Here is a 288358-nt window from a genome sequence, read left to right on the forward strand (position 1 = left end):
TTGGGAGTGTCCAAGCCAGAATGGTATCAATTTTTAGCTGTAGGGGCTGCACGTTGCCGCCCCCTACTCGGTGTCTCAAGTAACCCACAGAACCCTGCCGTATCTGGCTCTTACTGCCTTGATAATAAGGCCTGTACTCTTCAGGGCTCTCAGCTCTTCCTCAAGGTAGTGCAAACGGTCCCACCAACAGGAGCAGAAGGCTGCAATGTCATCAAGGTAGGTGGCACTGAAGATCTCCAAACCAGCCAGAACCTGATTTACCAACCTCTGGAAGGTGGCAAGGGCATTCATCAATCCAAAAGGCGTGACACGGAACTAGTAGTGCCCTTCTGGCGTGGAGAACGCTGACCTCTCTTGTGTACCCTTGGTCAAGGCAATCTGCCAATACCCAGACGTTAAATCAAACTTGTTGACAAACTTGGCAGATCCAAACCGATCAATGACCTTATTAGCTCTGGAGATGGGGGTGTTTCAATATTAGTGTCCGAATTGAGCCCACAGTAGTCCACACAGATCCGAAGTTTGGGTGTGACACTGGGTAGAGCAGCCTTGGGGGCCAAAACCACTGGGCTGGGCCAAGGACTGTTCAAGTGCTCAATAACCCCTAACTCCAGCCTGTTATAGACTTTCTCCTTGATGCTGGCCCTCAGTCTGTCAGACAACCTGTACGTTTTGTTCTTAACAGGAAGGCTATCCACAGTGTCAATGTCATGAGTGCACCAAAGGGTGACTCCTGGGGTGAGTGAGAACAGAGATACAAACTGTCACAGACACTGGCAGGAGTCTCTCTGCTGCTCTAGAATCAAAGTAGGGAAGAAGCTCACACCCTCTACTGACCCCTCATGCTCTTTGGAAGACAGGAGGTCAGGGAGAGGTTCACTCTCCTCTTCCACCCCCATCATCTGTGACCAAGAGAATGGTCAACTCAGACCTCTCGAAGTGTGGCTTGAGGCGGTTTATGTGCAGAACTCTCTAAAGGTTCCTATGAGGCTGCAAGTCCACCAGGTAAGTGACGTCACTCTTGCATGCCTTTACCTCAAATGGGCCAGACCAGCAGTTTTGTAGAGCACAGGGCTCTACAGGCGCCATCACCCACACCTTTTGACCAGGATGAAACTCAACTACAGAGGTATTCTGGTGATACTAGTGATTCATTTCCTCCTGGCTAGCTTCCGGTTTCTCCTGGGCAAGTTTTTGGAAGCAGGCTATCTGGGTGCAGAAGGCCAGCATGTAATTGAATACATCCCAGGGTGGTTTCCTGGGAGCTTGCTCCCAGCCCTCCTTCACCAAACCGAGAGATCCTCTCAGAGGGTGCCTGTAGAGAAGTTCAAAAGGGCTGAAGCCAACCACCCTTCTGCGGTACCTCTCTGTCAGCACATAAAAGACATGGCAGGAGGATGTCCCACTTATGCCTCATGGGTTGGGGTAGACCCATTATCATGCCTTTGAGGGCACTGTTGAATCTCTCAACCAACCTATTGGTTTGGGGGTGATAAGGAGTGGAGAACTTGTAGGTTACCCCACATTCCTTCTACATGGCCTTCATGTACAAGGACATGAAGTTGGTATTGCAGTCAGATACCACCTCCTTGGGAAACCCATGCTGGTAAAGATCCCCATCACCGGGGCCACAACAGGCACAGTTATCCTTCGTAGAGGGATAGCTTCCAGATACTGGGTGGCATGGTCCACCAAGACCAGGATGAACCTGTTGCTTATGGCTGTCTTGGGATTCAGAGGCCCCACAATGTCAATGCCCAACCACTCAAAAGGGGTGCTCATGACAGGAAAAGGTTGCAAAGGGGGTTTGCAATTCCCCCCTGTATTGCCACTTGCCTGCTAGGTAGGACAAGACCTATAGAACGCATGTGAGGCCTTCCTCATCTGAGGCCAATGAAAGTTTGTGACAAGCCTGTCAAAGGGCTTGTCTTGCCCCAGATGACTTGCCAGTGGCACATCATGAGCCAGACCCAGTAGGAAGGTTCTGAAGTGCTGGGGGTACCACTAGCACACTGGCTGTACCAGGCTCAGGAGCCTTAGGCTCACTACACAGGAGACCATTCTCTCAATCAATCAGGTGTTGCGAGAGGCATCACCGGCTGCCAATGGGCCAGCCCAGGCAGGTTCCCCAGTTTGGCCACACCTTCTGAAGTAGGTTCCGTGTGTCCCACTCAGGTTGAGCCTCCTCCAGACCAGGAGAATTTCTGGAGCGGGTTTCCTGCGGCCCTTGCCCCTCCTCTTCTTGGTAGGCACCTGGGCTACTCTTTCAGGCTCTGGGTCCTTCTGGTCATCCTCATGTGCTGCTATGTGGTCAAGCACACCCAATCTGACAACCCCAATATCTCCAAGTGTGTCCTGGGCTCCACCTCCTTCCAGGTGGTATGCTCCAGGTCATTGCCCAGAAGACAATCCACAGGCATGGATGGACTTACAGCTACCCTCAAGGAACCTGAGACTCCCCCATCCAATGGGAACCTGAGCCACCAAACATTGACTTTCACGGTTGTCTACAGCAACAACTTGGTGGACCACATTAGAGACTACCTGCTCTGAAGACACAAGATGACACCGGACAGTGATCATGCTGGCTCCTGTGTCTCTCAGAGCCTCCACCCTTTGCCCATTAAGGGTAACCCACTGCCTATACTTCCTAGTATTATTAGGCGTGAGAGTTCTCTGTACTATTTTACTGTTACAGTCAGTCAGTCAAAAATCTTTATTTCTCGCACTAGGGCCATAAAAGCACATAGGTTAAAAACAGTACATTATATACAAAATGTAACAGCATCGTATAAAATATATATTTTTAGATGGCACTTTATGCGTACATTCATATCTGGGATCGTTGACAAGTCCAACTCTTCTAAATGCCCTCAGGCGGGGGTTTTTGCAATATACATACAGTGCTTGTCCCCTGAATTAATCGCGTGGAAGGCAATAAAGTGCATATGAACAAACAACAATTTCATTCAAATAATTGAGGGAGCACCTAAGTAATACATTGTATAAAGAGACTGACCAAGTAAAAACTAAAAATAGCAATTGTTTTTTTTTTTTCAAATAATGATTCTACCAAGATAAAAGCGATGGAATAAAATTCACCATTTGTTTTTTAAGATACCTAAAACAGTGAAGGGTTTACAAAAATGACAAATCAGTGGGCCAATGGTTACATTCAATCAATTTAAGAAAAAGGGTACCTATCCCCGAGTACCTGATAAATAGTAATAGATTGTAATTAGCCTATGGAGTCTGCTTTAAGATGGCTCTACCGATACACCACATTGAGTACAAATAACGCACTGTTACCCAGGAACAATAGAGCAACCTCAGCTGTATCCCCACCACTAGTTGGGACCAGCTCTTCCCCAAGTGCTAAACTAGCCATCCACAGTGACTACCTACCATTGGGGGGCTGTACCCACTTAGGACACTTGGGATCCCCCTTGAAGTGCCCTTCCTGAGTACATTCAAAACACTTCAAGAATCCTTTCTGTAAAGGCTTTCTTGTAGGGAACCATTTCTTCTTTTCACTAGGGGGTTGGGAACTCTGACCCTTGGAACTAGCTTAGGGCCCTTTAGAGATCACCTTACTTTTATTGCTGCCCCCCCTTCTTCTGTTGTGGACCCTGCCCACCTTTGGCTGGATCTCCCCCATTTACCTTCTTGTGGATCCTGGTTCAGATCCAGAGGTCTGCCTCCTTAGCAAGCTTCCTTGGATCAGAAAGCCTACTGTCAATCAAGTGCTGGAGTAGCTCTGGAAAACAAAGACTAAACATGTGCTCTTATGCAATCAAATTGTACAGCCCCTGATAATCTGTTACCTGACTGCCTTTCACCCAACCATCCAGTACCTTACAGAAGGAATCAACACACTCTGCCCATGTCTGACGGGCAAGGTTCACACGTCCCTAAACATTTGCCTTTGTCTCTCTAGGGTCACACCATATCTCCTGACCAGGGTCTTCTTAATGGTGGGATACCTTCTCTTGTATCCTCCCACTAGGGTCTGTGGGGTGTCCCTCCCCTCACATGAGAAATGCTTCCACAACCCTGCCCCCCCAATTCCCTGCAGGAGTCTTGTGCAGTTGCAAAGGTATCCTGTTGGCCCTTTTCTTTTAATGCTGCGCTGCCGTGCATAAAAGGTTTATAAATGTAAGTTTACATGGGATCACCCTCTCGTAGCATGGCGCAGAGCAGTCAGGCTAAATTAAAGAGGCAATGTGTAAAGTATTTATGCGCACACACATAGAGTAACACAGTGAAAACACCCCAAAAGTACTCCAAGCTAGTTTAGAAAAATAGCCTAGAGTTATCTGAGTAAAACAAGACCAAAACTGCAAACCTCCACCATACCTAAGTGGAGATATGAATTTCGCAAAATTAAATCAAAAGGCAGTACTTAGTAATCAATAGCTCTATCTCAGGCTATCTGGTTGCGCTTGACCGGGGCAAATCCAAAAGTTACGTCCGACTGTGATGAAGAGCGGGCTGGATACAGGAGTCACGCACATCTGCTGACATTACCTTGGATGTGTCGATGCTCAGGGATGATGTGTTGAAATACGCAGGTAATGCATCGCTGTCGCAGGCGATTTATTGGTTTTGAAGTTGGGCAAAGTCTTTGATGCGTCAGTGTCAAGAGCACGATGTGTCGGTTCCGATGGTGTCGATGTCGAACCACTGGGCGGAAGGCAATGGGCCGGTTAGAAGCTGGGCATGGAATGCGTCAGAGTCAGGGCTTTGCAGACTTTGGCAATGCATTGTCCGAGACTCATGCAGCATCGGTGATTCAGAGGCACTGCATCGGCAACGTCGGGGCTGCGTTGTAAGTTGAAGTTGTTGCGTCGTGCACTCGGCGAGCAGTGTCCATGGCTTTGGTGCAGGCAGAGGTAATGAGTCTATTTCACAGAGAATGCGCCAGTTCCGAAAAACTCTTTGGTGTTGATGCATTAATTTCTTGGATTGCAGCACTAAACACTCACTTCTAAGGGCCCAGTACAGGATTTGGCACCATTTGGCAGAGCAGGACTCACAGCAGAGGAGCCAGGTGCTGGTGGCAAGATGCAGGCAAAGTCTTAGATATCCTTGAGAATTCGGAAACAGGAGGAAAGCCCAAAAAGCTCTTGGTGAACCATTAGAGATGCAAGATGTAGAGTGTCAAGTCCAGTCCTCTCAGTGCCATGAAATAAGCAGCAGGCAGCACACCAACACAGCAAAGCAAGCAGCAAAATGGCAGTCCCTCCTGGCAGCACAACAGCTCTTCTTCCTGGTAGAATTCCCCCTCTTGATTTCTAAATCCATTTTTATTGGTGTTTACTACTCTGTATACTTTACCACTGCTAACCAGTGCTAAGGGTCCTGTACTCTCTCCTTTAAACAAGGTAAAATTGGCTTATACCCAATTGGTACATTAATTTACTTGTACATCACTAGTACAGTAGTAATACATGTACCCAGGGCCTGTAAGTCGAAAGCTACTAGTGGGCATGCATTGTGCCACCCACTTATGTAGCCTTTTAAACATGTCTAAGGCCTGCCATTGCACACTGTGTGTACAGTTTTAAACTGACATTTCAACCTGGGAAAATAAACCTTTGCCAGGCCTACACCTTCATTTTTAATACATATAAGTCATCCCTGGGGTAGGCCCTAAAACAGCCCCAGGGCAGTGTTCAATGCATGTAAAAAGCTGGACTTGCACTTTTAAGTCTTGCATGTCCTGGTAGTAAAAAACTCACAAATTCATTTCCCACTACTGTGAGGCCTACCTCTTCCATAGGATAGCATTGTGTTACCTTATTACATTTGATAAGTGATAACTTTTAATTGGGAACAGGTAGGAAAGTCGAGTTGGTCTCTAAACAATTGTAATTTAAAGCCTATTTAATGGTAAAGTTGGGTTTTACGTCTCAATTGTGAAAATGCCACTTTTAGAAAGCTGGCATTTTCTTGTCCCAACCCCAGCCTTTACCCTAGGTCACATGACTAGGTGTAGAGGACAGTTGGTCTTTATGTGTTACTCCCAGACAGCGAGACAAAGGCGAAATAAGTGTTGGCAGGATGGGCCATCTCTGACTCAATAGGGGGAGGAGCAGTCACCCACCACACTTTAACATCACAAAGGCTCTGCCTCATCACACACACCAATGGTTTCCCACTAGTCTTTTCTGTCCCCATACAAGCTGGGGCCAGGTCAGGGAGGAGGGAAATTCCACACTCCTCTGTAGAGAGAGGACTCTAGAAGCTCCTCTTACTTCAAAGTGGGCACCAGGTATAAATAGTGGACCCTCAGACCGAACTCTTCAGTACACATCTGTACCTGTGGAAGATTTAGAAGTAGGACTGCTGTGCTGCTCTGCTGTAAGATGGACTGCTACTCTGCTGCCCTGCTGCCTGAGTGAGAAGGACAGGACCTGCATCTTGAACCCAGGACCATCAGAGTGACTCCAAGGGCTAGTTGGCTGGCCCCCTGATCAGAGCCTCACTGAAAGAAAAGGCTTCAACCACCCTGACCCCAGCACCTGGACTCTGCATGTCTTGAGTCATGCCCTCCAAGTGGTGCCATCCAAGTACTGGACCCTTGGAAGTAGCCCTAAAGATGCTCTGCCAGCCCAGCACTGGTCCTAGCAGTCTTGCTGCTCTGCACCAGAACCGCTGCTGAGTAGCACATCTCCGATGCAGAAATTCTCATTGCTGCCCTGCAGCTCCTTGAAACAGCTTCTGCGTGATGCATCCTCGATGCAGAACCTCGAATTGCAGCCCGCAGCTTCTTGGAGCCGCCGCTTTGCATAGCAACCCCAATAAAGGTCCTCGCATCACAGCCAGGCAGCTCCTTGGAGCTGCCGCTATGGGACACATACTGAATGCAGGACTTGCATTGCACCTAGCAGCTCCTCGAAACCGCCACTAAGCAATGCATCCTTGGTTCGGGATCTCGCAACGCTCTGCAACCAGGATTTAAGGTATTTTTTTCAGCGGGCTTAACTTGGTCCCTGAATCCAGTCCACAATTTATCGTGGTTGGCCAGAACTTGTGACTTTGTCCCAGTCCTGCATGTTCAGATAACCACAGTTGGCTCTTTGTGCTTTTAAGCACTATTTTTACCTGATGTTTTAAAATTGCATAACTGAAGTTCTACTAATTGGATTTATGTTGTTTTGGTCTCAAATAATTTATCACATTTAACTATATGTTTCTAAATTTTGTGTGAGATTTTTCTTGTGTTGTGTTTTAACTTTATTGCTGTTTCTGTGCTGCATAAAAACATTACACATTGCCTTTAAGTTAAGCTTAACTAGCTAGTTACAGAATGCAAGAGGCAACTAGAGTGTCACATTCCCTCAATCAAACATTTTTTTTTGTAGAGCGCACTACATACCCGTGAGGGTCTCAAGGCGCTGGGGGGTGGGCTGCTACTGATCGAACAGCCAGGTCTTGAGTAGCCTCCTGAAGGTCAGCAGGTCTTGGGTCTGTCGTAGGCGCAGTGAGAGGGTGTTCCAGGTCTTGGACACTGTCACAGTGTACCGTACAGCTGACTATATTGTTATCATAGTGAGCTGGGTGTCTGATTACTATAGGGATTGGTTGCACTGGGGAGGTCAATTCGATAGTGTTTTATAGGTTTCGTGAAAATGTGCATGTCACTATAGACATACAGCTACAGACAAACCCTTCTGGGGCCGTATGAAATACATTTCCCTAGGGGTGCAACAGGTATTTGCACCTGCTTGCCACGCCCCCAGGGCACTTTGGTATTGCAGAAGGGGCCGCAATGGTGCTGGAGCATTTTCAAGGGGGTGTTCTCTCATTTTGATGGGGCGTGCTCCATGCAAATGAGGGAATCCCTTTGCTGCTTCACCTGCGCCGTATCACCAGTGTGAGTGCAGAGGCAAAGAAGCCCTCACTGATAGTGCACCACCTAAAAGGTGGAGTACTATCAGTGCGTCCCCTGAGAGCAGCCCTCTAGAGGGGAGAAAGGGGGTCCTATGGACCCCCAGACATCTCTTTGCAGGCAGATAGAGTCATTGACTGCACCCGCCTGCCCCCAGGGGAGCAGGAGTTGGCGGCTGCCCTAGGGGCAGCGCATTCCCCATAATGCAGCCCATTTCCCTTCATTGCACCGGGTGCACCTTTTTAAAGGTGCGCCCGGAGCAATGAAGGAGTACGCGCCGCATGTGCAATGCGGCCCCTGGTCGCTGAAAGTGTGCAAGTCTCGTTCAGGTCCTTCTAGACATGCAGCTCTTGTTAAACAGGACTGCAGATCAATATAGACATAAAGGGCCATATGTAGATAGCTAAATACCGGTCGGTAACGGCCGCAAATCTGTAATTTTCCCGTTACCGACCGGTATTTAGCCCTTTCTAATGTAGGAGGCAGGTTTTAAGGATTCGGTAATTTACCGAATCGGTATTTTAAGAAATCGGTAAAATACCGAATCGGTAAATTACCGAATCCTTAAATCCTATGTAGGGAGCACTCAAGTGAGTGCATTTTTGATTTAAGGATTCGTTATTTACCACCAACTACAAGTTGATGGTAAATACAGAATACCTTTTCAAAAGCAATTTTGTGCTTTTTTAAAAGTGCCATGTTAGGGCATGTATGTGTGCCACATGTGCACACATGCACGATTCAGGGGTGCAACAGGGTGTCAATGTGACACCCTGCCACCCTTGAATATGCTCCCCCTATTACCGATTCGGTATTTACCGAATCGGTAATAGTGAATGGCTTCCCATTCATTCCAATGGGCCTCCAGGCCCATAGGAATGAATGGGAAGGTATGCCTTATTACCGATTCGGTAAATATCGAAACTGTAATAACTAATATTACCGAATCAGTAAAATTTACCGATTTTTTACCTACATTCTATTTACCGATTCTTAAATACCAAATCGGTAAAATTCGGTATTTAGGAATCGGTAAATAGAAATTACCTACATATGGCCCAAAGTCTTTGTCACACCTCCGTGCAGATGACTTTAACCATGTAGCTTGTATCACCTGTCTAAAGGTCAATATGGACATGCAGCTTAGGCATTACTGCAGAAATGTGGGGACAGAGTGAATACGTGCATTATTGCAGTGTTCGTCAATGTATGAAATTTGAACTTTAGAGTGGTATTGTGGAAATTGGGAAAACATGTGCATTACTGGCGCATTGTATATGGATGAACCACCCAATTGCTGATATGATCTTGTATATGGCCATCTGTGATAGTATTTACTTTGGTTTTCTGGGGTGACCACGGTGAGTGAATGAATGAATGAAATGAATGAATGAATGAAAGCATTTATAAAGCGTAACTATTGCCGAGGCGTCTTGGCGCTGAACTGCAATGGGATTAGTGACTGGTATATGGTAGGCAGTGATTAGACAGATATTGTGGGAAACAGCCAGGTTTTGATCATCCTCCTAAATAGAGCTCTGATATGTTGAAGCCTGATAGAGATCAGCATTGTGTTCCAGAGTTTGGCTGCCTGGTAAGAGAGGGTTCTTCCCCCCCATCTGGCTCTACGGTTTGTTAGAGACCAGGACTAGTCCTTTATTAGCCGACCTCAGTTCGCGTGACGGGACATGCCAGCGAAAAAGTTGCTGAAGGCTCAGAGATCCTCCTCCATAAAGTGCCTTGTGCACGAAGCAGATAGCCTTAAATTTGATGCGCTTCTGGACTGGGAGCCAATGGAGTTCACTAAGATTGCTGGAGATGGGGTAGTATTTAGGAATGTTGAGAAGCAGCTGAGCAGCAGCATTTTGCAAGGCTTGACGTTTCAGTATTTGACCTTTGTCAATGTAAGAAATAGTACATTGCAATAATAGATTCTGGAGAGGATCAGTGCTACTACCACATTTTTGCGAAGGCCTAGAGGAATAAAAGTTAAGACCTTACGCAACATCTTTATGAGGAAAAACATGAGGAAGTCAGGGAGTTACACTGACCAGCAAAATTTAGTTGATCATTGAACATTATACCCAGGTTTCTTGTCTTCCAGGTGGCTACCGGGCAGTGCCCGGCATTTGCTGGCCACCATGAAGGATTCCAAATGGGAGGGCCTTTTCCAAATTCCACCACCTCTGTTTTTTCGGTGTTCAACTTGAGGAAGTTGGAGTGCATCCATTCAATGATGTTTTTCATACAATTATGGAACCTAATCGCCAGTTTTCATCTTTGTGGATATGAATATCACTATCTGTGTGTCATCGGCGTACCAGATCAAAGCGAAACCATGCGCTTTGATCAATCTAGCCAGGGGAGACACATAAATATTAAACAGGGTCGGTGATAGGGCTTAGTAAACACTAAAGGGTCTATTTATGAGGTGGTTTGCGTTGCTCTTGCAGCATGTAACATGCTGCAAGAGCGACACAAACTTTGAATCAGATTTATGAAGCCACGCAAGGCCAATTTGCGTGGCCCTGAGTGGCTCCATAAATCTAAAGTAATGCAACGCAGCGCAAATTGTTGCATTGCCTTACTCTGTCCTGGGAAGGCATTCCATCAGTGTTGCGTGGGTGTTCCCAAGCAACTCCCATGGTTTTTGATGCATTCCCATATTTACCAGAATTGGTAAATCAGGGAATGCACCAAAAAGATATGCCTTTGCAGGAGCTGCGTTAACTAGGAGAAATATCTTTGTTTCTCCTTGTTACTTCCTCTTTCTATGGTTGCTGCAGTCTGCAGCACACATCAATAGAGGAATATGCCTGTCAGAATTGTTTTTGTGCAGGAAGGTGCACCTTTCTGCACAAAAACATTCCTGCATACAGCACAGGCACCCTTGCACCATGGTGAAAGGGTGCCTGTGAAGGCGCTAGGCTACCAAAAAGGCACCAGGGCAGGACAAAAGGCAGAAATGCGTCGTATTGCCTTAATTACAGCACCTTACTACCCTGTCACGTAGTGCAGGGTAGCAAGGTGATTTGCTGCGCTGCACTGTGTGACAACTTCAGAAATAGGTCCCTTATAGAATAGAGAAAATTGTGTGCTGGAATTTAAACCCAATATACTGTACAGAGAGCCTGGGGGCAACATTTTGATAATAGGATAATATTTGTGTGAAAAGATTTTACAGCCTTTAGTCTATTAGGGGTTTTCATGGTATGTTCTATGTCACTAAAGGGCACAATTGTATTAAGTTCTATGCATTTTTTTTACCACGCTGCCGTTCCTCAATGTTGATGGAATGTCTTCCCAGGGCAGTGTAAGGCAATACAACGATTTGCGCTCCGTTGCTTTACTTCAGATTTATGGAGCCATTCAGGGCCACGCAAATTGGCCTTGCGCGGCTTCATAAATAGGACTTTTGCAGTGATCTTTAAAACTCACCAAATAGTAAGCATTATTTTTAGCCAATTGCGCTTAGAATGCTTGATTCTCCCTAGAGAAGACCTTGATCGGATCATGTTTTGAGGAATATTACCTCTTCCCATTTCTTCTGGCACCACTGGCAGTGATTCCCTAAATGGTCTAGTGAACTGGGGTAAACTGGCTGTCAATTTTTCAGCCCTGAACATTATTGGAACTGATGCTGCCTCCAGTGGTAGCGCGGTTGGTGGGTGCAGCTAGTTCCAAACAAGATTGAGAAGTACAGGGCTGGACTGGGAACAGAAACCGGTCCTGGCAAACTGCTCGGCCGGCCCCCTGGGAGGAGAGTGGGGGTGCAGCAGAGCTGTTTGTTAGGGCCGGTTCCGGACGATTTTGTTACAGGGGGCCGATATTGCCGACCCCCGGTAACAAAAACGCCCCCCCCAGGGGCCGAAAACTGACCCCCACCCTGGCAGCCCACCGGGGAAACGCCCGGTGCCTGCTAGGGCCAGTCCAGCCCTGGAGAAGTAGCTGGGGTTGCTGTGGTTTGGGACATTGACCAGTTCAGGGACCCATTTTCCATCTTGCATTAGGGCTCTTGGCAAACGTACTACACCACTGACTGAATTCCATGTTCTTGTGCCCACTCCTGTCCTGTTGTACCTGAAACCATTGTTCCTAGACCTGTCTGTAACTTATCTGGAGTTCCATGATGTCTAGGTAGCCTGTTCTTTGCAGAGAGGTCTTTTGATCAGTAGTCTGGCAATGCAATCTCGGGATCAAAGAAGAATGGATGTCGTCCATACTTGCCACATACGTGCTGCGTCCATCCTTTGGCATAGTGACAAAATAGTCCCTCTGCCATACTGTAGCATTTCCACTTTTAATATTCCCACTTTGTTTCTTCTTCATCTTGTTGTAAGTTGGGCTTTATTTGACTTCTTGCTTCTCTTGCTCTATAGGCAGTGGAATTTGTTGTGCTGTGTCCTTGCATGTGATGCTTGCTCCTGTAATGACCAGAGGTGACATGAACCCAATTTGCAGGGTAATTTCTGTGCCCTTTTTTTCAGTTTTATAGCGTGAACTCGACCCAAAGGTATTGGAGCACTTTACATGAGCACCAGTTACGTTACACAAGGACACAATCATTTTTGGTAGGCACAAGGAGATTAAGTGATTTGCCCAGAATTACAGGCTGTTGAACTGATGCCGAGGTTCGAACCTGGCTCAAAAGCCTGCAGCTCTGTTTTCTTAAGGGGCTCTATTCTAACATTTTATTCAGGAATGGTTTTATTGCAACAGGACCAAGTCTGATTCAACAAATGGCTGATCCCTGCCTACAGTGGCATGGCAGAAAAAAAGATAATGGACTGAACGCAATCCTGAGTAATTGTAACAGGGTTTTGCAAGCACTATGCCCATTGCCCATGTTTTACAGTGTGATGCCCTTGGTGCAACAGGCTTATCCAACGGTGTATCCTATTCATTACTGTGCCACAGTATCCAAGCTGCCTTTTACTAATAATCACAACTGAGGGTAAAACTGGCCAGTGTTTCAGTCTAATGGAGACCTGTCCTGGCAATTCTGGCAGGGCTGTTCCCATTGGAGCAGGACCAAGACTGATTTGCATATGTCTGGTCTCTGTCTGGGGTGGAACATTGTGCAAAAGTAATGTATTGGAATGCAGCCCTAAACGCTTGCCAGTTGTTAAGATTTTTGCTTGAATTTCACCCATAACCTTTGTGTTTCAGACCCTCCCTGTCGATGCCACGGCAAACGATGGGCCACCAACATGGCTGTGTTTTGACATATACATTTAAAACAATCCTCGTGAAAGATTTCCCCTCAACCATAACCATCAACAGCACATTCAAGTTCTGTAGGACATACTGGAAAAAGTGTCTCGTGAAAGATTCATGCCTGGCCACCAGCACGTAACCAGTCGCTGCCTGGATACAAAAACTTGCAGGTTCTACCTAACTACGGGGGCACACCCAAACCCTGCGGCAGCAGCTCCTGCGAGCGTGTGCGTGCGCGGAGTGCCGGGACGTGTCGGCCGATGAAGATTAACAGCTGATTCAAAACAGCTAATGTAAGAAAAGAGTTAAGGGTTTCTTGTAACTTTACCGAGGTTGTTATAAGGTAGAAAAAACATTTTAGGGAATGAAACAGGTTTAAAAAAAGGCATAGACTTCTTACCGCAAAAACGGCCGTGTTTCCATTGGGCGGCCCTTCTTCCTACCGCACTGACATTCCAGAAACAGTACTCCCATTCGCCCCAATCCATCTTAAATTGTGTTTTTGTGTAGGACACTGGAATGCAAAAAGCGGCCACTCTCCCGAATACCGTTCCCTTGGTCGACGGCCCATCAACTCAATGGCCCTCTGTCACGCGTGTGATGTGAAGGGACTGTACAGTGCGGACCAAAGGTCTATTTGTTTTTACACGTTGTGAACTTAAGTTTAAGTATGGTGTGCTTTGGGGGAGTTGAGGGGGAGTCAGCAGACAGGGAGAGCTCTGTCAAACTGTAATAAAAAGGACAAGGGATTTGTATCAACGGAGGCATGCTTTTCAGGGGAAGCAACCTCACCATGCACAAGCATGCCCTATTTTGACAGGAAGCACTTAATCTTCTCCCACCTTACCACTCGTGTGCCTAAGGCTAGTCTGGAGGGGAGGGGTCATTTGCTAGAGGAGGAAAAGAGGGAGAGGACAGGCTTTTTATGGAAAGCTACAGAGCCTAGGGTTAATGAATGGTACCAGAAGTAACACTAATGTTTACTTGGAAGGTGGTGGATAAAAACATGCCAGCTTCTGTTTCAAGTGTGTTTACCACTGCTTTGACTAAAGTCATTCTGGTGGGCCTCTTTTGTCTTTTACATTCGATAGAAGCATCTTTGCATTGCTTCCTCTTCTCTTACCACAAGAAACATGAGGTTAAGCTGATGAGTCAGCTTCCGCTCATGAAAGGTTGCACTGAAACGTGCGCATCTTTATAGCTGATTTTTTAATATAGCTTTCCATACGTCTAATTAATTTTTTATTGGTTAGGACAGTGAACTTTGATACTTACAGTTGAACCTGTTTTTGTTTTTATATATTACTTAATTAGTGGATGTTCTCCATCACAGTCATGTTCATTTAGGTGCCAGAATCCTTTACAAGAATTAGCTATAGTGCTTCACAAAGTACATGTGGGGGCTGCATTAAAAATGTTGACGAAATTGAATGTTAAGCAGGTCCTGTTACCCTTCATTGATTAGAAAATTATTTCTCACACTCTGCATTTGCTTACTGTAGGGCTATGTACCTTGGCTATTGACTTTTTATTTTGTTGTTACCTCGTTTGTTTCTGGCTCCGGCAGTCTGGTTTTATGTCAGGCACAATATGCCACAAGCATTTTGAAGGAGCCGACCAGCACAAGAATGTGGGGCTAATTTAGAGTTGGGTGGATAGGTTACTCCCTCACAGATGTGACAGTTATCCTTTCTGCCTTATTACAAGTGCATTATATCCTATGGGACTTTTAATAAGGTAGACATATAGCCGTCATGTTGTGACAGAGTACCTGTCCGACAAATTCTGAATCAGACCCTGTGTGTCTGTTTCGGCAAGCAACAATCTGTGGCATTGCTGCCTTTTCACTGTCAAGACAAGTATTCTTTGACATTTATGCAGAGCAAGCGTAGGTCAATTCTCACAGATTGAGTTAGATTTAATTTTGTGTAGGGACATTCATGTGACATTTCCTAATGGAAACTCCTACTGATTTGTGCAGTATTGTAACATAAAATAATGGTGCCCCCTGCAGAATGTGATGAGGGGCCCCCGAGCCTTCCATATCTCACAGATTTTCATTGACTTTGAGCTGGAAGGTGCCCTCTTCAAAGGTTGGGGCCACCATTGCGCCACAGGGGCCTGCATTATGCCCCTGGATTCATGAGCTGAACTTTCTCCTCAGGCATCATACTGGATCCTAATAAAATATTCATCAGAATCAAGTCACCAGTGCCAGGTAGCTCTTTTTGATGTTGATCCGAGCAACCCCACGGTTGCAGGTCTGATCTAAATTTATTACATTTTGTTTCTATGACTTGTAACTGGAAATAGTCCTTTTTTAGTTAGGACACACATTGAAGGCTGAGCAAGGGAACGGGTGAGTGGGGAGCAACTGCCCACCCTGCCTTATCACCATCCATCTCAGTTACAAATTACTGTGGGAAAAGAACTAGGAGGGGCAAAAGGTTCAAAAAATGAAACACAACTCAGATGAACAAGCTGATATACTTCTGGTGTCATGGTTGGCACTCACTTCTGGGCTTGCCATTGCTGAAGCTGTTCCTCTTGAATTTTGTATATTTCACTATGAACTCTGTTGTGCTTGATGGGGTGGCATTGACGAGTTAGCTGCTAAATTGGATAGTTTTCCACTTGCCTGTCCTCCTGCTTTGGCGACAATATCTAGCAGTTCATTTGACTGTGCAGGAATTCTCTTGCCGTCATAGCATTTTGGTCTGGTAGGCCTCCAATGCCCTTAATCCTAACCGAAATTATTACTTTTTGTGGCAGAGGTAGAACATGGCCCCCTTCGGCATTCCCACGGTTTTTGGTCAAGCCTTAAAGACCTAAGTCACAGTCTAAAACCTAGACTATTTATTCGACCCCTGTATGTCCCTAACTCTTTAAATCAATGGTCAGCAACTGCCTTCTGCAACTGATAAACATGTAATCAATCTCTTCCCTACCCTCGGTCCTCAATACAGCAGTGCTGGTAGGGGCTTCGATAAAGTCACGTCTGGACCACTTCAGTGAGCTATAGGGAGGCCTCCCTGGAAGTCTGACTGAACATCTACAGATACCTCAGAAAGCTGCAGGCAAGGCAGTCTTCTGCCTGAGAAGGCGAGAGCCAGTGTCTGCCTGTGGAAAATCCCGTCAGTGGCTTCCTGCAGCAGAGTGGAATGGTCTCAGAATCGGCTGCAGGGCCTACAAACGTCGCATGGACTCACTTACAGTTTGTATCTCTGCTACAGTCTATCTGTATATAATAGCCAGCGAACTTCACAGTACTTATCAAAACTTGTTGGAAGTCCCAAGATTTAGGCTTTTTCTCACTGGGTGGCTGCTCCATTTCCGTCCAATCTCCTTATTTCGTCCCCCTCCTTTTTCATCCACCAATGCCCAGGGACCTGGCTCACCCGGGGGCAAAATTAAAGAGAAGTACGGTAGACCACATTTTTCTAAATCACAGAAAAATCTGTGAATTCACCCTTGGATTTTTCCAAAATGTGTTTGAATAAAAATGCTTTTTAGCCATAGTGGGGTTTCTGGGGGACCCCTGCACCACGGGTAAGGCCTCATGATTTCCCCACCCTGGCCCCTTTACTTTTTTAAAATCCTTTTTTGTGTGACTCCATTCATGCCAAGTCCCAAGGTGGCTGCGAACACTCCCTGGTTAACATGTTGACAGCCAATCAGATTTCAGCATGGGACTGTCGGATCCGTGAAGGATCTATGTCCCTATATATATATTTGCATACCTTTAATATCTCTAAAACTACTGAATGGATTTACACCCAATTACAAAAAGCATGATCTGTGTAACCAAATCAATATTTCTCCCAAATTTGGTGTAATTCCATCCAGCAGTTCGGATTGTAGGCTTGTTCAAAGGTCCTATGAGAATTAACATAGGAAAAATGCATCTTTTTCTCAGCCCCTGCTTTACACATTACCCCGAAACTTTCAACATAGCAGTTGAACCAACTAAAGTATACGCTTTGTAAATGTTGTGATGATTCGTCAAGTGGCGCTAATGTAATTGGCAAAACAAAAAAGGCTCATCCTATGGAAACTATGTCCTTACTACAACTACCTGGTGACCGAAGGGATCAATAAATATGTATATTGAAGTAATCACTTAAGTGAGCAAGTTGTAGGTTTCATGTAAGTTTATTCAGACAGGAGAAGACAGCTTAAACAACCACTTCCAGACGGTTCACAGAGATGTTCCCAACCGTCCAAAGTAGGACATAGAACCACAGAAGACTCATAACATTCTACCATACTGTGTGATAGTAAATAATGTGGACACTACACACCTTCCCCCTTTGAAAGAAAAAAAAAATGAGAATTAAAATCTAACAAAATCATTCATCTTGACACGTAGTTTCCTAATTCGAGAACTTTTCCTTGGAACAGATATTTCCTCATACTGAATAGGTGAGCATTCCACATTTTGATTTACAATAGGAACAGTACTTGGTGCCACAGCAGTATCCGAAATCAGGGTTGATTTTACAATAGTATCACGAGTACCAAAGCCGTGAGTATTAGAAGATGGAACACAGACATCAGGTCCAGAATCAAAACAATCTAAGGTGTCTAAAAAAATCTGAAAATCTTCCTTGTCCTCATTAATCACCATATCTTTTTGTGGAATAACAAGTTGTTTGCTAACAACATCATTAGATCTGTACATGAATACCCGTCTGAAATTCCAAATTTTCCCACCATGAACTCTGACTGCTTTGCTAAACACCTCAGCTACTTTGACAGGGTCAGACCATTTGGACCATTTTTTGTCAGGACAACCAAATTTAACCCATACCCAATCACCCACTCTAATTTTACGATTCAACGGGTGATTTTTGCAAGAATCTCTTCGCATTTTGTCTTGATATTTTTTCACACGTTCTCTGACTAATTTAAAATCCAAAATTGGATCATGAAGATTACTTGTTTTCAACCACCAAGGCATGAGCTTCGAACTAGGTTTCCTTCCTCTTAACATTTCAAATGTTGAACAGCCCGTAACAGAGTTAGGAGATGTACGGTACGTAAGTAAAGTGGCTCGCAAAGCTTTCCTCCAATCAATATTACTCTTAATAGCCAGTTGTATGGATTCTTTTACCACCCTGTTGAAGCGTTCAACTTGACCATTGGCCATAGGATTATAATTAGAAACTCTTTTATGAACAATACCACATTTATTTAAAAACATCTCTAGCTCTTTACTAATGAATTGTGGACCATTGTCGGAAACAAGTTCAGCGGGAAGACCTTCCCGGCTGAATACATTATCCAAAAATTCTATAACTTGAGTTGATGTGATTTTGTCTACAATTTTGACTTCTGGCCATTTTGAAAAATAATCTACCAAGACTAGAGCAAAAATGTGTTTGGTAGAAGAAAGACACAGGGGACCAATTATGTCAACCCCCAGTTTCCTCCATGGCCCTTGCGAATATTCAATGGGAGAGATATCCACTGATAAAGGTTTGACTCACCTGTCCACCATGCCTTCAATGCAGGGCCACCAATACAATTCCCTCAAGCGTCGCTTAGTGCAAGACATGCCCAAATGTCCTTCATGGGACAAATTGATCAATTTCTCCCTGATGTTTTGAGGAGGGACAATTTTATCACCTCTGGTTACAAATCCCTGTGAAAACATACGTTCTTCCCTGATTTTAAAGAAAGAACTAATTTCACCATACAACTTCCTCTCTTCAGGCCATCCAACTTGTAAGTATTTTACAACACTATTCAAGATTACATCATCAGACATGGCCTTTGCCCACATTTCCTCTGAAATAGTTTCCGAGTTTACACTATAGTTAACATCTTCTATAGTATAAGCTATATCCCATTCTTCTGTTTCCTTATCAAGCTTTGGAGCATCGGGCAAAGGAAGTCGAGACATGCAATCGGCATGCACATTCATACGGCCAGGAATGTATACAACTGAGCATTGGTACTCTTGCAGTTTGGCAGCTAATCTCGCCAAACGCGCCGTAAGTGTTCTGCCACCTCCAGCTGCTAACATGTTAATTAAGGGTTTATGATCCGTCCTTAATTGAAACTTCGTGCCCCACAAAAATTGTCTAAAGTGTTGAGCAGCCCAAGTGCATGCAAGCAATTCCCTCTCAATCGTGGAATAATTATATTCCGCACCACGCAGTGATCTGGAAGCGTAAGACACTACAAACTCTTCTCCGAAATTCTTTTGCATAAGCACCGCACCTAGACCCGTGCTGCTAGCATCCACTGCTACTATACATTCCCCTCCAATACTGAAAGGTCTCAAAAAGGGGGCAGAACTGATCTCCTTTTTCAGTGCTTCAAAAGCTAATTTTTGCTCCTCACCCCAGATAAATGTAGCATTTTTTTTCAATAGTATACGTAGAGAAAATACTTTTGAAGCATAATTCTTCACAAACTTACTATAGAACTCAGTTAGACCTAAAAAGGAAATTAACTGCTCTTTTGTGGTAGGTGCAGGTGCCTTAGAAATACTAATTACATGGTCTAACTTTGGTTTGATACCGTCACTTGATATTTCATGTCCTAGATATTCAACACTATCCTTCCTAAATTGACATTTAGCAAATTTGAGCGTTAAGCCTTTCCTTTGTATACTATCTAGAACCTTTTTTAGATTAGAGTCATGTTCTTCAAGATCTTTTCCAAAAATTAAGATGTCATCTTGGAAGGCAATTGCACCAGAGCATCCTTCCAACACATCCTTCATATGCCTCTGAAAAACCGAGGCCGCACTAGCCAACCCAAAAGGCATCCGTAAGAATTGGAACATACCTTCCGGTGTAATACATGCTGTTAGACATTTAGATTCCTCATGTAACATAATTTGGTGGTATGCACTAGCTAGATCCACAGTGGAAAACACACAGGCACCAGAGAGAATTTGTATATATTGGGTAAAGGGTGTCTGTCAATCCAAATCTCTTTGTTCAAACTGCGCAGATCAACACACAAACGAAGATCCCCATTGCTTTTGAGGGAAAGAACCACCGGAGAAACCCATGGGGAAGATTCTATAGGTTCAATCACATTCCGAGCAACTAGGTCTGCCAACATGTCTTTCAATTTGGTGCGGTAGGCTAAAGGTACATTGCGGACTTTATGCCTCACAGAAACAGCAGAGTCTTTGAGGATAATTTTGTGTTTGAAATCCACATATTTCCCAAGAGTATCATTAAATACACAAGGATACTTGTTTTTTATGTTTAGTACAAATGCCTCATCGTCGGTAGAAACACTATACACAGGCGGCGAGGCATTAGGATCCAATTTTATACCCAACTCTTGTTGGTTTGGCCATCCCAATATAGATACTCCTTTGGTCGCAACATACAATTTACCTTTAATTATTTTCCCTTTGAAAACAAAATCAACCCAAATGAATCCTTCCAAGTCAATCTTGTGCCCCGAATAACTACCAGGTCTGATATCCGGGGGTAATAATTCTTTGTTATCCCACAATTTTTTAAATACATTGTTGACAATGATAGAATACCAAGCACAGGAATCAATCATCATTGACACTTCTTTCCCATCAACCAATATTATACTAGATGGAAAACCTTTACAATTATTCTCACATACACAAGAAATACAATTGAATTCACTAAATTCTGTAGAGATTTCATCCTCTTCACAAGTGACGCAGTTGACTTTTTGTAAAGACCTACACATTTTCCCAAAGTGACCTGCTTTCTTGCATTTAATGCAGATTTTATTCCATGCAGGACATCCTTTGTAATTACCTACGTGATCAAAGCTGCCACATCTGTAGCAGATCACAGGATTACGTCTATTGCTAAATGTACTGTTTTTAAAACCAGAGTCTTTCCTAATGATAGATGGAGGTCTTTTGGGCATGAATTGATTCTTTACTAGAGATATTTCAGCTACAGGGTCTTGCTCCTTCACACTAAATGTTTGAGGTTGACCTCTGATCTCGCTAACAAACTTTTCAGATTGTTCGGTGCCTTTGGCAATGTTAACAACTGCACTTAATGATGATTCCGTGCCTAACCACAACCTTTCTTGTATCTTCTTACTCTTTGTCTTCATCATTATTTGGTCTCTTAGTACCTGCTCTTAGTTAATGGTATCAAATGCACATGAACCCGCGAAGGAACGTAAAGCAGATACATAGTTCTCGATTGATTCATCTTCTCTCTGAGCGCGAGAGTAAAACTTGAATCTTTCCATTACCACATTTATTTTCTTCCCAAATCTGATGCTCATTTTCTTGACAGCGACTTCAAATACATTTACTTCTTCTGTACTCTCAAGAGGGGGTAAATTATCGAATTCCTTAATGCCTTGACCACCTAAACAATGTCTCAAGAGATCTAATTTTCTTTTCGGAGAACAACCATCCTCCTCTAAAACTTCTACGTAAGCCAGAAACATAGGGTACCACAAATCCCATTCCATCTTAGGTTCACCAGCAGAGGGTAAGAAATGTGGAGGTGCTGAAATATTGGACATTGTGAATATTCAAATGAAACAACTTCAACAACAGTACTAGAATTATCTATATACTATGCTGTTCACATGTAATGTTTTAACTTTCTTTGTCTTGTTTGGTATATGTGGTGTTTATGTTACATTACATTTCCAATGTATGTAATCATTGCAACTAGTAAATAGTTCCAAGGAGAAAAGAAAAATAGAATAATTTAAAAAAACTTATTATTAATTTTTCCTTACTTGAGGGGTGTGCGAATCACCGAAAAGATGTTCGCACCCTGCGTATTTTTTTTTCCTTTTTACAAGAGAAACAAGAAAAAAAAAACGAAAGAATTATCAGAACGATGCCACCGATGCAGTTTCACAATCCCAAACACCTAAGAATTCTGAAGCAGGTGAAGTCAATTCTTGTTTCCTTTTGAAAGTACTGTTAATGCAATACACGATCCAACATCAAAGAATGTAGAACTCATTCGGATGAAATGCAAATAGCTGAAAATTACCGTAAGGCGCGGTATTTCGAAAACGGCAAAAATGGCAATCCTTGTCATTATCCAAAAGCGACAAACCGCATCCACACTATTTCTTCTGCCAACCGTTACGCTGCTTTTCCGGGCTCCACCACTAGTGTGCAGCAATAAGCATTTAATTCAGCCGCGGGTGCAATCAAAACACGTTCTTTGGGTAAGCATATAGTTCAGCCGCGGGTGCAATCAAAACACGCTGTTTCGTGCAACTGCCGGTGCGTTCACACACTTAAACACATGAAACAAAGCAGAAATACCTTCCGAATAATTCATCCAAGTGAGCGCTGTCCTCTCCTTGACTCCCACTCGTCGCCAACATGAAGTAATCACTTAAGTGAGCAAGTTGTAGGTTTCATGTAAGTTTATTCAGACAGGAGAAGACAGCTTAAACAACCACTTCCAGACGGTTCACAGAGATGTTCCCAACCGTCCAAAGTAGAACATAGAACCACAGAAGACTCATAACATTCTACAATACTGTGTGATAGTAAATAATGTGGACACTACACATATATACGAATCTTCGCTATGTTTTTGAAAGCCCCCATGTGGGCCAGGTCCCAGGGGCACTCGCCAATTAATTTGTGGGGCCCTCGGGGCCCCCGTAGCCCCGGGGACTGCCACCTCCCCGGGGCTTTATAAAATAATAACAAGCGGAGGCCTCGCTGGACCTCCCAAGCCCCGGGGTCCACCACCTCCCCATGGCTTTATTAAATAATGAGTGGTGGCCTCGCCGCCCCCCCCCCCGAGCTCCAGGGACCACCACCTCCCCGGGGCTATGTAAATGAAATGAGGGGGGCTGCGTGGCCCCCCTCGTGGAGCTGTCGGTGGCTCTGGGGACCACCAACCCCCAGAGCAGGCTCCTGTAATGTCCCGGGGTTCCCAACCCCGGGTCATTAATGTCTGCAATGACAGGGCAGGAGCCGTGTGGCTCCCGCCCTATGATTTCAAACACTGCTTTGCTTCTTGGAACCCTGCTCTCGCTTCCAAGAAGCACAGCAGTATTGGTTTTGGGCAAGGGGAGCTGCATATTAGCAGCTCCCCTTGTCCAAAAGCAATGCCGGCTCCCGCAGGAGGCAGGGAGCCGGCTGGGACCGTGGGGGCTTAGGGGCTTCCCCCACGGTCCCCAAGGGTATGCCTTGGGTGATGGTGTCCCTGAGGCAGAATGAAACAATTTAGAATAGGGGGCATTCTTTTTTTTAATTTTGCGCGCTTGGAGTCGCGACTCCATCGCGTCTAGCGCGGCCCACCAGTGTAAATGCTTTGGGTTCACGACTCCTTTTAAAATTGTAGAAAAAAGAATATGTATGTTTTTAATAGGTAAGATTAACTTTTGAGGTATATGGTGGCTCTAAAAAGAGCCCTTGTGTTATTATGAGTTTCTTGTAGCTACATGTAAGTGCGGATGCAGAGCTTTAGGTTGTTGAGAAAGACTCTGTTTCCGTCATCTGTAAAATATACTCCGTCACACATGTAGATGCCCTCCATATGAAAACGTAGATTGTTGTTAAAAATGGAGCCCATTCTATGGTCTCTCAGATAAGCACAATTACTTGGAGATTTTCAGTGCTATGAAGATTCTTTTAATGGATGTAATGATAGCATTTGATGCACAGTTTTTCAAAATTAACTACAAATGTTGAATGAAGAGATTCAACAAGAAGCTACTATTGCAGCTGAGATTGCCAGAGAGTTCTCAAGACAGTCAAAGTTCTGCTCCACTGAATCAAGATCCACTAGGAGTACCAATTCTTGAAAATGAAGCAGCAATTGCTATGAGTGAAGTAAAAACGGCCATGCATCAAGCTCAACAGGATATTATGGAGTTGGGAAACTTGGAAGAGCAACTAAATATTGAACAAAAAGAAATATATCAGCAAGTTACACAACAGATCGATCATGGTTTACTTCATGAAAATAAAGAATGCACCTGCACATTATTTAGACCTATTCGAATGTATATCAGTGAAAGCACTGAATCACATTTATCTTGTGTTGTAACCACTCCAACTGGGTTAGCAGCACACAACATTAAAGGGATTACATTACATCGTTTACTAATGCTACCTGTTGTATATGAAAACAAGTTGGAATATCACAAGCTTTCTGGAGAAGCTTGTTTTGAGGTTTCAAGAGTACTAAAGAAAATGAAACTTCTGGTCTCAAACTTAATGCTTGCCTTTGTACATTTACGAATGCAGCAAATTTTAAAAACAGAATATGATGTGTTATTTGGAGGAAAACGTGATTGTTTTCGGTGATCTACTGCAACTTACTCCTGTAAAAGGGCAACCAGTTTTTAAAACACTTGTGCATGAAGACACTAGGGAATCTTTGGGAAGTATTGGAAATGTCAAAATTTGGTCATATTTTGAATACAAAGAACTTATTAAAAATATGCGACAGAAAAGTGATGAAGATTATGGAAGCATTCGCCAAGATATAAGAACTGGTGTATTGACAGAACATGGTAAAGAAGCTTTGCAAAGTTGGCTACTTACAAACTTGTTTCCAAATGAAAATGTTGATCCGGAAATAATATACAAAAAAATTGGAGAAAAGAAATCTATAATCTGCCTGATGCCAACACTGCAAAAGTGTTCTACATTAAATGAAGAAATTTTAAAGCTGGAAAAACAACAAATAATAAAAATAGAAGCCATTGATAAAATAGAACACGAAGGAATTACTATTATTTTGTCAGAAAAATTGGATTCTTTGGAAAAATCTATATCTAAGACTGCTGGTTTAGAAAATAATTTATATGTATGTGAAAACTGTTGGGTCATTTTATTACGTAATTTGGATGTGGAAAAAGGTTTAGTAAATGGAGCAATGGGAAAAGTTGTTTATTTTGTTAATTATACAAATAGAGATGGAATTGAATTTTTGAAGATAAAATTTGATCAGATTGAAGAGGTAAAACAGATTGGACGTTGTGCTGTTCGTTTTTTGCTTGTTAAAGACTTGTATATTTGTAGAAAACACTTTCCTCTTTCTTTGGCATATGCGGTGACCATTCATAAATCTGAAGGTTTAAGTGTAGACAGTGCTTTGGTAGACATTGGAAGTACTGTGTTTAAAGAGGGTATGGCATATGTTGCATTGTCCCGAGTCAGAACTTTATCTGGATTGTATTTGATTGATTTTGATGAGAGAAAGATTAGTGCAGATGCAAATTGTGTAAGAGAGTATAATTGGTTAAGAAGACTGTATGCTCCCAAATTAGGTGAATATCCTGTATATGAAAAGTGTGTAGTATGTCGAAAATGAACATATGAGAAACTCTGTAGTGAGGTTGGAAAAAAAAAAAAATCAAGAGAATTTTGAGGTTCCAAACAAAAAGAAAAAGGACACTGTTGAAGATATTGTAGGATATCAGTTAGAAAATAGTTCAGTTATCAACTGCTATGCTAATGTAGTTGTGAACGTCATATTATTTCTAGAAAATCTTCAACAATAAATTATGGAGAATCGAGAAAAAAGGTTTTGTTCTTTGTTACATTCTATTTATGAAAATTTGACAACCAATAAAACTAAAATCCAAAGTGCTTCTGGCATTTGGCATCTTCTGGATATATTTTCTGGTTCATCACAATTTACACTTAGGGGCATATTCTCAAGGCGCTATCGCCGAGTTATCGGCACTTTATCGCAGCCAAAGTCGCAAAAAATATATCGCCCCATTCACAAGCTGGTGCTAACAGCTGATACCACCATTTTTCCTGCGAAAGCATCCGCAAAAAACATCGCCACAGATGACCCCGGCAACTATCGCTAATGAGATGCAGAGTAGGCGTTCCCGAGCAAAAGGCAGCGACAACACCACACCTCAACATTCTCAACCACCAGCCACATCGGCGATAAGACCACAAAACAGGCGATAAGGCTTGTTAGCAGCAGGAAATTAACACCTGCTCTGACAAGATGTAAAGTTGGACGACAACCTGTACCAGACAAGGGAGCCCAGCCCAGAGCCACACATAAAGAACAACAGATGCCATGGCGCCTCTGACCATGCATCCCGGACCCCAAATAGGGCAACAACACCCACCGCCACCACCCCCAGGAACGCCAATCCCCCCGACCACCCCAACCCCCCACCCCCGGACCATCACAGAGGCAACGCAGACAAAGACAGCAGACCTTCTGGAAATGCACCAGAAATGCACCAGCATCACAGACCCAACACCAGACAATGTCAATGCCCACTACAGGCTCAAAGGGACAACCATCCTCCGCATCCTGACCATCATTGCCCACATGCTGGCGGTACCAACATGGCGGACAACAAACATCTCACCTCAGACAAAGATGTTGGCTGTGCTGCACCTGTTGGTCTCTGGTACCGCCCAACCAACAACCGCCAGAGTCGGAGGAGTCTCACAGCCAGCCCCATCCAAGTTCCTCACACCTGTCCTGGATGCCATCATCAGCTAGGTCCCCCAGTACCCATACGTCCCCCACAATGCGCACGAACAGCTGGAGACCAAGCAAGGACTATACTCCATAGCTGGATTCCCACATGTGTTGGGGCAATCAACTGCACACATGTCCTACTTGTGCCCCCTGCCTACACTGCACACAATTACCGCAACAGAAAGCACACGCATTCCATCAATGTGCAGGTAATAGTGGACCACCGGGGACTCTTCACCAATGTCGTCGCCAACTACCCAGGCAGTGTGCATGATTCATACATCTTCCGAAAGTCCATCATCAACCGGCGCTTCCAGGAGGGCACCTATGGGAATGCACTGCTTGTTGGCAAGTACCAAAGGAACACACAACACACATCAGCTCCACGATCATACAACTCACAACTCTGGCAATGCACACATCACACAATCACATACAACATGCCAAACAACATGCCCCCCCACCAGACACGACAGCACAACTTACTGTGGCAACCTCGGTGAGCCATGTACATGAGCCATCAACGGCATGGCACCTCAGCCACACAATAGCGGAATGTGGGGAGAGGTGGGAACCAGGCATGTGCGAAGGAGGCAAGTGACCCATGAATGAGAATGTACACAATGCCAAGTGTGGCGGAGATGTACTGGACAGACTGCAGTATGCAGACCACAGACATATCTATGTCTACATGCACTGCTCGTGTTTGGAGTGTAGTCAACGCAACCATGACACCCCAGCCAGTGGGGAAGATCACGGAAATGGAGCCTGTGATGTCCCCCCTGTAAGCGTGTGCGGAGTGGGTTGGCCCGGCGTATGCCAAGCCAGCATAGGTGTGAGAATATGGGTGTGAATAAAAAGCACGTAGTCCTGGGCGTGGTTCTCTTCTGGAATGCCCAACATGTCTGCCAGGGCGGCGCCTCCCACCCTGCCACGAGGCCGTCGCTGTGAGCGGTGTGGCCTGCGATCCTGTGTGCCTGCTGCACCCCGGGCCGCTGGCCCCTGAACCCGTCGTGCCTGCCCCTACTCACCTGCCAACACCAGCGTGTGTCAAAGAGGGCCCACCACGTGCCAGCGCAAGCTCCAAGCCCCAGGCCCGTGACCTTGGCAGCCTCCTCAGACCATCACGGCCTCCGCGACACAGGCCCACTTTACTCCTTTCTCGTTGACGTACCCTACCGCTGCCTCCAGCCTTCACTACGGTCAAGTAGGTCACAGATTTGGTACTGAGTCTTGATTATGCAATGGCAGAGTACACACTTTATGGCTGACTTGATATTACTGTACTCCCTTCGATGTGGTGCCACCAACTCTGTGCACAGCATTCAAACTACACCTGTCTGTGGTCCCTTGCTGACTACTGCCTTCGGCCTACCCTGCGGTCGAGTAGGTCACACATTCGGAACTGAGTCTTGATTTCTGCATGGCGGAGTTCATATCATAGCACGCAAAGAGACGAGTAAGAGGAAGTCGTGGTTCAGTCCGGAGGAGAAAAGGATAATTGTTACGGAGGTGATCGAACACTGTGGACAACTTCTCTGGTGTCACTAACTCTGTGCATCGCGGGCCAACGACACCTGGCTGTGGGCCCCTGCTGACCGCTGCCTCGGCCCTACACTGCCGTAAAGTAGGTCACACATTTGGAACTGAGTCTTGATTATACAATGGCCGGGTACACATATCAATGCAGAGTTTAAATCTATATACTCCCTTCGATGTGGTGACACAAAGTATGTGCCTGGCATCCCAACCACACATGTTTGTGGGCCCTTGATGACTACGCCTTCGGCCTACACTCCGGTCCAGCAGGCCTCACACCAATCCAATAAAGTCCGTCCAGGCAGTACACGGCATCGTCGCTGGCTAAACACCCTCTCAGCTCTGGTGCTTCTACCTCAGTCACCCACAAGTCATCCCCACATGCCATTTCAACGTCTTGTGTTAGAGTTCCAGGATGAGCTTGCTGAACAGCGGTTGGCCCGCGCTGACAGCTGCCTCCGGACTACACAGCGGTCAAGTAGGTCACACATGTGGAACTGAGTCTTGATTATGCAACGGCTGAGCACACACTTCATGGTAGATTTTATGTCACTGTACTCCCTTCGATCTGGTACCAGCAACTCTATACATAGCATCCCAACGACACGTGTCTGTGGGCCCATGCGGATCACTGCGGTCGAGTAGGTCACACAATGGGAACTCAGTCATGATTTATTTATGGCAGACTTGATGTCATTATACTGGCCTCATCGCAGACTGCATCCCCTTTCAGCTCCGGTGCCACTAAGTCTGTTCCCCGACATCCAAGGACACTTTCTGGTTGAACCTTGGTAGCGACTGAGTCTATGGACTGGGGATTGTCTTCATCATCATGTCGGTGATACTGACTTTGTGGCAAAAACGAGGCTGTAGCATTCCACTCCTCCATATGCCACTTCTGGACCATTTCTGCCCTCTGCCGCATGCCCTGGAGGACACATTCCACTGTCCCCTGCAACCCTCCGCTACATACACCTACGACATCAACGAGGACCCGCTCAGCTCGAGTGTACCTATCTCACTGTACCGCAAGTCACCGTCCCATGGCAGCGTGCCTGTGCCGGCCGCAGTGCATCCGGGGTCACTATTCCTGTGCAGCTCAAGTCATGGGCCCTGTCTGATAGCATATTGGATGGCCTCTGGGTTCATGAACTGGGGGTCATCAAGGCCATGTGTCTGTGGCCCTGCGCTGTCTGCTGCCTCCGGCCTCAAGTGCGGCCCACCTGGACTTACACATCAAATCGAGTCCTGACCTGCCCGGATGTCACATCAGCGAAGGATGCACATACCAGCACTGCCAGGACCAACTCCATACAACAGGTGCCTGAGTCGGAATTGTCTTACTGCCTGACTATCAGAGTTGCTCCCACCTGTCGTGGGTGCCATCATCAGCTTGATACCGTGCTCAGCTCTTCAGGTGCCACTAAGTCAGTACACCACAAATCATGGACCATTCTGCTTGCATGATGGGTGAACACTGTACATTCTCCAACTACCACCATGATGCTTTACAGTTGTTTGTCATGCTGGTGTTTTCTGTTTCCGCTTTAATTGTGATCACTGTTCAAGTTGTTGCCAGCACAAACGACTCCATGTGGGCTGGCTTACACTCACCACACACAGATCCAGCACATGCCTCACTGTACATGTGACCATGCCAATAAAGGTGTTGGGCGCACGTGCCCATAGCCAGTTCAACTAACTATCTGAGTGTGTCCATGTGCTCATGATGTATGCATTAGGGACCCAGGCTCTTCAACATCACATTGTGTTGTGTATAGCATCCGCAGCCATGTCACCACAGGCAGCGGGTGAGACCTTGCACATGTAGCTTTGTTGTCCCCACTCAATACGTAAGAGGAGTGAACAGGTCTGGCGTACACCAGTCCAGCGTGGGGGTGTGGATGAATATCCCGTGGCTCTGGGTGTGGTTCAGTACTGGAAATATGCAAAGGTATGTGTCTCTGTCGCAGTGTGGGTCTCCGTTGGGGAGTGTAGATGGTCCCTGATGGGACTCAGACACCCACGTATGTGATCTGGTTTGGCTTCCATGAGGTAGTAACCTACCCGCACCTGTTCGGCCACCCCCTTCTGGCAGTCTGACACCTGCCCTTGGAATGCAATGTGTGCTTCGGTGTGCTGCTAGGAGCCAGCCGGGGTGGTGGGTGCGTCCAGCTGTGTTGTCTGTGCAGGGGGAGGGGTGTCCTCGAGGCAGCTGGGCTGCCCTGCTTCTGGAGGTCGATTGCCTAGGATGTCCATGAACTGTTGTAGGGCGTCGGTGTCGGAAGTGTGGATGTCCTCTTCAGCATCACTGTAGAGCTGTCTGGTCTGCTCTGCTGGAGGTGTTGTTTGTCCCTCTACAATGTGAAGGGGAGATGCTTGTTGACATTGTGTTGGTATGTACGTTGATGCACTGTTCAAGTTTACATACAGACTGCATGATAATGTACATTGTGACTGTTTGGGAGGAGCGGACTATTTGATGCGGGACAGTTGACATTTGGACTACATGACGTAGATGAGGTTGTACACGTACATTTTCATCTCACAGTTTCCTGCTATATCAGATGTGACTGGCCATTTTCTATGCACAGGCGGACCCAGTTGTGTCCTCTGTTCTGCAGTGTAAGTGTTGCACTGTGTGCCACATTGTCGTCCATGTCGATGTGCTGTCATTGCTATATGTGTGTGCTGCATTGTGGGAGAGTCGCACCTGCAGCTGTGATTTTGCTGCCCCTTATCCCTTGGAGGCGGTGTGCCTTCGGCTTTTGTGCTTTTAAGGTGCTGTGATGTTGGCCACTTGGGTCATTTGTGCTCTTGTACGGTTTTTGTACTCTTGTGCATTGTTTGTCTGCAGATGTATTGTTGACGTCAGTGGTTGCTTGTCTACGTGGATGTGTCAGAGTGTGACCTGCTCATTTCTGGATGTGGTCCACACTCAGTCACCTCAGTCTCGTGGTGTGCACAATGTCATGGTGATTGTACTCCAGCCATGCTGCTCGACATGTGGTGTCACTTGCATTGTCAGTGTAGCTCTCACATACGCTTCTTTGCTGTGTTTTGCACGGGTACATGTGTGTGTTGTAGAATTGGTGATGTGTGGGGTGTGACCCCTTTGGGCACATGGTGGACGGGGCCTACTTGATGTTAGTATGTGTGCTGCAGTGTACCACAGGGATCAGGGACATGACCCAGGGACATTGTGGGTGTGCGGTGTGCTACACGTTGTTGTGCATGTGTGCCAGTGTGCCCATCCCCCCATCCCCCCATCCCACCAGTCCCTGTTTGTTACTTACCCTGTTGATGTTGTGTCAGGTCGTGTCGAGCAGTGTCCGGACTCCTGACTCCTTGCACCGTCTCCACACTGGTGACTGTGGCCGTCATTTGCTCCTACTCCTCGTGTGACGCATGACTCCCAACTCCATGCGCTGTTGCTGCCTTCCTGTTGTCAGCAGGTTTCTGCTTGGTTTGGCTTTTCACATCGTGCCAGCGCATCTCGGCCTCCTCAAAACTCCGACTGCATTGACAATGGAATGCCATTTTTCTGTCTGTGTTGGCAATGACACGGTGGAGGTGACGGAGAGTTGTTGTTAGTGCTCTGTCACCTCCATGACGACGATCCAGTTGTCATGTGGACTGTACCCCGTCTTCCTCTTCCTCTTCTCCTTAGCCTTCCCCGACACCGGGGTTCCTTGCTGGTGGTCTTTGGAGGCTTGTGGGGTTCACGTTGACCTGGGCACTCGTTCCGGGTGCATCAATGTTGCTACGCAGTTAATTTTGTTTATGGTCTGGTTTTCTTGTTCAGTTCTTATGGTGCATTTTCCCGCATGGCGCTGATTTTTGCATCGCGGTTGGCCTCATTGCAACTTTATTCGCGTTCGTTTTTTGCATTGTTGTGGTGTCACGTTGATTTTAACGCGGTCATTTGATGCGTTATCGTGGGTCTATCGCATGGTGCAGCCAGGTTGAGAATACTACGTTAACACGGCGTTGTTTTCCCGCGATAGACAGCGATATGCAAAGTTGCGTTAAGCTAAATTTGCGATGGTTATCACACATTCTTGAGAATATCCCCCCAAATGTACAGCAAGATGATCAAGAATTTCTTATGTTTATGCTTGCAGTATTGGAAGATGAAGGAATACAAATTGAAAATCTGTTTGGACTTTGTTACAGATGGGATCATAAATGTGAAGATTGTTCATTTTCTTCTACCACTGAAATTGACACTGAAAGATTCATATATTTGACAATACCAGATTGCAAAACAGTGTCTTTTAACAAATTAGTAAAATTAGCTAATCAAAATATGGACTGTAGTCACTGCAATTCTAAAATGTTATCAACATTATTTCTAGAAAGATTTGGACAATATATAATTTTAATGATACAACGTTGTAAAGCAGGTGAAAGAACATTGGAAACCAAAATTAAAAATGTTGTGGCAAGTCAACTGTCAATATCAGGACGAACTTTTGAAGCAGTGGAAATTATTTTCCACTATGGACCTTCTACAACATCTGGACACTAAACGGTGTATTTAACCCCTTCGATGCGCATGACGGAGCGGTTCCGTCATGCGCATCGGTTGCGCTGTGCGGATGACGGAACCGCTCCGTCATGGCCCCGCCCGCGCACGAACTCTTCAGCACAGCGCGGTAATCCGCACCGCGCTGAAGGGGTTAAAGTGCAATTAAGGATGGACACATTGTAATGAGGCCCATTTGGAATTCAAATTTTGGTTGCCTAATGATTTACCAAATTCATATCTAATATTTTTGATGCCAAAGTTCTGAAAACATCATTTGGCCTATTGGGAAGATTTGAACATGAATTATTGAGTTTATTTTTGATATTTTCAATACAAACGATTTCAGAAACATAATTCGGCCTATTGGGAAGATGTCAATATGAATTAAGAAATTTATTTTTATATATTTTCAATGTTAATGATTTCGGAAACATAATTCAGCCTATAGGGAAGTTATCAAGAATTGCTCCTTCAATTATCGTGTTTGTTCTTTGATATTGTATTTGGAAAATTGTTTTAGAAAGAAGCAGTTCATATATTTGATCTTTGTATTATATGCAATGTAAATAAGACTGTTTATTTTAGAAAATGTAAACAGACAGTTGAGTTTGTTATAAATATTTTGAACACAGATTTGTTTTTTAACAATCTTATTGATTGTATTTTTTTGCCCACTGTCACATGATGATCAACATTGAAATCACTGTGTATGGTGAAATTCAATAGAATCTGAAAACAGCAAAAAAGGCAAACTGAATATGTTATGTAATTGTAAAATTATGTTGTGTTCTTAAAACTATAATATTATATGTAATAACAGTATTTTTTCTTCTCATTTACATACACTAATCCTGAAGTTTGACAATATTTTAAATTTAGATTATAATGAAAGAACTGAAAAATTGTTTCAATGAGTTTCATATCTACTTCAAAAAAGGTAAGATTAAATCACCCAAGCAATACTCATGCACTGCTACAATCACCTGTGCACTACCATGCAAAACTCTAATTACATAGACACTACTCATTCACTCCTTCAATTTCCCAGGTTCTACCGATGCACTCCAGCCAGCGCCCTCTCACTACCCATGCACTCCTCCAATCACCCAGCCAGTACCATGTACTTATCTAAACACTCCGCCAATACCCACGCACTTATAAATTCACCATGCACTCTCCTTGCAGTACTCTAATCATCCAGTCAGTTCCCATGCACTCATGAAATCAATCAGGCACTCCTCCAATCACTCAGGCACTACTGATTCACTCTTTCGATTACCCACACATTAACTCTCCACTCATAAAATCACTCAAGCACTACCCATGCACACCTGCAATCACCCAGACATTACCATGCACTTATCCAAACACTCTGCCAATACCCAAGCACCTATAAATTCACCATACACTCTCCTTGCAGTACTCTACCCATGTACTCATGCAATGACCCAGACACTAACCATGCACTGCTACAATCCCCTGTGCACTACCCATGTAATCCTCTAATCACTTACACACTACTCATTCACACCTTCAATTACCCAGGTAGTACCCATGCAGTCTAGCAATCACCCTATCACTACCCATGCATTCCCCCAATTACCCAGCCAGTACCATGTATTTATCCAATCACTCCTCCAATACCCAAGCACCTATAAATTTACCATACAGTCTCCTTGCAGTACTCTAATCATCCAGTCAGTTCCCATGCACTCATGGAATCAACCAGTCACTCCTCCAATCACTCAGGCACTACTAATTCACTCTTTCGATTACCCACACATTACCTCTCCACTCATACAATCACTCAAGCACTACCCATGCACACCTGCAATCACCCAGACATTACACCTACATTGATGCAATCACGCAGACACTATCTATACACTCCTGCAATTACCTAGATACAACACATGTACTCTTCCATGCACCCTGGCATTACTCATGCACTCCTTCAAACACTCAGACGCTCCCGCTGCAGCCATGCAATCAATTATGCACCCACTACCCGTGCACTCTTACAATCTCCCAATATTAGTCACATAATTATGTAATTACTCAGATAGTACACTTGTACATCTCCAGTCACCAAGGCACTATACATGCATTCATACAAATACACATGCAGTACCCATTCATTATTCCATATATTACACTTATCACAATTCATACAACAGTTACAAATTTGTCTATTTTTAAACCAATTAGGTGGTTCTGAGAAGAACCATTTTTTTCTTTAGTATTTTTTTTGTATGTTTTTTTCAACTATTTTTTTAATTTTTTGGGTGTTTCTTTAAAAGAACGGGAAAATGAACACAGCCAATGGTGAAAGGCTACAAAACAGTATGCAATTTTAAAGTCATTGCAAAAAAAAACTAATTAACAATGATGGTTTTCAATTGCATCCCACTACAGCATTCAGTGATTGCTCACCATGGCACAAGATTGCTTTGCATTTGATGCAAGTCTGCTGCACTCTAGCAAATTGGGGTACAATATGCGGTGTTGACGCAGACGAGCCAGATGAAGTGCTTGGTTGGCCACTGTTGTCCTGTCTAGATTGTTTTTCCAGGTCACGTCAGTTCTGCTCTATCGCAGGATGGCGCGGATGCATAGTCTGCAAGTGCTTGAGCATTGAGGAGGTGCCACAGGAGTACTTTTTGTCAGAACCTCATGCCAAGACACTGTTGTATAAGATGCACGTAACCTTTCAAGCATTAACTTTCTTCTCACCAGGTGGAAACGGGAAGAAAGCCCACACGATACTTTCGTATCTCACCTTCACTGGTTCTTCCAACTCATCTTCATCCTCAGGTGGAAACTGCCCTGCTGGATTGAAAGCAGCCATTTTTGATAAAGAAATCACCAAAAAAAAAAAACAAAGAAGAAGAGAAAAACAGAAGACCTGTCACTCCTGAGATGCATTTGAAAGAATAAAAATATAGGGTGGGGTCCTTCAAGTTCTAGAATCAAGAGCTTCTAAACCAATCAAATACTTTCTTTTAAAGTCACGTGGGATTCACGCACCGGGCGCGCAACCGTTCGCACCCAAAGCGAATTCTGAATAATTTATTTAACAATAATATATCTTTTTAACCCCTTCGCTGCCAGGCCTTGTCCCCTCCTGTGCCATGCCCTTTTTTGGCTATTTGGGGTAGTGCGCGCTGAGGCCCCTGTAACTTTTTGACCACATAAGGTATCCACGCCAAATTTGCGTCCTTTTCTTCCAACACCATGGGGATTCTGAAGGTACTCAGGGTTTGTGGATTCCCCTGGAGGGGTCACAGAAATGAGCCAAAATACAGCAAAATTTAGTTTTTGGGGGGGAAAATGGGAAAAACAGGCTACAAATGAAAGCTTCTGAGTTTTTCCCTGCAAGTGTTATCCAAAAAAGGTTTGTGGGGCTGAAATCACCATTTTCCCAGCTTTTAGGGGATACCAGACTTTTGTCAGAAACCCAAAATATTTTACACAGTTTTGGCATTTTTCTGGGACATAGCCTATTTTTGCTATTTTGTGTGCTTTCGACCTCCTTCCAGTTAATGGTAGAAATGGGTACAAAAACAATAATGGATCCTGGAAAGCTATACATTTTGGAGAAGTAGACAAAATTCTGAATTCATCAAGGGGTCATTTGTGTAGATCCATCAAGGTTTTTTTTTTAGAAACTAACAGTTAAATATAGGATAAATTGAAAATTTGTTGAATAAAAAAGACTTTTGTGTCAACATTTTCACATGTAACTTCTTCTAATTATGACAGCTCTTTGAAAGCAATATGCCGTTACATCCGCTGGACATTACTGGTTGTGGGGATATATAGGACTTGTAGGTTCACCAAGAACCCGATGAACCCAGGTCCAAAAACTGAGCAGCAACTTGCAATGGTTTTTTATTATGTACCGGGTATATAGTAATTATTCTGTAAAAATGTGTACATGGAAAAATCGGTATGAAAGACACCTATGTATTTCTAAAATGGGAACAAAATATAGAGTTTAGAAACAGTAGATATTTTACATTTCCGAAATTGGGAATACTAATACTAGCATGAGAATTATCAGTCATTTTTTAGACTGACTTCTTTTTTACACAATGTCTTTCATTTGGAAGGTAGAAATGCTTCGAAAGTCAATAGGTAATAACAGTTCCTTTACAAATCTGAATTACCCTAAGTCTCCCGATAAAAATGGTAGCTCACTTGTAGGGGTATGAATAGTGCCCACGACAGAAAATGGCTCAAAACCCAACATGAACACACCACATTTTCACAATGCAAAATTACCCTTTTTTAGCAAAGTGCCTAGCTGTAGTTTTTTAACCCTAGCTCTGCCGGCACCTAGGGAAACCTAGCAAACCTATACATTTTTGAAAACTAGACACCCAGGGGAATCCAGGATGGGGTGACTTGACTGCCTCCCACCAGGTTCTGTTACCCAGAATCTCTTGCCAACCTAAAAAATTGCCCAAAAAACGCATTTTCCCCATATTTCTCGGGTGGAAAGTTCTGGAATCTGCGTGGATCCACAAATTTCCACCCACCCCGCGTTCCCCAAAGTCTTCCGAGAAAAATGGTACCTCACTTGTGTGGGTCAGCCTAGTGGCCGCGACAGGAAACGGCACAAAACATAACGTGAACACACCTCAATTTTGTTGCGAAAAATGACCCTTTTTAGGCAAAGTGCCTAGCTGTAGTTTTTGAACCATAGCTCTGCCGGCACCTAGGGAAACCTAGCAAACCTATACATTTTTGAAAACTAGACACCCAGGGGAATCCAGGATGGGGTGACTTGACTGCCTCCCACCAGGTTCTGTTACCCAGAATCCCTTGTAAACCTAAAAAATTGCCAAAAAAAACACATTTTCTCCACATTTCTCTGGTGGAAAGTTCTGGAATCTGCGTGGATTCACAAATTTCCACCCACCCCACGTTCCCCAAAGTCTTCCAAGAAAAATGGTACCTCACTTGTGTGGGACGGCCTAGTGCCCGCGACAGGAAACGGCGCAAACCGCAACGTGGACACACCTCAATTTCGTTGTCAAAAATGACCCTTTTTTGGCAAAGTGCCTAGCTGTAGTTTTTGAACCATAGCTCTGCCGGCACCTAGGGAAACCTAGCAAACCTATACATTTTTGAAAACTAGACACCCAGGGGAATCCAGGATGGGGTGACTTGACTGCCTCCCACCAGGTTCTGCTACCCAGAATCCCTTGCAAACCTAAAAAATTGCCCAAAAAAACACATTTTCCCCACATTTCTGTGGTGGAAAGTTCTGGAATCTGTGTGGATCCACAAATTTCCACCCACCCCGTGTTCCCCAAAGTATTCCGATAAAAATGGTACCTCACTTGTGTGGGTCGGCCTAGTGCCCGCGACAGGAAACGGCGCAAAACTCATCGTGGACACAACTCAATTTCGCAGTGAAAAATGAACCTTTTTTGGCAAAGTGCCTAGCTGTAGTTTTTGAACCCTAGGTCTGCCGACACCTAGGGAAACCTACCAAACCCACACATTTCTGAAAACTAGACACCCGGGGGATTCCAGGGAGGTATGGCTTGCGTGGATCCCCCAAAGTTTCCTTACCCAGAATGCCCTGCAAACCTCAAACTTAGATGAAAAAATCACCTTTTTCACACATTATTGTGTGGGAAAGTTGTGGCATCACCGGGCTGACACAAATTTCCTACCACCCAGCGTTCCCCCGGGTCTCACGATAAAAACGGTGCCTCACTCGTGTGGGAGGCCCAAGTACCCGCGACAGGCAAGGGCCCAAAACGTATTGAGGCGACATGAAAATTGCCTACCTCAAAACGACCTGGTTTTGCAAGGGGGGTCACCTGGGTTTTTGGCCCGGTGCTCGGCGGCCACCTAGGGTAACCTACCAAACCCACACATTTCTGAAAACTAGATACCCGGGGGATTCCAGGGAGGTATGGCTTGCGTGGATCCCCCAACGTTTCCTTACCCAGAATGCCCTGCAAACCTCAAATTTAGCTGAAAAAATCACCTTTGTCACACATTTTTGTGTGGGAAAGTTGTGGCATCACCGGGCTGACACAAATTTCCTACCACCCAGCGTTCCCCCGGGTCTCCCGATAAAAACGGTGCCTCACTCGTGTGGGAGGCCCAAGTACCCGCGACAGGCAAGGGCCCAAAACGTATTGAGGCGACATGAAAATTGCCTACCTCAAAACGACCTGGTTTTGCAAGGGGGGTCACCTGGGTTTTTGGCCCGGTGCTCGGCGGCCACCTAGGGGAACCTACCAAACCCACACATTTCTGAAAACTAAACACCCGGGGATTCCAGGGAGGTATGGCTTGCGTGGATCCCCCAACGTTTCCTTACCCAGAATGCCCTGCAAACCTCAAATTTAGCTGAAAAAATCACCTTTTTCACACATTTTTGTGTGGGAAAGTTGTGGCATCACCGGGCTAATGCAAATTTCCTACCACCCAGCGTTCCCCCGGGTCTCCTGATAAAAACGGTGCCTCACTCGTGTGGGAGGCCCAAGTACACGCGACAGGCAAGGGCCCAAAACGTATTGAGGCGACATGAAAATTGCCTACCTCAAAACGACCTGGTTTTGCAAGGGGGGTCACCTGGGTTTTTGGCCCGGTGCTCAGCGGCCACCTAGGGGAACCTACCAAACCCACACATTTCTGAAAACTAGACACCCGGGGGATTCCAGGGAGGTATGGCTTGCGTGGATCCCCGAACATTTCCTTACCCAGAATGCCCTGCAAACCTCAAATTAGCTGAAAAAATCACCTTTTTCACACATTTTTGTGTGGGAAAGTTGTGGCATCACCGGGCTGACACAAATTTCCTACCACCCAGCGTTCCCCCGGGTCTCCCGTTAAAAACGGTGCCTCACTCGTGTGGGAGGCCCAAGTACCCGCGACAGGCAAGGGCCCAAAACGTAGTGAGGCAACATGACAATTGCCTACCTCAAAACGACCTGGTTTGGCAAGGGGGGGTCGCCTGAGTTTTTGGCCCGGTGCTCGGCGGCCACCTAGGGGAACCTACCAAACCCACACATTTCTGAAAACTAGACACCTGGGGGATTCCAGGGAGGTATGGCTTGCGTGGATGCCCCAACGTTTCCTTACCCAGAATGCCCTGCAAACCTCAAATTTAGCTGAAAAAATCACCTTTTTCACACATTTTCCGGGCAGCCACCACCCTAAAAAAAAAATGAAAAGAAATCCCTGGTGTATAGTGGGCTTTCTGCCCCCCCGAAGGGGCAGATTAGGGGCCAATGCCCCATCTACCCCCCGGGGGGGGGTAGAAAGACTGTGATAATAGGGGGGTGGGGTGGGGGGAGCAAAGGCCCTTGTCCAAGGGGCCGCTCCCCCTCCCTGGTGTCTAGTGGGTGGATCCCTGCTTGGGGATCTCCTCCTGTGGCGATCCCCAAGCAGGGATCCACTGGGGAGATTCTCCCCTTTCCAACAATACCTCTCCCGTCTTTCTACGTGCCCAGGGGGCTGAGATAGCCCCCTGAGCATGTACAAAGTGAAACTGAAATGAGCCTCTTGGCTCATTTCAGTTTCATTTTCAGTGTAATGACGTCGGCGCGCCGTGCGCGCCGATCGTCATTACCCTGAAAGCAGGGGGGGGGGCCTCGGGAGCTGGGGAAGCTCTTCCCGAGGGATTCCTCGGGGAATGCCTCATGACGAGCTGGACTCGTCATGGGCACAGCGCGACTGTGCTCCATGACGAGTCCAGCTCGTCATGAGCATGGGAGGGGTTAACAACTACAAATAAATGATATTTACAGTTATATTAAGTAATACCTTGGTATAATATATATAATACAGTTATATATATATAGTTTTAGAACTTAAAGATTTGCGATGGATTCGCGCAGCCGGCGTGACCCCTGGAACTACATACGTGACGTTACGCGGGGCCCGACCGCGCACCCGTCACTTACCCAACGCGCATCCTACATGACTCAACCAATATGGCGGCTGGAATTCGCGCACCCACCGAGACAGGTACACGATCGGTATGCGAATACACTTTTTATATAAAAAAAAGAAATAAAAAACGATATTTATTTTTTAGAAAATATGACATTATTTTGATAAGAATTAGAAAACTAAGAACATTTTTGGGGGGCATTGCACTTAGAAATTAACATTTAAAAAACCTTTGAAATTCACTGGAAAAACCATAGGTTTCAGGACGTTATAGTTAGAAATAATAATTTACAAAACCTTAGAAAGTCACTGAAAAAGCACAGGTTTCAGGGATGCTATAGTTAGAAATTAGCACTTAAAAAAACTTTAAAAAACCTTAGAAATTCACTGAAAAAGCACAGGTTTCAGGGACGTTATAGTTAGAAATTAGCACTTAAAAAACCTTAGAAATTCACTGAAAAAACCATAGGTTTCAGGGACATTATAGTTAGAAATTAGCATTTAAAAATCCTTAGAAATTCACTGAAAAAACCATAGGTCATTTGAGATGTCATCAGTGATGTAATCAGTGATGTCACAGACCATGTCATGAATGATGTAATATGTGACATCATCAGCAGTGTATTGCGGGGGCGTGAGTTATAGTTAGCTGAACTAACTATAACGGACGAATTTCTCTGGTTTTGTATGAGTGAGATGTCCAACTAACTATAATGTCCCTGAAACCTGTGTTTTTTTCAGTGACTATATATATATATCTTTTTGACTTGATAAAGCTGTTCTGTGTGTTAAAGAAAATACTGTGAAGCTATTACATTCGAATTCTACGTTTTTCTAGCTTATTTTACAGTTACCCATTCTCGCTGTGTTTTCCATAAACCTAAAAAGTACACAAACTTTCTTAATTCGCCACTTAAGAGAATTATCTCCTACCAACACTATTTTTTATGCAAAAAAATATAGATATAGTGGCAATAGACAAGTGTCTACAAGTTTCTTGTAACCTCTAGGCTGTAATGCAAAAGGCAGGTGCCTGTATTCCAAACACACAATTATATAGCTGAATGTCCATAATTGCTTTTTAAAATCCTGGGCAAGTGCCCTTTTTGTTGCTCAACTACTGCATGGTATTAGCCAGCTCTACACAGAAATCAAATTATGCGATATATTAAAGGACATTTACATCATACACAATGCTTCAGATAGTTGTTACACCGCACTAAGAAGTCCTTATCTTAATTACTCTCTTCGGCTAGTGAGCACTGCAATTCAAATTAGAGGCAAGAGTGAAATTCTTCATCATGATTGAGACCATTTGGTGTCTTGCTGCCAAGTAGAAGAATATAGCGTGTCTCTAGGGCACGTAGCGCTCTCACCCTGTCCCCCGCTCTTTTATTAGGTGAATTGCATCTATCACGAAATACGTGATTTGAGTGGGGTCTCTATTGTGGGTTACTTCGCAGTGTCGGGCTACCGGGTACAATCTATCCGTGTTGGATATCGCCTTCATGTGCTGAAGAATCCTCTTGTGCACCTGTAGCGTAGTACTTCCCACGTACTGGAGTCCACAGGTTCACGTCAGCACATATATTGCGAAGTCAGTTTTACAATTGTAGGAGCTTTTAATCTTGACCTCTCTTTTGCTAAAAGGAGTAGAGTATTTGATTGTGTTTTTTGCAATACTGCAAGCTCGACACTTGCTGCATCTTTTGAATCTAAGAGATGGTATCAACCACCATTGAGTCCTCTCACTTTCAGGGCTTGATTTCACCACAGCATCTTTCAATGAGGGTGCTCTACGGAATGTCAATGGTGGAAACTTGGGAAGATGTTGCCCTATAACTGGGTCTGCTTTCAAAATATGCCAGTTCTTATTTAGCAACTCTCAAAATTCCCTATTCTGACGAGTGTAGGTAGTCAAAAAACGCATCTGGGGTTCCACTCTCTCATTTTTAGTACTTCTTTTAGCAAATAAAAGTTCCTCATGCTTTTTCTTATGTGCTGCTTCTCCTGTGGTTTTAATTATGACCTCATTGTATTCTCTTTCGAGAAATCTTGCTCTTATTTCTATTTGGCATTTGGACAATTCATTTTTTGTACTGCAATTCCTATTGGCCCTAAGCATTTCCCCATAGGGGATGCTGTTCTTAGTGTGTGCAGGGTGAAAGCTAGAGGCGTGCAGCATTGTATTGCCAGCGGTTGTTTTTCTAAATAACCTAGTTTCTAGCTTTCCTGCCTCTACAAATACCTCAACATCTAGGAAAGGCACCTTTTCAGTACTGACTACATGTGTGAACCTGAGATTCAGATCCTTACAGTTAAGACGATTTACAAACAGTTCAGCAGATTCCATTGTGCCCTTCCAAATAACAAATAAATCATCAATTAATCTGGTCCATACAATAATGTTGGTATCACATTCCTTTGTAAAGTCCTTGCGGAGCACCTGCTCCTCCCACCAGCCTACTTGCAAGCACACATAACTGGGGGCGAAGCAGGTGCCCATCGCAGTCCCCCTCATTTGCTGGTATAGTGTCCCATCAAATAGGAAATAGTTATCCTCCAGACATCTCGTTGCCATCTTAAGCAACATCTGAGTATGGCTCCACAAGCTGACTGGTCTGTCATTCAGATAGAACTCCATCGCCCTCAGACCGTCAGTGTGAGCAATGCTGGTGTACAGGCCAGCAATATCAAGTGCCATCAAGACATAATCCTGTTTCATTGATATATCATACACCATGTGGATGAAATCGCCACTGTCTTTAAATTCAGATGGGAGTTTCTCAACATATGGCTTAAGGAAAAAAATCTATATACTTAGAACAATTTTCCAACATACTGCCATTGGCTGAGATGATCGGGTGACCAGCGGGACAGGATGCATTTTTGTGCACTTTTGTTATTAAGTAAAGTACTGGTGTTCGAGGCGTCTTATTCCTTAGGAACTTGTATTCATCATGTGATAGTAAGTTCAGGCAAAACCATTGTTCTAGATCCACCTTGAAATCCATCGGTGCTTTCACCATGGTTTCCTGCTAGCATTTTCTGTAGCATTCTCTTTGGTTAAGTTTCCAGCAATAACATTTCCATTGGCCACAGCACCACGTTTCCACCCATATCTGCATTGTGTACCACTATTTGTTTAATATTTCGAAGTTTGTTCACCAGTCCATGGTACTTCCATTCTTTGGGGGTACGATTCATGTCTCTCATATTGGTTGCTTTATTCATGGTTTTAAGTCCTCTTTGCTACTAACTCATGAAAAATGTAAATGTTTTCCTTGATTGTGTTGGGCGTTGCTCTTGAGCATGGTCTGAATGGCGTGCTTACTGTGTCACCAGATTGTAAGTTTTGTTCATGATGACATTCTGTATAGATATTGAGGCATTCTGAGTTTCATTTTCCAGTTCCAATTCCCTCAATACTTGAAGGACCGGTAGGTCAGCAATGGTAGTACCAATCATAGGTGTAGGTGATTGTTCCACTGGTATTATGGTGCATCTTCCATTGTTGATACCCTTATGAATTTTCTGCAGTTTAAGTTTCCTGATATATTTGAATGTATCAATTCGAGCTTGTGGATAGTTCATGTTATATTCTCAGCAGAAAGAAAGACCAAGTAGTAGTGTCTCTTCATCAGCTTTTGTTAACGCTAAATCAGTGAGGTTTATAATGAATTTTTGTTGTTCAATGTCATTGCCTATTACTTGCGCCTCCATGTCGGGTTTTTTTGTTCTTGTTTTGTTTTCCTGATTCTTTTTCGTTGCCTCCTTTGGTGCTGGATTTGGAGTTCTGGGATTTCGGGGCCTTAGAGTGGCTCTTCGATCCAAACGTAAAAAATCCAGCTCATCTGAGATGTTGATCTTTCTCCCTGGCGCTGTCGTACCTCCATGGCCTGGCTCACAGCTGAGATCCTCATTACTTGTGCCCGCCTCAGAACTTAGTTCAATTTCTGATTCGTTTACTTGACCGCTGCCAGCTATTTTTGTCCCTTGCTGTTGTCTCTGTTGCCTGATACGTTGAAATCGGTTGGCTAAAGTAAATATCTGGCCTGTCTCATAATCGGTTTTATCTCATGAAAACTTTGTTACCTTTCGTTTTTTAGGTCTCGCCTGACCCAGCGCATGCGCTGGTCTGGCGAGACTTTTTGTGAGGGTTCAAAAAAGTGCTACCACTGTAGCCTAGAGCTACAGTGCAGGTGCGCGGGTGCGCGCGCCTCACTTTCGCGGCCGCACGGCTGCTCTGATGTTTGATCGCATCGCGATCACTTTCGTGGCCGCACGCCCGCTTTTGATGTTCTCTTTGCTTTTTTTTCCTGTTTATTACTTCTATGTAGTAATGGTGCCACCCGTGTGCCGCCATTACTACAGAGCAGTAATAAACAGAAACAAGCATTGGCATAGTCAATAGGTCTCGCTTTTGGGACCTTATGAGTATGTAGTTATGCAACTGTTGCATGGCTAAACACTTCTAAGGTCCCAAAAGCGAGACCTATTGGCTATGCCAATGCTTGTTGATGATGTCTTCTTGCTTTTTTAGCCTTGCTTGCATTTCAGTCCGGTCGATTTCTTCGCATTCCAATGTACACATATATTGGGGTATTACATACCTGTTACATTTTCATCATGCATGTGCCTTTACGATACATGCGTTCTACAACAAAATTTCATTGTAAAGGCATATGCGTGGTAAAAACTTGTTTGGTAGTGTCGCGTTCATTGTAATTACACCGTTGTAATGCTAGGCATGGTAATGGCTTGCGTGATTCCGTCATACATCTCTCCCCCTCAGGTCATTTCAGAGTTTGCGAATTTCCTCCGTTGAGCTCCTGCTGGTGGACACAGCATTGGCTTTATCCACTATTCTGTCCCATATTTGCCTTCTTTGTCTCAAGGTTGTTGTTTGGACTAGGGCTCCAAACAATTGTGGCTCACTCTCACTTGTTCATCCACCATAACTGTTAATTCATTTTCTGAAAATCTAGAGACTCTTTTCGCTGACAATAAAAACAATTAAAGCAAAAACACAGGACTTGGAAGTACTGCTACTCAGCAGAGACCCATTCGGGTAAGACCGGTGGGGCCGGGTGAGGTGGGGTTTCGACGGATGATGATGACAGAAAATTAAATAAATAATTAATTTTCCCTCTTCACCCTCACCCGGTCCCACCGCCCCACTGCTCTTACCTGTACGGGCCGCTGCTACTGCTACTGCTACTGCTACTGCTGTGCTGCTCCCTCTGATATTTCTGTAGAGTAAGGAAAGGGTAGTATGGGTGGAAGGTTTGCTTTTATATTGTTAGGAGCAGTTGATTCTGATAAGCAGATGCAATGCAGCTGTGTGCGTGTATACACACGGATGTATTTTGTCATTTTGAGGGATGCATCCGCCATTTAAACACTCCTCCGACCTTTCACTACTGTGAAATATCAGTCCACTCGTCCCACTGCAACTGTGTCAAACTCGAAGGGGCTTATTTGCAAGCACATTGCGCCGCCGGTGCATCGCTTTTTTTGACGCATCAGTGGCGCAGTGTGTGTACCCATATTTACAAGGCCACGTAAACCCACCCTGCGTGGCTTTTAATGGCTTTGTAAATATGGCCCCCTTTCACGCATTACTCTGCAAGGGGCATTTCATGGGGGAAACTCTGGGTGTTCCCACGCAACATCCATGGAACCTGATGCATTCCCAGATTTACAAGGTTTTGTAAACCTGGGAATGTGTCAGATTCCTACGCCTCCCAGGGGAGGCGTAAAGGAGGCGCAACAAGGAGAAATACCTTTATTTCTCCTTATTTTTGTTTTTATGCTTTTTTGTTTTTTATGCAGGAAGGTGTCCCTTCCTGCACAAGAACAATCACCACTACAATACACTATGGGACAAGGGTGTTGGTGCATGGCAGCTCATTGTGCGCCAGTATAGGGGAAAATAACAGGAATGCGCTGTATCTTGCATATACAGCGCATTCCTGTCCTTTTTATTTGACTCACAACAACACAGCAGGAAGGCTTGCTGTACTGCCATGCTTCAAAATATTGTAAAGGAGGCCGTAAATATGGTGGACGGATATCCGCTATACCAACATCTACAGATTTTGTAACTGATGACTGAGTAATCAGATTTAGGAATGATGAAAACTCTGTCAGGATGGTTGGCAGACCTTATGAACAAACTATAAATATGTCGGACTCCAGACTCTAAATCAGCCCCTTGAACACTATGGTTTTCTATAGTGATTCTGCCCTAATTCAATATGTGGATGACATGTTCTTTGTCTCCAATTCTAAGGACCAAATCAAATGGGATTATTGTATTGCTTAGTGAATGCCTAAAAGAGGGCACAAGACTTCAAACTACACACAACAATTTTATTTACCATGTGCACGATATTTAGGCTAAAAATTTCTTCGGACGAGACACATCAGTCAGCTAGCTGATCGCATACTGTATTTGCTGTTTTTGCTTCTAAATATGCTGCTTTTTCACAGATTTGGCTATAACATTCTGGGGCATATTTACAAGCCCCTATCGCCACAGGAATGTCACTTTTCATGGCGTTGTAGTGATGATAGGGGCTTTGCCTTATTTATAAGGCAGTGTTAAGCCACATTACGTGGCTTAACGCTGCCTTGTAAATATGGTCCCCTTTCACACTATACTTATCATGAAAGGGGAGGCCAATGGGTGTTGCAGTGGGTGTTTCACCGCAACACCCATTGATTTTGATGCTGTCCAATATTTACAAGTGTTGTGTAAATATTGGGCAGCACCAAGATTAAGACCAGGGAAAACCTTGTTTTAGCCTGGCGCAGTGAGAAGAAATGTTTAATTTCTCCTTGTTTTTGCTTTTTCTATGTGTGCTGCGCTGTGCGGCACCCATGGAAAAAGCAAAACTCCATTGATTGTTTATGTGCAGGAACGTATCCCTTCCTGCACATAACCAATCATAAAAAAAATTATGTTTTGCAACTTTTATGTGTGCTGCATCAAGCAGCACACATAGAAGTTACAAAATGCCATTTAAAAATTTTTTATGTGTAGGAAGGCACACCTTGCTGCACATAAACAATCTTCCCCTACAATACAGACACCTTTGCACTATGGTTGTAAATATGGTGCAGCCCTGTGTTTCAGAAGTGGCAGAGTGTAGCATTTAGCCAAGGAGGCTAACGCCGAGCTCCGCTTCTTCTATTGTAAATATGCCCTTATGTGTCTATAGCTTCTGATCCCCTCATGCCAACTTCGTATGACCTTCCAGCTGCTCTACAGGAACGATTGTATGGGAAAGGTATGGGTGCCTTGGGTATCCGGATGGCTTGTGGCAGGACGAGAATGGTTACCTGAGAATTCTGTTACCTAATCTAGCTTATTTGTATCATGATGTTATTCATGTTAGCACGGGTGGCATGGTTAGTGCTGCTAATACTCACTGGTTCGCTTCCAATTTTTCATCTATGAACAACAGTATTGTGACTCCTGTGCATCTTTATAAGGATATAATATTGGTAAATATATTAAAACAACGTGAGCAGCTCACCCCGCTTCCTCGAGCCTGTTTGTGCATGGCCCAATTGACTTCATTCAGATACCCCACTGATGCTCCTGCCATTTCGTATTGGAGTTGGTTTGTATGTTTTCAGGCTGTCACTTCAGGTAATCAATAGTACAAGAACTGTGTACTGCTTAGTAGCCTGCAGGCTTAGGAGCTCCCCACCGTTCCATATGGGTCTTGACAACATTTGCAATCTGTCTGGTTCCATGTGAAAATACACCAAGGAAAGTTGGTGCTGCGTCTCACGTGGTGAGGCCCACATCAAAGTATGCTCATCAATTACTGAGTTGTGAGCTAGAGAGGACTGCTCTTCTGGGTTCACACATCACAATGCAAGCAGACTAGAGAACTGGAAGAATTCAGGTAGCCAGCGGATGAGCTCCCGGTTCTGCAATGCACGACAGAAAAGGAACAAGAATGCAACCCCTCACCCTGACACAGCTACAGCCTGAGATTCAGTTAGTGCAAAGTGTCACAGCTATCTCATCCCTTGATTGGTCTGGCTGGCACTTTTTAGGTCGAGCCTGAGCAGTGCATGCACTGCTGCGAGGCATGCAGTGGTGGAGTATGGCTTTGAAGCCTTGCCCACTCTCCGCTCATATTTTTAATTGGCTTGTGTTATTGTCCTTCGTAAACGCTTGTGAATGGTTGTTAGGCTTGTTGGTACCGCCTTGTCTGCATTTGCTACCTCCCATGATGACTGGACCTTTGACTGGTGTTGCTACATGGTCTGCTTTAAAGGTCGGTGAGCACTTTTTTATTTATTGCCCTTCCCATATTTCACCCACTACCTCGCAGCACGCAGCATGCTTTTATTTGAATTTTTACTAATGGTGCTCCACTTTAACTATAGCGGCCGTGTTTATTTAATTTAGCAGCACGGTCCGCTTTTAGCAGCTGTGTTTATTTATTTTCTTAACTAGCAGCCATACGGCGCTTTCCCATTTATGGAGACCGCGCCCCTTTCTTTACGCAAACCGCGTCTAACGAAAGGTACGCGGCTGTCATTAAAGTGAAAGCGCGGCATGGGCAATTTTACCCCCCAAAATATCTATGTGTCAACTTGACAAAACAGATGCTTTTTTTGTCAAAGCCCCATGCCGCAGTTTCACTTTAATGTCCGACACGCCCCTTTCTTTAGACGTGTCTTGTCTAAAGAAATGGGTGCGGCCTCCATAAATGACTTGTTGTAACAAGCATTTGCAATGCAATAGGTCTCGCATTTGCGAGAGTTTAAGGTATTGCATTGCCAATGACTTAAACTTTCCTTAATGCGAGACCTATTGCACAGTCCGGAGCTCTCAGGCCAGGGACCTGCCGGTGTCGAAGAGGGCCCCCAGAGCCCGGGGGCGCAATGCAGGGGCTGCAGGGGCTTTTGTTACGCCACTGATTCATCGTCTTGTTATGACAGCAGGAACGGGTGGATGGTGGCTGGAAGAAGTCAGCAGAATGACACCCGCACCTTTACCAGGTAGAGGTAGACAATTGGTCTAAAAGGAGGATGCCTTTCTGCATGTATTGAACCAATATAAGGAGGATTTAAATCTTTCTGTCTGCATTGCCTTGTGCCCACTCAAAGGGGGCAAACCTACAATTCTGATCCCTTTTGAAAGCAGAGAGGCACTTACACAGGTATTTTATTTCTGAATGTGACAACTTAATCACCTCTTTTAATATGAACGATCTGAATGTGCATCCCTGACCAAAATGTACATCTTCTTGCTATTTACCTGTCTGACACTGCTGGTGAAATGGTTTGTGACAAAGAACATTGCAGGATTTTGTGGGCCATTGCACCATAACTGTGGGTCAGCGAAAGTACCTGTTTTTTGTTAATAAATAAGCTAAACCTATTATATTTCTGGCAACCAAGCACACATATGGCTACCTGAACATGTAGTCCGGTTCCTGTTTTCTCTGCTATTTGATGCTAGGCATCAGACCCTTGGCCATCATTTCTGATCTTGTCTTGTGGAAGAAAAGCACAGTAAAAAGGTTAGAGACTCCAAGGCTCATTGCTTTTCCATTTCCAACCTAATAGATGGCCATATTCATAAAAGAAATTAGAAGAGTGGTTAGGGTGCTAGAGGAAGTTGCCAACTCTTCTGCTAATGCTTTTGAATATACAAACACTCAGTGGCACATTTACTATTTTTTCATGTAATGCGGTGCATCAAGGGAACTTGCAGTGCTGCGTTGTGTGAAAGGGAGAGAGCAGAAATACTTCAGACTTACAAAGATATGGGGCATTTTCATTCCCTTCTTGTGCTGGCACACTGTGGGTTGCCTAGAGTCAACACACGCACCCTTGCACCAGTGCTGGCTTTAGGGCGGTGCATCAAGGGAACTTGCTGTGCTGCGTTGTGTGAAAGGCAGAGAGCAGAAATACTGCAGACTTACAAAGATATGGGGCATTTTCATTCCCTTCTTGTGCTGGCACACTGTGGGTTGCCTGGAGTCAACACACGCACTCTTGCACCAGTGCTGGCTTTAGGGCAGTGCGAGCGGTGCCACTGGGATCGGGATTTTTGCTCTGAAATCGGTGCCAGACGCATTGTCGAAAAGCCTGCACTTTGAGCACTGTTGTGCCTCTTTCATTTCCACAACGTTGATCCTCTGAGAAATAAAAGAGAGACAATGGCGTTAACAGATCACACGGGCGCAGATGAATGAGTGTTAACGCCGGACCGTGCACTTCAGTGAATTGATTATTTGCTTAGGGAACGTGCCTAGTAGGTAAAGAAAAGCTCTTACTTGGGTAGTTTCTTTTTTTTAAAACATATTTTATTAAATGTTTTGTTTTCCACCCATCAATTACGGCATTTTGCAGTTATACACAATAATGTAGTACATTGAAATCACTGTACAGTGTGCGTGCATTATCATCTACAAGAAGTGTATGACATATGAATACAACTATCCCATCCCTCCCTCCCCCAACTTCGTCTGGCACCAACCATTCATAGTGTATATGGCAAGGTGTTCCCCTATCTACTCCCAGCTGCACATAAGCATTCAAAGTGTATGTATGCACCCTCTGGCGCAGGATCCACAAACAATGGTATTCCATAATCATGGAAACTAGAAAACTGGGGCTAGGTGATAAAACAATTGTTAAGTCCGAGCTACCGGCACAGGTGGTGGGGCCAAGGCCCTAAACGCTTCCAGAATACTGTCTCAGTCTAGGGAGATGATTCTTTTGCGCAATCCCCGGGTTTCCTCCTGTCGGATAGCAGCACTCTTCTCTCCACCCCACCTCACTACTTCCCCATGCCAGCCATAAAGCTGTGGGGGTGCAGCTGATTTCCACAGCATCGTAATGGAGCGCTTAGCCAGGAGCAAAGTCAGGTCTACAAAGCGAAGTTGCACTTTCTGCGCCTTAGGGCATCGTATCAGACCCAAAAAACACACTGCTGGTGTGTCTGGGACGGGGATCCCAACCGCAGCTGTAAGCAAGGACAGTACCTCTGACCAATAAGAGGTAATCATGGGGCACTGCCATAGCATATGTAATTAGTCAGCGTCCTCTAATTTGCATCTAGGACAACAGTGTTGTGTGGTCGGAAAAATATATTGCAGTCAGTGCGGGGTTAGATATGCTCTGTGTAAAACCATATATTGGATGAATTTAAAGTTGGCGTTTTGCGGAATTCTCCTAGGGTATGCCAAAGCTCTGTCCCAGTCCCTATCTGTCTGGTCTGTCCCCAGGTCTACGGACCATTTATTGCGTAGGTCCGTTAGCGGTATTCTAGTGTGGGTGGTAATGCCTTAAAGCCACTTGGTGAGATGACGGCCTTCTCCCATCAGGTAGGTCATAAAGACCGTTTTGTGGCGTGGGGGTTCCTCCCTGTGTTGGGCCCAATGTTTCTTCACAAATTGCACGAGTGCAGCATGCAATAAGTACAATGCATCCGTAACTCCCTGACGCCGAACAAAATTACCATGGTCCATGAGCGTGCCGTCGTCAAATAAGTCACCCACTGTGGTCACACCACCCTCCGCCCACAGAAGCAGTCATCGTGAGAAGGCCAGTGGGTGTAGGGTTCCCAAGAAGTGGTGTAGTGTCGGAGTAGGGAAGGCAGCTACGCGTGTAGTGAGTGGTTTTTTTCCAATAGGTAAGCGCCGTGTGCAAGAGCAGCGAGGCATCGGTCGGGATCTTAGCCTGCGGTAGAAGCAGTGTATGGAGCCATCCGCGGTCTACATCAGTAGGGGAAGAATTTATTTCCTGTAAGTTGCGCCCTGCCAGCCAATAAGATAACCATTGCAGTTGGCTCGCGTAGCAGTATGCCCGGAAGCCCGGGTCACCCAGCCCGCCCTTATCAGTGTCTAATTGTAACTTGGTCAGCCCTACCCTGCGGCGGCCATTACCCCAGATCAAAGTGGAGAGTGTAGTGTTCAGGGAGTTGAGCAACGGGGTCGGGATCACAACTGGTAGATTAGTAAAAAGGTATAAAAGCCGGGGCAGGACTACCATTTTCGAGATCGCTACTCAGCCCATCACCGAAAGTGGTAGGGAGGACCAGAAAGTGACCTGGGAGCGGAGAGAACGTATAGCCTTGCCCAAATTACCCTCAATGAGATCTGGCACCGATCGGTAAATCTGTATGCCTAGATATCTAAAAGTGTGTGCGGCGACAGATAAGGAATGGGGGCCAAACTGAACCGTCTCTGGACGATCCCCCTGTTGGAAAAAGAAGGCATAAGACTTACTGTCATTAATTCTAAGGCCCGAGAGCTGTGCAAAAGCATCAGAAATGCTCGGGATGGGTAACAGAGAGGCGAGGTCATCAGCGTATAGAATAATGTCATTTGCATATGCGGAAATTACGTGTGTCATTTGTCCCAGGCGGATGCCTTGTTGCGTCGCCAATAGCCGTACCCTAAGGGCTAAGGGCTCCAGGGCTAGCACAAATAGCAGGGGGGATAGGAGGCATCCCTGGCGGGTGCCTTTACCAACCGGGTACTCCTTTGAGATGTGCCGTCCCGTGCGGGCCTGCGCTGTGGGGTCCGTGTATAAGAGCCTCACCCACTTTAAATAGTCCTGGGGTATACTAAATCGTTAGAGCGCTCGGAACATGTAGTCCCATCGGAGCATGTCAAATGCCTGTCTCAAATCTAGGGTGACACATCTTGCGTTAGCTCTCTCCTGGGGGCTGGCTGCCATGACATGATAGAACCTCCTGATGTTAAGCGAGGTGCACCGCGCTGGTACAAAGCCGCATTGATCTGGGTGAATTAGCTTATGCACATATGGGAGCAGGCGGCCGGCAAGCACCTTACTTAATATTTTATATTCGGTGGTGAGTAGGGACAATGGCCTGTATCCGGACAGGTCCGTCGACGGGTGTCCTGGTTTGGGGAGAGATACTGCCAGTGCCTGCCTAGTGGAGTGGGGCAGGGACTCCGAGGACAGAGCGATATTGTACAGTCTCTCCAGTTGTGGCACCAGAGTGTCCGTAAATGTGGCAAAGAATTCAGCCAGGAGGCCATCTAAACCTGGGGCCTTGTTCCGGGGTAGGGCCTTGATGGCCACCTTAATTTCGGTCCTTGTAATAGGGCCAGAGAGAGCATCCTGCACCGATTTGTCCAATTGTGGGAACTGTACAGCAGCTAAAAAGGCGTCGCGGGGTTCTTCCGCCAATGGGGGGGCACCCGATATAAGGTCTGATAGTAGTCACAGAAGGCCTCATTTATGTCCTGTTGCGTATTTACTGTGTCCTCGCTGCTAGTGATAATCCCATGGATCGGGGAATGTGGGGGGTCATCCCTGAGTATGCGGGCTAATAGCGCGCCTGCCTTGCCCGCGTCAGCGTGTTTCGTGTGCGTGTAGGCGGTATAGTCTATGTGCCTAAGTGTGTCTAATAGCTCCGCATGTTTTATTCGAGCGTCTTGCAAAAGCGTTCCCTTTGTGGGGTCAGTCGCTGCAGCCTGCTCGAGACTATTTCGAGAATTTTCGACCTCTTTCAAGTTATTATGTAGTTCCTGTCGCGCCCCTGCTGTGGTGCTGAAAGCTATCCCCCTGATCACCGTCTTAAATGCATCCCACTCCAACTGAGGTGTGGATGCAGTTCCAGTGTTCTCAGCAAAGTAATTGTCTATGCCAGTTGCCAGTACCTCCCGGAAGACTGAGTCCTCAAGCATCAAGGGCCATAGTTTCCAGGTAGGAACTGGAGTTTGGATTCTGCCCCAGCTGAGGGAGACCTCCAATGGGTTATGGTCAGAAAGAGTCTTGCCCAAATATGTTGCATGTGTCACCTGAGTTGTAATGTGATTGGAGCAGAGAATCCTGTCTATGCGGGTATGGAGTTGCTGCTTGTGGGAAAAGAATGAATATTCTCCACTGGTGGGGTATTTCAAACACCAGACATCTCCCAGGCCCCAGCCCTCTGCCCAGCTGCATAATGCCTCCGCCTGTCAGACAGTGTTTGCTCTTCCTAAGGGGGGGATGAGATCTATCAATAGAGGGGTCCATTACAGCATTATAGTCCCCTCCTAGTATCCACGGACATTCAGCCCAAGGTGCCAGGACCGGATTGAGGCTTAGAGATATGTATCCTGCTCAAAGTTGGGTGAGTATATGCTGCCGAGGACAATTTGTGCGCCATCCAGTGTGTCCCTCACTAAGATATATCTGCCCAATGGGTTCACCCGTTGTTCCAGCGCCTCGAAGGGGACCCCATTCCTGACCCATATGGGCGCGCCCTTCGCAAATGCAGAATATGACGTGGAAAAAATCTGGCTCCTCCATTTTTTGAGGAGTTTAGTCACTTCGGCTGCAGTCAGGTGGGACTCTTGTAGAAATACTATGTGCGCACGTCGCCTATTCAACTGTACTCTGTGCCGTTTGTGGATCGACCCCAGTCCCCTTAAATTCCAGGTAATCACGTTGTAGCTATCCTGCATTGATATCTAAGGTATGTTACCATGTAACGCATGCGCATTAGCGTGGGAGCAGCAGTGCATCGGTGAGTGCAAGTGGTGGGCCAGAGTCTAAAGGTTACAGAACTCCCATCTACAATACTCGGACTAGCTATTTGAACTTTGCTGATCCAAACCCCATGCACAACGGTGCAAAGTTAAAACATTGTGTGTGTTGCTTTCGCTATAGGAGGGTGTGTGCCTACAGCCAGGTCAGCTAAGTTAGAGCGTTACGAGCTTCACGCAGCCCGGACCGCTATTGTTACCTTCACATTTCACAGTTTTGGTACTAGAGGTATGATATCGTACTGCTAATTACAAGACATAAAGGGCAGGGTTAACAAATAACTTGCCCCATTATAGATCATAAACCATCATTACCCTAAATAACCATCAGCAGTCTGGGGTGTAATGTTGCTAAATAAATTAATACTAGATTCGGAGTCCGAGTGGTTTGATGCCTCATCTGAGGAGTCCGATAGAATTGGGTGGGCTTCATCCCTGAACCTGGTGGCTGTTTCCACTGCCTCAGCTTGATCCCGCAAGGCCTGCTCCAGAGCGGGAGCCCTGGATTTTGCAGTGAACCCCCCCCACCGGAGGCGTTTTGATTTGCGAACTCTCCGTAGTTTCGTAGAAGCAGGGACCATTGGTGAAGAGGGCCCAGATCCGCCGGGGGGGAAGGGGGACATTCTGCTACTTCGTCCGGAGATTCAAAGAACTGTGTCTTGTGATCATGGATCACTTTCAGTTGGCAGGGAATAGTAGTGCGTATTTAACATTCAGTGCCCTGAGTTTGATCTTCATGTCTTGGTAGTGGGATCGTTGGCATTGGACCAGTGCGGTGTAGTCCGGGTAGAGGGATATCAGCTGATTCTCATATTGTATGTGGGACAGCTCCCCCGACTTTTGTAACAGGACGTCTCGATCCCTGAAATTCAGTACTTTGACGATTAGGGGACGGGAGCGTGACCCCTGCCACTGGTCTACCCGTCGGCACCCTGTGCGCCCTTTCTACGCAGAAGAGATCCGAGAACCATTGTTCCATGAATCTAGTAGCGTCGGATCCCTCGCATCGCTCCGGCAAGCCTATGACGTGGATGTTGTTGCACCGGGCACGTCCCTCCGCATCGTCCGCCCTCTCCTGAAGACCCGCAACCTGTTTTTGGAGCAGTGCAATCTGTGCACCATGTTCCTTGAGTTGTGGCGCCAACTGCAATAAAGTATGTTTGTTATCCTTGACAACCACAGCTAGTGTGTCGTGATCAGCTTTAAGGAGGGTGAACCCAGTTGTCAAAGTCCCAAGTTGTTTCTCAATGGCCTGTCGCGAATCACGGACCTCCTTTAGGATAAGGTCCAGTTTATCCGGGGGGTCCCTGAGTCAGAGGGCGGATCGCCGGTAGGCGGCTGCGTGGCTGGCGTAGAGTCATCAATCTGCTGACTATCAACAGTGCCAGCGTCCTTCCCCTTGGTCTTGGGGAGGCCCATTGCGGTGCGATGAGCTAGCATGGGCTGCAGGCCCAGGCAGACCGCTGTGCACCTCTACAGAGGTTGTTAAGATCCCCCACAGTCGTTATGAGCACTTTCTCCACCGGTCCGGGGGACCACCACTCAACGCCGCGGGGAGGGGCAGGTATTGCGTGCGGTCAAGTCGTGTGCAATGAGCCACAATAAATGAGGATGGGTGCCTCAGGCAGAGTGTCTCACCTTTTACTTTACCCCGGGTAGCACAGCAGGTCCAGGTTTGTACAAGATGGTCTCCCCCAAGCTGATCCAGGCATATACTATCCCTCCAGTAACCTCAGGGTCCCAAGTCGCATCCAGCGTTCAACAAAATGATGCAGAGAGAGGGGGGGCGGCAGTCCGGCACGCAAGTGCCCACCTGTGTGGCCAGCCCGCAACAGTCAGCCAGTGACTGCGAATAAGCAGAGGGGCTGCAGGCAACACTCCCCTGGATACTCCCCACAATATCGCTGTTACAGACAGTCAAGGAACAACAGGGATAAGTGCCAGGAAACAGGCCCCGTCCGCACACAGAGACCCAAGGCCTCAGGCGTATGCAGAGCCGCCGGTCCAGAGGAAGAGCGGCAGAGCAGGCCCTAGGCGCAGCAGAGAGTCATAACCAGAGTCACTCCTACCCGGCAACGCAGAGTCCCAAGCATCCAGCAGCAGCGGCAGTCGGGCGCCACTCCCTCCGCTTCAGCTCCGATCAGCAGGGCAGATTCAGTGGGGGATCGGCAGGTAACTCACTCGGCATGGGGGGGCTGCAGGCGACACTCCCCCGGGTGCTCTCCCCAGTACATCTGCTGCAGTCAGTTCGGGGGAGTCAGTTGGAAGCACCAGGGACAGGCCCAACCCGCATACGGGATTCCCAGGCCGCAGATATAGTCAGAGCCGCCAGTCCGGGAGGGAAGCGGCAGAGTGGGTCCTAGGCGCGGCGAGATGTCGCAGACAGAGCCACTCCTACTCCACCCCGCAGAGTCTCAGGCAGCCAGAAGCAACGGTAGTCGCAGCATGGGGCCTCAAACTTTCCCAGAGCAGCCAGGGGATCAGCAGGCAGGCACAGCCCACGGGCCAGTTCTGAGCCCGCGGCTCTCACTTCTCTGTCTCCCTCCCCCCTCCTCGGTCTGGGGGGGGGGGACCCTCTCAGCGACAGCGGGGGCACAGAGTTCCACAGCAGCCCCAGTCCCGGCCTCCATCACTGCCACTCGCCCCCGGGGACAGGCCTCCAGCTCCGCGGCCCACATCCATAAGGCAGGCCCACCCCGGTGTTCAGAAGGGCCCGGCAGCATATGTAAGCGATTCCTCCGGTCAGGAGCCCACTCGGTCCTCAGGGGTCACTTCTCGGGAGGTTTCGTGTCAGTTGGGCAGTGAAACTGCCAGGATTATGCAGGATTCAGCAGGTCCGGGCGCGGAGCTCGTTTACTGTGCAGCCGCCATGCTCGGCAGTCAGCCACGCCCCCAACTACTTGGGTAGTTTCTTTTGTTGATTTTATTAATTGATTTTGACATTGGCAGTGGCAGTGGCATGGAGAGCCTAGCTCCGCTCTCGACAGTATAAAAAAGGTCAGACCGGCTCATCGGCAGCAGTTGAGCTTTAAAGTAAACAAACAGAAATGACTCTAAAAATGATTTCAGATGATAATATATAAAGTTATAACTAAGCACTGTGTTCAGCCCTTGCAGAATTTTTAAATGTGAACCAATACCTGGTAGGTACTTGCTAACGTACAAAATATTTTCACCGTGTGAGGAGGGGGCGGGGCATGGTGCCGAGAGCTCATTAAGAGGCACTCTGCCCCTTACCAAGCCCCTCACCCTCTTTAAAAAAACAAAAAACAAAGGGTCATCAAGGCTTTGCCGATGTCCTGGGTGTTTTCACACCTTTTATGGACATTGGCTGCCTTACAACCTCCGAAGTTGAGCTGCAAAATATCTACTGCTTACTGTGGTTTTCAGCTCGTTTTCCCTGCCACAGTGTGACTTAGGCTGCTCCCCGGGTGACTGTGTGAAGGGAGACCGAATTGTGTGACACACTGTGGCACCGTGTGAGTTGACAGGTCTGCTGGTTCTTTCTCTGGATTAGGTGGAAACTAGAAGTGCATCTATTTGCACACTTCACCCTCTGCTTTATCACCTAATTAAATAAATTGAACAAAAGGATTATAGCTTCCATTGGTGCGGCAGATGCAGTTACACCAGGACCCAAAGGCCTGAGAGGCCCACTGAACCCATAATATTGCTGTATTATATTATTTAAACGGCGGCCAGGTGCAGTGCCTGCTTTAGGGCTGTGTGACCTGTGCAGCCGCACCTGGTACTCAGCTGGGGTGCACCGTGTTTAGAAATAACTTATGGTTTGAAAAGCACCTGCTGCAGAATACCTTGTGTGTCCAGCAGTTTTCAGGCATCAATTAAAAAGATCAAAATAACTCTGGTGATTAATGTTCCTGCTGGAGAGAGATTGGAGTTTTGTCTAGTGGCAATTTTTTCTCATAATACAGTAGCACATTTGGTTAATATGCCTGCTGCAAAGAACGTGTACCATGTAGATCACAGAACTGTATTTTATGTGGCTAGGTCATTGGGTTACTGCTTTTGTCACAGAGATTCTTTTTTACTTTCAGTTTATCATGAGTTACAAACCTAACATAGCACAGTGACCTAAGAGCTTGCATCAGCGAGCTGCATCAAACTGCATGGTAGAGGGTTAGAACTTTTATATTTTCCCCCAGTCTTTCATTACTCTAAAGTTGCTAAAATGGTGTGTTTGAATAGAAATACATTCTTATTAATGAAGTCAACCCCAACCACTGTGGTAAGTTTTAAATCCCAAATATGTGTTTCTCCAGGTCAAACACTTTTAAAATAAACTGCATACTAGTATAGATGACATGTGATTGCTACATCTTGTAATCCTTTTGTCTTATGTAACATTTCCTACAGACTGATGTGCACATGTTTGATTCATGATAACTGTATAATGTGTGTGTGATGTAAAATGCTCTGATACACTACACTTGTATGTGCTCCATTATAAAACAAATGAAATGCATGTAAGAGAAGGCTATGGAGAGATGAGGGGCACTGTTGAAGGGTGGTAGTGAGGAAATCTGTGGAGAAGGAGGTCATGGGAGGGGGGGCGCCAAAGAAGATTGTCGCACTGGATGCCTGCATCTCTAAAGCCAGCCCTGCTTTGCACCATTGTGCAAGGGTGCCTGCGTTATGGACAGGGTTGTTTTTGTGCAGAAGGGACATATTCATTGACAAAACCAATCCTTAGAGGCATTCATCTTTCTATGTGTGCAGCAGAATGCAGAAAGCAGCACACATGTAAAGAGGAAGTAATGAGGAAAAATAAAGATATTTCTCCTCGTTGTTCTTCTGTCGGGTAGTAGCACCATTAAGGCATGAACTCAGGTTTACAAGTCTTTGTAAATCTGTGTTTGCATCAAAATACCTGGGTGGATGCATGCAAACACCTATTTTCCACCCATGTAAGGCCTATCTGATGTAAAGTAACGCAAGGCAGTGCTATGCACTGCATTGCATTACTTTGTATTTGCTAAACCATGCAAAGCCACACAAACTGGCTTTGCCTAGCATAGTAAATGCAAAAAATTATATTGTGCTAGGGCTGCCCACAAAAGTGATGCAGCCCCATCACAAAATCATATTAAATCTGGGCCTCAATGTGCTGCCAAGAGAGCTGTCATTAACTGCAAACGATGGCATCTGTGCTAATATAGGGGTCATGTGCTGTGCCTATATTCCTGACACCGCCCCAGTGATACATCATTAAATTAGTCACTTTCAAAATAAGACTAAAGACTTGCTTGCTATTGATGATGACTTTGCATATAGTGGGGCCAGATTTACTTTGATTTTTGCGTTGGGGCAGCGTAATGTTTTTCGCATTTCCAAAGGCAACCTGACATGACTAACTAGACAACTTATGACACACAAGGAATGACAAGATGTCCGTGACACAACTACTTAGCAGCTGGAAGCAAAAATATATTGCTTTCTGGGTAAAGTGATGGCTCAAAATAACCGAATGAAGCTAACCCTTTTGCAGCCTTAGGGTCATATTCAAACACCTTGATAAAATGGTACTTTTTGCTATGTTAAGTATACATGCATATATATCCATTTTACTTGGTTCCAGGTTGCTGCAACGCGCAGCCATTTAGTGCAGTTCCAGACTCTTAGAGGAACCACTTCTGTACTGATTGTAACCATAAATAGGCAACATTCTGGGTTGTATGGTTAAGCAAATATTTATTCCAATTCCTAGGTCCTGCAGGCAATCACACACACAACACATTTCGCCTTGGCTCTTGTTCACATATCAAGTCCTTTCTTTAATTTCAATGTTTTATATATATAGTCTTTATCCTATTTCTATTGCTCAGTTTTCTGGGATTCACAGTGCATGCATGGTTTAGGAATCATAGTCCTATTAGTACGTTCAACAAAACTCATAGCAATATTGAGAAAAGCTGTATGAACATTGTTTCATATCTTTCCAGTGTTTTAGAAAACATCAGGGTTTTGGTAGATATCCAATTTATTGTTAAATTCAAATGTTTTACACATAGTCTTTCTTCCCTTTCTATTGCAGTGTTTTGGAATTCGTGGTCCATGCATTGTCTAAGATTCCTAACTCTGATTACAAAAGTAATTTCAATCATCAAGAGGGCTAAATGAAAAGTCTTTCATATATCAGTGGTGCTTTGGAATACATTTCATCAGGCTATCTCCAATATTTTTCATCTCATCACATTGAACATATCATTATAACACCAGACAACCACGTAAAGTCCCTTTTTTGCTGTTCTCTAGTGGGTAATAGGACCAACAGGAGTCATAGCAATCAAGAACTGTTGCGTATGAGACCACTACAAATGTCGCTATCGGATATCTAATCAATACAACAGGGAATTTATTTGAATGTCTGGTATTATAATTCTTAGACCTGGTATCCTTGGCGTGGTTTCCCCTGACTTTTTGCCTCTACCTCCTGTATTTTTGACTGGGTGCTGGATTTCGTTTTTGATGGGTTAGGTACTTTGGTCACTTTGCCACTGCTGATCAGCGCCAAAGTGCAAGTGCTCCCTGTGTAAATTGTGATTATGATTGGTTATCCATGATTGGTATATTTGATAAAATGGTAAGTCCTTAGTATAGTGCACTGTGTGTGCTCATGGCCTATCAATCAAATGCTACTAAGTAAGCCTGCAGCACTGATTGTGCAACACACCCCGGTAGCCTTTCAAATGTGACTCAGACCTGCCACTGCATTGTCTGTGCTTCTAGTTTTTAACTGCCATGTCGACCTAGCAAGTGCACACACTTGCCAGGCCCTACCCTTCCCTTCTCTTACCTGTAGGTCACCCCTAAGGTAGGCCCAACGTACCCCCATGGACAGGGTGCATTGTATGTTAAAGGTAGGACGTGTACTGGTGTGTTTTATATGTCCTGATAGTGAAATACTGTGTATTTCGTTTTTCACTATTGCAAGGACTAGCTCTCCCATAGGCTATTATTGGAACTGTCGTGTAACATTTTACAAGTGTAACTTTCAACAGGGAACAGCCAGACATTTGGAGTTTAGACTTTCTGACCGTAGAATTTAATAACACGCAATTTAGTAAAGATGGTTTTTAAATTGGGTGTTTGCAAATGCCACTGTTAGAAAGTGAAAGCAAAAGACACACGATTGATGGATGAAATCCAGAACAAATGAAACATTCACCCCCACTCAAGTGATCTGGGTTAAATCCATCATTCTTTTGCTCACCGTGTCACCCCAGTTTGGACCTGGCCATATGCAAATCAGATTTGACCCTGTGCCTCATGGGCACAGTCCAGCCCAAACTGTCAAGCCAGGTCCTCCCTGGACTGGAAACAAACATCCTAGGACTGGTTTCAGGGTCTCACCCTCATCAGCCAGGATAGCTTGAATCCAGTGGCACAGTGAGCTCGGGCCGAAGCCTGGGCATACCCGGCGCACTTAGGGTGAGAAAGCAAAAGACAAACAATTAATGGACGGAATGCAGAACAAATCAAAACATTCACCCCCAGCCATGAAATCTTGGTTAAATCCATCATTCTTTTGCTCACCATGCCACCCCAGTTTAGACCTGGCCATTATCAAATCAGACTTGACCATGTGCCTCATGGGAACAGTCCAGCCCAAACTGCCAAGCCAGGTCCTCCCTGGACCGGAAACAAGCATCCTAGGACTGGTTTCGGGGTTTCACCCCTTATCAGCCAGGATAGCTTGAAAGCAGTGGCACGGTAAGCCCGGGACCCATGTCTGAGACCCACGTCTGGGCATAGCCAGCGCACTTAGGGCGAGAAAGTAAAATACACACAATTGATGGACGGAATGCAGAACAAACAGAAAACATTCACCCCCAGTCAAGAGATCTGGGTTAAATCCATCAGTCTTTTGCTCACCATGCCACCCCAGTTTAGACCTGGCCATAGGCAAATCAGACTTGAACCTGTGCCTCATGGGCACAGGGTCAAGACTGATTTACATATTGCTGGGTTCAAACTGGAATGGCATGGGGAGCAAAAAACGATGGATTTAGGCCCAGATCTTTGTACTGGGGTGAATGTATGACATTCTTCTGCATTCTGTCCATCAATTGTTCTTTTTGCATTTGTCACCCCGAGTGGGGTGGGTATGCCCAGACATGGATCCTGTGCTCTACATGCCACTGGAGTCAAGCTATCCTGGGTGATGAGGAGCGAAACACAGAAACTGGTGCTAGGATGCTTGTTTCCAGTCCAGGGATGATCTGGCCTGGCAGTTCGGGCTGGACTGTTCCCATTGGGCACAGGGTCAAGCCTGATTTGCAAATGGCTGGGTTCAAACTGGAATGGCATGGGGAGGAAAAAAACAATGGATTTAGGACAGATATCTGTACTGGGGTGAATGTATGACATTGTTCTACATTCTGTCCATCAATTGTTCTTTTTGCATTTGTCACCCTGAGTGGGACGGGTATGCCCAGACGTGGGTCCCGTGCTTTCCATGCCACTGGAGTCAAGCTGTCCTGGCTGATGAGGGGTGAAACCCCGAAACCGGTCCTAGGATGCTTGTTTCTAGTCCAGGGAGGACCTGGCCTGGGAGTTCGGGCTGGACTGTTCCCATTGGGCACAGGGTCAAGACTGATTTGCAAATGACTGGGTTCAAACTGGAATGGCATGGGGAGCAAATAAAATGATGGATTTAGGCCCAGTTATCTGTACTGGGGTGAATGTATGATATTGTTCTGCATTCTGTCCATCAATTGTTCTTTTTGGAACTGTTCAAAAGTGGGCATTTCCTTGTTCAACCATCCTTTGTTCCTCTGCCTGCTTGTGGGTTCACCGTTCGGTTTTAGACTGATAGGGGCTGTTTGTGCATTCACTCCAGACACTCACAAAAAGGGAGCTGAGGTGTGCCCTGCATATGTTGATGGACCATCCTGGGCTAGAGTGGTGGAAGGAGTTGTCACTGACACGACACCTGAAAAGGCTTTGGCTGTTTTGCACAATTCTGTCTCCACCTCCTGTAGTGAAAGTGGGCTGAACTGGTTTTAATGAGCAAGAGAGACTTTCCGAACAAAGACTTCAAAGGGAAACAGGGGTATAATTAGTTCAACCTAAACCCCCAGAACTTTAGATTACTTCTGGAATTAAGAGGAACCTCTGCGAAGGAGAAGAGCCAAAGTGGTGTGAGGAGACTGCCCCTATGCTGTGTGCTGCTTTGCTGGGTTGGCCTGCAGCTGCTGCTTCTGCCAAGGAAGGGACAAAGACTTGACTTTGCTGTGAAATCTGCTTGAGAAGAGTCTCCAAGGGCTTGTGTGTGCTTGTCCTCTGTACTGAAGTCTCAGGGACACAAAGACTTAACCTACAGCCTTCTGGAACTCCACTGCTGGGGGTTATGACCTGCCTTGTGGTTCCTATTCCTGTTCTGGGCACCTGGAGGTTGTTATTGATACAGAAAGCTGTGAAGAACTGAAGAAATTCTACAAAATTGACGCTTCGCTCTTCTTGCGGCTGAATTTTCCGACGCAGCACTGCCGTGCAAGACAAATTCCCAATGCATAGTCTTGTGTGGCAGAAGAAATCAACCCAACGCCTGCCTGCAGCCCGAGAAACTGCTACACAGCGACTCCAATGCAGGTCCCGCTATGCGGGTAAAACAACCGACTCATCACCAGTAAGCTGCTATGGAAATCCATGCAGTGCCCATAGCGCCTGAAGTTTCTCATGCATTACACCTGTGCTGCAAATCTTTCCGATGCAATACTCACAGACCAATTTGCTTGGAAAATTGACTCATCACTTCCCCTTAAAGTCCGGATTCGATGTATTACTTTCCCTGTGTGCAGCAGAACTGTTGCATCGCCTCCCCAAGGACTCAGCAACTGATGCATTGCTGTGTTTTTCGATGCTTTCCTCCTCTGCCGCTGTTTTGCCTTGTGTATTTTGTTGCATTTGAGGTACTTTGTGTAAAAATCAGGCATTCATAGTTTTCTATCGACAGAATTGCTTGAAACCTTTTTTTTTTTTTTAAATTCAAAAGTTTTTTTATTGGTTGTTACAGCATTGACATATATAAAGCAAGTCCCGTAGTGTAGTATGAGACATAAGTTTACGGATCAAAATTACGGTACGCTACAGTAGAACATAGTAGATGACAGTACAAAAGTATAACAGTAGAGTCCGTATCACATATTCACAACAATTCAGTAACAGACATCGTATTACAACAGCATTATACTCAATCATTACAACAGCATTATACTCAATCATTAAGGACACGTATTTATGGTGGCTAGGGGTGCAAAGAGGGCAGTCGGGCAGCATGTGTTGGTGAGTCGTGGGCGGTGTGTGGGCCCATCTAAGGTGGCTTACGTGCCGTGAAGTAGTTATCAAGAGTCGACCATATTTTTCTCGTGGCAGGTCGCCACGGTGTCTGGCGGAGTGTAATATTGTCTGCTCCACGTAAGCTAATTATCCAATTCAACCACCCTGCGTAATTAGCCTTGCTGGTATCTTTCCAGTTGCTGAGGACTGTCTTAACTGCAGCCGAGAGGAGGAGGTCAAGTAATGCCTTATCATCTGCATCAAGGGATGGGTCCTGGGTGAAACCGAAAACTAGGTAAGGGAGCTCTTTCACCGGTGAGATGTGGAATAACTTTGAGATCAAGTCGAATATATTCTCCCAGAAGTGCGCCACGCAGTCGCAGTCTAGGATGATGTGTGATAAGTCACCCTCCGCGCGTTTGCAATTCCAGCAAAAGGCATCTTGGGAGAGGTTGTGTGCGAATAATCGAGCAGGGGACCAGAAGGCTTTGTGCAAGAGCCAGTATTTTGTCTGTGAAAGTGTGGGACTGATTTTGTGTCGCGTGCAGGATATCCATGTATTGGTCCAATCCGAGTCGGTGATTGGCCTGGATGAGAGGTTATTCCAGAATTGTGTGATTGGGGCAGTAAGGCCAGATTGTTGAGGACGGCTGAGTTTATAGAGAAAGGAAACCTGGTGTCCTAGTCTGTTTAGTCTGGCAAAGTATGGTGGGAGTGAGGGTGGCGTAGGGGAGAGTTTGAGTTTGGACAAAGCCGTTTTTACATTGAGGAAGTTATAGAATTCAATTGGTGCAAGATCATATTTGAGTTGTAGGTCTCGGAAGGGAATAGGGTATTCCCCCGCGTATAGCTGGTGTGGGAAAAGTATGCCTTTTTTGATCCATGCCTCGTTGTGCATGGGTTTGCCCTTGTACAAAATGTTACGATTGTCCCATAGGGATTCCCAACGTGAGCCCCTGATGCTGAATTCTAGGATTCTGTCAAACTTTAGAAGAGCAGATTTTGTGTTATGAAAGATCGATTTAGAATGGGTCAGTTGGTTCAGGTTGGATGAGAGGGCCGCGCTAGGGGAGATACCGTTAAGAATTTCCTCCTCAATCTCGAGCCATACTGGGGTGTAGTCAGGTGAGGGAGCGAGCCAGTGGGCTCCTTGTTTGGCTAGGAAAGCGGTCTCATATCTCTTAAAGTCCGGCAAATTAACCCCTCCCGCGGATTTGTCTAAGCGGAGCTTTTTTATGCTGATTCTTGCTCTTTTCCCTTTCCAAAGGAAATTAGAGATGGCCATGTCTAATTTGTGATAGAAGTCTGGTGTTAGGGTTAATGGGAGCATAGATATGAGGTAATTAACCAGAGGTGAAATCATCATCTTGATGGCTTCCACCCTACCCCACCAAGTGATGAAACGGGGGGACCATCCCTCTAGTTGCGTCTTGATTTTATTTAAAGTGATTTTTTCATTTCGATGGAGGGTCTCCATGAGGGAGTCACCAAACTCGATACCTAGGTACTTCACAAACTCTGGTTGCCAGCATAGCCCTGAGACCCCCATCACCTCTTTGGAGGTTAAGATATTGAGCGGTTTGACCTCAGATTTATCCCGGTTGAGTTTGTATCCAGAATGGGAAGAGTAACTGTCTATGGTGGACATTAGTGCAGAGATTGAAGATTCTGGTGATTCCGTTATAATCAGGATATCGTCCGCATAGGCGGCGAGTTTGACGCACTTATCCCCGAATTCCACCCCCTTGATGTTATCATTTTTTTTTATATGTGCAATTAGGGGCTCCATTGCCAAGAGGAAAAGTGAAGGGGAGAGGGGGCAACCCTGTCTAGTCCCTTGTTCCAAGGAAAAGGCGTCCGACAATGATCCATTTATAGCAATGCGTGCGGAAGGTGCCCGGTATAGGGCCATGACCAAATCAGTGAAAGTTTCTCCCAAATTAAAGGCGGACATGCAGCTCTTGAGAAAAGACCAGGAGACTCTGTCAAACGCCTTCTCCGCGTCAAGTGTAATGGCTACGGCTGGGGCTGCGAGCATTTTGGCTTTTTCAATGACGTGGCAGAGGATCCTCGTATTATCGTTAGACATGCGCTGTTTCATGAAGCCTACTTGTGACGTGCTGATTAGCTTTGGAAGTTGTATATTTAGACGTGTGGCGAGGATTTTAGCATAAATTTTGCAATCTAAGTTAATTAGGGAGATTGGTCTGTAATTTTTAGTTAGCAGAGGGTCTTTACCATCTTTAGGTATGACTATGATGGTAGCTTCACTCATGGAATTGGTAATACTTTTTGTTACACTAAAGGATTGGAATAACTTTAGGAGAGTCGGGCTCAGGGAGTTTGAGAGTTCTTTATAGAAGCTGGCTGAGAACCCATCGGGACCCGGTGCTTTCTTACTTTTAAGCGTCTTAATGGACGCTGAAATTTCCTGAAGGGTAATCGGAGAGTTCAGTGTGTCCTTATCAATACCGTTTAGTTTAGGAAGACCCAGTGAGGTGAGGTACCTGTCACATTTTTCCGAGTCAAAGTCTAGGTTGTTTTTGTACAAGTCTTGGTAAAATGATTTGAACGCATTAAGAATGAGATTCTGCTTTGTTTGAGTGATATTGTCACTATCTTTCACTGAGGCAATGTGGAATTGCTTATTTTTATGTTTTAGGTATGACGCTAAAATCTTCCCAGCTTTGTTGCCCTCACATGTTCTTAGAGCCTTAAACTTATTGATCCAGACCCCTGCCCTTCTGCTGAGTATCGAGTTGTATTCATATTTGAGTTTGGTGAGGTCATTTAAAATATTCGAGTTTTGGAGATCTGCTATATGGGCGGTTTCCAGTTTCTTGATGTTGTCTTCCAGAGTGGATAGGTCTTTGTTTAGTTTTTTGTTAGTGTGAGCTCGGATGCCTATTATTACTCCTCTCAAAGTGGCTTTGAGTGCCTCCCAAACACTCGCTATGTTTGAGTCGGGGGTGTCATTATGTTTGAGGTAATCAAGGATGGCCTCCTCAATTTTTCGCTTGTTTTCTGGCTCGGAGAATATTTCGTCATTGAATCTCCATCTTTTAGGGGGGAGAATGGAACTAGAACCCACTAGTTTGGTCTGAATGCTGGAGTGGTCGGAAATCAATTTAGGGGCAATACTGGTTTCTTCGATGAGGTGGGTGAAGGGGCTATTAATGAGGATATAATCTATCCTCGAGTAGGAGTTATGAGGATGCGAGTAGAAAGTGTAATCACGGCCATCAGGGTGTTGGAGTCTCCATGAGTCGTGTAAGTTGAATCTGGAGCATAGGCGTTGCAAACTAGTATGTGAGCGTGTGGGGTGGTAGGCGCAATTCGAATGTCGATCGATGATTGGGTCAAGTGGCAGGTTGAAATCGCCCCCCACAATTAGTAGTTCTCCCTGGGGAATACATTCTAGGGTCGGGGCTAGTGAATCCCAAAACTCTGGATCGTCAGTATTAGGGCCATAAATATTTAGGACATGGATCTGATCATCGTTTCTCTGAAGATGTGTCATGATGACACGGCCGTTATCATCGTGAGTGTGTGAAACTACGGAGATGTTGGATTTCTTCGCTATAAGTGTGAGAACCCCCCTCTTTTTGCTAACTGCTGGAGAGCAAAGGTTGTGAGATATCCAATGTTGGTTTATAAAGGCAGCATCATCCTTTGATAGTTTAGTCTCCTGCAGGAGAAGAATGTCGCCCTTGGATTTTGCCAGATAATCTAGAACTTTTCTCCTCTTGACCGGATGGTTGAGACCTTTGACGTTGAGGGAGACAATGTTAAGGCCCTCCGAGATGGATGTAGTGCGTGTCATTGGTTACTATGGTGTCGCTTTAGATCTGGTACACTGTTGTTGAAGAGTGCGTTAAAGGATGGTAGGTGTGTGATGAGTATGAGTGAGTAAGCTGCGTAATTGGATCTATACTGTCTCGCCTGTAGCGCTGATACAATGGTGACGGTGAAACAGACGTATTTCGGGTTTGTAGTGAACATGGTACTGGAGGCTATTGCTGTGGATAGACTAGTAGCACAAGAGATCAGGTGAACGTAAGTGTGCTGTGGATGCCCTCGTGACATATCGGAAATCAGTCCTTTTGCTGCCATATAGTTGAGAAAGAGCATTAACCTCAAATAGACAAAGCATGCTGAAACAAACCAAATGTTTTCCCCCCCTTCCCCCCCCCCCTACCCCCCTCCCCCCACCCTCCTCCCTCCCTCCCTCTACTCCCCTCCCCCCTCCCACCTCCCCTCTCAACAGAACTTGGGAACTGCGACGGCATTGCCATCATCCGCAGCGCAGGAAGGAGTTACACTGATGGATGTAATAGGGAACAGGAAATTGACCATATTTGCTAGCTGAAAACAGTAAGCAGAATATAGTAGTGTTTGATACCCTGTTAGTTTTGTGGACATATAACATAAAACTTAACCAACCAGTGAAGTTCAAGAACATATTCCAAAAAAGTAATGACCGTTTAGCCCCGCACACCGTGTGCATACATGCGTGTAAAACATATGTAAGCAGAAGGTATGCACAGATGGGAGACAAGATGACATGAGGGGATGTTCCGCAGATATACATATAGAAATTACCTGAGGTACAGCTCAGTCCCTGGAATGAACATGGCGTAGAGAGTGCAGGAACAGAGCATATGCTCCGATTTCGGATTAGAGAGCATCAAGCAAGAACCATTCTAAAACACTTGTTAAGGATAGCAATAGAGGTATAGGTGACCACGGTAGAAATACTGGGCGGTCTCACCTGACGGAGACCATTTCAATTAAAGCATCAACTAACTATTTATCATAGGAGATACTGAACAATGAGAACATTATGCACTTCAAATTAGAGATTTAGAATTGTTCCGTTAGAGTCACCCATGTCCAGAGCCCGAGTTTATATTTTCTTGCGAGTTGGTCTTCCGTTTGTTTGAAGAGCCACTGGACAAGTCCATGTTCTGCGGTGGAGAGTCCCCGACGAATTGCGCCAGTGCATTGGGGTCCGTGAAGAATTTCGGTTTACCCTGTATGGTGATCCTGAATTTCGCCGGGCCAACAAAGGAGTATAGAATGCCTTTCGATCTAAGTTTTTCTCTCTGGGCCAGGAATCCTTTCCGGATTTCGAGTGTGTCCTTTGAGTAGTCCTGGGTGAAAGTTATATTATGACCTTCCCAGGAAACTTTATGATTACGTCTTGCGAATTGAAGTATAGCTTCCGTATGCTGGTACCTCAATGGTTTGCATATCAGTGGACGCGGGCCTCTATATCCATGAGGGATGTAGCTAGGAACTCTGTGGGCTCTGTCGAGTTCAAACTCATGGTGGAAGGAAATCCCTGTTATCTTCGGAATCCAAGCTTCTAGAAAATCCACGCAGGAATTCGCATCTTTTTCCGCATTCTCTGGGATTCCAAAAATGCGCACGTTGCCCCTTCTGTTCCTGTGCTCTAAATCCGCTACCTGGCGCCTGAGGTGGACCGTTGATCCCTGTAGTTGCTGTAGAGAAGTGGATGCAGTATTGGATTTGTCTTCTAAGTCACTAATTCTCTGTTCCGCTTCATCTATGCTTTTGTGTACAGAGCTCATGTCGGCTCGAATTGCAGTAAGGTTTCAGCTGATTGCTTGAAACCTTTTAAATGTCATATTTTGAGTTGTATATGTTGATTTATTGCCGGTTTGGTCTTGTTTTGTTTAGATACAGATACTTTATTTTTCTAAACTGGTGTGGTCTCCATTTGTAGCGTTTTCACTGTGTTACTGTGTGTATTATGTACAACTACTTTACACATTGCCTCTGAGATAAGCCTGTCTGCTCATGCCAAGTTACCAAGGGGGTGAGCAGGTGTTAACTAGGTGTGCAACTCCCTTATCCTGAGTAGAAGGTAGGGTCCCTACTTGAACAGGGTGCATTCCACTGCCAACTAGGGACCCCAATTTCTAACAATAATTATATTCTCTATTTAATGAGATGAAACATTGAACAGATACTTGGTTGCAAATAGAGTTTTTAGAGGACCGAGGATCTTCCTTCCTAGAGCTGAGCTATTGGAATGCAAGTGCTCCAGAAATGGGGTGATGACATCAGGGATTGTTCACGGTGGAAGATTGAGACATTGATTAAATATAAAAGGTGGAAAATGAGAAATTGGAAAAAGAGATAATGGAATTGGAAAAATAAATTAAGGAGTAGGAAATACTTGAGAAGGTTTCAGATTTAATTAGAAAAATGTGTGAATATCTCCAAAACCATGAGGAATCTGTAGAGTTTGGAAATAAATGGACAAATATGCACATTTGCAAATTGCTATGAACCACTACGTAAAAGAGAATTGTTTGACACACTGAACACGAAAAGTGAAAACACATAAATTTTGAAACAAATTCTGGAAAAGAAGGTCCTTCAACAAGTAAAGGCATGAAATTCACTGTTCATGTTTCAATTCTTTTTATTGCATTTTTAGAAACAATAACATAGTTAACACATTACCAACATAATATTACACAACACTCCCTTTCGCATCAATCCTTGTCTACCATTCTCTCTAGGTGAGCTCCACTTAGAGTGTAACTGTCTGTAAGACTCTAAGAGATCTAGGCTCTGTAGTCTTTAGCAAGGAAATGCAATACTGGGCCACAAATTTTAGCAAAACCTCTGAACTTCACTGTGTAGCGTTGAGCTGATCTTTTTCATGCTCAGAATCTGCCAGAGTCTGTTGTACTAATCTCTTATGGAAGGAACAAGCGATTTACTTCACATGGGAAGGGTACACAGGGGCATATGTACAAGCCCCTATCGCCACCACAACGTCACCTATATTGACGTTGTGGTGGCGATAGGGGCTGCGCCTTATGTACAAGGCAGAGTTAAGCCACTTAACGTGGCTTAACGCTGCCTTATACATAAGGCCCCCTTTCACGCTATGGTTAGCGTGAAAGGGGTGGGCAGTGGGTGTTGCGGTGGGCATATCACCGCAACCCTGATTCATTTTGACGCTGCCCCTATGTACAAGGGTAGTGTATATAGGAGGCAGCGCCAAAATTAAGATCAGGTAAAAACTAGCCTTAAAATGGCAAAACAAGGAGAAATGCATTATTTCTCCTTGTGTTTGCTTTTTCCATGTGTGCTGCCTTGTGCACAAGCCATTGTACATATGTCCCACAGTCTTGCAGTCAGTAGTAAAGCATTTACAAGCGTTTTTGAGTTCCCTGATTACTACATTTAAGACTTGCCATGCAGCCTAGCATAATACTGACTGGGGACCTAGGGACCTAGGCACTGATAATCTCGTCTGCATTGTTTAGGATATTTTCCCAGAACATTGTCACCTTCGGACTGGCCCAAAGTATATGTTGCATCTCACCAGCCAAGATTTGAAGTATTTTCATTTATCAAATGGAGCTTGTGTGGGGTAAGTCGCCCACAGAGCAGAATATTAATAGCTGCTGCCCTGCAGTGTACATGTGTTATTCCTTTGTAGGCATTGCAGAATATGGGGTTCCATTACTCCGGTGGGAATTCCATCCTCAGTGCCTTCTCCCAATTGATATGTGCCCCATATTTTATGGTTGTTAGCTCTTTACTAGTAGGAGTATATCCATGAGCTCAGACAAGTGTCCTCTGATACTCTTGTTTGTCGCTTTTAAAAGTCCATAAGTGGATGGGTAGCTGCCTCCTTAATCTCTTTCAGAAGAATTTAGAGGAAAATCTCAGTGTATCTATAGCGTTCCTTTTCTTCCAAAGCAAAGTCTCTCTTCACTTGTTCAATGGATTTTATTTCATTAACATAGAATGCATCACCTATTTTAATGGGCTTTTTCTGCTCTCGACTGCGTCAAGGCCTGTTCTGCTGAGCAAATTCCAGATTCCTAAACAGGGGTGTAAAAGGGGCTGGATGTTTCATGAGCCCTAGATATTATCATATTGTGTTCCATATTTGTAGTGTTGTCTTAGTTATGGGGGACAGTGTTACGTTGGTGGTCTTACATGTCAGTTTTTGCCACGGAATTCCTAGAGGTAGCCCCTGCCAAGTGATGATCAATACACCACCATTGGCACTCGTATTCCAACCTAGGCCATTCTAATAGGAAGCACAGTGGCTTGTTAATAGGTCTTAAAAACTCCGTGTCCCGAGACCTCCCTTTCTCAGGGCTGGTAGGTGTGCTTCGCTGCCATTCCAGATTTTGTACCCTTTTATATAAAATCTAGAGAGGCCTGTTGTAGTTGTCTCAGGACATCCAGGTAATCATTAAGGGGCTCTGCCTGGAAAACAAACAACACTGTCAGCACATTCATCTTAATAAAGGCTATACAACTCTGCCACAAGAGAGATTCGTAATGCCAGCTCTGTTGATCTTTTTTTTTTCTCTCAGTAATGGCGGGAAATTGGTGTTGCGAATTGGTCTCAAGGTGGGCCCAAGGTTTATCCCCAAGTATCTAATGGTGTGCTAGTAATTTGGACGGGGGAGTCCAAAATGTTCTTCCCAGTGCCAATTTAACCCGTAAGAATGGGATCCAACTCTGCTCTAAATCTTCTTCTAGGCGACAGATCTTTGCCACTCTTTTATAATGGAAACTAAATCAAACCAAGTTGATCAACATCATAATTAACAATTTAGGTTCAGTCAATAATGAGAGTTTTAAATCAGTTTTACAACCTTTATTCTTTTTAAGAGATTAATAATTTCTTTTTATTCTTTTTATTCTATTAGTAAGTCAGATGAATCCATTTACAGAAATTATCAAAGCAAAATATGGTTAAAGTCATCAATAATGCAAATTGACAAGCATATTTCATAAAGGAATTAGCCCCTAGTCTACCTAAGGGAACCAAATGCTAATAGAACTCATAAAGAGTTCTGGAAAGGAGTGAGATCAAAGGAGCATCAAGTTCGAAGTCAAAATTAAATAGTTGAACTCTCAATAAAGAGAAGTTTGTGAAACTCAGTAGAGTCTCAATCTCCAAAAAGCATCAGCATACAGTTGCAGTAGCAAATTGTACAAAAATAAGACTCAACAAGGAAATAGCAGAAACAGATACTGCAGTAGCTACACCCGTCAGGATAGAAAAGTATAGGTAGCGTCACCTCCAAAGTGGCAGGCAACAGTAATCGTCATCAGCAATAGTTTACAACAAATCGCAGATCCTATAAAGTAAAAGATCTGGGTGCATGGAAAAGTGAGAGTGTGTGTGATGAACTAACTATAAACACGCAGTAACATAAAAGACAAGAAAACATGCAGACAACAATTTTGTGGCTCAGGTCACTCCAGTCCAAAGAGAAGACATCTTTCGATATTGAGAAGTTTCATTTATTCCTTACCCACGGAAAACACATGGGGGCAGTTTTACAAGCCCCTTGCGACACTTTTGTGCTGCCGTTGTGTCACTTTTGTGACGCAGCGGCTGCGTAAAAAGTGCTCCCAATTTACATCTAGGGAGATGCGTCACGTTGTAAAGCCCTGCATCACATTATACCTGCGTCGGGTATAATGTATGCACGGTGGGCGTTCCCACGCAGGAAAGCCTTGTAAAAGTGACGCAGTTAAATACACAAGATTTTGCTGCGTCACTTCTAGGACACCACTGCGTCAAAGCCTTACGCCTACTTGAAGCAGGTGTAAGGAGTGACGCAGTGTAGTGGGAATAGGCCTCGAATTGCATTGCTGGAGTTGCGTAGTGCTTGCGACACAACTCCAGCAATGTGTGACTTTTGCCCCAACAGATGCGTCAGAATTTCTGACGCATCTGTCAGTTCATGCGCCATGCTGCGCCATATTGTAAATACAGCGCAACCATGGTGGCGCGAACGTATCCTAGGGTGGCGCAGGGAAAGTGACGCATCTTTACAGATGTGCCACCCTCTTGTACATCTGCCCACGGAGTCCACAGTCGACTATCAAATATGTAATAGACCTCACTAAGCATTTGTGTAGCTGGAAAGGTCTAACCTTGGTTCCCAGGGAAGTGTATTGCAGTGTCTATTCCATCATTTATTTGATGTTTCACTGAGTAACAATGAACTACACTAGAGACAGAAACATGTGCTTGCAGATCTCTAGTTAAGTAATGGTTTTCGTATTTCATATAAGTAAGCATAATTGTTAAAATGTGCGATTCTCTATTCAGAATTATGTGAACATGAGATAGATAGGAAGTTCAAGCTTGGGACATTTAGACTATTTAGCTTAAACAGGAATACATCTTATATACTCTCAACATTCTGCAGCTATGACAAAATCTAAGCAAGTCACATTAAGGTCAAGCTATCAAATACATTTGTGCATGGTTCAGTGGTTTTTAAAGCCTCTGCTTGTTAAAGGAAAATCTAACAGCAGTCTACCAGTGAATAGGGGTGTCAGGTGCATTTTGCACATTTCGACTACGTGCCATTTTAATAGTGCATGTTCATGTTAATACCTAAGGCAAATTATCATTTTTGTGAATTCAATTTTCTGTACATTTTCTAACTCCATCACCTCCAATTTGGACATTTTTAGCTTAAATCCTGACATCTCACATAAGGCATGTACCTCTTCTAAAAATGGACTTAAGCAGACCTTCAGGTTTGCCAATGAGATCAGAACATCATCAGAGCTTGAAATCATCTTTGCTCGGTTTGACCCCTCAAATTTGTGGGTTGGAGCGAATCCTCTGCGCCTGATGTTCCAAATAGAAGGCAAAGAGCAGTGTCAACCCTGTCTTGTCTCCTGTTGTAAATTTTGAAAATAGGGGCCCTGCATACAAGGTAAACTTGCCAATAGCAGGGAATGTATAACAAATAAGAAAACATCTAGGCAAGTGTCGACAGTTGTATATGTGCAGGCAAACCGTAATTACACCATACAGATTTACTTGCAGTGCATGGAAATATCATACATAACTATTATACTGTTTGATATAAATAATATTTTTTAATTTTTATTTCATTTATCAAAAATGTGACCATAATAAAACATGTATAATATAAAAGCCATCAATACAATTTCATACATTGTCCTACATTACAGTGTTCATGTAGAATAGAATATTTTCAATTGCACATTTATAAACTTTCTTTTTTTTTCATACTGTTTCTTTATAAATTTCAAATACACTTTATAATCGTTCTTCTGATCAAAACATAATTGGAAAAAAGGGGGATTCCAAAATGTGAATAGCTGGAATAGAAGGGAAGGCTGGCGGTATGTCGACACACTACGCGTGTTTTGGATGAGATGCCTTCGTCAGGAGCCCGTCACAACATTCATTAACGGTAACCGCATCAGAAATTTCAAAGAGATTTCTAATTCTAGATGTCAGAGTCCGTCAAGATTGGGTTCTTTAATTTTGTTATGTGAGTTCCGTACAAGGAAGATTTTTGACCCTTGTTCTGGTTGATTAAGAAGCTAAACAGGTTTTCACATCAGGGTACAACTATTTATTTTCTGTAGATGTGGTATGAGAGAGAATTCAAATTAGGTGGTGCAGAGATGGTATTTAAGTGGAAGGAATTCTGAGGATGAAACGAACTGCATATCTTTGCAGAGTATCATGTCGTTTAACCGAGTCTCATTTTCCATCCTTGGAAAAGGCTGGCGGTGGAGGAACAAAGGACCCCACGCCATGGGGATACAGTCAGGGGGCACAACATGTGCCCCCATCTGTATTCCCACAAAGTTGCAGCATGGCATGAACGTCACTGTCCATGCCGTGCTGAAACCTTTATGCTGTTCTCATTTTAGGGCCTGATTTTTAGGCACCACCATGGGAAAGGCAAAGGACCGCCGACTGTGGGAAACAACCATTACAACGCAGTCATTACAACGCACTACATTTACAACGCAGTCATTACAACATATGTCACTACAACACATGACTTTACAACGCATGTCACTACAACGCATGCCATTACAATGCATTATAAGGTAAATAATGAGGAATAGTGAATTTTATCCCTGCACTATCCAACACTTACCCTACTGTTGCACTCACTGGAGTGGGAATAGTCATTTTTACCCCTACACTATCCAACACTTACCCTACTGTTGCACTCACTGGAGTGGGAATAGTACATTTCACCCCTACACTATCCAACACTTACCCTACTGTTGCCCTAAAAGTATTATGCGTTGTAATGGTTTCCGTTGTAATGGTATGCGTTGCAATGGAATGCGTTGTACATGTAGTTTCTAAAAATGCGTTGTGATGGCATGCGTTGTAAAATCATGCGTTGTAATGGATGTTGCGATGTAAAAACCGCATTGTAAAGGCATGTGTTGTAAATGTTTGCGTTGTAACGTGTCCTATTCCCGACTATATCATGAGTTTAACTAGTGTAACTTGAATTCAACTCGTGATATGGTCGGCGGTACTTGGGTGGGTTTGGCGCAGCTGTGCCGGGGAAGAGCCGAGGCAACTGCGCCAAACTCGTAATCGGGCCCTAAGTCCTGACTCTATGCACCACTGTGACAAAGAAAATTTGAAGTAATTAAGATTATTGTTATGTTGGGCCTTTACCTCCTCATCCACCTTCTTTGTCATGATGATCCATACAGTAAGGACTATGACGAAGAAGACCTCAACATGGAGTAATGAAGATTACAGACCTCATAACATTTGGGGCTCTGCACAGGAGTCATCAAAATACACTGGTCCTTTATGCCTTCCCGTAATCCTTCAACTGAATGTATTTTGGTCTCTCTATGAGTGCCTCAAGAAAGACAAAGAAGATGCAAGTGACACCAACCATGAGTACACATCTTGTGTCTCAGTAGAAAAGGTTGTCATAGTCCTTGGTGGTGAAGTTCAAACATCATCAGCTCCTACATGTCATGATATATGCTTACCCTGCCAGGCTACTACTGCAACAAGGCAAAAATTCAGGCTCGACAGAGAGCAGTCATGATAGCTGGAAAACAGGCAAATAAGGACTAAAAGAGGTCAACACTGCATCGGAAAGAGGTGAACCCTCGCACAACATCACCCGCGTCATCCTAACCACAAAATATAACAAGCATTGGCAAAGCCAATAGGGCTCGCTTTTGGGACCTTATAAGTATTTAGTTATGCAGCACAATATCCTTGGTGCAACAACATTAACTGTTGCATGGTTAAACACTTATAAAGTCCCAAAGGTGAGATCTATTGGCTATGCCAATGCTTGTTTTTTTACCAATCCAAGATGGCTGGGGGCCACTTGCATTGGTAAGTCACATTACTTTTATGAAAAGGCATTTTGATGTCCGGATCGACCAGCAGCAAATGACAGGTGCCAGACTATCCTGAAGCCTTCAAATTAAATACATTATTTTAAATGAACAGGAGGAGTGGGGGGAGCAACAGAGGAGCAAGTGAGGGCTATGAGTATGAGGAAAGCAACTGAGTGGGTAGGGGACGAAGGAGCAAACGAGGCGCTTGAGTCTGAGAAAGAAAAAACAGTAAAAAGAAAAGCGAGGGAAACCAATGGGTGAGTCTGGGAGAGAAATGAGGGAGCAACACAAGTGCACATGGGAAAGGGTTAATTTTGGGTTAGAAGCAGCACAATGTGAAAGAGGTAGAAAACAAACACTCATGAAGTGCTGAAAAGAAAGAAAGAAAGAAAGTAGTTAACTAAATGTTACCATTGGGAGGATAAAAATTGGCTAATCATAAGGATGGTATAGAGGCTATGCTCCAGAGAAAGTACATCATTAAGGATAATGGGGTAACCCTGTGTCCCTCAGAACCTGGGTTTTGATAATATTATCTACAGTTGGTTCTGTCGGGTGTTTAATATTATCTACAGTTGGTTTTGTCAGGTGTAATATAATCTACAGTTGGGTCTGTCGGGTGTAATATAATCTACAGTTGGTTCTGTCGGGTGTAATATAATTAAGGCTCCCTGTTTTCCGTTTTTACTGATTTTTACAGCTAAATGCAGACAGAAAACATTTATGTTCTTGTCTGTATTTATTTTTAAATGTGGATAAAAACGGAAATTGAGTTGCTTTTTGAGTAATTCTAAATACACTTTGACTGCCAGGCCCATATCTGTGTGGATTGATAGGTAAGGGGGTTAAAAAAGAAAGGAATTTTAGTAAAGAGGCTTAAACAGCAGTGGATATGCCCTAGGTTGATACTGAAATTTGCATTTTTTCTTATAAGTGCACTGATTTATCTTCAGTGAATGTTCACGACATCGAAACCTGGCAGACATTCAAGCATCGGTGCCTATTTATCGGTTAAATAAATGTGGAAATATACTAATTTCAGCTCCATTTTTTCACAAACCCCCAAATAAAGATGGATAAATACAGATAAAATTAGCAAAAAATAAATATGGCTAAGTACAGACGGAAATGTCAAAAAAATAAATACCATAAAACCGGAAGCCCGAAATATAATCTACAGTTGGTTCTGTCAGGTGGCAGAGAAAGGATAAGCACAAGAAGAGAAAAGGAAATAAAAACAAGCACGCGAAAAGAAAAAAAACAGGCAAAAGTGACGCGGCCGCCTGCGAAAGTGAAACTGATCGCGATTAGGCGCTGAAAGCTGGCGGCTGAGCGCGCGCTCAAGCGCGTAACCTCAACCTTGAGGCCAGCAAAAGCGACTTACTAAATGTCTCGAAGAGACCTAAAAACGATCAATACATTCTGCTAAAGTAGTGCAGGGCCCTGTATAGAGTGATGCTTGGTTAAAGATGGGTATGAGGATTCCCAGTGTGAAAAAAGAAAGCGTACGACCTACTTGCTGTTCAGGGCTTTTACAACATTGTGCTTTTCACAAACACAACTAGAGATGGAGGAGTCTGAACATATTTTACTTGATAATACCTTGATGTAAAGTAGCAAACTTCTGCCAAGTTCTAAGTGCTGTAATGACAGCTTATAACGGCACTTTCTTGTATGTCCCTTCCCACCCCTGATGAGGCTATGAAGCACATTCTCCTAAGAGAAGCACACTACACTGTGAAGAAGTGACTAGATGAATTAGTGCTGTATTTGCAACAAGATCTGTGTAGGGTGTTTTTTGGTGTCACGCGTGAGTGACAAGAGTGGTCACTTTTACTGCCATGGATCGCTCCGGCTCAGGGCGATGAGGAAAAGCGAGTGAGAGCTCGAACATGCGTAGTTTACTTTAGCCAGTTGCTGTTCATTACTCTGCAGGTTCCTTATGGATTTTTGGTGGACAGCCAAATGCTACTATAACCAAATGCCTCAATCTACAGTCCTCAGAAGGATGAAAGGCTGAAGCAGCGTTGCCAGGGTTCAAACTCTGGACTTTCAAAAGACAGCATGAGTCAGTAGCAAGTGTTTACTTATATGTAGATGTATTTATTTACTTATACGAACAATGACAGGAAATGTTGTACGTAGCTGTATGTTTCATATTACACTACAAAGTAGTTTAGTAGCTAACAAACAAGGTAGTGTTACGGTGGCAATAGCTGAATGGCTGTGCAAGACTTTGCACTTCTATACATTTCCGTGAGAATTGGCCAAGCATGGTCAGCTCACTGAGCTATCTACCGGATGGCTTGTATTGTAATTCCTAAGATGGGTGCGCCCATGCTTCGGATCATCGTTGAGTGAGGCAAACAGGTGAGTTTTATAGGGCTTTAAAAGGGAGCCCTGTATTTGAAAACCAGTGGCCCACATCTGAAACGCTCTACGCCTCTCTGCGGAAGAAAGGAAGCGCGCTTAGAGGTCAAGAAGGAACAGCTGCACTCTCTCTCTGAGGTCTGCTACGAGGCATTATCACCCCCCTGGGTGCGATTTACCAAGAACTGTCAGCCCCACTTGTAAAACTAGAATGCCAGAGGCCATCCGAAAACCCACAACATAACACGATGACAGCCAAATGGCATGTTGCAGGCGGAACATGTGTAAACAATAGACGGTGAAATATTTTCGCCGCGAGTGGGAGAGGCTGGGTCCGAACCTGTCCATTCCACAATTAACTATGCACCAGACATGTCCACGCAGAGGAGGCGCGCGAGCGTGGCGTCTGAACGTGGCCACACATTCCAAGGCCACGTGACGAGGCGGCAGGAGACGTAGGGACGCCCCACTGAGGGGCTTGTGTTGGGGGTGGATGTAACATCGTGGGCGTGCCAATGCCTGCACAACCAAGGATGGAGATCAGAGCATGGGCACTTCCCTAATTATTTTATTTGTAATTATTGGTTTTAATTATTGGTGGCCGGAGGACTGTACAAGACGCATGCTATGCAGTGTATCCCCTTTCCGAAGGATGAGTTTGACCAGTAGAAATGCACAATTTCATTTAATTTATTTTGGAATGTATACAGTGCGACGTCAAACAAGAGTTTGCTCCCTTGGGGTAAGGCATGGACAGGCGGGGAGGCTGGGGGGAGAGGTGCGTTTGTAATATGAGAGTGAGAAACAAGATAAGAGATGGGAGGATAAGAGAGACAAGCGGCCGTGCGGCCACGAAAGTGATCGCGATCAAACATCAAAGCGGCCGTGAAAGTAATCGTGGTAGAGAGCGGCGCGCGCCCCCGCACAAATGCACTGTAGCTCTTGGCCGGCCTGGTAGCACTTTTTGGAGCCCTCTCAAAAAGTCTCGCCAGACCAGCGCATGCGCTGGGTCAGGCAAGACCTAAAAAGCAGGGAGGGGCAGACAAGGAGACCTGGCTGGTCACTCTTAAAGTGGGCCAGGCAGATTTTATGGCATGATTAATGTAAGTGTGCATGGCACAGCTTCAAAAACGTATTTCCTCTGATGGCATCAGTACAAGCATCTGGAGAGAATAGTGTCTCAGTGCTTTTCATGAACTCTCTGAGGTGGAAGCATTACCTCCTGTATATGGTCAACGTGGTTAAGTCTTTCTCCCAAAATCTCAATTTTCTAATGAACACCGTCTGTCCGAAACCTAACACCCGTTTTGCCTCACCAGGGGGCATATTATCAACAGCCAGCGATAATTATCGCTGGCCGTTCTTAGCGTGAGAATTTTTATCGCCGGCAATCGCTGATAATTATCGCCATGATAGCGCTGTATTAACAACGCATAGCGCAATGGCAATAATTATTCCAGCGATAGCATTGTTTTCCATGGAACATCGCTGGTTTTCCAGCGATGTTCCATGGAAAATGGCGATAACCTTGCTGATACGACCCTGTGGTCGTATCAGCATAATCCACCTCCAATATAAAGTATTGGTAAGTCAACATTTTTGCAAACGTTAGTTTTGGGCGAAAACCGCAGTTTTCGCCAAAAACTAACGTCTGCAAAAATGCCTGGGCCTCCTTGTAAATATTGCGACGTGCACATCAGCGATATTTACAAGGTTGTTCTGCCCAGTGACGCCCACTTTGCATCTCATCAGAGATGCAAAGGGAGGCGTCGGGTAAAAGGGTGCTAACATGCGCTAATGCATGTTATCACCCTCTTGGTAATAGGGTGAAAACATTATCTCCGCTTTTTTGGCTTTTAAAGCCAAAAAAGCGGAGATAAGGCCCTTGATAATATGCCCCCCAGAGCTTTAATTGGGCTAGGTCCTGCCAGTGCTCAGCACTGGCAGTTCTAAAAAGCAGGCGGTGAGACGGGTCTCTATTGGGCTCTCCATTTTTGCCCTCACCATCCTGGGTGAAAAAAAATCTTAACTCTAATGTAATTTCAAAGAGACTCGTTATAGGTCTCATCATTTCAGAACTGAAGCATTTTCAGTATTATATACAACGATGCCATAGTTGTTGCTTATTTATCTTATGCAACTAACAATCATTGACAAAACCAGCAGTCCTGGCTTGTTGTAGGTGTAATGTTACTAGTTGCATCATATATCTGGATGCAATGACAGAAGCTGCAAAATACCAGTTGGACAGCACACTATGCTAAGCACAGATTTTTAGCTTAGGTGTTTTTCAGCCTCGCCCTTAACTACCTGGACCACGCCCCTTTGAGAGACCCCCACGTTTTTTTCAACACACTTAAATCCCTGGTCTCCCCCATTGGTAACCTCTTAAAATGGTCCTCACGTTAAACAGTAGCCCTGTCCATCACGTGGTGTGGTCTTATTATTCCACTGTGCACTAATGCCAAATATTGGATGATTCAAGTAAATGATTTGAAATTCAAATGCGTCTTGCAAATGAGTTCTTTTCTGCTTTCTGTAGCGAGAGTAAGCCTCCTCACCACAGTCTAGTCAGCGACAGATTGACACTGAGATCCAGGAAGGAAGCGAAGCGTCTGACTCACCCTGGCCTTTTCTCTTCCTCACAAGTAGCCGCACCAGTGTTCTGACAGCTCGGCTACAAACCCCTCCGTGGTGGCTAAAGAGTCTACAAGCCCACTGTGAAGATGACCGCGCAAGCTTCACCAGGGCCTCTGCGGTGCTGCTTCTGCCTCAGTGTCCAGGTGTCCACACTGTGCCTGGCTGTCTATCACATGGTAAGTGGACTTTGCAACTCGTGGCCCACCAAGATACTCATAGCACTAAGTACACACCAGGGACATGGAACATTGACTTTGATCATGTAGCCGCCGAACATGTGAAGTCACTGTAGAGTCCTTCCTGTCCAGTCCAGACCAGTAACTGCTCGTGAAATCAACCAGATTGATTTTTTTGCAGCGACTTACATACAGTATGACAACCCCAATGAGGTGGTTCAAAAAGAAATTAAGTCATGGGAAACATCCCGCTGCTTCGGAAGTTTTCTTTTTATCATGTTAATTTGCCCACTGGATTTGTGCTTTAGTATGAATTCTATAGAGATCGGCGACCCAAGGGTGTACCTCACCACTGTACACATTGATAGCAAGTACATTTAAAGTACTTTAATACCTTAACAATTAAATACCACAAAAAGGAAATTTCGTAAATTTAATTTTAAATTATTTTACAGAGAAGAATATAAAGAGAAGCGAAGCAGGGAGTCAGTGGTCGGTGGGGTACTGAAGGTTGATTCAAGTATTGGTTTTGTATTTGTAAATAGACTTTTTCTGAAGATCTTGCGGGGTACAGAAGTTCACAAATCTCTCGCTGAGGCAAGATAGTCATTAAAAGTGAGAGGCAGTGCAAGTTTGAAAGAGTTCTTGCGTGAAACAGAAGTGGATGAATAATACTTTCAGGGACTCGTGCCTGCCCTCTTGCTAAATATCTGATTTGTCAGGTGACTTGGAGAAATCAGTTTCGCAATATTATTTTTAGTGCAACACACACAATTTACTTACATTTTACAAAATTTGGTTCGTTTTTTGATACGATCAAGTCAATTTTGGTATGATTCCTTTTACCTTTCTGGACAATCAAATTCGCAACCTTGGTTTCAAAACATTGTTGTGTAGTGCAATCTAAAAATATACGTGAAATTATTTTAATTGTGCTTTCCGACAAATGAGCCCAGCTTCTTAATCGGAGGGGCTGAGAGGGTTCAATATCCCACTTATTTAGATCAGCTGAGCGGGCTTTTGGATGCTGGGGGGGATATTTACAACAAAACGTCAGACCGCTGTGTTACGGCAAAATTGATATGGTAGGGCTCCTACATTTTTAAAACGCAGGGATGTGCCATATTTACAAAAATATGGCGCACTCCTGTGTTTCCCCGAGCGCTAATAAAGCTGCCTCGCGCCAGTGCAGGCACCCTTCTACCATATTGCAAGACTGTCTGCGCTGCAGGGGCGATTGTTTATGTGCAAAAGGGACCACATTCTGCACATAAACAATCTTGAAAAGCGATTTCTTCTTTCTAGTGTGCTGTAGAAGCCAGCACACATGGAAAGAGCAAAAAACAAGGAGAAATTAAACATTTCTCCTTGTATCACGAGTCTAAGACCAGGTATTCCCTGGTCTTAGTTTTTGGTGCTGCACCAGTCCTGTAAATATGGGGCAGCGTCGAAAAGCAATGGGTGTTGCGGCGGAACGTCCACTGCAACATCCATTGCACGCCCCTTGCACGCTAAGTGAAGAAGGAAAAGTGGCCTTATTTACAAGGAGACGTTAAGCCACGTCAAGTGGCTTAGCGCCACTTTGTAAATAAGGAAAAGGGGAGATAGCCAAAAGAACATCACTAAAAGTGACGTTCTGGTATCGATATCCCCTCGTAAATATGCCCCCAGATTTAGAGGGCCCGCCTAATCCGGCCATTTGTCTGGTCAGTTTAGCCAAGTACCACTCCCTGTACATCATCCTGAACGTCCAGTGAAGGAATCTACCTGTCCAGACGAAGTGAACAGGAGTGTTGATGTTCAAGTGGATGCCTATCTGCCATGCTCTGGACCAGTAACCAAGGGGCATATCAGCAACAACCGGCGATAATTATCGCTAAGCGCACTTAGCGCTAGGATATTTATCGCCGGCTAGCGTGGATTTTTATCGCTGAGATAGCGTGCTATTAGCAACGCTTATCTCAAAAGCGATAAAAATCCTAGCGCTAACTGCCAAACGTGAGATTATCGCTGGAAACCCAGCGATAATCCCACAAAGTTTGGCGATAGCTTGCTGATAGGGCCTCACATACTTAGCCATGATATCCACCTTCCATAGGATTTCATGGCTAAGTCAGTTTCAAAGCAGGCGTAAGGAAAGTAGTATTAACAGAGATTATCGCTACTTTTCCTGTCGCTATGCTGCTTTGCGTGAGGCTTGATAATAGAAGAAATGTCGCTTAGCGACATTTCTCCCGTTATCCTGGAGAGGAACGCTCACTTTGCATCTCATTAGAGATGCAAAGATGGGCGTTAGGAATTCAGGCGCTAAGGCAAGGTTTCACGCGATAGCGTGACCTTGCTAATATAGCGATAAAATTATCCCTGCTTTTCGGCCGAAAACGGCCGCAAAAGCGGCGATAATTTTATATCGCCGCCTTGTAGATATGCCCCCAAGTTGTTTCACAGAGGGAACGTAGCAGCCTCCTTTGATAATCTTCAGTCCTCACTCAGCCAGAAGCGGCCACGCCTAGGACCGCCACTAAAGACTCTCTAATTCTCAGTCCACTCAGAATAACTATTTCCGGAAGCATTATCACCTCATGTCTGAGCGAAACAGCAATTGCTTCTCCCTACTAAAGACATGCGTGACCACAGAGGCAGGATAGGATGGGTACTTCATGGTTTATTTCTGTATTAAAATGTAAATATACAGAAAAAAATAGCCAAGTTATGCTTTGGTCTGTATTGACAGAGCTGGGAAGCGGAATGTCCTCTCGGACGTGTCCTTCCGTTTGTCATTTTAACGTGTTCTCAGCACACACAGGCGTGAGAAATATGCGGGCAGTGTGATGGGAAATGGTGCTAATTTTGAGGCATACTCGCCGGTTACCAGCACTGATCATTCCGAATAAGTCTTAAAATAACACATACACCGTCCGGCTATCCGCCACCATATATGACCCACACCATGTCAACTACGTAACTCTAAACGTCATTGCTTAAGCTCTACCTTACAACTCCAGACTGTGTGGCTAAACCTCTGAAGCTGTCAGTGTGTGCCATGTTTGGACTTAGGAAAACACCCAAGTAATTAAAATAAACTTGACCTATGCAAAATAGGATTTCCAATAAGGTTTGATCAATATTTGAGGCTAACAGAGGCCTCCCAGAAATGCACAGACTCAAAAACAGGGTGGTCTTCATAATTTTTATTGGTCAAATAAAGTGTTTTAGCATGGCCATATATTTGTGTGGCAATAAAGCAGATTTTCCTGGTCATATTCCACACCGTCGGCTACTTCGAAGCCCGAGATTTAAAATACTAGATGAAAAGAGCCAGTGTGGCATAATGCTACGCATCTCTTTGTTTTGTGGTTTAAAGCTGGCTTTCCCTGCCTCCTGGATCTGTGAGGCAGAATACTTTAGTTGTTAATTATAGTCACGGTCACTGAAATTATGTGGCATTGCAGGACCAAATTATCTGGCACTTCTGTCTAAATTATGTGGTAAGAAAATGCAAATTATTATGTGGCATACTATGGCACTTATTGTGGTGGATTATTTTATCATTTAACATGCGTTATTATTATCACCGCATTAGTTTCAGTTTAAAACATACACTAAAAGAACACAAGATCCCCTTTGTAAAGTGGCTGACACAGAGCGACACTCAATGTGATGTTTTTTAGAGTAACTTTTGATCCGCTAAAGCTCGAACTAAAGTTTTGGAATCTGCAAATTGTGCCGTAAATTGTGGGTTATGTACCTGGTGGAGTAAATCCATAATAAAGATGGAAAAACAGCGGTTGCAGAATTGCATTTTTCTAGTAGCCGTGATAATAATAAAATCACTAAAATACAGAGAGGACACGTGGTCTATTGGCTAGATACCTTACCTGGGAACTCGGTGAAATGGCCCAAGGTTTTTCAGATAACCCAAGAATAATTCAAGTAGGCAAAACATTTTACATCCCCTGCCTGAAATTATGCAAGGTAATGTAAATATGTAAAGCATTAATCTTTTCAATGTTGTATCTCAATTAAAATAACTAGCCTCTCTCCATTGATAAATTGTTTCGCAAATTTTGTGTCAACCAAACTGCTATATATGCCCCACATCTTGTCTGAGAGGCTTTTGTTACAATAACATTCATCAGCAAAGCCAGCAGGTTTGTTTTTTAGGTCTGGCTTACAACGCAGTTGTAAGCGTTCCTTTTGTGATCAACGGGAAAGGAGCATCAAGAAGCCCTACCGGGAAAGGGGCTTTGGATCTGCTCAAATCTTGATTTTCTCGAGTAAAGAATTTGATTGGGCATAAGTTGTGTGCTTCTGCTGAAAGCAGTACTTTTTGCCTGGTGGGGGAATTTATAGCAGGACTGAATAGGTTATGGTGACAAGCCTATGATCAAGGCTACAGGCCTGATCACTTTGATGTGAAAAGTACAAAAAAAAGCAGCAGGCTTTGCTTTTTTACTGAGAAATGCATATTTTAAAGTCAACAGTAACCTTTAAGGTTGCCTTTAAATGCTAGCTGTTAGAATTGGAGTCTCTCGTTGGCAGAGGTATACACCCTGTCCAATTAGGGACCACCACTCCAGTCAGGGTTAGCTAGATACACACTAAAAGATAGCCTGTGCTCACCCTCTGGTAGCTGGGCACAGGGCAGTCAGGCTTATCTAAAGAGGCAATGTATAAAGTAAAGTATTTCTGCAACACACACACACACACACACACACACACACACACACAGTAACACATTGAAAACACCACAAACAGACCCCACAATAGATTAGAAAAATAGACAATAATTGTATGAGTAAATCAAGACCGAAATGACAAAAACTCAATAAGGAGAAGTTGAGATATGAATTTTTAAAGAAAAAAAAGAGTTCTAGCGCTTAGAAGCAATAAGCGCTAATGGGAGAGATCTGGTTGCAGTGGACCGGGGCAAAGTCAATAGTTCGGGCCGACCATGATGGTGCATAGTCCGGCTACAGGATCCATGTAGGCCCCAGTGAACAAAGTTCCTTTTCCTGGTCGCAACAGCAAGATGCGGGGTGTCGTCCAGCGATGCGCTGAGAAAGTCGTCGATATCGATACCGCAGTAAATAATGCTTCGATTTTCTCCATGCAGTGATGGCAATGTGTCAGTTCCGTAGATGAAGCGCCGAAGTCGAATCGCGTTGGTTCCGAAGTGATGCGCCGGGTTTCTCCACGCAGTTGAGGGGATGCGTTGATCTCATCAAGCTACTGAGGCGGCGATGCATGGTTCCATGCGTCACATTCTGCAGGTGCTACGGTGGTTCCGATGCATATGCACTGGGTTGTGCTCCTGCCAAAGGGATAATGTGTCGATTTCTACTCCTGCTGTCAGCGGATGTGTTGGTGCCTCTGAAGCAAGCATCTGGGTCCACTTCCAATGAACAAGGCATAAGAGCAGGGGTAAACACTTTGATATCCCCAAATCTCAAGCAACAGGAGGTAAGCCAACAAGCCCTTGGAGATCACTTTGATGCAAGGCAGAGTCCAGCTCTCCTCAGCACGGTCAGAGAGCAGCAGGCAGCAGGGCAGCACAAGAGGAAAGCAGGCTTTCCAGGTCATCAGTCCAGCAGCGTTTCAGTACTTGTTGTAGCACAGCAGTTCTTATGACAGCTTCTAGTTGAAGTGTCTGGTTAGGAGGGGTCAGAGACCCAGTGCTTATATCCAGTTGTGCCTTTGAAGTGGGGATGGCTCCAAAGAAAGTTCTTTGAAGTGCACAGATGTCCATTCTTCCCAGCCCTGGCTCCAGACTATCAGTAGAGGTTAATCAGCCCTTTGTGTGGGAACAGGACACTACCTATTGAGGTGCAAGTGCCAAGATGGAATGTACAAAGTGAAGCTGTCACCCACCCCAGACGTGTATTGGAGGCAAGCTGCAGGCACACAGAGCAGTAAGAACCGAGAAACGCCCACTTTCTACAATTGGCATTTCTAAACGAGTAATATTAAATTCAACTTTACAAGTAAAGAGGATTTATCATTACAATTCCAAAGATATAAAACATGACACAACTACTCCTTTCTAAACAGGAATTATGGCTTAAAAGTGTATTAAGGAATTCCAAATGTTAACCTATGAGAGGAGTAGGCCTCACAGTAGAAAAATAATAATGTAGGTGTTTTTCACTACCAGGACATGTAAAACTTATCAGCACATGTCCTACCTTTTACTTACATAGCACCATGCCCTCTGAACCACCTAGGAACTACCTTAGGGGTGACATATGTGTAATAAAAGGGAAGTTTAAGGCTTGCAAAGGGTTTTAAATGTCAAGTCAAAGTGGCAGTAACCTTCACACACAGGCACTGCACTAGCAGGCCTGAGAAAGGTTTTAAAGGCTACTTGTGTGGGTGGCACAATTAGTGCTGCAGTCCCCATAGTAGCATTTAATTTACAGGCCTTGGGTATATGGTATACCACTTTACAAGGAACTTACAAGTAAACTAATTATGACAATTGTGTATACACCAGTGTTACCATGTTTAGGGGAGAAGCACATGCACTTTAGTACTGGTCAGCAGTGATAAAGTGATCAGAGTCCTAAAGCCAAAAGAAAGACTCAGCAAAAAGAGGAGGTAAGCAGGAAAAACTTTTGGGGGAAGACCACCCTAAGGATGACAGGTCTAACACCAGGCAATACTATTCCTTGATGCGAGTCCTTGAACCCTTGCCTACAATAGTAAGAAAGCGTTTTGGTGTTGATTTACGCCTGGGACAAACCCTCAGGGTAAAAGATTTTCACTTTCAGAATCCTCGTTATGCTGTTATTGAAAGGACTGAATATTGTTTTGCCAACTGTAATTATGTACATATGTTTAATTTAACCACTGGATACGAATAGTTTCCTTGTAGTAATGCTTAATCAGAACACAGTAGGCCTTAGTTTGTTGCGGTAACAAGCAAGTTATAAAAGCTGTAGACTTAACTAGTTCACTGGAAAAAGTTATGTCAGAAGTGAAGGGCCTAGTTGTTTTATTATAAAATTTTATGACAAAGGCAGTAGACCTGAATTATTTATTATGAAAATGTGAAAACCACTTGTTATATTCAGTAGGCCTTTATGGATGGATTGTTATTACACTGTCAAAGCTTGTACACCTGTATTGGCATTATTTGGATTCTCACAGATTATTGTAGTAGGCAAGGGTTTATGACCACCGATTTCCCTATCTGAAAAACCCTGTGTGTAGAGATAATGCACTTTGATAATCCTTTTTCACCCTGTTGGGAGGGGTTGCATGTAATTTTGCCATCTGTAATTTTGAGTGCATTTGTAGTTCCATGACTATATGACTGCTGGCTGCTAGCTTATGTGCAAAACTTACGGCCTCAGATGGTAATGGTGACAAGTCGATGATAAAGTCTATAGGCTTGATTTGTATTTGTTTATTGGGAATAGGTATGCCAGATGTCGGAGGTTTGATCTATTTATTATGAAAAGTTACGATACAGGTAGTAGACCTGACCTACTTATTGTAAACTGCATTTATTGACACCAATCGGCCTTTAAGTGTGGATTGTTAGTGGGAAATTGTTTATTTGTTTTAGCAAAGCTTGCGATGAATATAGCAGGCCTGGGTTTTCTATGGTGACAAGCCAGTGATAGGGCTATAGGCTTGAGTGGTTTATCAGAAGAACGTATGCCAGATGCTATTGGTCAGATCTGTTTATTATGAAATGGGTTGTTGACCTGACTTATTTGACTAGGCATATGTTATAGCAAATAGGCCTTTAATGAGGGAGCGTTACCCCACTGAGTTTAAGCCTGTAGACAGGTATTTTGTTACATGGATTCTCACAGACTACTATAATAGGCAAGGAGTCTGGTATTTGTTGCCTTTCTGAATCAACCCTGGCCATGAAAGACGATCCTCATTAGTCCCTCCTAGGAGTGGTTGTATATTGTTTAACCAACTCTAATTTTTTTTGTATTTCTAGCTTTATGACTTGATGTGTACTTGATGGATACTTTGTAGGAAAGCACATATGCAGTAAAGTAGCCCTGCGTAGGTTATGGTGATGAACAGTGATAAAGGGCATCAACCTAATTGGTTCATAAGGAAATGTTATGACATACGCCATAGGACTGTACTGTTTATTATGAAAAGTTACAAGAAAGGCAGTAGGCCTGACTTCTTTATTATAAAAGTCAAATGGTGAAGCCAGTAGGCATTTAATTGATACTATTCTGTTAATGCTTGAAGACAAATATGTTGTTACTTGTATTCTCACAGGTTTCTGTAGTAGGCAAGGATGTGGGTGTTGTTTACCTCCTTTAGCAAACTCTGGGCTAGAAGATTTCCACTTTGATAATCCTTATTATAGTCTCTAAGGAGGGCCTTTGCGGATGTAGCTGTCTAACAAGCCCTTCCATTCAAAATAAATTAAAAAACCTTTACGTATATTTACACACCTATAGCAAGGGTCTTTGGGTCAGCCCTCTCCCATCTGTTCAAGTAAGTATGTGTTATAACTCTTGGAACTGTATTTATGACTGTAACAATCTGTTCCACATATAAATTCCCCATTCAAGGGGTTTAACTTATAATTGGATATTACTGGGACAGGTAACAGAAAATTCAAATGTACCTTTACTCTACACTCTCCAATTCGTCATCAGGGCCATAGGATTTTCCTGGGCAAATGGATTATCTCTGTGTCTCATTTGACTTCTGGAAATTAAGACAAGACTGTTACAAAGATGCAAAATGTTATCAGCATTTAGAAAAGAAGAGTTGTACCTAAAAGCTGAAGTCTGCACGGTATGATTCTAATATTTCGTTGAAACACCTTTGCCCCTAGTGAAAACACCCTTGGTTCTACTTAAGCTCAGAGAGGAACTCTCCCCTTTTCTATCACTTAGTGCTTGTACCAGTGATCGGTGGTGAAGTGTGGGGGGTCTGAGGGGCACGTTGTGCTCATACTTTTTTAATTTTATAAGAACAGTTCCCCTACTTTTTGTGAAAAGACAACCGCATTGTAAGTTAGGGAGCTTTGTGTGCTGTGACAACGTGGGAGAGGCAGACAGCTAAACACCCCTTCTTTCCAGGGTGCCTGCTTCTCTGAAATAAATATAAAAGCACACGCCAGGTCAATCTGCAAATGTAAAGGGTGCTTGGATGCCGGTATTGGCTTTAATTGATCAAATCACTGGAAGCTTACTGATTACACACATTTATTCTTTTTGAGAAGCATTTTAAGTGTGCTACCACACTGTGAAGTGTGTGCTTTTAAAAGAAAGTTCATAAGACAAATGCTTCCTGAAGACACACTTTTATTCTTTTTGAGAGCTGTTGTAAGGGAGCCACCAGCTAACCTGTGAAGTGTGTGCTTTTAAGATAGTTATAAAAATAATGTGCTCTACGTACAGTCTGGGCATTACTTAAATCAATATTTTGGAAGCACTTTTTTATCTTAAACCTTTTTGCGCATTTTGAAGCAGCTTATTTTATGGTGTTTGTAATCCAAGTTTAAAATAATGACTTCCATGTTCACAATACTTTCTATCACAGACTGGGACCTGTGAAGCCCTAAACATAAACAAGTCACTATTCTCCACTACACCAACCAGGATTCGCTCTCTGGCTCTCTGGTGCAGTGCATTAACTAATGGGGGTTTCATAATGAACAATAGTCCATTTCCCTCTGATTAACATAACTTGCATAACTTGCATTTCATTTTCATTTAGCTGTATGTTATTTTATATGTAGTTACCGGAAGTTGGAAGACCAAAACAAGTTACAGAATATGGTTTTTTTAGCCACTCCTTTGGCCACGCCCCCCTCAGTCACCCCACCCCTATAGCCCATTGCATCACAGTTCTCATACTTTCCTAATGCACTTCGAACACTGCCAGTGATGTACCTGAGGTTTGTTAGGTATCACTCTTGGGGGAACAATATTTGCAGAGGGCGCATACTTTTATTGGTGCTGAAAGAGAGAAAATATGTTATGGAAAAACAGGTCTTTAAGTGGGATGAAAAAACCGAGTCCTTAAATGGGGCGTGGCCAATTAAATTAAGGGGTAGCTTAAAAAGTAAGCGAAAAATCTGTGCTCAGCACAGTATGCCGACCGACTGGTAATTTGCTGCTTCTGTCATTGCATCCAGATATATAATACAACAAGTAAAATTACACCTACAACAAGCCAGGACTATTGGCTTAGCCAGTGGATATTAGTTGCATAAGATAAATAGGCAACAACAGTGGCTTTGTTGTATGGAATATTGAAAATATTTCAGTTCTGAAATGATGAGACTGTGAAAAAACTATAACGAGTCTTCATGAAGTTAGATCAAAGGCAGTGAAGGGTGGGACTCCTGCAGAGTTAACATTATTTTTTTCATTCTGAGGGTGAGGACAAAAACGGAGAGCCCGATAGGGACCCGTCTCAGCTCCTGCTTTTTAGAACTGCCGGTGCTGAGCAGCGGCAGGACCCGGCCCACTTAAAGCCCTGTGGAAAAACACCGAGAAACCAAGGAATTTCAAAGGTGCATTGCCTGAAAACTCGTCACTCACCAGGTCAATCGCCTTACCATCACCAGTAATAGTTAATCGATATGGTGTGGCGTTAGCTGCCGCCAAGTGATCCCATGTCACCTGACGTCATAAGCACGTCCTGGCTGGTTAGCCACCGCTCGCTTTGCATTCTGGGCCTTGCAGCCTCGACGCTACTGTTACACTTCCCTGGCAACAAATACAAATATGCAGAGTTCGGCTGCCTAAAAAGCCAACACAGCTTACACATGTAAGGATAACACGCGGCCTCTTTTCGGATCATTTATTAATGTTTTTTCAGCAGAGACCTGTGTGCACCACAGAAACGCAAACAACTTTGTGAGCCACGTTTCCACTGCAAGCAGTTTATTAAATTAAACCAGAGCCGAAAGCACGCATGAATCTTGTTTTCGGCTGCTGAAGAATTGCTTGAAATATGTTTTTGTTGGAAAATGCTGTCAGCATGGACTTCATTAAGGAGAAGGATGACTCATAGCGGCGAAGTAGTTCGAAAATGTCATTAATGCTAGAAAAATTGAAGCAGCGGGAAATATTTAAGTAAACACGAATCATCCATCAAATACGCATAAATCTTCTAGTGATGTCCCTATGAAGAATTGCTCCTGGATAAGTGAAGCTAAGTGACGTTTCACCCCAGCCCAGAGTTTTAATACTAATAATGCGTGCAAAAACATAAAGTGTTCTGCATAGTGATTTTAAGGTTGAAGCGCGATGTCTGGTTTGCTAAAGACATCTTGGGGACATTCAGAAAGCTTCCCTGGATATGCATTCCACTCGTTGCTTACCATTGGCTCTGTGGATTGTAACTCACATTTTCTGGCTTTTTATTTGCTTGGGGGCAGATTTACAAGAAACGAGAGCAGCGCGGTGCCGCAAGTAATTATACTGCGCCACGCTGCGTTAGTTTAAAAGCACAGGGATGCGACATATTTACAACAATATGTCGCATCTCTGTGCTTCCCCCTGTGCTGGCGCAGAAACAGCTGCCCTGCACCGGCGCAGGCACCCTTGCACCATAATGCAAGGATGCCTGCGTCGTGGGGAGATTATTTTTGTGCACCTTCCTGCACAAAAAGAATCAATTGAGGTGATTTCCGCTTCCAATGCGTGCTGTAGAATGAAGCATGCATTGAAAGGGGAAATAAACGAGGAGAAATGAAAACATTTCTCCTCATTGCACCTCGCTACGCCACCCCTAGAGTGGTGTAGCATTCTGACGATTTCCAGATTTGCGATTGCTTGTACATCTGGAAATGAATCAGTGGACATGGGTGTTGCGTGGGAACACCCACAACAACACCCATGTCACGCCCCTAACACACAAAGTGTTGCGTAAAACGGGGCGATATTTACAAGCACAGTTAAATTCACGCAGGGTGGCTTTATCTGTGCTTGTAAATATCATTCAGCAGGTTGCGGCGCCAGTGCATCACGCAACGTAACGCACTGGTGGCGCGAGGGGCTTGTAAATCTGCCCCAAAGTCTTTTCACACTACCTCTCCTTGTATTCTTCTATGAGTGATTTTTTCTGTAAACAGACCTGTACATTTTGCTCTTATCTGTTCACATTTGCTGTGCATTCAGAGAAAGAGGTCAAATGTCAAGCTCTGTCTTCTGAGGGAGCATGGTGTTTACTTTTCTTTCTCTGACTTCAAAGTGAGAGGATTTATGTGACCATCTTGCTGGATGCTGAGGGTAGAGGAAAGGTTTATTTCCTAGTATACAACAACATTTAAATGAACTATACAAGTATTTCAGAACATACTAGATTTAGAAAAGCACAAATGAAGCACTTTTCTGTTAATTCTGAATTGTGTTGGAAACAAATACTTTAATATGATTAAAACAAATCAATTGACTGGGTGATGCCATTTCCACACATCATGATTCGTGTGTTGTGTAATTGTATCAGTAAAACTGAATGTCTGTGCAAATGTAATGGTAATTTCTATTCAAAATGTGTTGTCTGTAATGGCAGTGTGCTACCAGACCATGCATACTTCAATCTATGCCAATCCACTCAACTCTGCACCACTCCACCTTACCCCATGCAACTGAACTCTGCACCACTGCAATCTGATCCACGCTGCACCATTCTACTCTATGCCACTGCACTCTATACCACTTCACTGTATGCCTCTACTCCAGTGGCGGCTGGTGACATTTGAAAGTGGTGAGGCGTAAAGGTTGGGTATAAGTGTTATTTCGTGTCTGGGGAGAACATTTTCAAGAAACCAGTGGCAAATGGTACATCTTAAAGCCAAATTTGAGAAAGAAAGGTTTATAAAGCAATTGTGAAAGTGCAGTGATGAAATATTTCAACACATCAAAACATGCCCCATATCTTACTGCCTTAAATATGTTAAACAGTTACTGTAGTGAGCCACTTGTATGATTTGACGCAAGTACTGTGGAAATGACAGTATAAATATGTTGCACGTAAGCAATCTGAAGATTCGGCAGCTATCTCTTCACAATCAAGTGCATTTTAACGCCACTGCAGGGCTGGGTACAGTTCTCTACCAAGAGGCACATGCAGTGTGTAGGAAGAAGGTGGTGTCGCACCCACACCCTACCACCTAACAGGCTTTTGCAATGAAGCCTCCTTTCAGATGCTCCGTAAACGGAAAGGTGCTTTCGGCTGTAGCAGACAAACAAAACATGGTAACTACAGCGGCAGAAGCATTAATTCTGAGTCTGTCTCCCCAGCCAGGGGTCACCCACGCCGGCACCGCCGATGTTTGCTTAAATCACGACTATGTAAGCGGACAGGAAACACAGAGCTCTGAATACTGCGCAAGTCATACTTGAATATTGTGACATGCAATGCCCTCGGCTCGAAAGCAGCATTCACTGAACGTTTTGTTATATAAATTGCATAACACGCTTCCAGTATTGGGGTTGCAGCCCAGCTACAACATTGCTCAACATATAGAAAGTCTGTGCCATCTGACACCCACAGGCACATGTGTGAACATTACGAATCCGGACAAACATACACAGTTTCTGGTGCTAACCTGAAAATATGACCTCAATATGAAGAATTGAACTGGATATGATTTTTTAAGAACGCGCATCACAATAAATACAACTTCAAAGTAAAATAGTATAAAATATGCGCATCCATTGTCCGAGTCCATTGACGTACTTATGTACAATGTCCGCAATCTGAACTTTTTGCCTATGTGCACTATTGTGTGAATTTAACGAACATCGAATGTACATATTCACACGTGTTCGAAGACGGAGTCCAGTGTTCAACACAGACTGAATAAATATGCACACCTTTCCATACTGGTGCATTTGCATCCCTAACCAAATTAAATATACGCTGACAGAATATACATCTATACTAACCGTACACACATGTTGTAACGTTATATTGCTTCTTCCGAATAGTTTTAAGGAAAAAAACATATTACACTTGGCAAGATGCATCTAGGCAGAAATATCATCATGGCAGAAACACGCTACACCTCTGTACGTTAGGCAGTGTGTCATAGACCAATTCAGACACAACCCGGACATTATAAAAACACACCGCGCAGTTGATGATATGTCCGGTTTTATGATTCCTTTTTATATGTAGTTGGAATCACTTAGAGTGAAGCTTCCTGCAGCCTTCAGCCTTGTGCGTGTCAAATCACTGTACAAAACTGCACTTGCACTGCACCCACTAGCGGCCGGCATGATGGGGGGTGGGGGAGAGGGGTGGAAATGGCAGCGTTGTGATTGGTGAGGCGCATCGCAGAGCGCCCCAGCCGGGCCATTTTCTCTATGTAGGCTGCTGCATGCAGCAGCCTACATAGAGAAAAAGGGAGAGTGGGCGGGCCTGCTCGAGGGCAGCGGGGGGGGGGAATTGCTTGCCCACTGTTGTGTACACTGACTCTTTGGTAGGCCCCAGGGCCGACCAAACTGTCAGTACGCACAACAGTGGGCTAGCCACTCCCCCCTTCCCTGGAGCAGGACCGCCCACCCCCAACCAGGCACTTCGGCTTTCTCGCAGTGCGAGAAGCAGAAACATAAAATGGTAGTTATTACCATTTATGTTTCTGCATCCTCGCACTGCGAGAAAGCAGCGGGGCAACGTCCCCACGCCCCAATGGGGGAGCCGCCACTGCTCTACTCTACTTATGCCAATGCACTCTATGCCACTCCAGGCTAGGTTACACCACTTTACTCTGTATAACTCCGCTCTTCGCCACTCTGCAACACTGCACGCCACTCTGCAACACTGCACTCCATGCCACTGCACTCCATGCCAATACACTCTATGCCAACAGACTCTACTCTGTTCCACTAGACTCTGTGCCCCTGCACTCTATGCCAATCCACTGTATCCTACTCTAATCTACTCTGCATCACTGCACTCTACGCCACTTTACACCATTACTGTACGCCATTCTACTCTGAAACAATCTATTATATGCCACTGCACTCTACGCGACTGCATTCAATGCCACTGCCCTTTATGCCACTGCACTCTACAACACTCTATACCACCACACTCTATGACACTCTACTCCGTATCACGGCACTTACTACCACTGAACTCTACCCAACTCTACTCTGCGGCACTCCATTCTATGCCACTGTACTCTACACCACTATACTCTACTCTGCATCACTCTACACCACTACACTCTAAGCCACTCTATCCATGCCACTCTACTCTATTATGCACCACTGCACTCTACACCACTGTAGTCTATGCAACAGCACTTCATGCCACTCTTCTATTCACCATTCCACTCTGCACGCACCACTGCACACCACTGCACTCTTCTCCACTGCACTCTACTATGCACTGCTGCACTCTGCACCACTGCAATCTATGCCACTACACTCTATGCCACTGCACTCTACAACACTCTATACCACAGCACTCTATGACACTCTACTCTGTAACCCTGTACTCTCCACCACTGAACTCTATGCCGCTCTACTTTGCAGCGCTCAACTCTATACCACTGTACTCTATGCCACTGTACTGTACTCTACACTGCTGCACTCTGCGCAACTGCAATCTATGCCACTACATTCTGCAACACTCTACGCCAATGCACTCTACACCAGTCTACTCTATGGCACTTCACTCGACTGTATGCAACTGCACTCTACTCTGCACAATTCTACTCTACGCCACTGCAATCTATGCCACTGCACTCGATGCCACTGCACTCTACTCTGTACTATTTATTTAACACCCCTGCACTGTACACCACTCTACTCTGCACCACTCTACGCCAATGCACTCTACAAAATTGCACTCTATGGCACTCTACACTACTGCACTCTATGACACTCTACTTTGCAACACTGCACTCTACACCATTGAACTCTACTCACTGTACTCTGCATCACTCTACACCAATGCACTCTACAAAACTGCACTCTACATCACTGCAATCTATGACACTCTAATTTGCAACACTGCACTCTACACCATTGTACTCTACCCCCTGCCGTCGCCAATGTTAGCTCCCTTCCCGTTTTGAGGAAACTCCTGAAAACTTGGTTATTCCCCTCTTAATCTGTTGCTGCGTTCCTCTTCCCTACTGTGTCTGCTTAGCGCCTTGACACCTACGGGGTTAGTGCGCTCTATAAATATTATCTTATCTTATCTTAACACTACTCTAGACTACTGAATTCAATTCAACTGCACGCTACGCCACTGCACTCTATGCCACTCTACTCTGCAGCACTCCACTCTACAGCACTGCACTCTGCAGCACTCCACTCTATGCCACTGCACTTTAAGCCACTGCGGCACTATACTCTACTCTGCACACTCTACACCACTCTATTGTGCACTACTCTATGCCACTGCAGTCTATGCCACTCTACTCTACTCTGCACCACTGCACTCTATGCCACTGCATTCTACTATGCAACACTAATGTATGCCATTGCATTCTACGATACTGCATTGTATACTGGTGAATTGTATGTCGCTGTACTACTCTATGCCACTGTGCTCTAAGCCTCTACACTCTGCAACACTCTACGCCAATGCACTCCACACCAGTTGACTCTACTCTACACAACTACAAAATGTGCCACTCTATGCAAATCCACTCTATGCCATTCCAATACATGGCACTCTATGCCTTTCTACTCTACAACACTCTACTCCACTCTTCGCCATTCCATTCTTTGGTACTCCACACTACTCTCTTCTATACTACTAACTTTAAGCCATGCTGAACAGCAGCCACACTGGTGTACACCATGGCTAAAACACATTGGCAAAGCCAATGGTTCTTGCATAGGCAAGACTTATTGGCTTTTCCAATGCGTGTCGTAGATGTGGCGGTGCCTGTCGTCAACAATCAGCTGTTTACTGCTGTTGTATGATTCTGGCAGAGCTCATAGACTCAGTCCCCTCACTGAGCTCTGTTCCACAGCTGCACTGATGGACTATGATGCACGGAGCACGGAGGCTTGAAGGCCTGTCAGGGTGGTCAACTTCCCATCATCACTTTGCAGAACACTTTGCGTGTATGGAGGCAGGCTCCGCAGTGGGAACCCGACCGAATAGGTGCTGACACGGGGCAGGACCCTTGGTGGCTGTGTGACTACAGGGCTACCCTATGTGTAGCGGTCCCACTAGAAGCGTTTCCTCTCCTAAATAGGATGGAGTGATTTCAAATACGGAACAATATTTTAATAAGGAGCAGCTATCTGCCCTTACTACACAATAGTATAGGGAACTTCTCATTCCTCTTTCCCTACACGCAGGGGGCACCAGCCCTGATGAATGTTCGTGCACCCTTTATGGGGCATTAAGGACAGAAACATGTTGGCAATAGGGTCCTAGGACCATAATATCCCTAGTAACCCTTCTTGTTATGTTTTAATATCTGTGCCGAACCCAAGAATAAAGGGATACTGGGGTCCGACACCGATTTTTAATCTTTATACCCCTGGCCAAAAAATCATTTCATCAAGAGCTCCCTGGAATATTGGTTGAGCCCACCCTGACCTCTAGGAGTCAGGGTGTCCCAATGATGAAGCATGACACCACTAGGGTGTGTGAGGGAAAATATTAACAAAAGGACTTGCCTCCTTCCCCACGCCTAGGTGGTGCTATTTACTTCAAATAGGGCATACCAACACCTGATCTGGTAGTAGAGGCTTCTACTGCTTATTGGTCCACTGCGGGAGTACTTAGAGTGATTTAGTGTTGATCCACGGGAGGGCGTACTCCCTCATTGTTTTCCTCTCGGCCCCCAACCCAATTAGGGATCTTTCCTAATTCAGTTTTGTGTAATATGGGCACACTAAGTACACATGACTGTTTGGCTGGCCTCTCGGGATGGCCAAACAGTGATGCACACTTTCCACATTCTCCACCCAGACTGCATTACAACCTGGGTGGAGAACATACCCAGGCTTCCTTTCTCCGTCTGAATGCCGCACCACGGCGATCAGACCAATCACAACGCTGCATTGCAGCATTCTGATTGGCTAAGGGGAGCCTGGGTGCTTCCTGTTTTGGCCCGAGTCCGAAGCGGAGGAGAGACTTGACGGTAAGGTATGTTTTAAATGATTTTTTTATTTTTTAACACCCACTTAACCCTGCGGCCCCTCGCCACCCCCGATCCGTGACTGCTGCCAGTGGTACGACCGCAGGAAGTGCCTCCTGTGGCATATTCGGCAAGTCGCCCAGCGGAAACAGGGAACATTTTGTGGGATTGACTCTGAAGCCAGATAGCTCACCAAATTCATGCATTGTCAGAAGGAGGGTCGGGATTGAGGTTTCAGGGTGGTATACATAGATCAGGGTGTCATCAGAATAGAGGAAAACTACATGGGTGTTCCCTCTCCCACCGTGATCCCCCCCAGGGCACAGAACCATACAGAGTTTCTCCGCTGTATGCTCCATTGCTAGTGCAAATAGGAGGGGTGACATTGGGCACCCCTGTTGCATTCATCTATGCAATCCTCCCAGATCTCACCCTGGCTCGGGGGGATGAATATCAAAGTTGGATCCAGTGAATAAACTTGGGGACCCAGCACTACACTGCGACCTACCCACCAGGTCTCCAACTTTTGCGGCTGGGTGGGTAAAGCCTTCTAAAGGGCATGAAGGTAGTACCCCCTGATGTATTTGGAAACCCCTTTCTAGTTACTGTCGTACCCCATATGTCATTTTTAAACAGAACCCCCGGATGTCTTACCACTCTTTCTCTGGAAGACTGTGTGGAATTTCACAGTGGGAGAGAAGTGTTCATGTCTGAACAATTGAGCTGTGCTTTTTTGCAGTACCTACTTTGAATATTTTAAGTTTGGGAATCCTCAATGGGTATACATCCAGCAGCTGTAGAAACAATACTAGAACAAAACATGAATTGTATTCCATCCACTTCATTAGCCCGTTTCTCTTTTCAGCTCTGCCCCTGGGACAACATCAGATTGATTCACTTCACATCGAGATAGGTAATCCTCAATTGCGCTTTTTAAAAGTCTCTAATAAATACATTGAAAAAGTGTTTTGCTTGAAACTTAAATGTTTCTTCCAGTAGTATGTAACAGGGTCAAGGTAAGCACTGTCAAATGGAACATGTAGAATCTATCTACCTGCCTCCAGACATAAGGAGGATAAACACAAGATGTGCCAGGACTTCTCATATGGGATTCCATTTAAGTGCTCAACTTTCTCTCTCACTCTCCTTGTCACTGCCGGTCCCTTTGAAAACTTTAACACACAAGGTATACAAATCTCACTCCAGAGAGAAAAGAAAAGAGGATGAAACAGCATGGAAGAGACAATAAAAATAAGGAAAATTCTTCTTTTCCAAAGGGTCATCTGGAATTAGAAAGGTCGCCTTTTCCCAGCTGAAGTAGGTCTTCCTGTAGAGCAAGATAGTCAAGGCACGTAGTGCCGGAGGCTACCAACATTTTGAGAGCTCACCCTGTCAAGCTGAGCACCTTACTGATGCCTATATTGTCTGGGCCTTTAAACATGCAAGAGTGATGCCTGAGTGCTGATTGCTAGTTCTTCCTACACTACAAGAGACTAGCCACAAACCAATATTATCGTCCCATCTCCCTCCTGCCGGTTCAGCAAAGATTTTAGAATCTCATTTGAATTCCCATCTGACCACCAAATTCTTGACGGTTCTCAACACGGGCTCAGAAGCAGTCATAGCACTGAAACTGCGCTTACCATGGTGTTTGATAACATCCGTACACAGGTGGATGCAGGTCATACCACCTTGCTAATCTTACTCGATCTCACCGCAGCTTTTGATACCCTATCCCCACTGAGACTTGTGGAACGGCTCAGGGAGATAGGTGTTGGGGGCTCGGCTCTAGGACTTCTCGCCTCTTTCCTTAGTGAGCGGACCCAAACAGTGAAATTGGGCAATTTCTACTCGGATCCAACCCCCCTTTTATGTGGTGTGCCTCAGGGCTCTTCCTTGAGCCCCACGTTGTTTAATATCTATGTTGCCCCGCTAGCAAAAGGTGGTAAAATCTTTTGGTCTGGATGTGTTGTCATATGCGGATGACACGCAGATCATGGTGTCCATCACTCATAACATCAGTGACGTTGCCTGCAATTTTAAAAACTGTATGCAAGCAGTCTCGTCTTGGATGGTTCAAAACTAGCTGAAACTGAATGGCGAGAAGACGGAGGTTCTTATTTTTGGGGACAAGGCGGACATCTGGTCCGGGGAGTGGTGGCCCACATCTCTGGGCACTTGCCCAAGCCCTGTCTCCCAGGAAAAAAATTGGGAGTCTTGGTGGACAATTCTCTGTCCCTGTATCTACAGATTAGCAGGACGGTGGCTACCTGTTTCGGGCTAATAGGGCTTCTAAGGAAGATCTCGCAGTTTCTTTCACTCGCGGCACGCAAACAAGTTGTCATTGCTCTAATACTGTCCAGATTGGATTATTGTAATGCCCTTTATCTGGGCATTAACAAGGGACAGCTGCTGCGCCTGCAGCTGGTGCAAAATACTGCTGCCAGGCTGGTGATTGACTTGCCCAAACATCATTCAGTCTCAGCCTCTCTTCTTTCTCTGCACTGGCTCACGATGGATCACAGAATCATGTTCAAAACCCTCTGCCTCACTCATAATGCTTATTATGGCCTGGGTCCTGATGACATTAAAGCTCTATTTCATCACTATGCCCCTACTAGGAATCTCAGGTCAGCAAGTAAGCATCTTCTTACAGTTCCTAGGTTTAAAAGGATGAGATGGGGCGGGAGATCCTTTTCAATTGCTGCAGCCAAACTGTGGCCCTCTCTCCCTGACGAAATTGCTGGACAACGATCACGCACTCTTTTTCGAAAGGTGTTAAAGACCTGACTGTTCCCATAGATGTTGGTCTGAGTGTGCCTTTTCTGCTTGCATGTTGTTCTGCTGTTAGCGCCTTGACGCCCTTGGGCAAAGTTCGCGCTTTATACTTTTTATATTCATTCATTCATTCTCTTTCCAGACAAAAAAACTACAGTGTCACAGCCCTGAAATTGGCTGCTTCAATGATGACTATGCCAACTTCCTTGACATCACGAGTTGCAGCTTTTCCTGTGCCTGCAAAAAGTTCAGCCTCCTCCTACCTTCCTATAGGTCAATGGTAATGTCATTGTCTATAAGACATCTGCAAAGAAAGTCAGAAATTTGCTCCTGTGGGCTAACTTCTACATTAAGTTCAGATTTACGACTTTCATTGAATTCACAAAGAATTCCAGGTGTACTACTGGGAAAGAGTGGGAAACTACAACTGTTGTAGCTTCCCATGAGTACACACAAGTATTAATATATATACATTGAGAAGTACAGAAAGTTAGATCAAACAATTAGAAAATATTAAGCGTGAATGCATTTTGTCTTTCGTTTCCACAGGGCAAATATTTTCATCATCAAGAAACCCCTTCCATTCTACCTCCCTTGATTTTGGCAAACTTTTTCCCCTTTACCATCCTGGTGCCGTATTACACTAAGTGCCCCGGGGCGCAATGGGTGTTAGCGCTCACTTTGCGTGCCTACGGGGCACTTTGGTATTACAGAAGGGGGTACAGACGCTTGTGCGTCCACTTCAGTAATACCCATAGCTCTGGCGCACTTGAAGCGCCAGCGCTACCTTCATGGGACATTCCCTCATTTGCATAGGGGCGTGCCCTACGCAATTGGGGGAATTCCTTTGCCTCCACGCCTGCGCCATATTGCAGACGCGGGCTCAGAGGTAAAGAAGCTCTCAGAAGGTGCACTCACAGTGCGTCACCTATAAGGTGAGAAGAGGCCACTGAAGGGGAGAAAGGGGGTCCTATGGACCCCCAGACATCCCCTTGCAGCCGCTCCGTATTTTCACATGAATGCACTGCCCCCAGGACAGCATGAGTTTGCGTCTGCCCTAGGGGCAACACAAACATTGTAATAGTGCGCATTGTCATTGTGTGCGCCAGGCGCACCTTTTAAAAGGTGCGCCCGGCACCAACAATGAAATGCTTAATAAGTCCTGTGGAATGGGTTTACTTCTGCCCTTAACTGGTCTCCTTCTGTGACTATTATAAAGTGTGAAAATACCCACAAAATGCCATTTTCAAGTGTCCCCAAACCTGCGTGAAGTCGAATTTGTACTCCTAAATGCTTGATTTGTACATGTGTAGGTCACTTAGATGTACAACAGCTTTTCTTTGAGTATTGAACCCTACGAATATCGTTCTGAGTGCTATCACCATCAAGGGTCAGCTATTGGTGGGAGAGTTTGAGGAGTCACAAAGAATAGTTCCTATACTGAATTGTTCATAATATTTTGCATGTTCAATGTTTGCTTTTGTTCCTAACGACTGTAAATAGCAGGGGCTGCTATACCTGGATTCTGTTATAAGTAACCTATGACCCTCGAAACGATAACTGACTGAGACAACATAGCAGGTTAGATCTTACTGATTTCAGATTAAACACAGGTCCCTTTGGTAGTTACACTTGACTATCCAACTAATTTACCAGCTTAGATCCGTGATTGGTTTGCCTCTGATGATTAAAAGGAAAACATTGATTTGGTGGTGTTCGCCACTGAATGAATTTTTCTAGAAGTACTTGCAAATAGCTGAATTTGTTTGCGAATTAGAGAACAGACAGATGTTTGCAACATTAAGTTAATAGGTCTGTGATGATGCAGGTCAAAAATGTCACAGATTGGACTAACCTTTGTGGGTTTGTGCAGGGAATATAATATATGGAGGTGTAGACAGCTAAGGCACCCAGTGAATATAATTTCACAGTTGTGCTCAATAAGGAGTCCACTGTTCGAAGCGGCTGAGTATACACACAGGTGAGATACCAGGGGCCTGATTCATAAAGGGCCTCCACACTTGTGGTGGAGGTCCAGCAGTCATGGCCGAGGTTCCTCAGTTGTGGTGGAGGTCCCGCAGTCATGGTGGAGGTCCCGCAGTCATGGTGGAGGTCCCGCAGTCATTGCCGAGGTTCCGCAGTCGTGGCCGAGGTCCCGCAGTCATGGTGGAGGTCCCGTAGTCATGGTGGAGGTCCCGCAGTCATGGCAGAGGTCCCGCAGTCGTGGGGGAGTCTCTGCACTTGGGGCGGAATCTCCACAATGGGGAGTCTCAAGTCACAAGTGCGGAGCCGCCGTGGCCCGTACGGGTAAGGGTGGTGGGGCCCGGTGGGGGGGGGGGGGGGGGCGATTTCGACAGACGATGATGAGGGGAAATTAAATAAATAATTACATTTTCCTCGCCATCCGTCGAAATCCCCCCTCAGGCCCCACCGCTCTTACCTGCCCGGGCCGCAGCTGGTACGGGGGCGATTTGTGAATCGGGCCCCAGGTGTTAGTTAAAAAATGCATCATTTACAAAAGGGCACATGAAGCTGCAGGTCCCACCCTGAAGCCCCAGTTCCCACCGGGTCTGACTCATTTAGCAGAGAGGAAGAACATTTTCATCTTATTTTTAGATCTTCATGACTTGCACAAATGTGCACTTTAAATTACTTCTGGGAAATGAGTGAAAAGGCCCCATGAGTTAGCACCTTCTGCGCTGTGGTTTACAGACAAAAGGAAAGGGGAAGTTGCACATTTCTTGGCAGGTTGAGGAGTCGCCGCCCCTTCCCCTTGGCAGCTTTCTCCGAAATGTGCAAGAACAAAATTCTACTTTTTTAAGATGAAGGTTAGTTGTGGTGAGTGTAGAGATTTGGGAGTAGGGTCTGGCTGCTGATTTCATGTCCCACTCACTAATATCATTGCTGTGGTGAAGGACCAACCATGCTTCCTCTTCGATGGAGATACTTACTTCAAACTCATCGCAGAGTAGCAATGCGAGCTCGGGTCATGGTGCTAAGGCAGGGCTCTGGCTGTTCTAGTAGAATACCCGTGTATTCACGCCTTCGACACAAGTACGCTACAAGGTGTGAAGACATAAGATGGATGAAGGACACCAGGGGCTAGGACCTCACTGCCCTATGCTGTCTTCATACAGAGTGTGCATTATTATGGCCAAATGCATTGGTCTAAGTTGTTTCCATCCGTTTCAATGGGCCTTGTTCGAAACTCTCAGCCAGAATGCCAATCTTACAGGCTCTGCCATCCTATAGAGTGGCTAAGTCGGGTGGTTATGCACGGCCAACGTTGATACATTTATTACATTTCTGGCTCTTATTCTGACAAGATAGATATGAAATCTATATCTTCAATTTCCTCAGTATGCCAGCCTCATTGGTTGTTATGGACCAAGATCACTTTCTACACTGATCTTGTCAATCTGGTGACATTAGCTATTTAACAGTGCCTAGCAGCCTTGGTGTGAATATTTTTAAAGTCCCAGGCAAAATGGTCATCTACCATTTGTGTGCTTTCTTTCCTCTAGCAACAAGATAATTTGTTACATTCTGGCATCCTCTTGGACCATGGTGGTGGGCATTTGCCAACTATGACCGTAGCACACCAGGTGCAAGCAAGGACATCTGGGGCCGGTTTACACAAAGTGCTCGAGGGGCAACAGGCATTTGCACCCGCTTTGTCCGCTCCGTCGCACTTTGGTATTACAGAATGGGTGGCAGAGGCTTGTGCGGCCCCTTCTGTAATATAGATAGTACTGGTGCACATGTAGCACCAGTGCTATCATTAGAGGGCGTTCACTTTGCCTCTGTGCCTGGACCATATTATGGATCCGGGAGTCAAAAGGTGGCAATCTTTCAGAGTGCCTCCGAAAGGCAGCCCTATGGAGGGGAGAAAGGCATCATCTTACAGGCGGGTGCAGTCACTCACTTCCCAAGCCAACAAGGGGATCTCTTTCCAGTATTAAAAGTGCAAGCGAGTTGCACCTGCACTGTGAAACACAGAGCTGCTTTGAAGCAGCTGCTCTATATTTCACTTGAATGCACTGCCCCCTGAGCAGCACGAGTTTTAGGCTGCCCTGGGGACAATGCATTCATAGCAATATTGTGCTCTTTCCCTGTTTGCATATGGCACACTTATTTAAAGGTGCTCTGTGGCACAAACAGGGAAACTGCGCCACATATGTAATACGGCCCCTCAGCCCCTATTTTAGTTGGCTTTTCTGGTGCAGAGCTGAGCACCTATTTTATACACCTGCTGTGAATTTATTTATCTTGATAATTCTTTGAGTTGTTGCTTCTAATATAACACCTTAGAAACAGTTCCCATGGTTGGCATCTTTCTGAGCATCGCTGTCTGAAGATAAAGCAGTGACTCAAAGAAATATTGCATTAAATTAATTCACTTTACACCCTGCAGGCACATAAAACAGGCGCTTGGCTCAGGGGCGTAACACAGACCCCGCATCCCCCACAGTGCGGGGGGGGCCCAAGGTCCAGGGGCCCCCGCAGCACTGCACTTCGGCCGGAGAGCTCTTGATAAGAGTCCGGAGGTGGCCCCTCCAAGTACCTTGCAGGGGGGTCCTCTCAATTAACGTTACGCCACTGGGTCGGCTCTGCGCTGCTTCAGAAACAACCCCCATCCTAATTAGGCCCCTTATGACACACCAGAAGAACGAGAAGAGGATGACAGATGGCACGAAATTGCGGTTATTTTAGACATAGGCAGGAGCGGATCTTATCTGACAGTGGGCTGTTGTATTGAGCAGTTGCAGATGTTCTTGTGTGACTCAACAAACATTATCTCGCTTCCTACACAGATACTACATGTGTCTTCAGCAGTGATAGATTTGCTGATTATGTGGGGGCTGTGAGGGTCTATCTAGGGGAAGTGGTAGCGGAAATGATGCTGCTTAGATTAGCATCATGCTCACTGGCGGATACCCTGGGAGGGAGCCTACGAACGTCCTTCCCGCGTTGGCCTTCTGCAGTATCCACCTGAAAGTGGAGGTGGATCTCAACGCGATTGATTCTGGAATGCCTGAATGTGACTGGGGACAAGAAGAGCACAGATTGTATTGCCTTTACAACAACCACTTCGCTGGATCGCTGTCCAGAATAGTGCGGTCAGAGCCCGTGCTTTGTAAGATAGTGCCAATCCCGGGTCACGGTAGCAAGCTACACGAATGAGGCGTAAATAGCAGCTTCGAGAGCTTCCCCCTACACCCCCAGGATATTTAAAAAAAACTCCTATTGAGTTATAGGTAGTATCTTAACCTAAAACAACGACACAAATTGAGTCAATGTACCCAGTGATGAAGATAGGTAAGTGACTTCAAATTACCTACCACAGAGCAGTCTAAATTTACACCGCTTTTACCTTGATCCCGATGAAGGTCCGCCGATCTATAGAGACATTTAAGAACTGAAACATGTCGACCACTGATATCAATACTATATAGGTGTAGTGGACCACTTACACATCCACTACAGCACCTGTCTCTGTTTTTAATCTTACCCCTCCCTGATGAATAAAATACTTTTTACAGGAAAGGAGGTATTTTTAACTTCACACTTTTTTCCGCTAATGTTCATGTAAAAATCATGACCATCACAGAACCAGATGGTCTCCCTCCAGGAAGAGGAAAGTTGACAGCCTGGAGAACGGGAAACTCAGACGGAAAAGGACCCAATGATGAAACCACTCACCTCACTTCCTCAAGCTGAGAATCAAAATATACTTCTACCAACTAGTTAGAGTGTATGAGGGCCTTTGTACAACATTCATAGACCCTGGTGTTCCTTGACACATGGTTTATTACCCCTTGATTTATCACAGTGAATTAAATGAGGCAGCAGGGGGTCCCTTTTGTGTACAGTAGTCAGTACCTGGATGAGCAGGGACTGGCCCCTGAACACAAACATCCCTAGATCTCCCCCAGCTCACTTACATTTTTGACAGCTTGGCTGCCTCACGCAGGTGATGGTTTTGTTGATGTGTGCCAGCAGGGATCAAAGGGTGAAAAGAGGTAATAAAGGACTAAAACCACTTTAAACTGGTAAATAAGACGGAAACGAACAAGCAGGGACAAGGACAAGGCTGGAGCAAGATAAGAAGGGCGCTGCTGTTGGCATAACCTTAATACACACAGCCCCATGCCGCCTCAGAAAATTAGTGCTGTGGGCCTAGGCCCAGCTCGCTCATGGTAAATGCCAGCCTGGGGTACAGTACCCCCACCCTGCTCGGACATCAAGCGAACAGGTTGTCAATAAGCAGCGCATTGTGACTCCCAATCCTTCTAGCATCCTTCGTCTTTGTCTATTGTGTTTCATCACTTGAGAAGAAACTTAATCAGGCTCTAATTAATGTACTGTTCAAGCTATCTCTTCTCACTACGCCTGTTAAAACACCAGGGGTGGCTCATCCGCTAAGGTGGGGGAGTGTTGTCCCACTGCCTTTCAGCACTGCAAAAAAGGAAAAATAAAATTATAATAACACGCTGTTATTATCATTTTATTTTTCGTGCTGAGGCAGTTTTGTGGGGCAAGGGGAAGGCGTGGTGGTACCCTCCTAAGTGCGCATGAATGTTTGGCTGGTCGTTTCGGGCCGGCCAAACAGTGATGCCACTTTGCATGTTCTCCACTCATGCTGCATTACAGCCTGGGCCGAGAACATGACCAGGCTCCCAGTCCCCATCTGAGCGCCGAACCACGGTGCTCAGATCAATCACAACACTGCATTGAAGAGTTGTGATTGGCTTAGGGGAGCCTGGATGCTTCCTACTTGCACAGAAGCCCATAAGAGGACGCGGAGGACAGAAGAGAGGTTGCAGACGGCCAGCCGGCTGACCGACAGGTAAGTGATCTTTTTTTTTTAAAACATAAACAATCACAAATGGCGTTTTGAAACTTCTAGGTGTGCTGCATAGTGCAGCACATATGGAAGTTGCAAATCGTAATTTTTTTAATTGATTGTTTAAGTGCAGCTGCACATAAACAATCATTTATGGTGTTTCGCTGTTTCTATGTGTGCTGCACAATAGAGAACACATAGAAACAGCAAAAATGTGGAGAAATATAGCATTTCTCCTCGTTTTGCCATGCTAAGACCAGGTTTTCCCTGTTTGTTTAATTTTGGTGCTGCCACCTATTTACTCCACCCTTGTAAATAGGTAGCAGCGTCAAAATCAATGGCTGTTGTTGCTAAACGCCCACCGCAAAACCCATTGCCCACCTTTTTTCACGATAGGTGTAGCCTGAAAGGGTGCCTTATTTACAAGGTGGCGTTCAGCCACATTAAGGTAAATTCAGCTGGCCCTATTAATCGTGATATTAATACTTGTTTCACTGGCAGGCACCCAAGTACATGAATTTCTTTATCTCAATGCTCTGTAAACTACTTCTTCGTATGTAACCTAGGGTGACCAACTGGCATGGGTGTAAATTCAAGACAGTGAGTGTAAAAATTCAGGCCAAAGGGTCCAAATTCAGGACAAAAATTCAGGACAGAAGCTCAAAATTCAAGACAAAAGTTACATTTTACAGAAACATCAGAGGAGGTCATGCAATAGTATATAAGTAAGTAAATAGACAATCAACATAAGTACAAGTCAAAATGAGTTTATATTAGATTGAGACAATCTTGAACTTCATGTTTTTTTGGTATGCTTGCAGCTTTGAGCAACTCTGCAGGTCTTTTTGTGGTGTTTCATATGATCATAATCTATTTATATGGTTACTGCGCTGGGTTGTCCAGTTTGATATTTTGTTTACAGTTTATGGTACTGAGCAGGCATGTTTGGTAAAAGAAGTGGTCTGGAAGATCTGCTCGGATGGGCTTTGTTACCAGCATCTCATATCTGATTGTCATTTTCAGATGGAAGGCAGCACATATAGAATGTAGCTAATGGGGTCCTGCAATGCTGGACTAGAGTACAGTCCTCTGAGTGGCCAACTTTATGTGTCGGATCGCTTCATGTCTGTTCAGCTAGTGATGACTGGTTTAGGAGCTGGTACAGTACTGAGTAATGAATAAGACCTACAGCAGACAGGTCTTGAGTGAGAGTAGGAGCATGCAGCCGCGGTCGCTAGTGGGAGTAGCTGCTGGGCGGTGACGTGGGGAGGGGGAGGGGCAGGGTGGGGGTAGTAAACTATGGATTACGGAGGTTTACAGGTAAGTAAACATATAAATTAATAAAACGAATTTCGTTGCTTGTACTGCATCGCATTTGGGTATGCAGTGCGCGCAACGAAATTCGTTTTATTAATTTATATGTTTACTTACCTGTAAACCTCCGTAATCCATAGTTTACTACCCCCCACCCTGCCGCTACCCCTCCCCACGTCACCGCACAACAGCTACTCCAACTACCGACCGCGGCTGGGAGCATGAGGCAGGAAAAAGGAGTTATTCACCAGCCTGCATGAGCTATAATTGTCTGCAGTCTGCTGATTGTTATGCCATTAATGTGGGCCAGAAAGGTTAGATAGGAGTTTGCATTACTACATAGTGCCCTGGCCAGCCATATATCACCCCTCCTTATTTTACCTGTATATGGGAAATAGTATACTGATTGGGCCATTTCATTTCTGTGAGCTATATACTGCAGATTCTCATTGAGGAACAGTAGTGAGCTACAGACTAGAAACTGTATACTTTGTTGAGGCATTATTGTTGGGCAGAAGGAAGCACTGTTGTTTACATACAGAACATTTTCCATTGCATGGAAGCAAAAGGACAACATGCAGTTTTAGTGATAAAACTATATAGCGCACAAATGATAATGTGCCAAAATGTGGTTTTAGCAAATATGTATCATTTGAACATCACCAAGTAAAGTGTCAGAATTACAAACAAACAAGTGCTTTATTTGTGGTTTTCTAACTGCTGATATGTTTTGAAGCATTTGCACAGTTGATTTACAGGTATTTAAAAGTTGTTGTGTGTTACAAAAATACTGACAGCTTACAGCCTTTGTTTTCACAAGCCCTTTACCACCACAGCAAGACTTTCAAGTACTCCACTTTACCATTCTGTCTTTGACTGCAAAGTTAGAGAATTTTGTAAACACCAATCCACATGTTAAAGGAATAAGCAGAAATGTGTCAGAATATACAGCCTGACTTATGCCCTTTAATTTTTGAACACATAGTGCCTGATTCTGATTTTGGCGGTGTGGGAGCAGGGCAGCACGTACCGCCCCACTCCCACACTGCCAAAAGGTCACCGCCAGCCAGATTACGAGTTCTAATCTAGCGGGCAGTCCTTTGGCGTTCCCTTGGCAGTGTCTATTAAAATAGCACCTCAATGGGAATATCAAAGCAAGTTCCTGCACGGCACACTATGTCCCCCCCTGCATGCATCCCCGTGGCCCTAAGGCACCAGTTCATCACCGCCAGCCTTTTCATGGCCGGCTCACTGCCAGGAAAATGCTGGCAGTGAAGAAACTCGTAATATGCTTGGCAGTGCCGCAGCTGCACTACCAGCATATTACTGCCTCACACCGCTGCAACTCTGCCGGGGATCAGTGGTTCCACGGCAATTGCAGCGGGCCTGCGGCTGTCTGACTGGCAAACTCAAAATAGGGCGGTCAGACCACCGGTGTGGCGGTAGCCGATAATGAGGAAAAAATCCATCCAAGGCTGCAGCACGATGCACTTGCCTGGCAGGTTACAGTGCAGCACTAGACGATTTTGGGATTAGTGCACACCGGTCATGTTATGTTAGACTTTTCTAATTGTGCTCTTCGGTCTGCATTAACTGGAAATGTTGAAATAAAAACTGTACAGAAACAGGTATTGTAATAAAATGAAATCTCTCTATTCATAGACTATGCTTTATTTCTAGTCCATGCCATAATCAGCTCCTGAAGTGCTTTCGTCTTAGGGCCTGGGGCACTGCTTAGGCTACAGGAATGATAACTACGCCCCTGGCAGGGCCGGCTTTACTGCTGGTTGCACCCAGTGTGACAATCTTTGTTGGTGCTGCCTCCCAAAGACCTAATTCTCCACGTTTTCCCTCATTACCACCATTCAACAGTGTCCCTCTTTTCTCCATATATCCTCTTCCATGTGCATTCTTTTATAGTGGTACACATCCCAATGTAGTGTTAAGAGCGCTGCACATCGCACACATATTATTCACAGAGAATAACTCAGAAGTGTGTAAGTCAATGTAGAGGAAATGTTACTTAAGGCAATGAGGGCTGCAAGATTGTAGGAGTTACAAGTCATTCATACTGGTAGGCATTATACTCAGGGTCAATGGAATTATGCGGCAGTGTTGACTAAATTATACCGGAAGTAAAGGCAAATTATGCAGCATAATGCTGCACATATTTTGTAGTATTACTTTTTATTTTTTTATTTCAATACATGGTAAATTGGTAATACTGTCTGAGCAAAGATTTTCCCTCATCAATACTAGCTTAACAACTAAATACATAAATAAGCAACAGTAGATGACCTTTGAAGGGCCTTCTACTTCGCCTGCACACAATTTACCACTCTTTTAGTAACTTTCGATGCATTTGAGCTAGAAACTTTTTTTACGGTTAAAATTTGCAGATTATGCAACAGATAATGGGTATATTGTAAATGCGACCAATCAATAATTATGAGAGAAAAAAGAGCGGCCGCAACATGGCATAATTTAAGTTGCCCCAGTAATATGTTGAGAATGCTTGGTCTGGAGAAATACAAACTCAGGGTTTATAACATAACATAGTGCTTGGGGGTTGTTCTTACTAATACATATTTATATTATCCAAAGGAACCCACTGAACTATCTACATTAAAAAAAAAATTTGAAGTGCATGTTACACTTTATACTTTGCAATAGCACATTATCCCTCTGCTCTACTTTAAAGGGATCAGTTAAAGCTAAGATATCTCTCAAGGAGAGATACATTAATCACCAGAGTAAAATTTACATTTTTATGGTGGCATAATAATTGCAGGCTGGCAATGAACACAGAAGTCTTTGCCATTAGCCTTGACATCTATTTCAAAATGCAGCACACGGGAACCCCAAAGCATGGCTCCTGTTTCAGTTGCACTTAGGTTGAATTTAGTTTGTTAATTATTCATCCTTCTGAACACTGGACAGAATTTTACTATTAAGTATGTTAGCAAGACACTTCAATTATGCATGTCTCGTGTCTCTGAAAGCTTATGGATTCCACCATAGTTGTAAGCTGTTGTTTTCCAAAGCAGAATGCAGACACTGACACAGCAGCATGGCCCATTGTCATTCTGTATGAGTGAATCCGCCACAGGAAGAGTGACAATGGGGCTAACTGACACTCTGCAAGGTCTGGGAGGGGCTGTTGAAGCCTCTTCACTTCAAAGAAATGCGAGCTGCCCCCCAACAGTGAGTGCTGTACAACTCCTGAGGCTTCTCACAGGGGGTATCGCAGATTCCTGCAAACCCCAGAATTACAGACAAACGGCGTCCGTAAAAAGAATTATGATGGATAATGGACTTGGCAATGAAATGACAGATGGTCTGTGAAATTTAGGGACGGTAGGTCACCCTAATGTTACCTCTCCTCCCAGAACCCATCACATGTGCATCTCTTCCCCGTGTGAAGGAGTTCACTGTTGTTTTGACCTCCAGTGATCCAGATTTGACCTCCCCAAGTTGGAAGTGGGTAGGCGGTGCTTAAATTGTAAAAGAACATAAGCGCCAGGGCCTCCTCTGAGGAGGCCATTGCAGTTTGCAACAACTGTTGCCCATACCAGTGCTGCCAATGACAGTACCTACACAACTGCTAACCATAACATCCTACAAAGTGTGAGAATTCATACTATTCAGGCCCCCCAAGCTATAGAAAGGGCTGGGGTGATAGGTGATAGTCATTTTAATGTATATAATACATTAATAAACAACTCTTGTTGTGCTCATCTCTAAATTGCACAAACAGCACCACTAAGTGGCAGACTGTCATAAGTGTTGGTGTTGACAATGAAGTGCCGGTGCTTGCACTATAAAACACCAGCTCAAATTAATTACTATTTCAGGGGCACATTGGTCAATGTGGCAGGAACCAAGGCCATGCCCTGGGCTTTTGCATCTTTTATTAAACTTGCACAACATTGCTGGTTAGCATATGTTGCACCTCATTAGTACCAGTTTAACACCTGTTAGACTTGGCATCTTTTGGCGTGTTTCCCCTGAGTGTTTGCTCTCTGACTTCCCGGTTTTGAGTCTGTTTTTGCTGGTGTAATGATTCTGCGCACTTTTCTCACTGCTGTCCAGTGGTAAAGTGCAAGTGCTCCTGTTATAAAATGGTGTTTCCATGATTGGCCTATTTGATTTATGCGTCAGTCCCTAGTAAAGTGCACTGCGAGTGCCAGGGCCTATAAATCAAATGCTGTTGGCGGGCTACAGCACTGGAGTGTGCCACCCACGCAAACAGCCCGTATAGTGTAACTCTGGCCTGCCATTGCAGAGCCTGTGCGCAGCCTGGGGTTGCCATGTCGACTTGGCAAGTGCACACACTTCCAAGTCCCTAAACCTTTCTTTTTCTACATGTTAGTCACCCCTAAGGTAGGCCCAAGGTACCCCTGTGGGCAGGGTGCATTGTATGTGAAAGGTAGGACATGCCCTGGTGTGTGTGGCATGTCCTGACAGTGAAATACAGCCTACTTCGTTTTTCACTATTGCAAGGATTCCTGTTCCCCATAGGCCAGAATGGGCAGTTTGATTATAACATCCTATAATCCTAACTGACCCAGGGAACATGGTAGAAATTTGAGTTCAGTATGCCTGAACTCAGGATGATAAAATACATATTTTAGTGAAGTTGGTTTTGACATTCTGTGTTTGAAAATACCACTTTTAGAAAGTAGGTATTTTCTTACCTAATCATCCAGCCTGCCTCTGCCAGCTTGTGTATTGTCTGTCTGTTTTGTGAGTTACAGGAGCCGGGGGAGACTCCAGGAGACAGGGTGAGTCAGCACAGGGCTGAATAGACCTATCTACATGTAGATGGGTGGGAGGAGTAGCACCTGGGTCTGAATAGTGCTGTTCCTGCCTTCCACAATGCTGGCTCCACCTCCTGTGGGCTGTCTGATGACCCTGGCCTACACTGACAAAGGAAGAAGGTGCACACTGGCAGAATGCTCCCAGAACTGGTTGGAACTAGGTACAGGACCCTCTGCCTGCAGAGGACAAAGGATTTGCTAGTATAAATATTGGGGCCCAGACCCCAAGACTTTAGAACTCTTTTGGATCAAGAAGACTGCCAAGAAGAAGAGCTGGAGAATCTGTGAGGAGTAACTATCACTTTGCTGTGTGCTTTGCTGTGTTGGCCTGCAGTGGATGCTTCTGTCTTGGGCAGTGAAAGGACTGGACTGAACTTTCTGCAATCTACTTTTGTGAGTTTCTCCAAGGGCTTGAGGTAGAGCTTGCCCCCTGTTCAAGAAGTCTCAGGAACAGCAAAGACTTCAAGCTCGATGCCGTCTACGACGCCGCTGCCGACTCCGTGTCCCGAAGGCACCGCAGAGGGCCCTGCCGCACCACCGCACCACGACCCTGGTCTCACTGACGATGCCTACTGACACCGCCACCGAGCCGCTGCTCCCACCGCGACCTGTGGGCACCGCACTCCACACCGCCTTGCTTCACGACGATGCCTTGGTATCCTTGACGACGTCGCTCCACGCCGGACTCGACGCCGCTGCTTGCACCGTGGTTCGAGGGCACCGCTCGTAAAGTTACACGACGCACCGCCCTCATCCCACACCGCAACCTGGGCCTACTGACGCCGGTGCCATTGACTCCAGTTCGTCAGCCGACGACAGCGCTTCAGCGACGACGACGACGCTGCTGCACCGTGACCTCCCAGCACCATGACGAGCACTGCCTTCATCTCACACCGCGACCCTGGTCTCACTGACAACATCATCTGATGCCGCCACCGAGCCGCGGCTCGCATCGCAACCTGAGGGCACCGCATGCCGCACCGCTGCACTTCGCACCGGAGCACCCGATGCCTGCCGACGCCAGCGCTCCTGATTCCATCAGAGAGGAGATCGACCTGCAACACGTGAGGCAACGAGAGGTCATCGACGACCTGCATTTCTGAAAGGTACTGTTTGCGGGTCCTCCAGACACCGTAGCTGACCCGCGCCGCTGCGGTCAGCCAGAACTGTTTGGATTTGTTTGTTCACGACGCCGTAATAGCTCGGATGGAACTGTTTTTCAAGGATACTTTGATAACTGAAGATTTTTAAGTACTGTATTGTGGATTTTTATCGTTTTGGTCTTGTCTTAAGTATATCAAAATATTGGATATTTTTCTAAACTGGTGTGGTGTCCGTTTGTAGTGCTTACACTGTATTACTGTTGGTTATGTGCAAATGCTTTTCACACTGCCTCTAAGATAAGCCTGACTAATCGTGGCAAGCTACCAAGGGGGTGGGCAGGGGTTATTTTAGGAGTGTAACTCCCTTATACTGACTAGGAAGAAGGGTCCCGATTTGGACAAAGGTGAAAGTCCTTGCCAACTAGAGGCCCCCATTTCTAACAACACCCAAATAGAGCAATAAGCAGCAGAAAGGTGACAATTCAACCTTTGCAAAGGGCCTTCAACTGCGCAGCAACGCGCGTCACTGCATTTTTAGTGACTTTTGAACCGTTTGAGCTTAAAGCAGACTTTTTTTGTAAGAATCTGCAGATTATGCAGCAGGTGAAGGATTATGTAGCATATGCGGCAAATGCATAATGATACAAAAAACGCTGGAGACGCACAATCTTATACTTGTAGTGTTCCAGACCATAACCCTTACCTTTAATGTAATTCCCATACAATTCATGGAAATGCACGACGTTCTTTCAGGCATGCCCTCCGAAAAGGGGCCATTTGCATGCTTTCACCCAGGCGTCCTTATCGATGTACTAAATTTAAGAGGAAAAACAAGATTACACAGGAGGAAGAAATAACAAGAACCAGGGCACTTAACGCAGTTGTTGCTGACCTACTGAGGAAAGGTCAGTTTTGTAGCCAGCTCTGTGCTCAATAAAGATACTTTCTTACCTGATCGTTGTGGACCCATCCTTACCTGTACAAGAAGATTTGGCGACGAGAATGGGATCGCCAAATCTTGTACAGGTAAGGATGTCTCACCTTTACTTTTTTCAGGCTGAGGCAGCAGTACATCCCCTTTGCTGGCTGCATACTTATGAAACCCCGCGTCCTTCAGTCTAAGGTTAACAGGAAAAGCACCTGACATAAGAAGGCGGCAACCAGGTTATTTCCGAGTTATGTTATAATAAATTACTCTGTATTCTAATTGCTGTAGTGCGAGCCTAACTAACAGATGTCAGCAGAACGCAGGAGATCATTTTATTGCATCAGGATCCTCAGAGCAGGAGCTGTACACAGAGTAGTATTAAGTCTGGGGTCCTGTTCATGCCACATTTCAGATGCCAGGGGAGGAAACATGTAATTAGGGATGTAGCACAGCGGTTCTCAATCTTTCAACGTCTGTGCACCCCCACTGAATCTTTGCTGGGAGACGGGGACCCCCTACCTCAGTATTTTCTATGATTTGGACCTCAAAATATTACACTAAAATGTACACAACAAATGATAACTCAAATTCAGAAATATTTTATTGAATTCGCAAACAAAAAAATTATCAAAATTCGACATTTAAATCAGATTGTAAAGTTTGGAGCGTTACAAAATGTAGCTTTAGTTCGAAAAGACGAACTGATATGCTATACTGTAGCTAAAATTGGTCCTTTTTTGGTCCTAGTGCATGCCCTCTTTTTAACGGTACATACCAGTGCCTCAATTGAGGGCACCAATCGCCCATGCCACATTCAGTTTGCTGCACTTGTACTGGTCCCATGAGTCAAGCTTAGTATATCAACTTTAGGCTCCATTTTCAAATTCCGCCCCATTTACTGTGTTTTAAAATTGTAATTTGGTTTCTATTTTTTTTTAGTATATATACTTTATTATTCTGCTAATATTATTTCATTTTCTAAACAGTTGGCAGACACCAGGTTAACAACCATATACCATATGGCACATGGTACGTTTTTTACATCCTATGGTTACACAATTTTACAACCGAAGGCACAAAGGAATTTATTGATTTATCCAGAATTAAATAGACTGGGGATCAGCTGACAATCGAATTTGGATATCTGGAATGCCAGTTAAGCAACCAAGCCCTTATATCAGTTTTATATTAACACTGGCTTGATAAAGGATACAATTTTTATAGCAGCATAGCTTAACCCATACATGTTTCTTTCTTTGTCAGTCGTGAAGACATTGGCTAATATACGACTGTGAATGTACCAAGAAAAGACTGAACGCAAAATATATGGAAGATGACAATTCACAAATGCCAAGCGCCTGATATGCTAAAGTTTTTCCCTCACTTAAGACAGTCTCACATTTTACGAGTGCCTTAAGTCACACAGTAAGTGCCTTGTTTACTGAGGGGTTGTTTTCTGGCTTAAGAGACTCTTACTACAATTGGATAACTATGTTTTTCACTTAAGAAATTGTTAAGACTCATGTCTGGCTTCAGACAGCTTTATGATTGCTTCAAGCCAGGGAAACACTTTAGTATAAGATACCCTCACTTCCGTTTGAACCCATAACCATCTGTAATGTCACCGGCTATCAGGAAAAGTCGTGAAATGCCATACATGGTTCAATGCCACTCTGTTTATGGAACAAGACTCTAAGGAAACAAACGCACTGTTTTGCCACATCCACTCATGTGGCTCAAAATCCAGTCGAGCAGTCGTTTTAAGTTATCACCAAGAGTGAAGATGCAAAATGCTGGGGCGAAAGAGGGGGAACAAGTAAGTTAACTGTTGCTCTTTTGAACCGTAGCATAGCTAGAAGTCACATGATGGAAGTCACATGGCTATAAATATAGCAACAGCAAGTTTAAAAAACAGCTGTCAGTATGACATATTACCGTCCAGCCAGAGATCTCACTTGTTGTTAAGAGCATGTTTTGTTCCACATGAGTAAAAACTGCACTGATGTGCCTTCTTGTGTCTGTCGTCCAGCTGCATGGCTCCTGTGAGCCGCAACCGCCAAGCGGGCCACCACCCCGCACGCTTCTTGTTATTTCACTGTGGTTTGAAGATGTTCATAATTTCAGTAAGCAGTGTGCCATCTAACACTCAGAGCTTCAAGTGTGAACAAGCCTGGGCAATGCCAACAGGTCTGGCTTTAATGTCCTGCTCTCACATAGGCACAGTGTTTACCTCTGGTGTACTGGTAGTAGGAGCAAGAACCGTGAAAGAGCACCCACCCGCCATGGTGTGATGGACACAGGTATTTTGGTTGCATTACTGGAAAAATACCAATACTGTAAGTTTCACTATTTACTGGGTGTAGTATTGCCCATCCACTGTGAGTTCCACAGGTTGGAATGAGGCATAACATGTCAAACTAGACATTCAGTTAATCAATCAGGGATTTATAAAGCACAACTACTCACCCGTGAGGGTCTCAAAGTGCTGGGCGGGTGGGGGGGTGGAGTGGGGCTCTGTCTGCGGTTCAGTCGAAGAGCCAGTTCTTGAGGTCCTTCCTGAATTCGGGCAGCGATGTTGATTGCCTGAGGTGCAGAGACAGGGAGTTCCAGGTCTTAGCAGTGAGGTAGGAGACGGATCTTCCACCAGCCGTGGTCTTGTGGATCCGTGGGATGGTGGCCAGGGCCAGTTGGGCGGAGCGAAGATATCTGATGGGGGTGTGGAAGGAGAGACAATGTGTAACAAATTACAGTGTTTCCAGGCAAATTGCATCTGGGAAAAATTGCAGATGTGTGGTGTTTACTGCCAAACGTGAAAACCTGAAATTCAAGTCCTGTGTGAGATTAGACTGGTTTTCATGAATGTGGGTGGTGCTTTATCCTTCTATTGTTTAGCTTATCCTGGTCATGCAAGGAATCTCCCAGAGCTGCCCGAGTCCCTGCTGGAGCGAGGGAGTTTCAATTAATGACCAGGCTCTCTCTTGCAAGATAATCACATCACAAGAAAGGAAATGCCAAAAGCAATGCATCTTTTGAAAATCTGTAGATGAGCTAGTGCTATGTCCAAGTATTTGTCTCACAAAGCGATGTGTCACTTAAGTGATTAAGTATTGCATTGTTTGTTTGACGATTGGCCAGGTACATATTGATTTTTTGAATACATAGCATTATTGGGGGAAATAGTTTGCATTTCATTAATTAAATGACTAACATTAAACTTTTCTGTGCCCGAGATTTAACTTCCCATTTTAAGGGTGTGTGCAAAATTTGTTAATTTATGTTTAACTGGAATTCTTGCAGAACAAATCTTATTCTTGAGTGGCTCCTGCGTGGGGAAGTCAGAAGGAACTCTTATCCCAATGAGCTACACTGCCAATCTCCATGTAAATCCTACAGCAAAGCCATGGACTGGAACATTTAAAAAAAAAAAGTCCAGGACATCCTTTTTTACATTTTGGCTCCCTATGTGAAGGTTTTTTGAGGCCCTGAGTAAGGCGTATTTTGAGGACCCCTGTTCATAACAACTATGCATTTATTACACATTTTCACTTAAATGAAATCCTCATGATGCCAAACAATATTGAATTGTACATTCAATTTTTGAGAACATCAGCACTCAAAAATATCCGGGAGCTCAAGCTGCGTCTGACAACCAAAAAGTACCAAAAGATCACAAATCACCCCCATTTCACAACTGACATTCTTGCTGCAGCTTGGAATATCTGAGAACTGCTCCAAGGCTTTTTACCATTCCACCGATGACATCTTACAATTGTCTCCTTAATTTTGTTCCCCAGACTTGTCCCTCCCCCTCTCTCTATGTGAACACCTCTCTGGCTAGATATCGAGCTCCTGCTCTGCTGACTAAGGGGAATTCGAGGGGGCAGGAGCAGGGTCGGACTGGGACAGAAAATTGACCTAGACACCAAAATAAAAGTGGCCTCCATTAGTGAATTAGGGTAATCCATGTGTGCACATAGGGGCAGTTGTGAATTTGTAAAGTCACACTGCATAAGGGTTTTGCAAGTTATGAGAGACTGCATGGATTTGAGCTCGCTGCAGACAATAATATAATATTATCATGGAGATCAACAATTAAACGGGCTCAGCAGTCCATAAAACAGGACCACAAACAGCCCCAAAACCGACCCACACACTGACCTGTCAGACCAGCCCATCGGGCACTGCCTCATTGACCTCTATGCCAGTCCGACCCTGGGCAGGAGGCAGAAGGACTCATATGTAAAGATAATGGTATAGCGAGAGAGGTGAAGCAGAGGGAGAAGAGGGGTAGAGACATACCTCAGCTAAGGAGAGATAGGTGAGGTTGGGAGAGAAATAATGTGAAGAGAGAAAAATGAGATTTCTAGAAAGAAATATACAGAAAGGTAGAAAAAAGAAGAGGTAGGTAGAGAAAGAGAGCCAGAGATATAGCTAATGTTATTGAGTGCGGCAGAGAGGTAGAGAGCGACATAGTGAGAAGGAAATGTACAAAATGGAGAGTGGTGGGAAAGACCGAAGGGTGTGGTAAAGAGAGAGGCAAAGTAAAAAGCTTAGGGGTAGATTTATGTTCCCTGGCGCATCCCTGCAAATCAGCATGGATGCGCCAGGGAAGATGTGTCACGCAAGTTTGCCCTTGCGCCACCGCAGATGCGCCGCATTTACAATGCGGTGCATCGTGGCGCAAGGAAAAGCAGATACGTGACGCATCTGCCGGCGTAAGGTTGGCGCAGTGCTGAAGTTGCGTCGCAAGCGCGACGCAACTCCAGCACTGTTCCAACCTACCCTATCCCTAACATGGTGCGTCAAGCCTTACGCCTGCTTCAAGCAGGCGCAGGGTTTTGACGCATCAGCGTTGGGAAAGTGACTCAGTGAAATCTTATAGATTTCACTGTGTCACTTTTCAGGGGCGTTCCTGCGACGGAACGCCCCCCCTGAGTAGAAACGCCCACATGAAACCTGACGCAGGTTTCATGTGGCGCAGGGCTTTACACCGTGACGCATCTCCATAGATGCGTCACGATGTAAATGGGGCGCAACATGGCGCAGGGTTTACGCCGCCGCTGCGTCACAAAAGTGACGCAACCGCGGCGTAAAAGGGGCGCAAGTCCCTCATAAATCTGCCCCTTCGTTTTTAACAATTTTTATTATCGTTTCGTTGTTTTAAAAAGGACTGGGCTTGTATGTTTGGACTGCTAAAGTTTCTAAGAAAATAATGTTTAATGGAAAATTTGGAATAACTGTTGCTATTTCTGCAAGTTTGTCCACTATTTTCACAATCTGTGAAGGGAGGGACACGTTTGTTAAGGAGAACCGATTTTCAATGTTGTTGACTATAACTGTTGCCTAATCACGTTATTTATATTTGTCTCACATTCTTTCTCTGTAAAAATCACTTCACTTTAATTAAAATGTGTTAATAGCTGGAATTACGAACAGTTTAAAAAGGCGAATGTCACGGAATTCAATACATTGTTTTAAGGTAGAAAAAAAGGCCATCACAACACTTGGGGAGTATTTTGTATTTGTTTTGAGGCGCTGGAATAATAATTTTATTTTTAGCTCCAGCCGTTATTGAGCGGAACATTATCTGTGTGACGCATCTGCCCAACGGTCATCCTCCCCCACAGACTTGCAGGTGTGGCAGGTCTGTGCTCACTGGATGCTGGAACACACTTTTGCACCAACCAACGTGTTTATCCGTTCTGCTGTCAGCACTCCCCTTATTTTTGCCTTTTCAGCTTCGCACTCTACTGGTCTTGCTTTAAAACTTTTCCACTGATCAGTTCCATCGGACAGTTTTTAATTTTGTGATTTTCATCATTTAAAAAAAAAAATGTCAATGTGTTTAGGCATATTTCTGTTAGATAGAATTCTGGCGGTGGGTATGAGTTTTATTTTAAAATTGGCCATGGTCATGCATTGAATGGTGTGTGGGACGTACCATTATGCACACACAGCACTTACACACGGAGGGGCAGGAGTAAGAGAGACAGATTAGGGCCGTACACGTTTGCACTCTCTTCCTAGTAACTATCACAAACAGCAAACCTGCCCTATATATGACTTCCAAGTCGGAAACCCTCTGTACCATGCATATGGGATATTACCCTATTTTGGGATATTCCTTTAATAGTCAGAAGGACCCAAGAACTAAGAGCAAAACAACTACGTAAGGGTAAAATGTTGTGGTTGCCAGCATAATCTCGTGTAAAATGTATGGAAATGCTTAGATTATGCCATTATGCCACATCGTATAATTGAGATTTCGTTTGGGTAAAAATCCTATTGCAGGAGCATGGGAAAAATTTGAACAAACAGAACGCAAGTGGCTTTTGATGAAGACCATTACGTTTTTGCATTTTTTAAGCATGAAATGCATCCTTGTGTCAAATTTCTCCCAGGCCTACAAGACACAGCCGGGTACAGACAGTCTGTCCGAATGCGGGGTTGGAGATATTGCCTACTGCTTGGTGTGGTAGAGGGAAACAGTGTCCTAACCCACTAGTGCTAGCTTCCTTCCAATAAAGGAAAGACGGACATTGTTAGACTTGGCATCTTTGGCGTGGTTTCCCCTGACTCTTTGCCTCTATCTCCTGTATTTTTGATGCTGTGCTGGATTTCGTTTTTGCTGGCTTAGATGCTTTGGGCACTTTGCCAACCCCCATTTCTAACAGATGTCTTCAGGGATTGCCGGGCACTGTCTGGACTGAGGCTGCACATGCACGCAAACATACTGCTGGTCTGCATATTCTTATTCATGGTGCCATGATCGCGATTAGCAAGAGGGAAGTATGCAGAAACCTAGATAGAGTCCAAGGGGCAAATTTACAAGCCCCTTGCGCTGCCAGTGCATCGTATTTTGTGACGCACTGGTAGCGCATTTTTCTGCCCCATATTTACAAGGACAGGGAAAGCCACCTTGCGTGGCTTTTCCTGTCCTAGTAAATATGGCTCCTTTACACGCAGCACTTTGCGTGAAAGGGGCGTTCCATGAGTGTTGCTGTGAGTGTTTCCACGCAATTCACATGGAACCAGACACATTGCCAGATTTACAAGAAATCATCAATCTGGCAATGCTTCTGAATGCTACGCCTCACCAGGGGAGGCATAGGGTGGCACAACGAGGAGAAATGAATTAATTTTTCCTCTGTTTTTTTCCTCTTTCTATGTGTGCTGCCTTCTGCAGCACACAAAGAAGGAGGAAATGACCTCTAATGATTGTTGCAAGAGGTACGGCTTTAGATGGCGTCAATGAGGACTCTAAGAGACCGGTGAGTAGTGCATTTTCTCGATCAGTATGTGAGAAAATGAGACCCTGGACGGTGGCCCTGAGGTTTGTAGGAGAGATACAGCTTGGATTTCAACAGTCATGTGATCTTTAAGCACACGGTTTGGGCTTTGTTTCTAAAGTGATATATGAGTGACTGAAAGGGTTCGAGGAGAAAGCTCAGGGATGTAGCAGAGGATGAAAGCCAATGAGAACACATCCGGGTTCCCATTGCTGGGCCTCACCTAGAGAAGTGGCCCAAGTGCTTAGGAAGACATATATTTTTGTTGGCCTAAACTTAAGATACAATGCAGACATCCAGCTTGGAAGAACTACGCTGCAGGATGTGAGGTAATACATTTTCTTAGTCAGTAGCGCTTTAAGGTGTAATTGGGTGTCATCAGCTTATTAGTGAGGAAGAAGGATCTGGTTGAGATCTGGAGGTTTCCTTTTTTTTGCTCGAGAGGTATCAGGTGGGTAAGTAAGACCTTGTGGTCAACAGAATGTGATGTCATACTGTGGGTCCAAATCAGGATTTATTGAGGATCACAGGACTGTGTTTGAATGTGAATTGTTATGTTTCCAACCTGTGCTTCATGTGGCATGCACTTAGTGTATTTGCATGTATTGAAGATGTTATGGTTTAAGGGACAGAGGCTACAGTGCCTTCTAAGAGTAGTCATTACCGTTGTGATGCCCTGCTATGAGTTCTGAGGTTCACATGCCAATTAGTGATATCCTTGGTGTATGGAGTCCTAGTAAATCTCTATCTATGGTTCTTCATTTGAGCGAATGTTTCATGGATATATTGAGATACAACTGAGGGGTCCTGGGCTCCTTCCTGGTAGTGTCGCCCCGGAGTGTGTTGAGGCACATTGTTTGTGGAGTGTGCTGCTGTTTCTCATACAAACGCTTTGCTTCCTTGAGTGCATGATGACTTAACGGTAGGACTTCTGTGACTCCTAAGGGTAGAGATTCTGCCTTTGTCTTCATTTTGGATGGTAGAGATATGTGGCATGCTCTTTGAGAGTACATATTGGTGCGATAATACTTGTGTGTGTTATATGAATGGAAAGAGCTTCATGGGATCATGTGTGCAGTACCTGAGTGTGTGAGCTAGAGCCTGGAATGGACGGAGATATAAATGCACTGCGTGTGTTTCAGGAGAGACATTCGTCCTGGTCTCAGTACCGGTCTGGAGACTGACTGCATAACATCTGGTTGCTGGTGGGATTTTACCTGACTCTGTCTGTATCCTACAACCAGGAAGTAAAATCTGTTGAGGAACTAACGTAGTGCCCTGTGTATCATTTCCTGTCAAGCTGGTGTGTTACAGTTTCCTTATTTATGATGCAGTCAGTAACAATGACTTAGAAGGATATATTGTGCCACATTTTATGTATCCACTGATTACCTTTTCTGTTCCCACAGGCGATGAGTATCCTGCTTCTGGTGGACCAATCTCTAGAAGTGGCCAATGTAAAAGAGAATGGTGTTTCTCTTCATGGCTACTACAAAATAGGTAAGTTGCCAAACTTCTGGAAAGCTACAGGGTCTTGTGTTGGGATGTATATGCTCTTTGACGATTTGGAAAGAATGCACATAGATTGTATATATTCTGTGAGAAAAATAAACTGCTACTAGAATTTCAGTTTTGAAAATTCATTTCTCCTCACATCTTTCCTGGAAATCTTCAAGAATGAACTTCTTTTATCTTCTACAGGTTTGTGTTTCTTAAAGTATTACATAAATCCTCCCTTTTTCCTATCCCACTCCCTTACCAGCTGCGGTATTGGCCCTTGTTTTAGCTCTTCTCTTTCTCTCAGAAGACCCCTTCTCATAATTTGTTTACCGTTTTCTTTCACCTCTCCTCCTATTTCCTCCCTCACTTTCCTCCACCTCCTCATCCCACTTCCTGCTCATTTTTAGGTCACGCCCTTGACCGACAGATTTAGCTATCTGCTGTTCAAGATCTATTGTTTACAGTACAATGTACAAAGAGTGTGATTAGAGTCAGCCCCTTGCTCATGATTGGATGGCTTTCTTGTATATCTTATTTCCCTGTTCCTTATTCAATGGCTTTCTTCTTTATTCTTCTGATTGTCCCACCCTGGGGCATAGTTTCTTTACCGTCATTTTGATTGGCTGACTTGTATGCCTTCACTACTGACTTACGGGGGATTACATTTTTTACTTTACTTTGCTACACTTTGCTGAGTGGGTCGCTTTCCTTACTCTCTAACCCCTTACTGATGCTCTATTTTTTTAATTAACTTATTTTTTATTAAACCCCAACAGCTGTACATCGCTATCTGGGTGCTCACTTTTGTGTCCCTGCTCAGTCGCACCTCACCTTCAATCCACATACCCCCTGCTTTTTATGCATGTTTGTTGTAAATCTTTTTTATAAAGGACTGGCATCTACACTCTAATTCCAGTTCGCTTGTTTTTGTCCCTCTATCCCCATGCTGTTATCTCTTCCACCACCTACTGGCCTCGTATTGCTCTCTAGAGATTCCCTCTCCTTCCTCTTTCTGTTGCTTTTTTAAATTTAAATTAAGAATAAACTGAAAGAATCTCGGGATGGCTGCTGAATTTGTGTGCCTATGCAGGGCGGCCATCTTGGAATCATTTGTCTATAAGAGATTTATTATTTCCACTCCAAAAGATAGCACATTGGGTAAAGTGTTAGACTTTGGGAGGGTCATATATACTATTCATACTACATACTTAACTGCATTGGAGAAAGTGTTGGACTTTGAGAGGGTTACATTAACTATTCCCACTCCAAACCTCATCCCATGGTGGACAATGTTGCACTTTGTGGTGTCAGATTTACTCTTCACACTCCAAACCCAGCTACATTGGGCAAAGTGTTGGACTTTGAGGGAGTCAGATTTACCATTCCCACTCCAAACTTGACTGCATTGGGGAAGTGTTGGACTTTGAGGAAGTCAGATTTACCATTCCCACTCCAAACTTAACCACATTGGGCAAAGTGTCTGACTATGCAAGGGGACTTATTTCCTAACCGCACTCACAACTTAGCATCATTGGGAAATATGTTGGACTTTTGTGGGGGAAGAAAATGTACTACTCCCTATCTCAACTTAACCACATTAGGGGAAAGTGTTGGGCCTTGTGGTTGCCATATTTACTATTCCCACTCTAAACCTTGCCACATTGTGGAAAGTGTTGGACTTTGAGGTGGTTAGATTTACTATTCCAACTCTAAAGATAGCCAAATTGGGGAAAGAGTTGGACTTTGGGACGGTCAGAAGTACTCCCAGTCAAAACTTACCCACATTGGGGAAAGTGTTGGATTTTGCATAGGTAAAATTTATTTCTCCCAATTCATACTTTACCACACTGGGGAAAGTGCTTCATTTTGGGTGTATCATATTTACCTATTCCCACTCCAAACGTAGCCACCTTGGATATAATTTTGGACTTTTAGGGGGTCATATCTATCTATCTATCTATCTATCTATCTATCTATCTATCTATCTATCTATCTATCTATCTATCTATCTATCTATCTATCTATCTATCTATCTATCTATCTATCATGAAATATTATTGACATTTATCAACAATGTTAATATTTTTTATAAACTATTACTTACATAACATCAATTACACCTAGGACCAAAAAAACCAATAATAATTATCCAAATAATAAAATCATAATAAAATCGAAATAATGAAATCCTAGACAACAATAGCATAACAATAACATTAAAAATATCATAATATAACACCATGCCTACTTTAAAAAAAATAAAAGTAAAAAGTTAAAAGCAGAAAATAATTTTAATGAAAAATGTACAAATAAAAAAGTCTCTTTTTTAAAATATTACTAAAATATTTCCATTTATTTATCACTATCTATCTGATTACATGATGTCACAAATTTCAAATTACACAATCATAGCATGGACCGTAGTAGAACAAGACATCAAAGTTTGCTTTGGTTTAGCTATGATTGTGGCTGTGGTTTAGTGTGGTGTTAACTTTTGTGCATAGGTGTATGCATGCCCTAACTCAACTTAACATGTGTACATTTGTAAAGAGCAATGCTAATCCTCAAGAGTGTCTCTTGGTGCTGACAGAAAACTGTTGCTCAACTCAATGGTCCTCATTTTATCCCTCTTGGAAAGATGAAATGCTGAGCAGGCGTGCCAAGATTTTAATCTGGGTCGATGGGGTTAAACACGGATTTCTGGGGTGGATGTATTAGTTGAGCCACCAGATCCTGTTTAAGGATCTGACATTTTCATCTCTAGGCACTCATGAGAAGAGGGAACCCCTAGAGGAGGCAGTCTCCAGGGAAACAATGTCTACGCATGTCTTCCTTGTTTCAAAAATTCATTCAGCTACAGGTTGTCTCCTCCAAGCTCCCGTGGGCACTGCCCTCCGAGATCCTGGCAAACGCACAAACAGGTGGCGAAGCCCCGGTGTTAGGTGTGAAGAAGATGCAATGGGGAAGGGGGTGGGGTGCGGTGTTAGGTGTGAAGAAGATGCAATGGGGAAGGGGGTGGGGTGCGGTGTTAGGTGTGAAGAAGATGCAATGGGGAAGGGGGTGGGGTGCAAAAGTCCTTACGGCAGGAAAGCGAGCTCCACAGCACCTGCCACGCACAGCAGATACGTTTCACTTATGGGTCTTATGGGAGAAGCAGAGATGGAATATGCTGCAGTAGGCTGGGTTAAGGGTACTGTCGATGGATGGGGCTAGAAACACTTCCCCTGCTGTTGTGCCAGTCTGCATGGGTTCACTCTAAAGCGGCACTAGTGCCTCTTCCAAAGACCACCGTGCATGGCGCTGTCTGAGAATACAGGGCTCGACTGTGGCCGTCAGCCTTGTTAATGTTTCTGCTGTGAACACGTTCTCTGGGGCCTGTGACGAGGTGCTGATGACACTGATGGAGCTGTGGTGCAAGAGTGTGCAAGTACTACTGAAGTGCTCTGTGCTTAGGGGGTTTGCATGTTCTTATTCCTTGGAAAAAACGCTGACGGTCATCAACATGGAAACTTTGTAAAATAAGTTAACACTGAGCCTGTGTGTGGCGTGCACGTTGGTCTTCTCCTGCAGCCCTGGGGCTAAAGGGCCCGTTTTCGGTTCACTCCTTGACTGGAGCAGGGAGGGCGGGGCCCCTCGAGCCTCCTGCAGGGTACACGCTGCCACGAGACCACGCAAGCGGCGACGTGTGGGCACTATGCATGCAGGCTCTGCCGCTGCAGTCACTTAACAAGGCACCACCCCTGCCCCGCAAGGATGAAGGGTAATTTAGAAAGGGATGCAGGAGTAATGTCACAGGCAGAGTGAAATGCAGAGTGGACCAGGTGTGTGAAAGGCACACACTGTGCTTGGACCAGCAGCAGGGCGCAGAGCACTGGGTCCTTTAAAAGGCTCTGTGATATTTAAAATAGCTGTTCTCATTCCACCGTGACCCTAACCCGTTCCCTCCTTTCCCGCCTATCCCCTCCCAAGCCCTGCCAGCTTGTGTGCACAGTTAACTGTACGCCAGTCAAACATCACTTGGTGTTTGTGTGGCCCGAGGACCCTCCCTGATAGCAAGCAGTGTCCTGACACACACAGCTCCTAAAAGTGGCAAGCGCATTAGGAATGCCCCTCTTTTATCAGTGAGCCGTGCACCCATGTTCACTTCAGGCAGGTCACTGAGGATATGAACCCAGAGACATCTGTAGGGTGTCCTCGACTAGGGAAGCCTTCTAGAATCTAAAAGTTGTGGAAAGTGCATGCTTATAGCTGGCTGTTGGACTAAAGGGCTCCTGTCAAGTCCTGCTGGAAATTAGTGCAGTGAAACTCTACCCTGCATATGCGATACCGTGCAGTGCAGTTTAGGCTGGATATTACAAGAGTTTTCTGATTTCATTACCTCAAAATTCAGGATAGCACTCACAGCACACTCCTAACCCTCCCCTTAGGACATCTTTCCCTATCAATTACTTTTCACAAGGCATCCAATTACCCCATCCTATGCTTAAATGCTCCCATCCACTCCCATTGACCCCTCCTACCCTCGCGTGTTGGTACAGTCACTCATGCAGTCTATAACACTATCGAATCATTCTTACCCCACTACTTCACCATACTCTGCCTCTGCTGCCCATATCTTATTCAGCCCTCCCTTCCACACAACACTACCCACTTGGTGCATCTCAATCCTACACCCATTGTTGCCCTTTATTCCTCTACCTAAAATATCACTGCCCGTCATTCTTACCACTCCACCTTTTTTCCATGATCAATTCCAGTTTCAAATACTACAAGCAAGAACATAGCACTTTCACCACAGACATCTTTAAGCTTGAAAAGTCAAAACCTCCAACTCCACAACCAAAAATGAGCATATATCTTATCTAACACACACATTGAGAGACCCAATCTCTAAACCAGCCTCTCCCAAACAGCATAATACTATTTATCCCACCTACATCACAACCAAACTCCTACCAACCGTCCTCTTACCAGTCCTCAGTCACAATCACACCCTCCATCCTACACTCCCATCAAACAGCACACCACCTCTCACCCTCCTACAAATCAGCTACATCCCTCATCTTAGTCATACTCATATCCTCCTCCAATCTTCCTATCTTCAATTGCAGCTGTCAGAGTATTAAAGTCAGACCCTTACACTGCCGCACCCCTGGCTCATAACTCCTCTTCATTAAATATACCAACACAAACCCTTACTCCATTGCAAGCTATACATGACCGTACCTCCAACACAAAAGCTCTCAACTTTGTCACAGTATACCCTCAAACCCCACCCGTCCACCAATAGCTATCTTACAGGCAGACAAAGATTCTTACTCACCCTCTCGCAACGATCCTTAAAAAAAACCTTTATCAAGTCTGTTTGAGAGCTACAGTGACAGCCCTAATACAGGAGAACTCAATGTCAAGCTATCCATGAACCCCTCAGCCACTCAAGTGGTTACATTACACTCAAGTTCACATGAAGAAGGACACTTACCCATCAACCATGACAAATCCATATTGGCAACGAATGAACGTACATTTGGCAATACGGCCCCATCGCTATTGTTCCGTAAATACACTGTACAGCATCTCAGTAGTATGCTGTTCAATGCTCAATGAGCAGAAACAATCACACGATCTTTCACCTATTATCTGGCTCAAAGCCAGACCTACTATTCAGAGCAGGAACACAGTTGGTAGGGGAAATGCCTCCATCACTACAGAAAGCAATCCCACTGGGATATTGATGCATCACTCATATTAGCCAAGGAAAGAAAGGAGTAGTAGTAGCAACTGTATTCAAGGAAAGCAGAACAGACACAAACATAGACAATATTGTAATGCAATGTTGTAGAGGACTTCTTGTTAGGAGTGTACCTAGTTCTACCTTCACCTGCAATTTCCTCCAGATATGGATCCGCTTCCAATAATGGATCTTTAACAGATGTCTTCATAGACACAATATCAGACATGCCCAACATTCACTCTTACCTATGATTCCTGGGTGATGTAAACATCTGTTTTGGCATTCCCATAATTCCTCAATCAAATGGAATCTTATCAAGTTTGACCACAGACAACATAATACAGATTGTCACCAGGCTGACCCACACAGCAGGTCATGCAGAAGACCCTGTTTTCTGCAAACCAGATGTTATTAGACTCGCTGGAAACTCTCCAGCCACTTGGACCTATCACTACCTAATCTCCTTCTGGGATAGCATTACCTCCAAAAATATCAGCTAACTCACCATCCTTTGAAGACTTCCTGCAGACTTTGGAACAAGTTGAATATGGAATACCTGGAAGCGCAACAAATTACATGCACGTAACCAAAGACAATAAACTCTGTAGATAAACTTTAGATTGGATATCCACAACCTTTGACAAAATACTTTGTCTAAAAATGCTAAAGCAGCCCATAAAGAAAAAGAAAGCATTTAGGATAAATGAAGACTTAAAGAGATATAAGAACAACTATCAACAGTTTCATGGACCTTCAATCATACCTTTATAATGTAGAGAAGAGTCAGCTTTAAGAACGCAGGACTAAAACCACTAACCAAAGAAATACTAAACTAACCACTAATATAGTGGTCCCTAAGTAGTGTGCTACTCGCCATAAAGTGCTACAATGCCTCATCAGAAGTTGAGCATTGGAATGTTGAGAGCTCCATTGAAGACAATGGAGTGCTCCCTGCTTCTACGGGCCGGTAAAGGCCCGCAGAGCAACATTCCAATGTTTTACAAGGCCTCTCAGAGCTCGAGGGGATTTAACTCCTTCCGTGCTCATGACGGAACCACGCCGTCATGAGCCACGGTTGCCGTGTGCTCATGACGGAGTGGTTCCGTCATGCTGCGGCCGTTGGCGGCCGTGAGCCCACGCGGCGCTAATTCCCCGCCTGTGCGGGCGATTAGCGCTGTGGGCGGAGTCATGACGGAACCACTCCGTCATGAGCACAGCCCAACCGTGGCTCATGACGGCGTGGCTCCGTCATGAGCACCGGGCCACCGCGCTGCCCCCCCGCACACCCCAGCGCTGCGGCGGAATTTCCGCCGCAGCGAAGGGGTTAAATCCCCTCGAGCTTCGAGAAGCCTTTGTTTTATTTGTTAGAACATTCTGCCCTCTAGGGGCAGAATGTTCTAATAGCCTTATAGCCCTTCGTAGCAGGGCTATACCGGCTATTAAAGTCCCGGTCCCTTGTTAAAGTCCCTCGCCTTCGGCTTGAGCCTTTAATGCGAGAGCGGGCCTTTAATAGCCGGTATAGCCCGCTACGGCGGGCTATAACGCTATATTAGAACATTGGAATGTTGAGAGCTCCATTGAAGACAATGGAGCAGCTATGGGCTTATAATGGCGAGTATAATTCCGAAGCTCCAACATGCCAATGTTTGGTTTCATGTTACTCCCGTTTTAATTTAGAACATTAGTAGGTGGAATGTTCTAATAGCCTTATGGTCCTTCTGCTAAACTGGTCTTCATACTACCTGCATCTCTTCTGGATCAGCATCAATAGGAAGAAGTGATCTTATCATGCCGTCCTGTGTAAAGCTCTCCTACCAATGATGTCCTTGTTTGAAAAATGCATTTCGAGAAACCGCTTAACTTGTCAAAATATATATTGCTTTAGTGGGTGTGCTGAATGGTGGTGTACAATGTACATCGGAATACTTGAAGTCTGCCTGTGCACAACAAAAGGACTAATATGGGACCATAGTATAGCATTTTAACTGTCTCAAATACACCAATTTGGCATCTGTGACTGTTAAAATTCCTTTTCTGTGTACTAATCCCATTTAAGAAGTACAAAAAGTTTTTCTGACACCTAAAATGGGATTCTGAATGGATACTGATTTGGCATCTGTAAGGGGCATGTTGTAGGAGTTCCTTGTAAATAACCTTCCTTCTAAATATCGAATCGTGTCAAATATATCAATGCAAAACTTTGAAATGTTTCTGACCTTCCCAAGTTGCGATGGTACTCCATTTGTGAAAGAAAAGTGGTCTATTTAAGACCTGTTCACCTTCACAAAATGGTTTATTGAGGAGCAAGCAGTAGTCCATGGCACCTCTGCCAACTCTCAAACAAAAAACCTTTTCTCTTTAAATGGAGCCCTGTCACCTTAAAGGAAGATAAGCTTCATTTAAACAAAAAATGTACCTTATTGAAAGGCATTCACAGCAAGTCACCACCCATGGGATGGCCTCCAATTGGAGTGCTTTGCAATTTACAAACTGGCTTATTAATATTCATGAGGTAGGTTGGAATGAGGTCCACTTTGTATCTGTATTTTTTGAGCCAACCAATTTGTACATAGTAATCATGGCATATATCTTGGTTTAAAGCATTGACCATGTGCGCTATTAATGCTATATCAGTTAAACACGAATGGGAGAGTTTTAACTATATATATACAATATTCACTATAAACTGACCGGCGCTAATGCATCTATTGCTTGATTATTGCTGATTTCTTTTTTTGCTATTATCATCTCTAAAGAAGTTTTTAATTCAGATTTATGTATTTAAAAACGTGGGAAATGCATTTTGAAGTGTCAATGTCAGAAAGCCAATATTTGAATATAACTTTATTGCACATCGCAAGCGAGCAGACAACCCGCGCGCTAATCTCTAATGTATTGAGACTTCTAATTTGTTTTCTTGAAACAAGCTTGAATTGATCATGCAGACTATTTAAAAGATATGAATTATAATTATTGAATTGTAGAAGTGAGGCGCTACAACTTTGATCTAAAAAACGCATGATGTTACAATGTATGTTTTCTATGTCCATGCACATTGATTGATATTTCTAAGGTAAGTTGCTGTATAACAAATCACTTGAAAAAGGCAAAACGCCGAAATGCTTTGTCTTGTTTTTTGGTGCATCATAAATTAATTGTGCAGTCTCCTGGTGTACTGCTCCTTGTTTTCTCCAGTTAGGGTATTGTAAAGGATCTTCTTTCATAAATTGCGGCTGCTGTTGCCGCAGAGCTGGCACCTACATCGCAGGATTGGGAACCACTAAATACAACAACTTTGTGAAAAAAAAAAAAAAAAAAAAACCCCTATATATATATATATATATATATATATATATATATATATATATATATATATATATATATATATATATTAACTGAAAAAAACATAGGTTTCAGGAACGTTATAGTTAGTTGGAGATTTCACTCGTACAAAACCATAGAAATTCCGGCGTTATAGTTAGTTCAGCTAACTATAACCCACGCCCCCGCAATTCACTGCTGATGATGTCACATATTACATCATTCATGACATGGTCAGTGACATCACTGATGACATCACTGATGACATCTCAAATGTGACATCATCAGCAGTGCATTGCGGGGGCGTGAGTTATAGTTAGCTGAACTAACTATAATGCCGGAATTTTTATGGTTTTGTACGAGTGAAATGTCCAACTAACTATAATGTTCCTGAAACCTATGTTTTTTTCAGTTAATTTCTATGTTTTTTTAAATGCTAATTTCTAACTATAACATGCCTGAAACCTATGGTTTTTTCAGTGAATTTCTATGGTTTTTTAAATACTAATTTCTAACTATAACGTGCCTGAAACCTATGGTTTTTCCAGTGAATTTCAAAGGTTTTTTAAATAAAAATTTGTAAGTCTAATGTACCTCAATCCTATGCTTTTTTAATTTTCTCTCTCTCTCTCTCTCTCTCTCTCTCTATATATATATAAAAAAATTGTGAATAATTTTTAGTTAGGAAAACTATATTCATTCTTTTAAAAAAAAAATATATTATACAGAAGTCGCACACCCTTCGCGCACCCTACACAATGGCTGCGCGCATTGTGGTAGCCATTTTGAAAAGCCTTACTGGGGTCGCGACTTTGGTGTAGTATGTAAAGTATGAAATATCTTCAAATTAATTGTAAATAAAAGCTTTCCTTTAAGTGTTTGTCTAAATTTATTGATAAAAGTATTTTTAAATTATTATTTTCAATATAATTTCGACTAAAAATTATTCGATTATTATTGGATTCGGAGGTCAGGAGGGATGGCTATTTTGCTCGATCTGTTTTGAAAGATTTTTTGGTCTAGTCAGGTGGGCACCCTCCTCCGGGTGAGGTACGACTTGAGGATTCTATTCAAAAGGTGATGAATCAACAGGCAGAATTATCAAGAAGAGCAAGTTACTTACCTTCGGTAACGCTTTTTCTGGTGGACACAGTATCTGCCTGTGGATTCCTCACTGCCCCACCCGCCTCCCCATTGTCCCCCTGTTTCCACCAAAAATATGCTTTTACTGTTTGGCATGAATGTTTTTAATATGTCTTAATCATGCTTATGTTTTAATAGTGAGAAATGCTTGATCTGTTGCTATTACTTTATGCCTTTATTGGTTATGCATTTGTATATATATATATATATATATACATTACCTACTGGCAGTCGCCAGTAGGTAGTTATAGTTAAGACCTATTTTCCATAGGAAATCCGCAACATTTTATTTGGAATAACGTTGGTGCCGATTGATGAATCTTCGCGAAATTTTCCAAACTTTTGGCCAGCTCCGGTCCGCTCCTATCCTGAAAATTTCACGGTGATTCGTCAAGCGGGGGTCGAGAGAAAAGGGGGGTCCCAAATATGCGTTTTCCCCATGCATTTTCCCATAGGACCTGTTGACGCAGCTACAGCCCGAACTGCTGAACGTAACTACACCAAATTTGGCAAAGAGGTAGTCCTCAGTTCAGACTTGTGCCTTTTGCTTAAATGGTGTAAATCCGTTCAGTAGTTTCTGAGAAAATTAGAGTTAAAAAGATAGATAAATCTGGGCGGAGCCTAACCCCACATCTCATCGTGAGATCTGATTGACTGTCAGTACTTCATCCAAGAAGTGTTGGCAGCCATCTTGGGATCAATATACATGATAGCACCTCATTAAAAAGCATTGCAGTTAACAGAAGGTTTTAGGACTTTAGTTACATTATAAATCATTTGTTGATGGTACCATACTCATTTTAGGAATTGTGGTGTGTTCTAAGGTGATTTTACCATGTGAAAAAGCCTTCTGCTGTGAGCTTATGAATCATTTTTGAGAGAAAACTATTTTCTCATGCTTTTCCCACAGAGGTTTGAAAGGTGATCTATAAGCTAAACTGAGAACATATTTTCTGTAAATTCACATTATCTTTTTCAGTCATGTGAGAATGAAGTCTGACATTCTCAGTAAAACATGTACATCCAACAAGGGCAGAGACTGTCAGTTGATTCCTTTGTGTTCTACTGCAGCTTCCCAGAGTGTTCTAAAGAACAACTAGAGTGCTAACAGTCCTACTTATGACAAACGTATTGCACACATGAAGCCATCTTGATTTGAATAAAGTGGTAACTCTTAAAATATTTAATTTAAAAAGGAACAAAATGAGGGGGTTCATTTTGCCATAGAAAGTATGATTAGTGCTGCAGAAAGAAAAATTAGGGCACATTTTGAGTGACTTCTCTAATCCTCTTCTATTTCATCAAAAAATTCTGACATGCAGACTGAAACATGCACTTTCAATACCAGGAGCAGACTTCCCTGGTGAGCAGTAGCTTTACTACAGTGATCTAATAAGCAACTAGAGTGCTAACATTCTGAATTTATGGCAAATCTGTAACACATCTGAATGCCTTCTTGATGTAATCAAAGTAAAAAACTGAAAGTTTTTCCTACTGAGGAGACTGTAGTAAATGAGGAAATTAGGAAACTTCATAACAAATAAGTCTCCCAAAATGGCCACCAGAGACAAAAGAGCCCAAATGTAGCCCAAATATCACCCAGATGTAGCCCAAGTATAGCCCAATGACAGAATGTCCCAGAGTGTTCTAACGAACAACTAGAGCGCTAACAGTCTTACTTATGACAAAAGTATGGCACACCTGAAGCCATCTTGATTGGAATAAAGTGGTAACACTTACAACATTTAATTTACAAAGGAACAAAATGAGGGGGTTCATTTTGCCATAGAAATTATGATTAGTTCTGCAGAAAGAAAAAATTAGGGCACATTTTGACTTCTCAAATCCTCTTCTATTTCATAAAAAAATTCTGACATGCAGACTGAAACATGCACTTTGAATACCAGCAGCAGACTTCCCTGGTGAGCAGTAGCTTTACTACAGTGATCTAATGAGCAACTAGAGTGCTAACATTCAGAATTTATGGCAAATGTGTGACACATCTGAATGCCTTCTTGATGGAACCAAAGTAAAAAACTGAGAGTATTTCCTACTGAGGAGACTGCAGTAAATGAGGAACTTAGGAAACTTCATAACAAATAAATCTCCCAAGATGGCCACCAGAGACAAAAGAGCCCAAATGCAGCACAAATATCACCCAGACGTAGCCCACATGTAGACCAATGACAGAAGTGTGCAAAACACTTATTTTTTGTGTATTTGCAGTTTTATATAGTGCAGACTTGTCAGGTATTGGAGTGCTTTACATGAGCATTGGTTACATCACACAAGATCAAATTCATTTTGGTTGTAGACCTGGGGAGATTAAATGATTTGACCAGAATCACAGAATGTTGAGCTGAAGCAGAAACTCCAACCTGGTTCCCCAGTTGCAAAGTCTGCAGCTCTGGAAGTAACTCCACATCCTCTCCCCTAGGTGCAACATTTAATCAAGTGGTCAACTGGTTAAAAAAACATAAAGATTACAAATAATTTAAAAGTTCTTTGTCGCTATTTGAAAACTCAGACAATATGTCCTCATTTTAGTTTTTTAGAGCACTAACCATAATTTTGATGCAAATAAGACCCTCTCATATATGTAATTTCTAAAGGAAATACTCTAAGTATTACAGTTTTGATTACATCAAGATGACGTCAGGCGTTCCACACTTGTGTATTAAATAAAGAATGTTAGCAATCTAGTTGTTCATTGGGATACTGTTGAGAGGCAGAGGCCAGGGGCACGGACTCTGAAAATTGAAGGCAGGTAGGAGAGTGCAGAGGCAACAATTTGACCACACTGGGCAGGCAGGAAGGGCAGTGGCAGCACAACAGACTAAGGAGGGCAGTGGAAAGGGGGGCAGGGGCAACAAACCAACAATACAGGACTGGCAAGAGAGGCTGTGGCAATATAATAGACCATTGTCGGCAGAAGGAAGAGGAAGTGGTAGTCCAACCATACATGCCAACAGACCCGTTTCAGCCAGGAAACGTCCAATGTTTTTAAGCTCAAATGGGCTTTATTTGATCTGTCTCCTGTCTACAATCTCCTCTTTTTCAATGTAACTCAAAGGGGAAAATCAATACCCCAGTTTTTTTTCAAAATTTCCCTCTTACCAAGTTCAAAATGTTCGCAAGTATGGTACATTGGATCATGGTAGGCAGGAGGAATTAGGGTAGGGACATGGACTCTATGGAGAGACAGGAGAGAAAGCTGCAGCATAACAGACCATAAAGGGCAGGAGGGACGGATCAGGGGCATTACAATGGAACAGACAAGCCAGGAGGGAGGGAATAGGGGTCTGCACATGGAAACAGAGGGCTGGGGGCAAGGGGCAGGGCAGGAGCAGCAAGATGACCATGGAGGTCAGGCAGGATGGGCACTAGAAACAAGACACACCATGGAGAGCAACAATGAGACTATGATGGCATACACACAAACCATGGAGGGAAGGTGGGAGGGGGTCAGGGGCAGCTAGCTGACCACACAGGGAAGGTGGGAGGGGCCATGGCAGCACAGAAGACCATGCATGGTAAGCAGGAGGGTTAGTGGCAGCACAATGGCTATGATGGGCAAGAAGAAGGGTGCAGGGGCATGCACAAAGGACCATGGAGGATAGAAGGGAGGGTCAGGACCTGGGCACAGACAAGAGAGTTCAGGGGAAGGGGCCTCACAACAGACCACGCGGGGCAGGCAGGAGGAGCAGTTGCAGCACAACAGACCAGGGAGGGCAGAAGGGTGTGGCAGTAAAATGGACCATGGAGGACAGGAGGAAGGGGATAGGAGCATGGCATGTGGACAGGCAGGGTGGAGGTGGCAGGGACAGGTTACAGTCATCTGACAATGCTAGGCAGGTGGGAGGGGAGTAGCAGCAGAACAACAGAACACTCAGAGTAGATAGGAGTGGCAGGTCCATGGAACATGGTGGGCAAAAAGGATGGAGCAGGGGCATGGACAAAGACATCGGAGTCCAGGGGGAAGGAGAATAGGGGCAGCAAGCTAAGCGCAGAGGCTAAGAAGGAGGTCAATGATGGGCCATAGAATTGGGCAATGAAGGGCAGGAGGAGTGGACTGGTACATCATGCTAAATGGAGGGCAGTGGCAGCACATCAGACCATGCATGGCAGGAGGGAGGAGGCTAGTCCATGGATTCAGACAACAGAGGATAGCGAGGAGGTGGATGGGGCAGCAAGCTAACTGTTCAGAGAAGGTGGGTATTAGGAACTTTATTGTTTTTAAAATGTGTGTCTGTGCGAACTACTCAAAATATGAACAAGTATGCAGCATACTCTCACTTTTATTCAGGAAGAAGAGGACGTTTGTGACTGTGACTCTGGGCTCACTTGGCAGAAACACACCCTGACCCTCCACCCCCCATCGCGAAATGTAATGCCTGTGAAAAGGATAGGTGGACACAGTGTTATATAGAACATAGTCCTGAGAGCACGATTGAAAATGAAAACTAGATACAGTATATGGTATAAACTATGTACCAAAAAGTGTGATATAAGATGAACCGGGACGTGAAATATAATATGCAATGCATTGTGCGCAATGACAGATTCATTGGAGAGCGCGAGATAGCACAGGCACTAGCGCGTGCTATGCGATATGCGCCTTGGAGTGTAATATGCACAGGGCAGTGTTGTGTAACCTAACTAGTCTCTAAAGTTGTAATATAAAATATGTGCTGGGGAGTGTAACGTTGCATATGCACTGTGACAAAGATATGGATCCCAGATTGTAATATGATGGCATAGCGCTGTGCGTTATAACATAGGCATCGAGGAAAGCACGTTAGATGGGGCAATATAACCCGTGTGAAGACAAGTGTGGCATGACATATTCACGGGGTGGTGTTACAGTGCACATGGGCTAGAGAGTGTCATAGCATACGCACTAGCACAGCGGGCACTGGTGGGTGTAACACAGCATTGGGCCCAGCCAGGAGCACGCTGTGACTCTCAAGTGAGGTTCGTCTCCTTTCCAGAGAGTAAAATAAAAATATTACACATCCGGCGGTGGGTGTGTGTTTTATTAACCATGAGGGGGGTTTCTTGGATAGTTTGGTCAAATTTTTGTCGAATCCCCTTTGAATGGCTTGGTGTGCGTGTGTATTAAATGTGCTGGTCAATAGCTACCCATGTTTGTATAAATAAACGACAAGGGTGTCTACTTGGAGAGTACCCACCGGCGGGGCGCCGGGATTAGGCACGGTAGGGCGTCAGACAAGTCAGAGCTTCACTAGCGGTGTAAATACATTCCACGTGGATTCATTGTATGCATAGTCGCCTTTTAATGAATATCATGCAAATCGTCATGGTGATAGGTACATACGGGTTGTGCAGCATGTCCTAGGGCCGGCCCCGGGGGATGGGGTCCCCGGGGCCATAAGTGGCCTGAGGAGGGGGGCATTAATCTCTCAACTTAGAACGGCCACAGGGCGCATTTACACAGTGGTGAAGGGAGGGGACGGGGCCAGAGGTGACGTGTGCAAACACGCCCTGTGGCGCGTTTTAAATTGGGGAAATAATTCCCTTTCAATCCTGAGGGACCCTGGGGGCCAACTAGCCCACCAGGTGCTTCCAGTAAGCGCCACTGCTCTGCGTTGCAGAGAGGTGGCCCAGGCCATGCCCCTTTTTACACCTCTCTGCAATGGCGCTCACTGGATGTACCTAGTGGGCTATTTTGCCCCTAGGGACCCTCAGGATTCAAGGGGACTTGATCACCCAACTTAAAAAAAGGCCACAGGGCGTGTTTACACAGTGGGGAAGGGAGGGGACGGGGCCTGAGGTGACGTGTGCAAACACGCCCTATGGCACTTTTTTAAGTTGGGGAAATAATTCCCCTTCATTCCTGAGGGCCCCTGGGGGCTAACTAGCCCACCAGGTGCTTCCAGTAAGCGCCACTGAGCTGCGTTGCAGAGAGGTGGTCCAGGCCGTGCCACTTTTTACACCTCTCTGCAACGCAGCTCTGTGGCGCTTACTGGAGGTACCTAGTGGTCTAGTTGGACCCTAGGGACCCTCAGGATTCAAGAGGACTTAATCTCCCAACTGAAACGGCCACAGGGCGTGTTTACACAGTGGGGAAGGGAGGGGACGGGGCCTGAGGTGACATGTGCAAACATGCCCTGTGGCACGTTTTAAGAGGTAGTTTTAATCCCCTGCCCTATTATATACTAGGGGCTTACAGAGGAGGTCATGCTAATCACAGGGGGACCCCAACGCATAGTGTTCCCTAGTGTATGTAGGTGTTTTCACTGTATTCTGAGTGTCTTTTAACATAGCACTGGCTCTAGGACTGGTTCGTCAGACTCAGTTACCACCAGTATCCGTCTGAAAAAGTTGAGGGTACAGGATGATTTTGCAACAAGGCTTCTTTCTGCTCTTCTGTTTGTTCTTTCTGCACGTTATCCTTCTTGCTGCACTTTTCGTTCGTCTTTGAGGACTTCTGTTGCTTCTTTCTGCATTTATTTTTTCTCTTTCTGTGCGTTGTTTCTTCTTTCTTCACATGTCCTATCTCTGTAGGCATAGTTAGAAATTAGCATTTAAAAAACCTTTGAAATTCACTGAAAAAACCATAGGTTTCAGGCACGTTATAGTTAGGAATTAGCATTTAAAAAACCTTAGAAATTCACTGAAAAAAACATAGGTTTCAGGGGCGTTATAGTTAGCTGGACTTTTCACTCGTACAAAACCATTGAAATTTCCCCGTTATAATTAGTTCTGCTAACTATATCTCGCGCGCCCGCAATGCACTGCTGATGACGTCACATATTACATCACTCATGACATGGTCAGTGACATCACTCATGACATCACTGATGACATCTCAAATGACATCCCTGATGACATCACTGATGACATCATCCTTGTGATAGAGTGGCAGACCTCCACTCCCCCTAATATAACCTTTGATACACACATTCAAAAATAGAAACTAAAATTTTCAAAACAATGGACATACCAATACCAGTTACAACAACCTATTCAGTAATTCTAAGATCCACATCCACATCCACTCATTCACCAACAGTCCTATACAGTCACTCATACATGTACTCACTCATCATATGTACTCATACACCTATACATCCTGTTACACAACGCCACTCATCCATAGATTTACTCACACACATAGTCACTCATGCTAATAAAGAATCAAACATCCATTTACTTGCATATACAGTTATACACACACCACCACACTTACTTCTACAGAAACTTACACATACTTAGTCTTTTAAACAATCACTTATAGAAACACATACTTATTCATACAGGAACTCTTTCAATCTCTCACTCTCACATATACTCACTTATATACACCAATAGTCACATATACTAGTTTAAAACATATGTAGTTACTCATAAAGACACTATTGAGACAGTCATTCACTCACTAACACACCCATGCACACACTCATCCACCCATACAGTCCCGCACACATGCTGTCTTCAACACATACAAACAGTGAGTCACTCATTCATGCACCTATGCACTACGTAATACCCCCCACCGAACCATACAGACACTCAGACACTCATACTGATACTCAAAAGCTGAACTAACTATAACAGGGGAATTTCAATGGTTCTGTACGAGTGAAAAGTCCAGCTAACTATAATGCCCCTGAAACCTTTGTTTTTTTCAGTGAATTTCAAAGGTTTTTTAAATGCTAATTCCTAACTATATCAGGCCTGAAACCTATGGTTTTTTTAGTGAATTTCAAAGGTTTTGTAAATGAAAATTTTTAATGTATTAATTGTTATACTGATTTTTTTTATACTGATTTACTACATTGTTTAAACTGTTTATTTTTAGATATTTTTTTTTTATTACATTATACATTACAATACAAAATATACTTTTTCAGAATTAATTACTTTAGTTTAAATACTTTGCAAATAGGCAATAGACTTTTAAGTATAGTAGTTACAGTTGTTGCAATGGGCAACACAATTTCAAACACAAAGCAACATTGAGCTCAATGTGAATTTCTAGTCAAATGCAATTAGTTACTTTATGGATTACTTTTCTAACCACAGGACTGGATGCTAGATTCAGTCCTTGGACATCTCCTGTAAACAGTTGAGTAAAAGCGTTTTGGTTATATTAGTGATTTTTAAGGATTATTATTGTATTTTAAAAGTTGACTCTTAGAACATTTTTCACATAGAATCACCAATGTTATCCTATGGCAGAAAATTCACTTAGCAGGTAAGTACTGTTATCGTTACTTTTTATTACTCAGTGGTGGATCCTGGATCCAGCACAGGTGAATCTCCTGTAAACTGTTGAAAGAATGTGTTTAAGTCATACAGACAATTTTTTAGGAATATTTTTAATTTGTGAAACGAGACACTTAGAAACTTTTCTGGTGAAAACCACACAATGGATTCCTATGGAAGGAAATACAAGTTACTGTTAAGTACGCTTAAAATAACTTTTCAGGGTCAGTGCTGGTCTAAAAGATGCAGCACTGGGTTCTCTCCTGATAACAGGTGAGTAAATCGGAATTCGTAGTTCGGCTGATTTTAGAGGAATATTTGTATGTTTCAAAATTGGACACTTAGAAACTTTTCTGCTGAAAACCACACAATGGATTCCTATGGAAAGAAATACAAGTTACTGGTAAGTACGCTAAGAATTACTTTTCAGGGTCAGTGCTGGTCTAAAAGATGCAGCACTGGGTTCTCTCCTGATAGCAGGTGAGTAAATCGGAATTCGTAGTTCGGCTGATTTTAGAGGAATATTTGTAAGTTTCAAAAATGGACACTTAGAAACTTTTCTGCTGAAAACCACACAATGGATTCCTGTGGAAGGAAATACAAGTTACTGGTAAGTACGCTTAGAATTACTTTTCAGGGTCAGTGCTGGGCTAAAAGATGCAGCCCTGGGTTCTCTCCTGATAACAGGTGAGTAAATCGGAATTCGTAGTTCGGCTAATTTTAGAGGAATATTTGTACGTTTCAAAAATGGACACTTAGAAACTTTTCTGGTGAAAACCACACAATGGATTCCTATGGAAGGAAATACAAGTTACTGGTAAGTACGCTTAGAATTACTTTTCAGGGTCAGTGCTGGTCTAAAAGATGCAACCCTGGATTCTCTCCTGATAACAGGTGAGTAAATCGGAATTTGTAGTTCGGCTGATTTTAGAGGAATATTTGTACAATGGTAAAGGAAGGGGCGGTGCCTGAGGTGACATGTGCACACACGCCCTGTGGCACGTTTTAAGTTGGGGAATTAATTCCTCTTCAATCCTACAGTCCCCTGGGGGCCAACTTGCCCACCAGGTACCTCCAGTATGTGTCAGGGAGCTGCGTTGCAGAGAGGTGTTCAGAGGCCACACCCCTTTTTACAACACTCTGCAATGCAACTCCGTGGCGCTTCCTGGAGGTACCTGGTGGGCTAGTTGGCCCCTAGGGGACCTCTGGATTGTTGAGGAATTAATTCCCCAACTTAAAACGTGTCACAGGGCGTGTTTGCACACATATCACCTCAGGCCCCGCCTCCTACCTTCACCACTGTTCAAACGCGCCCCGTGGTGTGTTTTAAGTTGGGGGATTAAGTCCCCTTGAATCCTGAGGTCCCCTGGCGGCCAACTTGCCCACCAGGTACCTCCAGTATGCGCCAGGGAGCTGCGTTGCAGAGAGGTGTTCAGAGGCCACGCCCCTTTTTACAACACTCTGCAACGCAGCTCCGTGGTGCTTACTGGAGGTACCTGGTGGGCTAGTTGGCTCCTAGGGGACCTCTCGATTGAAGAGGAATGAATTCCCCAACCTAAAATGCGCCACAGGGCGTGTTTGCACAGTATCACCTCAGGCCCCGCCCCCTATCTTCACCACTGTGCAAACCCGCCCCGTGGCGCGTTTTAAGTTGGGCGATTAAGTCCCCTCGAATCCAGAGGTCCCCTAGCGGCCAACTAGGCCACCAGGTACCTCCAGTAAGCGCCACGGAGCTGCATTGCAGAGAGGTGTAAAAAGGGGCGTGACCTCATTGCACCTCTCTGCAACACAGCCCCCTGGCGCATACTGGAGGTTCCTGGTGGGCTAGTTGGCCTCCAGGGACCCCCAGTATTCAAGGGGAATTAGTTCCCCCTCTGCAAACACGCCAGGGGGCGCGTTTGCAGAGTGGTGTAAGGAGGGGGCATGGCCTCCAGCCCGATCCCCTTTTTTTTTCTTCTTCTTTTTTTTGAGAAGGGGGGCTGTGTAGCCCCCCTTCTTTTTCTATTTTTTGGCCCTGGGGACCCCATCCCCAGGGCCTGACCCCAATTTTTATATTTGAAAAAACAAAATCGGAAGAGGGCCGCGTGGCCCCCCTCCCGAGGCCATAATTTGCCCCGGAACCCCATCCCCCGGGTCATGGGCCTTTTTAAAAAAACAATTTATGGAGGGGGGCTGCGTAGCCCCCCTCCTCTGGCCACTTTAAGGCCCCGGGGACCCCATCCCCCGGGGCCGGCCATTGTTTTTTAAAAATTATTTTTCTTTTAATTTAATGGGGGAGGGGGGCCGCGTGGCCTCCCTCCCGGGCCACTTCTGGCCCCGGGACCCCATCCCCCGGGGCCTGGCCTCTCGTTGGAGACCGTGGGGGGGTCCCCAATCCCCCCACGGTCCCAGCCGGCTCCCCGCCTCCTGCGGGAGCCGGCATTGCTTTTCCACATGGGGAGCAGCTAACATGCTGCTCCCCATGTGGAAAAGCAATCTGCTTTGCTTCATTGAAGCGAGAGCAGGTTTCCCTGCTCTTGCTTCAATGAAGCAAAGCAGTTTGCAATGGCAGGGTGGGAGCCGCGTGGCTCCCGCCCTGCCATTGCAAATAGCAGTGTCCCGGGGGTGGGCACCCCGGGACACTGCAGGACCCGGCCCTGGGGGGTAGCGGTCCCCAGGGCTAATACAAGGCTCCAGGAGGGGGGCCGCATGGCCCCCCTCCAACATGTACAAGTTGCCCCGGGGGGTGGCGGTCCCCAGGGCTGGGGGGGCCTGAGAGCCCCCCCACATCAAATCATTTTAAGCCCCAGGGGGTTTTGGTCCCCGGGGCTGCGGGGGGCCGTGAGCCCCCCCGCATATACAATCTTGGAGCCCCGTGGGGTGGCGGTCCCTGGGGCAGTGTGGGGGGGATTGGGACCCCCTAAACTTTTTTTTTTAATTATGCCCCCGGGGGCAAATTAGTATATTCAGCGTGGGAGCCCGAGCTGAATTTTTTTTTATTTTTGGCCGAAATTCGCGCTGGGTGCGCGAATCTCGCAGATTTTTTTTTTTGTGGGACCCCCTGAGCAGGCCTAGGGGGTCAGGGTCTACCCTGCCCTCTTGTCACGTTTTTCGCGTTTGTTTTTTAGGTTACCTGTGCCTCGGTTCTACCGAGGCACAAGATGGCTGCCAACACTTCCTGATCTGGAGTGTTGACAGCCAATTAGAATACAGCTCGTGCACGGCAGGGTGCGCGCTGGGTGCGGGGAGGGTGCGCGGAACCTCCTTGGCCATAGATATATCTATCTTTTTAACTCTAATTTTCTCAGGAACTACTGAACTGATTTACACCATTTAAGCAAAAGGCACGAGTCTGAACTGAGGACTACCTCTTTGCCAAATTTGGTGTAATTCCGTTCAGCAGTTCGGGCTGTAGCTGCTTCAACAGGACCTATGGGAAAATGCATGGGGAAAACGCGTTTTGGGACCCCCCTTTCTTCTCGGCCCCCGCTTGATGAATCACCATGAAATTTTCAGGATAGGAGCGGACCGGAGCTGGCCAAAAGTTTGGAAAATTTCGCGAAGATTCGTCAATCGGCGCCAACGTTATTCCAAATAGAATGTTGCGGATTTCCTATGGAAAATAGGTCCTAAATATATCTACCTACTGGCGACCACCAGTAGGTAATATATTTAGTATACTATGTATACATGTGAAAATGTGTCGGTCCACCTATTTACCTCGGTGGCACGGAAAAAATGGATGGAACTGACGTTAGCACGCCGAAGAGGTCCTCTTATGGCTCCTATGACGTCATACGGTGTCACGAGCGGAGCCGTGCTATTATGACATCGTCGTTGACGTGGGAGAGCTAGGAAAGAATGTCAGCGGAATGCTGGCGCGTGGGATCTTCACCTAAGTGTTCAGGCTAGTCCTTTGGGAGCAAACCGAAACCAGTGATCCAAGGGCAGAGGCCCTGCAGATGGCACACGAGGTGGGGAGCCCAGTTGTGTGCACCGGCGGGGCAGCGAAGTGACAAGCACCTCTACCCACAGAAAAGGTAGCAAGGGCACTGAATAACACAGGATCTTCTCTTTGTATCTGGCAGGAACAACAAGGTTAAAATGCCCTAGTTCCAAAATGTAGAATTAGTGCTACAATGGTCCTCAAGAGGACCTGCGATGGATGCCGCTTCTGCCTTCCGTATGCTGGAGGCGGCACATGGGTCACGCGGTACGGTCATACTGCGGTGGGACGCACACTCGTTGACCTCTCATGGCACTGCTCCACACTTCTGGGACAACGCTTTCCATTAGCTGTGTTTTCTGATGACGTGTCGCGCCGGCCCCGTCCAACAGCAGAACCCCTCTAGATCCAAACAAACTCTTCCACTCTCTCACCGGAAGTGAAACCAGACCACATGGACACTTTCACAATACAACAGCCGGGAATGCACTTTTCGGTAAAGAACAACACATTCCTTCCTCCTAATTTATCAAATAAACAACTCACTGAAGAACAGGGGCCAGCTTCGATCAGTAAACAGCCGTTACAGCAACGTTTTTACTTCGCGATACCATTACAACGCATGCATTACCACGCATGCGTTGTACATCGCAAAGTCATTACTACGCATTTTTTTAGAACGCATGGTCATTTACCACGCATGCCTTTACAACTAAATTTGTTGTAAAGGTATGTATGGTAAATGACCATGAGTTCTAAAAAAATGTAGATGATCCACGTCGTAAGGAAACAGAGGCTGTTCCATTTCCTCACAACGACGTGCACCGCCCCTCAGAGACGACATGAAGCAGGAACCACGAGGAGAGAGGAACCATGAGGAGTGAGAGGTAAGGGGGATTGGGCATGGGGTGGTGGTTACTTTTCTAGGCTTTAGGGTAGTTCAGTGGTGTTTGGATAGTGTAGGGGGTCATGCTGAGGGTAGTGTTTTAGGGTTTAGGGTAGAGCAGTGGTGTTTGTGTAGTGTAGGGGTTCGTGCTGGGGTAGTATTTTAGGGTTTAGGGTAGTGCAGTGTTGTTTGTGTAGTGTAGGGGGTTGTGCTGGTGGTGGTGTTTTAGGGTTTAGGGTAGTGCAGTGATGTTTGTGTAGTGTAGGGGGTCGTGCTTGGGGTAGATTTGGGGTTTAGGGTAGTGCAGTGGTGTTTGTGTAGTGTAGGGGGTCGTGCTGGGGTAGTGTTTTAGGGTTTAGGGCAGTGCAGTGGTGTTTGGGTAGTGTAGGGTTTCGACCTGGGGGTAGTGTTTTAGGGTTTAGGGTAGTGCAGTGGTGTTTGGGTAGTGTAGGGGGTTGTGCTGGGGGTAGTGTATTAGGGTTTAGGATAGTGCAGTGGTGTTTGGGTAGTGTAGGGGGTCGTGCTGGGGTAGTGTTTTAGGGTTTAGGGTAGTGCAGTGGTGTTGGTGTAGTGTAAGGGTCGTGCTGGGGTAGTGTTTTAGGATTTAGGGTAGTGCAGTGGTGTTTGGGTATTGTAGGGGGTCGTGCTGGGGGTAGATTTAGGGTTTAGGGAAGTGCAGCGGTGTTTGGGTAGTGTAGGGGGTCGTGCTGGGGGTAGATTTAAGGTTTAGGGTAGTGCAGTGGTGTTTGAGTAGTGTAGGGAGTCGTTCTGGGGGAGTGTTTAGGGTAGTGCAGTGGTGTTTGGGTAGTGTAGGGGGTCGTACTGGGGGTAGGGGTTTAGGGTAGTGCAGTGGTGTTTGGGTAGTGTACGGGGTACTGCTGGGGGTAGTGTTTTAGGGTTTAGGGTAGTGCAGTGGTGTTTGGGTGGTGCAGGGGTACTGCTGGGGGTAGTGTTTTAGGGTTTAGAGTAGTGCAGTGGTGTTTGGGTAGTGTAGGGGGTACTGCTGGGGTAGTGTTTTAGGGTTTAGGGTTGTGCAGTGGTGTTTGGGTAGTGTAGGGGGTTGTGCTGGGTGTAGTGTTTTAGGGTAGTGCAGTGGTGCTTGTGTAGTGTAGGGGGTCGTGCTGGGGTAGTGTTTTAGGGTTTATTGTAGTACAGCGGTGTTTGTGTAGTGTAGGGGGTTGTGTTTTAGGGTTTAGGGTAGTGCAGTGGTCTTTGGGTAGTGTAGGGGGTCATGCGGGGGTAGTGTTGTAGTGCTTAGGGTAGTGTAGTGGTGTTTGGGTAGTGTAGGGGGTCATGCTGGGGGTAGTGTTTTAGGGTTTAGGGTAGTGCAGTGGTGTTTGGATAGTGTAGGGGGTCGTGCTGGGGGGTAGTGATTTAGGATTTAGGGCAGTGCAGTGGTGTTTGGGTAGTGAAGGGGGTTGTGCTGGGGTAATGTTTTAGGGTTTAGGGCAGTGCAGTGGTATTTGGGTAGTGTAGGGGGTCATGCTGGGGGTAGAGTTTTAGGCTTTAGGGTAGTGCAGTGGTGTTCGTGTAGTGTAGGGAGTGGTGCTGGGGGAGTGTTTTAGGGTTTAGAGTAGTGCAGTGGTGTTCGGGTAGTGTAGGGGGTGGTGCTGGGGGCAGTGTTTTAGGGTTTATGGTAGTGCAGTGGTGTTCGGGCAGTGTAGGGGGTGGTGCTGGGGGTGGTGTGTTTAGGGTTTAGGGCAGTGCAGTGCAGTGGTGTTTGGGCAGTGTATGGGGTGGTGTTTTAGGGTTTAGGGCAGTGCAGTGGTGTTCAGGCAGTGTAGGGGTGGTGCTGGGGGTGGTGTTTTAGGGTTTAGGGCAGTGCAGAGGTGTTCAGGCAGTGTTGGGGGTGGTGCTGGGGGTGGTGTTTTAGGGTTTAGGGCAGTGCAGTGGTGTTCGGGCAGTGTAGGTTGTGGTGCTGGGGGTGGTGTTTTAGGGTTTAGTGCAGTGGTGTTCGGGCAGTGTAGGGGGTCATGCTGGGGTGGTGTTTCAGGGTTTAGGGCAGTTCAGTGGTGTTCGGGCAGTGTAGGGGTTCATGCTGGGGCTGGTGTTTTAGGCTTTAGGGTAGTGCAGTGGTGTTCGTGTAGTGTAGGGAGTGGTGCTGGGGGGAGTGTTTTAGGATTTAGGGCAGTGCAGTGGTGTATGGGTAGTGAAGGGGGTTGTGCTGGGGTGATGTTTCAGGCTTTAGGGCAGTGCAGTGGTGTTTGGGTAGTGTAGGGGGTCATGCTGGGGGTAGTGTTTTAGGCTTTAGGGTAGTGCAGTGGTGTTCGTGTAGTGTAGGGAGTGGTGCAGGGGGGAGTGTTTCAGGGTTTAGGGTAGTGCAGTGGTGTTCGGGTAGTGTAGGGGGTGGTGCTGGGGGTAGTGTTTTAGGGTTTATGGTAGTGCAGTGGTGTTCGGGCAGTGTAGGGGGTGGTGCTGGGGGTGGTGTGTTTAGGGTTTAGGGCAGTGCAGTGCAGTGGTGTTTGGGCAGTGTATGGGGTGGTGTTTTAGGGTTTAGGGTAGTGCACTGGTGTTCAGGCAGTGTAAGGGTGGTGCTGGGGGTGGTGTTTTAGGGTTTAGGGCAGTGCAGAGGTGTTCAGGCAGTGTTGGGGGTGGTGCTGGGGGTGGTGTTTTAGGGTTTAGGGCAGTGCAGTGGTGTTCGGGCAGTGTAGGTTGTGGTGCTGGGGGTGATGTTTTAGGGTTTAGTGCAGTGGTGTTCGGGCAGTGTAGGGGGTCATGCTGGGGGTGGTGTTTCAGGGTTTAGGGCAGTTCAGTGGTGTTCGGGCAGTGTAGGGGTTCATGCTGGGGCTGGTGTTTCAGGGTTTAGGGCAGTGCAGTGATGTTAGTGCAGTGTAGGGGGTCGTGCTGGGGCTGGTGTTTTAGGGTTTTGGGCAGAACAGTGGTGTTTGGGCAATGTAGGGGGTCATGCTGAGGGTGGTGTTTCAGGGTTTAGGGCAGTGCAGTGGTGTTTGGCCAGTGTAGGGGGTCTTGCTGGGGGTGGTGTTTCAGGGTTTAGGGCAGTGGTGTTCGGGCAGTGTAGGGGGTCTTGCTGGGGGTGATGTTTCAGGGTTTAGGGCAGTGCAGTGGTGTTCGGGCAGTGTAGGGTGTCGTGCAGGGGTTGGTGTTTCAGGGTCTAGGGCAGTGCAGTGGTGTTCGGGCAGTGTAGGGGGTCGTGCTGGGGCTGGTGTTTCAGGATTTAGGGCAGTGCAGTGGTGTTCGGGCAGTGTACAGTGTTGTGCTCGGGCTGGTGCTTCAGGGTTTAGGGCAGTGCAGTGATGTTCGGGCAGTGTAGGGGGTCGTGCTGGGGCTGGTGTTTCAGGGTTTAGGGCAGTGCAGTGGTGTTCAGGCAGTGTAGGGGGTCGTGCTGGGGCTAGTGGTTTAGGGTTTAGTGCAGTGGTGTTCGGCAGTGTAGGGGGTCATGCTGGTGTTTTAGGGTTTTGGGCAGAGCAGTGGTGTTCGGGCAGCATAGGGGGTCGTGCTGGGGGTGGTGCTTCAGGGTTTAGGGCAGTGCAGTTGTATTCGGGCAGTGTAGGGGGTCCTGCTGGTGGTAGTATATCAGGGTTTAGGGCAGTGCAGTGGTGTTCGGGCAGTGTAGAGGGCGTGCTGTGGTAGTGTTTTAGAGTTTAGGGCAGTGCAGTGGTGTTTCTGCAGTGTAGGGGGTCGTGCTGGGGTAGTGTTTTAGGGTTTAGGGCAGGGCAGTGGTGTTTGTGTAGTGTCAGCGCATGCGCTGCATCACTAGGCGAGACCTAATAAGCATGCACCTTCAATCCAGGAAGTGTTGGCAGCCAATTAGAGCCAACAAATTATAAAGTAAGTAAAATTAATTTATTCAACACCCTTTACCCTTATAAAACCAAGACCCACACACACAAAAATAAACAATGACCCTAATTAATTATCAATTAATCAATTAATTAACATTAATGATCAACTAATTATTGATTAATTAAACATAAATTACTTCCTACCCTTTACCCCTATAAAAGCCCAGAACCCACTCCTAAAATTAATTACACAATATCCATATTTAATTTTCAATCAATTAATTGATATTATTTAACAACTAATTATTAATTAATTAAACATAAATTACTTTCCACCCCTTACCCCTATAAACGCCACAACCAGAACCAAAAAATTAATTAATCAATTTCCATATTTAATTTTCAATTAATTAACTAATTTTAATTAACAACTAATTATTAATTAAAAATAAAACTTTCTTCCTACCTGTTAGAAATGGGATTTCTGGTTGGCTAGGGCTTGCGCCAAAGCCAGGCAGAAACCACCACTCTAGTCGGGGCTGGGGAGTTACACGCCAAAGATAACCCCTGCGCACCCCCTTGGTAGCTTGGCACGAGCAGTCAGGCTTATCCCGGAGGCAATGTGTAAAGCGTTTGCGCGCGCACCCAGCCACAACACCCAAGGCCCACCACAAAAGAAACTCCACACAAGGTTATATATAAAAATAGCCTTTGTATTATACCAAAACACATTAGATAATATTCACACAATTTACACTGTGCCAACTGGCACTGGGCAGAATTTTACAAGGGACTATTTACACGGGACAGGGCCACATGGCCCACTGTCAGAATCAGCACAAATCACCAATTGTACATGTAGAACATATACTAAATGTAACACAAATTAGCACGGTAGAGCACAACGTTGGAGCCACACGGGGCTCTTAGAATACTAATGCCCAACGTTGGAGCGGCCCACTGTACACACGGAGCTGCTCTGACTCGGTGCCTCGCACCGAACACCAAACCTGCTCCCTCGGTGGAGCGTGAGGGATGTGCAGCCCTGTCCCCTGCCCAGCCCTTACTCACCGGGCTCCAGCGCAGGGGACTCCTCTTCTGGAGGTGACAGCGGGCGGCAGCACTTCGCATGCGGCGCGGGGCTTCCCTCGCAGATGGGAGCCTCGCGCTGCTCTCGCACTTCACCCGGGCCCCCTCCTGGGACCCGGGACTTGGTTGTGGAGCCCGCACGGCTCCGGGGGCATTTAACTCTTCCCCTGTCTCCGGGAGGCGGGGTGGGCTCCCGTCCTCCCTCCTGCCGTAAGCTCCGGGGCTGCAGCTTCCCCCGAAAATGGCCGCACTTCCGCTTCCGTCCCGCGGCCCCGCCCACAACCAGGCGGGCCGCGGACTCAGCGGCAATTTTTGAATGCGGCTCGGGCCGCGGCGGTGAAATGCGGGGTGGGCTCCTGCATTAATTTAAATTAAGACGAACCAGGCAACATGCGGGGTGGGCACCTGCCATTAAAGACCAAATAAGCGGAGTGGGCACCCGCGAAAGCACGATCACTGAGCGGGGTGGGCTCCCGCTCGGCAGCCAACACGGAGAATCCCTCCAGTGGGGGATTCCCTCTAAAGGGACGGGCAGCGCCACGCTGCATCGCCCGCGCTCCTCGATAACACACCAGATGGAGAAGCACAGAGCTCTCCTTAGTAGACACGAGCCAGGTGCCTTCCAAAATAAAGCAGGCGCTCACAGGGCGCAAGGAGGCAGGGTGGGCTCCCGTCCTCCCTCCTGCCGTAAGCTCCGGGGCTGCAGCTTCCCCCAAAAATGGCCGCACTTCCTATTCCGTCCCGCGGCCCCGCCCACAACCAGGCGGGCCGCGGCGGTGAAACGCGGGGTGGGCTCCCGCATTAATTTAAATTAAGACGAACCAGGCAACATGCGGGGTGGGCACCCGCCATTAAAGACCAAATAAGCAGAGTGGGCACCCGTGAAAGCACGATCACTGAGCGGGGTGGGCTCCCGCTCGGCAGCCAACACGGGGAATCCCTCCGGTGGGGGATTCCCTCTAAAGGGACGAGCAGCGCCGCGCTGCATCGCCCGTGCTCCTCGGTAACACACCAGGTAGAGAAGCACAGAGCTCTCCTTAGTAGGCACGAGCCAGGTGCCTTCCAAAATAAAGCAGGCGCTCACAGGGCGCAAGGAGGCTGGACAAAGTCTTGGAAGCATCCCGGGGGCAATGTAGGGCCCAGGGGCCAGCACACAGGGCCCTCCAGCAGGGAGGCAGCCCCCATGGCGGTCCCTCCTGGGCCCCACCAGCAGCAATCCCCCTCCTGTTAGGATCCACGTAAGAAGAAGCAATAAAGCGCTCACCAGGCGCTAGAAATAAAGTCCTTGAAGTCCATCAGGCATCCAGGGGCTGGGCAGGGCCCAGGGAGGCAAGCCTTCCCCTGGGCCCCAGCAGCAGCACGCCCCTGGTAGATTCAAGTCAGAACAAGAACATTTTCATGGAGTCACAGCCCCTCTTTTATACACCAAATCCTTTGTCTGCAAAGGTGCAGGGGAGGGGCGAACCAGATGCAACCGGTTCCTGAGCACTTTGTTTTGCTCAGCCCCTCTCCCTATTCACAGAACAGGCCAGGGTCATCAGTCGCATCACAGGGGGCGGAGCCAGCATTGTGGGGGGAAAGCCCAGCCCTATTCAGGTCCTAGGTGTACTCCTCCCACTCATCAACCTGCAGAGCTCTCCACCCACCACTGGGGCAGACCCACCCTGACTCCTGGAGCCAGGCACACCAGCCAATCACACGCCAGACAGTCACTGCACATTTATGCCAGTGTCTAGAAGTGGCGCTTCTATACTAGCTACAGTAACGCCGCACACATCATTGCGCAGCATTCACTCTCACGAGTTTGCACATATCAAACTCGACCCTGCACTCCCCACGCATCAGGAACTAGCACGGTCACTCAGATCCCCCATGCATTCCTATGGGAGGGCAGGTCAGTCTCATTCAACCACAAAGAGCGCACGCGCTTTCCACTGGGACACAGTGTGAAAGCGCCTAGAGGCCTAAAACCACAAGTACAACACAGGAAAAAAGGCTAGGATACTGCAAAAAGTTCTAGGGGTGAACTTGCCAGAAGGGCCAAGTCCAACACAACCCCCTTCCAGCCAAAACGCAGGGCAGACCAATCACCACTGTGATGGTCTTCCCTGCTTGGGGCGATAGAACTCGGACGCAGGCCCGCACTGCAGGGACACTCTCCGGTTCTACGCCATTCTGAATCAACGTGGTTCCATCTGAGAAAAAAAAAAAACAACCGAAAAAAAACTCAGGCCCAACTAGGCTAACCCACTGGTACTACCTGGTTGTCCACGGCCAGGACCAGGCCCTAGGCCACCCAGATACCACTGGTCCTTGCCAAACCCAGAGTGGGGGGAAGTAACCCCTGGCATACAAGCCATTCTCCACTCTCCCTCTCAGTGTAGTTCCCAACTACCACTGATCCTTCAACCTAGGGTCCACACCCTCAGGCTGACCAGAGGTCACGGGCAAGAATGCCCCACCCTACCTCTACTTCTGGGGTTCCGCTCCCTCCCAGGGAAGCACCCACCAGAACACAACTCTCCCACCAGTTCAGGACCTCTCTCCACCAACTGGTCTACCACCTGGGATCCAAGGGGTCAGAGGCGAGGACTCCCTCCCTCTGCACCCCCTTCCACTGTAGAGGAGGATCTCTTCACCCAAGATGAGCCTCCCCTGCCCTCAGGACTACAGCTGCCCTTACGTCCAGATCCGGAAACACCGACTACTGGCTCCCCAACCGAGGGACGTACCCTTTGGTCAGATGCCTGGCGAACCAGGACTTAACGAGGGTGACACATAACTAATGGGTCGTGTGACAGTCTGCCTGGCGCTGATCTCACGACCTCCTGTCCATCTGACAGTGCGTGCAGACCCCCCAGGACAGAAGTGGTGACACCACGGTCACTCAGTGGCGACTCAGCCCTCCCGGCTGGTCCCTGACCTACTGGTTCCCACTGGGGAATCCCTCCCCCTCTCACCCCTCCCTCTGGACTTCCACACCCTCCCAACTGGAGCGGTACCGCCAGACACCAGGACTACTGGAGCTCTGATTACAGACACTCCACGTCCTCTAGACACTGGGAGATCCTCCTCAAATGACCTATTAGTACAGCCTAGGCCCCCGACCTGATGTTCCCTAAAGAAACCATCCAGGCCCTGAGACTGGGTTTCGGGCACCTGGAGACACGCAGTCCCACCCACTCCTTCTCCGCAGAGACAGGACGTGAGCCCCTACACCGAGACCTAGCTGGGCTACTCTGAACCTCTTCCACCACGCTGGGCTGGAAGACACCTCAGCCACTCCTTTTGGAATCACTCCCCAATGCAAGCTCCCTATCCCAGAGAACTCACACCCAATCAACCAGCAAGCTCCTTATTTCAGAGAACTCACACCAAAGTATTCAGCAAGCTCCTTATTTCAGAGAACTCACACCAATCATCCACACACACACCTCCCAGACTAGTAAGACAGTTTCTACCGCCCCTGATTTCTCAACCTGACCACCACGTGACACAGGTACTATTACTCCGGGAACTGGGAATGGGACGTTCACATTCATCCAGCGCATTACACATTCATCCCCACCCCTCCCAAGACTGGTAAGACAGTTTCTACCGCCCCTGATTTCTCAACCTGACCACCACGTGACACAGTTACCATTACCCCGGGAACTGGGAATGGGAATACATGCACTGGACACACATCTGCTGCCACCACTGGATCCCACCCTTACTGGTGAATCCAGAAACACATTTCCACATAAATGACACTTAAAAACAAACTTAGAACAATAATCCCTTTCCATGTGATTATCTAAATGCAGAGTTTTGTGGTGCAGCCAGCTGTCGCTGTGGTACTGCGCAAACGCAAGTCCTAATCCCACCGCTGATCACTAATGTTAGAAATGTGATTTCTGGTTGGCTAGGGCTTGCGCCAAAGCCAGGCAGAAACCACCACTCTAGTCAGGGCTGGGGAGTTACACGCCAAAGATAACCCCTGCTCACCCCCTTGGTAGCTTGGCACGAGCAGTCAGGCTTATCCCGGAGGCAATGTGTAAAGCGTTTGCGCGCGCACCCAGCCACAACACCCAAGGCCCACCACAAAAGAAACTCCACACAAGGTTATATATAAAAATAGCCTTTGTATTATACCAAAGCACATTAGATAATATTCACACAATTTACACTGTGCCAACTGGCACTGGGCAGAATTTTACAAGGGACTATTTACACGGGACAGGGCCACATGGACCACTGTCAGAATCAGCACAAATCACCAATTGTACATGTAGAACATATACTAACTGTAACACAAATTAGCACGGTAGAGCACAACCAGTAACTACTGGAGCAATAATGACCTCAGCGTCATCACACTAGCATCTGGTATAAAACCTATCCTGCATCCATCACAGGGGCATAAACACATTATGCAATTTCTCGCAAGTCTAACGCATTAGACCTTACCTCCTAAGTATAACTACTCTAGGGGCGTACATCGCACAGGGAAGTACAATCTCCCTAACATCACCCCAAACAGGTAAAACAACCTCCTAGGCAGAAAGGACCACATTTAGAGGTATAAAACACAGGGTGCGCAAAACATGCTATACACAGTACATTTCCTAACACCCAATCACATTAGCATGAATCACAATAACACCTCAAACACATTAGGGTCCAGGTCGCACCAGACACCTAAACGTAGCAGCTGTCCACTACTTGCTGGGCAGCTGGGGACAAGAACAGGGCCTAAACGCTGCAGCTGGCACTAAGTGCTGAGCAGCTGGAAAGCAAATAGGAGGCATGGGCTCTCAATGGCCCCTGAAACAATATGCCAAAACGCTGGAGCCATTTGGCTCAGAAAATAACATGTCCCCATGGAGCGCACGGGCTCCTGAAATAAAGGTGCGCCAATACAGAAAAAGTGCTTGCCCCAAAGCACAAGGGAGCGCGCTGGAGCTCTGAAACAGATCATGCCCACTGTGGGAGCCACTCGGGGCTCTTGAAGCAAATGTGCCCCCCAAAGCGTAGGAGCCACAAGGGGCTCTTAAACTAAACATGCCCCCACAGCGTTGGAGCCACACGGGGCTCTTAGAATACTAATGCCCAACGTTGGAGCGGCCCACTGTACACACGGGGCCGCTCTTACTCTGTGACTCACACCGAACACCAAACCTGCTCCCTTGGTGGAGCGTGAGGGATGTGCAGCCCTGTCTCCTGCCCAGCCCTTACTCACCAGGCTCCGGCGCAGGGGACTCCTCTTCTGGAGGTGACAGCGGGCGGCAGCACTTCGCATGCGGCGCGGGGCTTCCCTCGCAGATGGGAGCCTCGCGCTGCTCTCGCACTTCACCCGGGCCCCCTCCCGGGACCCGGGACTTGGTTGTGGAGCCCGCAAGGCTCCGGGGGCATTTACCTCTTTCCCTGTCTCCGGGAGGCAGGGTGGGCTCCCGTCCTCCCTCCTGCCGTAAGCTCCGGGGCTGCAGCTTCCCCCAAAAATGGCCGCACTTCCTATTCCGTCCCGCGGCCCCGCCCACAACCAGGCGGGCCGCGGCGGTGAAACGCGGGGTGGGCTCCCGCATTAATTTAAATTAAGACGAACCAGGCAACATGCGGGGTGGGCACCCGCCATTAAAGACCAAATAAGCAGAGTGGGCACCCGTGAAAGCACGATCACTGAGCGGGGTGGGCTCCCGCTCGGCAGCCAACACGGGAAATCCCTCCGGTGGGGGATTCCCTCTAAAGGGACGGGCAGCGCCGCGCTGCATCGCCCGTGCTCCTCGGTAACACACCAGGTAGAGAAGCACAGAGCTCTCCTTAGTAGACACGAGCCAGGTGCCTTCCAAAATAAAGCAGGCGCTCACAGGGCGCAAGGAGGCTGGACAAAGTCTTGGAAGCATCCCGGGGGCAATGTAGGGCCCAGGGGCCAGCACACAGGGCCCTCCAGCAGGGAGGCAGCCCCCATGGCGGTCCCTCCTGGGCCCCACCAGCAGCAATCCCCCTCCTGTTAGGATCCACGCAAGAAGAAGCAATAAAGCGCTCACCAGGCGCTAGAAATAAAGTCCTTGAAGTCCATCAGGCATCCAGGGGCTGGGCAGGGCCCAGGGAGGCAAGCCTTCCCCTGGGCCCCAGCAGCAGCATGCCCCTGGTAGATTCAAGTCAGAACAAGAACATTTTCATGGGGTCACAGCCCCTCTTTTATACACCAAATCCTTTGTCTGCAAAGGTGCAGGGGAGGGGCGAACCAGATGCAACTGGTTCCTGAGCACTTTGTTTTGCTCAGCTCCTCTCCCTATTCACAGAACAGGCCAGGGTCATCAGTCGTACCACAGGGGGCGGAGCCACCATTGTGTGGGGAAAGCCCAGCCCTATTCAGGTCCTAGGTGTACTCCTCCCACTCATCAACCTGCAGAGCTCTCCACCCACCACTGGGGCAGACCCACCCTGACTCCTGGAGCCAGGCACACCAGCCAATCACACGCCAGACAGTCACTGCACATTTATGCCAGTGTCTAGAAGTGGCGCTTCTATACTAGCTACAGTAACGCCACACACATCATTGCGCAGCATTCACTCTCACGAGTTTGCACATATCAAACTCGACCCTGCACTCCCCACGCATCAGGAACTAGCACGGTCACTCAGATCCACCATGCATTCCTATGGGAGGGCAGGTCAGTCTCATTCAACCACACAGAGCGCACGCGCTTTCCACTGGGACACAGTGTGAAAGCGCCTAGAGGCCTAAAACCACTAGTACAACACAGGAAAAAGGCTAGGATACTGCAAAAAGTTCTAGGGGTGAAATTGCCAGAAGGGCCAAGTCCAACACTACCATTAACCCCTGTAAACCCCACAACCTGCACCAAAAGAAATTACACAATTACCATAATTAATTACGAATTAATTAATTAATATTAATTAACAATCAATTAATAATTAATTACTTTCCACAATTAACACTATAAAATCTCAACTAAATAAATATTAAATAAAAAGTAATCATTAATTTATTATAATTAAATTACTTCCCACCCTATTCCCCTATAGACCCACAACCCGCTACGGGTCAAAAAAATGCAATATTTAATTAAAATGAAATTGATAACTACTAAAAATGTACCACATATATTAAAAAACATAAACAATACTTATACAAAAAAAATACATCACTCACATTTAAAATATATACTAAAATACATAACAATAATTGTAAAATCGATATTTTAAACAACTAATTTTGCAAACGATATTAATGACTTCTTTATTTTAAAAAACAATATTTCTTACCTTAAAATCGATATTCTTGACCACGATATTCTTGCTGTCAATATTTCTGTATCACGATATTTACAACTCGATATTTGTGTAAGTCGGCATTTCTAACCCGATATTTTGTCTAAATACCCCTCATTTTGGCTACGGCTCCAAGGTGGCTGTCTTCAGGAGGAGGTCCTCTCATAGCTTAGGACTGGTGAGAAGAAGAAGGACAAGATGGTTATGTCTTTTATGTAGTGATCACACAAAAGGCTCATACGAACTTAAGAAAAATGTTTTTATAAAGGATGGAACACCATAACAAATTAAATACAAGGGGGATGCTTATTTTTAATGCGTTTTAAACAAAATTGTTTCTATTGAATTCACCAAATGGCCGCAGTGTTGTGCCTTATTTTGACTCTTCCTCGTCTTTAGTCTCTTGGCACTGCATGGTGGAGGGCCCAACCACATATGAAATGTTATCAATATTAAGAACGCAGGTGATTGCTGTTGACTCTGCCACAATCTGACTGTCATTTCAGGATGTCACCTAACGATTGTATGACATAATTTCGAAAGACAAAAATTCGACCTACAAAAATATCGCAACAAAAATATCGTGGTCAAGAATATCGACATCCTATCTACAACATGGTAAGTACAAAAATATCGATAATTTAATATCGATGTCAAAAATATTGTAATTCAAAAATATCGGGTTTTTTTTAGTTTAAAAATATATGTAAAATAAACCAAATAATACTTATAAATCAAAGAAACATAATTAAATATATTGTATAATATGTAAAATGTATAATAAATATATATAATTAAATGAAACTTTAATGAAACATATATATATAATATATAATATATACACTTACTTAATAATTACTTTTAATAATAATTTCTGTAACATATAAATTATTAAATATTTATTTAAATTACCAATACATCTATACACATAAAACAATAACATTAATAAATATTAAATAATTACATATAGCAAATAATAATCAATAATTTTAATTTGAATAATTTTTATTATTAATTATATATTACAATAGCTAAAATATTACAAAACATATTTAATATCAGACACAATAAAACTACTAGTCCAACTTCAACAAAAACAACAGTAAGGAAAATGTTGGATAGCGTAGGGGTAAAAATAACTATTCCAACTCCCGAGAGTGCAACAGTAGGGAAAACATTGGATAGCGTAGGGGTAAAAATTACTATTCCAACTCCAAAGAGTGCAACAGTAGGGAAAGCGTTGGATAGCGTAGGGGTAAAAATTACTATTCCAACTCCAGAGAGTGCAATAGTAGGGAAAGTGTTGGATAGCGTAATGGTAAAAATTATTATTCCCACTCCAGAGAGTGCAATAGTAGGGAAAGTGTTGGATAGCGTAAGGGTAAAAATTACTATTCCCACTCCACACAGAGCAACAGTAGGGAAAACGTTGGATAGCGTAGGGGTACAAATAACTATTCCAACTCCAAAGAGTGCAACAGTAGGGAAAACGTTGGATAGCGTAGGGGTAAAAATTACTATTCCAACTCCAGAGAGTGCAATAGTAGGGAAAGTGTTTGATAGCGTAAGGGTAAAATCTACTATTCCCACTCCAGAGAGTGCAATAGTAGGGAAAGTGTTGGATAGCGTAAGGGTAAAATTTACTATTCCCACTCCAGAGAGTGCAACAGTATAGAAAACGTTGGATAGCGTAGTGGTAAAAATAACTATTCCAACTCCAAAGAGTGCAACAGTAGGGAAAACGTTGGATAGCGTAGGGGTAAAAATTACTATTCCAACTCCAGAGAGTGCAATAGTAGGGAAAGTGTTGGATAGCGTAAGGGTAAAATTGACTATTCCCACTCCAGAGAATGCAATAGTAGGGAAAGTGTTGGATAGCGTAAGGGTAAAAATTACTATTCCAACTCCAGAGAGTGCAATAGTAGGGAAAGTGTTGGATAGCGTAAGGGTAAAATTCACTATTCCCACTCCAGACAGTGCAACAGTAGAGAAAAGGTTGGATAGCGTAGGGGTAAAAATTACTATTCCAACTCCAAAGAGTGCAACAGTAGGGAAAGCGCTGGATAGCGTAGGGGTAAAAATTACTATTCCAACTCCAGAGAGTGCAACAGTAGGGAAAGCGCTGGATAGCGTAGGGGTAAAAATTACTATTCCCACTCCAGATAGTAAAACAGTTGGGAAAGCACTAGATAGCATAGTGATTCTATGAACATTATAACCAATTCAATAATTTGTTATAAAAAAATTGCATGTTAACAATGTTTTAAAAAAATAATTATTATTAAATACCAATTATGTAAAATAAATATTTAAATAAATAAATTTAAATTACATCCCACACTATTCCCCCTTTAACACACAACACACTACACATACAAAATACACAATAGATTTAAATATCAATTTATCTCTTATTTACAATTAATAATACATTCTTTATAATTAATATAGTTATTAATTCACTAATTAATACATATTAACTACGAAATTACAAATATTCACCTATTAATTATTAATTAACAATACATTAATTAGCAATAACAACACATAAAATACAATAATCAATTATTTATATTTACTATATTTAACTAACTAATAACAATTAATTAATAATAATTACAAATAAATAAAATATATCATTATTTATTTTATTTTAATTACATCCAACCCTATTCCCCTATAAACCCACAACCCACTACACATAAAAATTCACATAATTAATTTTAATTATCAATTAATCACTTAATAAAATTAAATCACCAATTAATTACTAATTAACAATTAATTAATTAACTATAACAATAAATAAATATTATTAATAAACTAATTATAATTTATATAATTAACCAAATAATAAATTATTTTTACAATTAATAATTAATTAAAAATTATTTAATCTATTAATCAAATTAATTACCAATTATTAATTGATTACCAATTAATTAATCATAAATACCAATTAAACAATACATATTAATTCATTAATTATAATTACATTACTTCCCACCCTATTCCCCTATAAACCCACAACCCACTACACATAAAAATTCACATAATTAATTTAATTATCAATTAATCACTTAATAAACTTAAATCACCAATTAATTACTAATTAACAATTAATTAATTAACAATAACAATAAATAAATATTAATAATAAAGTAATTATAATGTATATAATTAACCAATTAATAAAATAATTTTACAATTAATAATTAATTAATTAATTAATCAATTAATTACCAATTATTAATTAATTACCAATTAATTAATCATAAATACCAATTAAACAATACATATTAATTCATTAATTATAATTAAATTACTTCCCACCCTATTCCCCTATAAACCCACAATCCGCTCTGATACTAAAACGCTAAATTAAATGTAAAATAATTATAAATCTCTAAACATTTATTTTTAAATGTATTAAAATACATTACAATAATCTTTAACATACAAATAAAATACATATTAAATGACATTACACTAAATAAATATCGATATTATTGACATCGAAATTTTTACTTACGATATTACCTACATCGATATTAAGTACTTCGATATTATTAACTTCGATATTACTTACCTTGGGATCGATATTCTGTCCATCGATATTCTTGACTTCGATATTCTGTACCTACGATATTAAAAACACGATATTATTGTAGGTCGAAATTTAAAACTCGATATTTTGGCTAAACACCGTCACCTAACTGCCTTGTAGTCATGTCAGATCCCTCATCAGGCCAAAGCTCTTGTTCAAGCCTTTCATTTCACTTATGTTTATCTGCATAATATAAGAGTCTCTGTTAGAAATTGGAAGTGGATTGATGCTTTGGAAGCAGAGATGGGACTTAAGAACAAGATGCATGAATATACTTATACTGCTAAGTGCCAACACCAAATCACCCTCCAGGAATTTCCAGATACTTCCTCCTATGCCAAGGATTTATAACGGGTACGTTTTGAGCTATTTTCTGGAGGAGATATGGACCACAAAGCTGCTACTTTCTTTTGCACCTCTATATCTGTTATCTGGAGTTAGAGCCTGATGGCTGAGAGCAGAATGTGTCCAGAGTTTTAATGCTGTTTTTTATCCACGTGGTTGCACCTGCGGATGGTGCATTGTGTCTTGGAAGGGACTTGGTGTCGGGAAGTTAAAGTTCCATAAGCCCAAGCATCTACGGCCTGATCTACGACCATGGCATTAAGCGACTTGCAATTTGCGCTCAATTGTGAGTCGCAATTTGCGAGTCTTAAAATGCCTTGTACAACAGTATCAGAGACACTGTTTGCGATTCCCAATGGGGTCGCAAATTGCATGCCTCATCAATATTCATGAGGCACTCGCAATTTGTGACCCCATTGGGAATGGCTGGCCCTCCCAGGTATGGTGGCCTGCTGGGCTCAGCAGACCTCCATGTCTGGGACTGCTTTTAAATAAAGCAGTTTTTTTAAAAAATGCAGCCAATTTTCCTTAAAGGAAAACAGGATGCATTTAAAAAACAGAAAAATTAAACGATTTTGTTTCATTTTTTAAGGTCAGGTAGTGGTCCCTGGGAACTCTGCCTGCCCCTAAAAAAATATTTCCCTGCATTCACGAAGGGGAAGGGGTCCCTTGGGGACCCCTTCTCATTTGTGAGTGCTTTACCACCCTCTTGAAGAGGGCAGTAAATTGCGGGCGCAAAACATTCTTACATAGACCTCTGACTTGCTATTAGGATGGGAAGCCCCTGGAACACCCCTTCCTAATAGCAACTCACAATTCCTATTTAGCGAGTCGTAAATAAAAAAATTGTGACTCACTAAATAGGGATTGTACATGGCTCTATTAGATTTTGCATACGCAAACGGGTCGCAAACCCGTTTCCGCATGCGAAATAGGGTCGTACATCTGACCCCTAGTCCGAGTTTTCAGCCTTGCTGCAGTGTTGTGGACAAGGACGTAGGTGGCGCAGCTGGGGTACGGGTTATCGACAGTCTCAATAGGAAGTAATGAGAAGGAGTGTGACCAGAGTACATTGGAGGTGTGCACCCTGAATGTCGACCCTAGATTATCGAAGGGACACTATATCAGGGACAAAATATTGAAAAGACATAGTGACATATAAGTAAGTCTAGATTTTCTATATATAACTCCAGGTATATGTACCTACACATTACATATATCGCCAAGATAGGTAGATGTAGAGTTAGGAATCGTAAATCCATACTTATATTTTTACATCTATATCTATAGTAAATATACACTTAGCTTTCGATATTCTGTCCTTGATGTTCTTGCACCACAATATTCTGCGGGTCAATATATCCACGTGGAGGCTGTGCTGGGGTGTGCTGACCTCACACAGATCTGAGATGGGTTTAAAGAGTTAGCTTAGTATTTACATGTCTGTGTTAGGGATGATTTGCTGTCACATGATGAGTGCCAGAAATGTAACAGAGTCAGGTTGGTTCTACACAGTTTACCATTCAGACGTGAGGCAAGCGTGAAATGCAGGAAAGCTAGCAAGGGCGGATGGTTGATTCCATTTTAATAGGCATGGCATAGGACCTACACAAAAAGAAACGTTTGTGCGTTCACAAAACCAGACTGTTTGGAGTTGTGACATGATTGCCTTGGTTTTTACGTCATGGGATTGTTTTTTTTTATTTCAGCGGATGTTGCCTCCAGCTTCCTCCTGATCATCATGCTTTTGCTGATTAGCGTCTGCCTCTTCTTCGGTGTGATAAAGGTACAGTATGGAGATGTTTCTCATTCCATGTCCCTCATTAAGGGATCAGATAGCAGCTGAAATAATTTTCTGCTGCTTGTATAGACATGTGTTACTGTTCCTTGCATATATGTAGAACCCTTTTGGTAATTGGCTATTATCTAGCTATGTCTGAAGTACTAGTAGATATGTAGAACCTGCCTTTTCTGCAGCGAAACATGGTAAACCTTCCTGCACAAAAACAATCACAGGATGTGTTTTCTCTTTCTATATGCGTTACAGAATGCAGCACACACAGAAGAAGAAAAAACGAGGAGAAATAAAGATATTTCTCCTTGTTGTGTCTCCCTTACGCCTCCCCTGTGGAGTAGTACGTTTTTGGCATTTCCTCAGAGTTACAATTTCTCGTAAATCTGGTGCAGTGTCAAAAAGCCATGGGATGTTGCTGGGAATGCCCCCAGCAACACTCATTTCAGGCCCCTTTAATGCAGAAAACTGTGTTAAAGGAAACAATGTTTACAAGGTAGCTTTAAGCCACAAAAGGCTGCTTAGTGCTGCCTGGTAAAATGGACCAGGCTCCTGCGCCACCGGAGTGTCACAAAATGTGACACACCGGCGGCGCAAGGGGCTTATAAATAAGCCCCAGTGTTGTTTTTGCGCACTGGCCCATCCCAAGTGTTTTAGGGCATATTGAGGGCTACCCAGATACAGCCCATTGGGGAAGTGTAGCCTGGATGTCATAAGGACCACAACTGCTGTTACAGTCCATTGGAAGGCTGTATATAGGATTTTGTGCCTGACGTGTACCTATCATAGGATGGTTCCAGCGTCTATCTTAAGTAGGCATATTAAGTTGGAGTGTACGAAAGCCATTAGGTTCAATGCAGAAAGTTGGGTTTCCCATAGACCATAAGAAGCTACAAAATCAAACAATTTGAAAGCCAAAGACAAGGACATCAGTCGTATTGGGGTTGAACTTGAAATAGTTCTTGTACATTCACCTGTCTACCTCAAAGAAGGAAACCTTGAATTTAGCCCCTTGAGTCTCAACACAAGCTGTGGGTCTTCCAGTTAGTTATAAAAGTGCAGGCAAAGGTTTGGATAAACCTGGCCAGAGACTGCACACAGAAGGGTACTAAGTACAGATGTCTACTACAGACACTACCTGTTAGAGTTACATATATACAAGTTGCAAATTCACTCCAGATTACATTTTAAGAAAAGTTGAAGCGATTACGGTTGGACAAATTTATATTACATATTTGCAGAGCATGATGTTCTCGCCATTACTGGGTAATGGGGATAGGGCTGAATCTTACACTGACCCATAGGTAAGCGGCTGAGGCTGGGGGGTCAGTGGCTGAGGGGACACTGATTGTATCAAAACTGCCAAGAATGAGACAACAGCTGACCTATTTTTTTTAAATGATATTTCTTACCTTAAATTCGATATTCTTTACCACAAAATTCTTGCTGTCGATATTTCGGAATCACGATATTTCCAACTCGATATTTGTGTAAGTCGACATTTCCTAATCGATATTCTGTCTCAACACCAGTTTTAAAGATGGCAGGAGGACAATGGTTCTATTAGGAGCTCTGAAGCTTTTTCTTTTTTCTGCTAGTGATAAGAAGCTCTTATGTCCGAGATAGCAATAAACAGAGAACAATAGTTCTGGATCTGACACGAACTAAAAACCTTCATTAATCACAGCCAGCACTGAGGAGGCAAAAGAAGAACAATCAATGTAGACTTGCTATGAGAGTGTCTGTCAGTAACTCGTTTTCTTTGGTCCTGAGACATGCCAATGCAGATTTTTGAGAAAAAGATGGAGTCCAGTACATTGCCTACTCTGCATTCGTGATAAATTCACCTCCTAATTTTTGGCAAACAGTATTTGATGGGAGATTAAACCAAATGTTAAATCCTGCTGATGTCAGGATCCACCTTTAACGTATCAATAAATTAGTAACATTGAAAACGATTTGTAATGTGCAATGGGATATCTGGGTCTAGCCAGAAGTATCACTGGTTGCTGGCCAGACCCAGTGTGAGAAGGTGTGAAAAGCTTGCTCTAGGCAGGATTATGGCACTCCAGCAGAATCTCTACTTTTGGGTTATGGTATGGGAGTCTCTTTGACTGATTGAGAGGATTTACCCTCTGGGCGGTGAAGAGGATAATTTAATGCATCACTTGACTAATCGATAATAATTACAAATTGTTGCAGCCTGGATGAAATAAAGAAGGATAAAAGTGCCATAAACTCAGACTGTGGTGATAGAAACGAAAACACCTACAACTGAAGGAGGTGTGTGTGTGTGTGTGTGCGTGCATGCGTGCGTGTGGGGGAACAACCTTTACAATGCAACTTTTACAATGCACTACACTTACAACGCAATTTTTACAACGCAACATCCACTACAACGCATTCCATTACATCGCATGACACTACAACGCATGTTTAAAAACTACCTTTACAACGCATTCCATGACATCGCATACTACCTTTACAACGCATACCATTACAACGCATAATATTACACTACACTATCCAACACTTACCCTACTGTTGCACCCCCTGGAGTTAGAATAGTAATTTTTACCCCTATACTATCCAACACTTACCCTACTGTTGCGCCCCCTGGAGTTAGAATAGTAATTTTTACCCCTATACTATCCAACACTTACCCTACTATTGCACCCCCTGGAGTTAGAATAGTAATTTTTACCCCTATACTATCCAACACTTACCCTACTATTGCACCCCCTGGAGTTAGAATAGTAATTTTTACCCCTATACTATCCAACACTTACCCTACTGTTGCACCCCCTGGAGTAAGAATAGTAATTTTTACCCCTATACTATCCAACACTTACCCTACTGTTGCACCCCCTGGAGTTAGAATAGTAATTTTTACCCCTATACTATCCAACATTTACCCTACTGTTGCACCCCCTGGAGTTAGAATAGTAATGTTTACCCCTATACTATCCAACATTTACCCTACTGTTGCACCCCCTGGAGTTAGAATAGTAATTTTTACCCCTATACTATCCAACACTTACCCTACTGTTGCACCCCCTGGAGTTAGAATAGTAATTTTTACCCCTATACTATCCAACACTTACCCTACTGTTGCACCCCCTGGAGTTAGAATAGTAATTTTTACCCCTATACTATCCAACACTTACCCTACTGTTGCACCCCCTGGCGTTAGAATAGTAATTTTTACCCCTATACTATCCAACACTTACCCTACTGTTGCACCCCCTGGAGTTAGAATAGTAATTTTTACCCCTATACTATCCAATACTTACCTTAAATGCAATGTAATATTATGCGTTGTAATTGTATGCGTTGTAAAGGTGGTATGCGATGTAATGGAATGCGTTGTAAAGGTAGTTTTTAAAAATGCGTTGTAGTGTCATGCGATGTAATGGAATGCGTTGTAGTGGATGTTGCGTTGTAAAAATTGCGTTGTAAGTGCATGCGTTGTAAAAGTATGCGTTGTAATGTCATACATCCGTGCGTGTGTGTGTTAGGTTTGTACTATAGAAATACCACATACATACAAATCTATATTTACGTATCTATACTTATCTCCTTGATCTATTGGTCCCCAATATTTTAGCTGCTATATTCCGGTACCTAAATATCCCCTACTTGATATTCCATTCTTCAGCGCCTGTGATGCAATGGAACCACTGATGTAGTCATTTCAGATTTTTTGACTTCAGATTTACCTTCGATGTAGAGATATTCTACCGTTTGTACATCTTTTAAATAATTATGTGCATAAATGGACACAAAAGAAGCTCTAAAAACACTGTACCTTGCTCTCTTGTAGAACTTGGAGAGATTCCTGCTTCCATTTGTTGCTTTACAAGTCCTGGACTTCCTCCTCTACACCCTCACCGTCTGCAGCACCTACATACAGCTTCCGGTCGACCTGCAGTTCAGTACGCTGCAGGACTTGGTAAGAACCCCTAACGGGTTGCATTAGAATAAACCATGTTATCATCCATGCTATTAAGTGGAACAGCATTGTATCATGGTAACCATCACAGTGGGAGGAGCTACCCAGGGCTTTAAGTGAGATGAAAAAACTGTGAGGTCTCTCAAAGGGGCATGGCCTATGTAATTAGGGGCGTGGTTTAAAAACACGTAAACTAAAAATCTGAGTTTAGCATATTGGCTGACCGACTGGTATTTTGCTGTTTCTATCATTGCAACCAGATATATAGTGCAACAAGTAGCATTACACCTACAACAAGCCAGAACTATAGGCTATGTCAATGGTTGTTAGTTGCATAAAAAAAGCAACAACTATGGCTTTATGGTATATAATATTGAAAATGCTTCAATTCTGAAATTATGAGACTGTGAAAGAACTATAACGAGTCTCTGAAGTTACTGCAAATGCAGTGAAGGTGGTCTAATGCTGCAGAGTGAATATTTTTTTTTCACTCGGAGGGTGAGGGTAAAAATGGAGAGCCCGATAAGGACTCGTCACAGCACCAGCTTTTTAGAACTGCTGGTGCTGAGCAGTGGCAGGACCCGGCATACCTAAAGCCTTGAATATTGGGTCACGTTTTAGTGTCAGGGACACGAGGCATGTTCCCAGTCGACATTCTGCCAGAAGCTGTTGGTCATAAATATCTCAACAGTTCAGCTCAAAAACAAGTACAGGAAATGTAGCATGCCCTTTCTGGTTTCCTCCTCACCGACGGTCCTCGAGTGAGGAATAGAGTTAGTAAGTCAGGCCTTCCGCAATTAATATCCATGACATATTTTTACATACAAGTGAGCCCAAGCGAGGGTGTGGGGGGGGTTGGAGTCTTCTGAGTTTTTTCTCTCCTGCTTGAACCACCGAGATTTAAGACACAAAAAACTATTACCAGCTCCATCTCAGAGGGCGCTCCCAAAATGTGGACTTCCACTTCCCCCTGAGATCTAGACCAACCTCTTGAGCTTGATTTTCCTTTGATCCAAGCGCCTACCTCCTCATCCATTGGGTAAGCTTTATCTCAACTCCCCCCCCCCCCCCCCCCCCGCGTCCCCCTTGGCCTACTAACCCTAACCTAACCCTAACCCTGCTTCGTTCCCCTGAGCTTTCTGAATTATTTATACATCAAATTACCCGAGGATTTTTGTGATACCAATTTTGCTGGACTATGATGCTGTTCTTTATGTGCCCATGCTTATTGTGATTTATGTAACTTGCATTGCCCCATTGTAAAGCGCTCTGATGCCCTCAGGCCTAGTGGGCGCTATGGACAACTTCGAAGAAAATAAATCAATAAACCAACAGATAAATACAAATTTCATATTTTGATGTCGTCCTCAAAGACTTTCAGCAAGGGGCCATGCTCTATGCCTTACACTGCTGCATACAGGACAAGGGAAATGAATGTATGGAAGGGCCTGTTTAACGTTGACAGAGCTTCACACAGGCCTGTAGCACCCAGCGCATCGCCCAACAAACCCAAGCTCCTTCAAACAGTTGTATTTCCTTTGTTTCTTTAGCAGGGTCCGTCCTCGAAAGACTCCTTTACAGCCATGCAGATAGTGGACTTCACCCTCAGCCTCTTATCCCTGTGCAGCTCCTACATGGAAATCCCCGCGTACCTCAAACTCAGGTGTATGAGCCACATGGTAGGTCACTTGCGGCGCTGATTGACATATGTCACCCTGAGGGTCACAGAAGATTCAATGGAGTCCTACTTGACTTGCATAACAAAGATTCACATTCTTATTCATGTGTATATTTTGTTTATGTTTACTGTGCCCATATTGCACACATTGCAAAACGTAATTGCTGTAGGAGCCGAGGCATTATTTATGTGATGACTTGCAAAGATGCAAATGTTATTTCGAATATTTTTGTAATGCTTTAGGCCACACCTCATATGAGTGCTGAAGGAGAACAGGAGAGGTGGAAAAAAGTATCTCGTAGAGGGGCAAATGGATTGGGAGAGGGCAGAGGGCAGAGAAACAGGAGGTAGGAGATAAAAACGTGGAAGACCTGAATCCCCACATCATTCAATCTAAGCACCTTTCAACACCACCACACTAGCACAGTCTACAGTTTAACACAGTACATTCTTCGCTTATCTTTCTGAAACACACACTTTGGTCTAACCTTTAAATACGAATATCTGGGTCAATCTGACAAGGTTCATCCTCTGACCCTCAATTTGTTAATATGTATTTTTTCAGGGTGCCCAACCCAGTCATCTATGTTTCAGGTACTGTTCAGCTAGACAAAAGATTCTCTTTGTTTTCTTTTTCAGAATTACTTCCCAAGCAAGCAAGTCCTATCACCGCAGAAGTCAATCAAAATGCTAATCTGTATCAGCATTATCTTCCTCGCTGTCACTGTTGTGAAGGTAATGCCAGTACTTTAAGAGTGTTGATAAAGATGGGGTCTCTAGAGGGGATGTTCCATAAGAATAATAAGTAGAAAACAAATAGAAGAAACATGACCTTTGTGAATAAGGCTGTGTCGTAATACACGTGTCATGGAATCACTCGGGGTCAACCTGGCCCTGGTCCCACTAGCTCTCCTGATGGACCTGGTGCTCTCACGTTTCTTCCTCTTGGTTCTGGATCTTCTGGTCTTGACCCTCTTGATCTTCCAGGTGTCTCTTCTTCTACTGATCCACTCTTTTCTCCCCTTATTCCTAACATTATTCATTAGTCCTTCTGGTCCAGGTACTTTTGGTGTTGATCCCCCTGTTGTTAGCACTCCTGGTGGTCCTAGTGGTGATGGGTCTGGTCCTGCCCTTGGAAATCCTGATTTTGGCAATAATAGCCCACTTGAGCCTTCTAGTGCTGCCATCCTGGTCATTCTGGTGGTTCTAGTTTTGCTCCTGCTTGTGGTCCATGTTCAGTAACCTTGGCTCTCATGCTGATCCTGGTCATCTGTCTTCTCCTTTTCCTCCTTCTGGTTCTACTCCTTTTCCTTTCTGGCCTCCCCTTCATATTCATGGGCCACCTCCTATTTGTCCTGGTTCTCTTCGTCTTGGTTGTTCTGTTTTTGGTTATTCTGATGATGGTCTTCATGATGGAGCTCCTTCATCTGGCCCTCCTGCTCCTCCTGGATGTTTCTCCCTCTGTCCTGGTTATTCCTGTCCTGATCCTGTTGATCATCTTGGTCCTTATCCTCCTTGTCTTCCTGGTTAACCTGGGTATCATGGTTTTGGTCCATCTGTTCGCCTGGTAGTTTTGGTCTTATTCTCCTTTTCCAATTCCCAATTCACTAGGTACTCCTTGCCCTGGTCTCCTGGTCCAGTTCTTCCTGGTCATAACCATCCTAGACCTGATTATCAGGGTTTTTGCCCTGCTGGTCCCAGTTCTTTTGACCTAAGTCCTCCTTGTCTTCCTCCTGGGTCTTCTGGTTCGAGTGCTACCGGTCTTCTTGGTTTTGATTCTCCAGATCCTGGTCCTCTAGTTTTGATCTCAATCTTCTTGGTTGCTCTGGTGCTGATGTCTCTGTTCCTCCGGTGGTCCTCATGCTCATCCTCCTCCCAGTCCTCCACCTGTTCCTGATTCATCCCATCACCCGCCTCCTATACCCAACTCTCCTCCTCCTGGTGTTCCTCATCAACATTCTGGATCTTCTCTTCCACCCCCTATTACTACATTTCACCCTCTGTTTCCTCCTTTCCCTCTAATCCTCTTCTCCCAACAATATCAGCCAGCTACGACCTCCAAGCAAGGGGAATGCAGGGTCTGGCCTGTGATATGTCCCTCTGGCAGCCCTGTGCAGATGTGTAGAGGTGCCTGGGAGCGTCAATTGCTTGTATACAGAGTGACTAAGAGGAAGGATTTGCCCCACAAAAAGTGTCAATACAATTTAACAAAAGCATTTTCGCCTTTGAAGACGTTCATAAAGGGAAATATGAACACCTACAGTGAAGCAACCTTGATCCAGCTGGGTACTCAACCTAATGAGAAATTAGCTTGATGGTGTTAATAATTACCCTGCCTCCACCTTCAAGTGTGTCACTCAATCAAGCAATCAACGATTTGTAGAGCGCTGCTTATCACCCATGAGGGTATCCAGGCGCTATCTGGGGGATGCTGCTGGGAGTTGTCAGTTGAACACTGAGATTTTAAGGCCATCTCTGAACTTCTGTATGGTGGATGCAGTCCAGAGGTGGAGTGGGAGGCCACTGAAGGTCTTGGCAGCCAGGTAGGAGAAGGTGCGGCCGCCGCTTCTGCGGAAGCAGACCGTGTAAGCAAGGTAGAGGGAGGATGAGCATAGTTGTCTGCCGTGTTAGCGGAAGTTCAGTCTGTGGTTGAGGTAGGCTTTTCCTTTGTTGTGCAGGGCCTTGTAGCCATGGGTCAGCAGTTTGAACTGACGCCTTTTTAAATGGGGAGCCAGTGGAACACTCTGAGGTGATGGTTGATGTGGGCTCTTCTCGGGAGGTCGAAGATGAGCCTGGCTGCAGCATTTTGGATGTTTTGCAGTCTGCTCAGTAGTTGTGAGGTGATGCCCACGTAGAGGGAGTTTCCAGAGTCCAGGCGGCTGGTGATGAGGGCTTGGGTGATGGTGCGTCTGGAGTTGATCGGGAGCCATTTGAATATTTTCCGGAGCATGCAGAGGGTGAGTAAGCAGGCTGAGGAGACAGCGTTTATCTGCTTCTTCAAAGTGAGCTTGTTGTCGAGTATGATGCCGAGGTTTCTGGTGTGGTCTGTGGGAATGGGGGAGGAGCCCAGTTCCCCTGGCCATCAGATGTCGTTCCTGGTTTTGGTGTTAGTGGGATTTGAGGATAGGGAGAGGATGAGCTGAGTGTGGTCAGCGTATGATATGGTGTTCAAACCATAGGATTTGACCAGCGTGGCCAGGGGGCGCATGTATGTATTGAACAGGGTTTGACTCAGTGAGGACCCTTGGGGAACACCATAGATGATGTTCTTTGGGCCTGAGGTGTAAGGCGGGAGGCGTACACTCTGGGCTCTTCCGATGAGGAAGGAAGCAGTCCATTTAAGGGCATTTCCTTGTATCCGCATCTGATGGAGGCTGTGTAGGATTAGTGTGACACGGTGTTGAAAACTGCGGTCTCTGCCTAGTCTAGGAGAGATCAGATGTCATCTGTGGCTGCGATTAGGGCAGTTTCTGTGCTGTGATTAGCGCAGAATTCCAATTGGGATGGATCCAGGAGGTTGTTGATCTCTAGGTGGTTGGAGAGTTGTCTGTTTATTGCTTACACCAGGACTTTAGCCAGGAATGGGAGCAGGTAGATGGGCCAGTAGTTCTTGAGTTCTTCTGGGTAAGCGGCAGGTTTTTTGAGAAGAGGTTTTACTTCTGCGTGTTTCCATCCTTCTGGGAAGAAGGCAGAGGTGATGGATACGTTGAGGATGGTGATGAGTTCCTTACTGATGGGTTTGTTCCCCAGGTTGTACATATGGTGGGGCAGGGGTCTGGGGGTGCTCTTCAGTGGATGGAGCTCATGATGGTAGAAGTGGTTTGTGTGGTTAGTTCATCCCACGTAGCGATTATAGTGTTTGAGGTGAACTCATTGCTGTTGAGGAGTTTGTCGATGTTGCCGCAGGTTGGTTGCTGGTCAAAGTGTTGCTGCGCCAGATTCTTTCTAATCGTTTGCAATTTCATTTGGAGCTTTTTGTTCAGGAGTGAACCAGATGGTGTGTTTGGAGGGTCTTCTTGGTTTTACAGGTTTGAGGGCTGCGCATTTGGTGATCCAGGTCTTGAAATTTTGGACGGCCACCTTGAGGTCGGTGGTGGTGTCCGGTGGGGAGGTGTTGAGGGTGTTGGCCCATAGATTGATATTCTGTTACCCTGCTCCAGCTCCTATGGGCGGTGCTGGTCTGGTCGGTGGCGGTGTTGGGGGTGGTGGAGATGGAGAAGTGGATGATTGAGTGATTGAACCAGGTGATCTCCGAGGTGTGGCTGTATTTGAATCTGTTGCTGGCTGTGAAGATCGGGTCCAGAGTGTCCAGCTATGCACGTGGAGTCGGTGATGATTTGGGTGAGGTCGAGGTTGTTCATGCTCTCTATTAAGTTTGCCGTGTTGGCGTCGCTTGGGTTGTTAATGTGGAAATTGAGGTCTCCAAGGAAGATAAAGTTCTCGGAGAGGATGGCCGGGGGGTAGGAAGTCGGAGATGTCCTTGCAGAAGGTGGGGTGTGGTCCTGGTGGTCTGTATGCCACGGTGCCCCTGATGGTGGACTTGCTGTCTGTGTTGAGTTTGAAATTGAGGTGTTCCATAATGGGGGTGGTGTCATTGGTGGCTGCTGTGCAGTGCAGGGACTCTTTGTGGATGATTGCTATACCACCTCTGTGTTTGTTGACTCGGTCTCAGTGTATGATCTTGTAGCCGCTGGGAGTGGCTGTGGCGGTGTCCAGTGCAGAAGCGGTGTTGGGCCATGTCTCAGCGAGGAAGATGACTGTTGTGATCTGTGTTTAGAACATTGGAATGCTCTCCATGTAATGGAATGGTGTGATGTACTTGATGATGTTCACTCATTCCAGTTGGAGATAGAGCAACGGAGTAACGTTGGTGCTGTGCTGTGTTACTGGCTGTATGTCAAATAAATCCTTGACATCAACTTTCCTGAAGAACAGACTCTTCATTACACTGGCGACGAGTGGTTAATGCCTGATTGGGGACAGGTAACGAGCTGAAGCACCAATTCCCCTGCCTTTGGACTTTGGACTTTAAATACGACATCGTATTTAGTTTCTCCGACTGTTTTTGGAATCGAACGAAGCAAGGCGATATCTTCAAAGCCAACCGCTATGGTGAGACTTCTGTGAAACTCTAACTATAACTTTAACCTTAAAGAGATTCTTACCGTTGTGGTCTGGCCGTTAGTCTTCGCGAGCCTTGCATTACTTCACGAGCCTTCCGCGAGCCTCTCCTGCAGTGAAACGCACCCGGAACTTGTGTGGAACGCACGTTTCACGTTGCGTTACGCTCCTCGTCATCGTGGCCATTTTGTTTACGATCTCCATGACAACGCTTACAAAGCGAGTGAAACGCGAAGGAAACACGGACAAGTTTTTTTTTCTTCTAATGAACTTTATTTTACTGGACAAACAGGGGAAAACTGGTACAACCTCTGTTTTAAAGCCGACTGAGTGGAAGGAAAGTTCAATTACAACATTATTTTTGGGCTGAAAAACAAAGAGTTGTTTGATGTTAAGCATAACATTACATGGCATGTTAAATATTACAATGGTGAATTAAATGAATTCCCTGTGAAAGTTTTGTCAAGTGGGCGAGATGGCGTTGGCCTCATCTTCCAGCATGTCACAACCGCCACCATTTCTTTCTGAAGAAGGTGATCCTATCCTACCCTGGAAAAGATGGAAGAATCTTTTTGATTCATACATTGTGGCCATTGGAGGGGAAAAATTTTCTGCGGTTAGGAAGCAGGCTATTCTTCTTCACAATTTGGGCGTAGAAGGAAGGAATACCTATGACAGTATGGATTTACTTCCCATTGGCGAAGGTGATGGTTCCCCCAGTGATGTGTACGAAATGTCTCTGGTTATGCTTGAGAAATACTTTGGCCCTCGCATCAATGTAGTCTTGGAAAGACATAAGTTTTTTACCAGAATCCAAGGTCCAGTGGAACGTGTTGGCAGTTATGTCGCAGCATTGAAAACTCTTGCTCGCACGTGTGAATTTGGTGACCTTTCGGATTCATTAGTAAGAGACCAATTGGTGAGGTGCACCAACAGTGTTCGTGTTCAAGAGAAGCTTCTGTCTAAAAACCCTTCTTTATCTGAGGCTGTTGCTATTGTGGAGGGGATGGAGAACACTTCCAAATGGGTGAAGGAAATTAGGAAAAACAAGGAAGAAAAAATTCCAAAGCCCAGTGATGTACATGCTATTGAGGAAGAGGAAAGTCAGGAGGGTTGCAATACATTAGCGAAGATTTCTTCTTCTTCCACCAATAGAAAAACACCTGTGGGAAAGGACGCACGTGCACGTACTCCTTTTAAGAGTGTTCATAACAAGGGAGAACGTGACAATCACTCTGTTGAGGGGAGTAATGATCCTAGTGATAAACCCGTTCCCTCCAACTCTAAACCCAAGTGTATGAGATGTGGAAGTTTTTCACATTTTTCTAACTACCCACATTGTTTTGCAAGAGAGGCTGTGTGCAATAAGTGTGGTGTTAAAGGACATTACGCTAGGGTGTGTAAGGGGTTTGATAAAAACCGCAACTTGCAGAAAAATGCTGAAGTCATACGCACCGTTCTCTTGAATGTGAAGGCTGATGGTGGGGAGGTGGATGCTGACAGGGTGATTATGCCAGAATGTAAAATCATGGTGGATGGATATGATTTTACTGTACTAGCGGATTCTGGTTCGCCTTTTACCATGATTGGTAATAAGCAATGGGATGAATGTGTGGGTCTTGAAAATATGGCCTTGTTGGCACCTGACATCAACCCTGTTAGTTATGGTGGTGCCAAAATTGATGTCCTCGGGTATGTCCAAGCTCGCATCGGATTTAAGGATAGGCACACTATTGGGAAAGTCTATGTGGCTGTAAGAGGGGACAATTTGCTTGGATGGAGGCATCAGCGAGATCTGGGCATAATGCTTAACCCTTGTGCAAAGGATCCCAAGGATCAAGTCATGCTGGTAAACTCTCTGAGTGTGAGTGATGATTGTTATGACAAATTCCCAGAAGTTTTCTCAGATGCTTTAGGTTGTCTCAAGGGGTTTGAACATCGCATTGTCTTAAAAGAAAGAGCAGTACCGTGTGTGCACAAAGTAAGAAGGGTGCCAAACATGATGATTGAACCACTAAAAGCTGAATTGCAGAGATTGCTTAAATTGGAGATTATTGAAGAGATTGAAGCCTCGGAGTGGCTTGCACCCATTGTTCTTGCTCCTAAGGATGGAGGGGCAAGTGTTAGGATGTGTGTGGACTTGAGAGGGTTGAATGAGTGGATTTGGGTTGACCGTCAACCGTTACCCAACATTTCTGAGTCCATTAGTATGCTAAAAGGGGCCAAAATCTTCAGTGTGCTAGATTTATCTTCAGCCTACCACCAAGCCACACTGCACAAAGACTCAAGACATCTTACGTCTTTCGTGACGCCTTTGGGGGCTTATCGGTTTTTACGAATGCCTTTTGGGTTGGCTTCGGCGGCGGCCTGTTTTCAAAGGGTCATGAAGATGGTTCTTGGAAAAATACCCAACGTAATGTTTTTCCAAGATGATATCTTGATCTATGGGGAAAATGAAGAGGAACATCGGTTGACTCTCTATGCTGTGTTGGAGAAGCTGAGAGATGCAGGACTCACAGTTAAAAAACAAAAATGTCGTGTGGGTTTGAATTCTGTGACATACTTGGGGCATGTAATCTCAGGGGAGGGTATACAACCCAAACTGGAGTTAGCCGAAGCTGTGGTGAAGGCTCCTGTTCCTCAAGATAAAGATCAGGTGAGATCATTTTTAGGTCTCGCCGAGTGTTACTCTAAGTTTGTTCCAGGGTTCGCTAGTGTAGCTGAACCGATTAGGACTCTACTCAAGAAGGGGACACAGTTCACATGGTCTGGGGAATGCCAGGAGGCCTTTGCGTGCATAAAAGCTGAGATTGGTAGGATGCCCACCTTAGGTCACTTTGATGTGAATTGCAAGATGGTCTTGACGACGGATGCCAAGTTTGAAGGGTTTGGGAGCGGTGCTCTCCCAGGTAGTGGATGGTGAAGACAGGGCAATAGCGTTCGCTTCCAGGGCCCTTAAAGATGCGGAAGCTAATTACTCTTGCATTGAAAGAGAAGCGTTGAGTGTCTTCTGGGCAATTCAACACTTTAAGTTTTATCTATGGGGTATTCCCTTTCTGGTCCGGACAGATCATCGGCCTTTGGTTCAAGTCTTTTCGTGCCGTCCTAATGAAAATGTTACACCTAGGCTCAAGCGTTGGAGTGAAGGCCTCCAGGAATTCAATTTTGTGGTCCGTTATATTCCAGGTTTGTGTAACAAATCTGCGGATTGTCTTTCGCGTCTACCGGTTGGACAGGTTTCAGACTGTAGTGTGGAGGAAGGTGTGCTGTGGGTGGCAGAATCTGCCTTTTCGTCTGAAGAGTGGGCGGAGGGTGTAAATAATGACAGTGATTTTGTTCTCCTTAGAGAGTGGATTAGTCATGGTTGGCCTGATTACAAGACTTTGGATTTGGAAATGAGATCTTTTTGGGGTGTGAGAGAGGAGTTGTCTTTTTGTTGCGACAATCTTATGAGAGGTGACAGAGTAATTCCTCCGAGTGCTTTTAGGGATAAAGTAATTAACCTTGCTCATGAAGGTCATTTGGGCAGGAGTTTAACCAAAGCTCGGGTGAGGGAGAAGTATTGGTGGCCTAGTATGGATCACATGATCGAGGCTGTGGTTAAGGACTGTTTGTCATGTGCTGCTAATGATAAGTCGCATACCCCTAGCAAAGTTCCTTTGTCTCCTGTGGAGGTTCCTGAGAGGGTTTGGATGAAGTTGGGCTTAGATATAGTGGGCCCATTTGAGTTGTTACCTTCTTTTGAACGTTTTGGTTTTTTACTAGTGGATTATACTTCAAAGTGGGTTGTCACCAAATGTGTGTCTGTGGCTAACACTAAAACGGTGTTGAACTTTCTTAGGGATGTTTTTGCGGCAGAATGAGTTCCAAGTTTTTTGGTTACGGACAATGGGGTACAGTTCGTTTCCCATGAAATGTGCAATTTTCTGAAAGATTTCAACATTGTTCACCAGAAGACAGCTTTGTACTCTCCCCAGGCTAATGGGTTAGCTGAAAGGATGAACAGGGTGGTTAAGAGTTGTGCTCAGCGGGCTTTGGAGTTGAGGTTACCCTTTGATACTGTTTTGAGGGACACCTGGTGGGCTCACCGCACCACACCTAATGCTATCACGCTTAAGTCTCCTTTTGAAGATTTGAGGGGGAGGAAGGCTTCTTCTAAGTTGAATCCTAGTTGGCTACCTGCTAGCATTGGCAATGGTATGTCTGCAGACATGAGACGCACCAGGGTTACGGATTATCAGAGGAGATATAAATCATGTTATGATTCTAGGATGAATGTAAAATACAAGAAGTGGTGTGTGGGTGACAAAGTTCTGGTGAAGAATCCTAGACACTCTTTTAAAGGTAGATCTGGTTTTTTAGGTCCTTTTACCATTGTGGCCATCAAGAAGAATGTGGTCAAAGTTGACACAGATTGCTGGTGGAGCATGTCTAGGTTGGTCAGGTATTCTGGTGGGTTCCGTGACGAGGAAGTTTCCAGACCTGCGTTGACGGAGGTAGAATGTTCTGATGACAGTAGTGTTTCTGGTGGTAGGGAGTTCAAAAGTCCTTCTACTAGGTGCAGGAATGTGCCTGTCAGGTTGAGGGATTATGTGCTGCATTAGGGTCATTCTCATCCTTGTGTTGTTGCTCTAGTGTAGTTATTTGTGCTCAGTTTTACTTTTCTTGTTTAAGTTATGTTGTCATACAGTGTTATCTTTTGCATCTGTTTTAATGTTGTTTCTTTTTTTTGAATGCTATTACTTATGTTTGGTGGTTGTTTATTGGGAGGGGGATGTGTTGTGATCTGTGTTTAGAACATTGGAATGCTCTCCATGTAATGGAATGGTGTGATGTACTTGATGATGTTCACTCATTCCAGTTGGAGATAGAGCAACGGAGTAACGTTGGTGCTGTGCTGTGTTACTGGCTGTATGTCAAATAAATCCTTGACATCAACTTTCCTGAAGAACAGACTCTTCATTACAATGACGTTGGGGCGAGGGAAGTGATAGTGTCCCAGATTTCTGTGGCGTGTTTGTGGAGTGATCTGGAGTGGATCAGGAGGCATTGGATTTCTCTTTTGTCAGTGGGTATGGGCTGGGTTCCGTAGGGGGGTGGGTCGACATTGCAGGAGAATCGGACACGTTGGCAGGAGAAAGATACTACCATTGATTGAGGTGAAGTGAGGGCTTCGGCTGGGTTCTGAATATGGGAAGAAGCCAGCAAAAGAGTTCTCAATAGGGATCAGTCTCAACACCCTATTTTTAATTTGTCACAGCTCAGCACAAGAAGGACCTGGTTCTCTTTATACACTGAGTAATTCACCAGTGTATTCCTTCTATCGACTTTCCCTATGGGACTGCTGTGCACGAGAAGTGTGAGATACATTATAGGTAATATCAGCTGAGAGAACTAATAAATTAAAACCAGCTGCCGACAGACATGGTAGGGAAAACAACTGTAATTAAAGTCACGGAGCCCTGCAACAGTAGTTCTGGAGAAGCATAACTGGGTGAGTAGGGGAATGCTGGAGATCTCACAAGAATTTTGAGCAAAGAGAAGACAGGCAGAACTAAGAGACCTCGCAATCCTAAACTGCTATGGAATTCTTTCATCCTTCAATTATTAGGGGTTAGGAACGAATGAAATGGCAGGTTGCCTGGCATGGAAGTATTGGGTGCAGGATTGGCAGCCACAAAGTGAGGTGGACACACATTAGCAGGGACATCCCCAGAGTGAGGTGGGAATTCATTGACAGCGGCATTTACTGAATACCTGGTGAGCCTAGATTCATAGGACAGTGTTTGTTGTGGACATTGTCATGCTGCTGTGCCATGCCGATGGTGGTAGGAAGTCATCAGAGATAGGCTCTAGATTCAGATGCCTGCTGGAAAGAAAGCAACGGTGTCTGGTACAAACGCAGGGCATTGCACGGGCACTTCATGTCTCATTATAGAAACACAATACAATTCCAAATGAGAGGAAGATAGCACACATTCCAGGGGAGACAACCACTCTAGCCCATACTTGCCAGTGTCTAGTACATCTCACCAAGGAGCTGAGGGAGGAGATAAATAATTTAATAATTGCATTATAGGGATATCATTTTGCCCAAAAACGTTAACTCTCCCTGTACATGTATGAGGGAAGTGCATGTTAAGAAGAGCACTCCATCTCTTGTTGAGAATAGCACTTTGATCATAATGGACACACCTTTCACTCTTGCTACTGGTGAACTGTGTCACTTGAGTCGAATCCTAACTCTCAAAAGATTATTTAGACCGCTCAAAATGCACCCGTGATGCAATTGCTCAGTGTATGGGGGGAAGCTTGCACTGTTTCTGCTTGTGCTTTACTTTTCCTGAGCTCCTGTGTGAGGGGTAGACTAGATACACTGATGCTGCGTGTGCTGCAGTTATGTGTGATGCTGCCTGAGTTGTGCCTTTCTTGTTATCGTTGCTCTCTGCAGTTTTCAAACAGATATGGGCGGCCCATGATGAAAAGTGATCAATACATCAGGATTTTTTTTTTAAACCTAAACAAGAAAGTATATGGTTATGACACTGCATCGTGCGTGATATACCGTGCAAGGAATCAAGGAGGGGAGAGCAGGCACTACTACTGTTTAACCGTTACACCTGAAAACGGCAAACTCTCTGCATGAAAGCAAATGGGCTTGGAAGGTCTCACAGATATATGTTTTCATTTTCCTTTTAGTTAGTAAAGACAATCTGTAATGAAAAGCTATAGATGACAACAAACGAAAGGCTCCGTCGCTTGACATATCTGTGTATCACGCTTGCCGGTTTCGAGATGACGCACACCGGCAGTAATCTGTCACGCTTAGCTACAGATGTGCGCATTGTAGAACGCTGTGCTCGCGCGCCGGCACAGGTGCAGCCAGTCAGGCAGATGTACAGAGACGCGCGCAGGTCTCCATCCCTCCCACAGCCTCGCGCTGTAGTAGACACCGAAGGTGACCTGAATTCCAAAGGTCCTCTGAGGCGCTTGGCTGCTCCAGATTCCTCACCGTGCGTGACCAGTGTGATTGTGCAGGGCACAGGTAACGGAGGGCGGCTGTTGGCTGAACATTGTGTTTCGCTAAGTGACAGAACGCCGAGTGCCATCCTTACCCTGGCATGGAACCGAGGGGCTGCAAATGAGGTTTTCCTTGGCATCTGGGCTGTTTGGCCATACCTGGCCATGCTGCACCAAGAGCTGCATGAATCACAGCAGTGTGCGAGCAGCAGGCCAGGTCGCAGACCTAGTGGCAACCCGCCCCGCAGAGACATTAGAATATTCCCCCAACATGGCCGTGCCTGCGACAGGCACGCGCGACTTCACGGGAGCGGCACTCCTAAGCCCTCACAAAATATGCGATGCAGTTGGTATTTGCGTAGCACGTGCCTTCTATAAGCACTGCTTCTTAGCCCTGCTGCCCCGGTGGAATGTGCGTTGCCCCGTTGTTCTGGAACTCGTTGGAATACATCTACTGGCTGCCAATGCAAATGTGTCGCCACGTGCCTATGAGGAGCGCGAGCGCCAGCATTTGCTTATAGACTGTTTGTGCGGTAAAAGTGCACAGCGTTCTGTACGCTTGTTTATGTACACTGAAGGTGAGATTTGTGTGCGTGGTTGCCATGCCGGGACTCCTCGGTCTAGGTGAATCAAGGGCAGTTAGTGTTGCCACTGCCCTTGGAAACGCAGTAGCCAAATACAGCTGTGAGCTGACAGAATTGCCAAGTATATCCGCTTTAAGCTTTGACTTCTGGGGCTGTTAGGTTGAAGAGTCAACGTTACCCTTTGAGGGTGATGTGAGGTAGAACGTGGTTCAGCAACCACGAGCATCATTCACTACAAATCAATTTTATTCTTCATGTTATGGGAACCCTTGCTTCGTGACTCATACTTTGACTGCCCTATTTCCAGCTTTTAGTTGGTAAGGAAAAATGGACAAGAGGAAATTGACCAACTACCGGAGGGCATTTATATAGCATACTAAAACAATGCAGGCAGGGCCGGCTTTAGTGCTGTTAGCACCTGGTGCAAAATTCATCTTTGGCGCACCCACTCCCCCCCCCCCCCCCCCCTCCCCTCCACGACCTACTCCTCGAGTTCGCTCACTACCACCGGACAAAAGTGCCCCTCCTCTCTCCCTAGCCCCTCTTTTAAGTTTAAAAGAATTTTATTAGGTAATGAAAAAATGAGAATGCAGTACAGAGTATCCGCGGGAAGGGGAGAAAGGAGGGAAAGGGGAGGAAAGGGAAGGAAGGGGAGTGCAAAATACAATGTGTAAGAGAGAATATACGACAAGATAATAATCATGAGCATTAGAAGAGAGGCAATAAAAAATTGCATCAACCATATCTAAACAACTAAGCACAAAAGGGTTGAAAACAAAACAATATGGTGAAAAATTATGGACATGGGAAGGGTATCATGGGGGTTTAGGAACTTCTTGTTGAGCAGGCAATGGACGGGAGGAGCGGGCAACACAATGATCTAAATATAACGTAACGGGGAGCCATAAGTCCGCACGTTTAGTTGCTACTTGAACAGGAAAAACAAAGGCATTATCAAGTCTATGATTGTGACAGACATTGTACCACCACGCTTTGAAAGAAATATGGGACGCATTTTTCCAATTAACAGTAATCTGCTGAAAGGCAACGGCCAATAACAAGTCAACAATGCGAACACACATATCTACATTATCCCAACTAGAAGATAAACTGCCCAAAAAAAGGTGAGGGAGAGAAAAAGGAATACAAGTATGAAAAATAACATTAACTTGAGCCCACACCTGTAACCAAAAAGCATGCACACGTTCACAAAGAAATAACATGTGAAGCAATGTAGCATTGGGAGAACCACATGACCAGCATTCGTCTGATGTATTGGGGAAACGTTTGTGTAGTATAGAAGGAGTGTAAAGTAGTCTGTTATAAATAAAAAATAAGGATTGTGTCAAGGAAGCCGCTCTGGAAGTTTTACGAAGCTTTGTCCAGATTTTATCCCATAAAGATATCGGCCAATCTACTTCGAGATCGGCTTCCCACTGAGATTCAATCTTGGACTTAGGTCTGAGTAGTTCATGCGCATGAAGGTATTTATAAATATGAGACGCTCTGGGAGTGGTACGCAAGAAAGAATGAAGTTGAGAAATAGGGAGGTGAGGAACAGGGGGAGGAAGGGAAACCGAGAGTCGATCATGAACCTCCCGAACTGCAGCTTTAAGTAAAAGGTATTTGGAAAGAAAGGAAGCGGGTAAGTCAAAGGAAGAACGAAGATCAGAAAAAGAGGAGAAGGTGGAGCCAGAAAAGAGCTGCGAGATCCAAATCAATCCTGGAACTCTCCAAGATTTCCAATAGAAGGGCTTATGGCCAATCAAGAGATATTTATTATGCCAGATTGTGGAAGAAAGAAAATCAGCAACGGTCTGAGGAGGTCCAGGGGCAGCAGACAATAAAAGCTTAAGGGTGAACTTGTGAATAGAGGTAGAAAGCAAAGAGGGTTTACGGGAAAAAGTAAGAAATTCTGCAAAAGAAAACGGAGAGAGGAGAGCGCGCTCAACCTTAATCCATAGAGGGCAGGGGGAGGTGGAGTCTTGTAGCCAGAGGGAAGCTTGACGTAATAAAAAGGCCTTCTGATACGCAGGGAAGTCAGGAAAGTTGACACCACCCTCGGAGGCAGGACGGATAAGTCTGGCAAGAGACATTCTGGGTTTCTTGAGGTTCCACAAAAAAGAGGAGAGCGTCGAATTGACCTTCGTAAAAAATTTCGCTGGAATGGGTACAGGAATATTAGAGAGCGTATAAAGAATAATAGGGGAGATCATCATTTTAATTGTGTCAAGACGACCCCACCAGGATAGGTATAAAGGATGCCACCTTGCGATCTTTTGGATGCATTTGGACATACATAAAGAGACAGTGTCCGAAATGGAGGGGGTGATATATAAACCCAGATACTTAATATGGGAAGGACACCAAGTAAACTGAGAGTCATGAAATTCTTGTTTGAAAGTGAATTTGGTCAGGGGAAGGATCTCACATTTGTCATGGTTAAGTTTATACCCAGAGATAGAGGAATAAGTCCGGACTTCATTCAGAAAGGCAGGGAGAGATTCTGCAGGGTTGGAAAGGAAGAGTAGAATATCGTCTGTATAAGCAGCAAGTTTAATATGAGAGTCTGCAATCTGGAAACCATGAATGGCAGGATTCTGACGCAACTTGGATAAAAAAGGCTCTAAGGCGAGGTTGAAGAGAAAGGGGGACAGGGGGCAACCCTGGCGGACGCCTCTGCCTAAATCAAAATAAGAGGAAATTTGACCATTCGCAAAAACTGCAGCTCTGAGATGTGAATAGAGTAGGGAAATTAAAGAGATAAATCTAGGGCCAAAACCTAACCAAGTCAGGGTGTGAAATAGATAATGCCATTCAACACGATCAAACGCCTTCTCAGCATCGAGGGCAATCGCTGCAAGGGAATGTTGACAACGGGAGGATTTTGACAGGATGTTAAATAAAAGTCTTGTGTTATCCGTGATATACCGACCCTTGACAAACCCGGATTGCTCTTCGCCTAGAAGATCGGGGAGAAGGTGATCCAAGCGGATCGCCAATGCTTTAGCGAAGAGTTTGTAGTCAATAGTGACTAAGGATATGGGCCTGTAGTTTTTGCAGTATTTAACGTCTTTCCCAGGCTTAGGTATTAGGCAAATGTGGGCATCGGAGAAAGTCCCCGAGGAGGTACCGTGAGCAATAAAAGAATGAAGAAGGGAATGAAGTCGCGGAATCAACAATTTAGAAAAGTGAAGGTAAAATTCTACGGTAAAACCGCCAGGACCAGGAGCCTTATTGGGTTTGAGATGTTGCAGTGCATTAAATAATTCATTTTGTGTGACGTCAGACTCTAAAGAGGAAAGATCAAGGGGGAAATTGGATGGTGTGTGAATGGTGGAGAAAAAACAAGCAAGGGAGCTGGGAGAGGGTTGGGTTTCAGACATATACAAAGTCTTATAAAAACGTGAAAATTCAGCAAGAATGTCATCATCCATATGTTTCAAAGTATCAGCAGAGTCATATACAGATTCAATATTTAACTTATTATGCTTGATCTTCAAATAATTAGCTAAGAGCTTTCCTGCTTTGTTCCTACTCCCATAAAATTTAGCAGTAGACTTCAGCAAGTACAAGGAGGCATCCTCCGTAGACTTCTCATTGAATTTCATTTTTGCAGCAACAAGAGCAGCCAAGCTATCAGCAGAATGAGAGGTAAAATATGCATGTTCCAATTTCTTAATGTCAGAAAGGAGGTTTTTGGTGAACCTTCGTGCAATCTTGCGTCTGTCTGCAACGTAACGAATAATAAAGTCGCGTGCAGCTGCTTTAAAAGCATCCCAGATAGTATGGTCAGGGAGAGTGACATCGTCATTAATCAGAAAGAATTCATCAAAAAAAGAGGTGAAGGTGGCTGTGAACTTGGGGTCGACAAGGAGGGAGTTGTTGAATCGCCATCTTCTAGGACCAGTAATTTTAGGGAATACATCAGCACTTGTAAGGACAGGGGCGTGATCAGAAAGCAGTATGGGGCCTATCTCAGAGTGTAGAAGTGATTGGGCAAGATGATGGGAGACAAAAATATAGTCAAGTCGTGACTGGGAGTGATGACAGGGAGAATAAAAAGTGTATTCCCGTAATTTTGGATTACAAAGGCGCCAAGAGTCTACTAACTTATGCTGCGCAACAGCATGGCTAAACAACTTATGAGGTCTGTTGGGAATGTAGGGAGCTTTGGACATCCTATCGATAAAGGGATCGAGAGGTTGATTACAATCCCCTGCCAGAATAAAATTGTGATCCATAAATTTGGTTAAGAGCGGAGAGAAATCAGCCCAAAAAGAAGTTTCACCCACGGTAGGGCCATAGACATTAAGCAGAGAGATTGGAACACCTCTCAGTGATAGCTTGGCATAAGCCCACCGACCAGAAGCATCCGATTCGTGGGCAAGGACCTGAAAGGGGAGAGACTTGCGACACAGGATTGCCACACCATTACGTTTGCCATCACCCTGCGAATAAAACAGTTCTCCCACCCATCCACGTCTAAGCTTAACAGATTCTACATCAGTTAAATGCGTTTCCTAGAGGAATGCAATATCAACATTCAATTTAGCTAGGTGTGATAAAATCCGTTGACACTTAATCGGAGAATTAATACCCTTCACATTCCATGACAATAAATTCAATGACATAACAGTAACTTAGCCATGGGAAATATGGAAAACATGATTAGGGAAAGAGAGACTCCTGAAAAGGAGGGAAGACAAAAATAGAGAAGATAAACCAGTGGAAACACGTTGAAGGAAAAGAAAAGAGATAAGTAAACAAAAGCATGAGCACTGGTAGGAAAGGGAGAATAAAAGACAGCAGTATCAAAATTGAAACCAAGAACCAGAAAGGAAGGAGAGGTTGAAAAACAAATGCACCGAGAAAAATAGGGAGTATAACTCTTACACCAGTAAAGGGATCCGACCAGAGGTAGGAAGACAAGATACAGACATGTGAACAAAAATGAGAACAAGGAAAAGGGAGAGGGGAAGGAATTGAAGGAGGGAGCAAAGGAGGCATAGGAAAGACAGATAAGGAAATAGAGAAGGAACATACCTACAAAGGAAGGATGTGAGAAAGGGTGGAGGAGGGAAGGAGCCACTTGGGTGAGGCGACACATCCAGGAGCAACGAGGCAAGGACCGGGAGACATCATCAAAACATGAAACAAAAGTTCCTGTAGAACGAAAAAGGAGAAAAGAGGATTAAGGCATATTAGGAAATTACGATGAAACCATGAGAAACTTGCAAAACAAAAGACAACCTACAACATAAACAGTGAGGACTAGCAGAGTAAATAACCGGAGAATCAGAAAAGCTCAGGTAAATTGCAGCAAGAAAATCATAAAATCACTAGTCAACCAGGAGCAGAGGAGGAAGGACCAGAGGCATCCATAGCAGATGATTTGTGCGCATTGATGAAGCTTTGTAAGCGCACCGGATCTTCATAAGTGGTAGTACGATTGTTATAAGTAACTTTAAAGAGACATGGGTGGTAGAGGCCATATCGCGCTCCCATCGCGCGTAGATCATTTCGGAAGCTCAGGAAAACCTTACGACGATTGGCTGTAGCCTTAGCATAGTCCTGTGCGAAGAACAGGGACGAACCAGACCAAGTCAGATTTGGAGAAGACTTAGCCGCTGTCAACACCATCAGGAGATCTATATATTCCAAAAAGTAGAGGATGACCCCCCTAGGTCTTTGTGAGGAAGAGGCAGAAGAGGGCGGTCGACCCAGTCTGTGGGCACGTTGGATGTTGAGGGCTTTGTCCGGTGGCAAATGCAGGAGCTTGGGGAGGAACGACTTAAAGAAGGTGATTGGGTCAGATCCCTCAACTCCTTCGGCTAGGCCGTAAATACGAAGATTATTGCGTCTACTCCTGTTTTCCAACTGCTCCACGTGTTGTTGAAGGTCCAGAACTTGAGATTTCAGGTTTGAGACAGTGGAGGATGTCTCGTGGAATGACTGAACAGATTTTTCAATCGAAGTCACCCTTGTTTCCATTTGTGACCAATTATCTGTGAGGATTTGGAGCTTAATGTTAGTTTCTTCCATAAAAGGACGTAGGGATCTTATTTCTTCTAACAATAATTCCATGGATACTGGCCCCGGATGCTTAGGGGGTGAGAGGGAGTTCGACTTAAGCCGCTTCGTGTTAGATTTAGAATTATCCTGCGCAGGTCTGGAAGGATCCATTTGTGTATCTGAGGCAGACGTGCTAAGGGAGTCCTCCAATTGCGAGAAGGCAGAAAAGACCTTGGAATTCTTCACGATATGAAGTTTGGTCGAGCGAGGGAAATGCGACATTGACTTGAGCCTACCCATGGAACAAGGCCGTAGAATTATTAGCCCAGCAGAGGTACAGAAGGTCGAAACGTGAACAGCATAGAAGTTGCACAGTAGGTGTATGAGGGTAATCGAGCACGTTAGAAAGGGACGTTGCCAACTGCAAGAAACTCAAGAGCGTATAGTCGCCAGGGCGCTCTCGAAATGAATATATTCTGGCCAACGCTGTCTCGATTAGCCAGCTTGCAAGGACCGTGTGACTGCTGGTACTGTTCACTGATGACAGAAGGCACTATTTAGTTATTGCTTACAGAAGGTCAGTATTTAGTCACCCTGCATCATCTTGCGCATTACCTCATCCCCTCAGACTTCTTTGAAATTTCTTTGAAGCCCCCTGGGGGTCTTTAAAACAACCAAGCAAAACCTCGCTAGTCTGGTTCTGCAGCTCCAAAGTGCTTTGAGGTGAGTGCCCCACGTTATAAATAAGCCCCCAGTGTGCAACTCCCCGCACCCTCCTGGGGTATCAGTGACAAACTGGGAGATGGCAGTGTAATCCGGAAGCAGGTGCAAGTCACAGCCGTTTCGCAATAGCCATCGAGACAGGATGTACCGCTGCAGTATAGATATAGCGTGGTCAGAGCAGGGAGGACCCCACAGCCCAAAACATACAGCCAGGATTGTGGTGGAACAAAAAAGTCCTCGCATGTGTTGGATCCCTGGCGCTAGCTGGGGGTCTGTGTGGAAATGTCTCTTTCAAAATGTAATATATATTACATGCTGGGTCTCAGACACGGATAGAACGATCCCTAGGGCCACACCTTCGATGCTGCTGAAGTATGGGAGGTCTGCACTATCACTTAAGCGCTGACGGTGCGATGTCCAGAACGGAACGCGCGCCATTCAAGGAATCTAAGATGGCGGCCGTCAACGCGAAAAGTCTGTCAGAACTTACTAACAGCAGTTGCAGCGTCGCGGATGCAGAAGAAGGCTGCCATCGATATTCAGTCGAATCAGGGCATATTCCGACGTATCCTCAGTTGTTTTCATCCATGTTGAAGAGGCAGGAACCAGCTAGTCTCACGGTGCCGCCTCGGAGCTTACTCGAGCGCTGCCATCACTCGCGGGCGCCAAGCCACGCCCCCCTCCCTAGCCCCTCTAACATACATTTCATTTGTTTTAAAGTGCTGGTAAAGACTGGCTTTGCTAATAAGAATGTATATCTACTCAAACAAACCCTTTTCAGCAACATTAGGAATAGATAATGAAACACTGGAGAAAAACATAACTTCCTAACCTATTTTATGCAGTTTGCATGCAGCTCTTTGATGAAACTTCGTAACAATCACTGTTTTATATTAGGGTTGTATCTTATGAAGTGTGGTAGTAACAAAAGGATCTCTGTGACTAAAGCAGTAATCCATCAGCTATCCACATAAAATACAGATTTTGATCTGCACGGTACGTGTTCTTTGCACCAGGCCTTTTAACCCTCTGTGCTACTTTATGGTGTCAAAACTGCCACTAGACAAAACTCTGATCTCTCTCTCTAGCAGGAACATTAATCACAAGAGCTATCTTGATATTTTTTATGCTGCCTAAAAACTGGACGTACAAGTAACTCTGCCACAGGTGTTTTTAGTTATAGCTAAACAAGGCAATGGTCAGGGCCCAGTGCGGCTGCACCGGTCGCACTGCCCTAAAGCCGTCTCTGACTGCAGGAGCCTCTAGGCACATCAGTTAGGAGGTAGAGGGAAAGAGGGGGCATTAAAGAGGAGTGGGGGTATATTAAAGTGTAAACTAGCTTTCTTATTTCTTCCCAGATCTGACCAGGCATATTTGTTAGACATATTTGTCAAACACCAGTGCCTCAATCAGCAACTGCAATGTAATGTGTTGTAGGATTCCTGGAATCGGTGTACCTCTTCCTGCACAGTGTCAGGTGCCTTAAACATTAAAAAGAGCTCCTGCTGTCAGCCTTTTCCTATTTAACCATATAAATATTTACATTTATTTGGTCCACACATGCCAGAAAACTACGGCCAAGATTTACTAACTCTCTCTCAATGCAGCGCTGTGAGAAAATCTGCAGAGCTGCATTGATCGAACATTAAAGAAATGTGCAACGCTGGGTTTTCTGGAAGTAGGGCACTTTTAGCGTGGTGCTAAGCATTGTGCTATGGTGCCAGTGGTGTCTTGAGAGAGATTTTCACATAGGGCAAACCTCCAGTATGCATTTCCTTGTGAGGCCGACCTCCCAAAAGTAAGACCCAAAAGCGTGCAAATATAATTGCATATACTCCATATGTAGGACTGTCACGTGATATTTTGCATGTTCCTTAATTGCACTCGAAAGTTGTTCGGCACTGCCATTTTCGTATCTTTCCTTCATGAAGTTCTGCTTCGAAGAGCCTGTATATCATCCGTACAAAAAAGAAATGTATGATAAACACATGATAACAGCTTGGATAGTACATTGACGCATTCAGGTAGGATAACGAAGCTTTAAAAAACAGCTACATTAACATATACATTTGCAGACTGGAAAGTGTGAAGATAGTGTGTAGACTATGATGAGGCTGGGCTTTGCCCACATGTTGGGGTGGGTGAATATATCTCTGATATTCCCTCCATAAAACTCTCCATCCCTCCCTGCCTATACCCAGCAGCTTCTCTGCTACAGAGACATCTTGGGGATTCAAGTTTAATGCAGTCCCATAAAACTCTCCTTTAGAAGGCAAGCTGTTTGTGGGAATCAGTGCAGAGTCCAAGCCCATCGGTGTCTATGGTAGGTTCAGGATGACAGGACGCCTGCAGGTTTTAGAGGAAATATCGCTGCGGTGAATTTACACATAATTAATGTAAATAAGAACACATTCCCATAATCTCGGATTATCCTATAAATCTGCCATGCATCTAACTAGTGCCTAATTTGCATCAGTTTTTGCTAGTAGTGTGGATAGCCATCCAGGTGCCGATTCGCAAAGGGCCCGCACTTGTGGCGAGAGGGGAGGAGGGGGGGTCCGCAATGGATAACTGAAGCACGGAGGTCCTGCCACGACTGCGAGGCCCCCACCACAAGTACGAGGCCATTCGTGAACCGGGATCTCAGATTTTTGGGTGTGGGACTTCTTTTTCATCAGCAGACTTTGACCTGGAGTAAGAGAAAGAAACGTAGAAAATGAAGAAAGAAGTAGGAAGAGAAAGAGAAAGATAGAAAACAGTAACACAGGGGAGAAAGCAGGAAAAATGAAGCATTGGCAAAGGTAATATGTCTGGCCACCAGCCTTTTGGCTTTATCAGTGAATGATTGATTATAGTTTCCACAAAACTTTATTGTTGGGGAAGCTGCCGGGCCTTCATCATAAAAATGGTTTTGCAGTACTCCCTGTAGTCCAGATATAAAACTCTGATATCCTGATACGTTCCTTAGCTCCTGCTGCCAACTTACTCCACTGTAATTCTCTGCACCTTGCATCTTTCTGCCTCCACAACAGAATTTGCAGAGCTCCATGAGAATCTTCCTCTGTCTCTCCCCTGCCTTCCCAATACAACTCATGAAGAAGGCCTTCGGAAGTTAGGAAGTTCAGACCTCAGAGTATTTCACAAAGCCCATAGTTTGCAGAAAGCTTCATTCAAAGTTTATCATTTATTTACTTGATTATCTAAAATTGAAAATCATCACGGGATAGTCAATACCGATGGGAAACAAAGTATATAAAATCTAAGGAATATATAAAAGCAAAGCATACAATACGCATACCTCAAATGTCAAAAATATGATTACCCAGACACGTTGATCAAAATAAGTACATAACAAATAAAACAAAGAGGCACGACTAGTTGGTCCGCCACATACTATATTGCCCCTAACTAGAACAAGTAATAAAAAGAGACTGACATGGTGACTTGCGAACCCAACATCCATCCTTATCTTTGTATTTCATATGTAAGAGTCATCCGACTCCTTTAATGCTGTCAATTTACTCCATGCATGCCATAAAATACACATCTCAAATATCAACATTTAATAACACAGATACTTTGATCAAAATACGTTAAAAACAGATGAAATAGGCAGTACTAATCGATCCTCCACAAACTCGTATGCACCTAGATAGGGTAGATGATAAAGGGAGTCTCGCATGGTGACTTGCTGACCCAACATACATCCTCATCTTTGCCATTCATGTGTGGTGAGTATTTTTAGACAAACCTCGTCAGCGGCTTAATGTCTGGCCTAAGTGACACGCATAAAGTGTCTTCCTTTAAAGTGCAAAGGCTACCAGTTCTATTTAGCCACTGCATTTAACATGGATACTACAACCTTGATGTATTTTATTATTCTTTCGACCAATTGGCCTGAATCCCATTTTAAACACTCCTCCACCACGTCTCAACTGAAGGCTTCATAATCTGGTGGTGGACAATGGATTCTTTTTGGGGACTTCTCATTAAGTTCAACTCATGACACCTTAGGAGCTAATGTGAACTTATAAAAGTAGTACAGACCATTGGTTGGATAATCTCTCATACTCAGCGCCTGCCTCAACCGTGCTATAAAAGAGAAACAGGCGCTGCATTGATAAGTGACATTTTACAGGAAGACATGCATTTCCAGGTAGCATCCCTGAGCTGCTGTCCTTATTTACTTGTTCTATAAACAGACAAGCCTTTTCCTCTCCTGACCTATTTTCTTGCCACCTGGAAATGTTTCCAGCTACCTCACAAAAGTGCCTTTTGAGAGCAGCAAAACGGACTTTGCAAAGTTCTGAAAGTTTGTTTATTTGACAAGGCTGGCCAGCAACAAAATAGGCCTTTGCGCTGTCTTTGACACCTTGCATTGAGGGAGCAGCGCACAGTTCCAGCATGTAGAATGGGATGCCAGCTCCAAAGCAGGAAACTCATCTGAACATCATGAACCCTCCACTGAAGATTACCATTAGATCCTCTTAATTTAATCTACCACAAAGAAACTAGAGTGTAGGCATGACATGGATCCTTGAGAGCACCAGTCTTATCCCAATCACAAACAATAAACAATAAGTAATAATAACCAATAACCACTGCATTAACCACTAAACTTGGGTTCCAGGGGTGCTACCCACCAGAAAGTGCTTCAATGCCTTGTCAAGGTTAGTAAGCGCTGTATAATTGCAATTACAATGCAATAGCATCTACAATATTGATACAAATTACAGGACCTCCAGGCATTCCTTTACAGGCAGAGGCTGTGACCGGAAGTAGGGCAACGGAAGAGTGACTCACTCCATTTGTCACCGATTGTCTTTATCGTGATGAAATCTGCAAAGTAAACCTACAACGAGAACAGAACAATTAATATGGACACAATACCTCATTCGTCTACTCTGAATAGTTGTATCATCGGCATGTAGAAACAATGAATAGGGAAATCTTAAAATAGTATAAATGTGGATTTAGTGGTCCTGTGGTGCTTGGATTCGCATCTGGTGTAATTTGTCTAATTCTAGGCGCTCTTTTACTTCACTCCTAGTTCTCTTCTATTGGTGAACTCCCGGAACTTCCAACAACATAACATTAACCTACTAGAACTTAGACCAATGAACTCGGGCTTTCCATATCTTCAAACGCACTGTTGCTTTGACCTATTTATTTTAATGTATTCATCTTGGAAAGCTGACTTTTTTGTTACGGGAATGTAATGATATCTATAAAAACATAACCAGTGGTGCAAACGAGGTTTACCCCAGAGGTAAATAAAATTAAAGGATAACTCGTGACAGTAAATTAACATTTTGTAAAAAAAGGACACTAACAGTATGGGAATAATAAAACGGGAACAAACGTCTGAAAATATATACATATAATTATAAATATTATTGATTCAATTACACTATGCAATATATTTTTTAATACTCATGTGGGAAATGAAGAGTTAAAGGAAATGGGGTTGTAAAAAGAGGGGCAACAATAAATTATTTAATTATTGGATTCAATGCTATGTGACATATGTTATTGCAAGTCGAGGTCATAAAAGGCAAGTAAAAGGGGTGGAAATTATGGGCATTTCTATAGTAAATGAGAGAAGTCGAAATAGTGGTTGGTCGAGGTTGCTCTGTTTCGGAGGTCAAAGTTCTGACACGCTTTGAATTTTATTTCATTTGCTGTTTTACAAACATGGCAATCCGTCCAAAAAACGAAATAACTCCAGCTCGCCCATAGACCTTGAACGCCCAGAGACCTTGAAGAGTATTGGCATTCTTAAAATAAACAATGCAATGTCATTCAAGGTATCAGTGAGCTATTTCCATTCTTGGAGGAGTATCTTGTAAACTGTTATAAATGCCTATTGAGTACCGACCACTGGTTTGAATAGACGGTGGTGAGCAATTGGATATATTTAACATGACAAAAGTATGCATTTAATGCCTGTTATTCATGACGTTTTATTCACTGGTGACAAGATTTACCCTTATAGTTGAGTGTGCCAGATGTGGCTTTACAGCGTTCATTTTCACAAAGCTGTACAAGCTCATGGTTTATTAGAAAAATTCTGTTTGTTGCCTCACCTGATGACTTGACTCCTGGAATTCAAAATGTCTTCCTCTCATGATGAACCTACAATGGAAGTTCAATGGAAAAGGCGTGTATGGACCTCAATACTCTTTTTACCTCCAAAGCTGAGTATGCGCTGCTGAGGTTGAAATACTAGAACTACAAACAGAGAGAGAAGGCGGGAAGGCTACTGGGGCTGCAGTTCAGGCAGAGGGAGGAGGGCATGCCCATTCCTCTTATCATCACTGACTCAAGGGTGTTAGTCACCAAGCCACAGGAAATTACAGACACGTTCACATCCTACTGTAGGGCCCTTTATGCTCCGGAAATTGTTCAGGGATTAGGGCAGATGAACACCTTTTTGGATGATATTCACTTACCGTGCCTCTCAGAGGAAGATAGGAAACTGCTTCAGGGTGCGATCACTAAAGAGGATATTTAGCAGGCAATCTCTGATCTACCCTATCATAAAGCCATAAAGCAAAGATGGCTTTCTGGCATGGTTTTACAAATGGACCAAATCGGAGGTGGTGGATCTTCTCCATGAGGCCTCCGCTGAGACTGATCGCACGGGCTCCTGAATTTAGTTTCCAACAGGGTGCTCATTTCAGTCCTTCCTAAACCAGGAAAAGACCCTCTTCTTGGAGGTAGTCATGGCCCCATATGCCTTCTCAATAGAGATGCTCGCCTCAAGCAGGTCCTCCCCTCTCTTATTCACCATTTGCAAGTAGGCTTTGTCCCAATCCGCTCATCCCATAATCATCTTCGCACATTAGTTCATGCGGTCTGACTAGCAACGGATCTTCCAGATGAGGCCTTGGTGCTGTCGTTGGATGCCGAGAAGTCATTGGATAGAATGGGACTACCTGTTTGTCGCACTCTGAATATTTGCTCTTGGTGGCGACTTCATCTCCAGAGTGAGGTGTCTCTATGATTCCCCCTCAGCACAGGTCAATTGTGGAGGCTTTCTCTCTGATCCTTTCCCAGTCTAGAGGGGTACACGTCAGGGTTGTCCACTCTCCCCCATGTTATTTCTCTTTGAGATGGAGCATTTAGAGGCATTCCTAAGCCAGTCAGACCAGATTATAGGTATCCTGTTAGACCTGGCACCTTGGCGTGGGTCTCCCTTCCATTTTTTTGCTGTGCCTCGTGTGTTTTTGCTGGTGTTAGATGCTTTGGGCACTGTGCCACTGCTGTCCAGTACCACAGTGCAAGTGCTCCCTATAGTAAATTGATGTATGAATTAGTGATTCCATGATTGGTTGGTTTGGGTTACCTGTCAGACCCTAGTACAGTGCACCAGGAGTGTCCAGGGCTGGTAATCCAAATACTGCTGGTGGGCTTGCAGCACTGGTTGTGCCACCCACAGAAGCAGTCTGTAAAGGTGTGTCTAAGGCCTGCCATTGCAGAGCCTGCGTGCAGTCTGGTACTGTCATGCTGACTGGCAAGTGCACCCACTTGCCAATCCCTTAACCTTCCCTTTTCTTCATATCAGACTCCACTATGGTAGGCCCAAGGGCAGGGTGCATTGTAAGTATAAGGTAGGACATGCCCTGGTGTGTGTGGCATGTTCTAATAGTGAATTACAGCCATTTTCGTTTTCACTATTGCAAGGCTACCTGTTCTCCATAGGCCAGAATGGGCAGTTTGATTATTACATCTTATAATCCTAACTGACTCAGGGAACACGGTAGAAATTTGGATTTAGTATGCCTGAACTCAGAATAATAACATGCATCTTTTAGTGAAGTTGGTTTTAACATTCTGTGTTTGAAAATACCACTTTTAGAAAGTAGGAATTTTCCTGTCTAACCATCCAGGCCTGCCTCTGCTAGGCTGTGTATTCCTTGTCTGGAGTTTGAGTGACAGGGGCTTGGGGATTCCAGGAGACAGGGTGAGTCAGCACAGGGCTGAATAGAGAGATCTGCATCTAGATGGGTGGGAGGAGTTGCTCCTGGGACCTGAATAGGGCTGTGCCTTCCCTCCACAATGCTGGCTCCACCTCCTGTGGTGCGTCTGATGTCTCTGCCCTGCACTCTGAAAGGAAAGAAGGAGTCATGTAAACAAAATGCTCCAGGACTGACCAGAACTGGTTTGGACTAGGCAAAGGCCTCTCTGCCTTCAGAGAACAAAGAGAAACTTGGTATAAATATTGGGACCCAAACCCAAGAACTTTAGATCACTTTGCGAAACAAGAAGAATCCTTTGCTGAGTGGAACCAGACGAAACTGAGGCGAGACTATCCCTAAGCTGAAGTGCTGCTTGGGGGATTGGCCTGCAGTGGTTGTCTGACTGCCAAAGAAAGGAGAAAGGACTTTTTGTGCATTTTTATACAACTTGTGAAGGATCTCCAAGGGCGTGGAAAAGAGCTTGCCTCCTGCTGAAGTCTCAGGGACAACAGACTTCACCCACCAGCTCCCCAAGAGTTCTCTTGAAGTGCCTGCAGTTGTGCTGGACTTTTTGAGGACTTGCATGACGAAAGGAGCTGGAAGCGCGACTCAAGAACAAGAAGCTTGTCGCCGAACTGCCACTGCCGCTTCACAACACGAAGCGCATAGTCTCGCCAGAGAAGAGGATCGACGTCGCAGCAGATGCCGCCGCATTCCCGGGAAGTGTGTCGCAGAAGAATTGTTGAGTCATCGCAGGTCCACCGAAGCCTCTCGCATCGCCAGGAGAAGAGGATCGACATCGCAGCAGACACTGCCGCATCACTGGGTAGCGTGTCCAGCGCCTGTCGCGGATCATCGCAGGAGACGAGGATCGACGTCGCATCAGACGCCGCCGCATCACTGGGAAGAGTGTTGCAGGGCCTGTCGCGGCTCGCATCATTGTGGAAGCAACTCGCATCGCCAGGAGAGAGGACCGACGTTGCAGCAGACGCCGCCGCATCACTGGAAAGCGTGTCGCAGGGCCTGTTGCGGCTCTCATCGTATAAAGCATCTTGCATCACCGGAAAAGAGGATCAACATTGCAGCAGACGCCGCCACATCACCGGGAAGCGTGTCGCATCAAGAAGAAGGCGCCATCTTTGTTTATTTGCACCGGATCTTCAATGCATCACCATCCTTGCAACACTTTCGTTGCCCTGCATGTCGCATCTTAAGGTACATTGAACTCTGAGTGTCGCATTTACCATCTTAAGAGAACTAAGCTAAATTCTACCATTTTAAAGTAACTGTATTGTGGATTTTTGTCATTTATGGTCTTGTGATAAATCTATATAAAGAATACTTATTTTTGATATAAAACTTGTGTGGTGTCCATCTGTAGTGTTGTCACTTGATTACTGTACGTGTTCACAAATGCTTCACACACTGCCTCTGAGATAATCCTGTCTGTTCGTGCCAAGCTACCAAGGGGGTGAGCAGGGGTTATTTTAGGAGTGTAGCCCTTTACCCTGACTAGACGCAAGGGTCCCTATTTGTCACAGGTACCTGCCTATGCCAACTAGAGACCCCCAAAAATCTAACATATTCCCACACCCGGAGGTCCCTTGACACCGTATTTGTATGATGATTACATTTTACTCACCATATCAGCTTTACCTTCCTCCAATCCCGCAGTGCTAGAGATTATTGATGCTTTTGCAGAAATATCCAGCCACAAGGTGAACTGGAGATAGAGCGCGGCCTTGCCGCTGTCACAAATCACCTAATTTGCTGCCATCGCCAGTTATCCACTCCAGTGGAAGAATTTCTGCTTTAGGTTCTTGGACATCCTAGTTAACAGAGGCCTGGAACGCATGGTAGCGGATAACCTGGACCCACTTATGGAGCGAATGCAATTGGACTTCGCGAAGTGGTCCCTCCTGAATCTCCCTCTCTGGGTACGGACTCAAGCAGTGAAAATGGTTTCCCTCCCCCAAATCACGTATGTGTTGGGCATGCTTCCCTAACTAACACCCCTCTCGACCCTCCATCAGAGAGACAAGACCATTAAGGCCTTCATCTGGGATTCAGAGAGAACTCGCCTGGCAGTCTGGAAACTTATCGCCCACAAATCAGCAGGAGGACTGGGCCTGCCCTCTACAGAGCCTTAATGTCTAGCCTTACACTTGGCCCAAATGGTGTACATGCACCCTTGAGTCCAAGACCCCCTATTATGGGTTGTGATCGAATGTAGACTCCAAAAGGCCTTGTTGGGACTACAGGTCTTCTATCATCCTGGCCCAGCCGCCGGATTCAGCTATGCTGAAAGCCATGGACGCTACCTGGATACGGGCTCACATGCTCTTTTCTGTTGATGAGTATCTCCATGACAAGGCTCTCCTCTGGAACAATACTGCTTTTCACATGGGGGGCATGCTTGACTGGAGCCCCTGGCAGAGAGCTGGGATTCTAACCCTCACATACCTGATTTCTGGTGGCGAACTCAAGTCCTTTGAGATGATACAGGAAGAATTTGGCCTGCTGCATACTCAACAATGGTGCTACACACAATTACCACCAATACCACCACCAATATTACCATCATCATTGCCTGCTGAGAAAACTGGGTCCTTAACCCTGGACCATCCCCTGTTCCCTGGTGCTCTCTTACCTTACCATTTGGTGTCAATTTAAAGGTGTGATGTGTGGGTTCTACAATCTTCTGATTCGCCAACTCTACTCCCAGCTGCAATTGGCTAGTCTCAGGACGACCTGGCAGGCTCGCTTGCAGGTGGAATATGATGAGGAGGACACGGTAGAACTCTTGGAAGCCCTAGAACGGGGAGTCCGGGAAGCACGGATGAAGTTCAGTCTATTTAAGATTCTTCCGGGCTGGCACTGGACTCCGGCACAGCTTCAGGTTGCAGGGTTGCTCCCTCACTCTGCCTGCTAGCGAAGTGATCATGCGCCCTGTGATATAGTTCACATATTACTGGGTTGTCCTGCCATTCATCCCTTCTGGACAGCAGTAGTGTCTACACTCTTGGAGTCCATGGAATTCCCCTCACCGCTTCCAGACCCCTAATTTTCCTCCATGACTTATCGGACCTTTCTGAGCTGCCCCAGCATGCCCTTCGTCTGCTCATCACTGCCCTTGCACTACCAAAATCTGTATTATATGACATTGCCGTTCTCCACAACTGCAGTCGCACGAGGAATGGTTTGCGGAAATGTACACGACAACGTCCTATGAACTGGCTATTTACTACTTCCTGGACAAAGCAGATTTCTTCTCACGTGGTCTCCCTTTCTGCAGGATGACCCCGTCCCAATTTCCCATGACTCTTGATTCTGTCTTGTCATTGACACCGCACTCCCCACCCCAGCATTACTATACTTGGGCTTCATCTGAATGATCCATTTCCCTGCCCTCTTTACCCTGCTTTGTAGTTTGGTTTCATCTTCTCTCCCTTCTTTTTTCTCCTGTCCTTTTCCCTTTCTTTTCTTTTCTTCTCAATCTATGGCTTATTTCCTCACTCTTTTTGATCTTTTCTCTTCCTTTCTTATATTTTAGTAGCATTTGGTATTGGTACATGTATCGCAAACAGCATTGATATCTTACTATGCATTTATGCTGGGCTTGCATGCCATAGAATTTGCTGATATTTCTTTTTTGGTACTTAATTTATGCCAATAAAATAATTGATGGAAGTTCTTAATTCTGTATGTGCTCTCTATCCTGCAGATGTTCATGATGAATTGTGTCTGGAGGTGTTTCAAGCTCATTCGCAACTCTCATAAATCTGTGACGAAAGAGGCGCCCCAGCTGAACTGCCCAGACAAGGTGAATCACAGTTCTTGCTTTACGTCTAGAAATGAGATCCCACCCATGAAATATTTAATTTAAAAAAGGAGGAAGTGGTTGATGTTTTGTGTACTACAGTTTGAAACTTTTTGCCTAAGGACATTTAACCCTCAAGGAGAAGTCACAGACAAATGACTGTGAATGACCCCCACTCAAAAAATGTGTGATGTTTGTATAAGTCACATGAAAAAATCTTTTCTGAGTAAATGTATTTTTAACAAGTAATAACAACAATAGCAAAGCAACTGATATCAAAATATACATAAAATCACAATATTAGATACGAACATCACCCTGATGGATTATCATCCACCAAATTTAGAGATTTATGCCTTCCTGGAAGAGACCTCAATGCCTTCAGAGGAAGACACTGCAAACATGGAACTTTTGCCGAGTGAGTGTCCGCCGTGGTTCATGCATCTGCTCAGTTAGCTTTTTTGTTTTTCATATCAAACTTTCAAAGCAAGAGCTTGCTTTTGAAAACCAAAATATTAATCATCCTGACACCCTGAGAGATTTCTTCCAGGGTGTTGAACCATTTTTAGGTCGAGCCTACCGGCAGATCGCATGCGCTACTCACCCTGCAAGACTGCTGTAGTAGAGTATGGGAGAAAAGCCGCGTCCACTCTCCACCCATATTTTTCATTGGTTTGTGCCATTGTCTTTTGTAAATGCTGCCTTTTGGATACGTTAGTCCTTCCTTAGTATGGCCTTGTCTTCATTTGTAACCTCCCATGGCGACTGGCCCCTTTACTTCGGTTGTTACACAGGACCTGTTATTTAGGTTGTAAGCACTATTTACTCTATTGAGTTTCTCATACTGCAGGCCAGACATGCGCTGCTGCTTGAGCTGAAGCCGCTTTTGTTTTTTTAAGCAGCACGTCCGCCCCGTAACACGGGTGACCGCTTTCAATCACTTTAACCTGGCATTATCTCGTGTCTGTTTAAACCCCACAAGTAAAATGGATTTAGAAATAATTAGCGAAATAAGTCATGTGAATTCCAGGTAACACATAACTGTATGCTAATGGGCTGAAGCTGAAAACAGCACATCTGCGTTACATGTGATCTGCACTAAAGCCACTGGATGGGTTGTTTTCAAAAGCCTTTTTTATTAACAATAACAACACCACCACCACCACCACCACCAATACCACCAATACCACCGCCACCAATACCACCACCAATACCACTACCACCACCAATACCACTACCACCACCACCAATACCACCATCACCAAAACCACAAATACCACCAATACCACCACCTCCACCACCACCACCACCAATACCACCACCAATACCACCACTACCAATACCACCACCAAAAGCACTACCACCACCAATCCCACCACCACCATCACCAATACCACCACCAACCACCAATACCACCACCACAAATACCACCAGTGCCACCACCACCAATACCAACACCACCAATATCACCAATACCAGCACCACCAATATCACCACCACCAATACCACACCACCAATACCACCACCACCACCAATACCACCAATACCACCAATACCACCACCACCAATACCAATACCACCGCCACGCCACCAATACCAATAACACCACTTCAGCGACTCTCGCTCACTAGTGATAGCAGGGGCACTGTACAAGGCCAGAGCTGCAGCCGAGACCATCCCTCCCTCCCTCCATGCCTAACATAAAGCACAGGAGGTGAAGCCAGGGCCCTAATACAGCTGGAGTGTTTTTTATTAGGCCAGAGATAGCAATGACATTACGCAATACCACACTGAACACTCAAATCACGGAGAGGGCAGGAAATAGCCCCCTCCCGCTCTTCCTCCTGAGCTGTGACAGTGTAATCACAGAGCGAAAGGTGTTGGAGTGCTTTGTTAGTGTTTATAGCTCAGATCATATGTCACTCTCACTTTACACTTTGTGTCTGTGTAATTTACAACACTTACACATCTTCTTCACTGCACTATTTATCACTGCTTTGAAGATGTCGCAGGCCGGTCTCTTCCTCTGATATTTGCAATCTAACAAGCGGTCGAGAAGGCCCTTTATTGCAATGCAATAGGTCTCAAATTTGCGAGAGTTTAAGCTATTAGTATTGTGAATGACAATGCCTTTTATTTATATTTTTAAACCCAAAACATAAATAAAAGGCATTGTCATTTAAAATGGCAATAGCTCAAACTCGGGTGAATGCGAGACCTATTGCATTGCAAATGCTTGTTTCTTTTTTCAGGTCGGGACTGCTAGCCTTTTCCTGATGGTCCAGAAAAGAAAAAAAATACATCAGAACGTCAGTCCTAAATCAGACGGATGGTCTGAGATTCAGGGGCGTAGCTTGGTCAATGAGATTCGGGGGGTGTGAGCTTCAGATTTCCCAACAAACACGCTGGGATACAATATCTGAGAAGCACACATGAGAGGAGGCTTATAGGGCATTGGAAAGAGAGAGGAGGGTGTATTGTTAGGGGCACTTAAAACACAATATTTTTTAAGACCTTAAGAACAAAGACTATAGCGGGAGTGTGTGTGTTTTTTTGTCAGTTTGGGCATGTAAAAATCCCAGGTGAAATTTGACTGATGCCTCACCACAGCCTACTTAAAGTACCTGTCTCCTCTATTTACAAAAGAATAAATGTTTTAGGGGGTGTAAAACCCTCTGCAAAGCTACGTCCCTCCTAAGGTTCTTACACCTAAAGCCTCAAGTCTATCAGGCAGTGGGTGTAAGGTTTCCACCAGCACCTGGCTCTAAATAGAGCATACAGACCTTGGGTTTGGTGGATGTAGTATCCTGTCTGACAAACGTGAAATCAAAAATAATTTTTTGCTTTCCAAAAGTTCGAATTTTCTTTCAGCAAGGTCCATTGTCCGATTATTCTTTTTATTGTATTCCTCTAAAGCATTCAGAGCCTATTCTATCCCAAAGACTGTTCTTTTCGTTACTATATTGTTAACTTTGTGGAATATTTATGTGTGGCTGACCAATGTTGGGTGGAAAGACACGCAATTTTTTTGTAAAAGCCCCCTTATCAGCTTTGTCCAAATTACATTCTTGTGACGTGCTTCCACGTGCATGTCAAGACTATTCCAGGAAGGGAAGCTACGTTGATGAAGGTCTCTCTAAAAGGTGACAAATTGACACCCCAAGCGGTACCAAGAAACCATAACCTGGAGAAGTGAGACAAAAATATCTAAAGCATGAGGCATCCCCGTCTTTCTGTTAACCTGAGAGGCAAGAAAAGGGCAGAAAGTGGCTCCTGGAGTGATCAGATGCCATAGTTGAACCCATTCCAGTACTTCAAGAGCTATTGCCAAAAAGTAGGCCATTTCGCTTAAGCAAGCAATGCTATTCTACTCTAGCTATGTGTTACTGGCATCGTCAGGTGCAGAACTCGCCCAGACAATAGAAGTCGACACGTTTTCTTTCTGCACCTGTCACTCCAGAGAGACTATAAGTAAATAATTTGTTTGCAGAATTTAACAAATTATGGCTGATGCTCTTGGATGAAAATTGTTTGCATCTGGCAGCCTAGCTCTCGGTACTTAACTGGTGAGGTATACATATGGCCGCACTAAGGGGCATATCAGCAAGGAGAGGCGATAAAATTATCGCCGCTTTTACGGCCGTTTTCGGCCGAAAAGCACAGATAAGTTTATCGCCTAATCATCAAGGTCACGCTAACGCGTGAAACCTTGCTTTAGCATGGGGATTTCTATCGCCCAGTTTTGCATCTCTTATGAGATGCCAAGTGGGCGTTCCTGACCTGACATGACAGGAGAAATGTTGCTAAGCGACATTTCTCCTATCATCAAGCCCCACGCTATGAAGTATAGCGGCAAGAAAAGTACCGATAACCCCTGTTATCGCTACTTTCCTTACGCCTGCTTCAGGACTGACTTAGCCATGATATCCTATGGAAGGTGGATATCATGGCTAAGTTTGTGAGTCCCTATCATCAAGCTAATGCCACATTGCGTGAGATTATCGCTGGGTTTCTAGCGATAATCACACGTTAGGCTGTTAGCGTGAGGATTTTTATCGCTTTTGAGATACGCGTTGCTAATAGCACGCTATCTCAGCAATAAAAAGCCACGCTAGCTGGCGATAATTATCCTAGCACTAAGTGTGCTTAGCGATAATTATCGCCTGTTGTTGCTGATATGCCCCTTAATCCTTCGAATCTGTTCTCCAAGGCAGAGGGGCCTTGTAATGTGGATAATTAGTGGGGTGGATGCAAACGTGCATGCTGACTTCCAACCATCCACTCACAAGTGCACACATATACTTACACCCACCCATCCGCATGAACACTCGCTGACATCCATTCATTCATAGGTGTACACACATACACCCTTCATTCACGAGCACATACACGTGCACATACCCATTCAAAGCACACATGCACAGTTACAGATTACCAAATAGGCAAAGTAGGCACCGGCCTATAGGCCCCACTCCTTTCAGGGGACCTGCGACAACGGATCAAAGTAATATTGATTTGATCTTGAAAGAAAATTGCACTCAAGCTTTCTTAAATATTGTTTCCAAAAGAAAGGAAGAAATGAATCAATTCAAGAAACGAAAACTTTATATTAAAGACTCTATAGAGAAAACACTGTATTAATGTAATGTACCCATTAACAGCTTACTGTACATAAAACAAATACATCAGATTCACATAACAGTTTCTCTCTTAAACGCTCATCTTCTGGCAGCTGTCAGTTTGTAAAAACATCTGGTGCATTGGGTATTAGGAGATAATTTGCGAGGCGGGCCCCTTAATTTTGAGTGCCTAGAGGCCGCCTCAGAGTTTAATCTAGCATTGCACATACAGATATATTCATAGACACACACACACACATGCACTGAATGTTCAATAAGCACATACACGGCCATGTGGTGAAAACCGGCCCAGCGGGTGCTGGGAGGGAGAAACACATAGGCCTCAGAAGCTGCTGGAGCCCTCATGGAAGGAAGGGACACACTGTCGATCCCCCCCCCCCCCCCTCCTCTCATTGGCTATCCGTGTTATGGGTCAGGCAACTAGAAGAGGACCTTCCTGGACTCGTCAAGAGAGCGGGTATGCTTAGGAGACCAGCTGACCCCACCGAACACTGTGACGAGGTGTCTTAAACCCTATTGGTGACGCTCTCTCTCGTCATGAGGGGGAGGACCTCGCAGGGCTTTGCCAAGCTGATGAGGTAACTGCCTTCAGGGCCTTTTTCCACAGCCTATGCTATTCCATGAGTGATATGTGATTAAAACCCTCCACCAGTCTTCACAGTCCATGCATTCCCTGGCACATATGTGACAGGGGCATTCAGTCCTTTTCCACTGATCTTGCTTGTGCATGGCAGGTAATCCTTGTCAGATCATGGTACATATGTTTAGGGTTACTCGGCCCTAATCTGAAGCGCCTGCTATTCCATGGCATGTATGTGGCAGCAAGACCCAGCCTTTGCCCACATGCCTTGCTGTTCTCCTGCGTTTATGTGACAGGAAACGCTAACCTTCTCCAGAGGTCTTGCTACATTCCATGGTGGATATGCACAAAAATCCTACTTGTCTCTTGTCCACATTATGTTCTTTGCAGGTGCAAATATTTTACACTGTGGGATATATTATCGCCACTTTTATGCCACTTTTATCAATTATGATGACAATATAACACTTTCTTTGCCTGGGCACTATTTTGTGTGTATCTGGGAATGCCAGTATCCTTTTGTGTATGTTGTTTATTTGTGTTTGTGTAATGATAGCGGGCAGTTTGTTCAGTGTTTAGGTTAGAAATGGTTTGTGTGAGATAGCATGAAAGTAAAATACGTTTGATTTAGATACAAATATTTTTATTGTCTTCTGTGAATAGACAGGAGTTCTGAAGAGCTTCTGTTTTCTTCTTTGGACTGGTTGGTTCGTTATCCATTGCTTGGTCAGTGCAGAGCGCTTTGTATATGGGCTTAATGTGCATCTCAAATCATGTAAGAAACTATGATGCCATTTTGCCGTACGTCGGTTTGTTTTGTTTATGGTAGTGATTGTAGGGTGTACATTGGCATTGCGCACGAGAGAGCAATTCATCTAGGAATGCCGTGCCAACTGTTTGCCTTTGGTGCCATCCATTTTGTGAATTTGCCAGTGAATAAGTTTCTCTCGCACTTTTGCTCTCTGAACTACCCTGTTGTTGGTGTTAATTGAAGGATGGTGTGTGGTGTTCTTTTTGGTTGTAAAGTACTGTTGACTATCTGTTGAAAACCAATTGTGGAGCAAAAGAGCTGTTAAGGGTGTCTGTGGCAAGGTCTGTCACCTGCTTAGTGTGGTGTATCCTGAATTCGAGTGGTGGTAGTGTCACACTATTTGATAAAAGCCTGACTCTCTTTGCAACTGCGTGGTGTGTTATGCTAAGCAGAGCTAATGTTAGTTGCGCTGTCCTAGGGGATAGAAGCAGATCAAGGCTGACAATACAGATCTGTGTAAGTTGAACAGTCATCCATAAATAACTTGAAATGTGGCAAAGCAAAATGGTTCAAGCAAAGCAGGATTTAGAAACAGTGCATAATGCATAACATGGTACATCTAGACATATCATGTTGAGGGAATAATTTATAACAAAATAACCATCCATTTCACTTGTGGGACTTATAGATTTATAAGTTCAGAGTCGAAATGTCTTTGTGATAACATAGGTGCGTTTGTGTGTGTGTGTGTTAGTGTGATAGAGACAGAGAGGCGTTCGGTTTTATTCCCCATGATGAATGACCGTGTAGTACTTAGCAGTGAGGATGACATATATGGTCCTTTATATAAGTATGCTGTAGAAGTGGCAGTACTTAGCCAGCAATTTAGCTTTGGTTTCATATTGTGCACATGGTGATGATGTCAGGGGCCATGTCTAGAGTGTATTCAAATCCCGGCGGGTCCACTCAGCCTTTCATCGTTCTGAGGTCGATAAATTGAGTGCCATTGAGTTAGGTAACAAGAAACATTTGTTATTCAGCTTCAAGATATCCTTTTGGGCGAATGTGCGCTTTACAAATAAACATATTATGCTATGATAGTTTTGGTATAGGGCAGAGAAAAGTACAACCATATTTGATGTCAAGGTATTGAAAGTTTTTAATTTTCTGAAGTCTGGCTGAATTGTTGCCATTATATTTAGTTGGGCATATCCGTGCAGCACTGGATACATGTGAGTTGTTCGGTCTAGCATCTTCTGTTGGGTTATCGCATAGGAGAAAAACATTCATCGAGAAATGATGCAGGCTTTACAATTACAGTTACACTCATACCAAAGCAGTCAGCTAGATTCGATTTAAATGGAATAAATACTGAATAAGTAAGGTGGTACACCCACCTACCCTTTTACATGAGGAACAGGGAGATGAAGGGATGCTCCCAGTGTCCTTTGTCAGTCACATTTCTCATTACATGGGGTTTCTGCACAGGGCTCTTGATGTGGGACTGTGATCTTTTCAGTGGTAGGTCATACAATCATGGACTAGGACTGAGGGACCTTTGATGTCTTCACTCTTAGAGAGGGGTCACTGAGGCCCATGAGGAGCTGAGTGGTTAGCGAATGTGCAGGAATACAGAATGAAAGAGAACCACCTGTAGAAACTGGCCCACTGGATAGATAGGGACTGAAAAACAATAAGTCAGAAGCTGGGACCCGGGTAACAACCCACCGCTGCCAGCACTGTGAGCCCATCCTCTTGTGCCCGGCAATAAGAGAGGTGCTTGCAGCACTTTGGGCTTATTATCCCAGAACTGCACACACCCATGGAGAGAAAAGACGCATCAGTGGGAGAAGGAGCAGCGAGACGTCTTGCATCAGGGCAGATCAAGATGCACAACCGACCCAAGAGAGTGGGTCATGATACAAAATATCACCAAGGGTTCAAAGGAGTTGTAGTGCACAGGAGAATTTTGGAGATGACTAGCCTCCTTGTCATAGAAGTAGCCCTCTTCTGCACTTCCTTGTCCTGTTTAACCAGAAGGTTGTAACAAACCCTGGAAGAAGATTGTGGGACCCCCGATTACCCTCATTACGGCAGATGTCAGTTATATCAGGAGATCCTCAATGATCAATACTTAATTTATGCCTGTGTCTGTAGGAGGCCATTCTTGGCACTTGAGTTAGAGGATTAGAAGTCTTGTAGCAGAATATTAAAAATATTAAAGACATGCACACTCTACAAATATAATAGCCTGCAGAGCAAGTGACTCTGCTGATAATCCGAAACATGCTCCTGCGACACATGCTACCCTGTTCTGCTTACTTTACTCAATGCTTTTCAAAACTGTAAAGCAAAGATGGAAATAAATTGAGTAGGTGGTGATGGCTGCTGAAGTGTTCAATAAATAGAGCGGGTGGAAAAGACCATCAGAGTGCACTAAAACTGTCAGCAGCAGCAGCAATGCTTCTTCTAAGTCTCATCCCATAATGTCAAGATTCACACTATAGCCACCAAGAAACAACCAGTCAAACCATACTTTGCATGCCTTCCAAGAATCCAATATATTCAAGTTCCCCTCTTTGTAGGAAGCGTATAAACATCTCTGAAGCACTCTGCCCAGCTGCAACATGAACAGCGACAACAAACGTTACTTATATCCAGCCCACATATGTCAAGAGCAGGTAGCTGTCATTGGTGCAGCCGGTGCAATGACACTGGTACCCAAGGATTTGATCGGCCTTCTGCAACATAATTGTGCCTGTCCTTTCCTACCCCATTTTTTTATGGGCTACACCCTTCAAACCTCCTTCCACTTAGCAGTTTTTGTTCCTCTAACACTGGCGTATAAATTCACTGAAAAAACAAAACCAAAGTCCACCCATGGTTGAGAGAGCACAAATCCGAGAACACCCTGACACCCACTAGCCAACGGACAATCCAGACATCAAAACATTCCCTTGCAATGTTTCCCGTGTGTTTTTTACCACATGCCATCAGTAAAGAAGTGTGTGGAGTTTGGCATTGGGCATGAGCCATTTTATACGTTACTTTACGTTAAAATGTTTTTGTAAAGCGCTGCAACTACTTGGAGGCATCTCGGCGCTGCAGGATCAGAAGGATAAGAAGGAGAGATTGCCGATTAGATGTTAAAAAGCCAGGTCTTGAGAGCTATTCTGAAGATCAGTAGGTCAGGAAGAGATTTAATATGCAGGGGGAGGGAGTTCCAAAGTTTCAAGGTCCCTACCATGAAACTTCTTCCGCCCTAGGCCAAGAACCTGAACTTAGGGACCACAACATTCACGGCTGAGCTGAAACGTAGGGTCCTCCCTGTCTGGTACCATCTGAATCTATCTTTAATTTTTTTTTGACCTAGGTCATGTAAGGCCCTAAAGGTGATGGAAGAGGTGTGGCACAGATGCCAGGGTGCCTGACTCTGGCCCACGGGGTTCACGGTTTGATCCCCAGTGCTGGTGGCAGGTTAGCCCAGCACCATGTGACTCTGGGCAATAGCTTGCTTAATCTTCCTGGTGGCCCCCAGCACCAGGACACCTCTCCGGAGGTAGCTGTACACTTTACAAATGCTGGTATTTCATGTATTTCATGTACAAGGCCTTGAAACTCACTCTCTGTTTTACAGGGAGCCAATGTATCTTCTGTTAAGCAGGTTTGGCTGTTTGAGTTTTAGGGATTCCCAGGAGTGCTTGGCTGCTGTGTTGTGGAGAGCCTGGAGCTTGTTAGCATACTTCAAACACAAATTGAGGTATAAAAAATTGCAGAAATCAAGCTTAGCTAGGATAAGCTCCGTCACCGCAGTTGTTTGTAACGTTGGGGGGATGTACAGCAAGATTTTCTAGATAATCTTAAGCGTGTCAAAGGATGCTGAAAAAGTTGCATTCACTTGGTCCCCGAATGCAAGTTTGTTATCCAACAGGATACATAGAGACTCATATACAAGGCTCTAGCTGCAGTTTTGCGTCGCTCTTGTTTGATGCTCCGGTGGCGCAATGTGCCACAGCATATTTACAAGGTCACACAAAGTCACTTTCCATGGCTTTCCATGGCCTTGTAAATATGTGCTCCTTTCGCTCAGAACACCCTACGTGAAAGGGGCTTTCGATGGGTGATATCTGAAGCGTTCCAAGATTTATAAGCAATTTTACACATGGGAATGCATCAGATTCCTATGCCTCCCTAGGAGAGCCATAAGGTGGCGCAACAAGGATAAATACTTTTATTTCTCCTCGTTTTTTCCTCTTTCTATGTGCGCTGCATTCTGCAGCATACTAGAAATTGGAAACTGCCATCAATGATTGTTTTTATGCAGGAAGGTGTCCCTTCCTGCACAACAATCATCCCCACAGGCAGCCTTGCAACATGACGCAAGGGTATTTGCGTTAGTCCGCGGCTGCTGTTTGTTCGCAGGCTCAGGGGAGAAGGACAGGAATGCGCCATATCTTGCAGACACGGCACATTCCTGGGCTTTTATTTTGACTCCCGGCAGCGCAGCAAGAAAGCCTTGTTGCGCTGCTGTGCGTCAAAAGTTAGTAAATGAGGCCCTTAGATTCTCAACCTTACTGGCTGGTGATGGTTGTTGCACTTCACAACTGGCAATCTCCTGGTGAGAAACCTTTGAATGGAAATTTCCAGATGGATTTATTTTCTCGTGCCTCGCTCTGCTCGGGGAAGAATGAAACACTGGCCCTAGCAGCCGAAGCTGCTGATGCGGGTGCAACAGCGCTCTACATCATCCTCAACTTTAAGCTTATTTTGTATTGACCTACATCTTGTGGTTCAGGGTGACACTGTCACAATAAATGTTACTGCAGCACTGACCTTAGGAACTATGGTAAGTCAGAGCAAGAGTGTTAGACCAGCTGAGCATTGACAGTCCTCTCCTTGTTGAATGCAAACAAGAAAGTGATTCCAAACACTGCTAAATCCGAAAAAATGCAGCGCCAGATGACAACACTCATAAATTCTCCCAACATCCCACAAAGCCACATCTCAGGACTGAGGGATACCTGTGTGTTAAGAGCAAAGGAATGTTTCCGCAGTTTGAACGCCAATTATCGAATAAGCGCTTTCCGGCGGGTGGACTGACTTTATATTAATAAATGCAGTAGTTTTCCAGGTTTTCAGATGAAAAATATGAACGTTCATACTTGGTGACTCCGTCACCCCACACCATTTTTGATCCCTGTGCCATTATCACACCTCTACCATTTACTGTGCAAGTACATTGTTGGTAAGGGTAACATTTTTATAATGTAAATCAGGGAAACCCTAGGTCTCTGCCCATCCTACCCAACCCTTTGATTTCTGCGGTCACTCACTCAATCACTACCCTAAGCCGAAGACCAACTTCCTGCAAGCAATGGCCCGACCTGAACCTCAAAGCAATAGAGAAAAATACAGAAACACCATATGCATCAAACAAAATACACAACTAACAAAAGATTTTATTTAATTTACAAAGAATTATACAAAAATCAAATGTCAATGTTAATGGAAAGGTTGGAACTTTTCAGTGTTTGGTTCTAGTACCAAAAGACGCAGTGATATGCTAGACTCTAGTGCATCACTTTATTTTTTACCCCTAATGCACGCTTTCTGTTTTTCTGCACATACCAGTGCTTCAGATGTGCTCACTATCGTCCATACTGGATTCTGTTTGCTGTACTTAGTCTGTTCCCACAACTCAAGCGAAGGGTGCCAACTTAATTTGTAGTCTCTAAATTTCAATTTCTTCACAATTACAAACCGTTTAAAATGTTTCATTTTTACATTTTGCTTTTTTTATGTTTACATACTTGATTAATCTGCTAATATTATTTAATTTTCCAAACAGTTGAGGAAACCCTGAAAAGGTGTCCCGGAACCTGAGGGGAATGAAGACCCCAGGTTTAGGAATGCTGATTTAGCGATTAGCACTAAACCCCATGGTGGCAATCCTCATTGTGCTAGGATTATGAGGAAGACAACGAGCAAAACATTTTTAAATCAATATTTACAACGTAGCGGTATTCACGTCCTATTGTTATCAAGTCTTTGCAATGTTGTTAGAGTGGGCTTTGACTGCTCCCAGAGTACTAGTAACACTTTCTCTTCATACTATTGGCTGGTTAGTGTATCATGCCGTCTCCTATGGAGTGCTTGGATTGTCATGTATGAGGGACTACTTTATAACTCAAATCATCACAAATTAAATCATTTATCTTACAAAACCATTGTATACAGAAAAAGTTTTGTTTTTGTATTTTTTCACTGCTGCAGCACTTTTTTATTCAAACATATCAGAATGATTTAGAAACTAGTTTATAGTTATAAGTAAATTGAGTCACAACAACTGAGTCCAACTTGCTCATAACTCGCTATAGGAGGAAGCATAATAATAGCTGCAAACATTATTCTAGCCTGTTTTCAACTTTGCAACAACCTGTAAATGAGCCCACTTGTGTCACTGACCAATGAGCACAGCAGGCAACACCACCCTATTAGTTTTGGGACGTGCGTGAGATGTAACAAAATGTGCAATTTAATAACAAAATTCCTAATTATTTTCCTGAATAAGAAAAAAGTATTTTCCTTTATCAAGGTTCGTATTAATATCCTAATATTTCACAATACCCCACAGTTGATTCTCACCCGCAAGCATACCAATATTAATAGCTATTCTAATTTAATATAAATTATCTGGATATCTTTACTTTCAGAAAGTCTTTATAAAATGAATATTGTAGATGTAGAGGCAGCACTCCTCCGGATACTATTCCTGGTTGGCTTGTGCCTTTCTTTTTACACGCTTGCATCTGTGTGAATCTTAATTATTGGGTTTTACATATTTCGCTAACTTTTAGTTTTTCTTACACTTATGCTTTTCAGTAATTTTTTGCATGCAGGAGACAAGCCGAGTAGAGTAAAAAAGTAGTTACTTACCTGTACACTACGGTTCTCCAGTATTATCTTTCATAGATTCACATGCTTGTATCTTCCCCGTTGTCATGGTGGGAGTCTCACGGTAACAGAATGACCACAGCAGTATTAGAAAAAACTGCATAGCAAAATCCCATAGGGAATCATCTTATTTGGTAACCAAACCTCACCATTATTTGGTCCAAGACTCAGCCAATCGGCTGCCAGCCCTGACATCACACTCCCCAGCAGAGCCTTCCTGCCTCAGATTTCCAGCCCAGAGTGTGAGACTAGGATACATCTAGAGATAATGAGGTTCTGCCTGAGAAATGGGGAGGTGGGTGGGCCGCATGTGAATCTATGAAAAATAATACTGGAGAACCATAGTGTACAGGTAAGTAACTAGTTTTTTCTCCAGTATTCAATCTTTCATAGATTCACATGCTTGTATCAGAATAGCAAGCAGTCCTTATCCCAAACTGCATTTCCAGGATAGAACCCCCAATAAACAGTGGGCTCTGTTTCTTTGTATAGAATGTTAACATACATTACAGTTTTCAAAATAGATCAGAAAATCATTAGTTGAGAAGATATATAAATGTTTGTAATATGCAAAACAAAACATTTGCCTAAATATACATATAAATATATATTATATATACACATCCAATTATATTATAATAAATACCTTAATGAAATAGATGCCGTAGAACCGCCTGTCCCACTGCTGCGTCTTTTTTCCATGCTGTGTCCAGACAATAGTGTCTGGTGAAGGTGTGCACATTTCTCCATGTCGCAGCTCTGCAAATTTCCGGCAATGACACTCCTGTGAATAGAGCCGTAGAAGTTGCCATCTCTCTTGTGGAGTGCGCACGTACCTTGGCTTGTAAAGGTTTTCCAGCTTTAACATGACACAAGGAGATCGCCGAAGTTATCCACCTTGAAATACTGGATCTGGAGAGTGCCAAACCTTTCCTAGGGCCAGAAAAGGCTACAAAGAGTTGATTTGTTTTTCTGAACGATTTCGTCTTATCAATGTAAAATTTCAGACATTATATAATGTCCAAAGAGTGTAGAGCTCTTTCTGCAGATGATGAAGGGTCTTTAAAAAATGTAGGTAAAACCACCGGTTCATTCAGATGAAAGCTGGAGGGGACCTTAGGAATAAACTTTGGATTCGTTTTCAGAATAACTCTGTCTTGCCTGAATTGTAGAAATGGTTCTGTAATTGAGAAGGCTTGGATCTCGCTGACCCTTCTTGCCGACGTGAGCGCTAATAGTAACATGAGATAAATTGCAAATCCGCCTTATGTATTGGCTCAAATGGCAGTTTCATTAGCTGTGCAAGAACCGTATTAAGCTGCAAAGGAATTACTGGTCTTTGAACTGGAGGAAACATTCTGAAAAGTCCTTTGAGGAATTCTTTAATAACTCGTTGGGACCAAAGAGATGGTCGGTCAGAAACTCTTGTGTACCTTGAAATAGCAGCCAAATGTACTTTAATAGACATATGAGAGAGTCCAGATTTGGCCAACATTAACAGATATGGAAGAATTTGATCCGAAGAGACTTGAAAAGGATGTAGACCTTTAGATGCACACCAATGACAAAACCTTTTCCATTTAGCCGAATATGTTTTATTTGTAGAGATTGCTCGAGATCGTGACAGAATCTCCCGGCATTCTTGAGGGATATTCAACAGTTGGAACTCATGTTCGTGAGGTTCCATGCTGACAAGTTCAGTGATTTCAAATTTGGGTGCAGTATCTGGCCGCTGTTCATAGTGATTAGATCGTGCACTAATGGAAACTGTATCCTGGGTGTCACTGAGAGTTTGAGAAGTTCTGAGAACCACGCTTGTCTCGGCCATGCTGGGCCAACCAGAATCAGATGGCAGGGCTCTGATTTCATCTTTCTCAAGACCTTTGATATTAGAGGAAAGGGGGGAGATGCATACGCAAACATCCTTGTCCAACACATCTGTAGCGCATTGCCCCACAACCCTTTCTGTGCAAACCTGCTTGCAAAGTTTTTGCATTTTGAATTGTGGCGATCCGCGAACAGATCTAACTTTGGAGTGCCCCTTAGCTTGACTACTTTGAGAAGTTGCTTTTGGTTCAGTTCCCACTCGTGAGAAATCTTGGATGAACTGCTCAGAATATCTGCCCTTGTGTTGTCTACCCCTGCAACATGTTGTACTTGAAGTGAAATGTTGTGAATTAGAAGCCACTTCCAGATTTCTTGTGCTTGCTTTGACTCATGTTCGTGAGGTTCCATGCTGACAAGTTCAGCGATTTCAAATTTGGGTGCAGTATCTGGCCGCTGTTCATAGTGATTAGATCGTGCACTAATGGAAACTGTATCCTGGGTGTCACTGAGAGTTTGAGAAGTTCTGAGAACCACGCTTGTCTCGGCCATGCTGGGGTAACCAGAATCAGATGGCACGGCTCTGATTTCATCTTTCTCAAGACCTTTGATATTAGAGGAAAGGGGGGAAATGCATAGGCAAACATCCCTGTCCAACACATCTGTAGTGCATTGCCCCACAATCCTTTCTGTGCAAACCTGCTTGCAAAGGTCTTGCATTTTGAATTGTGGCGATCCGCGAACAGATCTAACTTTGGAGTGCCCCATAGCTTGAATACTTTGAGAAGTTGCTTTTGGTTCAGTTCCCACTCGTGAGAAATCTTGAACGATCTGCTCAGAATATCTGCCCTTGTGTTGTCTACCCCTGCAACATGTTGTACTTGAAGTGAAATGTTGTGGATTAGAAGCCACTTCCAGATTTCTTGTGCTTGCTTTGACAATATTTTGATTTTGTACCCCCTTGTTTTAGAAGGTAAAACATGGATGTTGAGCTGTCCGTCTTTACCAGTACTGTTGAACCGCGAATCCTGGGAAGAAATGCTTTTAGACCCAAGAAAATAGCCTTTAGTTCCAGCAAGTTGATGTGGAGCTGCGTTTCGCTCTTTGACCAGTGACCCTGAATTTCGAGCTCCTGCAGATGCGCTCCCCAACCTTGAAGCGAAGCATCTGTCATCATTACAAAACTGTAGTTCTGTGGTTCGAAAGTCAGTCCTTCCGCTAAATGATCTCTGATCTTCCACCATGTCAGGGCCTTTAGGATCTGAGGAGTGATAACTATTCGATCTTCGAAGGATCACCTGAGACTGAATCCATTGCTTGTCTAGCAGTTCTTGAATAGGTCTCATGTGTAGTCTGCAATTGGGAAGTAGGGGGATACAAGAGGACATCATCCCCAACAACGATTTGTAGGTTCTTACTGAAACGGACTTTTTTATTTGCAAATGCGACGTCAGCTTTATGATCTTTTGAATACGCTCCTCTGAAGGATAAGCCTTCGCCTCCTTTGTGCGAATTAGACCTCCCAGAAATTGAAGGGACTGCGATGGCATGAGATGTGATTTTTCTATGTTGACTCTGAGACCTAGGCGATTGAAAAGGTTCATGCACACTCGTAGAGAATGTTGGGCTTCTCTGAACGAACCACTTTTTATGAGCCAATCGTCTAGATAAGGTAACATTTGGTGACCTTGAAGTCTTAGATGTGCTGCTACTGGCACCATTCACTTTGTAGAAATTCTCGGCGCCGAATTTACACCGAAAGGCAATACTTTGAATTGATAATGGCGCCCCGCCACCATGAAGCGCAGAAATTTTCTGTGATTTATATGGATTGGGACATGAAAATAAGCATGTAAGAGGTCCAGGGATGCCAAATAATCTCCTTTGCCAATCAAAAGGAGTATTTCTTGCAGGGATAACATTCGAAAAGATTTCTTTTGGATGAATTTGTTCAGACCTCTCAGGTCCATTACCTGCCTCCATTTTGATGTGTCTTTTTTCTTTATTAGAAAGAAATGCGAATAAAAGCCTTTCCCTCGTTGAAGGTGCGGAACTTCTTCTATTGCTTCCTTTTGCAGAAGAGATAAAACTTCTTCTTTGAGGGCTGACAGATGTTCTTGTCTCCTGTGTATAGGAGGATGATTTGGAGGCTTTTGTATGAGCTCCAGGGTGTGGCCATGTTGAATCACATCCAAAACCCATCTGTCTGTTTTTATCGGCAGCCAAGCTGGATAAAATGAGGACAGGTAATGATTGCTGCTGTTTGAACAAGTGGCGGTGTCGTCGATTGGATTGTTGCGATTTGCCTCTCGCAGATGATCTCCCTCTGGACTGTTGTTGATAAGTGTTTGATGAACGAATTTGCTGATTATTTGAGTATTGGCGATATCCCTGCTGATTGTACGGCTGATATCTATTTGATTGAAAAGAAGATCTTTGCATGAATTGTCCTCTGGATCCTCTCCTCCGAAAGGACTGGAACCTGCCCTGCTGAAGAGATCCTAACGCACGCACTGTATCTGTGTCAGTTTTACTACTTTGGAGGGCATCATCCACATGTTTTCCAAAAAGGTTCTCCCCGTCAAATGGCATGTCCACTATTTTCGCTTGCACTTCTGGTCTAAAAGAAGTGGCTTTAAGCCATCCTTGTCTTCGTAGGGCCACTGCACCTGCCATTTGTCTGAACGCCACTGAAGACAAATCCATAGCGATGTCTATGGATTCCGAGGCCGCCCGAGCCCCATCCTGTAAAATAGCAGCCGTTTCTTCTTTCTTATCCTCTGGTAAATGAAATAGTAAGGGTGCTATATCAGACCACATCTGCCTATTGAATCTGCTGATGAGGGCTAACGCATTCGAGGCCTTTAAGGAAGACGCTACCATTACAGCAAAACGCTTCCCTACACCATCCATTCGCCTCCCTTCTTTATCCGGGGGAACTGCTGATGTAGCAACCGGATTTTTGGAGTGCCTTTGGGCGGCCTGCATCACCACAGACTCCGGTCGCGGAAGTCCAATTAAACAGGCCGGAGAAGATTCTGGGGCTCTATATTTCTTTTCTATCCGGGGGACTGAGGCAGCTACTGAAGCCGGGTTCCTCATTATTTTTAATCCTTCCTCCCAAATGTGAGCGATTATTGGTATAGACCTAATGGATTTCCGTGAATCCTCTTTGAAATCATAGAGGAAACACTCGGCTTCTTGTACTGGAAGCGGAAGCTCAAATCTTTTTGACGCTTTCTCCATGATATCATGGAAACCTCCTATGTCTTGTGGCGGAGAATTCGCCGGTGAAGGAGATGGAGACGGAGTAGTTGGAAGAATATATTGGTCCCATTCATCCCCAACCTGAGCATCCTGAAGAAGTACTCCTTCTTCCGGTTGATCCGCATCACTTTCCTCTAAATCGTCCCTAATTGTCACAATAGGAGGAGATTGAATTTTCTGAGTTGTACTCTTGGGAGAGGAATGAGGTGGTTGAACTTGAGCAGGCTTATCTGAAGTTTTTGACGCTTGAGTGTTAGTGGCAGGAAAACGTCGATAGTAATCATTTATCATAAGCCGCAAGTCAGTTACTAGGGAAATCGGCATTGAGATAGTGTCCTCTCTAAAATCAGGCTGAGGTTCTTCCTCCTCTTCGTAGTCATATGTGTGCTGAAATGACTCATATCTCCTTGAATCCTGTGCAGAACGATCTTGGAAATAGAAGACTTCCTGAACCTCCTGATATTCTTCATCGTCAGTCTCCTTGCGCTTAATTTGAAGTTGAGACGGGCTATATGCCTCTCCTGAAGACTCCAATTCCAGGAGATTAGATGGAGGAAGCGGAGAAATCTTTGTCCAGGCAGTAAAATCTGATGATTTCTTCTTCTTCTTCGTCGACGAGCCCGTCGACGATGGAATAGATTTTAAAGAGATTGTCTTTGCCTTGGGAGACTTAAAGGATGCCGTTGACGGAGCTCCCGTCGACGGAGATCTCGTCGACGTGGAAAGCTGAATGATCGTCGACGAAGTGGTCGCCGACGAAGTCATCGTCGACGGAGTCGTCGACGCTGTCGCTGACGATGGGGTCATCGACGAGGTCGAAACCAGCCTCCCCGTCGACGGGATTGTCGACGAGCCTTTCTTCGACGACGATGTCTTGGTCGTCGCCGTCGACGCAGCTGTCGCCATCGACGGTTTTATTGAAATCAAAGCCGGCGACGCCCCAATTTTCTTCGACGGAGCTGAGGAGACTTCTCTGGACTCTGTAGATTTTTTAAGAGGAGTATGAGGAAGTGAAGACGAAGAAGCCTCTTTGCCTTTTGTCTACTGCTTTTTAAGCTCTATGTTATCTTCAGAAGCAGAAGATTTCCTCTTTTTTGATGTTCTAGATTTCTCTTCAGAGTCAGATTCTGAAGTGACCTTCTTCTTTTGAAGCCACAACAGAAGCCGTGCCTCCCTGTCACGCAGGGTTTTCGCAGAAAAGGTTCTGCAATGCTTACAGTCTTTAGGTACATGTTTTGGGTGCAGACAATACAAGCAGTCCTTGTGGGGGTCTTCAGAAAACAATCTAGGTTTTCCACAGGATCTGCAGGGCCTGAATAGCCTCTTTTTAGAGCTTTCAGCCATAGTAAGCAAAAATATGAAGCACAGTACCTCAAATCCAGTAACAGAAAGAACTTCCAGATGAACAAGAGGTCAAAAGTGCACACAGGAACAAAACTGAGCAAGGCTCAGGGAGACTCCTCCTCACACGAAGGCGGTTGGAAATCTGAGGCAGGAAGGCTCTGCTGGGGAGTGTGATGTCAGGGCTGGCAGCCGATTGGCTGAGTCTTGGACCAAATAATGATGAGGTTTGGTTACCAAATAAGATGATTCCCTATGGGATTTTGCTATGCAGTTTTGTCTAATACTGCTGTGGTCATTCTGTTACCGTGAGACTCCCACTATGACGACGGGGAAGATACAAGCATGTGAATCTATGAAAGACTGAATACTGGAGAATTGGATAGAGTAAGTTTTTATGTGTGTTATGTGCCCAGTGAGGAGATATCTTTCATCATGCTTGCAGTATTGAACCAGAGGGCATTGAGTACAATTATCATGCAGGAAACCTTCCACTACAATGAGGAGGTATCTGTCATGACGTTTGTGCCCGATGGCACACCTCGAGTACAGTTTTCAAGCAGATAACCAACCACCCAATGCACTGAGCAGATCTGTTGCTTGACTTTTGTATGCATAGCCTACCTTCAGTATAATTTTAGGCAGACAACTGCCCAATTGTCATTTGCAAAATACGTGTATTTTTGTGAAAGTTATGCATATTAAAAATAAAAAAATACACAACTTCACTTACCTCTAATCTCCAGTCAATTTGTTCATCCGTTGCCTTCAAGTATGAATGGAGCAAGAGTGGGGTAGTGGGGGATATGGTCTACTGACTTATTTAGAGTTTCGGCAGGCGTCCAGGACTCCCCCGGTGGGGTGGGTGGAGATAGGAAGGTCATAACCTGTAACATTACTGCCCACTGTATTTAAAGCTCACCACATGCCTGGCAGCTTCTCTAAAGGCATTATAGGGTTGCTGCTGCCTTGTTTCATGCAACCGCTCATCAAACGTTTTTTTAAACAAACTCCCAAAACAAAAAACGAATTACCTTGATTCCTGGGAGTTTCCTCCCTGGGTAAAGGGTCATTTTGTTTTTTCTACCCGGAACCGCCTGCATTTTCCTGGTGGTCCTTAACCCCTTGCATGCCCGCCCCTTTCCCCGCCCAGTGCCGCGCCTTCCATTAGCGGGCGGAGTTCATGACGAGCTGGACTCGTCTTGGGCACAGCGCCACCGCAGCCCATGACGAGTCCAGCTCGTCATGGGCACTGAAGGGGTTAAAGGGAAAAAAGTATGTTGGAATGTCCTTTCTAAACAGGGCCGACATGTCCTTTGGGCCGCCTGTTCAAGGTTTCCACTGGTGGAGCCAGCCAGGGTTCTGCCAGCAGAAACATAATGATTCACCTGCCTCTAAATAGAGCAGCTGGATCATCAGTTTGGTGGACAGAATACTCTACTACCTTTGTAATTGCTCAAGATCGGTACTTATTCATAATGTAATGGGGACCCTTACTTCAACCTCTCATAGGCTGGGTTTTTGACCTGATCAGAGAATGGGGGTCTCAAACTCATCTGAGAAATTTCATAATGTATTTAACAAGTCATCAGCTCAATTTTATCTACTCGTTTTTCATCTATTATTTACAATAACATTAGTCTGCACATTACATCAAGTCACTTTCATAGAGTCCCAAATCATCAACTTTTAAAAATGAAAACATGAAAAGTAATACATTGCGTTTCATGGAGTATGGGCATCCTCTCACACCACTGAGCTATTGATGCTGCCTATAGTGCTGCTAATAGCACAATCACAACCATTGCTAATGATGCTAATAGTGCTACGCTATCCAGTAGTGCTAATAGCACAACCATACGAAATGCAACTATGACTAGAAGTACCAGTACTATTGGAGCCAGTACTGGTACCACACATCATGTACTACTACTGGGACTACTACTTTACCTATATCTAATATTTACTCCCACTGGTACTACTGTAACTCCCCATATTATCAGTATTATTAATAATATTATTAGTAAAAGTAAACTGCTGATGTACACTGTCTGAAATACCAGTAATATTGCTAATACTTTTATGTCAAAGTTTTATAATCATACTTCTTCCAGTGTGCTGTCAACTACTGATAGTACTGCAGTTGCCACTTCGACAAGTTTACTAACACTTTTAGTTCAAGGGCTAGTAAATCTTCCATTTTATATGTTTTCCCAAATTCAAAGTCTTAACATTTTGAATTATAAAGCCAATGTCATCAACTGCTAAAAAATCAGCATAGGACCAGAATATTGCTGTCAGAATGCCGTCTGACAAAAATATCGTGCCGTGAATATAATTTGCAAAAATATTGTCCCATAGGAGTAAATGAAAGAAAATATAAACCCAGTGATACATATTTTTGCAAACACTGTCTAGATCACAATGCTTATGTCAGATGATACAGTGCATACAGTATCCTGCTATGCAAGCAGAATACCAAGCAGCAGCAGCTCGTCCATAGGAGTAGCCATGTCCCCGCACCTTTTGGACATAAAGAGTGTCTGTCAGGCTGAGGAAAGGTCAGCTTGACAGACACTCTTTATTTTCAGGTCAGGCAGCCAGGAGCTAGACATGCACTAAATGTGCAGGTGCCTCACTGCCTGTGTTGAATTTTGCTGGGCTAAGGGTGTCATAGCTCCTGTGGGCATGACCTCCTCAGCTCGGCAAAGGCCCTCGAGGCCCTCCCCCTTGTGATGATAAGGAACATCAGTGATAGACTTGTACCTGGGTGCTTCCGTTTTAAGCCCTGAAGTGCCCTGGGCCGATTGTCTATCACTGACACCTTATCACAGAGTGGGGTGAGGTCAGCAGTCTCTCTTTGATGAAGAAGGGACTGCTGCCTCCCCTTATTGGCTGACCTAAGGCTAGCCAATGAGTGGAGGCAATAGGCCCCAAGGCTTCCCTCCCCGAGAGCTGCAGCAGGTAAGTGTTTTGTTTCAATTGACTGTTTGGTGCAGGGCTGTATGTATGAATGTATGTGTAATTGTGAGTGAGTGTTGTGCATGTGTGCCCCGTCCCTCTCTAAGTTGTACTTACCGTCCGCCGATACCAACATATGTATTCCACAGCTCAATTTCCTGCACATTTAGTGCGACTAAGAGACAAGAAACCTATCCTTTTGAGAGAAGAAAGGGTATTGTTCCATGTTACTGATGAGCCAGAAACAGTATAGTTTACTTGAATAGTCAGTCTAAGACATACATAAAAGTCAGAACCTGCTTTCAGTACGAAATATTTTTTTTTGTATTTTCACATTCACACAACCAACAAATGGAAATAATGTTATTTTCAATAACAAACATTGCAATAGGGGGGATATCCCACTTCCTCTCCTCAATCAATCAATCAATCACTGCATTTGTAAAGCGCGCTACATACCCGAGAGGGTCTCAAGGCGCTGGGGAGGGGGGGTGCTACTGGTCGAATAGCCAGGTCTTGAGGAGTCTTCTGAAGGCCAGCAGGTCCTGGGTCTGTCGTAGGATGGTGGGGAGAGTGTTCCAGGTCTTGGCGGCGAGGTAGGACAAGGATCTGCCGCCGGCGGTGGTTTTTCAGATGCGAGGGACTGTGGCGAGGGCGAGGTTGGCTGAGTGGAGGCTTCGGGTGGGAGTGTGGAAGCTGAGTCGGTTGTTGAGGTAGGTGGGTCCGGTGTTGTGCAGTGCTTTGTGTTGCGTGGATCAGGAGCTTGAAGGTGATCCTTTTGTTGACGGGGAGCCAGTGCAGGCCTCTCAGGTGGAGTGTGATGTGGCTGCATCAGGGGACGTCGAGGATGAGTCGGGCTGAGGCGTTCTGGATGCGTTGGAGTCATCTCAGGAGCTTGTTTGTAGTTCCTGAGTAGAGGGCGTTCCCGTAGTCGAGTCTGTTGGTGATGAGGGCCTGGGTAACGGTTTTTCTCGTGTCGAGGGGGATCCATTTGAAGATCCTGCGGAGCATACGGAGGGTGTTGAAGCAGGACGCGGAGACGGCGTTGACTTGCCTGGTCACGGAGAGAGTGGAGTCGAGGATGACCCCCAGGTTGCGTGCGTGGTCCATGGGTTCCGGGGCTGTGCCTAGTGACGTGGGCCACCAAGAGTCGTCCCAGGCTGATGGGGTGGGTTCGAGAATGAGGACCTCTGTCTTGTCTGAGTTCAGCTTCAGTCTGCTGTCCTTCATCCAGTCGGCTACGGCCTTCATTCCTCTGTGGAGGTTAGCTTTGGCGGTGTGGGGATCTTCGGTGAGGGATATTATCAGCTGGGTGTCGTCGGCGTAGGAGATGATGTTGAGGTTGTGTTGTCGTGCGACGTGGGCGAGGGGGGCCATGTAGATATTGAACAGCGTCGGGCTGAGGGAGGATCCCTGTGGGACGCCGCAGATGATCTCGGTGGTTTAGGAGCGGAAGGGTGGGAGGCGGACGCTCTGGGTTCTGCCAGAGAGGAAGGATGTGGTCCAGGCCAGGTCCTTCTCTTGGATACCGGCGTCATGGAGGCGTACTGATAGGGTGCGGTGGCAGACCGTGTCAAAGGCTGCTGATAGGTCCAGGAGGATGAGGGCGGCTGTTTCTCCTTTGTCCATCAAGGTCCGGATGTCGTCAGTGGCGGCGATGAGGGCGGTCTCGGTGCTGTGGTTGCTACGAAAACCGGATTGGGAAGGGTCCAGGATGTTGTTAACTTCGAGGTAGCGGGTCAGCTGTTTGTTGACAATCTTCTCGGTCACTTTTGCCGGGAAAGGGAGCAGGGAGATGGGCCGGAAGTTCTTGAGGTCCTTGGGGTCTGCCTTGGGCTTCTTCAGAAGGGCGTTGATCTCGGCGTGCTTCCAGCTTTCTGGGAAGGTTGCTGTCTCGAGAGAACAGTTGATTGTTTTCCGGAGGTGGGGCGCGATGGTTGCGCTGGCTTTGTTGAAGACGTGGTGAGGGCAGGGGTCCGATGGGGATCCAGAGTGGATGGAGTTCATGGTTTTGATGGGGGTCTTCGTCGCTGACGCTGGACCAGACGGTCAGGCGACTGGTGCGAGTGGTAGTGGCAGGGGTGGTGGACACGCTGGTGGGTGCGGGGGGGGTCGGAGTTGAAGCTGTCGTGGATGTCGGTGATCTTGCGGTGGAAGAAGGTGGCCAGGGAGTCGCACAGGTCTTGAGATGGCGGGATGTCGTTGGTGTTGGAGCTGGGGTTGGAGAGTTCTTTCACGATGCTGAAGAGCTCTTTGGTGTTGTGTGCGTTGTTGTCTAGGCGGTCCTTGAAGGCGGTCTTCTTGGCGGTCCTGATGAGTTGGTGGTGTCTGCGGGTGGCGCTCTTGAGGGCTGTGTGGTTGTCTGGTGTTCGGTCGTGGAGCCATTTCTTCTCCAGCTTCCGACAGGTGTGCTTGGAGATCCGGAGGTCCTCGGTGAACCAGGCGGCTTTCTTGTTGGTGTGGTTGGTTGTAGAGGTCTTGAGAGGGGCGAGGGTGTTGGTGCAGTCGTTGATCCACTGTGTGAGGTTGGTTGCGGCGGTGTCTGGGTCGGTGGGGTCAGTGGGTGGTCTCAGGGTGAGGGCGGTAGTCAGTTGGTCCTCGGTGACCTTGCCCCAGCAGCGGCGTGGTAGCTGTTGGGTGCGGTGGTGTGTGGTGGGTTTTCTGAAGGTGAAGTGGACGTATCTGTGGTCGGTCCAGTCCGGAGATATGGGGGCTTGCGGAGAAGATGGGGTCGAGTGTGTGTCCAGCGGCGTGAGTAGGTGTCGTTACGAGCTGTTTGAGTCCGAGGTTGGCGAGGTTGGCGATCAGGGCGGTGGAGTTGGCGTCGTTGTTGTTCTCGAGGTGGAAGTTCAGGTCCCCGAGGAGGATGTAGTCCGTGGAAGCGAGGGCGTGGGTGCTGATGAGGTCGGCGATGGTGTCACTAAACTGTGGGTGGGGTCCGGGAGGTCTGTAGATGAGAGTTCCTCTGAGGGTGGTGTTGGGGTCGGTGTGGATCTGGAAGTGCATGTGCTCGGCGGTGGTGAGGGTGTCATCGGTGTTCGTTGAGATTTTGATGGAGTCTTTGTGGATGATGGTGATTCCTCCTCCCACTCCCTTGGTGCGGTCTCTGCGGGAGATCTTGTAGCCCTGTGGGATGGCTATGGCGATGTCTGGATGCTGGTGAATCTGCAGTTCCGGCAGGTGAAAGGCCCCTGGGTGCGTTTCAGGGTGTCCCGGTAGCAGGGGTGGTCTCGTCTGGTGTTGAGTGCCTGGAGGGTGCTTGTTTCGTAGTGCAGTCTGGCGTTGCGGGGGGTGCGAGGTCCAGGGGTTCTGGCGCTGGGTGCGGTCCAGGCGCGGACGGGCGCTGTGGCCTCCATATGAGGGCAGAGGGAGGGAGGAGCAGCTGGGAGGTGGGAGCGGGCCAATGGGAGTGAAGGGGGCGGGGCCGCAGGGGCTCAGCGGCGGGGGAAAACCTGGGTAAATAACCCGGGGAAAAAACGGCGGGAAAAGACGGCAGGAGAGGGACAACAGAGCACAGGGGTACAGAAAGCAAAACACAGGGGCACAGAATGAAAAAACAAAGTGGCACAGAAAGCCAAGCGGAGGGGTACAGAATAAAAAAGGGAGCGAGCAGTCAGGCGGCAAAAGCGGCAACGGAGGTTCAACCCACAGGGGGCTGCGTGGCGGATGGGGGGAGCGACCTGCCTGGTGACAGGGTCAAAGGTCTCCTGATATTTTTTTAACCCTCAAGCCTTTGTCAAGTAACCGTCTGCTTCCTCTGAGTAAACGAATGTCCAAGGATATATATATTTTGTTTATTAAAATCATGGACATAGTAATCGTAAATTTAAAAACGTTTTTGATGCAGACTTTTAGTTGCCCATAAACACAGATTTGTATTAATTATACCCAGTGTGCATTTCCTTTGAAAATGTATTTACAATATTCTCACGATAAGGGGCATCACTCTTTTCACGATTTCCCATTTTTACCAAATCAATGTACTTTTGGAGTCTATATATTAAACTCTATAAATCAGAAAGTCAATAAGAACAAGCTGATGAGTGTGAGCCTCAATGAGGTTGTAGATATTGAAATGGGTCCATCAGTGAGAAACACTCGGTGAGTGAGGCACTCGGTGGGCTTGTCCGCTGTGAAAAGGAACAGTCACTGAGAAAAACAGTATGAGTTTGGCGCTCTATGAGTTTGTAGTCTACAGAGAGAGAAGGTACTGTCTCTAAAGCACAACATGAGTAAGTATGTACCAGAGTAGCAAGGACTGTGGCTAACCTCTTCACTCCTTTCTATCTGCAGATCCTCCTGCCCTCATACGAAGAAGCTATCAAGAACTCCAAGGTCCTGCCGCCGCCATACTCCCAGGCGTGAAGGATCCCAACCATGAGCCTGGCGCAAGCAGAGTTCCTCTCCTCACTGTGCCACTATATACTGCTGTCTTACCTCACTGCACATTTGCTATTTTTATGCACAGAAGTGACAAGGTGTCTTATCAAGCTTCTTGAGGTGACCACCTCCTAGTTCCTCTTCCAGCCTAGGGGAAGCCACTTTCAAGAGCTGGTTCAGAGTTTCATGGTCCCACGACTTTCACTTGTAGGTGAATGGCCATTGTCATTGCAGCCTGGCTCGGCGGTTCTTAGCAGTGTGCTCCTGAAGTCTCTTGATGTATGCAGGATGTTGCATGATTGCCCGCGGCTGGCCTGCTAGTTATTGGTGCCTTTGAAAAGAGTGCCACTTGCACTGTACAGCTATCATTAAGACGCAGTCGTTTGTAATGCTCATATGTTATTATTCAGTTAACATATTCTGCCTACGCCTAAACGCTGTGTGATGGAGGGTCTTTTAAAATTTCCTATTTGTATTTGGAATATCCAGCTTAGCTTTTTTCTTTTTAATCTTAGTTATGTTTCTTTGACAGTACAGATGTTGCATAAGACTGCCACTGCACTGCAGCTAAGGCAGAAAAGTTTATTTTCTTACCACGCCCAGGGCCCTGATTTAGCAGTCAGGTTGGTATGAGGGTAGCGACTGTGCCACCAAGGAAGCTAACGTGGTTGGTAAGGTTGTGAAACCTTACGGCTCACAAATCCGGATACATTTTTTTAACTATGCTGGCTCAAGTACATACCTATTTTTATATACAATTTTAAATGGTATGGCTGCCCCTACAACAGAGGGACTGGCAACTCTTGTCAGCCATCCACCCTATCTCGTGCTGTGAAGCCGTAGCCACCAGACTGAGATTCGGGATCTTGCCCAAAAAACTGCCATCCTCCCCAAAACACATCCTAGAAGTTTCCCTGCCAGCCTACAACATAATTCAACAATTTCTTCAGGACATATACGTCCCCCCGCTGCTGTTGCAGCCATCCTAACACTACTCCTTCCCCTCTCAGCCAAAGCACTGGCTGTCCTCCTCAGCACCTCCCAGAGGCTCATGGGAGGGTGCGGCCATCTTCTCTCGATCTCCAACTGTCGGATGTCTAGTCCAGGCACATCCTGGAACAGGAAATTGAAATCACTGTGCTTGAAGTAACTGTGGCTGCGGTTTGTAGCTATTTGTGCATGCACAGGTCGTCATTCGCACAACCTAGCAGTTACACAAACTAGCAGAGAACCTGGAGCACACCCGTGTGATCTTGATAGAGGTAGTAGCAATTGGAGTGATTTCTTTCCTTCCTTTTTATGCACTGTGCCGTAAAGGGGAAGAGTTTCCTGGCAGGTAGGCTCCTTGTGCAGAGGACAAATAATGAGAAGGAAAGGTCACCGGAGTTGCTGTCTAGTAATACTGTTGTTGCAGCTTCAGTCTTTCTAGCTCTAAATTAGACGGTGTCTGTGACTTGTTGGCATGAACTTGAAGTCCCCTTAACGGACAACTCCATTATTGACTTCCACAGTACAAAGTCTCGGAATGAACGCCAGGGGTGTGCTGGGATAGATAATGATATTGTTTTCCTTCACCCCCATACAGGCTAGGTGAGTTGTAAAGTATAGTCCTAAAGCCATCATGAGTGGTATGTCTTTTGGATACTGACAACCAGCGTTAATCCTTCCGTAAAGTGCTGGGTGATGGCATACAACGCGAAGGAGGCAATGCTTCTATTCAGACGATGGATGGGAACTGGGGTCAGACTAATCAACGGTGGCTTATATTAATTCAATTATTCCATCCATTGCTTTTTTGCTTTTCTCACTGAGATGCCCTTAGGGTGTTCCCAGATGTGGTTCCTGTATCTCACAGTGATAGGGTCCCAAACTGCACCTCCCAGATGGCGGCCCAAAATGACTGAAAATAGTCGAAGGTTGCTGTGTTTCCCTTCAGAGTGGACTGGCCTGGCAGTTCGGGCTTGTCTATTCCTACTGAAGTGGGGCCCAGACTGATTTCCATATGGTTGGCCCCCACTGTAGTTACAGAGTGAGAAAATAACCAATTAACTTTAATTCAATCCAGATTAATTACCAGCAGCCAGGATTAATTCAGATAGCATATCCATATCTTTTTTCAATTTGTCTCAGCAAGTATGCCCTGCTCTGTTGTTTTTTAACTCACACCCAGTAACGCAGTATAGCAGAGTGCATGATTGTAACCTAAGATCGCTTTCGATCAGTGGTTCCCAAACTTTCTGGAACCACTACACACTTTTCAAGACAACAACATTTTGTGACTAGCCTACCTTTCATGGAGACATGGGTGGGGGGGGATTTTGACTTTTTTTAAATGCAACTAAAGCATTGTATGGTAGCGTATTGTCATTTAAGGCAGCACATTTCCATTGAAATGGTCACTAAATTCGAACAGACATACAGTTTTACTGTAAAACTATACAGCACATGAATCATAATTTCTGGAAAGAGGGTTTCTGTGAATTTTCATAATTTTCATATCACCAAGTAAAGTGTCTTGATTTGTTTAAATTTTAATAAAATCTCTGTTTCCAGAACACTTCAGTTACAAAAAATGTGGTTCATTTTTGCTTTTCTAACTGCTGAATGTATACAGTTTATTTACATGTACTTACATTTCGTTGTGTGTTGCAAACAGGGTAAAATATTAGGAAGCAAGGAACCATGAGACTGCCTGTTTGGTCAAAGTCGTCGCCATGACTTTGCCATCAATCGAATTTCTATCTCAGTAGCACACCTGCCACTAAAATGTTTTGAATAGGTGGACTTACTCAACCAAGCCAAATACTCCTGCCTTGGTGGGAGAGATGGGCAGCCTGACAGGCAGTGTTAGAGGTATGGGTCATTCCCCTTTCAGATGCAACCAAGTAGAACAAGAAAAGCCACCTCTTCATTCAGTGGCACTGGCAAGGGGAAATGTAGAGAAGGTGGGTACCTGGCTTGGATGTTTTGGTGTGTCTATCCACCCTTTTCCCTGATTCTCAAAGTCTGAGCTTGTCAAGTCAATACTGCAACTGCAACATGTGTCCATGATGCCCATTCCTCCTCATGAGACTGAAGGTCCTGCCATTTCTACGAACCAAGTGGAGCGGTCAAGTTGTACATCCTGGTCCCAGCTCAATACAGTGGCCAGCACGGCGCCTGAGGAAATGTAACTTCAACACTTCAACATCATGGGAGACTACAGGAGCATTCTATAAAAAATCAGAACCATTTAGATACCAACCTAGATACATTAAAGTAGAAAAGCATTTGACATTGGTGCAGTACCAAAGGATTGTATCTGTTATCTTCCCAACAACATCAGCTGTTGCCATACCTTGTGTCACTTGCCAAATCAGGTCTGAAATATAGTGTAATAAGGGTTAATGTTCTTGTTTTCCGAAGTTTTAGATGTGCTTATTAACTGATGTTGCACTGAATTATTGAGTAGTTCCTCAAGAGCTCATCCAGACCTTCCCTCTAACAAGGAAACCACTGGTGCTAAGTATGGTTTTGTCTGCACTGATGGGCCCTGTGTTTGAGCTGGTCCACAAAACAGAGAGCAAGTTTCTCTCCTACAAATCTGCACTGTTGCTCACCTTTACATCTTCCAGGTTGGTGGGGAAAATGTAAGCCCTAGCTGTAAAAGAAAAGTACTAATCATATGAACATAGCTATGGTGCCAATGGACTTTTACTATAGCAAATTCTTGATTTTGAAGTCTTTCGTCCCAAATTCAATAACTACTGCCAAAAGAACATTAGACTTTGGGTCAAGCTTTACCTCAGTAGGACCAAGAGCCGCTACTCATGGGACTAGCTGTTTGTTGATTTTGGTCGAGGTAATAAGGGTGAACCCTTAATTTAACAGGACATTGTGAGGTGGATCTTAGCTTTCTTTGTTTCGTCATTTTGCTTCCACCATAAAAATACCATCAATGCTATTTTTTAGAAGGAGGAACAGGCATATTGGGGGTTCGTAACCCTGTCCTAGTGGACATCATGTGGGATATGCCTTCAGTTCTACAGTGGCTGCTTACACCAGGTTTTTTCCGCTTGACCTTCCATTCTTCTTGTTGTATTTGTGATTCTATTGTAATTTTATATGCATTGCCAACATAGTAGGTGTATACATTGTTCAGGTGCCTCTTTGACAGAGAACTTGTTTGACTGTAAAGCTATAAATATTAAAAAACGTAAAACACAAATATGTAATCTCACTTTACTGTGCATAATAACAATAATAATAATAATAAATTGCTCCTAATCTAGTTTTTCCATTTCCAAGCATTGTAAATAAAAGGTGTTGAATTGCCCAAATTTTAAGCCTCAAAAGGATGATAAATCCCCAGTGGCAGTGTTATGTTACGCATTTTGGGGGTCCTGGACAAAAAATATTTGTGGGGCTCCTATTCGAACAGCTCTGAATTTTATTTCCCATTTTCTGTTAATTCGGGACCGATGATGTTGAACAATATTGAATGATATGTAAAAGAATGAGACAGAAAAGTAGACATAAGTGTGGAAGAGTGACAGTTCAGTTTCCCAGGGAACTCTTGGTGGGTGGGGGCCCTGGCCAATTACCCGCTTTCCCCATGCCTTAAAACACCTCTGCCTAGTGGCAGTGCCGCCCACTGCGCAGTGGAATGGAACATTTTCATGAAGTGAAATTACAGGCCAGAGAGCTGAAGTGAACAAAACATCAATGCTGCCTTTGTACTTCATGTTTAGAATGAATGGCTACTATTTATGGAAAGTGGCACACCCATTTGGAATGCGCCTTTTGTGCACTGCAAATGTGCGAGTCCGCTTTACTTGACGACACTGGCTCCGAATCGACAGGACAGCGGTGTAGGGCAAGGTCGCTGTCCGAGCACAAGCGCAATGGCGCATCCTGCACTTTGGCCTCCATGGGTTTCAACACAGCTGCCATTCACATGCTTCTTTGGACCCCATAATTGTTGTGGGTAAATGGTGAGGTCATGCTGAGGGCCACATCACCTGTATGGTTATGAAAGCGCTTGTCCCTAAGCAGCCTCTAAAGGTTCTGTCCAGGAAAATGTAAAGGAATAGATTCCTAAGAGGTGGGCATGAAATACTGTGGGGCTTATTTATGAGCCCCTTGCAACACTTTTGTGCTGCCGTTGTTTCACTTTTCGTGATGCAGCGGCTGCGTAAATAATGCACCACATTGTGCCATATTTATAAAAGAGATGCATTTAGGCAGATGTGTCACTTTGGAAACCCCTGCACCATATTATACCTGCGTCAGGTACAATGTATGCAGGGTGGGCGTTCCCCCGCAAGAAAGCCTCATAGAAGTGATGTAGTAAAATCTATCAGATTTCACTGCGCACTTCTAGGATGCCACTGCTTCAAAACCTTACGCCTGTCTCATAGCAGGCATAGGGATGACGCAGTACATTAGGTATAGGCCTCCCCCATGCATTGCTGGAGTTGCATCATGCTTATGACAACTCCAGCAATGTGTGTGTTTTAAACTGTCAGATACGTCAAGATTCCTGACACATTTGTGACATGGAGCGGCGTACAGAAAATACGGTGAAAGAAGGGCACAGTTAAAAGTGTTGCGTCACTGTTTTATTGCAGCGATTTGGCACTTTTTATAAATGAGGCCCTGTATACCAATGGTCATGCTTTTTGTTATCCTTATTGAGACAAGGCGAGAAGGGAACTTATCTGACCACTCCCTGCTTTACAGCTTAGCACACAGAATATCATAGACGTAATATCGTCTGACAGAAATATTGTGTCCTAAATATATTTTATCAAAATATCGCTCCATTGAAGTTAATAAGAGACCATCAATCTACACCCATTGGGAATATTTTGTTAATTATATAGTAATACACTATATTTCTCTCAAATTCTATATATATTGCTAACTATATTGTGATATACAACACTTAGACAGTCAAACTACGTCACGAAGGCGAGCAGGTAGCCAGTGCCCGATGCATCCATCCCTCAGTGAACGAACAAAAACTACAAAAAGCAAACATGACTGTTAAGTCATTTCTGTTCATGTCGCTGCATTCAAAGCAAGCCAAAGCAAAGACTGTGTCATGGGTACCAAAGTGCAAGTATGGATAGCTTCAGCTGCTGTCTCTGGTGACCCCTAGTTGATCTCCATTCCTGCACCTGTCACACTCCCGGCGCTCAAGCGCAGATTTTGTGCAGGGGGTACACATGTTTGCGTTCTTCAGTTTGCAAGAGCTTAGCACATTTTTTATATGCACACATACTTTATGTGAATTGACTCATGCGCAAAACAAGTGCTTTTTTCTGCTTTTTTGGCTTTAAAAGCCAAAAAAGCAGAGATAAAACTAGCGCCCTATCAGCAACAGGGTGCTAACACGCAAATTTGCATGTTAGCACCCTTCTACTCTACGCTTCCCCTTGCATCTCTAATGAGATGCAAAGGGGGCGTTCCAGAGTAAAATAATAGGAGAAATGTATCAAGGATATCGCTAACCCTGTTAGAGATAAAAAAAAGCAGCTCTAACCGCGGTTAACGCTGCTTTTTTACGTCTGGTATTTTTCTGACTTAGCCATGATATCCTATGTAAGGTGGATATTATGGCTAAGTATGCCTATCCCTATCAGCAAGCTATCGCCAAACCTTGTGGGATTATCGCTGTATTTCCAGCGATAATCTCACAATTGGCAGCTTGCGCTTTGAATTTTATCATTTTGAAGATAAGCGTTGCTGATAGCACGCTATCTCCGCAATAAAATTCAGAGTTGGCCTGCGATAATTATCGATAATCAAAGGAGGAGGGATCACTAGTTACTGGCACCAGGGTTCAGGTGGTTGTCTCTGGTATAGGTAAAAAACCCTCAATCACGTCAAGAGTATGTTGGGGCGGTATATCTTGATTCTCCGCCGTTAAATACGTGATAGCATCATCATTGGGTTGATTCCATGCATCCTCCGCCCGGAGGGAACCACTGAGTTTTCCAGCAGTGATCAGGGAAAAAAATGATAAAATAAAAAAGTGAGGAGTGCTCAAGTGAGTGATAAAAAGGAGTTGTTCCTCATGCTACCTATAAAAAACTTTATTCTGATAGGTGCTGGGGAGACGTTAAAAAGAGATAAAGTTGCAGGTAGGGTGAGTAATGGACCCTCTGCAACTTTAAACGTGGTGATTGGTCGACATGTTTCAGCTCATTCAAAGCCCAAAGGTCAGGGAGCTTTCTTCAGGACCACAGGTGAATAATGTGAATTGAGGAAGTACATCAATTAGAAGTTCCAAGGTAGATATAGATGGACTTCAACAGGACTAATACCTGAATGTTTCAAAGTACGAACTCCGTACGAAGATACAAGGCTGCGTTAATACGCATGGTCCGCTACGACTTGTGCTGACTCTAGTTTCCTGTACAGGAAACTAGAGTCAGCACAAGTCGTAGCGGACCATGCGTATTGGAACTTCTAATTGATGTACTTCCTCAATTCACATTATTCACCTGTGGTCCTGAAGAAAGCTCCCTGACCTTTGGGCTTTGAATGAGCTGAAACATGTCGACCAATCACCACGTTTAAAGTTGCAGAGGGTCCATTACTCACCCTACCTGCAACTTTATCTCTTTTTAACGTCTCCCCAGCACCTATCAGAATAAAGTTTTTTATAGGTAGCATGAGGAACAACTCCTTTTTATCACTCACTTGAGCACTCCTCACTTTTTTATTTTATCATTTTTTTCCCTGATCACTGCTGGAAAACTCAGTGGTTCCCTCCGGGCGGAGGATGCATGGAATCAACCCAATGATGATGCTATCACGTATTTAACGGCGGAGAATCAAGATATACCGCCCCAACATACTCTTGACGTGATTGAGGGTTTTTTACCTATACCAGAGACAACCACCTGAACCCTGGTGCCAGTAACTAGTGATCCCTCCTCCTTTGATTATCTATGACTAGCCGGAAGACGGTCGGATCACAGCTTCTCTTTCCCTACTCTGATTATATCATCTGCGATAATTATCCTCATGCTAAGAGCGCTGAGCGATAATTATCGCTGGCCCTTGCTGGTATGCCCCTTAGTTTTTTCGATATTTGGTAATCAAAAAAAACATTTGTAAGTCTTGTCAAAGCAATTATAGTTAGTACTCAAGGTTACGAAAAGCATTAGCCCCGGGACTCAATTGGGCCCAAAAAAGTTTCTCCTGGATTTATTATGACATGGCACAGACAAATGGCGCCCTTCTGCAACTAACAGATAGGCATTTTACTTTAAATCGTGCCAGCTTGCAACAGTTGACAGAACCTCTCTTTGCCGCTGCCAAACATGCACGCGCCCCACACCTGACTTTATTCATCTGACCAAGAACGTGAAGCCGTCCACTCCGGCTGCATATCTTCCCACCTCGCGCTGAAAAGACTGCCTGATTAACAGGGTGTCCGAAGCCAGCCCTGAGATCTGGTGCCAATGTATGGATGGCTTGTGCGCTAGCAGCCAGGTCAGGACTGGGTGCTAGACGGGAAATGGTTTGGGTTTTGCAAAAGCCTTAGATGGTCGGGCCAAGGCAAGCTGGATGCGGTGGGGATGGATCGGTTCATCAGGGAAGCGATTGAGCTATCAATGCTGTATTGAGACGCAGAAAAAGGCCCTTTTCAGGTGCCGCTGCCTGGACGTCTAGTTTAACGCGCAGACATTCCTGCTTCAGATATGCCCCCAGAGCCTGCTTCGTGGAAAGGGAAAGTGGCAAATGGTATCTTCACTCAGTGCTCTGAAAAATATGTGAATATAAATAAAGGCGATGAATGGAACAGTGTGCATTCCCCCGAGGGCTCCGCCATTTTAAGAGCCTCCCCTTACCGCGAAAGTTCTCGGAGGGCCTAACCTGCTCTCACGAGTGAGTAATTCCTGTTAAAACCCTCCGCGTGATCAGAGCATCTGTCCGAGTTGGAAGCCCACGTTGTCCTGCAGTAAGAGGAATATTCCATGTATACCCTTGGAGCCAGATAATAATATATCAATCAGCACCCTGCATGGAATGCTGAGATTGGCTCAGCCAATCAAAATTCTTAAAATGCTGGCGCTGACTACTGTTGTTTGCTTGCAGTCTTGGGTCAGAGGCAGGGACAAGCAGCAGACAGTAAACTGTCACAGTTATTTTCCTATGTTGCTTGACATTGTGTGGGTGCTAATAGCCTTATCGCCCACCTACTGATAGGCATTAACATCTGTTAATACCATTTCCGCTCATTATATGTCATAGCCTACAGATGTGGCATCTTTTTGTGCGGTAGGGAACTAACAATGGTTAATGTCCCAAGTAGATGTGATCAGAGGCAAAAGGCTTAATTACAATTCCAGCACAGTTGTATTTGTATAGCACCATACATTTTATCAGGTGGCCAGGCACTGTGCGCTTGACATCAGTGTTAATTCTTGAAGCATGAGGTAACTTTGAAATTTATGACGTCCCCAAGTACACTGGTCGACAGTCTGGCCCATTCCACCTGCAACAAACTATCCCCAAAGCGCCTCTGTGAACGCAAGGGTTTACAGACTTTCATTGCTAGATCTTAAGGCTCTCCCTGGGACATACTCCCTCACTATTTCCTTCTAGTGTTCAAAGTCCCCATCCTGCGATGTCTTAAATACTGCAGCCAGAGCCCATTGCTCCACCCTACTCTCCTTAAGGGAGCTGTTCAGTGTATTGAACGTAAGAAGAATATGTTGGTGGTAATCGACATCAACCACTACTCTGGCTGCGTTATTTTGTATCTGCTGTAACCTACCAATGAAGAAAGAGAGAGTGAAGAAAGAGAGAGAGAGAGAGAGAGCGATCAAAGCACTACAATAATCAACATGAGGTTAGATCTAGCACAAAAATAAAAACAGCTCCATGAGCAAACTCCAACTGCAACTTAGGTCAAGGCAGGAGTAGCTTTTCAGCTCTTCTTACTTCAAATTTTCTTTCCATGAAATTCAGGGGCATATATGTACAAGAACTTAATGCCACCGTAGCATCAATTTTTTGACGTTCTGGCGGCTTTTTTTTTTTACAAGTAAGCAGCAATTTTCCGGCATAAACGGAAATTTTTAAGATCGCCACTTCTGTTAGCGCGATTTAACGAAAATGAGATGCAAGGCGGGCGTTCCTGTGCAAAAAACTACCGCTAACCCCACTTCGCGATATTTACAATGAAATTCCCATACGGCGATAGCCCTCCAAAACTGCAGCTAAGTCCAGTTAGAGGCAGTTTTTGAAGACCAGAAAATAGCTGGTCTTAAAATTGGTGCAAACACTTGGGGCCTCATTTCAGAGGTTTTGATGCTGGACAGCGCTGTAAGAATGTTGCTGCGCTGCCCTGTGACAAAACGAAAGAGCAGGAATGTGCATTATCAATAAGATAGGGTGCAGTCCTGGGCCTCATTCATGAAAAGTGTTGCATCGCTGCGACAAAACAGCATTGCGACACTTTTCACTGGACCCTCCTTGCGACACCATGGAAGTGCCATATTCAATGTGTAGTGCTCCATTTTGCAATCAATGACAGATACGTCTAGAATCCTGACGTATCTGGCAGCGCTAAAGTTACGCATTTCCACAGTTGTGTTGCAAGTATGACGAAACTCCAGCAATGCATGGGGCCAGCCTATCCCTATGGCACTGAGTCACCTTTACGCCTGCCACGAGGTAGGTGTAATGTTTTGATGCAGTGATGTCCTAGAATTGTCACAGTGAAATCTGAGAAATCTGAGAGACTTGACTGCACCAATACTTCAAGGTATTGTTACATGGGAACGTCCACCCTGCATGCATCATACCAGACGCAGGTATAATCTGGCACAGGGCTTCACATTGTAAATACGGCGCAACGTGGTGCAAGATCCACGCTGCAAGTACGTCAAGAAAATGATGCACCAGCGGCGTTAAACCGCCGGGAGGGGCTCAGGATTAAGCCCCCCTGACTTTTTCCCTTACGATTGCGCACAATGGCTGCCATGCGCCAATGCAGGCACCCTTGTGCCATGGTGCAAGGGTGACTGTGTTGCAGGGATGATTGATGTTGTGGCTCCATCTCTACTCGATTAGTGGAGGGCTGGAGTGAACCAGTTGACCTTCTTAGAGTGCTGTTTGCCTGGTCTTTTCTTGAGGGGTGCCAGGGTGTCGGCGCAGTTGGAGATCCATCGGTGGAGGTTGCGCGTTGCGATGTTGGCGTCTGTAAGCGTTGGTGCTCAGGGAGTTGACAAGAAGTTTTTTGGTGGCCTTGATCCAGCTATGACGGGGGGGGGGGCGATGATGGCGGTGGTGTACAGTGAGCGTGATGTATACAATGATGGTGGATCCGGGAGAGTACTGTGGTGTGGCTGTAATTGAAGTTCCCAATGGCGGAGAAGATGGGCTTTAGCGTGTGTCCGGCTATATGGGTTGGTGTGGTGACTAGCTGCTTGAGTCTGATGTTGGTGAGGTTCCACAGGAAAGGGGTGGTGCTCTGGTCGCTGGGGTTGTCCAGGTGGAACTTGAGGTCTCCAAGTAGGATGTAGTCAGTGGATGGGAGAGCCTGGGTTCTACAATGGCATCAGTTAATGGAGGTTCATGGGCCAGGGGGCCTATAGACGAGGTGCTGAGGAGGGTGTGTTGGTCCCGATCTGGAAGTGGACATGTTCTATAGTCACCGTTGGGTCATTAGAGCGCATGGTCAGTTGGAGTGTGCTTTTGTGGACGATGGCAATGCCTCCTCCTGGAGGGTCGGGGTGGTCCTTGCGGGTGATTTTGTAGCCGTCGCGGATGGCAATGGCGATGTCTTTTCCGGAACAGAGGTTGGTCCAGGTTTATGTGAAGAAGGTTATGTCTGAAGAGGTGGCGTTGAGGAGGTTCTAGATTTCTGTGGTGTATTGTGGAGAGAACGCACGTGAGGATGATGCAGTTATGCTGGTCGGATGCGCTGTTGGTTGGCTGGGCGGCAAGAGGCGCTGGTCTGCTGATGTGCTAGGAGGTGCTTTTGTAGTTTTGGCAGGTGCAGGGTGCATGGGTATTCTTCGGTGATGCTTGATGGCAGGCGGCGTGGTGTCCAGGGTTGAGGGCGAGGGGGGTGCAGGCATCGTAGCGATGGAGTGTCTGAGAGGCAGGGTCCCTGGTGCTGAGCGTGGAACATTGGCCGATGGACACCAACGGGCTTGCCTTTGGTGCACCAGTGGCATGCCCGCTGCGCATGGCCACACAGTGTCCACCATTAGGTAGTGCTGCAGAGGGGCTGGACAGCTGGGAGGCAGGAAAGGACACTGGAGGGGGTGGGGATGGGGGGATTGCAGTGGCAACAAGGGAGAGGATAGGGAAAAAGGTACTGCAAAAAAGCACTGGAAAAACAAAGCCAAACAAAGCAAAGTTAAAAAAGACAAAGGTAGAAAAACAACGGAGAGGAGCAGTAAGATGAATAGGAACAGCAGAAAAGATGGACAGGAGGGCAGTCAAGCCGCAGAGCAGTGACGCTCTACCACTGGACCACCTGGGAAGAGGCATAGGCAGGAGCCTGCGGGTGGTTGAGCAACAGCACCAACCAGACGGCTCAGCGCTGTGGGAAGAGGAAGTCCACTTAAGGGTTAGTCCCCTGTACACCCAAAAGCAAACTAACATGGGGCAAGGAAAGTCAGCACCATCCGGTTGCCTCTTGCGATCTAACAGGGGTGACCAGATTCAGTTTTACCCAGCGAGTAACAGTGGATCAAGCTGCATACCCTGGGCCAGAAACAGCCCCTGTGCCCCTGGCACCCACTGCCACCGATGGCCGATCTCAGCGACTTGAGCCAGTTAGTTGAGTCCCCCACCAGTCTTGTGCGGTGCCCTCGGTGATGTAGGTCAGCTGCAGTGCAGGGATTGCCCAGGGCACGGAGTGAGTCACCCACAGGTGCTTGGCCTGGGTCCGACTCGCCCCCGGCCCTCCTACGCTACGCGTCCCACCTTCTCCTCACCTGGACATTGACACCGGGGCTCAATGCGCTGCACTCTCTCCAAATCTGTGACTCAGCCAGCAAGAGCCTCAGCCAGGTGGGATTTCACAAGCCTGGCTACAGTAGTCGCCGCCAAGTCTGCTGGGGAACCTCCTGATGCAGGTGATGCAACAGGGCCCCCTTAGGCGTGAAGCTGTGGTGCTCCCGCCACACAAGTTTGGCCCAGCTCAGGGTCCTTACCCTCCACAGCGTACGGACAGCGCAACATCCTCCAGTCTGTGATGCAGAGAGGCGTGGCCCACCATTGGTAATCTCCTCCATGCACCCCGGTGTAGAGGTGGCACCTGGTATGTGATGTAGACCTCCCTACGTTGGTGCACAGGAGCGCCTCTACCATTCACAGCTCCAAGGTGCGCCAGGCGGTCTTCTCACACAGGTCAGCAACTTGTCTCCATGCGACCTGTCAGATATCACCACCAGGTGAGGGCGATCACCAAAGCCTCAATGTCTACCGCCACGGCCAAGCAACTTCACAGCAACTCTGCCTTCCACTCCGGGACCCAGACGCAGGCCCAGCGAGGCCATTGGGCCCCGGGGACTCTCCCCACTTTCAAGGTTTTGGCTGCCATGGTGTTGCAAGGAGGGCACTATGATAAGTGATGCATCAATATTTTTTCCCAGCGATGCGCCACGTTTCATAACTGTAGCCCTGAATCTGAATTTCCTCTTCCCCAGGGACTCTGGCTGGTCATCCTGGCTGTTGTGGGGGGGGGGGGGGTTTGTTGATCTGTGCTGAATTTGGCCCTGCTGCTCCATTTTACATTCCATTGGTTTTATTTCCAATTTTTCATTGGAGGAGGACTTATAGGCTATTTTTGCCTCTAGAGGCAAAAAAAGTCACGTTGGGCTGACTAACGTGAGTTTTTTTGCCGCTAACATACCTTTCATCTCTTTTCGCTCGCTAATATCAATATTTTATTGCCTTGATGCTAGTGTTAGCGGCTGTTTTCACCACGGATGACTGTTACCATCACCTTGTAGCGACATTTTGTGAATACATCGCTAACAGGGCGATAGTTTTTGGTTCTAGGCCGCGTTAAGAGAACTTCCGCTAATTAACGCTAGTTAGAGGCAGTTTTTTTACATATGCCCCTCAGTCTTTATCACGAAAGTAGACATTTTTGTTAGCATGTTTCCTTATTGAAATGCTGGGATTTATTACAAGAAAGCAGCAATCTAACTGCATGTTACAGCATCTTCTGCACTATCCTCACTGGAAAGTAAATTACATTACATTTTAAAAAATAAAAATGTGTCACAAATTACATACTTCATGTTGTGTTTTTTATTTTCACAGCACATATTTCACCTTTAATAATAATTTTATATCACTCACTATTAGCATAGTGAAACTGGAGCATCAGGTAATTAAAAAGTAACGTTTAAAAAAATGTCTTTAGTGTGTATGCCTGTGGGTGAGAGTGTGTTTGTGTGAGAAAGGGAGTGTTTATGTGCAAGCGTGTGCGTATGTGAGTATGTGTGTGGATGAAAGAGGCTGTCTCTGATAGGAGTAGAAATAAATTGGATTAAATGTCAGTAAGTGAGTAAGAGTAAGTCAGGGTGAGTGACAAAGATTGAGTAAGGGTAAGAATGGGTGCAAGTCAGTGTGAGTGAGTAGCTGTGAGTTAATCAATAAAGAATGAGTGACAATATGTGAGCTAGTGTAAGACTGAGTGCAAGAGAGTGAGAACACACAAGGGCAAATTAGTGAGAATTGTTAGGTGGGAGTGCATAGAAGAAAATAAGTGTGATTTTGTGAATGTAACTTAGCATCAGTGACAATGTGGTATGCACATGAGTCTGCTTTTGGCCCTTGCAACAAACTGGTGTTGTCATACTAGAGATAATACTTGATATATGGGATAGCCATAGCAAAAGGATGGCGCAGGAATACTGGGAGGTAATTCTTTGTATGGGACATCCATGGCAAAACGCTTGTGCAGGGTGCCGGATGTGATTCTTGGCTTAAAAAGATGACAGCTGTGGCATATAGGAGGGGGACAAACATGACAAAATACCGGCCATGTCATACTAGAGGTATATTTTGGATCACCCATGATACATGCGTAATATTTATAGCAAAACTCCAGGACTGGTGCCGTATAAATAATTGTTGGAATAAGGGGCCACACATGGCAAAATGCTGACCCTGGCACAATGGGGATTATTTTGGGCATTTGGGGGCACCCATAGCAAATTTTGAAAATAAAGGGCGTCAACTCCTGTGGTATGTCAGGTTTCATTGGCTTGGCACATCATGAAAAGACATGTTTAATGAGTGCCCTTTCATAGCTAAAGACTTTTAAGCAATTTGTGTGAAAAGTTTGCTTCAAAATACACTACTTGACCAATCTTTTTCAAAATATTCTTGTGTGGAGAGCCCCTTATCCCTGAACCCATTCAAATACCTATGGTTCATTGATTTTGCTACAGTACAATTTAGGTAAAGTATTGTATTACATACACCCCTCCACTTTCAAAGTTTATGTCAGCACCATAATATATCTGAATCGAAATTAGAAATTTCTGTTGTATTTTTATATTAATGACACATTTATAGCATACCTTCATTGACTTCAATTATTGTGATGCCCTCCGGGCTAAGTTCAAGACACATCACCTTTTGGGTAGATTGAAGTTCATATGCTGTCATTTCCTTTGATGTCAATAAGGTCAAAGAGTGTGTGATGTCACTTCCACTACCCCTGGAATTTTGATGAATCAATGTTCATGGGAGACCCACCTCCGAAGTCTAAGCAGGATGTGGGAGAGGTGTAGTGCAGCGGCAAGAGCGGCTGACTCTGGAGCATGGGGCTCATGGTTTGATGCTCAGCTCAGCAACATGTGACTCAGGGCAATTGCTTACTTAATCTACCCAACGGCCTCCAGCGCCTTGAAACCTTAAGGGATGAATGTTCATGCTTAACAAATTTGGCTTATTGTTATTATTATTACAGCTAGGGCTGCTAAAATGAAGGACACACAGGACATATCACAACAAAGCACTTCTGAGGCAAGTGCCTGCTATATTGATATCCACCGCTTATTCACAAGGTTACCTCAAGGAAAAACAACTTCAAAACAACTGCCACATGTGTCTTGTGCTCCATGATGATGATCACATTCTGTGAGCACACAACATGGGAATTGAAACAATTGACACTTCATTGTCTCTTCCTCTCTTTGCTAGTAGTCAAGACGATCGGTTGTAGATCCTGCACTCTCCCTTCCTACCTCTCCACCTTGACTACTTGGGGCAGATTTACCACTTTTTCATGCAGCACAGTGCAGCAGCCGCAAATGCTACGCTGCGTGAAAAAGAGAGAGGAGGAGAGAGCCATATTTACAGAAATATAGCTCTCTCCTCCCCTTTCCCTAGCGCCGGCACTGAAATCAGCTGCTGTGCGCCACAGAGACACCTTTGCACCATGGTGCACGGGTGCCTCCATGAGTCTATCTTAGATTTTGTGTTGGAAGGATAGCTTTCCTGTACAAAATACTATGTATAACACGTACAAAGTCAAAAAGGAAGGAGAAAATCCATTTCTCCTTCCTTGCGCCTACTTTAAAAGAGCATAGTTTTCTGATGCTAAACCCTGTCTACTTTATTTAGCAAATAGGATTTAGCATCAGAAACCTTGGGTGGTTGCATGGGAACGCTCATGCTCCACCCATGGTAGGCCCCCTTGGCGCTAAGTAATTCAAGACAGTGCTATGCGCTGCTTTGTGTTAGTTTCACGTTATTAGCGCTGAAAAGTAAATTGCAAAAAAAAGATTTTGCGCCAATTTGCAACACTTAAATCTTAGTAAATCTCTCCCTTGTGTGCTTTGAGTTTTATGTCATGCTCTGGCAGACTCAAAGGGGCATATTTACAAGTCCCTATCGCCACCACAACATCACTTTCAGTGAAGTTGTGGTGGCGATAGGGGCGTTGCTTTATATACAAGGCAGCGTCAAGCCACGTGTAAATAAGGCATTCTTTCACGCTGTACTTAGCGTGAATGGGGAGGGCAATGTGTGTTTTGGTGGGTGTTCCACTGCGCCACCCATTGATTTTAATGCTGCAAGGGTGGCTTAAATAGGAGGCAGCGCCAAAATTAAGACCAGAGTAAACCTAGTCTTAAACAGGAGAAACAAGGAGAAATGTTTTATTTCTCCCCGTTTTTGATGTTTCCATGTGTGCTGCGTTGTGCAGCACACATAGAAACAGCAAATTGCCATTGATTGTTTATGTGCAGGAAGGTGACACTTCCTGCACATAAACGATCCAAAAAAATGACGTTTCGCGATAAGCAGCACACATAAAAGTTACAAAACGTCATTTAGAGTTTGTTTATGTGCAGGTCAAGAGACCTTCCTGCACATAAACAATCTTCTCCTCAACGCAGACACCCTTGCACTATGATGCAAGGGTGCCTGTGTTGGCGCTAGGCTGCTAAGTAAGTTTAGCGACAGCGCAGGGGGAAATGCAGGGCTGCACCATATTGTTGTAAATATGGTGCAGCCCTGCGTTTCTGAAGTGGCGGAGTACGGCGTCAAGCCAGGAAAGCTAACGCCGCACTCAGTCACTTTTTTCTGAATATGCCCCAATGCCTCTTCATCTTTAGTGCTAGCATTCCGTGCTATACAACACCTGATCGGACTCCTTCCTTTTAGTCACAGCCCTACCAATCTCGCTTTGAAAATGTATTCTTCAATTACCATTCCAATACCCATTTTCCTAATGCCTTACCCACGGTTCCTTACCGCTTCGTTTATTTCTTGAATTGTTATGTCCAGTCTCTTGTATCAGTTTGTAGCTGGATTGTGGTAAACATAGAAAATAGGCCACTGCAGTTCTGATTTTTTTCCAATTACCCAATACATGATTCCTTTTGATATTTATTCTTTCATGATCTTTTCCTGCAAACCCAAATACTGTAAAATATTTTTTAACATAGAGGACCTGGAATTTGACCTCCGACCATGTATACTTGTGTTCGTGAAAACTATAGACTAGAGTTTTTGTTTTAGCTTGGTCGACACTGTGGGGCAGATTTATGAGCCCCTTGCGCCACTTTTGCGTCACTTTTAACATGGGAAAAGTGACGCAAAAGTGGCGCAAGGGGCTCATAAATCTGCCCCAGTGTTTTTCTAGTTCTTTTTCTTCTAGAGAGTACACTTAAGGATTGGCAAGCCTTTCATCAGACATTACTGAAATGAGGGCTTGCCCGTGCACCACAGACACATCACACTCTCCAATGACACGCGTACACACATTTTTAGAAAGATAACATGGAGGTGGTAAATCCTTAAGGAGGTGAATCAAACATCGCCAGATCGAGATTCTGGGAAATGCCACCTTTGTCACTAAATTAACATAGAATGTCCGCGGAGATTCCGCTTTATAAAGCACATAACAAGGGATATTTCACACATACTCAAGTCTGACTTTGAGCTGAAGAAGAAAATCTCTGATGCAAAATGTACTTCCCATTTTGTCATACCTACCCTTTTACACCACTGGCTCTATGTAAGGTGTCAATGGAGGCACCCTCGGGACCTGATTCAGAAAAGAAAACTTGTGTCAGTTTACTCTTTTTCTGGTATTCACAAGCTATGAGTTAATAGTACATTTAAGACAGCAGAGGCTCCTCAGACGGGGCAGAGGACTCTGTACAGAAAAGATAGAATGGGCCTATGCTTTTATTTTTTATTTATTTTTGTTGTTTAAGAAGTTTTATATAGCGCTGGCCTGACCCGAGGGTATCGGATCACTTTACAACAGATACATTGCAGAGAGTCACCGCAAAAAAAACAATAATTAGCAGAGCAGGTCGATGGTGGGGAGATCTGTTTAGAAGTCTTTTTTATATTTTATATGCAGAGTTTTCCGTGCCCCTACTGCGGAGTCTCCGCTGTCATAAACTTACCATTAACTCGTAGTTTGTGAATACCAAAAAAAGAGAAAACGTACAAAACAAGTGTAAGTTTACCTTTGTGAATCAGGCCCTCATTATTTCATAGACATCCCCATGGAAGGTCAATCTAGAAGCCCTCAAACCTGCTCAAACCCTATGATAGGCCACTTTGTGGCACTGTACAGAGGACAGAGAAGCCAACAGTGGAGAGGTTCCTATTACACCAGAAGATTACCAGGAATATAAGGTCTTTGCTGATGATAAAGCATTTGAAGTGCCCGTTTACATAGTTTTACTCCAGTGTTTATATCAACGTCAACGCCCAGCTGGTTTTCGATAACATCCCACAGATCATCTCTCATTCTGCAAAGTTCCACGGAACTTTGGCTGAAAGTTCTGTATTGGAATATATACCTGACACACCACAACAGTCTCTGCTACACACTCTGATGAGTGGCCCAGAGATGATTGATAATGCCACCTCACAATGACCCTAGCAACGAGCTCCATCACAATAGCCTTTGTTCCTCACCATAGCACGTTGCTAAGAGATCAAGTGCAGGACCATTCCCAGCTCACCCTTCATCAGGCAGCAAGCACCAGTCAACAGACGTGAAGATACCATTTAGCAAACTCACCAAATGGATGGAGAAGAAAGAAAATATAAGGAAGGCTATCCCACATCCAGGCTGACCCAGTCTGGGCCTGAAGATGATCGTCCAGAGGTAGATCGAGAGGTGAGTGTCCCAAGCTGGTCTTCCTGAATCACATGAGCACCACTACACAGGTATGACCCTAATAACTGGGGAAAGTTTAAGCAATTACTTGTAGTGCTTAATTTGCAAATTAAGTAAACCTGAGTGAGTTTTGTAACAGAATGAGTGCTGGTGTCCAAAGTTCTGCTCAGAAGCTCCTGGACTATTAAAACAGCACGCTGAATACCAAGTCTGTGTAGCCTTGAATTCACCTAAGGCCTATTTAATCCACCACCTGACACACCCTTCCCCTTTTGCTCACTCTTGCAGGTTTCGGATTTCTCTCCTTGTGACAGGTTTTCGTCTTTCTCTACCGTCTTCTTTCCCCTTTGTGTTTTTTCACTTTCTTGTTTTCAGGAAAAGTTCCCAAAAATGGGCACTGGTAAGCTGCTCCAGCAACACCGGCTCAAATTGAGAACTGATGGTGAGGCACAAGAAGAACACATATTAAACAGGGTAATATGCCACAAAGCTACAGCCCAGAGCATGTGGCCATAGGCATCTACTGTGAACACCTGGTGATTTATGAAGGCTCCAAAGTTAAACAGACACACAGAGGACAGAAGATGTAGAATGGGAAATAAAGAGTCCGCCAAGAAGTTATCGAGAAGACGGCACTCACCCCACCAAAGTGATACATTACACCAGTGAAAGGTACAACCCCGTTCTCATATTCCCTTAGTATTTCCTTTAAGAATTGCTTATGGTGTTATGCCCCGGAGATGATAAGCAACAGTGAGGAACAAGAGTATATGATCCTTCTTCACCCTTCTGTAAATAATCCAAACCTGCACCCCAAATTTCTAAATTTTTTAAAAAAAAAACACATTTACTTATTCTGAGATCAAAAGAGACACTCTCTACACTAAGCCCTACCACCTCACAACCTATAAACCAAGTAGAGTATAGGAAAGCGAAACCAATATTCAACAACGTATCTCCATATCCCACATGGCCAACACACTGCTGTAGTAATGGCCAATCCCCTGCCTAGAAGGACAGATAGACAGCCACTGACTTGGTTAAAATAAGTATAAGAGAACAAGGAGATAACTCTTCTGACACCAGAAGAATAATCCAGATATTTGCAGCACAACGCCACCAGCGGGGAGCAAAAGCAATGCTAAATGGCAAAGACTTCAACGTTCTGTGCTCTCTAGAAGGTCTTAGAATAGGCCTGGGCAAAATTTTAATTGCACTAGAGTGATTGGAGCAATTTCAGTTATTAAGCATTACTCTTGTGATGCAAAATTACCAAAATTAAGCGATTACTCTAACTTGTGTAATTAAGAGTAATTTGGGGCCAAAATCCTATCGCAGGAGCCCAGGAACAATGAACTCAGAGAGAGCGAGTGGCTGTTGGCTACTGCTGTTTGTGTCCTGTAGCATTTAGTGCTGCAAAATGTATCTTCTGGCCCATGTTGGATGAAAGAGTGCATTTCTCCCGAAGAAAATAACACTAAACGCTAGATTAAACTTCTTACACAATTACACACAATTAGGAGTAATTTTGTGGTAATCACACTAGAGAGAATTACACCAGATACACCCACCCGTAATTTAAAATTGTCAAGCAACACTTCATGTTCCTCCTCAAAGGGACATGTAAACTCCAGCTGCATACACGGATGATGGAACTGGGGATAGACTGCTCACATGCCTTGGTTCAGGCATTCCATGATGCTGTGCATGCTTCGAACTCTTTTCACAAGGATTTTCAACTCACCCTCAGTGATTGCTTGAAATACCATTTTCACGTTATTAGAGTTGAATCCTGTCCTATCCTAAGGATCTGTTTCCAGAGACTATAATCTATTATGCATCCAAATTCAGCGCTCTGAAGTCTCCAGTTGAATGACATGCTCTAGAAATGAAAAAACACGAATATGTATGCCAACTTTAACAATCACAAAAGGGCATATGTATCAAACGATTTTTTAATCGCAAACGCTGCGAATCGCAAAATAACAGCGTTTGCGATTAAAAAATCGGTAATCGGGATGTATGAGCCAAATCCCATCGCTAAATTAAGGAATTGCTAATTTAGCGATTTCTTAATTTTGCGTAAGCATTTAAGAAATCGCAAATTGCGATTTCTTAAATGATATGTAAAAAGCACCCAAGTTGTGCGAATTATCCTTAAGAAATCGCAAATTACCACCAACTTCCAGTTGGTGGTAATTTGCAATTTCCTTTCAAAATGCACTTTTTTGAATTTTACAAAGTGCCACGTGGCGCTCATACATGCCCTTAGGGCATGTATGTGCGCCATATGCACACACACGCTCATTTCAGGGGTGCATCAGGGTGTCATCATGACACCCTTGCACCTTTGAAATTATTCTCAAATTGCGATTAGCAAATTGCGATTCGCTATTTGAGAATTACTTCCCATTCATTCCTATGGGCCTCCTGGCCCATAGAAATGAATGGGCAGGTATTCCTTAATTGCGATTTCGCAATTTGCTAATCGCAATTAAGGAATTTTAAGAAATCGCAAAAAGTTTGCAATTTTTTAAATATATCTCGTTTTGCAATTCTCAAATAGCGATTCTTTAAAAATCGCTATTTGAGAATCGCAAATGGTGATGTTGATACATATGCCCCAAAGGAACGTAAAAGAACCAGGCAAAGATGTAGATCTTCCTAGTAATTTATAAAGGAAGGCCTTAATTTTATTAAAGACACAGAGGCGAGTTATATGCTTCTATAATTTTGCGTTTTATTGATCACAGCCGTTCACGAAACTCAAGCGAAACTACAAATACCATAGGGTATAGGGAAGACTAGCCAATGGGCTAACAGAACGACTTTCAACCAATAGGGTAACAGTAACATCTATATAAGTCCGACTGACCACGAACAGCCCTCGTTTCTTGTGCAAAAAGTCAATATGAGTACCTTCATTGTAATTCCATTACTTGATATTTTTGATATCATTATTTATATATCATATTGCCTTAAATTGTATCTGTATAGTTGCTATCCTTTCTGATTTGGCCCATTGTCATTGCCGAAACTCAAGTTTGAGTTTCTTGACTGCTGCTACTAATAAAATGCAAGATGAGAGAAGCATAATAGGAGCCTGCGGTCTTTCAATAACATTAAGGCATATGGCGCGGGCAGCATCGCCACTCGCTCCTTTGATATATGTACTGTTTGCATTACAGAGTGTAAGGGGGTGAATCTCTGGTCCTCTGAGTACTCCTACCAGGTGCAGGCGCACAGCTGCACAGGCACAGGTGATGACTGGGTGGCAGAGGTGACCCCAAATTTGAACACAGTCACAGGACTCTAACGCAGTAGAATGGGAGCAGAGACAGGATGGAGTACCAGAGATGTCACAGGTTCAAGAAAATGGGTGGGCGGCACTGTGACGTTCCCGTGTCATTGCTCTATGCTGCCAACTGCAGCCGATGTCTGATTGTCAAGATGAAGTCTGAATGTCTCTGCACCTGCGACATAATGGACGTGCTATGGCCACTGGAGACAGAGTGCTTCATGCAGATCATCCTGTTCATGGCAAATGAATGTATTTACACTGGAAGGTGGCATGCAGCCATGTATTGTGAAATATAGACCCATGTGCAAGCTGGTCTTTATGCCACATTTAAGTGATCGTACTGATGCATATGATAGTTGTGGTAGGTGTACAATCTAATCCGGAACATGTTATAGATGTCTGACTAGGGGCAAGATGTATGAACGCATTTTTTAGTTGCAAACCCTGCGATTCCCTGCCATTCGACAAATCGCAAGATGAGCAACCAACATTTTTTTTTCTAATCTAAAAAAGCCATTTAGGGATTTGGTAACATGTTACTGAGCTGCTAAATGGGTTTAGGAAATTGTTATGAATCGCTGTTTGGAAGGGGCATTTTAGGACTCCTCTTCCTAATAGGAATTACTTATGATTTGTATTGACATTTTGCGACTGAAATCTGGTAGCAAAACATTAATATTTTACCGACTACTGAAATGAGTGGCTGCCCACTCACAAACAGAAAGGGGTCCCTAAGTGACCCCTTCCCCTTTATGAATGGTCAATAAAACATGTTTTTCAACTAGGCAGTGGTCCATGGGACTACTGCTTACTCTTGAAAAGTAGTTTAAAAAACGTTTCTTTTTTTTAAAGATCCTGTTGTTCTTTAAGTAAAAAGGCAGCATTAAAAAATAAAATAAACAGATTGCTTTGTTTCAAGCAATCACACACATGCTGGTGTGCTCACTCCAACACGCCACAGACCCTGAGATGGCAGCTAATAGTAGTAAACCGCTATTTGTGACCTACCACATTAATATTCATGATGTAGGTCGAATTGCTATCCACTGCGATTAGCTACATATGTTGGTTCGCAATATACCATAGGATTCTCAAAACCTTGGTGGCAAATTGCGACTACTTTTTAAGAAATCCCATCTTTGTTCGTCTTTCACGGTTACATGACATCTCAACAGCACCGGCCATGCAACCCAAGAACCAAAAAAGATATGAAAATTAACCTTTCCATGATTCAATATTTGTAATTTATTTTTATAGGGACATTTACACTATGGAGAGCGACCGCAAGAGTGCTTTGGGGCACTGTTCGCAGAACAGCGATATGTGCACTTGGCGTGTTTGGTTACATGTTATTCTGTGGATGGCACGGAGAGGGTGAATAGGCATTACCTTCCTGAACTGTTACATAGACTTGGAGAGTCTAAGTGGTAAGAAGTGTTTTTTCCGGGGCATTGAGGTTGATGGAGTGTGCTTATCTTCTTCTTCAAGCCTTCTGTGGTTCCAGGATCTCTCAGGCCCTGTGAGGAATGATGTGAGCTCATGACGGATGAAGGGTAATACTCTGTTTAGCTGATGGTTATGTATGTCACCCAGAGGGGCTTAAAAACGTCTGATAGGGCCAGTCACAGACGTTGTTTTGAGGTGGGTGATGCAAAATTATTTTAACCTGTGTCCTCTTGTACCCACCCGTGTCCCAAGAGACATTGTCCATTTTTCAGAATTATGGATTGGAGTATGCGAACAATGGATGCGCTATCAACAGCTCAATGCCTTTTAATGGATATGAGTCTCAGGTGTCCTTGGTCACGCTGGTTCTGTCACTATATTCTGGTTTAAATGATAACCATTAACCAGCTGTTAAAAAATCTCTGTGAATGCGTTCAGCTGCAGACCTCCTTGTGTAAATTGTGGGCAGGTTTTCAAATCCGGTCAGGGCTGAATCCAACTTTCTTGGTTTTGAGGTGGATAAAATGAGTGCTGCCATTTTGGGTAATAGTTTCATCATATGTTGATTAGTCTGGATATCCTAGTGTTTATGCGCGATCAGTGGCGGCTCCTCCGCATTACAGCCTGGGTGAAGAACATGCCCAGGCTCCCACTCCCTGGCTGAGCACCGAACCACGGCGCTAAAACCAAAAGCCGCGTTGTGATTGGCTAAGGAGAACCTGGGTGCTTCCTCTTTCTGGCCGGATGCGAGAGACGATGGAGGAGAGACGCGGCGATAAGGTAAGCTGATTTATTTTTACACCCTCTCCCACTCCCCGCTCCTCCCCCCCCCCACAATCTGTGCAAGACGCCATTGTGTGCGATGTACAATACAATTTGCTGTTGTTTGATGAAGTGGAGACCGATGCATTTGTATTGTGGATTGATTATAGCACAGTTGAAACATTCTTCAAAATCCAACCAGCATTACTTCATTCCAGGTCGTTGTTTTCCACAGTATAATTCTTTATTACAAAATCACATTTGCTCAGCAAGTATTCACATTAGCAACAGGTGGGAATCTGCAGCTCTCCCTACTCCGAGAAATCCTCCCACTTTTGAAATGGGACTGTTGAGCATTAATGAGAGTCATTGTCACGGATTGGCTCGATGAAAGACATAATTTTCTCTGGTTTTCCCAAAAAGCCTTTTGCCTGAATACTATGTCTACAGAGCAAGACAATCAAAATGGGCCAAAAGTTTTGTAAGCAAGACGCCTTAAAGTCCTCTTTAAAGCACTCCATTGCCTTCTATTAGACCATAGGATTAAATTGGAGGTTCTTTGACCGTTCATAATACGCACTGGTACAAAGCGTCAGAATACCTACATAAGTTGATACCTCATTATACCATAACTAGAAACCTGTATTCACTTCCACCCACTTCGGAAGATCAACAAACAATGTTTTAAGTAGCTAAAGCTTGGAGGTAGATCACTCCCAGACTTTAGAACCCCCTTAACACAAACATGACGTCTGAAGGCAGACACAAGTGGTTCAAGAAACCTTTGGAAACAAGGCTCTTTAAATTTGATGTCAACTGACCATGATACATAACAGGGGTAGCCGGTGATAATATCAGCCATCTTTTCTCACCCACCCTACACAGTGTTTTGAAAAACCTCTGTAAAAATAAATAACCTGCATTGGAGTACTTTAAAACCAAGTATCATGAAAGCAAACCATTGTCTTGCTCGTGAGATATGAAGAGTCAGGTTGTCATATAGACCTTAACACCAGGGGTACCAGGAATAAATGCGAATGTGATCAGGGTTGAAGATCAGCTAATTTCTCACAACAAATTAATCCATTTATATTGGAGGTTTATGGCCTTATGGTCAAAGCTATTTTGATGTCACTCTGTTTTGCAAAATCAGAGCCTTTGCTACTGCAAAATAATTTTTGTTTATGTTCCAAATCCAAATTGCGATTCAGTTACTTGTTACCAAATCGCAAGACAATTTGTGATTTCTAATGGTATGCACCAACAGTTTGCAACCATAATTGCAGTCCTTCGACACAGTCTCTCACCGCACCCTAACATGCAGACTTCACAACGCATGGATCCGGGACAAGGCCCTCGACTGGATCCACTCATTCCTGTCCGGCAGAACGCAGTGGGTCAGACTCCCTCCCTTCCTCTTGGACCCCATACCAACCACCTGCGGAGTCCCCCCAAGGATCCTCCCTCAGCCCCACGTTGTTCAACATCTGCATGGCTCCACTCGCCCCATCGTCTGAACTCACGGACTCAACATTGTTTCATAAGCAGACGATACCCAACTCATCCTCTCCGTATCTAACGAATCCAACGCAGCCAAACACAACTTTCAAGAAGGCATGGAAGCATTTGCCAAATGGATGAAGAGCAGCTGTCTACAACTCAATACGGACAAAACGGTGTGTGGACAAAATATCAAAAGCACAAATATCGTGGGACAGAATATCATGTCAAAAATATCGAGGACAAGAATATCGGGAAGGTAATTTCTTATGGATGAGTGAAGTTTTACTATATATAACTCCACATATATGTACGTTGACAATATATATATATCTTCAAGGTACGTAGATCTGGAGTTAAGAATAGTAAATTTATACCAATCTATTTGCACTTACCTACTCGATATTCTTACCCTCAATAGTTTTGACACGATATTCTGTCCACACCATATTTGTGTTTTCGATATTCTATCAGTGAACCGGACAAAACCGAAGTACTTATCATGGGCCCACATCCCGATGCCTGGAACGACACCTGGTGGCTCCCCGCCCTCGGAAGCCCACCCACCCCCACGGAACACGCACGCACGCAACCTCGGAATCATCCTGGACTCCGAACTCAAAATGGACCGCCAGATCAACTCCGTCTCATCCTCCTGCTGCCGCACCCTCTGCCTCCTACGCAAGACCTTCAAATGGATCCAGGGGCAAAGGCCCTCGATCCGGGACAAGGCACTCGACTGGATCCGCTCATTCCACTCCGGCCGAACGCAGTAGGTCAGACTCCCTCCCTTTCTCTCGGACCCCATACCAACCACCTGCAGAGTACCCCAAGGATCCATCCTCAGCCCCACGTTGTTCAACATCTACATGGCTCCGCTCATCCCCATCGTCAGAGCCCACGGAATCAACATTGTTTCATACGCAGACGATACCCAACTCATCCTCTCCTTATCCAACGAACCCAACGCAGCCAAACACAACTTTCAAGAAGGCATGGAAGCAGTTGCCAAATGGATAAGGAGCAGCTGTCTACAACTCAACACGGACAAAACAGAAGTACTCATCTTGGGCCCACACCCCGACACCTGGAACGACACCTGGTGGCCACCTGCCCTCGGAAGCCCACCCACCCCCAGGGACCACACACGCAACTTCAGAATCATCCTGGACTCCAAACTCAAAATGGACCGCCAGATCAACTCCTCCTGCTTCCACACCCTCTGCCTCCTATGCAAAACCTTCAAATGGATCCCCCTTGAACACAGAAAGACTGTTACACAGGCCCGCGTCACTAGCAGACTTGACTACGGCAAAGCACTCTACGCCAGAATCACCAAAAACCTCAACCGCAAACTTCAAAACATCCAGAACGCCGCCGCCAGACTAATCCTCAGCCTGCCACGACACTGCCACATTACTCAACCCCTGCGCACACTACACTGGCTCCCCATCGAGGCAAGAATCACCTTGAAGGTTCTCACCCTCGCACACAAAGCCCTCCACAACATTGGACCAGCATACCTGAATAGCTGACTCACATTCCACGCTCCCCAAAGGACCCTACGATCAGCCCAGCTCTCGCACGCTGTGGTCCCTCACACCAGGAAGTCCAGATCAGGAGGCTGCTCCTTCTCCTTCCTCGTGGTCATAGCCTGGAATGCCCTCCCGCTCCACCTCAAACAGACGACATCACTCTCCAACTTCATGAGGGACCTCAAGACATGGCTCTTCGATAGACCTCCTCCTTGATGGACAGGACCCTGTGCCTCCCCCCCGCAACTTGAGAACATTACGGGTGAGTAGTCACACTCAACAAACCCATGATTGATTTATTGAGTTGCAAAGCATTGATAGGTTACCAATAACTCTAAGGATGTGGTAATCCACTCGCAAACGGGAAGGGTCCCTTAGGGACCAGTGCCTCTTGGTCAATGTTGTAAAAACTATGTTTTAGGAAAAGGCAGTGAGTCTTGGGATCACTGGGATTTTTTAACTTTTCCTTTTTTTTAATGCATCCTACTTTTCTAAACAGGCTGCGTTTAAAAAAACTAAAATTACTTTACACAGAAGCATTCACAGACATGATGGTCTGCTGATCCCAGCAGGCCAACCTGCTGTCACTCACCCAGACTTACTGCCCTGTGAGGCAGCAATACATAGTGGGTTGCAATACAACACGAGACGAATAATTGTTACTTATCTGCCTGTGAGCCGCATTTCAAAGAGGCAGTCTGTTTGTGTCTCATGCCATTTGTATCCTGGGCACTACATTCTAGAACTGTTTTCTTTCTTTGTGATGTAGTGCGGCTGTCTGTGTGACTGCATTAAAAGGATTAATGCATAATGTAGCCTCCGGTCTTGTTTTTTTTTTTTTTTAAATCTTTTTATTGAGCATTTTTACATTTATGTACAAGGCACAGTGCACTATTCCAAAAAGTAGCGTGACAGCAGTGAGATATTCCATGTACAATAAGAACGACAAGGGCCAGAAAATTTAACGTAGGAACAAGAATACATAACACAAAAAAGAGATAAACAAGCGAGACCATAAAAATCATTAATTACCATGATCAATATCCCCCTCCCTTTCCGAAGCACTATCTGCCTACCCATAAGGAACCTTTAATAGACTATACACCAAATAATCACAAATTCTAGTCAGCAGAAAGCATATATGAACATGCATTACCAGACCCATTCAGTTCGTTAAAATAATTTAGAAATTCCCTTCCTTCCATCAAGTGATGGGATCCCAGATTACCCTGCCCATTTTCCTCCCGTTTATGCCTTTCCTAGCATATATCTCTTTCTCCAGATGATACATCGAAAGCAATTTAGCAAGCCACTGATGAAATGTAGGCGGGAGAGGATCTAGCCATGCAGAGGCTAGGCACAATCTAAGAACTGCTACCGCTACAAACAAGAATTCCCCCCCTAACTGCATCTCTCCTTCCTCCTCATTTATACCTAATAGAATTATTGCGGGGGTTAATGAAAAAGAATTTATTCCTAGTACAGTCTTTATAAAATTTCCAATATCCTTCTTCAACAAATATAAATGGGGGCATGTGGCAAATACATGTTCTAAGTCTGCCTCATTACTTCCACATCTATAACAATTTGTTCCTACAGTTCCTCCCCACTGAGCTAATTTAGCTGGGGTGTAGTACAGATGATACAACGTTTTGTAATGCTGTGCCTGCAATGATGCAGAACACAGAAGTCTATGACCCTTTTCCAGGGATAACTCAAAACAATCCTGACTGACACTCAGACTATCCTTCCACTTATCACCCCATTTCCCTAAATCATCCTGCTTTCCTTTCGTTAGTTCAAAATAAAATCGTTTAATCGTACACTCTTTCCCTGTTCGTATCAATTCCATTACCGAGTCTCTACCAACTCCCAGAGATCCGCCCACTTTACTCATCAAGAAGCTCCTGATTTGTAAAAACTTGAAGAAGTGACTGTTGTGTAAATTGTACCTGTTCTGCATTTCTGAAAATTGGCAGACACTTGAGTCCCCCAGAACGTCCCCAAAGCTCTTAACTCCCTTACCTACCCATTCTGTGAACACCGAGTCCGCAAAAATCTCTTCTGGAATATTAGGGTTATCTGTGAATCTAGTGTAGCGGTTGACCTTTTCATAAATGCTTTCCAGACTGCAAATGCTGCCATGAGAGTCTTAAATTTTGTTCTCTTGTAATAGCTGGCCTCCGTAAATTTTAGAAACACATTTTCTACCTCCATACCCAAAACCAGTCCAAATATTGCAACCGTGCCTAGATCGCTCCCTCCTTCAGCCTCCGCACCCCCTACCAACCCTAACATATTTTGAAACGTTGCAGCCCAATAATACAGTCTTAAATCGGGCACTGCCCACCCTCCCCTTTCCTTTGGCAATGTCATGAATCTTACTGCCCTTCGGGTCTTTCCTTTTCCCCAAATAAATCTATTAAGCATGTGTTCTATCCTTTTGAACCACCTAGCATCAAACAGCAAGGGAATTGCCCTAAATAAATATAAAAATTTAGGGAGAATTAACATTTTAATTATATTCGTCCTCCCCACTAAACTCAAATGCAAGTTCTCCAATCTGTCCAGGTCTTTTTCTGCTTTTTTCATTAATGGAGCAATATTCCTTTCCACTAATGAGTCCAAATCAGCCGAAATAGAGACTCCTAGATATATTCCTGAGCGTATAACTCGGTTGTCAGTACAGATGGCAAATCTATTTTTAATTATTTGAGTCTTTCCCGTATTTAACCTATACCCCGAGATATACCCAAAATTTGTGGCCTCTATTTCGATTTGATTAATGGACTCCGTCGGTGTTGGCGTGACCACTGCAACATCGTCAGCATAGGCTAGAACTTTACACTGCCCAGTTAGGGTAGGGAGAGCACTAACCAGACCACATGCCTCAATTTGCCGTATAAATGGGTCCATGTAGATGGCAAACAGCAGTGGTGAACAAGGACACCCCTGCCTAGTTCCGCGACCTATTTGAAATTGCCTCGTACACCCTGCGTTAACCCGAACCGAGGCGACAGGATTCAGGTACAATGCCTTGATTGATTTAATAAATCCCTGCTTTACACCAGATCTTTCCAGTACCCCCCATAGATAGCCCCAGGAGACCTGATCGAATGCTTTTTCCGCATCCAGTAGCATAACAACCATCGGGTCTCCTGCAACTTCCGTCGCATCAAATAGAGTAATCACTTTACGAATATGATGGGTTGTCCCCCTTCCAGGGATGAACCCATGTTGCATTCTGCTCACAGTGTTAGCGATCACTCCTGCTAGTCTTGTTGCCAATGCTTTGGAGAACACTTTGGCATCGGAGTTCATTAAAGTGATTGGTCTATAAGACCCAGGCTCCTCCGGAGGTTTCCCTTTTTTGAGTATTAACACAATCACCGCACCCCCCCACGATGCAGGAATTGAGAATCCTGCTTGCGCCTGCTGTATTAGATTTGTTATAACCTCCTTCAGGGCCCCCCAGAAAACCTGATAAAATTCGACCGGAATTTGATCCGGTCCTGCTGCCTTACCCGCCGGCAAATTCCATACTGCATCTTTTATCTCTTCTAATTGCAGTGCCCCCTCTAAACCCTCCGAGTCCTCCTCCTCCAATGCTACCCCAGGTATCCCTTGGAGATACTCATTCACCGCCCGGTTATCAATATCCCCCAGATCATCAGTGTATAGCCTCTCATAAAAGCTCCTAAATACATCTCTAATTTCCTCCGGGTCCGTATGTAGCCCGCCCGCTGTATCCCTTATCTCCCTTATTATTCCCGTAGACTCTTGCTGTCTTGCCCGAACAGCAAGGTGTCTGCCTACGGCTTCACTACACTCATAGCACTTCTCCCTTTTAGATGTGTACAATTTAGCCGCTTTAATAGCAACGTCCCTTTCAGCCTCCCCTTTAACCTTGAGTAGCTCATTCCATGCATTGTCAATTTGGATACCACTCAAAAGACAGCTTTCTAATTCTGCCTCCGCCTCGATCACTTTTCCCCTTGCCTCCTCGCTCCTTGAATGTTCTTGTTTCTGCTTATAGGAACTGAAGCTCATTGTCTCGCCCCGGATTCCTGCCTTAAAGGCATCCCAGACCACCCCCTCTGCCGCGCTACCTCTATTAATCTGGAAGAAATCTTTGATCCACTTAGTCATGTGTCCTACATAACCCTCATCTTTTAGCAGCCCCCTTTCAAACGTCCAACTAGTGCGCTGTCTTTCATTTGTTTTACTTGAGATTGTAAGTATTAGTGGGTTATGGTCGCTGAATATCCTTGGTAATTTACCTATCTGTACATTCGAGACATCAGAGCTAGGGACCAAAAAATAATCTAACCTGACACACACTTGGTGTGGAGCTGAATAGTATGTGTACCCCTTGTCAGCCATCCGTTTAATCCCCCAGACATCTATTAGGGCATTATTTACGATTAAGCTTCCCAATGCTCGGCTCACTCTTTTCTTCCTCCCTTTATATTTACCAAAGGAGCCTTGCCCTAACCCATCTGACCTATTAATATTAAAATCCCCTGCGATAATGACTCTCGGGGCCCAAGTAGCTAATTCTACATCTAAGAATTGAAAGATTTCCGGATCATCTTCCGTAGACCCATAGACAGATACAAGCGTGGTCCATACCCCATCCAAGAGACACTCTACCATAGCCCACCGCCCCCACTGATCCTGAGCTTTCTTCCTTACCACAATATTCCTATTCCTAGCAAGGATGGCTACCCCTCTCTTTTTCACCCCCTGCCTAGAGCTCACTAATAGGTAAAATCCCAGCTGATTCAACAGGTACACCTGCGAGTCCATTATATGTGTCTCCTGCATGAAAACTAAATCAGCATTCATTTGCCTTAAGGCAACGGAGATTCTCATTCTTTTTTGTGCATCATTTAGCCCACATACGTTCCACGTTACACACCTAATATCCATGAGGATCCAAGGGCATCATTACTCGCATCCTTTCTCCTTCCTTGAATTATTTCTTTTTGTTTCTGGCCCTCTCCCCCTAAAGTAGCCTCCCTCCGCTTGCATGTAATCGCCATTTTCCAGTTACTTGAATCTACTGACAGCTTTCTTACCCTCTCCTTATATCCTCCTCCTTGCCTTTTTTGCCTCTTTTGCCCTACCTGTTCCATACGCACCGTGCCTTGTACCCCCCCAAGTGCCCCAAGTGCCCCAACCCACTCCCCCCTCCTCCCTCCCCCCTCCCTTACTGGCAAATAAAACGATCCCGACCTATGTGTGACAGCCGGTCCTCCCAGGAAGCACCCCCACCCTGCCCACACATCTTAAGCCTTCAATCCATTCTACACTGATGTGATAACCCCACTTTTTGCAGTCAGATCTTTTTCCCTCTTTTCATTTCATTTCATTTTACTTTTTACGTCTTTTTCTCTTTTTTTTTTTTGGGGATGTTGCTATGTTACTATGGATGTTACTCTGTCAAACGTTCTGTGTTCCTGATAGCTGCAACTCGATCACTTTACCTGTTTTGTTCCCTCTCTCCCCTTCGCCCCTTCTCTTCCTTCAAAAAAGTTAAATATTCCTGTGCAACAATTTCTGAGAAGAACACCCTGGTCTGTCCATTAACGATAACTTTAAGACGTGACGGGAACATTAAATACACTTCGCAACCAATGTTCTGAAACGGTGTAATAAGTTGTCTCATTCGCCATCTTCTCTCAACTGTTATGTGGCAGAAGTCTGGGCGGGCAAAGAAGGAGATATCTTTGTATGTTCGTTTCTTCATTGGTTTGGCTTTCATGATTATCTCCTCCCTCAGTAGGTAGTTCCCCACATAAACTAAAATGGCTCTAGACTTGGCTCCTGTCATATTCTTCTTCTGAACCAATGGAAATCTATGTGCGCGCTGCACCTCCTTATCCCAGTCCCAGTTATCCTTCTCCGGGAACGCACCTTTCAACAGCTCCACCACAAAAGCCCGCATGTCTCCCTCTTCCCTCCCTTCCTCCACACCAAGAATTCTTATGTTGTTACGCCTCTGCCTGTTCTCAAGATCTTCGAGCTTCCAGAGGACATCCAGTGCTGTTTTCTCCTGCTTTTGTCTAAACTCTTGCAGCGTCACCACCTCCTCCTCCACTTTGCCAGTTCTCTCTTCAACTTCCTCTAGTCTGCCAGATACTTCTTCATATAGCTTATCAACCTTGCGAAGTGAGGTTTGAATTTTTTTATTCGCGTGTTTTGCCCTTTTGCTCTCCAGGCGAGCCTCTCCCTGGATCTGTTTCAGAGTTGAGAATAACAAATCAAACTTATCCGTGTGCCCCTCTATTTGTCCAGTAGGTTGCCCTCCGGCTCTCTCCTGGATTGAGTGTAACTGTTTTCCCCCTGAGGCACCCCCCAAGTTCGATTGTGAGGTAGCTGACGCCTCCCAAACTAACCTCTTGACAATATCTCCTTGTGGTGGGTACTCCGTTCTTTTTGTTCTCCTTCGCGGCCCCCCCCTCGGCCTGCTGGGTTTCGCCTTTGACTTCACTGCGAGACTCCTCCTTAAAGCGGTATTTTTCCCCACCATCACCTCTGACAGCTCTGAGGCCTCTGAATCTAACTCCTCTGAGTAACTCTCCACCGAGAGATCTGTAGATGAAACAGTACTGGAGCCCGTGTCCTCTAGCCCCCCATTCCCGTCGTCCTCTTCCTCATCTTCCTCATCCTTTTCATCAACTCCTGTATAAAAGCAATCATCGCTCGGTGAGCCCGTAGTTCTCAAATGAGTACCTCTAGTACCTCTAGTTCCATCATGAGTGGCTCTTGTGGATTTGCTCCTTACAACTGGTTCGCCACCAGTTGCTGACTGTGATGGGTTGGTCACACTATCCCAGTTGGCTAAGTTATCATGATTTATAGATCTATTCACATCTTGGACATCTTTCTGTGCAGTGTCGCCACTACTCCCACCGTTTTTACCACCATCCACCTTCCCTTGCTTCTCTTGGGAGTTAAATGACACATCTTGATTCATAGGAGTTGACCCATTCTCCTCAGAGCCAGAGCCAAGGGGCTGATTATTTATTATAGCTAGCGCACCAACCTTCCTGCCCTCCGTCTCCTTTTTCTTCCCTGCACTCCCCGCTATTTGCCTGTCATCACGCCTGGGGCTGCCCTCCAGCAGATTTATTTCCGCATCCGCAGGCTTTGTTACAGCAGACAAATCAGGCTCTCCAAGCGGATCTCCTGCTCCCCTGTCATCCGCTGCTGCTATTGGTGTCGGTGCCGGTGTCTGGATCTCTGCAGGGCCTGGCTGCGCACTGACAGCCTGCACGTCAATCACGTCATCCCCGCCTGCCCCGCCTGCTCCTCCTACAAGAGGCGCGGCGTTCACTAGCTCTGTAACTTCTGCTGAGGCCGGTAACGGAGCTGCTGCTGCTGTTGACACCGGCATCCCTTCCTCGGCTTCCGTCTCTGCAGGCGCTGCTGGGGCCTCCGATTGAGCCGCTGACATCTCCGCAGATACCGCCAGCGTCTCTCCTGGAGCTTCTCCCTCTGCGAGCCCGTCAGCAGGTGCAGTTACCAAGATCCGCTCCGGGTGAAACAAGGTAAAAGATTCGAATAGTGTGGGCTGCCGGAGGGAGCTATCTTTCTGCCTCTCGCCGCTCGTGACTCTGTTGGGTGCTCCTTTTCCAGGCAGCACCTTCCTCCTGCTGCGTTCGACCTCTCGATCCTGTCTTCGCCTCTCGCTTGCAGCCAAGCGCTCCTCCTCACGAAGTCTAGCAGCCTCTTTTCGTGCCTGTCCCTTCCGGTGATTTTTGGCTCTTAGGTTTGCGGCTGGTATATCAGAGTCGCTCCCCGGCGCCTCTTGTCTTCCTGTGACCTCCTTCACTGCCCTCTGTACTTTCGGGGCCATGTCACGACTGAAGTCTCTTCTACCCCTTGGCTGATATTCAGATACGCAATTAACCACCAGCTTTATCAGCGCAGTCAGCTTACTCCGTGCAGTCAGCTTCTTGCCCAGTCTCTTAATCAGCCATGATGCAAAGATGTTTGGCTCCCAGAGCATCTCTTCTTTCCAATTCTTCTATGCTCTCTCGGTCTCTTTGACTCAATTCACTCCCCCTTACTCTCCAAACTTTCAGATTGAGATTCCATCACATCAGTGTATCCTCACTAGAAAATTATCAGGAGCAGGGCTCAGGGGCTGCTGCTTCCTACGGACTGTCAGCGGCCATCTTGCCTCTCTGTCCAGCCTCCGGTCTTGTAATGAAATTTACGACATACCTCATGCATATTAATGAGGTAGGTCAAATTGCAATCCTCTATGAATGTGAATTTTGTGAACAAATATGTATAAACATAAGTTGGTTTGCAAAAACACAATGCATTCGGTAAAAATCTGTGTGCAAATAATGACCACTTTTAACGAATGCTTTGTAGCAACTTACGTCCATGGTTAGGCCACCCCTCATTTCGGCCCTGCTTCTTAGTACATGCTGCTGCCTAACCTTTGAATATTCTTTTTATTGCCTCCTAACCCTCTTTGACTTGCAGGATTGCACACTCTGATATGGAAAAGTTGACCAAAGATACAAATTCTGTTTCCCCTTGTTTACCTGGGTGTTTATGTCAGTTTTGAGCTTAGTTTGATATAAAATGCTCTTTTCACACCACAATCATTCTTTGAAATGCATAGCCCAGTTCTACTGTCAGGATATCTTGACAGTGTTTTGGAAAAGTTGGATCTACTGACAGGCTTCTTGTCCTGAACATACACTGATAAGCTATTGGAGATGGACATCAGTAATCATAGAGGACTGATGGTGCACTTTTGGATGTATGTGGAACTTGACATGTTTGCACCAGGGACATGTGACTTGACCATCCTCTTCACTAGTCTGCAGGTATACATATGATTTGACTTCCAAACAGAAAAACTATCGAACAACTACCCAATATCCGTGTTTTCTGTGCAGCTGTCATGCCTATATATGAGCGTTCTGCATGTGTGCGTAGGCTTATAGGACTCCAAGTATTTTCAGACCTCCCATCAACTCTTGGGCACACTCATATCCTTTATTTCAGATGCAGTGAGAACAATGTGCCGCCATATACGTTAAGAGTGCCTATACCATAGAGGGCCAGACTTACTAACATTTTGTGCTGAGTTTGTGTCAGAAAAGTAATGCTAAAAGGTGCAAACTAAAACACAGTAGGGCTATGCAAAGGAAAGATGGCTATTTAATACAAGAGGAAGCAGTTTTAGTCCTTCTGGTAATTGAAACAAAAACTCCAGAGATTTGTGTCTGGAAGATACCACACGCCCTAAGCTCTGACTACCAAGATTCTTTTAAAGGAGTCAAGACATTAAAGCATGGTAAGTTTTGCATGTGATTCTCAAAGAGAGAGGTCAGTGTCATCTAATGATGTTACCAATTGTAAAACAAGATATATATATCATAAAGAATACCTTGAAAGAGCTGTTTAGATAACATCATCTCCCTCAACAACCTGCAGATGAAAGAGAGCTCACCATCTGGTTTATTGTTAATTAAATGTTGTTCAAGTGAAATGGTTGGCCAAAGAGTCTTTACAGTCCAGCAAGATTTTCCTAGTGTGAGTAAATAATGTTATATATTAGCAATAAGTATGATATCAATGTTTGATTTTGCATGGATGCTAGACCAGCTGATTTGGGCAACTTTGTGGCACTCTGTGTCTAACAGTTCTTGTTAAGGTAGACCGATTCTAACGAAAAGCCTTGAAAAGGCCACCTTGTCCTGAAACCTTACAAGCCATTAGTTACAGATTACATTACGGAACTGGCTTGAATGATTGCATATAAGGAGTGTGATATTTGAGAGAAGGGTTGGAAGATCTGTGTATACTTTCCATAGGTCTGGAAAACAATTTTCGATTTTCTAAAAGGTGTTTTTTATCGCCAGTACAACCATTTTTAATCTGACTTGAGATGGGCAGTTTGATATCATTGTGAAAGGAGGAAAAGCATAAGTGAGATCATGGGACCAGTGATTTAGATAAGCACCTGTTATGTATCCCAGATCCTGTATCCAACTGTGAAACGTTTGGAATTTGGGTAGTCAGGCGAGATGCAAATAAGTCTATTGCAAAGGGATCAAATGACTGCATGGGGTTAAAATGTAGAATGAGAAGTTGTTAAATACTGTGGTCCAAGAGATAGTGGGAATGCTAGTCTGCCACCATGGTGTGAATGCCAGAAATATATTTCAGTCTTACTGATAAATGATGGTGAAGGCAACATTTCAAAATATGCTGTGCTAGATCTGCTTGAATTTGTGACTTGTAGCCCTAGATTGCTGATGTACCTTACAAAAGAATGATTGCCCATTCTGAGAATCTAATTAGTGTGGCCATTTGTGAATGATCATATGGCAAAGCAGTCAGAAAACAGCTCCAAAATATTGATATGTATTGTGGATACTGAGATCATCCACGGCTATCAGGAGGAAGGAGTTCGACTTCTAGCGTACTGACATCTGACATTGTCCAGACCTTGCAACCTCCCCAGCCCCCCAACAACCAGCAGTTGTGGGTTATGAACATTTGCAACACACACCAAGGTCCAATCACACACAAAGCCCTGCAAGAAAATGTACTGGAGCTGCTTGCACTGTAGATTGAGGCACAGCGCTACAAGAAGAGCAGGATGAGTCAAGTTATGCCCCTCGGTAAGGCCTCGGCGGTCATCTTGGGAGCTGAGTCAGGTGGATGTGGCTGGAGAGCAGAGTTCAAGCAGTGTGACTCGAGAGCTGAGGCAAACAAGCGTGGTGAGGCATGATCTCAGACTATTCAGAGAAGCCCAAGCCACACCCCAACTGCTGATATTTGAGCTTCCAGATCTTGAAGGAGTATTGGATTCCTTTGGAGTGCATCACCTTGATTTTTTTAATTTAAAGGTCGAAGACTTTTCCCTACAAGACTCTGAGGTACCTGTAAAAGGGAAGATGAGAGAGAGCAGGTACAAAGACAGGATTCACAGATTTATATTTACCTAAGGTAATAGATGAACCCAACTCCTTGAAGATGGGCCAGATAGAATCTCCCAGGACAGGATGTAGACAGAGGATCTGGCAGATTCAGATCTGGGAAGGTGACCTCTTTTAAAGTGCAACGTCAGCGTCGCACCCCTCTCTGGCATTACTCTCCTCGAATGTCCCTCTCCCGAAATCCCCTTCTAGATGTTTAGATTATCGATCAGTATCTCATTTTCTCGAGCAGAGTTTCTAGCAGCAGCAGGGTCTGAGCCAGCGTCTCGGACAGAATCTGTAGCAGCATACGTGTTGGGTCGGTGACGAATCAGAATGACGGATCTGACTAGTCTGACAATAATCTCTAGCTAACTCACCTCAATTACACTATTCTGTATTCGTGTACCACCCCCAAAGTTTCAATATTCGTGTTTTCCCCTATTCTGATTGGTTAGGGAGAGGAAATGAGTTCATCACACCATATTAAAAGTACTAAATTCTCTTTGGGTCATTGTTTTATGTTTCCGCCCCTTAATGTACTTTCCCATAGCTTTATTCCCACCCACATTTCAAGTTATGATCAATACATTTTTGCAGCAATATTTTCTTTTCTTCCTGTGTTCAGGTCAACAGTTCTTTTTCCCACGCATCTCAGTTCAATGTGGCCTTGGCTGGGTTTCAAGTGGTGCTGTCACAGGGTTTCAGCAGGTTCTTGTGCGCCTGCGTGAACATCAGGTGGGTAGGGATTTTCAGTCACCCTCCGAGGCCAAAACGTAAACTAATAATAAAGTCAGAAAAAGACACATTAGAACAGGGAAACAAATGATTTCACTGTATACCACTTATCTCTACTCTATCTCCATTTACTTAATTTAATCTTTTGCATTAGTGTTTGATAGAACTTACGAGGTTTAGTTCAAGCAGTAGCATGTGCGTTAACATGTGAGTTTCAAGCGACCATATTTAGTGCTATTGCACAGCTGCAAAGTTTCCCACTAAAAGCATAGACAGAGTCATACTACGTAGATGCAGTCGACGCATGCGCAAGAGAAATCCCGCATTTTTGGTGGCCATCTTTAGTCACTTGGGTTACTTGTTAGTAATACACATAGGCAAGCGTCCCCTGGATACAGTATAAGGTGTATAATGCTTTATTAGTATTTACAAACAAGTTGGTTACGTTAGTACATGTTATTTGAGAGGATTACGTCCAAGCAAGTTTCTTTTCATGAAACCTTGCACCATCAGTATCCGAAACCACTTTTGCAGCAGTTCCTGTGTGCCCTGCTCTAAACAGTCCCACAGTACCTGCTGTACCTAAATCCAACATGACAGAAATGTTCTTTCTGTGTGCTGAGCTCTGGTCCCCACCCTAGAGGTGTGGGCAACAGAAGCAGCTGGCAGCATTTCAAAGTGTTGGGCAAGTAAACAGTCTGTACAGACAACATCTAAAAAAGACTTACCTGCAGATCACCCAGTCGGCTCAAGGAAGTCATGCCTCTTTCTTTGCTTGGTGAGCTCTGGTGGCACCACTGGCCTGATTTAATTTTAAAGTGTGTATTGGGACTCCTATACCCACGTGAGACCCCTCTCTCTCCTGCTGCTTTCCTGATAGGCAGTGATCCTACTGCAACTTGCCCACAATCTCAACACACACAGTTCTGGGGAGTCTTCCACTTCATGCTTCAATATTGTCAGACCCCATTAACTTTCTACACTCATGGCAACTCACCTTAACTTTCATACAGAGGTATAGACCTAGGTTGAAATCTGATGCATACGGCATTGTGACAAACACTTCACCAAACCTTTCTTAGCAGTAGCTATTCTGAGTTCATGAATTGCATGGCAACTCAGTGGCATAGCTACACCTATGGCCACCTGTGGTGGTAACTCCTTTTGCCTCCTGGCGGCCGGTAAAAGCGGGGGGGGGGGGGTGTTGCTGGCAATTCCACCCACCCTTGCTACACCACTGTGCCAACTCAACTCTGTCTTACAGAAAAAGAGTGGAATGTACTAACGACGGTGAGTCTGCGAGCCTAAAATATGCATGCAGAACAACAACGAAAAGATAATGTGCAAAGGTTGTGATACAATATTTGCCCACAGTTGAGCTGGTGACCAAACTGCTATGAAAACAATGGCTCTGATAATTAAACAGCAGAAGCCAGAACAGCTGAGATTGAATGTGCTCAATAAAACGCAGACCCCTTTGGTCTTGGAGGGAGAAACAATGGGCACCTGTCATACATGAATCCCAGTGTGCGAGCAGTCAAAATACATTACATCAAAGCTGCCTCGATAATTCATAAGCGAGGGTCACACACCGGATAAAGGAACACACCCAACAGTACTTTACCAAACTATTGCACGTGACCGTGGAGTTATGAGACCACTGTGCTTTGGAGCTTGTGAGCGGTGAAAAAGAACGGTGCATTATATTAAGGGCCAGTTTAATGAGGTCATGGGGCTAAAAAAAATTCTTTCAACCTGGTCATTACCATTTGGGGTCATTTATGCCACGTTAGTATAGACGCACACATGGGGCTTGCCCATCATAATGCCACCTATTTCACTGTATTAGGAATATGATGCAATGATTCATCTTATGTTGTAATGTATTTATAAAATTTCTATAGTGTGGCCATGCAATGGACAATTGATACCCCGAAATCGAGAAAAAAGTAAAAATACTTGGGCCAAGCACCCATATAACTAAAACTCCTCCCTGGATCGACTTCATTTACTTTCACAATGACTCAGGCAAAAATGTTGCACCTTAAAAATTAATAAACTCTCTACTAACCGCATGCAACTCAACACCACCAAAACAACAGCCACTATCAAACAATGGATCACCCAGTTCGAATGATGACCCTCCCAGATCTGCATGACAGGGCGACCAGTTGGAGACAAGGTATGATGCCACAATCATCTTCCTTTCTATTTTGATGTCGTGCCGCTGAGGGTGCTAAAGGGGGTCCGTGTTCGAGGAACAGCTGCATGCAGCGGTGAAGTCAGACAGATGATTCTGCAAGTTGCGCCAGCATACTCTCATGCGGATAGCCTTTTTAATGAAAGGGGGATGGGCCCTAAACCACACCCAAACTGGGCCACAGTAATTTCAAACAAGAAGAAGTATGGGTGTGTTTCTCAGATTAATACTGTTTTAGGCAAAAACCACATTGACAACTAAAGTGGTTTGGTGCTTTTGTTACACAGATGTAATAAAAGCATCAAACCACTTTAGTGGTCAAGGTGGTTTTTGCCTAAAACAGTATTAATCTGAGAAACACACCCATACTTCTCATGCGGATAGCCAGCATGAGAGCAGCACTGGGGTTGGCTGGAGCAGGCTGGGTTACTGCTCACACTGGCACTGAGGGCCAGTGCTGCCTATCCAGCCAGCTCCACCACAGCTCGGGTTGGGAAAGTTTAAACTGCGCATGTCAGGCTGGCCAGCTGGTCGCAAGACAGCTGGTCAAAGTGACATGCGCAGTTTAAGCCGGTGTAGCCGAACACCCCTCATCCCTGCTCTCATTGTGCACTTTAGTAGTGACCCTGCCCCGCAAAGCCCTTAATCTCAGGTTCATCTCAGCTTCGGCGACAGAGCAAAAAATAAAATCGTAATAAAGTCACTTTATTACCATTTTATTTTTCACTTTTTGCTGTTTCCACAACAGGATGCAATGCTCCTCCGCCCAAATGGAGCGGCTGCCTCTGCTAGGCAAGAAAATGCACAACCCCTCCTGTGCTCACTCTAAACCAGTTCTTTAGTCAGCTCCTCTTCGCCTGGCCTTGGTGCCTGGCTGACTAGAGGGAAAGGGAGGGACAGACCCAGGTATTGACTACATCTCTCTGTAACAGATTAGGCCTCCTTAAAGTTAATTAAGTTCCTGGACACAGCCCAGAAGGTCATCCTGCCAGTGGAACAGAATGGCTCCGCAAACCCAAAATCTTTGTCTCAGCTCTAGGAGCAAGTTCCACTAATCAAAGGGGCTATTCTGCTTCTATGTGACAGCTGGAAGCTCATGCAAGTGGACTTCTAGAGGCTTTCGACATGCAAAAGGTGACTTAAAAAAAACCTTTTTGCAAAATATTTAGTACAAATCTGACTTTACCAGTGAATTGGACTTGTAATAAATATTGTTAAAAGTCCAAGAATTAAGTTTGTAGCTGGTTCCTAGATTAAGCTGCTAACATAATTGTGATATTGTATCTCAATGCTTTCTTATGGAACAGCTAACCCTGCTACAGTGAGGGGCTTGTCAATCTAAGGACATGTTTAACATTTAAGTATTACATGCCCTACTTTTAATACCATCCATTTACCTTATGGGCATTTAAAGGATACTTTGGGGTGACTTATTATTATTTAAAAGTAGGGGTTAGGTCTAACAAAAGGGGTTATTTTGAGAAGTAAAAATTTCAATTTTAAAACTGCAAAGACTGGCTACAGTGGTAGTCCTGCAGTTGTGTTTTGCACAGTGACATTTACCTTACAGGCCCCTGGTACAATTTGTACCATGTACTGGGGTCTTATAGGCAAGTTAAATATGCCAATTAGGAGTACAGACAATATAAAAAAAATGTAGGGGTCAGAGCACATGCATTGAGGCCTGGATAGCAGAGTCCCAGCGCACAGATTAAACAAACTACTGCATCAGTCCCAAATAAATGGGGTGATCATGCAAAAAGAGGCATTTTTCCAACAGTGCTTATACTCACAATCAGAAAGTAGAGATCAATCAAAGGTCTGCCGTTTATATCCATCATATCCTGGCTCGTTCTTAATAGACAGTAGCAAGGTATTGTGTTCAGAAGGTACAGTCGGGCAGACATCAATGCTATGATTGGATAGTAAATTATGAGGTGTAAATGCCATATTGATAGGGGGGTAATGTTAATATTCAGGAAGACAGTAAGCATACCTCAGTTCATTCTTATTCAAAGCATGTCATACATCAGAAAGCCCATACACTTGGTCTAATTTAAGTATAGCAAGCAGACTTTCTGCACCCATGGCCTGGAATGGTGGTATGTCACACATAGAAGTTGAAAAACGCCATTTCAGATTGTTTATGTGCAGGAAGGGAACCCACAATCTCCCCACGATGCAGGCATCCTTGCAGCAGTTTGTGTGCCAGCGAGTTGAGATACACAGAGATGCGACATATTGCTGTAAATATGTTGCATCCCAGTGCTTTGAAAGTGGCGCAGCAAAATAGCTTGTGGCACGCACTAAGGGGCAGATTTACAAGGAAAGTGACTCAGTGCGTGCCACAAGCCATTTTGTACAAATCTCACCATTAGTTTTCTAAAGTGCAATGCAATGCATTGGGCTAAAACTGCTTCTTTAACGTGAACAAAGTCTAAGACATTATCAATGCTTGACGCTTGCTAAACTTGGTGCTAAACAGTTTTTCCCTACTTGCTGCTGATTGGCACCCAGAGTTGAGTAAATTGTAGTTAATGTGGGTTTGAGAGTAGAAAACACACTACAGCTTCATCTTGATCCCATCCCATAAACCACTGGGCCTTCGGAGCTCCATGTTTTAAATGATCCCTGAGAAAGCTAGAACATTCTGCTGCGTGAGTAGAACCGTGCGCTATGGAGGCCTTTGAGTGAATTATTTTTAAAACGGGCATACCTCCAAGAAAGTTTTAACAATGTGCTTCAGTGGAGCTATCCATGCAAACTCTTTCACCCCAAGAAACTCTTTTTTCTTATTCCTTTCACCCCCGTGCACCATAAGGCTTACCGGCAGCTTTTAATAAACATTGTGGTGTTTGAGAACAAAACCACACACATTTTCAGTGTTATGATACAGTTATAGAACCTCCCAAAATGACATATATTTTGCTAACTTGGTGCAGGCTCGTGTTCGCTCGAAAGGGGTATATTTACCATGCTGAAAATATTTATTTTAGTCATATAAACCAACAGTAAAGTACTTTAGTTTGAAACCACTGGGCCCTTCTCTATTCCTGTACTGACCACTGGACCAGCAGTGTTTGCCCTCGAGGATGGGGTCCCGGAGTACACAGCACGGTAGTTAGCAGTTACATTATCTTCCACAAAAAATAAAAAAATATATATATTACTGTTAGTAAATTGACCATATGTAGACTTCAAGGAACCTACCAAAAAGTAGTAAAGCAACAACTAAAGTCAAACTGAAAATAAGATTGTAGAGTCTAAACAAACAGCATAAACAGATGATCTGGGCTGCAAAATGCGAACAGATGGAAAGAGAATGGATGCATTATTACTCAATGATGGGCAGTCGGGGTCACGCTGATCTATGGAGGTACCTCAAGAACATAAGAAGCCCGGCAATGGCCAGAATTAACGTCATCCCCGAACCAAAGTGGATCTTGCACATAAAAAACCTATATGCTTCTAAAACAGCAGCAGTCGATGAATGGGAAGCTCGGAACCATCACACAGGAACCCAGTATCCGGGAGCACCACTAACAGAAAGGGGAATTTCCAAAATTTTTAAGAAAGTTATATGAACAGGGGCTCCTGGTTCAGATGGTGCACCAGCACAGGGCTTTCAAGTAGACCCGGAACTGTGGTCTGTAATACTCTTTCCCCTCTCCCAAACCGGTCTATTGAACATGCAGGTCGGTGACAGCTGGAGGGGTTCTACCTTGAACAAGAGGGGAGACAGGACAGATCCATCCAACTATCACCTTGTAGCTCTCCTGGGGATTGAAGCCAAAGCTATGCCTCCACTCTCTTGAGCACTGGGTAGAAGTGAAAGACATAATTCAATTCACTCAAATGGGTTTCAGAGCAAACTCCTCTACAGCAGAACACATTGTGACCCTCGCCTACCTAGCCCACTGGACGAAGAGCATGAAGCAACCCCCGCTCTTTGTCTGTTTTGTGGACTATTCTGCGGCCTTTGACCTGGTAGACAGGACAGCCTATGGAGAAAGTTTGGAGGGTGGGACACTCGAATAAACTACTAACAACACATCATATCTCTATCTCTATACACTTCAACTTGGGTGAGGGTCTAGCTAACTCCAACAGCGGTCACCAGAGAGGTCAAGAATGACAAAGGTCTCAACAAGGCTGTTTGCTGGCTTTCAACTTATTTACTGCTGGTATGGCCACAACATTTAAACAAGCAAACCTCATACCCCTGAAAATTGGAAATACTGAGGTTACAATACTTCAATACGCTGTTGACATCATCTTCATGGATCATTTTAGTGTAGGCCTACAGAGAGCCCTTAATGTCCTGTATAATTACAACTTGACCAACAAAATAGTGGCTCATGGCTACAAAATCAAAGTTGTAGTTTTTGGCAAACCGATTAAAAAAACAAATTTCAGTTGGAACCTGGGTCCACTATAAAAATCGAAACAGCTGATGCTTATAATTATTTGGGTGCTTGGATAACATCAACAGGAAGACCCAAAAAACACTTGAGGCGCAGGGCAGCAAAGGCTGATTAAATAATAATTAGTGCCTGCAAACTGGACAACTCTCTGGAAAGCCCGTCTACTGGCCCCATAAGATGAGTTCAAACAGCAACCCATCTACCAGCGATTAAAAATGTCACTGAAGCTTATTCTGGACAGCTAGTTAACATGATGGACAAATACCAACTTAAGATGTTCAAAATGGTCGTTAGACTACCGTTACATCACTGGAGCTGCCTGATAAGGCTGGAATTCGAAGTGGATGCCTAAACATGGGCTAGCATGGCGTCTTTTGTAAGCTACTACTATAGGGTAAAAAAAGCGCTCCCTAATACCATGAAAGCAGTCCTCCAGTACATCTTTGGCCAAGAAGGGAACCCCAGGTTGCAAAACCTTCAAAGCTCAATTAACGCTCGGCGAATTGATCAGACGGTACTAAACAACCTACAGCTCTCGTGTACCATACTCAAAGCCATTACTGAAAAAACAAACAAAAACTCTACTGAAGGCAAGTGATATGGGTGAACTTAACACTTTAGGACTATTACAAGTGTTGTAATCATGTATTAGTGCACAGCCAGATAACCTCAGATCCCAACCATATCGCTCCTGCCTCTCTGTAAAAGTTGTCTTAAATAAATCATGTTCACAAGGCTTGTTCACAAGGCTAATGAGCCTGCAAACCAAAAAAGTAAACCAGAGATGGTTGTCAATTACCATAATTGTCAACTGTGGACACTGCGATTACACAAATATGAGCCTTTCAACCACCAATTATGCTGATGCCCGTCAATTTTGTTACCACACCACTGACTGTTAAAACAACTTTAGCAGAGGCCGCTCCTGAAGGGGGCATGAGGGCCGGCACCATAATGGCTGCCAGAACCCGACAAGGAACTGGTCTGCACCGCCGGAGAGCGCCTTGAGGCAGAGTGCAATGGCCGAAAAGAGGGGTTATAAGGCACCGCTCCCCCTAGTGCAGCTCACTTCTACATTGTGAATCTGGGGGAGCGGCGCCAAAAAGATTTTGAGTCCCACCAACCCACACCTAGGTAAAAGCAGCGTCACAGTGCTGGCGGAAACACGGAAACAAAAGGTGCATGGGCTTGGTTATGGAAACACACTGACAGGGCGGTGTGTAGAATGAGGGCCTCTCACTTTGGGATGCCTTATGGCAGGGTGAGTAGGCCTGACAAAAAGGGGGTAGCAAACGGAGACGGCGCTCGCAGCCCTGCCCCCGCCAGACGGCAGGGCACAACAGAGACTAGCATGGTAGCGAGTTTGGGCCTAACTCCAGGGAAAGGATACCCCCCACACGCAAAGGGGGCATGGAGAACAACAAGAATAGCCTACGGACTGTCAGGGTGATTTACGACCCTAGGAGATGCAAATTAACAAAAGGCAAACAAGTGATTTATGACCAGCCAATGATTTATGGCTGATGATTTATGATGATCATGCAGAATGATTCATGGCAACAAAATGATGACCAATTGTGATAGAATGATTTATGATACCCCAGGGATTTATGACCCATGATTTATGGCTGATGATTTATGATGATCATGCAGAATGATTTATGACAACAAATGATGACTGATTGTGATAGAATGATTTATGATACCCTGAGGATTTATGACTATTGATTTATGATGTCCAACTGACACTGTATGATACCCAATTTGCAATGACGTGTGATGATGATTTTTGACCCCGGTCCCAATAAGGCGTCCAGGGGAGTTGCAGCCGTATGACGCATGTAATAAGTAATAAATTGCAGCCAACGATGACCACCAAAGACAATGACTGTTGGCTGTGTTTAGTAATGCAGATGCATAAGTATGGTACTGTTCCTGGAATGGGCACAGTGCGGGCATTATTTCTCCCCCACAGCATCCGAACATGTAACGAGGCCACAAAGCTAGTGATCACAATCACGGAGCCAAAAGAACTGGAAAAATTTGGCACATACATCAGCCTCACACAATCCTAAATAAAAGTGGTGCATGATTGTGGAAACTTCCCTCCAGAGACAGCTGACCCCAGAACTGGCCAGCTATCGACAAACATGTTATACACATCGCAACAATTTCCCAGCAAGAGAATGTGCACCCCAACAACTTCATAACATCATCGCCAGAACATTATAAGCTTCTAAACATGATTTTTTACTCCAGAGCACATGTATTATAGCAACTCACTATCTCAGCCCGGTTGTGAGAGCAGAATTGGGACGATCATAGCCAGCACTTTATCTGTGACTCAGCGCTTTATGCTGCTGCTCCTACTTATTTTCATGGTTCTACAATTCTTATTTGCCCTTGGTTCATTAGATCTTACACAGTGCCTGTTTTAATGTGCCTCTTGCCAATGCACCAGAACTGCTGGGAGGCGATACCTTGGTGAGGCAGTGTCCTTGATTGAAGTTATGTTATGTTAAAATTAATTTATAAAGCGCAGGTACACCGGGGAGGTTTCATGGCGCTACTTTGCTTAATACCCAAGTTCTAATGCACATTTAGAAGGCCTGACGGAAGAGCCAGGTCTTAAGGAGACTTCCGAAACTGAGAAGATTGGTACAGAGGCGTATTTCAGAGGGAAGAGAGTTCCAGAACATGGGGGACAAAATGGCAAATCAGTAAGCTTTAATTTTAAAGAGGGGTTGGACAGAAGTAACTGGTGTGCTGAACGAAGATTGCGTGTGGGAATGTGCTTGTTGATCATGTTGTTCACAAATTTGGGACTTCTCCCATTGACTGACTTAAAGATAAGGCACCCAACCTTGAAGGCACAGCGCTGGACTACCAGAAGCCAATGAAGTTTCTTCAGGAGAGGAGTAACATGAAGGTACCTGGGTTGATGTACGAGCAGGCGAGCTGCCTGGTTTTGAACCAGCTTTAGGCGTTTTGATAGATAGAGGGGGATGTCGAAGTAGAGAGAATTGGCATAGTCAATATGGGACATGACCATGGCAATAATCACTTGTGTCTGGGCTTCGTAGGTAAGAAACCTGCAGATCTTTTTTGAGTTGGAAAAAGCAGGTAGAAATCACTGACCCTATCTGTGGCTTCATCATGAGGTCCTGACTACCCCAAGGCTCTTGGCCGAGTTTGATGGAGAAGGGGACTGGCCCAATTCCCTGGGCCAAAAGTGAGGGCCCCAGGGATTTTTTAGTAATATCACCGGTTAGAACCAGCTCTGTCTTGTCCAGATTGAGCTTAAGATGGTTGCTGTTCATCCACTTACTAATGAACAAAATGGTGGACTGAAAGGCGTAGACCGACTCAGGAGAGTTGCTGATAGGAAAATTGAGTTGAAAGTCGTCAGCATAGTTAAATGTGCAGACTTTCTGCTCTTTCAGGGCTCGGACAAGAGGGAGAAGGTACAGATTGAATAACAAGTGAGAAAGGGAGGAGCCATGAGGGACTCAGCAAGAAATTCTGATTCTAGGGGCAGTGAATGGTGCTGTGCAGACTGCCTGCGATCGGTTTTCTAAAAAGGAGGTGATCTAGCCCAGGGCAGGTCCCGTGATTCCCGGGTCTCTTACCCGGTCGACCAGGAGATTATGGTCAACCGTGTCAAAGGCAGCGGAAAGATCAAGCAGGACAAGGGCCTGCGTGGAGCCACCATCGACCTTGCCACGGAGAGTGTCCAACACTGTGAGGATCACCGCCTCGGTAGAATGGGCCGGGCAGAACCCCGCTTGATGAAAATCAAGGAATTCAGATTCTTCCAGAAAATCAGTGAGACATCTCGTGATGTAAGCTTTCAAAACCTTTGCTAGGTAAGGAAGAAGAGAAATTGGTCGCTAGTTCGTTAAAGTTTGATGATCTGCACCAGCTTTCTTTGAGAGGGGGATAACAATTGCCTCCTTAAAATACCCTGGGATAGTGATTCATTTAAGAGGTTAAGGGCAGGACTGGGGAGGGCAGTAAAAATTTCTTTCAAAATACTAGGCGGGCAGCAGTCAGTGGGGGAGCCAGATTTAACTTTAGATAGGAAATCCGCAAAGGTATGCTCGTGAATTTTAGGAAATTGCATAAAGGTGCTATGATTTTGGGTGGTGTACAGACTAGAGTCCAGATTTTTGCAGGCCGGAATGCTGGACTTTATTTTTATGATTTTATCAATGAAGAAATAGTTCAAGGAATTGCAAAAGGTTTGGGAAGGGGCAGGCTTGATTGAAATTCTATTGGGATTGGACAGCTCATTTACTATGGAGAAGATCTCTTTCGTGCGATTAGTTGCGGACAGAATTTTTAAGGAAAAGTATGCTGTCTTAGCAGTCAGGATGGATTTTTATATGTTTTCATGGAGTTTATGTAGAGACATTTGTCTTCAGGTAAATAGTTGCGTCTCCATTTTCTCTCCAGTTGCCGTAGGGCTAGTTTATGATTTTTCAGCTTGGTAGAAAACCATTTCAGGACATCGTGACGACGAGAGGCGTGGATCTTCCTGGGGGGCGCAAATTTGTCGCTAATAACCAATAACCAGCTAGTTAACTATTCATCAGCCAGGTTGAGGGAAGAGTTGACAGTGGGGATAGAGTTAGCAAGTGAATCAAGAAATAATGGTTTCTCGATTTTATTCCAGTTTCTGCGTGTGCCACCTCCTGGGCAGGGTAATTTGTTGGAGAAATTGTCATGGATAGTAAATTTAATTATATGGTGGTCTGACCAAGTACACGGTGATACTGATACAGGGGACATGGTTATAATAATTGTCCAGATCTGGTCAAGGATATGTCCCTTGATATGAGTAGCAGTGGTAACTTGTTGTACAAGGATTAGTCCTGAGAGTAGCTCTCTCAGTTTGGCCAATTAGGGGCCACCTGATGTTTCATTGGCCCAATAATTGAAATCACCAATCAGCATGACCCTCCCATGGTTAGTGACTAGGTGCGCAACCTGTTCACCTTAAGAGTGAGGAAACTAGGGCATCCTTTGAGGAGGCCTATAGAGCAGGACGCACACTAACGGGGCAGTGATGGTTCAAATTCAAGTTTAATCACCAGATTGTCCACTGAGGGTAAATCTAGAGAGATTAGTGTGGAATATTTACAGTCGTGACGGCTAATGATAGCTACTCCTCCGCCAACTTTCCCCTGGGGACGGTTGGCTTGGATGATATGGTAATCTGAAGGGAGTGCAGCTAGAATATCTGGTGAGGATTCTTGAGATAACCAGGTTTCCGTAAGCAGGAGGAAATCTGGTTGCTCGAATTTAAGCAACAAGAAAATATCCATTTGGTGTTTGACCATTGAGCATGTATTCAAATATATAACAGAAAGCTTCCGAGTGCCATTGCACTCTTGGATCTGAGGGAGAGCCGCTCTATGGGTGTCACATAATTCAGGGAACACTACTCTAGGCAACAAGATCCCCTGTGCCCTCAGGCTGGAGTAAATAAGGGGTTTAAGTGAGGTGGGCCGTTTATGCAGCGCTATTAAGTCAGCGGTGCTGTAATGAATTTTATATATAGGCACCCTTCCCCCCGTTGAAAGTCTCATGGAGCACTGTCTCCTTAAAAAACAAATTGTCATATAGAATACCTAGTGGCTATTTTATCTTGTGCATGACTAATTTGCCTTTTTTCACGTAGTATACACCACTTGTACATATATCACATCTTTTTTCATGACTTAACCGACATTGTCCCGAGAGTTAAGTGAGAACAGAAGGGATCTTTATTAGGCCCTGAAGAAGAAGCCTTGAGCTTCGAAACATGTTGCCATACACAGGAGGGATCGCTCATTAAAGCGGTATACCTCCAACACACGTTTTAATAGTACCAGCTCTAAGGAATATTACATTTTCTAGTCCACAGGAGCTAGGTATTTTTTAAACTCACTTTTTTCACTCACCCCTGACCCTTCCACTCACTTATTCCTACACCACACATAGTTCTGAATATCAGTGCTCCCACGTAGTCGTAGGTCGTAGGTCGTAGCACATCCCGTCCCGCAGTGGGGCAGGAAGACCCCTATGATGACGCATGACACCAAGGACCCTTTTGGTGTGTGACGGGTATTTAAAGAAACACTATGTGCTTCCAACCACTGTAGGAAACGCAAATGACTTGTAAGCACATTATATTCTATAAATCTATCCAAGGGTGGATCTAGTTGTTTATGAAAAAAGAAATGCACCCTCCGTGCACCTTGGTGCTTAACAGCAGCTTTTAATAAATATTGTGTTGTTAGGGAACAAAACCACACACAGTTTGAGTGTTCTGATACAGTTATAGAACCTCCCAAAATGACATATATTTTGCTAACTTGGTGCAGACTCTTGTTGGTTCGAAGGGGTATATTTACCATGCTGAAAGTATTTATTTTAATCATATAAACTAACAGTAAAGTACTTTAGTTTGGAACCACTGGGCCCTTCTCTATTTATATACTGACCACTGGACCAGAAGTGTTTGCCCTTGAGGTTGGGTTCCCCGAGTACACAGCACGGTAGCTAGCAGTTACTTGGTGAGCGCTGACAAACTTCTGTCTACTAATCCCTGCATACATCCTGTAAATGATCTAATACATTGACCCACATGGATATCAGTCCACCATCTTTGAAAGGCGGACGTTGTACACGCTTACCCTGCGGCGCAGTTACACACCTGATGGAGCACTACTTTTCAAATGCCTTTTATGAAATAAAATATTTGTGAATTTTGAATCATCTAGAACAAAAGAAGTGACGGAGCACACTGTTAGCCTTGTTGGCTTAACGCCGTGTTCCGCTTCTTCTGAAACGCAGGGCTGCACCTTATTTACAAGAATACGGTGCAGCCCTGCGTTTCTCCTTGCGCTGGTGCTAAATTTAGCAGCCTAGCGCCAATGCAGGCACCCTGCCTGCATTGAGGGCAAGGGTGGTTTATGTGCAGGAAGGTATCACTTTCTGCATATAAACAATCTGAAATGGCGTTTTGTAACTTCTATGTGTGCTGCTTTGTACAGCACACATAAAACTTGCAACTCATTTTTTTTTAATGATTGTTTACGTGCAGGAGGGGACACCTTCCTGCACATAAACAATCAATGGCGTTTTGCTGTTTCTGTGTGTGATGCACATCGAATAACACATAGAAACAGCAAAAACGAGGAGAACTAAAGCATTTCTCCTCATTTTGCCAGGGTAAGACCAGGTTTTCGCTGGTCTTAATTTTGGCACTGCCCCATGTTTACGCCATCCTTGTAAATATGGGGCAACATCGAAATCAATGGGTGTTGCGGTGGAATGCCCAACCCAACACCCATTGCCTGCCTCTTTTAAGCTAAGCATAGCGTGAAATGGTGCCTTATTTACAAGGCAGCGTTAAGCCACAGCGTTAAGCCACGTTAAGTGGCTTAACACTGCCTTGTAAATAAGGTGAAGCCCATATCGCCACAGGAACGTCACTAAAAGTGACTTTCCCGTGGCGATAGTGGCTTGTAAATATGCCCCTGAGTTTTTTGCATTATACGTGTTAGCACATACTTTGTGAAGTAGCTTACATATTTACCTTCTGGTCAGTGATACTGCTGGCACAGTTAATATCCTCAGGGATATAGAAGCTATTGTATTCACATTACCTCCTGCTTCATCTTCCTCGTCCTAGTCCTTACTTCAGGGGTACAAGTTTCACCAAGCTAAAATAAAATGCTCTTATCCTTCCAATATGGTCAACTGTTCTATTCTTACAATTTCCATAAAGGGGAAGCCAGACATTCCCCATCCTGTTTTTTTCCTTCTGTGCAGATTTGTCACCAGACATTGGTAAGTGAACGTTTTCTATTATTTTTCGAAATGCCAAATCCATTTTGGTATAAAGCCTTGTGCGGAAAGAGGATTTGCTATGGCGCTCCCAATGATCCCAATTCTAATTTTCCATACACGTGGCGGTCCTGCTGAAGCTGACTTTGGTGGGTTATGTAAACAATGTGAGGGGACAAGCTACACTGATGAGGTGTCCCCTGAGACAGAGTGTGCCAGAAGTTTTTCAGAATCTGTTTCTTTGATTGAGGAGATGTAAAAAAAGAGAAAAATGTGTGTGGAGGTTTATTATGGTGGCGGTCGCACAAAAATCAGAGCTGTTGGACAAAGCGCTCAAGTGGAAAGTTGTCGTTTAGTGTGTGCTCAGTGGTGGATTAGTAGTGCCCCAGCAAGGCAGGTTTCAAGCTATTTTTAAGCAGAATGGAGCAGCATAAAAAGAGATGATAAAGAGGCATCATATTGACAAGGAAACTCCTTCAGAGGGACAACAGTCACCAGACCAAGTCCCCACAATGGGGGATATCCAGAGGGTGATTGGGATGGAGGTTGCACCGGCTTTTAAAGCAAGGGAGTCACTGTCATCTTCAAAAAGGCTGGGTTTGAATTCATCTGAAGCTCCTTGTCAAGATGCAGATGATGATGAGATCAAGGAAAGATTTATTTAAGGGGCAGGATTGTAAGAGGTACTCCAACACCAGAAGGAACACATAGCTTTTCTCAATGTCCCAGTGGTATAGGAAGAAGTGGATTTATTTTTCCATTATCAGATCAAAGAGTCAGTGATCTTGCCTCCTCATAAAGCCATGAACAAATTCATGAACACTAAATGAAAAGAGGTGTATAAGCAGTCATTTCCTTATTTACTTTTCAAGAGAAATCCACTTCAGATGTTCACTGACCAGTTTCCCTCCAATGTTGAAGTGGATTCTCTAATGGGAGAGAGAACTTCT

The 288358-nt window shown here is 44.8% G+C and overlaps 1 protein-coding gene across 4 annotated transcripts; it reads left to right on the forward strand.

Moving 5' to 3' along the window:
- The first annotated feature begins 83467 nt into the window (after positions 1-83467).
- Positions 83468-237397, forward strand: LOC146857087 (lysosomal-associated transmembrane protein 5-like). 4 transcript variants are annotated; one of them, XM_085647590.1, is made up of 9 exons: positions 83574-83762; positions 102698-102745; positions 128321-128411; positions 169424-169500; positions 173330-173458; positions 175009-175137; positions 175776-175871; positions 206285-206383; positions 232992-237397. In XM_085647590.1, the coding sequence occupies exons 3-9, from the start codon at positions 128324-128326 to the stop codon at positions 233061-233063; spliced, it is 690 nt and encodes a 229-aa protein (XP_085503716.1). In that variant the 5' UTR covers positions 83574-83762; positions 102698-102745; positions 128321-128323; the 3' UTR covers positions 233064-237397. The 4 variants fall into 4 exon arrangements, with proteins under 4 accessions (XP_085503714.1, XP_085503715.1, XP_085503716.1 ...); XM_085647591.1 differs by having other exon boundaries at positions 83626-83762; positions 175012-175137; XM_085647588.1 differs by lacking the exon at positions 102698-102745 and having other exon boundaries at positions 83468-83762.
- The last annotated feature ends 50961 nt before the right edge of the window (positions 237398-288358 follow it).

The sequence above is a fragment of the Triturus cristatus genome, chromosome 3_2 (genome assembly GCF_964204655.1).
Source record: "Triturus cristatus chromosome 3_2, aTriCri1.1, whole genome shotgun sequence".
Lineage (NCBI taxonomy): Eukaryota > Metazoa > Chordata > Amphibia > Caudata > Salamandridae > Triturus > Triturus cristatus.

Coding starts and splice junctions, on each gene's coding strand:
- LOC146857087 (XM_085647588.1), top strand. CDS start 83,673: ATGACCGCGCAAGCTTCACCAGGGCCTCTGCGGTGCTGCTTCTGCCTC. Junction 173,459..175,008: donor TCAGTACGCTGCAGGACTTG/GTAAGAACCCCT, acceptor TTGTTTCTTTAG/CAGGGTCCGTCCTCGAAAGA. Junction 206,384..232,991: donor AGCTGAACTGCCCAGACAAG/GTGAATCACAGT, acceptor TTCTATCTGCAG/ATCCTCCTGCCCTCATACGA.